The sequence below is a fragment of the Copadichromis virginalis genome, linkage group LG8 (assembly GCF_057382275.1).
Source record: "Copadichromis virginalis isolate Kocher_CV1m ecotype Utaka linkage group LG8, C_Virginalis_male_GT1.1, whole genome shotgun sequence".
NCBI lineage: Eukaryota > Metazoa > Chordata > Actinopteri > Cichliformes > Cichlidae > Copadichromis > Copadichromis virginalis.
The window spans coordinates 27,492,780-27,737,717 of NC_140625.1; the positions used below are offsets into that span (position 1 = coordinate 27,492,780).

At 41.2% G+C, this 244,938-nt stretch overlaps 17 protein-coding genes and 2 long non-coding RNA genes across 39 annotated transcripts; 8 read left to right on the forward strand and 11 right to left on the reverse strand.

Moving 5' to 3' along the window:
• The first annotated feature begins 2,548 nt into the window (after positions 1–2,548).
• On the forward strand, positions 2,549–17,281 carry snx11 (sorting nexin 11). Its single transcript, XM_085466862.1, has 7 exons — positions 2,549–2,722; positions 4,669–4,708; positions 4,957–5,043; positions 9,616–9,716; positions 11,081–11,176; positions 11,274–11,498; positions 13,418–17,281. The coding sequence occupies exons 2-7, from the start codon at positions 4,685–4,687 to the stop codon at positions 14,604–14,606; spliced, it is 1,722 nt and encodes a 573-aa protein (XP_085322988.1). The 5' UTR covers positions 2,549–2,722; positions 4,669–4,684; the 3' UTR covers positions 14,607–17,281.
• Positions 13,918–56,145, reverse strand: skap1 (src kinase associated phosphoprotein 1). 5 transcript variants are annotated; one of them, XM_085466866.1, is made up of 15 exons: positions 56,013–56,145; positions 54,240–54,368; positions 54,015–54,067; positions 51,333–51,438; positions 50,752–50,777; positions 50,503–50,619; positions 34,651–34,731; positions 34,445–34,528; positions 34,226–34,350; positions 32,601–32,664; positions 30,988–31,176; positions 25,986–26,039; positions 25,773–25,882; positions 18,318–18,420; positions 13,918–14,351 (listed from the first exon to the last, which is right to left on the reverse strand). In XM_085466866.1, exons 3-14 carry the CDS (start codon positions 54,052–54,054, stop codon positions 18,328–18,330), a joined length of 1,089 nt encoding a protein of 362 aa, XP_085322992.1. In that variant the 5' UTR covers positions 54,055–54,067; positions 54,240–54,368; positions 56,013–56,145; the 3' UTR covers positions 13,918–14,351; positions 18,318–18,327. The 5 variants fall into 5 exon arrangements, with proteins under 5 accessions (XP_085322992.1, XP_085322991.1, XP_085322990.1 ...); XM_085466865.1 differs by lacking the exon at positions 13,918–14,351 and adding an exon at positions 17,917–17,977 and having other exon boundaries at positions 18,310–18,420; XM_085466864.1 differs by lacking the exon at positions 13,918–14,351 and adding an exon at positions 17,917–17,977 and having other exon boundaries at positions 54,240–54,364; positions 56,013–56,144.
• Positions 56,146–56,712: 567 nt separating this feature from the next.
• On the forward strand, positions 56,713–61,824 carry LOC146703593 (uncharacterized). The gene is made up of 3 exons (XR_014922035.1): positions 56,713–56,781; positions 57,184–57,278; positions 61,309–61,824. It is a non-coding gene; the product is annotated as an uncharacterized LOC146703593 (long non-coding RNA).
• A 696-nt stretch (positions 61,825–62,520) lies between these two features.
• On the reverse strand, positions 62,521–65,060 carry hoxb1b (homeobox B1b). Its single transcript, XM_085466869.1, has 2 exons — positions 63,446–65,060; positions 62,521–63,191 (listed from the first exon to the last, which is right to left on the reverse strand). Exons 1-2 carry the CDS (start codon positions 64,002–64,004, stop codon positions 62,890–62,892), a joined length of 861 nt encoding a protein of 286 aa, XP_085322995.1. The 5' UTR covers positions 64,005–65,060; the 3' UTR covers positions 62,521–62,889.
• Positions 65,061–65,118: 58 nt separating this feature from the next.
• On the reverse strand, positions 65,119–71,956 carry LOC146703595 (homeobox protein Hox-D3-like). 2 transcript variants are annotated; one of them, XM_085466870.1, is made up of 3 exons: positions 71,590–71,956; positions 67,010–67,381; positions 65,119–65,864 (listed from the first exon to the last, which is right to left on the reverse strand). In XM_085466870.1, the coding sequence occupies exons 2-3, from the start codon at positions 67,263–67,265 to the stop codon at positions 65,269–65,271; spliced, it is 852 nt and encodes a 283-aa protein (XP_085322996.1). In that variant the 5' UTR covers positions 67,266–67,381; positions 71,590–71,956; the 3' UTR covers positions 65,119–65,268. The 2 variants fall into 2 exon arrangements, with proteins under 2 accessions (XP_085322996.1, XP_085322997.1); XM_085466871.1 differs by lacking the exon at positions 71,590–71,956 and having other exon boundaries at positions 67,010–67,392.
• Positions 71,957–78,012: 6,056 nt separating this feature from the next.
• hoxb5b (homeobox B5b) lies at positions 78,013–79,608 on the reverse strand. Its single transcript, XM_085466868.1, has 2 exons — positions 78,788–79,608; positions 78,013–78,350 (listed from the first exon to the last, which is right to left on the reverse strand). Exons 1-2 carry the CDS (start codon positions 79,419–79,421, stop codon positions 78,103–78,105), a joined length of 882 nt encoding a protein of 293 aa, XP_085322994.1. The 5' UTR covers positions 79,422–79,608; the 3' UTR covers positions 78,013–78,102.
• A 343-nt stretch (positions 79,609–79,951) lies between these two features.
• On the reverse strand, positions 79,952–82,902 carry hoxb6b (homeobox B6b). Its single transcript, XM_085466872.1, has 2 exons — positions 81,780–82,902; positions 79,952–80,954 (listed from the first exon to the last, which is right to left on the reverse strand). The coding sequence occupies exons 1-2, from the start codon at positions 82,228–82,230 to the stop codon at positions 80,698–80,700; spliced, it is 708 nt and encodes a 235-aa protein (XP_085322998.1). The 5' UTR covers positions 82,231–82,902; the 3' UTR covers positions 79,952–80,697.
• Positions 82,903–86,436: 3,534 nt separating this feature from the next.
• ttll6 (tubulin tyrosine ligase-like family, member 6) lies at positions 86,437–108,365 on the reverse strand. Of its 3 annotated transcripts, none has more exons than XM_085466874.1 (17): positions 108,188–108,365; positions 105,965–106,116; positions 102,243–102,420; positions 100,029–100,066; positions 99,077–99,195; positions 97,778–97,893; positions 97,221–97,377; positions 96,988–97,131; positions 96,597–96,682; positions 96,282–96,507; positions 95,190–95,368; positions 94,903–95,091; positions 89,632–89,791; positions 89,059–89,358; positions 88,907–88,963; positions 87,981–88,119; positions 86,437–87,281 (listed from the first exon to the last, which is right to left on the reverse strand). In XM_085466874.1, exons 3-17 carry the CDS (start codon positions 102,389–102,391, stop codon positions 87,043–87,045), a joined length of 2,298 nt encoding a protein of 765 aa, XP_085323000.1. In that variant the 5' UTR covers positions 102,392–102,420; positions 105,965–106,116; positions 108,188–108,365; the 3' UTR covers positions 86,437–87,042. The 3 variants fall into 3 exon arrangements, with proteins under 3 accessions (XP_085323000.1, XP_085322999.1, XP_085323001.1); XM_085466873.1 differs by having other exon boundaries at positions 97,763–97,893; XM_085466875.1 differs by lacking the exons at positions 105,965–106,116; positions 108,188–108,365 and having other exon boundaries at positions 97,763–97,893; positions 100,029–100,069; positions 102,243–102,307.
• Positions 108,142–122,367, forward strand: calcoco2 (calcium binding and coiled-coil domain 2). 4 transcript variants are annotated; one of them, XM_085466876.1, is made up of 15 exons: positions 108,142–108,215; positions 111,044–111,227; positions 111,315–111,417; positions 112,067–112,227; positions 116,937–117,062; positions 117,173–117,298; positions 117,374–117,466; positions 118,280–118,377; positions 118,453–118,522; positions 118,819–118,983; positions 119,078–119,266; positions 119,803–119,940; positions 120,036–120,165; positions 120,528–120,544; positions 120,843–122,367. In XM_085466876.1, exons 1-15 carry the CDS (start codon positions 108,190–108,192, stop codon positions 120,996–120,998), a joined length of 1,782 nt encoding a protein of 593 aa, XP_085323002.1. In that variant the 5' UTR covers positions 108,142–108,189; the 3' UTR covers positions 120,999–122,367. The 4 variants fall into 4 exon arrangements, with proteins under 4 accessions (XP_085323002.1, XP_085323004.1, XP_085323003.1 ...); XM_085466878.1 differs by lacking the exon at positions 108,142–108,215 and adding an exon at positions 110,464–110,543; XM_085466877.1 differs by lacking the exon at positions 108,142–108,215 and adding an exon at positions 110,478–110,560.
• Positions 122,306–126,233, reverse strand: snf8 (SNF8 subunit of ESCRT-II). Of its 2 annotated transcripts, XM_085466881.1 has the most exons (9): positions 126,096–126,233; positions 125,855–125,926; positions 125,403–125,453; positions 124,760–124,898; positions 124,295–124,399; positions 123,757–123,829; positions 123,471–123,612; positions 122,987–123,061; positions 122,306–122,801 (listed from the first exon to the last, which is right to left on the reverse strand). In XM_085466881.1, exons 2-9 carry the CDS (start codon positions 125,903–125,905, stop codon positions 122,664–122,666), a joined length of 774 nt encoding a protein of 257 aa, XP_085323007.1. In that variant the 5' UTR covers positions 125,906–125,926; positions 126,096–126,233; the 3' UTR covers positions 122,306–122,663. The 2 variants fall into 2 exon arrangements, with proteins under 2 accessions (XP_085323007.1, XP_085323006.1); XM_085466880.1 differs by having other exon boundaries at positions 125,855–126,233.
• Positions 126,234–126,770: 537 nt separating this feature from the next.
• Positions 126,771–131,444, reverse strand: gip (gastric inhibitory polypeptide). The gene is made up of 5 exons (XM_085466884.1): positions 131,383–131,444; positions 129,766–129,845; positions 127,638–127,769; positions 127,463–127,553; positions 126,771–127,172 (listed from the first exon to the last, which is right to left on the reverse strand). The coding sequence occupies exons 2-4, from the start codon at positions 129,837–129,839 to the stop codon at positions 127,463–127,465; spliced, it is 297 nt and encodes a 98-aa protein (XP_085323010.1). The 5' UTR covers positions 129,840–129,845; positions 131,383–131,444; the 3' UTR covers positions 126,771–127,172.
• On the forward strand, positions 131,253–137,694 carry msl1b (MSL complex subunit 1b). Of its 2 annotated transcripts, none has more exons than XM_085466882.1 (9): positions 131,253–131,665; positions 132,186–132,857; positions 132,963–133,159; positions 133,484–133,839; positions 133,944–134,008; positions 134,110–134,177; positions 134,667–134,791; positions 134,878–134,950; positions 135,992–137,694. In XM_085466882.1, exons 2-9 carry the CDS (start codon positions 132,261–132,263, stop codon positions 136,080–136,082), a joined length of 1,572 nt encoding a protein of 523 aa, XP_085323008.1. In that variant the 5' UTR covers positions 131,253–131,665; positions 132,186–132,260; the 3' UTR covers positions 136,083–137,694. The 2 variants fall into 2 exon arrangements, with proteins under 2 accessions (XP_085323008.1, XP_085323009.1); XM_085466883.1 differs by having other exon boundaries at positions 133,484–133,797.
• A 1,724-nt stretch (positions 137,695–139,418) lies between these two features.
• Positions 139,419–143,486, reverse strand: chmp2a (charged multivesicular body protein 2A). The gene is made up of 6 exons (XM_085466893.1): positions 143,349–143,486; positions 141,959–142,126; positions 141,697–141,876; positions 141,463–141,593; positions 140,372–140,433; positions 139,419–140,293 (listed from the first exon to the last, which is right to left on the reverse strand). Exons 2-6 carry the CDS (start codon positions 142,124–142,126, stop codon positions 140,172–140,174), a joined length of 663 nt encoding a protein of 220 aa, XP_085323019.1. The 5' UTR covers positions 143,349–143,486; the 3' UTR covers positions 139,419–140,171.
• Positions 143,168–175,862, forward strand: fbrs (fibrosin). 6 transcript variants are annotated; one of them, XM_085466886.1, is made up of 19 exons: positions 143,168–143,308; positions 149,954–151,774; positions 154,729–154,896; positions 155,163–155,189; positions 156,946–156,975; positions 157,164–157,212; positions 158,870–159,197; positions 159,313–159,521; positions 161,388–161,626; positions 161,716–161,760; positions 161,861–161,965; positions 163,561–163,626; positions 163,775–163,816; positions 164,226–164,297; positions 164,393–164,531; positions 165,616–165,696; positions 165,829–165,912; positions 170,189–170,405; positions 172,921–175,862. In XM_085466886.1, exons 2-19 carry the CDS (start codon positions 151,472–151,474, stop codon positions 174,461–174,463), a joined length of 3,747 nt encoding a protein of 1,248 aa, XP_085323012.1. In that variant the 5' UTR covers positions 143,168–143,308; positions 149,954–151,471; the 3' UTR covers positions 174,464–175,862. The 6 variants fall into 6 exon arrangements, with proteins under 6 accessions (XP_085323012.1, XP_085323011.1, XP_085323015.1 ...); XM_085466885.1 differs by lacking the exon at positions 143,168–143,308 and having other exon boundaries at positions 149,780–151,774; XM_085466889.1 differs by lacking the exon at positions 143,168–143,308 and having other exon boundaries at positions 149,780–151,774; positions 161,391–161,626.
• On the forward strand, positions 143,572–146,030 carry mrm1 (mitochondrial rRNA methyltransferase 1 homolog (S. cerevisiae)). The gene has a single exon (XM_085466892.1). It carries the CDS (start codon positions 144,373–144,375, stop codon positions 145,510–145,512), a length of 1,140 nt encoding a protein of 379 aa, XP_085323018.1. The 5' UTR covers positions 143,572–144,372; the 3' UTR covers positions 145,513–146,030.
• Positions 175,863–179,604: 3,742 nt separating the features above from the next.
• On the forward strand, positions 179,605–223,526 carry srcap (Snf2-related CREBBP activator protein). Of its 3 annotated transcripts, XM_085466895.1 has the most exons (33): positions 179,605–179,679; positions 180,908–183,825; positions 184,430–184,471; positions 184,788–185,051; positions 190,570–190,755; positions 190,899–191,039; positions 192,845–193,034; positions 194,643–194,812; positions 199,282–199,375; positions 199,513–199,602; positions 199,857–200,030; positions 200,192–200,415; positions 200,536–200,713; positions 200,816–200,952; positions 205,882–206,051; positions 207,260–207,589; positions 207,725–207,911; positions 208,005–208,174; positions 208,348–208,499; positions 208,582–208,794; positions 209,341–209,505; positions 210,121–210,276; positions 210,370–210,702; positions 211,035–211,210; positions 212,414–212,727; positions 212,811–213,013; positions 213,530–213,699; positions 213,824–214,020; positions 214,639–214,753; positions 215,226–215,351; positions 216,839–217,015; positions 217,130–217,213; positions 217,389–223,526. In XM_085466895.1, exons 2-33 carry the CDS (start codon positions 181,282–181,284, stop codon positions 222,156–222,158), a joined length of 12,642 nt encoding a protein of 4,213 aa, XP_085323021.1. In that variant the 5' UTR covers positions 179,605–179,679; positions 180,908–181,281; the 3' UTR covers positions 222,159–223,526. The 3 variants fall into 3 exon arrangements, with proteins under 3 accessions (XP_085323021.1, XP_085323022.1, XP_085323020.1); XM_085466896.1 differs by lacking the exons at positions 179,605–179,679; positions 210,121–210,276 and having other exon boundaries at positions 181,205–183,825; XM_085466894.1 differs by lacking the exons at positions 179,605–179,679; positions 184,430–184,471 and having other exon boundaries at positions 181,205–183,825.
• Positions 186,929–188,702, forward strand: LOC146703607 (uncharacterized). Its single transcript, XM_085466899.1, has 2 exons — positions 186,929–187,289; positions 188,176–188,702. Exons 1-2 carry the CDS (start codon positions 187,030–187,032, stop codon positions 188,444–188,446), a joined length of 531 nt encoding a protein of 176 aa, XP_085323025.1. The 5' UTR covers positions 186,929–187,029; the 3' UTR covers positions 188,447–188,702.
• Positions 188,787–190,402, reverse strand: LOC146703608 (uncharacterized). The gene is made up of 2 exons (XR_014922036.1): positions 189,903–190,402; positions 188,787–189,051 (listed from the first exon to the last, which is right to left on the reverse strand). It is a non-coding gene; the product is annotated as an uncharacterized LOC146703608 (long non-coding RNA).
• A 1,363-nt stretch (positions 223,527–224,889) lies between the features above and the next one.
• On the reverse strand, positions 224,890–240,247 carry stx4 (syntaxin 4). Of its 2 annotated transcripts, none has more exons than XM_085466897.1 (10): positions 240,066–240,247; positions 239,634–239,723; positions 237,432–237,531; positions 237,204–237,278; positions 237,054–237,124; positions 236,616–236,724; positions 234,032–234,105; positions 233,582–233,719; positions 233,391–233,501; positions 224,890–226,196 (listed from the first exon to the last, which is right to left on the reverse strand). In XM_085466897.1, exons 1-10 carry the CDS (start codon positions 240,093–240,095, stop codon positions 226,116–226,118), a joined length of 879 nt encoding a protein of 292 aa, XP_085323023.1. In that variant the 5' UTR covers positions 240,096–240,247; the 3' UTR covers positions 224,890–226,115. The 2 variants fall into 2 exon arrangements, with proteins under 2 accessions (XP_085323023.1, XP_085323024.1); XM_085466898.1 differs by lacking the exon at positions 240,066–240,247 and adding an exon at positions 238,764–238,860 and having other exon boundaries at positions 239,634–239,697.
• Positions 240,248–244,938: the final 4,691 nt, after the last annotated feature.

Consider the following 244,938-nt stretch of genomic DNA (forward strand, 5'->3'; position numbering starts at 1 on the left):
GTGTCTTGGATTATGTAGTTACTCATAGCAACGGCATCCAAATGGAGAAGGCATCCTCAAAATGCGCAACACAACAAATAAATGAGTATGATTTGAACATTTCTGTTTGGTTTCCACTTAGTGGAGGACTCAAGCTTTCAGACACAAACCTGAGGTGTGACTGTTTGACAGCTAATCTAGGAAGAAGAACTGAACAAAATTATTCATTTACCCTCATATTTTATTTGATTTTTTAAAGGTAATATTCTGAATTAAACTGTTAAGTTAAATATTTATTACTTTTATTATTATTTATTTGGAAGCACAGTTGTAAAAAATTAAAATGATTAATTATTTATTTCTATTGTTATTCGTTATATTGCCCTTTTTAAAATGTATTTATTTTTAATATACACACTTCAGTGATCTAACTAATTCTAATTTTAACTAAAACAACTAGTTTCTACTTATTAATAAATGTACATACACATTAATGTGCCACTGATTATATCCATATATTTTGCTTCCATGGACCCAGACTGTCTTGTAATTTTTAGAATTAGTTCTCCAGGCTTTCTGGGGGTCTTTCATATATTTTCCCTTTGGCTGCTTTTTATTTTTAGGGACTGGGTTGCTAACATAACTACTATGTCATGGTTTGGTGCTGTACTTCAGCCAGTGGTGTTGGGGAACTTTTAAAAACTGATGGAATTATGAATGCAGAAAACTACCATCAGGTTTTGATGTCCTGCCATCTAGCATCTGATAGGCAATGGCTTCATTTTGCAATCATCCCAAAACACTGCCAATGCAGTAAAAGCATACCTGGATAGAAAAACACACAATGCAACTCTATCAGTCATGCACTGGCCTCCTGGAAGCACGGACCTCAATCTTACTGAAGGAATAGCAGGCGTTCTGCTTCGTACTAAAACAACACCCTATAGTCAAGGAGCTGCTGATGTCCTTCTATAGATGTTCTGTTGAGAGTGTATTGACATATTGCATGCCAGTGGGGTTTGTCAGCTGCACTGCTCAAGAAAAGACAGCACTCCAGAGGGTCATCAGCACAGCACAGAAGATCATCAGCTGTGCTCTTCTCTCCTTAAGGATCTCTAAGGTCCCACTGCCAAAGTAAAGCCCACAGCATCCTGAAGGACGCATCCCACCCAGGACATCACCTGTTCCAGCTATTAGCATCAGGAAGGCAGTACAGGATAATAAAAGCTGAAACAAACAGTACACTTTACAGTGCACTCTACAATGACTCAGGCAGACACACACACACACACACACACACATTTGTACACATTTATATTTTTATACTGTATTTATTAGAAACTCTTATTTTAGTATTTTTTGAATGGTCAGAGTGCTTTCTTTGCAGTGAATGGGACAGCATATAATTCTGATGTGCTTTTGGCAGAATCATAATAAAAGATCCAGATTTTCTGATTAGTGAAGCAGTGTGGCATCATCATGACAAAGAACAGAAGAAAAACCAACCAGCATCCAAAGATGAGCTTAGAAAGTCCTCAAAAAAGATTAGGGAACTGTTCCTGCAAACTACTTAAAACTATATTAAACGCTTTCCTAGAGTTCAGATTGTATTAAAGAATTAAAATATATATAAAGAAATGAGCAGTGGATCCAGGCTCTTGCTCAGCACTGAGCACAAGTACTGATTGTTTTTTTTTTTGTATGTAATTTGTATAGTATTTTTTTCTCTCTCTTATTTTCTTTACTAAATGTACTTGTATATTGTTCACATGTTGAAATAAATTACCAATTATAAGAAATAAGTATTTTAGTTACGTTTATATAAAGTATGAAAAGTAGTGCTTTTAGAAAGATGTCAGAAATTGTGGAAGTGTGTTTTCACCACAGTATTTTGACTTTTTTTTTTTTTTTTTTTTTTTTTTTGCCATTTTTAAGTCTAAATTTTGAGTCAAGAACTTTAAATGTCGGAGTTTTACCCTTTTTTTTGGGTAAGTTTTGAGTTATTTTCTCAAATGTTGAGAAGAGTTAGTAAGCCCCAGACAACCCTAATCTTAATCACTAACCCTAACTTTGAATTATTAAGTTGAAATGTCGAGATAATAAGATTTTGAGTAATTTTGATGTGGTAAAAAATTTCTGTGGTGGAAAAAAATGCTTCCATAAAAAAAAGTATTTTCCGTTTGACCATACCTACCACACAACAACAGTCAAGCAGCATTTATTTGACTGACTGAGATGTAAATAAAACTTTATTGTGCCTGACAAATATCTTTCAAAAAACTGTTTAAGAATAGAGGTATTAAATATTTTAAAGAATTACATATAATCAGTATTTCAGTTATCTCAGGACAGTACCGCATCCACAGAGCCAAATTTACCCGCTTTAAACTTTTACTCATAATATTTAAGCAAACTGAGCATTACATTAAAACAATTTGATCATCGTTTGCTGTTTTTACTAATAAACAGAAAAAGAAAACAACCCCGCTAGCTTTTCAAAGCCAGCGGGTTTTTGTTCACGCCCCTCCCTCTTTACGTGCTACCCTGCACTACGCGGTGACGTAAAAACGTGACGCGCAGGGGTGGAGCTTGTGACTTGCGAAATGGAGATAGGAGCTACCGGTGAAAACAGTCCTCTGTGTTTGAAGAATTTGTTGCCAAATCGAGCAGAAATATCGACAAACGAAACCAGCAACGTCGATCACAGCCGACCGGGCGAGACCACAGCAGCCAACGTATGAAAGTAAGTACCTGCTAGCTGGAGCTAGCCCTTCAGCTGGTGTTTGTTTGTTAGCCACCTTGTTGAAAAGTACAATTAGTCAGGCCAGGAAACTAAACGAAACACGTTGTTGTTAAGTCTTCACCTCTTCCAAGTGGGTGCTCATATGTGGTTGTTTTCGATTGTTATCAAACTGGTTCAAGAAATGCCAGCTAAAGCAGAGAAAAACACATTTACGCGGTGTTTCTGGTGGAGAATAGCTGTTAAAAGTGTCTGTAACAGTAAAAGGAGATTTAAAGTGATTGTCCCTGTTGTGTTGATTGTTTTGAGACTAGCTATGTACATGTAGATCATCCTGGCTTTTTTAAATCGTTTTTTTTTTCTTTTGCTGAACTCACGCATCCTGCTTGTGTGTTATTTATAGCTTATTTGCTAGTGCACTTTATAAGAGGAATCTATATTTAAGACTGGCCACAAAACCACCATTACATGGGGAAATTTTTTTAGGCCAAAAAAAATTAAGAGCATGTTCTTTGTCACATATTGTCTGATTTTTGCCTGAAAACCCCCGTGTACATATTGTTTACAATAAGGAAGCGCTGACTGGCAAATTCTGAGGTGATATCAATACTAAATTAGACCAATAACCAATTTCGTGGTGGATTTTGGTCCTGATATTCAGCTGATATTTGGATGCAGTCATAGTTTACACTTTGTGCTGAGTATCAATACCCTTTTTCAGTTGCTTTGAACTTTCACAAGACTCAATACATGTGGACACTTTTGGGTTTCGTGTAGGTGTCACTCAGACATTGTTATGTCATTTTCAAACTAGTTTTAAGAACTGGTGGAAGAAACCAGTCAGTCAAAGTTAAATTAAAGAATTGAACTGACAGTGGTTTAACCAACTTCCAGTATTTGGTTACTGATAACAGGGAAGCTTGCAAAGCAGGAAACAGACTAAACAGCATACTTTTAGTCCTGTGAGGTGTACTATGAAGAAAATTCAACATAGCTGGGGTTTCCTTGTGTCAACAAAAACCTGAAACCCCAGTTGGCGTTAACGGGTGTCATGATGGTGATTATCAGCGTTATTGGTTAACTCGGGCTGCCTGCTTTAGGCTGTGAGCTCTCTCACGTAAACAGCAGGGTGTTATTTTTGCACAAATTGGACCGACTGAGTATGGCCTATTACAAATAAAATAAAATACAAAAAATAAAATACTCTGCATTCATTTCTAACATGACATCTGCACATTGACACTGCAGCTGGTTAAACTGGATCGCTTTAAGCTTAGCACCTTTAGCTCCAGCACTGCCATGTAGCCTAACAAAGAAGACGTGGAAATCACTTTAGTTTTTGATTAGATCAAAGTGAGATTAGTTGTATTAATTGAAAATTATGGGTGTACTATTATCTGCATTTCCCAGCAGTGTAAAATGCACTTGGCATCTATATTAGGAGCAAGCAGGAAAAAAAATTGATGCACTTTCTGCATCAGCAGTGGAATAGAAATGCTGCTGTAACATGTCTCCACAGCTTCCTTTGGGCTTGTTAGTAAGATGCAACTCAGCAGGTTGCATTTAAAAGGTATTCCTCAGTGGAGAATCTGTATCACTCTTGGATTGTACTGTAAATTAAAAGAATCAGTGAAAATGTGGTGCTTGCAGCTTATTTTAAAGCAGTTAATGTATTCATTTCTCTGTCAGGGTAAAAAGAGAGCAAAAAAACTGTGACTTTAAGCTTGCATGTTAATCTCACTTCACACATGCTCCCCTCTGTGGAAGAGTGGCTGCGGGCTACTCATGGTAAATAGAAGTGTGAGTGTGAGAGTGACTCAGTTAGGCTGAGCTGCCCAGCTTCTCTTTCAAAGGGTGATTCATGAGCTCATGACGCCACTGGTGAAACTTTCTCAATGTTCAAAAGGTTTTGACGCAGCTGATCTGATTGATTGCTCCTCTCTTTGCAGTGCAGCACTCGGTAGGATGATCAGTAATCACGAAGAAGATGTAAGTACCTTTTCTCTCTCTCTCTTATTTAAATGTTTTAATTTTCAACACAAGTTCTGCTTTCTACACATGTTCACACTAGCCTTTAGCTAAACTGGAGAACAACAGACTGATGGGTAAAAGCCTCTGTAAAAAACAAAGTTTGCAGAAGAGGCCTGTGTCGTGCCAACAGTGTGGTGGTTTCACAATAATGACACAACACACATGCAAACAGCACTGCTGACACGCTTTGTGTGTCTATCTTTCAGGAGTTTGTGGCAGTGCGGGTTCAAGATCCCCGCATTCAGAACGAAGGCTCCTGGAACTCCTATGTGGATTATAAAATATTCCTGCATGTGAGTATGAAAATGAACCAGCAGCAGAAATGTTTGGCCACAGCGTTTGTGGGTGATTAAAGATTTTCATTCAGGTTAAAGTTTTGGACCAAAAAACATAAACACCTGAAGAGAACACGTACAGTTCTGGGACATCACAGGGTTTTCTTTCCACACTTTAATTGTAGTAGTGATTATAGTGCAGATAACAGATGAGCATTACAAGTAGTTTTATGTCAACATACGTCTCCGTTTGACTGTTAACACATTAAAAAAAATTAATTGTCTTTTGATAATCATTTATAAGCAGAAATGTGTAGTTTAAACTAGGTTATATCAACTAATTAAACCAGAGTCATAATTCAAAGTGAATGTGTGTTTAAGCACTGCTGCCTCAGAGCAGGAAAATTGTTGGTTTGAATCCATTGGTCCTCATTGCCGGTAATAGGTTGTACTCATTCCCGGTAGGTGTTGGACTTCACTGGACTTAATTTTTTTCACTGATTGGGATCAAAATTGTATGGACAGGATTTCTGGGTGTAGCCAAGTCGCAGCTATGAGAATTGGCACCTCCAAGTTTGAGGTCATAGTTCTCAGCTGGTTCACAGAACCCACTACAGGTCAGGGATGAGTTGTTGCTGCAAGTGCCTCCGTTAGAGCTAGGGTTAGGAGCTCGGTCATTTGAGAAGGACTCAGAATGTAGCCGCTACTCCACCATATTGAAAGGAGCCAGCTGAGGTGGTGCACTGTCTCACTAGGATGCCTCCTGGGTGCTGGTGTCCAACAATGAAGAGGCAAACTCAACACATGCATGAGTCCTCCCAGGAGTTTTGGAGGTTTTGGCTTCACTGCATGCATGCATGCATGCATGCATGCCTGCGTGGATGGATGGAGTACTGCAAACTAACTGTTTGCAGTGATTACAGTGCAGATAAAATGCAAAAAATACACAGACTTGAATGTTAAATAGTCTGTGACACATAAAGACATTTCTCCCTGAAACAACACCTCAAGGATTTCCTCAAACTTTTTTAACAGATAAGAGTATAAAAGAGTCGGGGCTTTACCGCTCCTTGAATGTTTTGTTTTTTTTTAGGGGGGGAGGAGTTTCACGTTGTTATGGAGACACCAGCCGTGCCGAGGAATGCGGTTTCAGCAGCAAGGCTTCATGCCTGGGCGGATTTCCTCTCTGTGTCTGTGTGTTTGTGGGAGCTGACTCATGATATTGGCTAAAACTATGCAACCTCACATGATCTTACATGGGTTTGTTTGTTGTCGACATGTTATTGTGTTGCATAGGTGAGACAGTTTCCTCAAGAATACTTTTTTTAGGACAAAAGTTAGCACTTTTATTGTCTCTTACTTCACAGGAACTATAAACCTGTCCAACATTTACAGTGGGGCAAAAAAGTATTTAGTCAGCCACCGATTGTGCAAGTTCCCCCACTTAAAATGATGACAGAGGTCAGTAATTTGCACCAGAGGTACACTTCAACTGTGAGAGACAGAATGTGAAAAAAAAAATCCATGAATTCACATGGTAGGATTTGTAAAGAATTTATTCGTAAATCAGGGTGGAAAATAAGTATTTGGTCACCTCAAACAAGGAAAATCTCTGGCTCTCACAGACCTGTAACGTCTTCTGTAAGAAGCTTTTCTGTCCCCCACTCGTTACCTGTATGAATGGCACCTGTTTGAACTCATCATCTGTATAAAAGACACCTGTCCACAGCCTCAAACAGTCAGACTCCAAACTCCGCCATGGCCAAGACCAAAGAGCTTTCGAAGGACACCAGGAAAAGTATTGTAGACCTGCACCAGACTGGCAAGAGTGAATCTACAATAGGCAAGCAGCTTGGTGTGAAAAAATCAGCTGTGGGAGCAATCATCAGAAAATGGAAGACATACAAGACCACTGATAATCTCCCTCGATCTGGGGCTCCACGCAAGATCTCATCCCGTGGGGTCAAAATGATCATGAGAACGGTGAGCAAAGATCCCAGAACCACACGGGGGGACCTGGTGAATGACCTGCAGAGAGCTGGGACCAAAGTAACAAAGGTCACCATCAGTAACACACTACAACGGCAGGGAATCAAATCCCGCAGTGCCAGACGTGTTCCGCTGCTGAAGCCAGTGCATGTCCAGGCCCGTCTGACGTTTGCCAGAGAGCACATGGATGATACAGCAGAGGATTGGGAGAATGTCATGTGGTCAGATGAAACCAAAGTAGAACTTTTTGGTATAAACTCAACTCGTCGTGTTTGGAGGAAGAAGAATACTGAGTTGCATCCCAAGAACACCATACCTACTGTGAAGCATGGGGGTGGAAACATCATGCTATGGGGCTGTTTTTCTGCCAAGGGGACAGGACGACTGATCCGTGTTAAGGACAGAATGAATGGGGCCATGTATCGTGAGATTTTGAGCCAAAACCTCCTTCCATCAGTGAGAACTTTGAAGATGAAACGAGGCTGGGTCTTCCAACATGACAATGATCCAAAACACACCGCCCGGGCAACAAAGGAGTGGCTCCGTAAGAAGCATTTGAAAGTCCTGGAGTGGCCTAGCCAGTCTCCAGACCTCAACCCCATAGAAAATCTGTGGCGGGAGTTGAAAGTCCGTGTTGCTCGGCGACAGCCCCAAAACATCACTGCTCTCGAGAAGATCTGCATGGAGGAATGGGCCAAAATACCAGCTACTGTGTGTGCAAACCTGGTAAAGACCTATAGTAAACGTTTGACCTCTGTTATTGCCAACAAAGGTTATGTTACAAAGTATTGAGTTGTATTTTTGTTATTGACCAAATACTTATTTTCCACCCTGATTTACGAATAAATTCTTTACAAATCCTACCATGTGGATTCATGGATTTTATTTTTTTTCACATTCTGTCTCTCACAGTTGAAGTGTACCTCTGGTGCAAATTACTGACCTCTGTCATCATTTTAAGTGGGGGAACTTGCACAATCGGTGGCTGACTAAATACTTTTTTGCCCCACTGTAACTGCCTAAGCTCTCTCTGTGTCTAAATCTAACCAGGGGTTTTCCTGCATATAAACATTTTTGCGACCCACCAGAGAGGTTCTGACTTTCCAACAAAGGGAAATCACAAGTGCTGTGCATTTTTCTATAAATGGGATTTAATTTAAGTAGACGCTTGAAATACATTCCAAGTGGCTGAAAGTAAAAGCGAATGCACAGATCTCTGTAAATTTAAGTGGACAAAGCGCATTCTTTGTCCTAATTTCATGCATAATTCATAATTTCCCCGCTCAACTATTACTTTTAAGGTCCCAAGGGGTCTTCTGGGTGTTAACTCTGGAAAGCGTGAGGACTTTACATGTGTTAAACACGACCTTTATCTGTAAAAGGCCAATATAAAGGATACCTAATGGGGAGATGCAGGAGGCGACACATTATTGTTAGGCAGGCGGCAGAAAGCTCTAAAGTCTTTCTCTTATCATCTTTAAGAAGTTTAGATCTTTAGCAGCACTTTTGTTCACCTGTTGGTTGAAATTTAAAAATTTTAGCCCATTGATCACCCTCGGTGTTTTATATCAGAATCAGCATACTTTATTAATCCCTAAGGAAATTATGTGGGTTACAGTTGCTCCAGTACAGTAACAGTAACAGAGTCGACTATTTAACACTACAAAATGTTACAGATTTACACATTTAAGAAATAGCACAATATATAAAAAATACATAATAATATAGATCAAGAATTGACAGAGGTGATTAGAATGTACCAGGTCACAGGTGTTGGTAGATTGCTTATTAATGAATGAATGAATAATACATTTTTAAGACGAACACATTATTCTTTAACTAATTTGGATTAAAGAAACGACCAAAGTTAAAATATCATTTTACCACAATACCTTTTTTTGTTTTGCTTTTTCTTTTTCCCTGAGGGTATACTTGCAGATGATATTTATCACATTTTCCATGACCTTTGTAATCCTACCTGCATCACCAAAGCGTGCTGTGGGATCAGATGTCAGGACCTTGTAGCGCTTCCGTTCTTCTTTCTCTAAACTTGTAGTTTTGACATTGTTTGCTCCTAATTCAATTTTATTTTACATCTTAAAAAGCATGAATTTGGATTCTATTTGTTATTTCTTTAAAAACCACGGACCTCGTTGTTATGTAGACATGACTAGAAAGTGTCACATGTTACTGGAACAAATCAGACATGTGATAACTTCATAAGCTCAGCAGCAGTTTCACCAGCTGCAACATGACTCACTAAAGTCACAGCATGAGTGTGATCATCAGTGGCATGAGTTTACTAAAAACCTGGCCCGTATGTAACCCAGCCACTGGCCTAAAAATATCTGACTCTTTATTATGTTTTTAGGCAGGACTAAGTGAAATATTTGGGGATTATTATTTTCTGTTTTGAAAGAATCTGCATTTCATGTAGTTTTGAATATTTCCGGCACAGAGAACAACACCTCTTTCCCCCTTCTCTTTCTATTGGCGTCAGGCTATTGTGCCTTTTGATTTTAATTATATTATGAAAAAAGCCCTCAAAATATCACCAACGTTCCCATTTTTAATACTTTTTTTTTTTTTTTTTTTTCTCAGACCAACAGTAAAGCCTTCACAGCCAAGACATCCTGTGTGCGGCGGCGGTACAGTGAGTTTGTGTGGCTCAAGAAGAAGCTGCAGAAGAACGCCGGTTTGGTGTAAGTCAGCTGGTCCAGTTTTGTTCTGTTCTTTGGTCCTCATAGAGATTCAAGAGCTTTATTGTCAATACAGAAGTATACACAGTGTACAGTGTACCGAAATTCACCTCAAGCCTCCCACGGTGCATTTATTAGTATATAAAAGATATATCTCCAAGAGATATAAAACTAGACATTATAAAATAAATAACGTGCTAAATTTTGGTACAATAAAGGGATTAAAAAGGTATTAATTAGTAACTATACAATACTATAATGATAACTATACAATATTAACTGTACGATAAACAAAGACAGGACAGAGACAATACAAAGTGGATTGTGCAGCGGTATTGAATACCAGGTTCAAGTTATTGTCTGGATATTATAGACGAGATATGACAAAGATGGAGATGAAAGCAGGTCGCCACCCAGGGTTTATTAATCCCAAAATAACAATCAGGAAAAGACTTTTAAGCATCCTGGATTTCCAGAATGCTTAAAATAAGAATATTTGTGTTGTTTCTTTTAAAGTGCTTTACACAACAGAGTCAGTTAACCCCCACCCCCCTTCTCTATAACAAGATGTACAAACCTTATTTAGAGAAATGGACATGGAATCAACGTGGATGACTTATTTGGGACTTTAAAAAAAAAAAAAAGTCTGGAGAAACAAAAAGCAACAACAATTAAACATTTTGTGTAAATGTCTGTTAGTGATCTAAGGCTGTCTTTTACAAAGATGAATTGTGTCTCATCTAGTAGAGGGATGCCTGAAACAAGACTCCATTTAGCTCTGTGAAGCATGTTCCTCCTTTCCTCTGACTGTACACTCACTGGATTTGCATGTGTTAACTGGTGATTCTGATTAGAGGGTTAGGCCTGTGATAGACTGGAGTCCTATCTGAGGTGTACCTGCCTATTTCTCTGTGATAGCCGGATACGCTTCAGCCCACGTTAGTGGTTAAACGGTTAAGAAAATAAATGGATGTACATTAGCTGCTCTGTGTGGAGCATTTAGCAGCTAAGAGCCAGATATTTACTGAAACAAAATTAAAACGGGACTGAACAGGAAACTCATCTGCTTTAACGTGATTCTACTCTGCTCATTTCCAGCTCCATGTTTTTATTGTTGGACTTTATGAGATAAGCTTTGTGTGATTCACAGATATGTCTGAAAGATCCTTTAATCTCAGGTTTCTTCAGTGATGACACACAGAACCAACCAGAAAAAAAAGTGCGACTGAGTGCTTTGGTTCACTGGGATTGCTTATAGAAACAGTGACCTCAAATATGAGGATGCACCTCTGGAGCAGTGTTTCTATGCCAGATTTAACATAATTATCTCCACAGACATGGATAATTATTATTATTTATCCTTACAGACCAGTCCCAGATCTTCCAGGGAAATCCTTCTTCTCCTTCAACAATGAGGACTTTTTGGAGAAGAGAAGAAAGGGACTTCAGATTTTCTTGGACAAGTCAGTTCTCCTTCTTCTAAAATCAGTATTTGATCGTCTAAACAAGCATTTTCTAATCTTGTTTTACCTCATTTTTTTTCTTTTTGTTTTTTTGTAGAGTGGTGCACATGACCGTCTGTCTGTCAGACAGCCAGCTCCACCTCTTTCTACAGACCCAGCTGCCAGTCGGTCACATCCAGGACTGTGTCCAAGGCCACACCCCTTACTCCGTGACAGATGCCATCCTCACGTATGCCTCGTCCAATCAGGGACTAGCTCAGGCACAGGAGGACGATTTGATCAAGGAGCCATGTTTGACCATTTCTTACGAATCAATGGAAAGGTAAGTGAAAAAGATCAGAACGGTACCTACAGAGATGATTATGCATACGGGTGTATTGCAAACAGCAACCAATGTCACAGGCTAAAAACAATGACTGCAGTACCTCTAATGCCCACTTGAGGCTCACTCCAAAAGTGAGCCAATCTAATAGACTTCCATGTTAAAACCTGAGAGTAGATATAACATGTCTATATGTTTGTCCATCATTTATATACAGTCTATGATTGTAAACAATAGACTATTTATATTCACCAACTGAGACATTTGAAGCCTCAGCATTAACATTTAGCAGCTACCATGTTGTTGTTGTTGTCATCGTTGATGTTGTTGTTGTTTTTTAAGCCAGCAGCATCCATATTTGCACAAGAGGATTGAATTTTAAGTTTTCCTAAATAACCAATAAAAAAATCCAGAATTTCACTTACCAAAAGTCACAAACTTATTAGCTCAGTTAAACACAAAGCAGACAATATTAACAGATCACTTTAAAAATACTCCAAAAGTACTACAAATATGGTGGAGAAGGCCAGGTGAAGTCTAGAAGTTTCCAAATCGATGAGTTAAAAAAAAAATTACCCAAAGAGGCCAAAACCTTTTTTTGTATTAGACCATTGTATTTTTTTTTCTGTAGTAAAGTTGGGCATTTTAACAATGTCTATGGGGGACTGACTCATTTGCAGCCAGCCTCAAGTGGCCATCCGGTTGTTAAGTGATGACGTGACGAATCCTACTTCCGGGCCTAAAGTAGTCTGCGTTTAATATGGCTTTTGTATTGTTAACATGTTTAATGTTTTGTATTTTCTTCTATTTGATCTCAAAAAGCTCCTAAAACAGTCAGTGATCACTGTTGACCTCCCTCGGCTTTTATTACCACTAATCATTTATTTAAGCTCAGTTTTTAAAACCTTAGGATGTAACTACAGCCCAGCCCATGCAGCAGTATATGAATGACTAACCTCGTATTGTGGATGGATTATCTCAGTTGTTCTCCTGGCTGAAGTTTGGTCCTTTTACAGCATCCTGCCATGCGATTACATTTGTTCCTGACCACCGAGAACACTCACGGTAACTTTTATCGAGTGGGAAAAAAAGTTAGCTTGTTTATATTAAGCTAACATAGCTGTGTCGCTAGCGGTCACGTAGCACATCATTATATACCAGCTAGCCCAACTTCAGTAACCCTACAAACGTCCCTGCTGTTTAGTTTTCTGTCTTCATTTATGCTGGAAGTGATAACAGAGCTGTACGTTTTAATTTGTTTCCAAAACCCCGCAGTCAGGACATGCTATATTGTATTTAGATAGAAGCTAGCGAGCTAACTCCCTGCTAACTTCTAACTCCGTTAAATGTCATAAATTCCGTTTTCATGGATGCCTGGATGTTAAACTCAATTGTTACACCTGGTAGAGCAGAACGCTGATCATTTTATTAAAGATGAAAGACTTTAGACAGTTTTTCAACTCTCAGTAATGCCATAGTGATCGTTTGATATATGGACCTGCAGCGGAGTTTAGACCCAGACACGGCTAGTGACGTCAGACTGAACAATCGGATAACAGGAACTGCAGATTTTTAGCCCTACATGTTGCTGCTTGTTCTTAATTCGGCTGAATGTTGGCAGTTATATAGAGCCCTTTCTTCTTTATCTTGTTTAACACATTACAAAAAAAAAAGATGGAAATTGTTGGGATTGGATGATTGATTTTGTGATTTATTTATTTATTTATTTATTTATTGGATGATTACTTCTCCATTCTGGAGTTTTTGTGCTAAGCTGAGCTAACCAGCATAGTCTCCGTATTCTAGAGCTTTTCCTTACACCTCTCCCCTTTTAGTAGCAACGTATCAACTCCTCATTAAATGTATAAAATGTTTAAACTGAACAATTTCTAAACCCTTGTTCCCGTTTTCCTCCACAGCCCGGCTCCTCATCAACCTTGCCAACAACCTAATGAGACCATCAGCCCGGAGCTCGTCTCATGTGGTGACGCTGACCCTCTAGAAGGTTTACTGGAGGTCCATGATCAGGACCATAGGAAGAAATGCTCAGTAAGGATTTCCCAGAAGAGCAACCATCTTGAGGCCGTTCTTGAAACGGTTCTTGAGGACAGCGGCCCATCAGAGGCAACCTTTTATCTGGGGGACAGTCCAGAGAGTCTTAGCTCTGCTGAGCAGATCCAGCAGAGGTTACAGACTCCGGTGGAGGTGCACACGTTCACGGGGATCGGCTTTGAGGACAGTGTGATCGATGGGAAGATTGTTTTACCTCCAGGTGAAGAAGAAAAGGTGGAGCTGCAGGAGAGTAATGAGGATGCTCATGAAGGAAAAGTCAACTGTGAGCCTGAAAAATGTGATGATTCTGAGAAGATTTTAGATTTTAAGGAAAATAACTGTGATGAACACATTTTAGGAAGTGATGCCAGATCTCAGGAAGCTATGGAAAACATCTGTACCGAGAATCCCGTCATCTCTGAGGTTAATGAGGTTCATGTTCTAGAAGTCAACGCAGACGACCAAAAAGGCAACAAAGCAGGAGGTAACGAGGAAACACTGCTCGAATCAGAAATCAGTGACGAGGCCCACATGTTGAACGGTGTATCTGCGGTGGTACAGGATGGTGATGACACACAGGAAGTGGATTTTGCTGGCAACAAAGATGAAAGCGACGAGTGCGACACGGTCAGCTCCTCTCTGCCATCTTCCAACGACAGCATCGTGAAGGTCAGTGATGAGGAAAGCGTTTGTGAGGAGGCAGACGACTCGATCCAGGTTGCAAACGACTTTGTGAAGACTCCTCCTGAAGACACCACTCGCTGGTCAGATGTGGAGGCATCCAGCAGGAACATCATGGACCTGCAGGTGAAGGGATATCCTGATGAAAAACTGCACCTTTCTGCCCAGGAGGATGAGGACCTGCAATACACCCTCAGTGACCTGAGTAAATCTGCAGACCTTAACTCTGCTGTAACTGCAGGATATCTGACTGAAAATGGAGACTTTAGTATCTTAGCAACCAGCCACGCTCGTGGATTGGGTGACGGTAGATGTACCGAGGAGGAAGCCACGCTCTCACCTTCAGAGGAGACTCAGGAGGTGGAGGTGCATTAGTTAAGTCTTCCTCTAATATAGATCCACTGAATCAAACGCTCGGTTCCAAACTCTGCCCATCGTACACAGCGTCTTCATATCGTCAGGGTTACGAGACACACCTCACACTCTCAGTCATGTAGGTATAACACTTCCAAAACAGCGTGAATCTAACATTAGAATTTCTCTGTTATGTACCGGATCTGATTTCCCTCCTGACTGCTTCACTTCTCCATTTGGCTTCAGTGAACAGCAGAAGGTGCTCGAGTTAAGTTTAGGTTCATACTCTGAGGCCTTTCAGTAAGGAAACAGCTGGGGCTGAATTTAGGCAAAAATATCCACCTAAATTAAAGGATAAGTTCACATTCCTTTGTGTCTGTATTGAAACTTAGTGAAATTTGTGGTTCCTGTTCATACTGACCATCAAGAGACGTTTTCCTGATTTAATTAAAGAAAAAAACAACCAAAAATGCTAACACAAGGTCGGGGTTTTTCTTGCATATGAAAAAATTAGTGCCCACTAAATTGATTTTGGCTTTCTACTAAAGCAAAATCACCAGAACTGTGACTTTTTTTCTTTCTTTTTGTAAGTTAAAGCATGTTAACACAGAGTCTTTGCATTGACTTTGACTCTTGAGGCCCATTTTGAGCCTAGAAAAACCCTGGAGGGGGTTAACTTGTAAACACAACACTGCTTCCTACAGTGGACAGAGAGAGTGGAAATTCAGCACTTAAAAGATCAATGTGAAAAACCTTTATTTAAATCTCTTTGAAAAGGGGATCTCTAAATTCCCAATAAGGAGAGGAGGAATGGTGAAAGCCACTAAAATAAATAATCAGTGGACACATTTTTCTTTCACGACAGACATTGAACGAAGTGAACTTTTCTCTAAATCTAGAGTTCCTCGTCACATTTGGAGCCTCAAATGAGACCTAACTGCTCTTTAAATGTGCTTCACATGCTGTTAAATAGTTCTGTTATACCCGGCTTATATTAATTCTTCACAGCTTTCACTGTGCTGGTCACTAACGCAGGATGATACTCGGGCTGAGAACAAGCATACGCATAGTTCAGTCCCCGTACACACGTCTCTGATCATGTGTTAAACTGGTATTTATTACTGAAGGATGAGAGGGGAAAAAACACACTTAAGTCAACCTGTGAAATGCACAGAGGCTCCTGTTTGAACTTCTGATCTGTAACAATGTGATTCCTGTTTTGTGTTTATACAGCTTCATGAAGTAGAAATGGATGCCTTGCACCTTTAGGGCCATGACATGGTTTTACACACACTAAGAGTTTTTACTTATAATTTATACACTCCATTCAGGCAAGATGGGCACAGGTTATTTTTAAGAATAGTTTACTCTTCCTCACACATGTGAGCTTTAACTCCAGCGGGCCTTTTTCCACAGCAGACACCTGTGAAACACGTCAACTGAGGTTCATCCAAAAAGAGGACCTGCCCTGCGTGAAATGTAGCCATGATTAACACACCTGTGTGTTTTCCTCTCTCCACAACTCAGTGTGTCTGAAATCACTCATTACTCTGTATGCACTGGATTTTATGATGGATTTTCCATCTATCTGCATGTAAAGAGTATTATTGCATGCTACACAATGCACTTAAAATACAGCAGTTTTGTATTTTCGAATTCATTTTTATTTCAATTTTCTTTCCTTTTCAGTGCAATTTGTTGATTCCCAGAGTGGGTTTGAAAATGTTCACTTCAGTTTTTATTAGTGTCAGTGTTGATTTTAGTTTACTTAAATATTAAAATATAAAGGATATTTGTCATTGGTCAAATTTTTTTTTTTGGTTTTACAGTACAAACTTTTCCCTTTTGAGGCAGTTAGACATCCTAAATCTCAAACAACAAAAAGTTTACCAGACAAACACTGAAGTTAAAGTAATTTTCTTTTTATTTCTATTTCATTTTAATCATCATTATCAATATAATTTCAGTTAGTCTTGATTTTATTACACAGAGTTTTAGTTAAAACTAACAACCTTGGGTTAATCATAGAATATGATTAGAATATGAATATAGAATTTTATTTATATAAATTAATATTAATATTTATTTTACTTAACCTCAATTAACAAAAAAAAAGAAAGGAAAAACAAAGCAAACCTAATCTGGAAGCTAAAAATAAATTCTAGTAAAAGCTAAATAAAAATACAAAGGTACAATAACTGAGTTATCACTAAAATAAATCCTGTAATTTATCAGTTATATCAAAATTTTTAAGCCTGTTTGATCACTGAAACGTCCAGTGTGATCGTGCCGTCGTCCTCTGGCATCGTAATGAGCGAGTTCAAACACATCCTGAATGCCTGCTGTGGAAATTCTGGTCGTCTTGCCTGTAACCTGTCTGCATCTTGGCAGCGACGTTGTTCCCACAACACTTCTGCTTCTTTTAAGCTGCATTTAAAAGGGACCGGCAGGTTCTATTTGTGAGGTTTCGCACAGAAATCAGACTTTATTTTAATAAGCTGTTTGCATCTAAGCTGTGGAGGGATTTTAACGTTTCACTGGTTTTGTTCCTGGTAATAACTACAGGGGTTTATTTTGAGTTTTGTTTAAATACGGATGTCAAAGAGTACGAGGGTAATGTGAGTGATGGTATCCATGTACATGTGCACATGATTATTTTATTTTATTTCAATAAAACCTTGTCCTCTTTACTGTCACGACATGTTATTAAACAGCTTTTTACACATGACTCAAGACATTGAAGCAAGCCTGCCACCTAGTGGCTCCAAATAAACAGTTTTAAAAATCCCCCTTTTTCTTTAGAACAGAAACAAAAGCACACAATATTTTATTTTTAGTATTTCTGAGCAGAGTTTACATTAAAATACTTTACATTACTGTTTCTTATGTCAGTTATGAGAAAATTATTTATAAACTAACAATCAACGTCCTGTTTTCAGATTTATCCAGTGGGTTCATAAATGCATGCATGCGACATTCTTAATCACTCAAAAGTGCAGCTAATGGTGCTTTTAATTATTGATGTGTCTGTCATTTTATTTGAATTAACACATTCACTGTTTAGTTTGGCACTTCTCTGAATTTTCTACACAGTGGTTGAGACTTATAAAGAAAATGAGAAATCTCACATTTAGGACGATTGATCACTTATCAAAACTGATAAACAGACTAATTACTCCAGCTCTAGTGTGCACTTAGATTTTTTTTTTTTCTTTAAACAGGCTTTTATAAATGGCTTATAGTGTACAAGAGTAAGTACAGCTGCAGCAGGTTTAGGTGATAATATAATAATTTACATTGGTATAAAAGGGGAATAATTTTGAAATGCCAAACGCTTATCTGACAGATGTGTCAAGAGTAATTCATGGCAGGACGTGCTGGCAGCCGCAGCGCTGTGAAGAAAAAGAAACCGTATCAGAGAAGGACGCATTAATAATTCAGTGTTCATTTTAAGCTGCACCTATCTGACTGCATTAGGGAATCATTTTCTTAAATAGGACAACTGACGCTGTAATCATGCCTCTGTTGCATATATTTATCCTCGCCCATTGCCCATTGCAGCACTCGGATTGCTTTGTGCAGTACTTCTTCCAGCCAGCAGATGCCATAAATGGCAGGTCAACGACTGCATATACCTCAGTGGCAATCTGGATGAGTACCAGGGGGACCGTTTCTGTGTATTAGGCCACAGTAATGGTCCATAATGCTGATGATAAGAGAGTACCTCGGTACCTGTTGGAGCTCAGAGGATGTAGGCAGGCTGCAGGAAGTCCTTGGGGACGATGCCCACGGTGCCGTTTAGCTCGCCGACCCACCACCCGTGAATGTTGTACTCCTGGGCCCCAAAAAAAAAGAAGAAACAGAGCGGTGAGGCTCAAAGGGCGTCTAGGAACAGGTAAACAAAGCGGGATCAGGCATAAAACCTGCACTTTGATACTGATACTGATTTGACACACCACTGAACACAAGAGGAGACATTTGAATTATTTTAACACAGAAACCCAGAGAAAAACTATCAGGTTACAAATGCTTAAAGTCAACTCTGGCGCAGGAAATCCAGGCGAGCGTGGTCCCGTCCACAAAGAGCCATGCGCAACACTCCTAATGGACACTTTTGGTGTATTAGCCTCCAGGGTTTTCATTAAAAAATGAGGCAAACGGTAAACAAGGCTATCGAGACAGCGAGTGTCTACAATAAAACAGCTTTTTTTAACCGCTCCAAAGCCATCGCCACAGCTGGCCCGTTTCCCCAGACTAATTATAACGAGGGTTCATTTCTGTACTGTGATTAAAAAAACAACACAAAAAAGACGGATTATTTCACGCGCATGTTCAGAGGAAATATAAATGCTGGTTGAAGGTGACCGATTAAATCCACTGTGCCTCAAAAAAAATCCCATAAACACCAGTTTTTTTCATTACTTATGATTACAGCTTTTATTTACAATTAGGACAGTTCAGAAACATAATAATGGGGATTTAAAAAAAACCTGAAACAAGCTAAGAACAAACAATAAATATCGATCTGGAGGATGTATTGTGACTGAAAACCATATGAGTCTTTGTGCAGATAAGAAACCCCAGAAATGTTGATTTTTCATCTGCTGAACTGAAAGAAAACATCCTAGAAGAAAAACCCTAAAAATATAATGTAGACAAATTTATTTGAGGCTAAAATTTGGCTTTAAAAATTAATAAATAGAGGTTGAACATATGCTTTGGTTATCATGGAGGAAATCTACTAGAATCTCTATGAAAACAGGGATTTTTTTTGTGTGTGTTTATTTGTAGCTGAAAGAATCGCAGTTAACTCTAAGCCGAATCAAATGTAAGTAAGTTAATTGATATACACTTATACAGGGAACACAGCAGTTTGCACTGCTTCCAGACCTGTACATTGAAATAATGAAGCTGCTTATTTAATCTGCTTCAAGCATTTAACGAACATGACTGAACCGCTGCATGATGATCTGATCACAGCAGCCGGGCTATGAGTAGATCTGTACTGGATCAATATTTGGAAAGCGATCGGCTTGGCAGTGGGGGCACAAGCCACCCTGCTGGAGCAGAAACCCCAGTGCCACTCATCTCTCCTCTTTTTCAGACCCGACGCGATTGTGCGGACAGTTTATCACACACGTGCAGACACATATGTAAAATAAATTGGTGGGTTTTTTCCGCTGAGTGCATGCCTCAGATTCAGGTTCTGGTTCACGCGCACTCTGTTGACATGATGAAAAGCATCGTGTAGGAGGTTTAGCCGATCATCCGGACCTGACACCTCTCTGCAGCCAGAGGAATGAGGCCTGCAGCTAATGAGCGGTGTTTGGACAGCGAGGATGGATGAACCGCTTAGACGGTAATAAACCACAAGGCTCAAGTGTTCTAACAGCACAAACAGGTACCCACAATAAGCAGATTGTCCACCCAGGCCTCATCGTTTTCCCCCTGCAAACCTCTCTGACAGCTCTGACTGGGATGCTCCAGTGTGCTTGGCTCTCTGACAAACTGACAGTTCGCTGTGTCTGAGCTCATAATGAAGGGGAAAGTTAGGGCCGAAATGGCCTTTTTATGCTCCCCATAAGACCGTGCAGGGAAAAGCCCGGTTGCGGAAAGCTGGCTCCGGTTCCCATTCGGAGAACGTGAGGAGAGGAGGAGGAGAGGGCAGACAGACGGACGGTGGGGGGAGGCATCGGAGAGAGGGAGCGAAACAGTTTTTCTCTCCCTTGGGGGCGTCGCAGCACTATTCCACCAACCGTAGTGACAGAGAGTTTTATTTATCTCCGCGGCCCATCTGTGCAGTCGGTCTCAAATTCTCCCTGAGAAAGGTCTTTTGGATTATCAGCGTCGCCATTTTAATACAACTGCTACATCACGGAGTGGGTGCCAATGGCGGTAGAAGTCTGTCAGGCGTGCAGAGTCCATCTTCCTCACACTTGAAATGGGTTCATCCAGAGTACACCTGCTGTAATAGGGACATTCCAAAAGGCTTGCAGACTAAATTATCCAAATGACAAAAACTAGGCTCCTCAATGCCCCCACTCCCCACCCTTCTGTTTGTTTTCCTCTGGTTTTTTTGGCTTTCAGGCCGTGAAACTCACAAACGGGGCACAGATAAACGTTTGGGCTCGGGACTAAAATGGAAGATGTTCCCTGTGAGGGGGAAAAATAAGGTTTCCCTGAGGGGTCTGACTTCTGGGAAACGTGTGCTGAGGTGACACGTATCCGAGGCTGTGTTTGCTGCAACCTGGGCGCAAATTGAAAGGGGAGGAGAGGTGGTGGTGGTGGTGGGGGGCAAACAGCGCCGTGTCGTGGCGGCTGCGGCACGCTGACTCGCTGACCTCCCGGTGACTCCTCCACCAAGAGGAGAGGTGGGGTGGCGGTGGGGGAGAACGGGTGTGGGCGGGGCTGGCACTGAGAGTGGGTTGCCATGACAACACCTGCAGTGTACCGGCGCAATCGTTTATTTACCACTCAGGGGGCTGGCTAATGGTGGCATTCTGATAGGCCCATCGCTCACGGCTCCCCGACCCGCAGGACAGATTGACAGCTACCCCGAGCCTCGAAGCGGGGAGAAGGTGAGTCGAGGTTGGCTGGATGTGGCGACCGAGAGAGACAGACAGAGGGCGGTGGGCGAAGGCAGGTGTCGTGTCACGCCACCATTATCCGCCTAAACAAAACACATCTTCAATATTCGTGTCAGGTAAGAAAAAAATCACCTTTTTCACGTGTAAAAATCTGCACGGATCCTGACCACATGTTTTCCTCACACACATGAAACACACACACACACACTCGTGCAATCCCAAATGCATACAAACTAGGGGGAGTGCTAATAAGCCTGACACATGAGGCATCTTTCCTCGGCCACCAGCTGACTGAGGCAGGCCTTGGGCATGATGGAGCGCAGGAAGTCTCTCATTGCCCTGCCGCTGAACCCGCCGCCTGGGTGTTACAATCTCTCCCTCCCTCCCTCCTTCCCCATTTCCAACCCCCTCCTCCACCTCCTCTTTTTCCTCTCTTCCACGTCTCTCCTGTAGCAACCTTTCCGCCTGCATCCTCTCTGTTTTTATTCCCCGCTCTCCTCCACATGCACTGCAGCTCTCTGCAGTTCTTCCATCACTGCTGACCCTAATAAAGAAACATGGACACCTCAGCCAGGCACAAGCACACCATCTGTAACCTGTTATCAGGTTAGCAAGCCCTCCTCGCCGCTCACACAGGTACACTTCACAACTGATAACACCTGAAACTTCAGGGTAGAAGGATCTTCTCTTTATTTTGATGGGGTGGGGAGGTCGAAATCTACTCGGAAACACGGATGATAACTCGGCTTAACCAGAGATGGAAATGGCTACTTGGTGTCCATTTTTTTCCAAGTGGGCTTTTAATTAAATCAGCGAATTGGCTTCAAATTGGAAACATGACAGAGCATGAGAACGTTTGAAAATATCTCAGGGACGATGAGATTTAATAAAAAGAAAACCTACTCGCTCCTTTCTAATGCACGCCTGGGATTACAGATAGCTCCTTAACTTAATAGCAATTTAAAGTGGATTTGTGTATGCCACTGAGTGTCTGTAATGATGGCTGTTTACGCCGCCCCTCATTTATAATAATTAAGCAGAATGGATTGGGGGGTGGGCTGCTCGGACGCTGTTCTGGGCTATTGGCTTGGGCTGAATAATGACCTACTGTAGTTGACCGGGGGATGACCGCTGCCTCCTGCATGACCCCAAACCCCAGACTCACCCCCTGCTACTTTGGGTGGTAAATAGGATGTCTCTGCCTGTCTATAGCGTCTTGGTGTCTATGGCCACAATAGCAGCTAGGGGTCTTTAAATGGCTGTGTGACAGCGAAAAGGAGAAAGAGAGAGGGGGGGCGGTGGACAGGGTTCACACAAAAGAATAAAGGGATCCCCTCCTCTTTGTCTCCCTGGCTTGACTTTTCCCATCTGATTATTTGACCACTTTTCCTTTTCTTCACTTGCTTTCAGTTGGTGTGGCCTGCACGCAGAGGGCCAAAAGAGAACATGAAGGCAACATGACGAAAAACTGTCCCGGCTAGCAAGGACACAACATGGAATATATAATTTAAATTGTGAATATCCGAGCTTGAGTTTTACGCGATTATACCCCTCAACAAGTACATCTATAAGGACGTAAATCAGCTTTCAGTGGTTGTAAAAGTTTTCATTAAAAAAAAAGCGATTAAAAACCACCACAAGGTGTCAGTGGTGTCCACGTTCTCATTGTCTCTAACAAGCTGAACACTTTGGCCAAATGTGCAGTGACGCTTTTCTTTGGGAGCCGCACCGGATTGGCTGGCCGGCCGCCCTCTCTCTGGATTTTGGTTGGACGGGATGGAGGAAGAGAGGTGGTGGTGGCGGCGGCAGCAGCAGCAGCAGGGGCAGCACTTGCCAGAGTTTTAAGGACCCTGGATGGGTTTGTGCCATAAATCTCTTCCCACTCCATCCCGCCGTTCTCCATGAGTGCCTGTGGGAATACAGGAATGTGACAGCTGACCTGTAGAGCCCACGTCTTTTGATTGTGGATCCATAAATTAGAGGGCAAGAATGCACCTTATGGCTTTAGAGACAAAGCACTACAGGTACTACATGTGTCAGCGGGAAGTGGAACAATAAATTTAACACATTTTAAATCCTACTACAAATAATATCCCTTTGCATGACGCCGGCGAGGCGATGATGCCGTTACAGCGCTCCTGATGTGGCTGAAACATCTTTGCAATTTAAATCTAAAATTGGAGAGTGTGATACTGCAAAAAAAAAAGAACTGCGCTCACCCATATTTGTCATCACACACTAAAATGCCAGCGTAAAGCCATAATGTGCATCAGAAAAATGCAAGCTCTCAGAAATGAAATGCCAGAGCAAAAAAAAAAAAAAAAATCACATGATGGATTTCAGCGTGCGTTTCTACCTCATGTTTCAGCGGGCTGAGCATCGGCGGAGGGCAGAGTTAGGCATCGCTGAAACCAGGCGGCACGGTCTGCGAGATTAATTCTGTTGAACTAATGGGATTCATATGAGTTGTGAGGTTTCTAATTTATTTACTTTGTCAGTGATACACACACACACAGAGCAACACACAAGAGGGAGGAAAAACACAAATACAGTAAAAATGCTCCCACTTTACAGTAAGTGAGAGATCAATAATGATGGATGAGGGCCTTTTATACAATCGGCATGTTCTCCTCAGTTCACAGCCATATGACACCACGCCTGTGGCTATCCCATTCTGCACTTCAGCAGTCAATCACATCGCAGCTTTAAAAATAACAGTTTGTTAGCACCATTGATTTAGCACTTAGAGTGTGTCCTTATTACCTTGTAATTATGGTCAGTGTTGACATAACAGCACAGACAACCAGGCCTCCCACCCTCTGAGAGAATTTATGGGCCCTGGTTTTATTACGGCCATTTCGTGTGCCTGGGTCCCCCGTTAAGCGACGGGCTTGAGTTCTAGCCAAGGGCCCGTATTTCACTCATCGAGGTCAGGGTCCTTAGGAATTCCCCCCGTAAAACTGAATGCCGCTGGGGGTCTGCGTGTACATACAGAAGGCACAGGGAAGCCCTCCCCGAGGGCTCATTAAAATGAATAGGCGATTACAGGCTATAATCCAAATAATGCTATTCATGAGGTGAATGTGATGCTATTAGGACGCAGAATGGGACACGGGTGGAGTCGTGTCGTCACAGTAAACCAAACATTCGGAAGTCGTGCGGGCATCACCTTTAAATAATTTACAATGCTCGCTTGAAGTCTATTAGGAGGCAGTTAGGGCGCTCTCTCGTGGTCTGTCACCTTGTTATGACTCCAGCGTCCAGTTTGACAAAACAAGAGTAATCTCTGTCATTAAGATTGTGAGATACAACAGCAAACTCCTGCCTCCAACCTGGACTTAGTTTGCCTTTAAGGTCTTTGGCGAGGCAGTAATCTGATGCATACAGTGAAAAGTAATAACGGCGAGTGGGGCCGAGGCCATCTGAGGCGGATCTGAAGCCCAGAGCCAGGACCCCTTTGTCTCCCCGAGTACAGTGCTTTTGTCATCGCTGTGAAAAATTGATGTGGCTGTTTTGACATTTCCCCCTATCAAGCAGCACACGCAGACAGACGAGCCTGGCATCTCATTAATCTGCCACTGCCAAAAGAACTGCAATTATAAGTCCATCTTCTGCGAGGGGCATTTTTCACCTGTGCTCTATCTGTTGTTATAAAGAGGAGGCTCACATTCCTTCAACACAAGCTGACACAATTCATACATCAAAATCCAAAACCCTGACCTCTTTGAAAGGATTGTTGCACTGAAACTGTTGTTAACCAAAAAAGGACAAATACTCAAAATTCACCACAATCTACTGGTGATTAAAGATGCAAGAAATCATGACACTAAATACATAATTTCCTCATCTCTAAGCTCATAATTACTTACAAAAGAAAAAAAAAAAGAGTTCCTTCTTCCTGCCTCTCCTCTTCAGATAATTTAGTCTAAACACACAACATGATGATTCAATTTGAAACCAACCAATAGCAACAGTGTGGAGACAAGTCCCTGCACGCAGCAGAGTAAAAGTACCCAAATTACAAGCCATCGATTTCCAGTAGGATGTCTTTTTCCTGGTAGATACTCCGCATGTAACTACACGATGGCCATAAAACACAAGGAAATAGATTGAAGGAAAAGAGCTGAGATGCAGGATGGCTTCACCTGCAGTTTCACGTCAGACAGAAAAGGAAGAGCCTCGCATGGCTGCCTACTCAATTAACCCCTGTGATAGAGGCGCCGTAATGAACAACAGCACCATTACGCAGCACCCGAATGGCACTTCACCCTAGTGGCCCGCGAACAGACAGCACCGCTGTTGGTGCTGCACCAAGATGCTAACGGACAAATCTAGATGCTGGAGATATCAGCATGTTCAGAAAGTAAATGAGGACGAGGTGATTACTGGAGTTGATGTTGTTTAACCCTTAAATAATTGCACGTTTTACACAACTGCATCCTATCCTAAACTACTGTAATTGGTCCAGTAATTATATCTACGAGTCAAGCGTGCAATCGGGGACGGATTTCCATTAGGGACGATCGAGGGGAAAAACAAAGAGTTGTGAAAAAAGCCTAAATAAGCCCTCGGATTATTTTGTGCTGATGGCGATGCTGACCTTGCTGATGATGTAGATGAGATCTCCTCTCTCGAAGGTCAGTTCGTCTGACTCGTCGCCCTGGCAATCCCACAAACCCTGGTAGTAGTTGGAATAATCTGAGGACCAAACTGAAAGGAAGCACAGGGAACACATTTAAATAGAAGAAAGCAGGACGTAGATGCAGGGAAACTTTAGGCTGGAATAAATAAGTTACTAGACGGAGGCGGAAACCTTGTTTGCTGCTCTTCTCGTCGCTCTCATCACCTGGATTTCCAAGTTCTTCGTCTAAACAAACAAAAAAGGAAGAACAAGAGTATTTATCACAGGTGTAGAAGTAGGATTACTCATAATCACAATTACTTTGGTCAATGCTCAAATCATGATTTAATCATCAAAGAAGAAACTTGTCTTTTTAACCCTCACGTAACAAAAATATGACATTATTTTTTAGTGTATATTATACCTGTATGGCTTCCTTTACCTATGAAAGACATTTTACAAAGTGAATGTAATTAATTGTGTTTTATAAGATTTTATTTTGCTGAAAGAAGTTCAGAGATTGCAGTTCCACCTACTCTTCATGTCACGTTTAGATGGGATCTAATTATCAGTAATAATCAGGTAATAGTGTCATATTAACAAAAGCTATATGTGGCTGTATTAGTCTGTATGTAACAAAGTATGTATGTGACATTTGTCTGGTTTGGATGGGATCTATTAGCTGAAACGCACACTGTCCTAATATCCCTGAAAGGCTGTCCACATGCATGTCTGCACTGGCTGGTCAAACCCCAAGTACTCCAGGTTATCTCTGAATCTTGTTCTAGGCCATTAGCCGTGGAAAACATGACAGTGCAGGGGAAAGTTACACTAAAATCAAAGCTTATAATATTAAAAATCACCAGAACAGAAACTTCCATTAAAAAATTACTGTAAATAATTAATAGCAGGAGAGGTAGATTAACAGAATTACAGTAGCAAACATTTTAAATGAATAAAACATCACAACAGTGCATTAAAATACATGACTGACCCCACTCAGCCACTTGAATTTTAACTTCAACCAAAAACTAAATAAATTAATGCAAAACTGAACCAAGTCTTTGCAGAGGCAGATGTGCTGAAAGGCAAAACCAAAGAATCCGTGTTAAACATTTTATATTGCTCATCTTGTTTTATTAATTGCTTGAAGCCAAAATTGATATTTAAATTAAAAATTCGACAAAGTGTGCAGCCCTATCCAGAACCTAAATATTTTAATATCAGTGTCTAAAAGAAATACATTTAATTTTTAATAATAATAAAAGGCATTACCTGCTGGTGGCCTGACTTTAACAACTATAGTTTATAAATAATTTATATTTGTCCCACGTGTTAACGAGAAATGAACAGCAAAGAAATTATGATAGAGCCAGACAAACAGAAAAATTAATAAACTGGATCATTTGCAAATCCCTGATGAATCTCAGCATGACACAAGCTGTTAATTCTTCTTTAACTAGGATGAACTCTGGCGTGAGGATCAGCCTATTAAACCGCAGGCGGGAAATGTTAAAGAAGAAGAGTTTTTTTTAAGCCACGCGGAGGCGGACATGTCATTGACTGCGGGGCGTGGCACCCGGTGGTCTGAGAGGTGACACGGTGATATGCCTGCCCTCTGTCTCCCACATCCATCCTCCACACAAACCAGCTGACAGCAACGCCACAACCCAGCAACACTATCCACCTTCCAGCACAGGCTGCACCTCTGCTTCCAGGAAGAGCAGGAAACACGAACCACACACACACATGCACACACATACACAAACAGACACACACCATGTGTCCAGCTTGAATGTAAAAAGTTTAGTTTATGTATACATGAGGGATGCCTTTGTCTTTCCCCGTTGCTTTCTTTCTTCAAACAGATAATCACAGCTTTCTTTAAAAAAAATAATAATAATAAATTTAAAAAAGTACAAACTGCGGCACTTTGTTCCTACACCAAATGATCCAAAAGATAAAAAAAATGAGATTTTAAATGTGCTCGCAGCGGGTCCAAACATTTGTTTGGTGCTCTTCGACTGCGAGCATCGTTCCATCGAGAGGCCACCGCTATGGGCCAACGGTTTCTATATCAAAGTGATTTAATTTTCCAGTCAATAAAATCAGTCATCAGCATCAGAGCCAATACCAGCCGCTGCTCTGCATTCTGCCTGCAACTGAGTTTTGCTGCGACAAAACTGACATCGCCTAAAAATGGATGCTGCAGTCACGGATGTCATTTTGCAAGTTTGCAAACTTCACTGCCGTCAGCACTCGAAACACATCAGAAGGAAACTATCAAATAAGACATTGTGAGACTTCCTTTGCATTCCAATTTAAGAACACGAGTGGAGGTCCCTTTTAAAACTTCATCGGTAGTACCATGTTACGACACCGGTGACAGCTGGGAGCCTGGTGGCTCAGCGGTTAGCACTAACAGGGCTTTCTCCAGGAGCGCCTTTTCTCTCCTGCCCTACAGGAGACAGTTTATCCTCTCCACCCAGGACACTCTCACAGGACGTTCTTCCTCTCTCTTCCTGGTTAAAGTCACTAAAAGGTTACTAATCTATTGTAACTATTTTAGGGTCTTTACCTTGCAATGTGAACCACCTCAAGGCAACTGTTGTGGTGATTTGGCGCTATATAAATAGAATAGAATAGAATTAAAATAATCAGCTAGCATAGCAATCATAAAACATTAAAAAAACTGAGGTTACTACTACAGCAAGCATGCGAGTATATCTAGGCAAAACTTGTCAAGTCTCTTGTCAGGTCTGCACAGACAAGTCTGAAGAGCCTACAGATTCAAAAGCTGCCTCTGAATAAACATTTTAAGAATTAGATTACAAAACTGGAGCTGAAACGTGTTCAGACCTCTTTCCTTTCTTTCCTGCTGCTAACATTAGCACCACGAAAACCGGCTGGTGGTTACATGTTGCTCAGGTTGAGTGGTTATACATCAGTTTATTCGGTCGCAGACGGCATTTTCTAAACCAAAGTGCAGCAGAACAGCGCTGGTTTTATGTCGTTTAATAACTTTCATCACACAAAAGGAGAACCATGCCTCCATCTGCTGGAGCTGCAGCCCCGGCCATATTAGAACAAATAACGTGACTAGAAATGAATAAAATTGTATATTTTTTAGAATCATCTCTGGCTTTTTTGCTTTTATTAGGCAGTAAGAGATGACAGGAAGGTGGGCAGACAGTATCGAACCCGAGCGCATCGATGAGTATGGCGCACGAGGAATGCATGCCACCAAGGTTAATTCAGTTGGATTCAGTTTTATTTATGTAGCTGCCTCAAGGTGCTTTATCTTGTAAGGTAAAGAGCCTACAATAATACTAAAGCAAGTGACCCATGAATAATCAGTACAACCCACAAGTGTTTCCATATCATAGTAATATCAGTAATAATCAGGTAATAGCATCATATTAACAAAAGCTACATCTAGCTGTATTAGTCTGTATGTAACAAAGGGTAAAGCATGGATTAATCAAATATTACATTTAATATACAAGACTGGTAACAAAACTGGATCATTAAATTATTATTAAGCCATCCTTAAATGTGTTTCCTTATTATTACATTCAGGAAGGAGGTTGTGAGATTGTTTCTGTTTGTTCTGTTTGTTTGTTTTTAGTAGGACTACTTGGAGAGGATTTGAGGTGGGTCTTTGCTCAACTGAGAAATTATGAAGTTAATGATTAACTTCTAGAGTCAGTGGGAATCCAGATTTGGATGTGGTTGTAAAGAAAATGGAAATTTGGGGCCATGCCCTCACAAATGCATCCAACGTCAGAAACTAATCCAGATACAGATCTTTCTGGATGCAGGGACTTAATTCATGCCATTATGCAGAGGCAGTTTTCACCCTCCTTTTGTTTTTGCCTGCTTTTATCCCGAAATATAGATTTCAGTTTCATATTATCTGTTGATGATACCAAGCTAGGTTATTACTGTGGTTTTACCGTAATTTTTATCACTCTTAACCCTCTATCATGTTATTTCTAAGCTGTAATGTTTTGTTGTTCTGTTTTAGATAGTTGCTTTAATTTACTATTAAACAGCACTATTTTTAAATCATACACAGCTTTCACAAGTGTCACAATAATTTGTTTATTTTAAGGTCAGGGGGAAAAAAACCTAAAAGTAAACGTGTGCTATATGAAGACATTTTTTACTAATTACAAATGGAATAAATGCTTCTATTTGCAGAGATAGAAAGGTTCCTAAATGCAAACATGGCAGCTGATCAGTGAAAATTACTCCCAAATTGAATTATTGAACAGTCTGTAATCACTGTGTAAAAGCCGAGCAGAGGGAGGTGCAGCATGACTGATAAGCGAAGGGGTGAGAAAGTGAACGAAAGAGCCCGTCATTCGATATGCCATCTGTGGTCAGGGTCGGTACCTCTTCCCAGATGGCTCTGAACGCCGGCGTGACAGTTTGAAGACTGATTCCCCTCTCACCAGTGATTTTGGCAAAGGTAATGTACTCACTGAGTGAAACTGAATCTTGATGTATCTTATCTAATAGAACGAGTGATGGACGACGGCCCTGAGAAGATCGGATCACCCCCTTTTGTCCTTCTTGGGATCTTGTAGCCATGGGACTGTCTCTCACACACACACTCACACACACACACAGTCATGGGGTCTCGTCGGTCAAACTCTAATTTCTATTAAAGATGTGACATTAAGAGCTTCAGATCTATTTTAAGCTCTGCGAGATGCAGTTTTTACTTCCTTTCATCTAAATTGCTGTTGCCAGGCAATTTTAGCCAAAACTCTTGCTTAGTGGATTGAACTGTGGGCCATTTGTTGCCTGGCAACATTAGCTAATTGGACGGTCTATGACGGAGCGAAACTAGCCAGCTCTCGCTGATTTCAACAACATAACTTGTTCAGAGAGATAAGGAGGGAGCAGATTTGGAGTAGGTGTAAGTGAATCTTCCTCTTCCTGTCCTGCAGCAGCCACCCCGGTGCTGACAAGCTTATTAGTGTTGCTTGATTTAAAATGAGCGATCAGTCTGGAGGAACCTGGCAACACAAATTTCGCAGCAGGGAAAGATGGCAGATATTTCATGTTGCAAAAATCCCCCAGGGTTTGAGCGTCTGTCTGACTGAGTATCATGAGGGGTTGTGTGTGTGCGTCACTTCTCTGTTTATTTATCTGCGCAAGTGTGTGTCCAACCACATCCTCATACCTGGCAGCTCCTCGTAGATATCTTCTTCCTCGTCATCCTCCTCCTCTATCTCCTGTCCTCTGCCTACTCCTCCTCCCCGGGAGGCCAGGGTCGGCCGAGTTGGGGTTTCGTTGGCCACCCCCTCGATGTCATCGTAGGTATCCTCGTCCTCCTCCTCGTCATCGACGGGGATGAAGTTGGAGCTGAGATCTACGAGGGAAGGGGAAACAATGTGATAGAAAGTGTTAGCGTCACAGCGTGGCACAAAAGACAGAGACATGCATTAAGGGCTAAAGTAAGAGAAATGTCCGCCACGTCCTCGCTGCACAACGGGGCCGAGACACGTGCCAAACAGCAGCGGTGACAAACACTGGTGCCCCCGAAACATGCTGCAAACCGTTATCATGCTCATTAGCTGTTAGCCTTTATATTGTTTTCAACTAAGCAATAAATTATTGTTAAAACGGCAGAGAAAAAAAGCGGTTATAATTTCCATTTTGTCTGACAGCTCAGACCTAGAGGAAAAGGATAAAACACAAAGGGGAAAGCACATTTGAAAGGTCAGATCTAGCAGATGTTAATAAGTTATCGGTTGTTGTTGATTTTCACTTTATAATTTTCCACAATCCAATAAGAAGCCTCTCCCTCTCACATCATCCCTGTGGTTCCTGCTTACCATCTGTTTATCATATTCATTCTGGGTCGTCCTACAGATGAAGACGCATCCCATCTAACTGCATCTTTTGTTGCATCTCATACGCCCCCTCTCTCTCTCTTTCTCTGTCCTTGCATTTAAGGCAAAACGTTCTGGAAAGCGTGCCGATGCACTCAGATGAATTTGAAGGTGAAGAGGATAAATAATCATTTGCATGCTCTGGTTTTTTTGTAGTAAAAAAAAAAAGGCGTGGGGGGTGGGAGGAAGTAAGACAAACTGCCGAGTGTCCGTTACTTCCCGCAAATCAGTGGCCCGGCCCGAGCCCATTTTAGCGTAGACGAGGCACGACTGCTCGCTCAGATGGAGGAGCTGTCTCATTGCAGGCGACTGGCCATTGCAACACAGGGTATCAGGTCCTCTGCCGTACACCAGCAGCCAAGCAGAAATCAATGTCACTGGAGGATAACCAGAACATCTACCAATCAATTTCCTGTAAGTTGGAATTCGGTAGGAGGGTTAGGGGAGGAGTGGAGGAGAACCAGAGCTACACGATGGTGCACATGACATGGTGGGTGACATGTCGAATGAGGTGATTCAGGACTCTTGTGTTCAGCTGTGTAGTTAGTGATGGATGGGGCGGTTTTCGTATGAGTCAGAGATGACAAAGAACTCCCTTGCACTTCTGACCTTTCTGCCCCTCGAAAACACAAGAAAACTTTAGTACAAAAGAACATTTTTTAGAACATTTATACTGCTTTAACTGTATTTTCCACTTAACCTATGTGACTTTTAAAAAGCCAAGTCAATTTTATTTATATATAACAATATATATTTGTCTTAAGAATGGGCTATCATTGAACAGTGCAGAGAGAAAGGAGGAAAACAAGGCAGGGAGTGGTTTTCCATAATGAGTCATATGCAATAAGTCAGAAAAAGTAAAATAAAGAAAAAAGAAAAAGAGAGAGAGAAGCTGGCTTACCTCTAAGTACAAAATTGATTTGGTCCACCCATTCTCTGGCCTCTTGAGGGCTGCTGGCAGTGAACTGGAAGGAGAGAGCGGCGATAATAATACTGTGATTATAATTTAAACGTGCATTTATGTGCCTGGATTTTTATTCATTTTTATTTCTAGCCATATAAGAGGAGAGAAAAAGAAAGAACAGATATTGCTCTTTTTAAAATAGCTGTGAAATGTTAAAAAAAATATCTGAATCTAACTAAAAATTAAATGACTTGGAAAACAAAAACGCATTCCACGTGTACATTTATCAAACTACATCTTTAGTTTATAAATGTCACAAAAAACACATTCAACCCAAACACAGACTGAAAACCAGGCTGAAGCTGGGGCGACATTCTTCAATTCAAACTTAGAAACTTAGAGGTCTGTACGATAATAAGAGGTTAAAAAAAACTAAATAGTTTAAATCTTCAAATAAGAAAACGTAAGACTTTGAAGACAGACTAGACACAAGGAGAGAAGGGTAATAAGAAACAGGTAATCAGACACTAACGAGAGCAGGAAAAAGAACAAAGGAAGGAAGTAAAACTACAGAAAATCACCTGAATATCTAACCTTCAAAATAAAACAGGAAATAAACTGAAAGAGATGTAGAGATGATGAGACCGATGGGAATATAGGAGGCAGAAGAAGGAAAATCAAGACCTGAGGATTACAATAAAAACCTAATAAACAGAACCAGGGATACAACAATAAAAAAGCAAAAAAGGCAAAATTGTATTAGTCTAGATAATCTGATAATGTTTGAGGCAGCTGTGACTTTGATGGTGGAGTGGGATGCCCAATAATTACAGGGTCAGCAGCTCGATACCTGCCCTCATGGGTCTCACCGATTGTTTTAGTGGTCTTAGTGTGCGTGAGAGGATGAATGTCAACCTTTTATAGGCACAGACAATGTGACGCACAGTGACATTTTACAGGAGAAAAATAAACTTTTCAGAAGTTTGTGGGGGACTAAGTATGCTCTGACGATATCATTTCAGTAAAATGTATTTTTACTGCAGTTTAGTTTTAATTCAGAGACCAAATATGTTTAAGCACCCTTTTACAATCCCCAAAAGTCTCGATAAAGTGCCAAAAGAATGAATCCTAAGACCCAGGAATTACATTAACATTTTGCTCTTCAAGTTTCCTGAACTCAAAAGTCAATGGGGTCTTTTAAACAGGTTACATGATGGTTGATGGTTAGATGGTTAAAACCAGCTGGTTTGGCCATGTGCAGAGGAGGAGTGGATATCCTGGACAAAGGATGGTGGTGACATAAAGCTTTATTTAAGCTTATTTATATAAGCTTTTTCTTTCCCACTGAAATTCTGAAATAATCCAAAAAACTAATGTTAAAATCCAACCAGCCTATTGTCTAAGGAACCAGGGCAATGCTAATTTTTGGATTGGCCTACAAAAACCTTTGCAAAATCTTTGCAGGACTCCATCAAACTATAGTATATATAATTATATTTTTTTTTTCTGAGCCCTAGAAGACGAGTGAAGAACTGCCAGAAGAAATCATGTCAGCTCTTAATAAGACATGATTTTACTGGAGTTTATTTCTTTAATAATAATAATACAGAGATAATACAGACCTGGAAGGGCCGTTTTCCGGGAGCACTGAGCTCAAAACAGGCTTTTCTTTTGGAGTCTTTTCTCAGGTTGGTCACCATCTGTACAGTGTAGTCATTGATATAAAATGAACCCTTCTGCTGTTTATCTGTAGGGGGGAGAGGAGAACACGCAGTGGGATGAAATCCAATTTAAAATTATGCAGCTGCGATGTTTCCACATGGTGGCATTTGAAAACAAACCTTTTTCACTCCCAAAGTAGTAGAATATCGAATTGTTCAGGATGCACCATCTCTTCTGCCACTCTGGTCCAAAGAAGCTGTGGTCTAACGAAAAAACAAAGCAAAAAAAGGAAATTATTCACAGGAAACCAATTCTCTGTGTGTAAACAGATCAAAAAGCGGGACAAATGAAAGAGAGACTGTTAATAGTCTATCTGTTGTCGTACCTTTTCGTTTCTTTTCCAAGTAACCTTGCTTCAGGATGTTGGTGAGCTCATAGGCTGCCACTGGAAGGATATCCTCATCGTCTGTGAGAGCAACCAGACGTGAAACATCTTGTTATGTCTGTCTAAAATCAATTTATAATCACAAATGAAAAAGAAACAGTTCCTCACATGAGAGAAGCTGAAATCTGAGAATTTCCTTCTTGAAAAACGACTTCAAGCTTTGTTAACATTTTTTTCCAGTGAATCAGCTAATTGACAAAACAACTAATTGTTTCCTCACTAACTCCTTATAAGCTACACATACACTTCCCTTTTTCCCTCAAGGCACTTCACACACATCAGAATATAAAGTCTCTATCCCCGTGGATCAAATACATCCCTGCTAGTCTTTAGGAAACTGGGATCAATACTTCTACAGTGCTGCTGAGCACTGCACTCCATTCATCTGCTCACATTGCATTTTAATGAGAGGAAACTTCCTGTGGGGATTAAAAACCTCTCGTCAGAGTGCAGAGTCAAAATTTAAACATGACAGGATGATAGTTAGGTTATGATCAATTACCTTTGCAATATCAAACTAAAATAAATACTTGAACCCCAAATATCTACTGAGATGATCTGAAATATAACACTAAACGTGCTTCAGAACACGTTTAATTATGTATGCATTATTTTACATAGTTTAACGCATCATTATCAAATCATAAAATATCTAGAAAGCTTCTGTTATTTACATTTAAAACAGAGATATTGTAAGCATAGTTATTTTGTTAGCGTCCATTTCTGTTGTTGTAGGACTTATAAGGATCAGTCTGTCAATAAAATCCAGATCTCCGCACCGTTAGGAGTAAAAACTGGTATATAGTTTGAAGTCGGCACTTTCAACACAAGCTGAAATGAAGACTCGGCCCGGCTGTGTCTTGCTCAGGGTCATTTTAAATCAGTCATGTGATTTGGACATTCACTCCGGAGGGTTAAACAACGTTGAGATTTGACTGGAGAGTGAAAAGTGAAAGGCTGTTTTCTCAGATTGTTGAAAAGACTTTATATCTAAATGTGGGTAAAAAGTGTCAGCATGTAGGAAACATGTTTCCATTGAGACATGCACCACACAATGAGATACCCATTAGAAACAGTTTATCTGTAGATATATAAATAGTATAGAGAAATTTTATATATAAAATGTTATCTGGTAATTTAAGCCTGATCAAAACCACTCAAACAACTATTGAAGTATCTGAAATAATGTTTCTGTTGCAGGTAAAAAACATGACTAACACTGAATAGTAACCTTTTCAGAACAGTGAGAGTAGCTTTAACATTTCTCTTTGTTATAATGCTGCAGTTATATGAGATAAACACTCCACAGCAAGTTGCCTGAAGAGATGCAATTTAAACCAGCTGCTCCATGTTGAAGTTATTGTTGAACCTGTCAGAAGAAAATCAAAGTATTTTCCCATTTTCTAGCCTTTAGCTGTTAGAGAGGAACTTGACCTTACATCGACCTCATAGACCATCCTCCTCCCTGTGTTTCAGTGGGAGTACCTGGCTTTTCTACATGTCAAAAACAAAGCTCAGCTTCCTCTGAGTTCATTAGTCAACGGGGATTGGAGGAGCAGAGGAAGAGAAGGAGCTCCCTTTTTAGTCTGAAACACAGGAACAATTCAAAGACCATTTACACGAGTCCGTGTGACACCCCCATTCAGAGCAGCGATGACAGGGGGAATGCCTGGAGTCCATCCCCCTCAGAGAGGGCCTGTTTAACTGCTGGGAAAAACCAAACATGTCAACCCACAACTGGCTCCTCTGGGTCAAACAAAGAGCATCCCCCAACGTTAGACAAACAGGAACCTCTGTGTCATTCATAAAAATCACCAACAAGGAGAAAACTAAGTGGGTATTAGCCCAGCTGAATGGCCACTCCTGAACTTATTATTTGCCATCTATTCGCAGCGAGTTTCATCTAAACAACTCAGCTCCAGAGAGCGAAATAGAGCTATTACTGTTTTATTTATTTATTTATTCATTTTGCTAGGCCAACATCTCTGAGATTTAAGTTCACCACAAACCTGTGTGTGATCTGATAACCCCTCGTGGCTTCGGTTTGCGGTCCTGACAGATGAGCGGGTCATTCCGGAGCTGAGCCCCAGACACCTCACAGCACTAACACGCTCACATATCATCAGCCTGCCTTTGTGGATGGACTGACCGGTGACACTATAAATACAGAGGTGCTAAGGACTGTTTTGTCAAAGAGAACCTGATTCGGCACATCATAACAAACAGCGGTCATTATGCTCCTCCACCTCATCTATCCGCCGGCAGTCCGTCCATTTTTTTTTCTGGTCCTGCTTCCCTGTTGCGGCCCACTTCTAATCCCCTCATCCGTCTGCTTCCCTCGCTCTTCATTTATCTGCAAAGTCGGCCCGGCTAATAGATGAGGAGGTGCAAAATCAACACAGGATCACTCTGATCTACTTGAGTCAATAAACATTACACATTCGTGCGTGCTTAACACTTTAACGCCAGGTGACCTGACCTCCACTTGACTATCCTTGCATGCATCGTGAACACGGCTGCAAACATCGACTGCGGCGAAACAATAGCTCGAGATTCATCCACAGGGTAGCGGCACAACCTAAAAGCCTCTCGCTGTCCAATGCCGCTTGATCCCACCCTAAAATAAGCAGACTCTGATTGGTCCTGAGTTAACAATGCCTCCTTTAATGAGAATTACACACTAACACCTCTTTTGTGTTTTTTTTAAGAGGATATTCTGAGGTAATGTTATTTGAAAATGTGTAATTTAGGGTGTTAAAAAAACTCCAAAATCATCATGGTGTTTGAGTTTGAGTACAGGCACAGAGAGACACATTAATGCATCTAATTAAGGCCTCATCAAAATCGCAGACAGACGGCACTCTTTCATAAAAATCATAAATTGCGTTATCAATTATTCAGGGCAATGCCATGACTTCATTTTCATCCCTTTTGCGTTTTAATTAGCACCATCCACAGCTTTGGTATTGACATTAATTTGATGGCAATTTATTGATATTCAGCATAACCTATTTAGCTGAGTGCAATTACCAACAAAGAGAAGCAGATAGATGTGGCGTTAGAGTCGCATCCCGTGTTTCGTAAATCAAGGTGAGGAGTTGCTACTGGCCGCGCTAACTGAATCTAACGGCTCTCAGCGGTCATCAGTATGAAAAGATCCAAATGTAAGGAGATAATCAATGGAAAATTGACCAGAGATATGTGTTTAATTGATTCCGACAAAGGAACGTTTCCATAAGCTAGCCGACCTGCGTGCCGATAAGTGCTCCATTCTGCTGCCTTCCTGAAGTCGTGTTAAAACTCAGAGGGGATACATGAATACATAACAATGCATCCAAGCTGCCAGCGGTTTGCCAAAGCCACAATCTCTCATTTGGTTATTCACACTCTCCCAGCATGGTGTTATGAGCTCAGCAGTTGATCCCGCAAGAAAAGGCTGATTTATGTTAGCATGACCAGAGGGAGTTAATGTATTCTCTCATTAAAATCCACTTTAGTTAGGCTGAAAGTCAATCAAAGCCTGGATAGAGAGTGAATCAAAATGAAGGGAAATGGTCGGGTGGGAGGACTAATACGTTACATTAGATCTAACGGTGGTCATAATGCGCCAAAGATGCTATGAAAACACAAAAATGCTCTGAAGATGTTGATGGTGCTCCAGAAGATGGAAAGCAAAGCCAGAGGTCCCCTTAGCGCCTCTTCTCTGAGAGTGCTGGGTGGCAGGGAGCGGCGACGGCAGCGGCGGGACTCGGTCCCAGCACGGAGACGTGTACTTCAGAGGCTCCACTCTAACCATTACTATAAAATGGCCGGTTACATGGAGAGAAACACAGTGAGATGAGGGGGAAAAGCCTTAAATCAGGCAAAATGCTATTCAGTCTTGTTTTTTTGCACATAAAAACATGCCTTACTTTCACGTGGAAGCAGTGTGTTGTAACTGAGAGTGGGATCTAAAAACGTTTGGAAAGACGTGGAATTAAAAATTAACTGATAATATTTTTCCCTGTCCATCAATACTGCATGCCTGTGATGTCTAATAATGGCTGCCTTATGTGCCTGCTCTGTCTTTATTTAAGTGAGGGTGTGTGTCATGCGTGGGCTTTATTACTGTAGTCCCTCGTGCTGCAGAGGTTTTACTGTACATCTGTGGCTGTTACATTTCTAATGGGGATTTTCTTTTCTTTCCATTTCTGTTGTATTTGACTGTGTGAGCTCATAACTGTCATTAATGATTAATTATTCATTTATGTCTGATTGCAAAATACTGGCCAATACAATATCATGAAATAGTGAAAAATGCATCTTTGCTGTTATAAACAACCAGTTCATCAATTATTCTATCATTATTGGCTTGACTGATTGATCAACTTGTTGATTATTTCTTGACTGTAGATCAAACCCCATGATGTATAACGTTACAAGACAGTATTAAAAATGACCAATAAAATCAGGTAGTGTTTTAGCTTTAAATGTGGCCATTAATGAATAATTGTTTGATCGCTAGCTTGTTTGTTTTAAATCCTGAACATCAATCTGTCTGCAACTAACAAACATTGTCAATACTGATTAATTTGTTGATTATTTGTAGATTTTGTATTAATACTTTGGGTAATAAAAAAAAGCTTCTTACGCTGTCCAAAGATGTAATTTTTGCTTTATTAAATGAGCAATAAAACCAGGCGGTGTTTCCACTTTAAACATGGCAATTATTTATTAATCTTAATGCAACTCGTTCATTTCTTTAATCCTAACGTTAGTCCTGCCTGAAACTGACAAATATTGTCAATATCGATTCATTTCTGGTCTATATGATGTCATAAAATACTAAAAATATTTCCTATACAGTCCAGCTTTTCTGCTATAAACAACAAATTAATTAATTATTCAATTTCCAGTCACTGGCTCGTTTTTTTTTTTTTCTTTTAATACTGAACATCAGCTTGTCTGCAACTAATAAATATTGCCATTTACAATTAATTTGGTGATTATTGGTGATTATTATATAGATTTAGATTTTCAGACTATAAAATGTTTTAAAACAAGGCAAAATCCTTCTTATGTGCTTGAAAAATAACAGTTTTGATATTATAAATTACCGGTAAAAACCAAATGGTGTTTCAATTCTTACATTTGCTCACTGACTTGTTTGTTCCTCGTCGTAAAACGATTCTCATACTGTTCCAAATTTCAGTTTCTATACTAGTATTATTATTATTATTTACCTCAGACAAGACAGTTAATAAAACAAATATCTGATTACTGACTTGCTTGTTTCCTTTAATCTAATTAACTTGCCTATAACTAAAAAAAATTATTGATTCACTGCTACTGACTCATTTGTTGACTGTTTCTTGCCTGTCGGTTATTACCCTATAAAACAAAAGAGTAATAAAAGAGTGAAAAACGTGTTTTTTATTGTATTACAATTATAAAATAATGAGTTTTGCTATTATAAATGGCCGATAAAACCAAGTGGCATTTCAGCTTTAAATTGAACAGTTAATTAATTAACATCTGCTCATTGGTTACTGATCATTTCCTTTTGTTTGTAAAATGTATTTCATTGCACAAAAAAATTCAATTTTGTTACATATTTTTTTATAACTGTATGTATTTTTCTTTTTCATGCCTCAATGCGAGCTCTTTTACTGGTTTCTACAAATTCATCTACTTGTTTTACAATTAAGAAATGGGCATCTGCTTTTAATCCTTAACATCAGCTTCCCATCATAGACTTTTGCTCAAATCCGGTCATTTTTACACCACCCTGATGTGATTTCATACATCTCATCCCTTACAACTAAATAACAGAAGGTACAGAGACAACAAACTGCCTGAAAATCCCAGTGTTTACTTGTTATTTTGGGGTAAAATATCTGTCACATTGGGATTAATACGTATCTGTGCATGATGACCCACCTAGAAGCACAGGTGTAAAATAAGGGCAGAAAGTTGTCATATGCCTCCCTTCTCCTCCACTCAGTCCTTGAGCACGAGGTGCTTTCACAGCGCCTTACGATGCAAGAGGTATTGCAGTGAATGCAGCATCAGGGGGGCAGGACCTGACCCCCGGGTGAACTCTGCTGATGAGGTGAAACAGAAGGCAGAGAGAGGCTCCCCGGCCCTGAGGGGGCTACGGGGAGGAATGCTGCTGATTCCACAGACGAAAGGGAACGAGACCGCAACCTCTTCGATACCGTCCTTGATTAGGAAAAAGGATTCACTCGGTGCACCTTCACCCGCCTGGCGCTCAATCTGCGCACACGCCAGGCTAAATTGATACATTTTTCCTCATTACAGTAGGAGGCCTTTGCAGTACATCCCTCCAGCGAGCCGGCCGTCAGAAGGGAGGAGAGAAACTGAGAGGCACTGAGGTTAAGGGCACAGTGTCTTCCCTGCCCTCCTTCCCTCCCCCTGATTTGATTAGGACTTCAGTCATCGATACATAAACCATGTTTAGAACCTCCTAATGCATGTGTTTGAACCGAAGAAAACACACAGATCATTATATCACAGCTGTATCACCGTCTAATAATACTTAAAAGGATCAGAAATGTATGCAGGAGTGATCAAGGTTTTCTTTTTTTATATGAGTCAGGTCTTAATAAAAAAATCTGACTCGAGATCTGAGCAACAGAACAGAATAAAAACTTTCCTGCAAATATTTAATTGCACTTCTTGACTGATTTTGATTCAGGACATTCGCTTAGGCTGCATCTGCAGAGAGTTATCTACTGTTTCTGTTTTTCTGTAACTGTGAACAAAAAAAAATATATTTATATTTATGTATTGCCCGTACTCGGGAATAGATGTTAAGTCATTCTCGGTTTTGCTCCACTCCTACATTCAAACATCACGGGCCGGCCACTGTAAAGACACTAAGGGGCTAAATTTACTATGTGACATCGGCTTCCCCCTGGGCAGCCATAAGCAGCGTCTACAGCGACCCTGAATTTCCCTTTTCTAGATTTACTACCACTATTCAAATGCTTAACTGCAGATACAATGATCCTCTAATCGCTGGGGATGGTTTTCAGCTGCTTCGCTGACAGAGACCAAAAAAAAAAAAGAAAAAGAAAGAAACAGTCGTAAGAATATAAATACCAACAATGGAGGAGTTCGGGCCCACAGAGGAGCCTGCGTCTCAGTGATAAAAATGGGATACAGCGCAATCAAAGGCAGAGCCTGGAGGGAAAAACACTCACAAAAAAATCAGCACACTTGCCCTCTGAATGTACAGTTATTGCACCTTTAAAATGCTCCTGTGATCGCCGCTTAAATGCTTTAAATGTAATTTTAAAGAAAGGACCACGATTTTAGAGCAATATCTCACACCTATTACCATTTTATATAAAGCACTCCTATTTATAGCCACTGTTGTTAAACACCATGTCAATAAATAAAGTTATATTTTATGATTTCCGATCATAAATCACCGGCAAATCCAGCTGGCAACAGGTGTGATGGGAAAATGATTCTGTGGAGGAAAATGAGACTGAACGCTTGTTAAAAAACGTCTTAATCAAATTTGATTTATTGACTTATAATTAAAATAAAAATGTTTTTTTAGTTTAAATTATTTTAGAGGACCAAAGTAGTGATTGTTCTAGCTCATGTGGATTCATTTAAATCAAAACAACTGTTCACATTAATTAATAATGAAATTAATACTACTATTTATTAATAATAATGAGCAGGTTTTTCAAACAGAAACTTTTTTTTAGTTTGGGTTATCCTTTAAATTTTGTTGATGAACAGCAAAACCTAACTCTGATATATTATGTTTTAGGGTTTCAATAATTCAGTCTTTCATAAAGAAGAATGACCCATAAATGAAGATTTCTTTTGAAGGATTTTGACACTTTTTAAAGATTAAAAACATTTTTTTTTGCTGAAGAAAACAACAAATAATAATAAAAAAAATAATTAAAGTATCATGGCAGCAGCTAAATTATTCAAATTTATTTAAAACATTAAAAGCTTCTTAAAAACAAAGCCAAGTAATTATATAACTATCAACTAGATTTCTTTTTTTTTTTAAATCATTTACAAACTTTTTAAAACTTTTTTGTTGCTCTTATCTTTTTGAATTTCTTTATAATATTGTAATATTAAAAAAATAAACCAAAAAAAGAAAGAAAAAGACCAAATAAGAAAAAAAAAGCCAAAACCACGTCAGTCGAGCTTCATTCGCAGGGAAACGGTAAATCAGCCTCCGTGACAGTAACTGCCGCGGAAGTCATTTAAAACTAATTTTTTTGACAATATACAAATGAACTCATAAAAAAATAATATAATATAAAACAGTAAGGATGATCATTATTCAGCGAATGTTTCTGCAGTATTGGTCAAGTTTTAAAATAATGTTTGCCCTCAGTTTTTAGCTATTTTTCCAAGCGACAACCAAAATTACACTCAGCATATTAAATTACGCAAAACAGCCTAAAAACGTAAAAAATTATGTTTATTTTACATCTCATAAAAAAGTTTTCATTTTAACTGTGATTAGTACTGGAGGGAATTTATATTTTAAAGTTAACTGACTAAACTTAAGTAATTACTGCATCCGTACTGCCACACAGGACCAAGTTCCTGTGTAATTACATGTGTTTCCATTCGACTCCTGATTTCTTTCAGATGAGCCAACTCACGGGAAAGGCTGCTGTAACTCAGGGGTGAAAAATTACCATTGTAGATAAGCGATCTTAAAACAGCATACAAGCCCACAGCAGCCCCTGACCCACTTGGCACACGCTCAGAGCGGTGACTTCTCCCAGCCGTGCGCAGAGCTCGGAGTAAAGAGGGATGCATCCTCGACATGCTCGGATAACTCCACAAGGGCAAGTTAATGACCTTAAAGTGCTACATTACAGCAACAATTAAACACAAGGATCCCAGAGGCACCGGGAGCCGCCGTGTCACTGTCTGTGTACAGGCCAACACATCTCTCCCATCCCCATTTATTTCCCTAAGAAATCAGCGGGGCCACCTGGGCTTGGCATTGAAACTTCATTCATCTCCAGAAATGGATTCCAGTGGAGGGCAAAATCAAATTCTCATTTGCAAGGAAGGGGGAAAAAGAGAGGGAGTGAATGCAGGAGGTACCTGGGAACGCTAACCTCTGGGTGAACCCGCCGCATCTGATAGTTTTGCTATTTGTCTGTGACATTGACAGCTCTGGGGGAGATTAGGAGCCACCCTGCCCCGGCTTCCCACTTTGCATTCTGCCTATGCGCCTCTTTACAGATGGACTGCTGCACATTTACCTTCGCCTGTTTTCCCTAGGTTTCAGCACGGCACTGCCGCACCAGAGGCAACGAAGGGATGTAATTATATGCCGTGCGACAATAAAACAAAGCAAATGAGAGGAGAGCTGCATCACGGGGCTTTCAAACCAGGAGGATGCAGAAAACTACACCGTGCGGCTTTTGGTGGTGGTGATGTGTGTGTGTGTGGGGGGGGGGGTTAAAGCCGGAGATGAGAGTGATGGATGCCCTTCGGTTAAATACGTCCAAATCCCCCCTTCAAGCCGCTCTCTTCTTGCCAGGCAGCGTGAGTGAGTGTGTGAGAGAGAGTGTACAAGATTAATAGTGTAAACAGCGAGGGAGAGAGGGAAAGAAAGGCAGCCAGGAGAGAGGGAGAAAGAAAAGACTATCAGCATCTGCAGCAGCACAGTAGCCCTCGGGGAATAGCGTGAACTTTTGAACCCTGATGGCGAGCAGTCGCAGCGATGCACAGAGCCTGCGCCTGCCTCGTAATGTGTGTGTGAGTGTGTGTGCTTCTAGAAAAGCACACAGACACCAACTGAAGGAGAGGAAAAGAGAGTGACGGAGAACAAGGAGGAAGAGGGGAGGGTCATTAGCATATTCCTCGCTTCCTCGCAAACGAGCAGCCGCTACCCAAATGTCACAAAATCCATACGCCGATGAACGCGCTGAAAAATGGATCTCCGGGCGGATATTCTGACGGACAGACAGCGCACGGCTACGTCTGAAGAAACTCTGTGTGCTCTGAGACGGCGTGGGCGATTATTCACACGCGCAGACGGGTCACGGGTTGGCCAAGCAAAGAGGCCAAAGGTCAAAAGTTCAGTGAGTGGGCAGACAGGCCAACAAACCTGCAAGCAGGTCACGTATGCAGACCCGAAATACTTTCCAGGTGGATTTAAAAGAAAGAAGAGAAACTGCTATGAAGCAGCTCAGCAGCCATATTTCAACATTTACCCACAAACCTCCTCCTTCCCCGTGACTTCATTTCGAACACAGACAAGGGCCAGTTGGCACATTAAACATTGCTGATTAACCCCCTAATGGGGCATCAATCCGTCAGCTGGCATCGCTTTTCTTCTACCTCACAAGCCAAGGGACCGAGCAGGGCACGCTGCACCCTCCTCAAACACACTGCACGTTACACAGCTTTTTTCCAGCTTCGGCCAAAATGACCGAATTCAGATTTAATATTCTATTTACTGGCACCGTGTAATAATGTTGTTACTGTGCACTTGGCTCCTCATATTCAAATGAGAAATAGGCGACAGCAGCGAGACATAACTTCAAATTGGTTATCCTACCGCATTCTTGTGCCAGTAATTGGTTTAGGAAATTGGGCCAGCGCAGCGATCGCTAACACGAGTCACCTTCCTTCATTCTTAACACTGGCCATAAGAGCACACCTGCGTTTGCAGCCAAAACTATCAGTTCATTAATCAATTTATCGACTGAAAACAGAAGCTCCTCTTGTTCCAGCTTTCCCATTCTTCGTCTAATGTGACTGTAGACCTGAAAACTTTAGCTGCCTGATCAAAAAAAAGCTAATTCCCTCCTATTTTTTTTTTCTTTAGAAAACAAGCTGCCGCCCTTCCTGCCTACATTTCAAATTAAATAATCTTAAAATTTAAAATGTTTATTGCCACACCTGAGATAATGCAGGCTGTACGGCACATCAAACTAAAATCATCACAATCACAAAGAAGACAAGGGATACGTATCAAAAGCGCCATCTTTTTCCTGCACGCCTCCTGAAACAAAGCTCTTTCTGCAGTGCTCTGTCATCGCAGCAGCTTCCCAGCAAACATTCCCGAGCGCCCAGCGGTGCTCCCCAATCAAAGAAAAACAAACAGGCGATTTCGACTTCGTAAACTTGACCTGCAAACAGCATGACAGGGCTAAAAGCCCCACATCACACACCGTCTCCTGGGGTCTAAGTGAGTGTGTTAAAGAGATTTTTGCGCGCCAGAGGGGGAAATTTTGTGCCTATATTTGTTTATGTATGCATAATGTGCTGGAATGGTGTTTGAGCCTCAAACAGCATCGAGAGAGAGAGAAGGGTGGAGGGTGCTGAAGCGGGCAGACGTAGATGGGGTGAGGCTGCAGGCGCGGTCAGGTCACCGGTGCGGTCGGCGGGTGAAACTCAGTTCACATTACCATGCAGACAACCCGGGCTAACAATGGAGGCTCCATCTGTTCCTGTCAGCGATTACAAATCTGGTGTCACCCAGTCCGCTGAAGACAACAGGCCACCGCATCTAATCAAACGGCACAGGCTCCTCCTGCGTGTAGAAGCAGCCATCGACTTCACACTCACTCACTCTCTGGTTAGGGAACACAGAGAGGCGAAGGCAGGCAGTCGATTACCACGGATAATACATCCTCCAAGTCACAAAGTCTCCATTGTGTACAGTAGGATTTAAAAAAAAAAGAAAAGAAAAAAAAGAATGACACAATTAAACTCAAGAGAGAAAACTCAATTTTCTACCTTCCCTTCTCCTTATCGCTACTCTCTGAATCCCACAAAATTATCATTAATTTTCAGTTCCTCTGAATGAAAAGAAAGTTCGAATATCATGGTTAACTGTTCCTCCTAAAATGTGGCTGATTTCATTAAGCGCCAGCGCCATTATTTCAGACCGCCCGGCAGAGAAGTGCGAACCATTTCTTTCAGCTGGCAGTGAACAGAGAATGAACTATGAACTCCGCATGCCCTTTTACTGAGGACACAGGCCATTCACTATGCTAACATGGTCGCCGTCCCCCAGCAATAAAAGACGGAGCGCTGCAAGGTGAACATTTGTCTTACAAAGTCAAATGTTATGATTATCGATCTGACAGTACAATGTGTGTGTGTTTTTTGTTTGTTTTTTTTTTAAATCAAAGCAAAATACAAACAGGGGATTAAAAAACTGATTACGGCAATTCGGGATAATTGGCTCCTTCTCACATTCAACACAGACAATGGCGTGACTGCGTTTTCGAGCTGTAACAACTATCGCTTTCCGCAGCAACAGACGGTGCCGTTTGTAGTTTGGTGTGTTACAATTATAGCCTTAAGGGAAAAATTTTTTAAGCATTTCATACTTTGATTTTGTTTGTTTCCCACAAAGCAAATGTCCTCTTGTTTATTGTAAAATGAACAATTTCAAAAAATGAATTATCGCGGTCTTATTGTCGGCTATCTTCGCGCCATCTGCCGTGATTTGTTTTCTCGATTTTTCCAAAGTTGCCCAGTAAAGGCGACGGTTACTCTTCTGTGAGCAGAAGAGCTCATTAAGCCGTTTACAAATAAATAAACGGGGGGGTTTGTGCTCGACTTCATCCAGCTGGCATTAAATACCGGTATCGCCAAAATGATTGGAAATATTCCTGTTTCTCGACTGGGAATTTCCACATGCGTCCCTGCTTTATCTCAAGAAAGACGCTAAAACAGCAGCGGAGATGGGCACCTGAGGCAGCAGAGGCAATAATGCCCACCTGCGGCATGTCATGTCAAGGGCTATTAGCTGGCACATAGCGTCAGAAATACAAAAACTCTGAATGGGAGGGAGGCGAATCAGAGAAGGGAAGATAGAAAGAAAGATTGATACAGGGAGAGAGGGATGGAACACTCATGGCCCCTCAGGTACAGTGTTGTATTTCAAACCCGGTTGTGGAAGAATAGAGGGGCTCAGCTTCTATCAATCACTGCATTAGCCTGCAGCTACAAAACCTCCTCTCTGTGTGGGCAGCCTCAACACCTCCCATAGTACACACATGCAAGGATCGGGAGCGGAGCCCAGGAGCCGCCACTGGAGGGAGCTCTAGGTCACCATTCAGGCTTTTGCAGCCACCACAACCCCCCACACTGTTTTTTTCACCAGCATCAGCATGGCCTTACCTGCACACTACCAAGGGAGGAAGAGCAGAGGAAGGAGGAGCTAAAGGAGCCTGGCAGAGAGGTAGGACACCAGCAAGGAGGAAAATTTTACACATGTGGTCTATTCTGTTCTAATTAAAAAGGGCGAGCGCCAAAGTAGAGAAACCTACGCATCCTGTGGTGAGGTGTAGGTGTGTCAGTGAGAATGCCGGGGGATAGTGTGTTAAAATTGCATTGTTTCCTGTCACAGTTATTATTAAATCATCTTTAAGATTTCACTGTAGCTGTAAGAACGTAGCTTCGGTCTGTTTGTAGGCTGCAAAGCATTTAAGCCATCTTTTCAAGTACAGTGTGAAAAAGAGCTACAGCTAGTGACTAAACGTCCACGTGATCCGACATAACAAGTACTGTGTTTAAGTGCAACAAGGCATCAGACATGAGAATGAGAGCCTTATAACTAAACACCATGAAGTGCTGCTCTCTTCCATCTGCTTAATACTGTATATACTGTATTTGTCAGTCAGGGTACCAAAATAACAATGGCAGGATAAAGGTGCTCTTAAAGCACTGTTACACACATAAAGTGGTATCGTCTGTGTAAACACTACATTTCAGGGGTTTAGCGCGCAGAACTCCAGGCACTATTCATAAGCGATCTCTGTGGGCCATCCGTATCTCTCGTGCATATTTTTTAAATAAACAATTGAGCTGACGGCTATTTACAACAATGTCTAGTGGTCATTAGGCTAGCCTGTAATGAACTGTCCGTATGATGCATTCATGCATAGTTTGAAATCTCCACACATTTCTCCATACTTTAGTCTATGATTACTTTATGGTTAAATGAGTTTTGCTTTCGGAGGTCAAACCAGATCTTCAAGGCACATCATAATAATTGTAAGTAATGCAATTATCTTGATAATTGTTAAAGTTTAATTAATAGTCCAAACCGATTGGTGTTTATATAACTGTAACACTGAAACTGCAGCAGCTTGTGGTTGAGCAAGCTTAATAATGGCTAAAATTAATAAGAATAAATTAGATTTATGATATGTGCAATGAACTGACATAACAGCTGTTTTCTGTTAACGTTTTTTTAAATGATCAAACACGAAAGTTAGAGATACGGCACTCTAATGCTGGCTGATATAAACTGGGTGATTTAATAATACATGAAAATGTTTCTGAGAGTGTACACAGGTATGTTGGTGTGCTGCCTGATGGTGTGCTTCATTAGAACTGCAAAGGCTGAATAAATGACCCCATCGCAACACAAGTAAAAATTTTCAAATTAAGAGGCATTATCATTGTGCTAAAATTATATTTCATCAGCCTGAAACAAACAGGCTTGTACAAAAATGCCCTGCTCACCCCATGGCGCACCGCCATGAGAACCATTGGTGCAACATACAATAAAGGATAATGCTGCCTGATGTCAGTGCTGCTAAGCTTTCATTTGGAGACGCACCTGCTGCTGCTTTTCTGGCCGTTTCTGAAATTAAGGGCCATCAGTTTCATGGTTTTAACTTGTGCTCGGTCTAACACTGGCTCGCTGTCTTTACCACCTGCTGTTAGCTAAACCCTTGCTAACCTGGTAGTCGTGCAGCTCACTTTTCTTTTGAAAGAAACGCATTAACAACAGACTTTCCTCAGTTTGCTCCCTCTCCTTTCTTCCTTTTCTTTTTTGACGCTTTCTTGAGGAAAGACATGATTCAAGGTGCACATTTGCATTGGCCACATGAAATAAATTAGCTGCGCTGAAAAAGCGAGTCTGAGCAAACTAAACAATTTTACATCGTTTGTAAAGTGAAAGGTAGAAGTGGCAGCAGCCTCAGCAATATTTTTGTAACCAAAGTCACTCGACTGATTCATTCATGCAATAATTACATAGACACACAAAGACAAACTTCTCATTTCAGGCTTGCTATGACTACTCCCAATAGTCCAAATTTCCCCCCAATACCTGTCACAGATTTGGGTGGAAGATATGATAATGTCAATATTTATGCTAAATATGGTCAGTAGAAGAGGTCAAAGAATGAATCCTGTGGAACGCCTGCACTCATGACAAAGAAGGGCACAACACAGTGACAACTCCTCTTTACCTTTTGTTTAAAGCAACTTATAGCCTTTTAGCAGAAACACAAATAGTCACGTAACGCTCAGGGTGAAATGTAATACTTTGGTGGTTGTTAAAACGTAGACAAAACACCCTCTGTGAAGGTGTTATGTCTTTATACTATGATCTGTAAACTGTAATGTACACATAAAAAGAGTAGACCCAACAAATGTGGAATGACTGCGATTAAATTAAATCTATTTTTAAGATATGTAAGGTGGTATCTGTTTGGCCTACCTTCTGTTGCACAGCCATTATTTAGAAAATTAAGGGAAATGCAAAATATATACATTTTGCATTTTTAATGTTTCTTGAAGAAAACAAAAATAATATATTATTATTCAGTGACTTTACTAGTCAGGTCTAGTTTAGATGAACTTGGGCTGTATGTGGCCCATAAACTAAAGTGAACAGTTTTTTGTTGTTGTTTTGTTTTGTTCTTGCCGTGCACAGACAAACACACACATCTCTCACAAATCTCTGCAGTGCACCTACAATAGCCCACACAAAGGAGGAACCAGCCATCAGGACTGCTGTTAACTTACAGTCAGCCACTCCATCTTCCTGGTAGTCAGACACTACTGAGGCGTCGTCTGAAGGGGCCGAGCGACCCAGGCTGGAACTGCGGTTGTCATCAGAGCCTTCATCTTCCCTTAAATCCGCTGGTGGTAGTGATTGTGTGAAACAGAGAGATAAAGGAAATGTCACTAAGAGAGATAATTAACAACAGACTTTATGGCCTCATCTTTAAAAACTACACAGTATGTGATGGAGATTAAGAGATTGTTACTTACATCTTATAGGAAACTCCTCGGGGTTTCTGCAAAACCAAAACAGGTACAAATCAAAAACTACATTTTTGCAGTGACTTGCAAAGGTTTCTGTGCTTTCATTTTCAGACAGCTTCGCTCCAGCATTACTTCTGAAATTCAGTAATTGTTTCTTAAGCAGAAGACCACAAAACCACAAGGATTCTATAGCAGAGCTTGTGTCTCTTATCATGCAGTGCAGGCAGTGCCGACTTCCGGAGTAAGCTGTCACCAGTACTTCATACAAGAGGTTGACTTTTTTGGGCTCGTGCTCAAGAATTAAATCACATTTAATTGTCTCAATCAAGAAAAGATTATTGCACGAGATCTTTAAAAGCTGTTTTAACAATAAGAGCAAGAATTAGGTCTCGAAGGTGACACCATTAGACTTAATCAGCTCCTTCAAATGTAATCATGCAAACTGTGTTTAAAGCAATTACAGCAACAATTAAAGGTTTTGTGTGGCATTATCAGCTAAAATTAGATAACGGAGTCTTTGAAATGACTTTTAAAAGTGGGTTTCTGGGCCTCAGATTTAGAGCTTCTTCGAAAGGATAAAATCATACCTTGAATGGACGACCCTGAAGTTATTCAGCAGAACCTCTCGTGTCTCTTCTGCAGATTCACTCAGGTTCTCACCATGAAGAATCTCTGTCACAAACAGCTCGCAGTCTGAGGGCAGCAAACCATCTATGCTAAATTAAAGCAACCTTGGCATTGTGCATTTCCTGTATTGTTCTTCAGTCTTCTGTTATGCATGTTGTATATATAACAGAAACTACAGATGTAAATTAGCAGTTTTGCTTCAATCTGACATGTTTACATGCTATATTTTTATCCTTGTGCTAATTAGCATGCACTGTCCCTGTTAAATAACCACGAACATAAAAAAATAAATAAATAAATTAAGCACTGAGGGTTATGAGTGACTAAAGGGTCACGATCATGAAGCGTTTACACAGAATAATGCACTACAATGCACTCAAACAAAGCAAACCCTGCAGTCTGTGTTAGCGTACCTCCATGACTCTCGAAGTGCGGCCTGCACAGCAGAGGCGACCCTCGGGAGCATTTTACGTGGCCCCGGAGCGTAACAAAAAAAAAAAGGAACGCAACAGTTCATGGCATACTGTGATATAACAGCGCAAAATGAAACCGAGGGAGCATTTCTCTGCAATTTCAACACTTTTATTGTAGCCATGATGGCAGATTAAACCTTCCTAACTTTGACAAATACAGCTGGTGTTAAGAAATGCCAAGAGCCATCTCGCATGCGGTTAAACAACAATAAACCAGCACAAAAATTATAATTACCAGCATAAACCACCATCTGATGAACAGAGACATTATAAACAATAACTGAAAGTGTTTAATGTGGGAGCCTCAATTACGCTAGCTTCCAAACTGGCATCCAGACAATAAACTTTAAGAATACTTTCTATCTGGTACTTTCATATCTTTGTTCCTAGTTTATCACTCACAAATCTCGCATCAAGTTTTCTCTTTTATAAAATATTGCTTTATGTTTCACAGTCCTCTCTTTGTGCTGAGCTCATGAGCTCATGAAGATGTTTGACACATTAAAGGAAAAACCACCACGTGCTAACAGCTTCAGTATGCCTTAAATCTTCACTTTTTAGGAACTCTAAAGGAGGGCTGAGCATAGCTCTTCCAAAAAGCCTTTCACCCACTGGTGTTTTAATGGAGGACAGTGCAAATACTGTAACACCAGTCCAAAATCTCACAGGTGTGAGATGGTTAAGATATCGTTACTGCAAAGACCACAGCATATGACTCACCTTATCAAACCATCCGGTGAGCCTTTAATAACTTCTTATACTGGTAGAGACCACTCCCATCACAATGCAAATCATCACCCAGGAAAAACTTTGTATTGGTTTTGCTGCGGAAACTCCACATGTAGATTTTTGAGGAACGAAAAAACTATTGACCTGTTAAGTCTGATGTCATTAGCCATTTTCAGGTCCAAATAATTCTTCAGTTCCCCAAGTCAAACAAATGGGGAGAAACCACTGAGAGTTTAAACATTGAACTTAATATAAATGATCACTCGGGGTGTTCACACAGGCTTAAAATGCAGACATCCATGAAGGAAAGGATTTCCAAGGTTTAGCTGGCTAAGTTAGCTGGCTAATAGAAAACTAAATATCAGCAATGTTTGTGAAGTTGGGTTAGCTGACATATGATCCACTACTTGTTGGCTAGCTCAAAGCTATGTTAGGATAACACAAACACATTAGCAGAATTAAGATGTAGAATGAGCGTTAAATTTTTCTCAATTAAAGTTGTGGGTCCCTGAAAGCCAGAAACAATCGCCATCACATGGCAGGAAGAAAACGCCGAAAATGGATAAAATTTCATCCAGAAGAACGTCTGAGACAATACATCAGTAACACAAGGTTAGTAATTAATATGTCGCTATGGTTTGGATTACTTGGATTAGTCATGTAATGAAACTCACTTAACAACTTGTCCAAATCTAGAAATACATTTAGGTTTCTATACATTTTCAGTCCTGTTAGGTAATGTGGTAATGTTGATCTCACCTCAATAGGTAACAAACCATCCACGAGGTCAGAGTTGACACTCTGACTGGCTGCTTCTGGCCCCCGGGTTGCATATTTAACAGCAATACTCTAAGTAAAGACGTGACTCAAACCAAGCCAGCAAAACAATACCATGAGATGCCATCTCTGTCTGGGTCAAGAGTTTAGATATTTCCTTCAACTAGTCACCTGCACCTCAATACTTTATGCTTTCCTTCTACTTACTTACTAAAAGAAAAAAAAGGGCAAACACATAAGGCTATCATATCCCTCTAAAGTAAACTGCAAACTTGATTTGATGAGGTGGAAACATTACAGAGAAATGTGACACCAATCTTTATGATAATGAAGGCCAGAACAGGTCGGTCAACATCACTTATCTGATTCAATTTCATGATGCACCCACTCATATTCTACAGAGATGTTCTGGCCCATGCAAATGTTCTTCCAAAAGCCTGTTGGCTGGCTTAGCAGTGGATGCAAATGTAGTAAATGTCACGGCAGCAGTGAAGATCTATGAAAATTGTTAAGATGCAGTGTTAAAAGTTCTCTATAACACTGTGTGCTCAACAGGTGGGAGCTCAACTCTAAAGAGTGCCTACTTAAACTGACTTTAAAGTTAAACTTGTCTATGGGGAAAGAAAGATATGTTAAATGTAAAAAAATAAATAAAGATATTACCATACAGAAGCCTCGTGAAGTCGTCCACATTTGTCCCCATCCCTTTGGTTCACCTATCCAAAAAATAAAACTTCAATTTGATGATTTATCAGACTTATTCAGCTCCTTTAGGCTTTGGGTTTTACTCCACAATGTAGCCTACGTAGCTCCAGTCTTTAACGTACCATTACAGCTCAATGAGACTTAAAAAGGAACCCGGCACACATACACTGTAGATCAACTCACCACCTGTGGCCTTTTGCAATGAAACTTCCGTGCATGCATCAACATTTGCACAAAACGGGGAGGAGCAGGTGCACAAATGACAACTTCCTCTGCATTCTGGTTTCTCAGCTGAGAGCAAAGAAGCTCTGCCTGACAATGAGACAAAAAAAAAAAAAAACCCCACCGCTGTCTGGCTTATAAGGCTTAGTAGGTCATGTACATGAGCTGCTGCCTGCCGGTGTTATTACAAAACTGCATGTGGTAAATGCACAACCACGTCTAGACAAGCAAACTAGAAACTAATGCAAAGTTATTCCACATAAAAATCAACAAATCTGGAAAAGGTTCCCACCTGACCCTCTCAGAATAAGCATTTATTTTTCAGACTCTAGCACAGGACCATCATGGACCACATACAGCCCAGTTTGATCTTAAGAGGGCCAGGCTAGTAAAACTCTTAATAATTCATATTTATTTATTGGTTACTTAATTACTTTGTTGTAATATGAATGGCTACAGGTGAGGTCTTTATCAGTGGAAACAAATGAAAATACAGTTAAAATTCCAAAGCCCCCCATTGGGCCAGACTGGAGTCTTATGTTTGACACCCCTGCTCTAGCATATTTAATGAAACCATGTAAAACTTTACCTTCATATTACAAATATTTTTTTAATTACAGGCCCTCCTAGTGCATCTGGGTTATCAAAATCTAGCACTTTTTAATTTGCCTTATTTTTTTCAGCTGAAAAAACACATTTAAACTCTGCTAGAAACTGCAACTTAACACATTTTTACGCCCACACCAAGTCTCACAATCTGGGGCAAAATTCTTGGTTTTTTTTCTACACAAATTTTTTCTACATCACTTATATATCACAGTGTCAGCAGCAAAACTCCTCCATTTTAAGGCAGCTGACTTAAAGGAAGCATTGGTAACCTAGATGTTTGATCCAACAGTTAAGAAAACTCAAAATATCAAGGTAACATGATTCAATAACTTGTGTTACACTGCTCTGCAACCTCTGCTGGCCTCTTTCACAGAGGCAGTGAAAGAGTTGTTGGGTCTTGTCCACACATTGTAAGGTAAGAGTAAAGGCTACTTCCTGCCAGACCTGTTTGTGCTCTCAAGAATGCAATTGTGCACTTGACTTACTTGGGTTATCTTGTAAATTAAAATAAAACCCATGTTTCTAAAAACTCTGGTGTCAGTCTTCATTTTATATTGTGGCTTATAGGTATACAGGATTGTAATTGTGGTATTTACAGCCCAAAGTACAGCTTGTGTGTACTTTAATCGTGATAGGATTTACTAGCATTGACCGTAGCTCTGTAAACCGATTAATTTACCTTAAAAAATATTTAGGTAAATTGATAATACACACATGAAAAATGTATCATGATATACCTCCAGAGTAGCTAAGTTTAATTTAGCTAAATAAAGTCTGGTGACGGTGCTTGGCTTTTTAATTAACTGGAGGAAGTATTTAGAAAACCTTGTTGTTGTTATGTCGCCTTCAGTGCACATACTGCACAGCTGGAGTCACAGGCCAGAACTAAAACTTAGCACTATTATTCTCATAATGAAAGTAACTGCTGTTTAATTTGTCTAGCTGTCCATGCAAGTTTTATATTACGGTAGCCTAATTTAGCATGCTAGGCTAAGTTAAGTTAGCCTAACTTCGCTACAATCGTTGATAGGCGTTTATTAGCTAATTTTGGCTTCTTTAAAGTCAGCTAAATGGCCCTTCAATGTTTATCTTCTATCATTTTTCCTGTTAAGGTTATATACTTACCAGTTAACGTGGAAATAAAGGTGGGAAGCTATTTTAAATGTGATTTTAGATAGCGATCTTTATGTAAGTCTTCTCCCTGCGTGCGGCTTTCAAGTGCGTATGTTTTCCGTTTTTGCTACTGAACCTGAACCTCATCCTGAACTACCAATGTGGTTATAAAAGCTTTTCAGAACCATATTCTGATAAAGGTGAGCTACAATTCCTCGACCTTTCACAGAAAGATAATTTTTTAAAGTTTTATTTTACTGACCGCTTTTTGTTTTTGTGCAAATGCTGAGTTCAAGTACGCCCAGTCTTTCAATCTTTAAAATGGTAAATTTAATTTGTAGCAGGAGAGATTTTTTTAGGAAGTAATAACCTAATGGGGATGTCTAATGCTTTCCCTCTAGTAGATATTGTGTTCTGAATCTGTCTTTCTTTTTTCTTTTTTTTTAAAGATGAGAATATAAATATCAACAGGGATGCAGTTAACATATAGCTTTGTTACTGAATCTGAATTTAACTGGTTAAACATTACCTTCTGCATAAATAGCACATCTTGGCAAAGCGGGTATCATAAATTCTCAGTTTCACTGCTTAAATATGACACTTTCATGGGTCTTTGGTTTTGGCTGAAAAACTAATTAGTATATTTATGACAATAAATGAATGCAGCTTCACTAAATTGGCCCCTCACTATTTGACAGGGCCTGGATGAATGGTTACGTTTGCCAGCAGAGGATGACCTGGATTGGACTGGGCTCAGCTGAAATGAGCAGAGGAGGCTGTGGTAGTAGCTATATTAGAAATAGAAATATTGGTGGTTGTTGCTATTGTGTTATTGATCCTCTATTACTGAAAGCGTGTGAGGAAAGCCATCAAATAAGCAAAGCTCAATCAGACACAGCTCACATTGACAGAAAACACGACGTATCAATCAAGTGATGTATGGCTGATACCATATTTTAAACTATAGACAAGATTTTTATTATTTCAGATCTTAAACTTGCATTTTTTAACTCTTAATGCAGCATGTTGACTCTAATCTTAATCGTTGCAGCTGCGATGATCCTGTTTTTATTTTAAAATCTTTTTTTTTTTGATCACCAAACAATACTTTCACGTGTTTTCACATGTTTTCATGTTAAATTCTGTCTCATGATGGAGTCCTTCCTTGTCACTTCTCCACAAGAACCCGTGGGGTCAGGGCGAGTTGAATCCCATGTCAGGATTGTCCCCACACTGACCTGTGCCTGACTGGCCTTCCAGCAAAAAGCCCCTGTGAAGGTAAGAGGAACTGGGGGTCCCCTCCCCTGGAAAAGAGGTTCCCTCCCCTTGACAGCTCCACAGAGCCCCAGCCACCTGCCTGCTGGGTCAGCCCCATATGAAAAGGGAAGCCCTTTGTAATCCAACGGGGATTACACCACCCAACAATGCACCGCTGAAAGAGCGACAAAAGCCCTGTATCAAACGCCGCCGAGGGGGAGCAAGACTATGATCTCCCACTACTACCAACTCTGACTCCTCTGCTGCCTCTCATCTCCCCAAGAGGCTCTCACCCCCTTCAGCATTTGCTGCCTCTGTCCTCCTTCTGCCCTCTCTCATCTCCGGGATCTGGCCTTTTATCAGCGCATTCCTTTTCATTTGCATTGCGGTGTGGGGAGGGACAGCAGGTCTCTCTGATCTGATAGAGCCAGAAGAGAGAGAGTCAGGAGGCTCCTCAGGGCATGAAGGGTATGTGTGTGTGTGTGTGTGTGTGTGTGTGTGTGTGTGTGTGTGTGTGTGTGTGTGTGTGTGTGTGTGTGTGTGTATCCTGTCCTGCAAACACACAACACTGCATTCTCCAGATAGGCAGTCCAGAGGGGCAAATAAAGAGGCACCCACACCTGTCTGTCGAGCTCTGTTTGTCTTTAGTTTAGAAGAGGAAAAGGAAGTAGTTTAAAAAGAAAGCGACACTCACCTTCAAACAAATTGGCCACAAAAATAGCTTAAAGTCACTCCTTCACCTTTCAAAATAGAATATATCTCAAGATGGTGCGCAAATTTAAATGCATTCATTTAAAAAAAAAAAAAAGGTGTTTGGCCTGATTCTTGACGGTCTCTTGTAAATGTTTGTGTTGCTCAAGGAGATAAAAAAAGATGTAGTTTACTCTTCAGATTTCCTCCGAATCATTGAATTCCCAACCCACCCATTGCTCAAACATATGTCAGTGCAGGGGGGGGCGAAGTTAAAAAAAAGTGATGATAGATTGAGGACACGAAAGACAGAAGAGAGCAAATGTGCTGTGCTAAATCTACAACCTTCAGTCAGCCTCACATTGACTGACTCGGAGAGTTACCTCAGCTTGTGCTCCAATCAATGTTAGCCCTGAGAGCATTGAATAGAAAATCATTCAAATTGTATTATGTTAGGATATATGAGCCGTTTCAAAATATTAATTCAGCATTATTTGAGGTGTCTGTTAAGGACAGCAGTTACAGCTAGCAGTGCGTTGACTCGACTGAGTGATTGCACACCTCTATTACATGTGATGTATGAATGTGTGAGCGAGGGACCTATTTTTCATTACCAGGACTTTGTCCCTAGAGGCAGTTGTTAAAGAAGAATCCATGAATTACCCCTCTGGAACAACTGGCCCTTGTCATAAGCCGAGAGGAGAGGGAAAGTGAAGGGGGAAAAAGGGAAGCACAGCACTATTGATAGTGGTGGGATTGAGAGACTGGAAGGACGCCAGAAGAATGTGTCTGCCTTTGCTTGTGATCCGGCAACGCTGCCGCCTCTCCCTCTGTCCAGTTAATTGGAATACAAAGCAGAGCAGGGTCGATGAGAGAGCGGCGGTGAGGAGGAAGAGGAGGAGGAAGGTGGTGGTGTGAGGGGAGGGTGGTAAGCTGCTGTCTGTCTACAGCAACACTCAACCTTCACTGCTCGCTGGGAATTGACTGTGGAACCAGCAAGCGAGACCGACACACTGTCACTGGTAAAATGAACTGTCACCTTGCATTTCTCAGCCTCCTGGCAGCATCGAATTGGCCGCTTTGAACCATGTGACGTGACACTGATTGAGTTCTGGTTTCCCCCCTCCTGGGCTTTAAGGAAAAGAGCTGGTTTAATTTCAAGTGTGCAAGCTTTCCATGCAAAGTATCAGGCAGCGCTTCGTACCTGCGTCTTTACACCAAAGCTTTCTCTTCTTCCTCACCACCCCTCATTATTTCATCGTGCTGCCTCGTTACGCTGCCTCTCAGCTAGTCTTGTTTTTCTTACGGCATATAGTCATGGCGGTCTGACAGGCACACAGAGGAGGAAAACTATTAGGGGTAGCCATTTGGATCCTGGAGGCAATCCCGGGGAGTATTAAGACGTTAACCCTGGCCAAGTCACTTGTCTCTCTCAGTTACCATGCTGATGGAGTGGGGAAAGGATGCAGTCGCAGTGGGACCCGGGAGACGGGAGCTTCAGGTCGGCCAGCGCCTCCAGATCCAATCGAGCCTGACTCGGATGGGGGATGGTTGTCAAGAATGTCTCAGGCTTGGCTATAAAGAGCCTCAGTGCCAAAACAAAGAGCGTGCCACTCATACCCAGGCAGCCCCTCTCCACAAACCTCAAAAACTGTGAAAGAAATCATGAAAATAAAAAGAATTAGGGGTACGGCAGTACACTGGTACCAACCCATATCTACTCAGATTATAAGACTTTCAAATGTAATTGTTTATCATAATTTTGTTTCCCTCCTACAGCAATGAGGGTATAAACACCAACATAATTTTTTTTAAAAGGGAAAAAAAACTACTGAATTTCACAGACCAAACACCTCAAATGAATTTTGATAACAATAAAAAAAAATGCATATGCAAGTTTGGTTTTAATTTCTTTAAACACCTTTTTAAGAAGTGTTTAAAAGTCTGTTTTTCTCATCATTGCTAATTATAAAAATATGCGTGTTACATTTAAACCCAGTTATGTCTGCACACGGAGTGATGTCATCAAAGCATTTCACCTCAGCGTCCAAGAGTCGTGCTTCATATTAGGGGTGAAACACTGTGTTAATAATGCACATATAACACTGCTAATAACTGTGTAATTATTATTTTTATCTGCTCTTTCTACAGTTATAGTTCCACCTCTGTAATGCTTTCATTCTTAATTGTTTGCCAGAAAATATAAAACGCAACAAATCTGTCTTATTGCATTGATGCTAAAGATACTGTGACAACACCATTAACTGATACAATCATGAAGTGAAACTTACATATGCAAACAATCTATTAAGCTGTAGATTTTTTTTTGAATCGGTAAATTAATAAGTTTCAAGGATGGATGAGCTTAAGAGAGAAACTGCCCCCAAACAGTCCTCATAAACTAAGGAGGAGGAGAGACCCCTCTCAGAGCCAATGGGAAACCAAACAGACGTTTTATATGGAGAAAAATGCTTTTTCTAATTTCACATATCCCACAGAGATGACATCAAATGTCTTATTTTGTGTAGCCAGCAGCACAAAAGCCGAACAAATTCATTGTAGTGCCAGACTGACAGAGAAAGTTAAGAAATGTTAAAACTGAAGATGTTTATATTTATTTCAAATAATAAATAAAAGAAGATTCAGTGCACAGAGCTGTTTCCCCTTAAGTTTCTGATTCCATACACCTATTTTTAGTTCTTCCATTTCTTTGGTTAGACATTAATTTATGGTCTCGATCTTAATAAAGGTCAATAGCATTTAAAAAAAAAAAAAAAACAGGACAAAGATGGAAAATGAGTCCTTGTTTGAACTGTAATTTGTTAGGTTTGATAAATATTCTAAGAAGTTTTCAAGAAACTGAACAGAACCAAATTTCTTTCATCCATTTATTTTGATGTCTGTGTCTTACAGTACAAGATAAAATGGTGTTATCCCTCAAAGCTGTGTTTGATATCTTCCCTCTGTGGTATCTTTTGGATGACCAACCCCCGGTTATGCCATGAATACTGTATCTAGTTTTCCTTTGAAGCCCGGGGACCCTGCAGAGTGACATGCGACAGAGGAACTGGTAGAAAACCAAGGAAGTGAGCCTGGCAATAGACTTGTAAAAGAGCCTGCAACAACTGCAAGCAGCATGGGGTACAAACAGCACTGGGTTGACCTCAAGCAAAGTGCAGGGAGGGGGGCGGACGTGCCGGCTAAAGACATCTGAGGAAAGAAAAGGAGGCTGTTTTTGCTGGAGCTATTAATAGTTTCGACTATATTTGCGCCTGTAACAGTTTCTTCTTTGTGTTCCTTTTGTGTTCATTAACCATTCTGTGCTCCTCTCCTCTCGCTGTCCTACATTCCCCGGGCGAAGGCGAAGAGGGCTGAACTGATCCGAAGGTGAAAAACATCCTCCTCCTTTCTCCTCTCCCCCAGCTGAACATCTGTCTCCGTGGTGTTGGCTGCAGCACCGACTCTGACACCTCCAGATGGAGAGCCCACTGGGAGCGCTGAGGTATTACCTACAGAGATGGCAGAGATCGCACCTCTGGAATGAAGTCCCACACTTGTTTTCCACACCGTCCCCCTTTTTTGTTGTTGAATCTGTCACTATTCACCTTATAGATTATCGCCTTCCCAGTCCTTGGCCTTGCGACTCATCTGAAGAGCAGGCTGTTGGTTTGTAAAGAAATGCATGTCACCAAACCTCTCTGCTCCTTTTCTAATTTACAGTAATGGGCCGTATGGTATTTCAACTGTAACTTCTATTCGTAGGACTGTATCAATTTTTAATATAGTTGTCAGAGGACTGCATACTCATGCAGATATATTTCAAATGATTTCCATTTCCTTAAAACTTGTTTTTGAGCAGCCTCGGAGAGATTAAAGTTTGCACAATCTGGAGCACAACCTAAATGACCTACAACCTTATTAGTCTCAATATTAAAAGCAATACCTGCAAAGATCTGAGAGACTTAGAGCGCACTTCTCTGAGCCTCTCTGGTGTCTTGACAGATTGACTCTGCATTCATTTGTGCCTGAACTCTGTGTGAACCTTAGCTTTGGGGAAAGGGGCAGCAACAGGCCAGTGCTGTTGGGGCAGAAACTGTGTGCAAACCTAACACCCAGTGCAAATATTGAAACTGCTGCCCCTTCAACATCACAAGAAAGTAGGCGGTCAGGTCCGGCGAGCCTTTGACTCAAGGTGAAACCAGAGTAAGCGCTGAGAGGTTAATTGATTTCATCATTTTAAAAGAAAGATTGTTAAATTTTATAAGATACAAATGGACTTCAGTGACAACCTGTGACAACCTGTGTCCCGGCAGAATTTGGGTAACAAATCGAGCCTGAGACCTGCCTCCCTGGAGTTTGTTGTCATGTTTAGAGCCCCTGGAGGTATTTCGAGGTGAAAAGGTCACTGAGAACCACCCCATGTGTTGTGAAAGATTCCTCTTGTCACATTATGCAAGGGGACTAATAATAGAGGTAAACATACAGGGGGGGAATAAGTTTTTAAAACCACACATAACTTTATTTTACACAGTGAAACAGAACAAATTCTTTATCAGAATTTAAAGTTTGATTGGACTGAATCAGAATTATCTGGATACTCTTTTTTTGTTTTTATTTTATTGCACACTCACACACGCAACAAATACAACTCTTATTGCATTTTATAGACTTTATTAAGCTAAATTGTTTCAACAACTGTTGGAAAATACCCTGTAAATAAATAGTGCAAACGGTAACACTGAGTACATCAGTGCGCCAACAAACAAAGAAAAAACAGCATGGAGGTGTGTAATAGAAAGATTAAATGACTACAAGCAGACACTGCCTACCCTGTATAGTTCACAAGTCCACAAGCAATTTTCAGTTTTTTCTGGAATGGTGCAACTTTGGGGAAAATGTGAAAAACTCTGCTCGGGCCTCCAGTTATATTTGTAGTCACGGTTTAGTTTTTCTCTTGTGTCTTTGGGGAGGCTTCAGAGGTGGAAAGTTTCTCCGTTGGTGCCGGGGTGTTGACTAAAACACAGCCCAGTTTCTCCCGTTTCTTCTGCTTCATCCTCCGGTTCTGAAACCAGATTTTCACCTGCGTCTCATTGAGCTCCAGGCTGGCCGCCACCTCCACCCGCCTTGCCCGCGATAGGTATTTGTTGAAGTGGAATTCCTTCTCCAGCTCGGTCAGCTGCTTGGTGGTGAAGTTAGTGCGGATCACGTTGTGCTGGCCGGGAACACCGAACTCCGACACGACTGCTGTGGAGAGAAATGGATGAATGGGATGATAGAGGAAAATGAAAGTCGTGGGGCTAAAGAGTGGGCTTTAATGACGATGAAAATGTCAGCGTGAACAGAAGAAATGCGTGAAATATTAGCTGCCAAATCATTTGAGGACAATCTAAAACAATTTGGTCTAATTATATCAGCTGGATGGGGGTTTTACGCACGGGGAACAGATCCCGTTTGGTTTCTAAACTGCATTTCTTAGCTCTGATTTCCTCATAACAGACCTGTTTTGGGAGGATTCCTCTTCACTTTCATCCAGTCGAAAGTTTTCGAAGTTTCCTCTACATGCTCCAAATCCCTTTCCTTACATGGAGGCGGTAACCTTGCGTAAACACTTTCTGAATATTCTTGCTGCCTCTGATCCCCGCTGCCAAAATGCAGATACTGGCCTCCCGGTGCAACCCCAGGCCCACAACTGTCCCCGGTATAGGGAGCCATGTTTGTGGCGAGGGGTGAGACTTGTGCATGGATAAAGCTCCGGTCCTGCTCGGGGGCGAGGCCGTACTGGTGATGTCCGTACTCCAGAGGTGAGCCATACACGGAGTTGCCCGGTCCCGCGAACGGCATGTCCAAGCCTACGTGGTTCTGGTGGTGCAGAGGGAGGCTCGGAGTCTGGTGGGGCGCCGAAGTTGCGACCATTACACGTCCGTCCGGTGCGTAACTATCACTTGTTGCGCAAGAGTTGGAGGATGTATATCCATGGTTTAAGTTGTGGTATCCGGCCTTTGCGCTGAAAATATTTGCTCCCCGGTTGCATACGGGGTAATCTAAGTATGAGTTCATCCTGAACCTGGGCCTGCCGTTTGTTCAGAACTGATCAAGACCGTGCAGTCATTAATCGGTGCTCCCTTTGCCCTAACCTTCTAGGTAGTATGTCAAAGCTGTAAAACTGCCTTCCACCCTCATATCACCTTCCTGACACACCATGTGACCCGCCAAACGCCAATGGCAAGGGACCTACAGCACTCTGTCAAGTCTGCAGACTCGTCCATCAAACGGCCTCGCATTTACATGACAAATGCTTCAATCAAACTCGCTCATCCATCTGATAGGAAGGCAAACAGGAGGACACATTTTCAGGCCACAGTGTTGCAGGAAGAAAAAATGATAAATGAATATGAGAAAAAAATGATAATAAAAATGATAATAACAAAAAAGTTACTTTTTTCGAGTTATTTTACTCTTGAACAAATAATATAAAATAACCTTTTCTATTAATTTATGGCCTGCAGCTGTTTTAATTGTGATATCATTTGTTTTTCATGCACTTTGTTTAATTCTCTGTTCTAAATGACATGAATGAAGCTAATTTCTATACTGAAAATAAACTTTTTGTAGCTGCTTAAATAACTGGCTTATTATTAAAACACGTTCGGACTGAGTGAACCCTGCAGACAGACACCGAATCAGGCAAGGGGGGAAAGGCATTGCAGTGACTCCAGTGATCCATCATGGCTCCTTTTAAAAGATTGACAGCTTGTTTGGCCCATTTCCCCCATAAAAGAACAAAGACACGTTTAAGAACCATATACAGTCTTTTTTTTCTCCACCGCGTCTTTCTTTTTCTGCTTAAAAGTTGTTCACACTTACAGGGTAAAATCCTCCAAAGCCTACAAGCTCCACTCTCCTCTTATAAGAGTTAATGTAAGGTTATAAACCTCAGGCGCTAACTAAGCTCTAATTAAAAGAGAGAAATTTGCGCTTGGCTCTTTTATTTTGGAGATCAAATCTGGTGGAATAAATTATTATTATTATTATTATTATTATTATTATTATTATTATTATTATTATTATTATTATTATGTTGGGTAAATTACAGCAGTGAACCTTTTTAATTTAAGGTCTTAATTATTAAACGAAAGTTAAAGTCGAAAAGAAAATAACCGAAACTTTGCACTTAAAACACACAGCAAATGATTTATAAATACAGATAAAAAACAACAACATTTGAGACTAATATTCTGATTAATTAGTCAAATAAATAAATAAATAACGCATGCATGGAAATATATCAGTATTGCGCTTCTTTATAAATCCACACCGTGCGCTACAGGTGGGTCAGTTTGGGAGCTTGCATGATTCTTTCCTGAGGACTGCAGCTCTGTGAGAAATACGAGCCGCTCAGGTCGTTTCCTCGCAGGTTGGGGTTTGGTGTGTGTGAGCTTGTGTGGGTGCTGTACTGCACATCAAACTGCGGGCCATGCGTGAAGCCTGAAACTGGATATTTAGAGTAGTTTGCCGGGTACGCAGGCTGCTGCTCCTGCTGCAGCTGGGGCCTGAGCGGAGGGGAGGCCGGTTGGTAATCCCCTCCCAGATGGACATAACCCAGGCTCGACAGAGTGGGGCTTCCCGGGGCGGAGGGGGAGGACGAGGGCGAGCAAGAGGAGGTGGTGATGGCTGGAGGGAGGCCCTGACCTCGCTGGTCCTTTTTCTGCTTCATCCTCCGGTTCTGGAACCAGATCTTGATCTGCCTCTCGTGAAGGTTGAGCAGGCCGGCCATCTCCACGCGCCTCGGCCTGCAGAGGTAGCGGCTGAAGTGGAACTCCTTCTCCAGCTCCACCAGTTGCGCGCTCGTGTACGCGGTGCGCGTTCGCTTGGAGGCCGGGGTCGCGCTGCTTGGACTCTTCTCGTTCACGGGGCAGTCTGTAGAGACAATAATGTGCACGGGAACGTGATCAAATTAGAAGCTTCCCCTTCAATAACTCTTTAAGTTTGCACATCTTTTAGTTTTAGTCTTATGTCTCATTCCTGCTCTTCCTGCTATGACCCCCCACCCCCCCACCCCCCATTATAAAAAAAAAGCAAAAAGTAAAAGATCAAAAGTAAAAACAGCAAATTAAAGTTTAATCAGTAAATAAAATCAACAGCAGAACAGAATAAAGGAGCAGCGCAGAGGACACATAACGTTACCACAGCTTCGCGGTGCCTCTGGTGCTCTGTGAGCAAGTTAGTACGCATGTGCTAAAGGGCAAAGTCAGCAAGCTCCAAGGCTAAAATGCAGGTGATGAGTTTGTGTTAGAAGTCTACGCATTTCAAGGATGTTGATTTTAACTATTTGTGTGTGTGTGGCGGGGGAGGGGCAATTTCTATGCGTTTAATGATTTACTAAATGAAACCCAAATATAAAAATACATTTTTATATACAAGAAGAAGTGCTGTCCAGGCTCGTTCTCGTTTGGTTTATGTGTGTCTGATGTCAAATAAGTAAGATAAGATAAGATAAGATAAAACTTTATTAATCCCTCGGGTGGGTTCCTCTGGGAAATTCGGTAAGTCAGTTGATACTGGACATTTGACTGTCTTATGCCTTTTATTTAAATATTTTTTCTGTCATAAATCATGAAAGTCTCTGATTTAGGTTCAGAGAAACTGTATTTAAAGTGGAAGATAATTGCAAAGAATAAAAACGTGAGTTTAAATGAAGGAGGGCCATCTATATCTGTGTGTTTCCTGTTTTAATAAGCAGCATTTCTGCGCTGATGAGTCATTCTGTCTGTGTCCTGTTACTCTCGGCTTCGTCTGTCCCCCCAAAATCGATTAAATCTGAATATTTTTCTATGTAATAAACATGACATGTGAAATTAAATTATATTGCTTGGTCTGTTTTATTCTTAAAACAAATGTCATCCTAAATCCTGAGCCAGGGCCTTCCCCTCGCATGCCTGATTGCAGCTTTAATGCTGAACTGCAGGGAATATACGCTACATTAGGAGCTACGTTGAAGGGAAAATGATTGGAAACGGCTTCATTTAAAATCCTCTGCTGCTGCTGGTTTATGTCATACAGACCTGCGACTCTCCTCCCGGGTTTCTGATTTGAGTGTCTGGACTCTTTCATCCAGGGGAAAATCTTTCTGCTCATTGCAAACTTTGGGTTTTGCTGCTTTGACCTCCGGGGAAACGTGCCATGCTCAGACGCCTCCACTTGCTGCTGAGGAGCACACTCAAAGCCGCTCACACCATCCGGAGACTCGCTGAAGAGGTCACGGTGGTGATGGTGATGATGGTGGATGCTGTGTGAAGCGCTGGTTTTCTGCATTTCCATTAAACGTGCACAGGGTCTCCTCCTCCCCCTCCTCTCCTCCCCTCCCTTTTTGACCTTGTGGCGAAGCGCTGGCAGCCAAATGTCACATGGCAGGTTTCCACAGAGGGCTTCTTGGCCTGAGACGATCCAGCAAAAAAAGAAAAAAGACGGAGACAGAATCAGGGAGGAGACTAAATGATCCATCTTATCAACTCAATAGTATGCTGACATGAATAGCAAGCCTCTCCAAGCCAGAGAGGCGACGCAGAATGAAGAGTGTGCTGGAGAAAGAAAGAAAAAACACACACCAAGAGGAGGATAATCCTGTAAAATCTCTGCAGAAATTCAATTATTATCCTCTTGTTCACCCTTTGCAATTAATATGGACCTCAGTGGCCTACAAATTCCTTTTATTGTCATTTAATTATGTAAGTAGCATAAGCAATATATAAGGATTGCAGAGTATTAAAGGGGCAGCTTTATTGGAGGCAGTCTTTTGTTTGATTCAGATTCAGGGCAAGAGAAAAAAAAGAATACTAATTGACAGATATAAATAGCTAAAATATAAAACCATACATTAAATACAAATATAGCAAATAACAGTGTTTTTATTCATGCTTTCAGTGGTGCTGCGGGAAATTAAATTAGGCCTGTATGACTGCTAATAAATAGCAGCCTTTGTTCAGTTAATGGATAGCCCTGCGTTGGGCATTTTTTAAGGGGGAAAAAATTAAACGTTACATCACAGTTTGCTAAGAAAAATCCATCAATTAAACGCAAAATAAAAGAAAAGTGCTTTGTGCGCCGCGGCTGTTTTGTGCGCATCTTCTCGGGCAATTAAATTTAATTCACTTTTCTTCCAAAATTAAAGAGAATGAAATTATTAAAGGCGCAGTTTTAAGGACGAGGAGAGGGAGTGAGCAAGGGAGAGAGGGAGAATAAGACTGGAGGCATGCAGCTTTATGAACTCTGGTTGAACCGCGGCTGGAGTCGGGCTCGTAAATCATAAAGACACATAACCCAGTCCGCGGCACAACAGCTCGGCTGCCTTACCTTCACAACCTACATTCATTCCGCTGCTGAAACAATCCTGCACGCAAACAAAACACACCGGCTCCTCTCACCTTTGGAAAACCTCCCGGATTAGTGAATAATCCCAGCAGAAGCACGCGGCTCTCGTGCGTTAAGGTGCACGCGACGTGGCTTTGAGTGGTGAAGGAGTGGACAGTGTTTCTGCAGCTGCAGACCGCCCTGCGTTGCATTTCTGCACACAGGATCGGCGTGTGTGTGTGTGTGGATGTGTGTGTGTCTGTGTGTGCGCGTAAAAAGGAAGCCTTTCTGCTGATCGTGCAGGCTCAGTTTCATGTATGGTAATAGGCCTGCGATAAAGATAAGAAAGGGGATTTTTACGTCTTTCTATATGGCAAATTGACTTCCTCTACGTTTCTGCGGCAGTTAGAGCAGAATGAAAACCCAGAAACATTAAGTTGGCTCAGCAGAGGGCAGGGGGAGCTGAAATATTTTTGGCACTGAAGTCGATTTGAAGTAGATTTAGATAAAGAAAATGGCCTGTTAAGGAGATGCTTCCCACCTCTTCCACCACCACTGCTGTCATGCATTAAAAACACCCAAAGGCTACCAGTTTTTAATTCCACCGCGAAGCTTTCGGGGCGCAGAGAAATCACACTTCTATGAACACACAGGCAGCCACGTCTTGTTTAAACAATCCTGGGAAGTCGTCCAGCTGCTGTAACAATAAATTCAGACATCCAGTTCAGGACCGATGCCAGAGATGCCGTAAATTACTCAGCCAAAGAAAGCTATCAGTGTTTAGTCTTTATACCAAATGCATTCTTTGCGTAATGGATCCTTTCTTCCTTAATTTAAAAGAGAGATCAGAGAGGTTCATTTCAAAGCACCAAAGTGGAGACAGACCGCGGTCAGCACAGCAGCATCCATTAGAAAAAGAAAAGAAAATCGTGTAACGAGGCCTGGCTTGTGCTGGCTTTGGTTTTTGGTGACCGCTGCAGCGGATCGATTGGCGGTGCTTTGATTTCTCGTCTTCACGTTTTGCTCGATCTCTTTGATTGGCTCTTGAGGGTAATATTTAACTCAGTGGCGTTAATTAATGCAAATGGACGTCTTTGATCTTTGATGCGTGCCACAAAAATGTCTCATGGCAGCCGTGGGCCTTCTGTCCAAAAGGTCTGATTTACCTCACGCACACTGGTGCAGTTATTTTGTGCAATCACCGTTGATTAAACGGCTTCCTATATTTGGCCAGAGCGCTCTGAGAAACCAGATTTATGCTCCACGAGTCGCATTTTACTGATTAAACAAAGACTGAATTAAAATAAACGTTAAAAGTGGAATTTAGCAGACGGAGAAAAAAGCGTGACGTGTTGTGTTTGCTCCAAAATGTTAAAAAACATGCAGACCTGCAGAAGAGATGACCCACCACCACCCCCCTCACCACCACCACCACCATTTTCCACATTTTGATTGGCTCTAGTTTACCAGGAAATGTGTTGATCCATGCATGCTGAGAGTCACAGATGATTAAATGCACTTGAATGAAATATCACACTTGCCCTTCACACTATCAGCTCCATATCTTTAACCTGATTAGTTTTGGTTTATTTTGTTTAAGTTGAATTTTCGCCTGCTTCTCCAATTCAGGGTCTTGAGCCTATCCCGGCTGAAATTTTGATAATAAGTTAGTTATCAAAATTTCAGTCTTGCAAAACATTCTCTGTGCCCCACATGTAGGTTTTTTCTTTTGTTTTTGTTTTTTGTGGCTTTGGTCAGCGCTGAAAGTCTGCCGAGTGCCGTCTGCTTGAACAGCTGTACAGCTCTCCATGTATGCTGATGGATCCGACCAGATGTAGCTTATAGCCCTGGAAGGTTCAACTACAAGCTGCCTTTGTGCTAAGACATTCCCATCAGTCGAAGCTGCAATTTGTGTGGCACTGAATTTCTGAGATTTAGTCCTCAGCCATAACTGCTTAACAACTAGCATGCAGCTACCCTGCTTAACCCCTTTGTGCTAAAGTGCAAAGTATTACCCTCAAAGGTGCCCAAAGTAAGGTCTAACCCTAATGTGTGCCTTTGAGAAAGAAAAGATTATGTCTGTTAGAACTATCGTCTCATTATCAAACAGAATTTCAAAGACAAAAATCATTCTGATGGCATAGGAAGAAAAAATACCGGATTATAACTGATGGTGCATTAACGTGCAAGCATTAGTTTAATGTTACACATATGGTTATAGCACAATAAAAAAGTTTTTTATTCTGTTAATAGGATGCATTAACACAATTATTGTTATTCTGCAAAGTTATCAGAGAAACAATAGCAAATATTTGCCTTTGAAATGTAGTGAAAGTAGACAGAAATACTTGAGTAAAGCACTGCAGGTGCACACAGGTGCACATATAAACATAAATCCTCCTGAGAGCCTATAAAAAGCGCCATAAACACACAAAGAAAAATCAGCAATAAGTGCGCTGTTTAGACAAAAACTGCCCTCTGATATATGAGACGTGGAGGCTGTGTGTGTGTGTGTGTGATGGGGGTGGAGGTGCAGATGGACTGACCTGATAAGTCAGTTTCCACTGAATAACGCATGCACAATAAATATAAATACAAATAGGTTTGATCCTCGTGGAATGTCGTTATCACTCATGTATGACAACATCCCCGAGCTGCACTTTACGCCCATCACTCGCGATCTTCCTCATCGTCTTCTCTCTCTTCTTCTTCTTCTGTCTGGTGTTTGATGGACACACACAAACACACACCCTCCACATACCCCCACCACCTCCACCTCCAGCCGCCCTCCACTCAGTCTGCAGGCCTGCTGACAAATGCAGCGCACTGCAACCGCTCCTGTCAATTAGCTGCAGGAACCACGTGTGCGCAGAGGAGGGGATTTATTGCCCCGAATTAATTCTCTTGAATCGGTGGTGGCAGAGGCTTGATTCCCCACGCAGGCAACACGAGCGAGTCGATAACCAAACAAATACTCATAAATAACCGTGATTTAAAAATGTTGTTTGGCATCTATAAGCAGTAAACAAACAGCAGATATATATGTATAAGTGTTTGTTTGGGTAATTGTCAACAGCTGCACAGCGCAGGCTGAACAGATGTTACGCAATATATAATGTGTCTTTACGGGAGGATTTTTAAAAATAATGTGCATTAATAAAGCTCCTCCTGTCTTCGCCTTTGATTCATTTGTTGCCTTTGCTGCTTAGAAATGCTAAATATAACCGCGTTACTCCCGAAAACTTTAATCAAACTCACACTGCGAGTGCGTAAAATCCAACTTTGGTGAACTTACTTTTTTCCTTCTCCGGTGCCTCATGCTTTTCCTCACCAGGCCGGCTTCTCCATCCAGTCAGGTCCGTTGGAAATGTTTGTTTGAGGTCCTCCTCCTCACATTTCCCCCTGGCTGCAAACTACAACTCCTCCTTGACTATACGGACAGTGGCAGTGAAAAGGAGACGTGACAAATGATGTGCGGAACAATGCCCACATTCAAGGCTCGTCCGGCAACTTTCCCAGATGTCATATTCTTTACCCTCCACCCTCCCCAACAATGAGGCGCTAAAAGGGAGGAAAGAGGAGAGAAAACAGCCAGCCAAACTGAGCAGAAGGCCTGCAGCTCTAAAGAAAAAAAAATCACACACACCACCACGAAATATCAAATGTAGCGCTCATGTTGCACTGATACACAAACAGAAAGGAATTTTCTTGTCTTCTAGACGAATGTTTTTCTTCCCTTCTAGGTGATGTGTCATCATCTACATACTCCCCAAGATGCGAATTTGTGGCTGCTGCTGTATTTACACAAATTCGGATCTACAGGGTGGATATAGGTGACAGATCCTCCGTCTCTGCGGGCGTTTGGACAAAAGCCTGGAAGAATGAAGTCAGCTAATTTAAAAATCAGATCTAAACATGATCTTTTCACTTTGTGAACCGTGACACTGGATATTTCTGGACATTCAGCAATTTTTAATTTAAAAAAACCCTTCATAAGTTATACTAAAGGCTTCATTAGTGATTAATAAATATTATTGACCTGTTTAAGTCATCAATAAGAAAAAAAAAAGCCAGATTGTGAAAAAACCCCTGGGTCTATGATGTTTATCCCTATCGCATGCTGGAAATCTATGTATGTCATGTATGTAACAGGCTATTAAAGCCACATTAAATACTTCATAGATTTTAATAAGTCATTAACAAGTAATTTATCAAATGTTTCAGACATGGAGCAGCATGTTAAATGTTAATAAGTCACAAATAAAGAGGATTAATACATGCAGTCTGCAGTTTTTAATATTAGTAACTTATTAATAAAAGGTTGCAATAAAAAAAACTACTGTACAATTAATTGCAGGTTAATTAGATAAAGATGAAAATTTGGTTAACAAGCTATTGATAAAAGGCTTCATTTATAAAATATTTAGTTATATGTAATACTGGAAGTGTTTAAACCACAAAGTCTTCAATTACAGGAAATGTAATACATGCAGTCTGCAATTATTAATGTTACTGACTTACTGATAAAGATTTAATTATCAACAAGTCATTCAGCTGACAGCCAGATATGTCATTATTATTATTTATTTATTTTTAAAAACAACAACAACAACAACAACATCAACATGTTTGTAGATTTATAAAGGTCAACGCATGTTGCTGGAATTTATGCACAAAAACAAGTCTTTAGTTCAGAACTTATAAATTCATTTATAGATGAGATTAGTTTTAATATAAAGTTTGAAAATAAAGTTTATTGCTATTAATGCCAATAAGTTATTACTGTATGAAAATCTGAAGTTGTAACTGTTTATATCTCGTTGATGGGGTAGGTTAATTTCCAAGAATTGAATTATAAATGCAAATGAGAAATTAATAAGGGGTTTAATGTCTCAGCTTTCCAGTTTTAAAAAAGGTTATTAGAATTTGCTGAATGCAAAACCAGCAGCTGTTATTAAGACATGAATAAGATGTTTTCAATTTTTTTAAAATAATAAAAATTGCAATAATAAGAATATTGAGACAAGTGGTATGATACAACACGTTACACACTCAACGAGTCATTAAAAACAGATATAAAAGTTAATAAGTCATTAATATGGGCTCATAATAACCCGTTCTGAGGATATATATAAATTAGACAGAAGTTTGAGCTTTTAAATGATTAACGCTATCGTTAGAAGAAGGTTGGACATAACAACACTTTATGTTACTACATTATTAAAATACTTTTAGTTAAAAAATCTGCAGGTATACACCTTAATACGTTTTTTAAAGGAGTAAAGTAACAACAATGTCATTAGTAAGGAGCATTAACCACAATACCTGCAGTTATAAGTGTTTATGTGTCATTAATAAAGGTGTTAAACCACAAAGAATGTGATTATAAATGGAAATATGCAAACACTTAGGGGTTTATTACATCAGGTATCCAGTTATAAACATAAAAAGGTTATTAAGATTCATTGAAAGCAAACACATGCAGTCATGGATGTGAATAAGTCATTGTTATGGTGTTTTGATAACCTGCTCAGATCACCAAGTGACCAAATCTGCACTTATTGATGTTTCAAAGTAACAGTACTAAGTAATAAGTCATTAAAAAAGGAGGTAAATCACTAAAAAAAAGTAATTTTTAAATGTATTTGTGATTATATAAGTTAATAAGGAGTATTGACTACAGCAACTGCCAAAAACTATAGATGGAAATGTGCAAATAATAAAGGATTTGATGAATCAGGTCTGGAGATATAAATGTTAATGAGTTATTATTAAATGGGTTCTGATGGTAGGTCTACAGTTATACACGCTAACAAGTTGTTACTAAATGGATGTTGTGTCCGTACCATCTGCAGGGAGTTTCTAAAAAATATCCACTCAGTTCTTATAACCAGCCCGAAGAAGCTTCTACAGCCCTAACACCCAAACGTTATTATTTATGGTTTATAATAAATCTATAAGAGTAACTTAATGATTTATTAACTATTAGCTAGAAAGCCACCAACTCTAAACATTTTTGTAAAATATGCCCACAGAGGTTTGAGTTTGGGCAAATGTTTTACAGCTGCAGTGACCTCATGGCTGTCTTTCTCTAATAAGAAGTAAGACTTAAATATTGTGAGCATTTATAACAGTGATATGACTGAATGCACTTCACCGTCAGAGGCTACAGATTCCTCTTTGAGAAACTCAGACACTCAAATCATAGTAAATACCAAAAGATTACAAAAAGTCCTCCATTAGAAGTTTGAACTCACCACTAGAAATCCTGCAAGGTCATCAGCTGGCATTAAAGCATCTTAAAATGTGTAACTACATGACACACAGCTGGCTTAGGGCAGTGTTTCCTAATTGAAGGTTATTGTGTGACCTCAGAGGGGTCATAAGATAAGCATGAGAGGCCATGGGGTTATTAACGGCAGAAAAAGAAAGAAAAAGAAGCTTTTTTTTCTTATTTTGCTGTAAAATGTAAAATAATTTAACAGGTTTGAGCTTTAAAAAGTTATTTAAACTAAAAACAAAGGAGAAGTTTCACATTAAGAAAGTAATTTTTAAAACACCTTATAAAACTTTATAAAATGTTTGGGATCTTAAATACAGATAAAAATGGTGCAGTAAAAAAGGCCTCAATACCTTTGGAATAACATGGAATACAGATTAGAGCATAACACAAAGTAGAAATACTCTAGTACAAAGTACATGAAGTCAGTCTGATTATTGCCTCTCCAGCTAACGTAAAGAAAAATGAACCCAACCTTTTATTATTATTATTTTTTTTAAATCAAAAAGCAGCTTCACTCCCAGAGCGCGCAGGATTAAATGTGTTTCCCTCCACTCGACCTGATCAAACCGAAAGAAATAACAGATCAACAAAGCTCGTCTTTTTCTCTGTTCTTCTCTGTAACTTACATGCCCCCGATGATAAGAGCTCGAGCTGGAGGCAAAAACCCCAGAAAGAAACCTCATCCATCATCAGCCTGCTCGGTCTGAGGCGCCCTCTGCTGGCACAGCCGCCTCATTACAGAGACCTCACGGACACAAACAAACAAACCGCAGCAGCTGTGAAGTCACACACAGCCTTCCAGATGTTGAGCACCCATACAAACAAAAATGTTCAAGGTGGTTTCATGCATTTTATGATTTTGATTAAAGTCGTTCACAGTGACTGGCTGATTTTAACATTTATGTGCAAATAAATACAAACTCCTTATGTTTACGCTCTCTATTAGGTATACAACATTATATGTATATATATATTTCTATTCGCTGATTTTGAAACTAAGACTTCAATATTTGTGCTAAATTCTAAATTCTGTAAATGTATACAGGAGATATATAACTCAGCGTGCATCGCCACATTTTTTAAACTCAGTTTTCTCGCAAACAAAAGCGCAAAGTGGAGCTGAATTCTGTTAATTTTACGCAGCTGCTTTGGAGTGATTGAAACCCTGATTATAAACTGTGAAAAATATGAGAAATATAAGCATTGAAGCCTCTTCTCTCCTGTGCAAAAGCACCGTGTTATTGCGCTCCTGAGCCTCGGTGGTGACAGTGCAAAGTCTTCCTCCTGACGCATCTGCGTGCTGCAGTCTCTACCGTCTCCTGACCCAGCGATGATCCCCGCCGCCATGAATTATGCATGAGATCCGGGTACAGATTACCCCTATCAATATGCAATACTCATTACGCTGGCTAAATTGCCACTTAATAGTTATGAATATGTGGAAAATGTCTGGGACCCATATAGCCCACCACTACTTTTTTACTCTTTTTTTTTCTTAAACCTGAAATTAGTTTGGAAATACTTTTGGAAATATTGCAGAAGTCTCTTGCAGTCTTTTGCTTTCCTGCACATAATATCATTATGTTTTATTAGTGGCCGCTAGACAATGCACTCCAGGACCCACATAGCCTGGCTTTTCTTTATGTAAAGTCAGTGAAGCCTGTGTCCAGCTCAGAGTTGTCCGAGACTTCACCTTTGGCCGCTCGGTGACTTGACAGATTCGGATAAATCACTCCAGGACCTCGCTCAAGTTCGTTTTTGCATGGCAGCTCTATAAAGCTTCTCATTAGCCTTCAAGAGATTTTATTTTCCCTCCTAAAAAATCAGCTTGTGTTTGAAAAAGAAACTTTGGATTACTTTCTTTTAAGTATGAAAATCGGCCAGTATGTGTCCACGCTGAGCAGAAACAGGGGCCTCTAAATGAGGATGTTCAAACAGCGAAACGTTTAGGATTTTCATGATAAAAGTGACAAATAATGTGGCTCTGTGGCTCAAAATCAGAACTAAAATTTGCGCAATTAAATCTTAATATTTAGACTGTTTTTAAAATAACATTTTAGCAGCCACACTCTTTTAATGCGTAACAGTTATTGGAAGTTTTCGCGCAGCAGCTTAAACTAACTAAACATGAGTGGACACCACTTCCTTCCCCAGTCCAGCCTTTGCAGTCCCATCCACGCAGTTAAGCCGTCACTTTCATTCAAGGTTGTGAATTATATAGTACATTGTCTACTCCCCAAAACCATAAAACCAACTTTATGGACCTCACGTGACTTTTCACAGTCTGTAAGTAATATAGGCCTATACAATCTTTGGTAAGGGGGATTTTTACCAACTTCAGCCTTGCCTATATACCTGTAAAGCCAAAGCTTTACCCCCTCTTTTTTTTTAAAGGTGGATTTTATCAGCAACATATTTTCCCACATGGCAAACATCTCGCTGCAGAGAGGTAAGTGTTTAAAAAGTCTTATTTTTCACTGTGTCTGCGCCAAAAACAATGCGTCAAAAAATTGACCCGAAATCTTGTTTGTGTGTGGGACATTTTAACAAATACTTCAGGTTAATCATTAATAAGTTAAATGCGGGTGAAAAGCAGCCACACACACACTCACATACACACGCACGCACACAGAAAAAGTTGCGCATCTCCACTTAAATATGGCCTGCCTTTTTTTAAAAAAGAAAAACCTAATCTGTTTTTATTCTAATCGATGAGACAGTCGAGACACGTTCAAAGCAATTGAGAGAAACTTTATTTTCAAGCGCTATGAGTTCACTTACAAATACAAAAAGCTTATTGGAGAAAAAAGCTTACATCACTGCCTATCCACAGAATAACCCTTTGCACTAAAAATTTATCACATTGACAGGTTGAATACATTTGCATTGCTCATAATTAGTCCTAAACAATGGTAATAATAATAATAATTATAATAATAATAATAATAATAATAACAGATGCACAAAATATCCTAGAGCTACACATTGGCTTGAAAGTTTATGGATCTTGGCCACAAGTTAACCATCAAAAATAGCAGTAAAAGTTACACTAAAGCGCTTTGAATGGCCCCCGGAATACATTACATTCAATGAAGAGCAGCATGTGGTTTGGAAACTTCTTCTTTTCTTTTCCTTTTTTTAAACGTGTGTTTTGTTTTGTTTTTACTGTACAATGAATTTACTCCTGTTAGACCGCGGAGAAGTTACAATAAAGAGCTCAAGTTGAAACACCTTCAAGAGAAAGACAGAAAGAGACAGAAAGAGAGAGGAGAGATGGACAGATAACTCCCCAGCCCTGCGATATTTACATCTTATTTTCCACATCTAAGCTACAACAACAGTGAACTAAAAATGGCATTTTAAGACCACAGAATACTTCTTTTTCTATCACAATGGCATGCTGGAAGGTGCTGCGCTTTAAATAGCTTTACAGTACTCATGGGTTCTCTTTTTTTTTTTAACTTATTATGTTTTTCTTTTTTTCTTTCTTTCTGTGTTTTTTTTTTAACTCCACCAAAAAGTTATTCAGTTGTGGAAGGCGCTCCCTCCCGTTACGAGGCTCATGCTTTTCAGTTTATTGTCCTTCTTCCACTTCATCCTGCGGTTCTGAAACCAGATTTTGATCTGTCTTTCGGAAAGACACAGGGCGTGGGCTATCTCTATCCTCCGCCGTCTGGTTAGGTACCTATTGAAGTGAAACTCTTTCTCCAGCTCTAGCGTCTGGTAGCGGGTGTACGCAGTTCGGGCCCTTTTCCCATCAGGTCCAGTCATATCTACAATTTTACAGAAAATCCAGAAAATTAGCAACCGCACTGCACACCAACAACTACACTTTCTTTTCTGTCTTTTCTCCCTTTTTTTTAATGTGGGGGGGCTTTTCGCTGTGATTTAATGGACGGAGAGGGGGGGTCACACAGCATGAAATGGGTGGAAGCATGCAACCAACACGACACATAACACAACACAACAATCAGCCTTCCCTCTGCAGCTCTGGGCCAGCACAGCTCACTACACCCCACACCTCCTCCGGGCTCCAGCGGCATTTAAAGCAAACAACCCCACAAAGATTTTTTTTTTCCTCTTACTGATTCTACCTCTAAATTCTTCCTTCCACGCCAGCCTGCGCACTCATGCAACACCTGACAGATTTATGGCACACCGTCAGCGTGACAGCCTTCAAAACTAAATATTAAGAGAGGTGGAAATCTACCATGGCTTATGTGCAGCTTCCGCATCCACGGGAATATTTGTGGCGTTTGGCAGTCGTTTGCTGTGGGAGTGGAGGAGGTGGCGTTGGGCTCCTGGTGCTGCTGCTGCTGCTGCTGCTGCGCCCGCGGTGCCGTGCCGGAGGAGCCTCCGCCGCCTCCGCCGCCGCTGCTATGCGCGCCCTCCTCGCTCTCGGATGCGACCGTGGCGTCCTCTATCTCCGTGAAATGAGCGCTGTTGCTTTTGTTGAGGCTGCTGCCGCCCGAGGTCGCGCTCCGGTCAGAGGGAGGAGAGGGGCTTTTTAGTTCCAGCTGCTCCCGGCTGGCTGTGGCGCACGACGGCGGCGGCGGCTGCACCGGGTCTGGAGACGACAGCGAGCAGTTGGGCGTCTGTCTGTAGCGGGCGTCCGCCCCAAATCCCCGGGCATCCTCCCTCACAGCCCCGAAGTGGCCGCCGGTGTTGGTGCGGTTCACGGTTAGGTCCATGCCATTGTAGTTGTAGCCGAAAGACCCGGAGTGCATGGTGCCAGGGTCTCTGAAGGAGCCGCTCACAGCGCCGTTAGTCCCATAATTTAGTAACTGATAGTCGGAGCCATTTGGATAGCGCCCTGAGAACGAGTTTACAAAGTAAGAGCTCATTTGCTTGGATTTTTAAAGCCTCGATTTGTAGATCTTTGTCGCTATAATCCTGTGTGCTTGCACGATTTATGGATGCAATCATGAATTATAAGCAATGAAGCCCTACTGTACTTTGCCAGGTATGCGGCCAAATATGGGAGAGCGTTCGGGAATCACGTGCCTTTGTTGACCAGTCGTAAATCCTCACTGATGACTTCAAGAGGTAATTCATGCTCCATGGTTACAAATGATGACGAAATAATGGTCGTTAGGGCTCCAGTCAATGGTGCCTCCCCGCTGCGCCCCGAGAGCCGCGCAGGCAGAGAGCGCCATCTTCCGGACAGCTGCGGTAGCACCCCGCCGGGACTCGCTGTCAGGGCCCCCGGAGTCATCCATCATTTATGTAACACTCATAACGCAGGCCACAAAAGGCTCAGGTAGCACAAAACAGCGAGCTCTCAGCCAAACTCGCGCACTTTACCCAAAAGTATCCAAAAAAGGGGGAAATTTTCACTTTTACGCCATATTATATGATTTTATTGTGGCTTAAGAAGCTGAGCAGACGCTGAGCCACTACCATTACTACTAAAACTACTAATGGCACCGCTACTGCTGATAATATTCGTACAAATAATAATAATAGACAACCAGAATTTCCAATATACATCAAAAAGCCTTTATTTCTATGTACAATTTCCTAAACAAAATATTGCACACAATATCCAGATGTGCATCGAAGACAACAATAAATAACATGTAACATCTGTACAAATTTCTTTCTTTTCTTCTTTTTTAATGGCACAAAACAAGCCTACAGACTATCACAGAGCGACCACAGCCACAGGATGTACAGTTAAAAGGACGAAAACTCCTCTTTTAATGTCAAAATAAAATCAACATTAAAACAAAGAAAGGAACTCAGTAGGCCTACACGATCATGAGGTAACAACATGAACCAAACACTAAAAATTATTTACATTTTGGCGGATTTTTTTTATTATTATTTGATTTTATTTGTTTTTGGGGTTTTGTTTTTTTTTTGTTTTTTTGCATAGTCCCCTAAATAAACGCACGAGCACACACAGGACAAACAGAGGAGGACCTGGTTTCTGATTTTTAACCTAATGCGGACACAGTCACTGTGCAGATACTGGAATAAACTCTACACGTCTCTAACATGTGATTTGGCAGCACTTTGTATCTACAAAGGAATAATACATTGTTTTTTTATGTCAGGAGTGTGCACATACACACACACATGCCTTTTATTTTATTTTATTTTATTTTAAGTGTCCTTTTAGCTCTTTTTCTCCGCCTGTTCCTCCTCCTCGGGCGTCTTTGAGGGGTTGAGGAGTTTGTTCTCCTTTTTCCACTTCATCCTGCGGTTCTGAAACCAGATTTTGATCTGTCTCTCCGTCAGGCACAGGGCGTGGGAGATCTCTATCCGGCGCCTCCTGGTAAGGTAGCGGTTAAAGTGGAACTCCTTCTCCAGCTCCAGAGTCTGGTAGCGGGTGTAGGTCTGTCGGCCCCTGCGGCCGCTGCTGCCAAACGGGCCTGCAATGAAAATGAAGTCATGTGTTAATAATTAAATGTTAAGTGTGGGAGGAAAACGCACTCACTGTGTGCAGTGATGCATCCAAATTAAATAATTAAGTAAATACAAATAAACAAAATAAAACCGTTCTGCGCAAAAGTCCGAAAAAAATCAAAATGTATGTTTTTATTTTATATTTTCTCCTTTCTGTAGGTGCAGATTTATCTTGTTTAAAAAAAATGTTCACATATATATGTGATATTACGATAGTAGTCCCATTATATCTCTTAAACTTCCCACATGGCGCCTGTTACAGTAAGCCTTTCAGAAAAGTGTCATTAGTACAGCGCAGTCTCTGTATAATAAATGATGCACTGGCTCTCTTGTGTCATCTAAAGCACGCATTGTGCACGTGCAGTCAGAGGCAGGCTTGTTTTCTCCTTTAATTTGCAGTGAAATTCATATTTTTTTGTTCGTGTTTGGGACGTTAAATTAAGTTTTTTAGCCAAAAGGCGCGTTAAAAAATCCAAAAAGGGGCCATGTGACGCGAGCTGGGAGCTCTTGGGTTGAAGCTCGGGTGGTGTAGGCCCACTGAGTTCGTGCGTGTGCGTGCGCGCAATGTAGTGAATGTGTGTGTGTGCGCGCGAGTATGCAGCCCGTGCCTGTGTTGTGCTGATGATGTAGTAGTAGCCAAAAGCCCCGAAGGCGCACGAATCTCCGTGTGCAATCGCCAAAAACACAAACTTCCCGCTCGGCTCTGTCTCCGCGCGCTGTGCTGCTCGCAATGATCTGAAAGGCTTTCCACACCTGGCAGGTAGCCTCTTCTAACGGCCGTGAGTACTCACCGGCGGAGCAGGCGTTCATCCTCTGCATCCACGGGTAGATCAGCGTGGACGACTTGTCGTCGATGCTGCTGCTCATGCTGACAGCTTGCTCCGGGCACTCCGCTTTGCGCTGCTGATGCTCCTGAGTGACAAACAGCGGCTGGTCCTCGCGGCTCGAGAAAGCGCACGAGCCCTCCGCGTCCTTGTAGAAAGTCCCGACCGGATTGTAGTCGCAGGGCGCTCCGCCGCCGGCCCGGCCGTAGATGGCCGCGGCCGCTGCGCCCGTCTGCTGGTAGTAAGACGCCGGGTAAACCTTCTCCTGCATGTTGGCTGCTCCATATGTGGCCGCGTTGGAGTAGTGTCTTAACGGATCGGTGTATCCCGAGGAATAAAGCGGTATCTGACCCAGGAGAGAGTCCTGTCCTCCCGGCAGAGACACGGGAAAAGTTGAGTTAACAAAATAGGAACTCATTGGGTGGACAACGGGGTGTATATACTCCGGAGGAATATGATTTGTTGTCTTTTATAGTCCAAGTGGTTTTGCCATTACTTTATCGGAGATTTGGTTTTTGCTGAAAGGGGGGGTTGTGAGGTGCCACTGAATACAGAGGGAAAGTGTACCATCTGATCAACCTCTGGCCAATCACCGCCGTCTGTGCTTGCACTATTGCACCCATGGGGGGCTCTTGTTGCGCGCAGGAGTCCCCGGTGAATCGAAATGAAGCGCTCGAGCTTGTCGCTCGCGCACACGCTCACACAGACGCGAAGACTCATAGAAATATATTTATACTTTTTTTAAAGCCTAAATATAACCCCTGTTTCATGCAATCCAGCCCCCTCTCTCCCACACTCTGTCACACACAAACACACGGTGCAAAAAAGCAAAACATTTACGCACAGCCTGAGTCTCGCTCAGCCTCTAACCTTCACTTCCATCTCCTTTAATAATTCACTAAAGCCAACAAAGTCTGGAATAAAACTCTTCTGCCAGTAAACCCTTTAAAACGAGCACCAACTGATCCACATGGACGCAAGAAACCTGCGTCAGTGATGCATATATTTCACTCTTCGAAGGTGAGACTTCATCCTGATTCAACCCTGACTGACTGAAGTCCACGAAGACGTGCAGAGAGCAGCGGGGAGGACACGCGCCGGCACTCAGGATCATCATAATCATCATCATCATCATCACGTTAACACACCATGATGAAGTGGACAACAATTTCACACTTAGAAAAAAAAAACTGGTAAGTATGAAGGGTTGAAAGACGTCTCAGGTGCCTGGAGCCTGCTTTTCGTTTCTTTGTTTTCACCCATGAACTAATTTGTATTTAAGAGCAAACGAGGAGGGAAATTAAGGCGACTGTTATTAGTCTTCTGTGTTTTTCTTCTCTGTCCATCATTTAACTCGTATTGATTGATTGTTATAATTAATAAAATACAAATTTTGCTTCCATTCTGAAGCTAAGTCGCTTTTCGAAATGTAAAGTTTGCAGAATTTCGTTCAAAAAGGAAGGAAAATGCATTTATAATAAATTATTCTATTTCCTTCTGTTCAGTTAGTTTCCCTTTTTAAAAAAAGCCAATAACTCTGAATAAAACCCAGAAAAAAAGCAGTTTTAAAAGTATTCTAACGTGAGTATAAAACACATAAATTGTATAAGAGCTTCATAGACGGAGGGAAAATAATAATAATCAGGAATGAATAATCCGCCTCTTGTCTTTGATTTTGCGCCCTTGGTCCACAGATTTTCTGTTTGCGTCATGTCTGCTTTGAAAACATTTTATATTTTAATATTTCGATCAGAATTGAGATGAAATCAAATCTTAATCTTTAGCTGGATTGGCGCCTCTCCGCCAGGCCGCAGTCCCTGCAGCCCGGTGCTGGACAGCTGCTGGACATTTGGAGAAACACTGACTAACAAAGAGGCAACCCCGTGTTTTCCCGTCACGTTATGGCCTCAGCCATAAACTCCCAGCATCAAAAAGGACGCAGAACACCCTGCAGAGGCGCCGGAAATAGAAAATAAATCGATAAAAGAGAAGAGCGGTGATTATTGACTCCGCGTTTTGTGCAAAATCAGGACGAGGATGCATCAGAGCGAATATTTGTTTAAAGCTACATCAAAAATGTGAGGGGGGGGAAAGCAGAAAGGCGAAAAGATACAACTAGGACACGGTGCGCAATATCAGCATAAATCGATTTCTTCAGAATAAAAGCACAAAAATGAATTACAATAATCCGAATAAATCAATCAGCAGAGTGAAAAACGTGTAGCCGGAGATCTTTTTGTTTTTTACCCCCAAGAAAAACATGACTCAGCTGTAGCACAGGCCCTTTACCATCACCATCATCATCATCAAAGTCAAGCTTGCCTGGCCTGAAGCCACCTGGTTATACAACACCAGTCGCCAGCAGGCCTCAGACTCGGCAAAAGAGTCTTTTTTCACCATTTTAGGGAAAATATTTGGCGTGTGAAGGAATTGCAGCACCTCAGGGGTTAAACAGAGAGTGCAGCAACTGGTTGTGAATAGCACAAACAGCGCAAGCGGAATAATAAAATGCTTTGGAGAGGGTAATTTCCCTTTCTTAAAGACAGATCTCCCCGTTTCCAGCTTTGTAAACATCAGGCCTGCAGTGACAGTGAAGCAGCAGCAGCAGCAGCAGCACCAGCAGGAATATCAGAAACATGGTGCCCTTACCTTTGTTGATAATCCGTCATTTCCAGTGTGGGTGCCACTCCGCAGCAGCTCCTCTTCGCTTCCTGTCAGCCCCACAAAGAAAAAAAAAATCCCCACTTTGCTTAAGTGATTTCATGAAAGTAATCCCACTATTCCAGGAGTGTGGTGATCCCTCATTTTCACGAACATAAAGCCACACAAGTACAGCCACATTAACGAGGCGCGCACGGCGCAGGAATTGCGCAGAGCCTCCATCGCCTACTTTTTGTTTTTTTTTTTTAGGGAGAGGGGGGGAATTACGCACGAAACCGCGAGCGGCTGTTCTTACCAACACTCCAAACGCTCACTGCACATGCAAAGAGCCCAGAAAAAGCTTGTGTTAGTAAGTGTTAAGTGAACGAGCGGTTGGAAAACAGCAGCTGCAATATAACCTCATGGGAAATAAGTTCCCATTCCTGCTGTCCACATGACCCCTCAGCAACCAATCCCCGAGCCAGGCGAGTCGTAAACTTCCAAGGCAAAGTTGTAAATTTTCATAAACAGCGGCCGTTTTTGTGCTTTGGACGCGCTTTCCTCACCGCCATCTTTATTTTCTCCCAAAGAATGAAATGTTTAAATTTTGCGTCAATATGGTAGAAACGGGTCAAGATGTGGAGGTGTGAGGGTGGTCTGCGGGGAAGGATGCGCTCTCGGTTCTGATCCATCTGGTTGGAGAAAGGTTTGTAGCTTCTTATTGATCTCTAACCACGGCAGTGGTCTTATTCGCGTACCCAAAAATTCAAATCGAATAACAGGAAGTGAATCTGGCTCCAGTCCTTCCTCCTGCATTTTGTCAAATGTGTCACTTTCAGGAAAAAATAATCATGTAATCTCCAAACCGCAGACGCGGGTGATTGAGTCTTCTTATTTTTCTAAAATAAAAAGGCTCCAGGCGTGAAGATTATTTGCATTAAGACTATTATAATCTCTCCAAATGTGGAGAAATTCCTCCAGATCAAATTGGCCAAAGATGGGAATGAGCTTAACTGCCATCCTGAGGCGGATTTTAAGGTCAGAAAAACTTGAAACAGCCCAACTTCAGAATGAAACTTTCCCTCGTTTGGGCCTTAAAAACGTATTCATCTTTTTTTCTTGTTGTTTCTAATGAGTCATTTCCGATTTGATTTGTTGTTATTTTTTTTAAAGTATTCTTTCAGTCGGTATTCTGGTGTTTTACACTGACAGAGAGGATTTCCGACATTTATAGACGCAATAAAACCATAAATTCCTGAAATACAAAACATTCTCCCCATCGCTTTCATTTTTCTCCCTCAAAGAGACGCAAAGTCCAATATAATAGCGCCTTTTCATTAAAATTTAGGCTAAGATTTAAACACAAAATGTTAAAACATATGAATTAACGTTTTCATTTCATTAAAGTCTAAAATAAAAAACAAAAAAAACAAACAAAAAAACCCAACACTTCCACAGGTACCGTCTTATTTAGGCCATAGTTTAATCCTTTATTGACTCCTAAATTTACCCCCCAGATTTTAATTTTTTTAAAAAGATAAATATAATTATAATTAATTAAATTCGTCTGTAAACCCCCGAGTTTCACAGGAGCTTGCAGAAAACAGCTCAGGCGCTTTATAATGCAAGTGGACTCGATACTAAATATTTATATTTATCAGTAATGAAAACACTTCCTCACATTTTAAAATAATATCGAATAATTTCTCAACGCATTTGATCTTTTTCTTTTTTTTAGTTTATTGGTACCTTGCTCTCAGCCAGCTACAAAGAAACCAGATCCAGAGAAGCTGTAAAACTTTATGGCCTCTTATCTGAAAGCCGTCGAGACGAAAGGAGGCAATCACCATCAAAAAGAAATTTAAAACTATTTAGAAAAAAAATGTGTTAAAATGTAATCACAGAAAGAATATTTATTACTTTTAAAAAGATTTTTTTAATCTTATTTTTTGCAGAAAGTGACAATAAAGACGATTAAACTAAATCACTTGAAAAAAAAGACATTTTATTGATCATCAGCGCAAATAAAGTTATTTTCAATACTTGACTGCACAAACAGAGCAGCTGGCTTTTATCCTTAATGTCCCCCAGTGTGAAGCTTTTCAAACTAAATTTAATATTAAATAATGAACCTTTAATAGTTTCAGTTTAGCTGAGCCAGTTTATGTTCATATAAATCAGTGAGTTTATTAGAATCACATTTTTTTCTTCCAGAGTAAAAGATTTCAATATCATGTTAACCCAGCATGCTTTTATTTTGGCACTCTGTTTGAAATAATTCATCCTCAGAGCAAAAATATTAAACATCTATCTCAGATTTATGCATCAGGTTAGATTTAATGGATAAATCTGAGTACAAAGAGTCAGTATTTAAAAAAAATACTGAGCTGGAGCTCATTCAGTGGCAGGCAGCTGGTTTGCAGGTATAAAAGCTATATACAAACATCCATGTTCATCAAAGGCATTGTGTATTTCTGAATTTTCTCTCTTCAAGGCTCTTTGTATTTCTCTGTGGAGCAGCTTCAGTGTGAGGTGAGAGCTGCAGGTCTGGACTCGGAGGGGCTTCGTGAGGTCGGCAGTCCCGCTGCCCTCACTGCCCTTTACCGTGCTGGGTCGCTCTGTGAGGGAAGCCAGGCCTCCGGAGCAGCGGGACGCACGTGGAGATGACGAGCAGGCTGCGCAGGGCGTCGGGGTTGTGGGACACGTCGTTGGTGCATCGAGGGCCTCCTTTGGAGATGCAGTTTATGGTCGGGATGCCAGGACGGGACCGGGCGTCGGTGTAGAAGCTGCTCAGAGAGTCGCTGACTGAAAACAGAAGAAAGAAGAAGTCTGAGACAAACAAACAAACAAACACACACACACACACACACACACACACACACACACACACACACACACACACACACACACACACACACACACACACACACACACACACACACACAACCCCCACTCTGAATAGTTAATATATAAAAAAAAAGAAAGAAATCTCTGTATAAATGCTATTACCATTTCCACAAGAGCCCATTGTGTTTTCTGATGTTTTAATTATGTGTGTGTGGAAATTATTGCAAATGAAATAATATCAACAGATTTTTTCCTAAACTAATAGCACAGCCTGATTATTTATTTATAAAAATGTTTTTTAAAAAAACCCAAAATGGGACACAGTAAATAAATGTTTTAATATTTTCATGGTAATTTTAATGGTAGATGGTAATTTTATGTAGATTTAAACACTTCTCCCGTGTATTTTAATTTTTTATGCATTTTTGGTGATTAAAAAAAAATGTATTTCTACATTTTCTTCAAGTGATGTTCATGTTTCGGAAAACAGAAAACAGCAGGAGGGGAAAAGACATTAAATTCAGTATTATTTATACATCTCCAGTGTTACAGTCGTACCAAAGCCTCCTTAGTAAACAGGAAGCAGGAGCTGGAGAGAAAAGCCTGCAGAAGCTGGCTGTTAGGCTGAAAATGAACCAGCGTTACCTCTCTGTGGCTGACCTGAGATCTCAGTATGGTTACCTGGCCAGGACGCCTGCTGGGGGCTGACGATCCGGCGTATTTCTCCCGCTCTGCCGTGGCTCTTGGACTCGCCGTTCGGGTAGCTGCGGTGCACAGTGGGCCGGAGGAAACGCTGCTGAGTCATGACGGACCCGAGCTGCTGCGAACACAGCGATAAAACGATGCCGTTTAGATTCTGTGCCATAATGATTATTCAGCACAGTGAATTATCAGTCAGGGTTATGAACTGTTAACCCACTTCATTCATTCTCCTCTAATGATTATTTTTGGCTGTTTATATATTCAAACCGCTGCTGAACCGCTGACGCTGATGTGTTTTGGATTTCATCACTTTCAGGAGGTAAAAACCATCAAATTTACAAACAACCTGAGCTTTGCATGCCGAGGAAAATGTTTCTTCAACTCAAAATCCAGAGCAAAGCCTGAATAACACTATGTGTTACAAACAGACATGCAAAGAATAACGGATTAAATCAACTTGTTGCTCAAAACAACATTAATTATCATGGATTTTAATCAACTATTAATTATTATAAGAGTAAAAATAAAACGTTTTCACTGGTTCAGGCTGTTCATAAATGATAATTTGCTGGGGGTTTTAATCATATATAATAATAAACTAAAAGTGTTCTTTTTAATATTTTAATACACTGACAAATAAATTAATCTTTAAAATAAAAACTGAAAATAAGCAGTGAAAATAAGTGCTGTTGCAGTCCTGGTGAGGAATGAGAAGCTACAAAACAATCATAGAAAATGTTCTTTTTCCTTTAATTCTCTATTAAGACTGAGGAAGAAAGGCTGACCACCTATTAAAGTTGAAAGTTAAAGAGACAGGGCAGCTGACATGATTAATTTCTTAAGATTATGAGCACTGATTTAAAATAAAGAAAGAAGAGCAGTGGATTCATTTGGCTGGAGAGTACCTGCACAGGTATGTCCTGCTCTTTAGTCCTTTGACAAAAATGTGTCAGTGAATCCAACTGAAATAAAAAAGGATGATGGCAACTGTCAGTTAATAATACTCACAATAAATGAGAAATGGTTTATTTTGCATGGACTGGTGGTCAGGCCTTACCTTCCTGTGTTGCCTTTGATGATTTCTCTGCTGCTGGGAGCAGAAGTCGTTTGCTCCCCCTCCCTCTCTGTGGCCCTGCAGCAGCTGCTGGATCTGGCTCACCACCCCGAGGTCCTGCAATAGTTTTTGCCTCTGGTACAGCACGCCGAGCTGCTCGTGGTCGCCTATTAATACCACTTTTTTCTCCTCCTCCCTCTCTTCCACCACCTTCTCCTCCTCCTCCTCCTTATCCAGATGCTCCTGCTCCTCTTCTTGGACCTCTGCAGACTCCGGAGCTGCTGACAGGCCGGACACAGGAGGCTGGAGGGGAAAGAACATTTAAATCAAATAGTTTTTATTGCTAAGATGTATATGCAGGTTTTTAAAATATATGAGAATATCATTGGTTTGCTGTACTGAAAATAAAATCTGTTTATTTAAAACTGAATAAAATGATCAAGAATATTATTTAGATAATCTAAAGAATACTCTGACAGAAAGACCAGCCAGAGTCAAAGCCATTCATCACGGACTGAAGCTGTGTCTCCCTCTTGTGGTTACATTTGGGTACTGCATCTTCAAACACAGCCTCACCAATGCTGGGTCGCAGTTAGAAATGGGGGTCGGGGCTGATGGGACCCTTCGTGGTTTGACTCCTTCCCCTGCAGTCTCCCCCTGCGAGTCTCTCCTCCGGCCTCTCCTTTGGTAGTGCTCATTCTGCTCCTGCTTCAGACGCAGCTCCTGCAGCTGTTGCCTAAAAGAATAAAAGCACACATTTCAGAACCACTTTGAGAATAATTTAAAGTATTTAAACAAATTAAATCACTTTTTTAGCTTTATTATGGTACTCTTGTTTTAGATGTTTGTTTTTTTTAAAAACCCACAGAGGACAAATATTGAGTGTAGAAAAAGAAACTCGGATCCTTCTGCAAGTCCATTAATCTTAATTTGAATAAATAAATAAAAACTTAAACTCCAGTGATCACTTCTGTAAAATAACCAGTTAAATCTGATAAATCTCATCCACATTTACTTATAATTGTATTATTATTAGTTTGTTTTCTTTTTTTAATGCAGAGAACAACTTATTTTGGTTTCCCGTCTTGTATTTTATTTTGAAACAGATTTTTGCCTGTTCACATTTTCCTGCTGTCTCCATGATGCACTCTGTTGTCTCTACATTTTAGTTTCCTCATCTTCCATTTTTATTTTGTTAAAAAATAAATAAATAAAAAGACAGAATGTTTGTTTTCAACTTTTAAATTAGTTTTTAGGTGGAATCAGCCATTAATGTTTTGCTTTTTTTTATATTTATATATATCGTGCATTTGGTTCCTTTTTATCATGAAATGCAGGAAACAGGAACTTAATTAACACAATCACAAGGGAGGAATAAAAATACAAAGCACAGATGACAAATGATGACTACCAAAATAAAACACCAAATAACAAAAGAACCAAACCACACACAGAGGTGAAAAACTCACATGGAGACACGGCTGGAATAGTAACCCAAAATACAAAGAAAGCTGAAGGTGTATCTATCGTAGAGAGATAAATATGGGACTGAGCGTATTAACAAAAACAGAAACCAGAAAACTGCACTAAAAAGACCATGGCATTGCTGTACAAAAACAACTAAACTGTCATGAAGACAAGTGAAGACTGTTTTAGGAAATATCTGAGAAGTCTGCATGAAAGTGAGCACACAGCAGAGCAGATTTAAGCGTGTAGGTGGAAACAGGTGGTCTTCGATGTGACGATCACAGCAGAGAGCAGGATCGAACACGACGACAAACACTTGCCCTTTGAGAAATCATAGTTGTCCAGAATCTCTACTATTTGATCAAACTGCTATCTAAACTGTTGGCTAATCATAGTTAGTAGCAGGAAACGATGTGACACCCAGTTTTTCATGGCAGACACAGGGGCCTTTTAATTTAATAACGTGAGAATTACAGGCACATGCAGCGGAGTGTCATCAGCGTCTTAAAGGGAAATTTATTCCATGACTGCACATAATTTGGTGGCAGGATTACGCACTATTAAATTCTGTTTTATTAGGACAGGTTTAAATCCTTCAATTTGTTCAATTATTCCATAATGTTTGCACATATTAAATCACCCCGAGGCATGTCTGCATGTACAGCTGAGTGTGATCACACTACCGGCAAAGAAGCGACTGGCTACGTATCATTTCCAGGAGCGACAAATCAAAACTGAGATGGCCTCAACTTTTTTCTGCATCAGCCTTTCATGGATTATCTGTACGGGAGGTAAGAGACAGACCCAAACGCTCCTAAGACAGAGATGTGACCTAAGGAAGGAAGTGCTGAGGACAAAAATACAGAATACACACTAATGTAGAGCAGCGGCGAGGGATTCACAACGGAGTCGCCAGGGGGAACACATGGGATAAGGAGGACATGGCAAAGAACTGAGTAAAACTGAGGACTTACAGACAAACACAGATGAGGTAAAGAGAGAGGAAACATCTGGGGTAAAAAAGACACAGGTGAACAGAATCTAATAATGCAACAAAGGGAAACAAAACTTCACACAATGCACGTAAGACAAGGGACTAGAAAAATAAAAGAGGAAACCTAAAACTGAGACAAACACACAAAAAGATAAACACAAAGACACAACTGACTTCACAAAGCAGACACAAAAGGAGAAAAAAAAAAACACAGAGAAGAGACTTGGGGAACAAGAAGGGAACTTATACAACTAAACTAATTTATAAGTAAACAAAAAAAACAAGTAATACAATAGGGAACCAAAATTAATAGAAACTAGGACCCAATTGCATTAATGGTCTCAGAAAAAACTTTGAGCACTTTGTCATTACTTTCTCTAGCTGTCTTTCAATTTTGGTGCCATGACAACCTGTATGTAATAGATTGACTGATTTGTGTCTATATACAGAACACGAATATTTTCCACTTTTAAAAAGGCAAAATTAATCCACATTTGGAAGAACATATTTGCATTATTGATTCATATATTGTTATTATTATTATTATTATTATTATTATTATTATTATCATCATCATCATCATCATCATCATCATCAATAAAAATGATTGGATTTAGAACAAGGTCATGATTTGAGGATCACAACCACCTGAACTGGCTTCCAAAGATCCTGGAATCTGGAATATTTTAAGACCTATGTGAAACATCTACTAAGAAAACTGAAAACAATAATCGCATTTTTCTTTTACTAGTCTTCGTACTGTACTGTATTTTTGTACTGTAGTACAGTTTAGTCTGTGCTTAATTATTAGTGATACTACTTATGTGCATGTTTTTTCATCCACCTATCACAGTCTGCTGTTTTTATTTTATTTTTTTTTAAATCACTGATGTCTTGTTCTTTAGTTCTACTTGCATTTAAATACACGACTTTCTAACAATAGCTGTATCTCATTACTCACACTGAACTCTGAAAACTTGGGTTTAAATACTTTGATGCAAGCTACAAAAATATATGAAGCTACATTCTTAAAAGGTTATGTTTATGTAAATGCAGTCACATTTTTCTTAAAAAGGTCACCAGAGAACCACTTAGGGGCACATTTTAGTCTCATGTTATAAGATTTTCATTTGATTATTTAAAAATTCTTTAAATGAACTGCAATCATAGTACCGTATTTTTTCGGACCATAAGGCGCACGGGATCTGTGCACTGTTGACAAACGGGTCCGTTTTCATACATAAGGCAAGCCGGATTATAAAGCGCATTAAACAAAACAAAACAGTCAGATAAGTCAAACATTACTCAACTAATTCCTCTTGCTTCTTCCACTTCCATACCATTGATTCATTAATGTTGAATTCTCTGGTAGCTGCTCTATAAACACTGGAACAACAGTATATGTTGTTCCAGTGTTTTTCTAATTTTTGCTATGTAATTTTGCACTGTCCACTTTCTGCTGTAACAAAACAAATTTTCCCATGTGTGGGACTAATAAAGGTTATCTTATTTTACATTAATGACTAACCTCATATTGTGGCTGGATTATCTCAGTTGTTCTCCCCTACTGAAATTTGGTATACAGCAATTTTCCAAGTGATTGCATTTGTCAAAACAAACAAACACCAGGAACTTATAGCAAGTGGAAAAAAGTTAGCATTCATTCTCCAGGTTCACTGTGTTATGCTTTGATATGCTAACATAGCTGTGTCGCTAGCGATCACTAGCACAGCATTATATACCAGCTAGTCCAACTTCAGTAACCCTACAAACGTCACTGCTGTTTAGTTTTCTGTTTTCATTCATGTTGGAAGTGATAGCAGAGCTGTACGTTTGATTTTTGCCCAGAAATCTCTCAGTCAGAACATGCTTGGTAACATGTTTAGGTAACTAGCGAGCTAACTTTCTGCTACCTTCCTGCTAACTTCTAACTCCGTTAAATTTAATAAATTCTGTTTTCATGGATGCCTGGATGTTAAACTTAATTGTTACACCTGGTAAAGCAGCGACACTGATCATTTTTATTAAAGATAAAATAATTTACACAGTGTTCGTTTGGGGCCTGACGCGACTGAGTTTTGGACCCAGATTACTATGAGTCGCAAGGCTCCTGACTACAGTACCCATAACGCTCAGACAATCCATCAGGCTTCATAGCTTAGCAAAGTCCTAAAACATTTTTTGACAGATTTTTGAGCGTCGTGTACCACATAAAAATCGTTTCGAGGTCAGTAAACACAGCCAGAATTCATAGAGAAGGCCACCAGATTATAAGGTGCACTGCCGATTTTTGAGAAAATTCAAGGATTTTAAGTGTGCCTTATAGTGCGGAAAATAGATAAATGAATTGCTATGCATTTTTTAGGCAACATTCCAAATAAAATATTTAAAATGTCGTCTATTCCTTTTCCTTCATTGGGGGGAAAAAAAAAAAAAAAAAAAAAAAAAAAAAAAAAAAATCACAATTTATCTTTAATTTAGATTTTAGTAAGTAAGCACACTGCATATTTGAATATTTGTCCAGTGTTTTATTACCAATCAGCAAACACATTTGCAAAAATATTTAATATTTGTATTTAATGTAAGTCTTTTTATTTATCAGTCAAGCAATTTGTAAGATTACATCTTGAAATGTAAATTAAAATTCACAGAGCTCATAAAAATCTACCAGCAAAGAATTCAAAATCACAAAATATTAAACTTATTATGATTTGGATCTTCACATTACAAAAACTTGATCCAGATTCTTTTTGCATTTTTTAATGTAAATTATTAATAAAAATTTATCAGTTGTAAGGAGTAAATATCTTGTTATAATGATTGTAGCCTATATGCATCTATGCCTGTATGTAACCTAATACCTCGTTACTGAGCGAGCCAGTCTGAACAAAAACTTTGCACGGACATCGTCACACATACAGTGATTAAAAAGATTTATGATAAATCCCAATTATTTATATTTTCCTATTTATTATGTTCATTTTATCATCCATCTTGCTAATCAGCTAAGTTTTTCTACCACTTGTCACAAGATGAGAAATTATTACCTCGCACAGGTTAAGCTAGAAATTTAAGTTTTTTGCGATCTTTGTGGTCTTTTTATGATAAATATTATTTTATCAAGTCTTCTCACTGTACTATCCCTTTAAATAACAGCAGAGATGTTAATTTAGTTCTCCTGCATAAATGTTAGAAGTGCTGTATGAATAAAAATTATTATTATTACCCAAGTGTCTGTATTTATATGGAAACTAGGCAGAATAATTCAGTTCTCCCTGCACTGGAGTGTTCCCTCTGCTTTCTTTTTTATTTTACTTATTTCTTTGTGTCTGTGTGGATGACTTCAGAAACGGTCTGTGAGTGTACTGACAGCACGCTGGAGGTACCTGGCACACTCCTCTCTGGCCTTTGATGCCGCCGTCTCGTGGAAGAGCGAGCTGCTGTGTTTAAAGTACTTGTCGTATTTCTCCCCTCCCTCTCTGGGATAAATCCTCTTGAAGCCTCCCAGGTGTTTGGCCTCGTACCTCTCCATCTGCTTCACCGTGGCTGCCTGGCACTGACGCAGCTCCTCTGACCTGCCGATAAAATACACACACGGAAACACTAACCTTCACTACAGATGTGTGGTGTGTGTGACCTTGGGAAAACTTCACACCATATCTGTTCACCGTACCTGGCCTCTCTGGAGCGGTGCTGCTGCAGCCTTTCCTTCACCTTGCGTCTCTCCTCTTTAGTAATCTTACGACGATCGCAAGCGCTCAGGTTGATGAGAACCAGAGTGTCGTACAGCAAAGCATCCTTCACCTCGCGGTCCAGCTGGGAGTCAGTGGTAAAACTTGGGGAGTGATTCACCTGGACATAAATATATTCAGACACACACACACACACACACACACACAGGTCTGAACAAATTTGGCTGAATTCAAGCTAACTTAATCCATTCACCAATTCATGTTTACCCAACTTTTTTGTAATTCAAGATCTATAAGATTTATAAAGGGCACAATGCAAATGTCGACCTCACACCCAGTTGTTGTTTCAAAAATACAAACATACCCTAACTTTTATTTTTTCTTTAATTACAGAATTTGACTGTTATTATTTGTTTGGGATCAGATGTGTTTGTGTCATTTATACGTGTCCCGGCATTCATCTGGCTCTTATCTTGGTAAAGAACTACCTTCAGAAGACCAAAGGGAATGTTATTGACTGGCCTGGAAAAAAGCCTTGAATCACATTGAAAATCTGTGAAGTGAACTTAAGACCAAGGTCTGTCCCCAGAAGACAAACAAATCTCAAGAAGCTTGGGAGAGAGACCATTGAAGAATGGGCTGGGATTAAAGCTGGGATTAATAGCCTTTATTTAAAAATAAATAAAGGCTATTTTGTCAAAAGACAGACTTTTAAAGAAAATAATATGAGTAGTAAAAAACCCAAAAGCATCCCAATAGACTACTTGAGAGACTGTATTGATTTGTGGATTAAAACATGTCCATGAATCAGGCTACCAAAGACCCAAAGACAACAAATTAATGGTATATTTGGTACAACACATGCAGAATATTTCCATTAGGCTTATATTTTAGTTAATGGAATAAAGCTTCAGTAAAGACCTGGAGATAGCTGACAGAGAAAATAGACCATAATGTTTTTCTAACCTTTCAGTCAAGAATCATACGGCTTTCCAGAACATGAGAAAGTGAGGCTGAATGAGTAACAATCACATATATGCTTGTTTTACAGTATTGTGTAACTGGTCTGTCACCTCCAACACCCAGGGTTTGAGCCGGTGATCCAACAGTACATCGAAGCCTAGGATCTCAAAGCATGCGCTGCCGGTGGTGTGGTTGGGGAAACACGTTTGGTAGTTATGCTTGAGTATGGGATGGGCCGAGATCAGAGTCTTTATGATCACGTCCTCGATGTCGCTCCACATCTTCTCTGTGCTGTAGTTCATGGACTCCAGGAGCTTGTTCAGGGCGGACAGCTTTCTGAACGGAACAACAATGAACACGGATTCTTTAAAGAGCGTTGGCGATGTACCGCATCATGCACCATCTTCAGTGTGAGCAGTATTCACCGTTTGCTCCCAGAATCCTCATCACGGACAAAATTCTCGCTGTGCTTGTTGATGGAATAGTTGGTGAGATGCATACACACGTCATCCTAATGTTAGAGAGACTAGTTACTATTTATTTAAGTAATTAAACTCACAGGAACACGTATACAACAATCAATAAAATCAAAATCAAATAAAATATGATACAAAATATAAAAAAAAACAAAAACAAACAGATAAACTGACCATTTTAACTATTCTGCCAAATTCCTATCACTAACTTGGGGCTTTTATTCTGAAAATTCTCCATAGATTTACTTCCAGAGATATATGCAGAGTTAACTGGACCTAAATAAGTGTGTCTCTATAAGTCAGCCCAGGCACCGGTCAGTCCATCTTTAACAGTTCTTACCACATTGCTGAGCATTGGTTCGCTGTACTTTGTGGTGCAGAAGCGAGCCAGGCCCTCCTTGAACATGAAAATGCTGAATGGGTCACATGACGTCACGAGCACGTAGACACGCAGGTCAAACTTGTACCCATCAATGATGAAAGGCTGAAGAGGTCATTTATAAAGAACAGAAAAAGCATCATACACTGTGCATTTTGTTGCAGGTGTTTTATGCGTTGCACCCGTTTGCTCACCCTGGAGATGTAAACCTGGCAGATCATATGTTCTCCAGGTTTGATGTCTTTACTGGATTTGGTGATGAAGATGCCTTTGCCTTGACAACCGGTGTCAGGCTTACAGATATACGTCTTGTGTTTTTTGGCCCTGGTGTAAGCATGGAAGTCGCTGTAACTGCAGTGAGATAGAGGGGATGAACACAGATGAGTGAACCTATTATCTTTTTAATTCCTAAATATTAACAACATTGTTTTGGGGGGGGGGGGGGGGGAACCTCACAGATCTAACGTCACGCACTGGATGAGAAAGAATTATATTAATACTGAAGGTTACATAAGAGGTGTTTGAAAAGGTTTAGTGATCCTTTTTAAAATACGTGGAAGATTTAGAGCCAGAATAATAATTAAAAAAACAAAACTCCTGTTTCTGTTTTTGTTTGTTTTGTTGAATTTGTGCACTAGAGGGTTTTTTGTCTTTCTTATTTTTATTTTGTAGTTTTCAAAAATGTGGTAGATAGATTTTGGGAGGAAATAAAACAGAGTGGAAAGTGCAGACTGACTCTGCAGGAAGGCACCATGTTCTGGGGAAGATGTTGTAATCTTTGGGAAAGAGCTTCAGCATGCGGTTCATGTTTCTGGCCAGAGAATCCTTGCGGCAGATCTCGCTCATCCCCGGGAAATGGTTTATTTTCTGCAAAGACAGGTTTACACGGCATTACAGGACAGTCGCCTACAATATATATTAAACAATCAGTCACCAATTTAAAATCACAAGCACTGATCATGGAGTGTTCTGCTTGGAATTTCAGGTCCTGGCATTTATGTTGCTGTTGCTTTCAGACATATTGCTCAGAAATATCAAGAGGAACATGGCAAAGAGCCCACATCTGTGATCTAGACTTCAAATTCCCCCGATCCCAACTGAGCAACAGAAGAACACACCTAACAGTGTAGCAGATGCAGTAGATGTAGCTCCAGAGCCTGAATAGTGAACCCTGTGCAGAAGTGCCTTAAACCTGCATTATTTCTAACAGCCAGCAGGGAGTGATGACTCGCACTGCAAACAGCTCAAGATGAACAGAAGTCTATGAGAAGACAGTCCTTGGCCTCATCGCTCTTTTTGGGATGGGTTTAAACAAGTGAAAGGTTTCCCAAACGGAGACGCAAAACCCAACCAGGAAGAAAAAATAAATAAATAAAAAAAATCTAGAAAATCAAACATGCAGAGTGACCTACTGCGGTGACCCCCTGTAAATAGAGGAACAACCCAAAGTAGCTCGTAGATGTCCATGGCTTTTTGTAACATCTGGTTTAAAAACACCACGCTGTTGATGGTAAAAACACTCAGCTCAAGACTTCACTAAACACTGGGTGATATCACAGTAGTTAGTTACATCTTTTAAACAAGTCTGATACACAGAGCTCCCACCCCACAACCGCTACCAAAGTCCCAGTGCTAGACACCAGCGCACAACTCCAGTGGTGTAATATCCATGCTGCAACAGGCCAGAAGTGTTTTGACAACACAAGAGAAACCTAAATAATATTAATGTAGGCTAGCTAATGTATGATAGATAGGATCTCGAACAAATCTACTTTAATAAATTACTCATGGTCAAAGAGAGTCAGGCTGACTGCATCGAATTACCCAGTATGATGGCAAATTGAAAGCATGGACTGAAAAAGGACATGTACATCATCATTTCATTGGTAAAGATATTTAGAAAAATGTCATAGTTTGAAGAAACTGATGAATTTTCCGCTTCACAAATACAATCACACATTTAATCAATAAATAATCAAATGAAGCATCAATAATCTTTTCTGATGATGGCAGTGATGGAGGTGTTAGGTTAGTTAGGTGCATTGATTACCTGGTAACGCTTCATGTCCTTAACACGGTCTAGAGACACTGAGCAGTCGGTCCAGAACAGCGTCCAATCTTCACCGTCCATCGCCTCTCTGAGGCCGTATCTACGAGCAGCTCGCCACACTGTGACAAATCAAGCATTTAGCATCTTAACAGCGCTCCATCTGTTTCCCACAGGCAACCAGAGGCCCCTCTCTGCTTGTACAGTGTTTTAAAGTGTATTGTAAAAAAAAAGAAGCTGTTTTTTTTTTTTAAAATGAAATACATAGAGTGAGACAAACTTTATAAAAATTACCGTTATTATTTAGATGTTGTTGTTTTGTTTTTTTTATTCCTGGCAGTTTTAAAAGTAGGACTGGATTATTGGTGGTATTTTACTGTGCAGTTATTAGATGCTTTATCTGTTACTGAACCTTTTTGTTTTGTATTGTGTGAATTTGATGTGTTTTACAAAGTCTGTTAAGTAATCATGTGAATATTTCACATTTCACATTTGGGATTTTATATATTTATTTTATATCGAGCCTTGTGTGACCCCTCAGTTAATCAACTTCCTGAAACCTTTCAGCCATGATTGTTCTGATTGGCTGCCCCTCGTAAATAGCAGATTTGAAGTTTCCCTGCTCACGCTGAGAGGAGGAATATAAAATATGAAACTGAGTGTTTAGAGCTGTCTGAAACATTAAACACTAAACACTCAATGATGAAATCAGGGTGAGCTTTTAGTGCATTGTGACTTCATTATTTGAAACTTGCCCACGCTCAATATGATCATACATCTCTATAATACTGTATATATGATGAAAATAAGGATTTACAGCAGAGATCCAAATGGAAAAAGCACTGTCCACATGCTTTTATCTATTTGACATCTGTAGTATTTGTATTCAGCCTTGTCTAGCTAGAAACAACTTAAAATTGGACATATATGATTTAGTGATCTCTAGCAGACGTACCACTTTCATATTTGCAGTTGGTGAGGTTGATCCACAGTCATCTGAAAGACAAGAGAGACAGAAAGAGGGACAGACATCTGCTGTGCTGCACAGTGCCTTGTTTTGCTCTCCTGAACGATGAGGATAAGTGAGAAAAGAGACCTTAAGAGCCTCCAGGACGAGTTATAGAATCATAACTGACAGGGTGCTTGGCAGTTAATATACCTGCAAAGGGAGATAACAGCAAAAGTACAACCCCAGAAGTAATTGATGCTGTGTAAAATGTAAATGAAAACAGAGTGCAATGATATGCAAATCTCATAAATACATATTTTATTCACAATAGAACACTGAAAACATATCAAACGTGTTATATCCATTTCAAACACTCTCAACAGAAATAAATGACAAATAGTTCAGTAAATGGGAGAAATTATTATTGTGCTACAGTTGGCAAGGGAAAAACCCAGAATAAGATTTCAAACTCTTATACTGGCAAAGAGAAAGGGAGAGCTTACATTACTGTGATTAAAAGATTATTATACTCTGGCACAATTAGGGGCTCTATTTTGCTGTTGCAACTCAAATTACAAAGTAAGATGGAAGGAAATCTAAGAGCACATTTCTGGGGATATTCTAATTCAAGCACAGCTGGGTGATTACAAAAAGGGATCCAGAATTAAATGGACATAGGTAGCATATGGATTAATCCCATTCATGGATGATACAGTGAACTGTGTTCACAGACAGTGTTTTCTGGAAGTGTCCCTGAGCCTGTGTAGTCTGTGTATTTCAATGACAAAACCATGCCTGTTTTTAAGGCCGTGCCACCTGAGGGCTCAAAGATCACACAGGCATCTAATGTTGATTTTGACCGTAACAATATCCTGATATCTGTATCACAATTTATAATCACGCTTTTTTGAGGTGAGCCTCTCTCTACAGCCCCATCATGTTAACAACTTGTTGCTAATTAAGCTAATTACTTGTAAAATGTTTCTTTTTGGCATCAAATACTTATATTGAGTTCACGTGACATCCTTCTAAATTACTCCACACTCAAAACTGTTAGCATCCTAGGTTTTTAGGTGATGTGTTTTATGTTTTTTGGTTTATTTTTGGATTTTTTCTTGTTCCATGGCATGTTGTCTTTATAGTTTAATGTTGCTTTCCTTGTACTTCCAAGTTTTGCTATTTATATTTCCGGTCCTTGTATCTGTTTATCTTCTTTGTTTAGTTTGTAATATTGGGTTATCCTCATCTGTGATCTCTCTCTGTGCTCTGTGGTTGTCTGTTCTCTCAGATTAGTCTTGTGTCCTCTTTCAGTCATGTCTCTGTGTTCTGTTACTCTGTTCCTGTGTCAAGTTTGTGTGTCTTGTCTGGGCCTCATGTCTTATTTTTGATAGTCCCTTTTCTCATGTGTCTCTCATCAGTTAGATTCTCTTCACCTGGGTTGCCCAGGTGTTTCCTCTCTGCCCTGATTCCTTCCTGTGCATATATTGTCCATATAATTAATTTCTGTGTAGTCTGAGTTTTGGTATTTTTGTATTAAAAGCTGTTTTGAGTGCAGTCCTGCCTCTGAGTCTGCACCCTGCAGCTACACATTAACACATGACAAAAATAAGGAAATTAACATTTAACTTCAGTTACCAAGTTGACATTTCTTAATTATTACTTTTCTCATCTTAAAAACTCATAGGTTCACGATCAACCCATGTAAGGTTGGAAGTGCAATTTGAATAATGGACACACTCTTTTGAAAGAATTTTGTCTGGTTGGAGGAGCCAAAGCAGCCAATTTTACAGAATAGTGAGTTACACCCACTTAACAAAACTTTGAAAAGAATTAACCCAACATTTCAAAGGTATCATTTTATGATCTGTATACATATTAGATTAATTTTTAATTTATAGTTTCTCTCTTTTGTTTTAATTATAGTCAATAAATTCAATAAATATTTTAATTCTGGAAAGATTACCAATTTAAGAATATATTTGAGCCTTTTGTTGCCCCTTACCAACTTTTTTTGAGACATGTTGCTGCCATCAAATTCAGAAAGCGCTAATATTTTTATAAAAAAAAATGGCACATTTTCTCAGTTCATGTTCTTTTGTGAATAAAATACAGGTTTATGATCTTTGCAAAACATTGCATTTTGCTTGCATTCACATTTTATACAGCGTTCAAACTTTTTCAGAATTGCCATCGTATGGACGAGCTCTTGCAGTAAAGTACCTCTTCTTGCTTTTCCTTCTCTGCTTGTTGACGGGTTGCGGCATGCATTTGTAAGATTCAGTTTGGCTTTCGCTCTCCTCTCCCTCACCCCGCTGCTCACATTTATGTGTGTCGGTGTTTCTTTCTGGGCTGTCCAGAGGTAGACCCATCCTGAATGAGAAACATGTGCTCAGCTGACCTGCAAGGCATGCCAAAAACTTCATGAAATTGTGACACAAACAGAAAAATGATCAATTTTCCAACACTCATATCTCTCATTCTGAATGGTATGTGCCATACAGCCACACAATGAAATTCAATCAAATAGAACAAACTACATGCTGTAAGTGCACGCATGGAATCATGTTTCTGTTTCCATCTCTCTCATCAGGTGAGTGCTCTGGCTGTCAGCGTGCTGTCACAGGCTGGCATTCAAGGGTTATTGTGGCAGTACAGATACAGGGAGTGGGTAATACTACAGCCACAGTGAGGGGAAATGATCCTAATACCAAGCAGAAGTGCTAAAGTGTGACACTTTTTTACTTTTACTGCTTTTTATAACGTAAATTAAAAATACACATAAGTGGTGTAAGGAAGCAATACATGGACACCAGTGAAAATATCTCAGTCTATTCATTCTTCAGATGTTGTCTTTTAGTAGTATCCCTTCCCCATTTTCCCTGTTGAAGTGACAGATTTATCTTTTTATATTATACAGTTTATCTCCTCAACAACATCCTGCCTTCGACTGGGAGTAGAAAGGCAGCACAAAGCACCATTCGCTGTCTCGATCACCCTGATCATCAAGTTTTTTGACAGGAAACTGTCGAGCCTAAAAGCACTTTTACTAAATGACCACACTGAAATGATCACCAATATACTCTTCCAGATAAACATCACACAAGTTATTTGTAATTTTATATAAGTAGCAGGTATCACTGCAAGTATAAGCAGAGAGACATGGCACTCAGAGAATCCTGAACTGAGATATATGGGGGAAATTTAATAAAAGCAAAGAGGCTGCATAGAAACATAACTTTTAGAGGAAAATTATTTACTACTACTAATTAAAAGCAATCAGCAAACATTTTGAATGTTTTTTCATTATATCTAAAATAACAATAAAAAAGATAATAAAAATAATAATAATAATAATAATGATAATAATAATAATAATTTACTTTATTCCTGCAGTACATTTAAAGGGGTTTACAACTTGCTTTGAAGGAAGCGGAAAGCAGGATAGTTTAGACTTAACCAGACAGCCAAATGTCAATTCACATATATTAAAAAAAACAAACTACAAAACATAAAGATTAAAAATATAAGACTAAAATCAGACAATCAGAGGTGATTTAAACTTACTGACTCTGAAAAGCTTATCTCTTCAAGGAAGAGTGTTCTGACGCATCCTGATAGCAAAAGGATTGTCGTTTTTATGACTTTAATCACAATTTTGAAACAGTCAGGAGGAGTACACACTGTTGATAACCTCTTATCTCTGACTTGTTTTTGTCAAGAAAGCCAATGAAAAGAAAGCCTTACTATGTTGAACTTGGTTCATAGTACACACCTCTGTTGTCTATAATTAGTCCTCAGTATACAATATACGATTCATTTAGCGTGGATAATTCTATCCTATTAGTGTGGCTTTGTGTGAAATACACAAAGACAATATACAGGTCTTAACTCGGGTTATTTACGTGTTCTTCTGTAAACATCTTTCTGCATTCTGACCTAAACTGAGTCACTGTCACAGCAGCGTCTCAGCCATTCGCCTCTGACTCTTGTCTGGTGTCTTACAGGGTCAAGGTGAGTTCAAGTGAACTCCTGGTAATGATCGTGACAGAATACTGCAGGTTGGTGGCATTAAAAAGGGACACCACAGGTACACACAGTGGGAGGTTACGGTGCCAGGTAACAGCACTCGGATCCAATGATCTGGATAATCCTGACCCTGAACTGTGAGCTTTACACTGGCTTGAAACACCCCACTGACCTCAGCCCAGATTCAGTTACAGCCCCGTGAAGGATTTCTCCAAGGCTCTCCTTCAGTGTTCAACAACAGCAGGTACATAAATAGCACCTTCGTGCCCCCAATCCTCAGCAAACAATGGCATGCTCCAGTAAAGTGAGACTTTAACTGGTAATTATCACTACACAACATCAGACTAAATGTCAGACTAAACTTTGACATGCAACGCTAACACTTACTAAAACTATGCAGCACTAAGCACATTGTTTAGAGGGGATACACTGTATTGTCTAAAACTTGACACTGGTGTAATGCAATGCAAATGAGAAAAAGTATACATAGAAAAAAAAACATACATACAACTTCATATGGATTTTTTCACATATACACATGCACCAGGCTGCAAAACCCTTTCTCAATTGTATCAAGTTGTTTAAATAAAGTAAATTCAATTCAGTTCAATTAATTAAAAATGCAAAATTAAGTCTATATCATTTGCACAAGCTAATAAATTCAAGTCTACAAACTGCTAACAGTTCAAAAAGATTCAAAGAGGAACTCTGTCACTTGACTGATTTCGGTGGTGAATGGTAACTCAAACTAACCCAGTTTAATTCAGCAGTATTGGGATAATTCACGTGTGCATCCATCCAGCCATCCATCCATTTTCAGACACTTTGACACTTATCCAGGTCATGAGGGCAGCAGACTGAACAAAGACCCAGACCTGCCTCTCCTTAGCCACCTCCTCCAGCTCTCCTGAGGGGATACCAAGTAATCCCCTGGCCAGCTGAGAGACATAATGTCTCCACTATGTCGTGTGTCGACCCAGACCTTGACTGACCAGTAAGTCGACAGCTTTGCTTTCACGTTCTGACTTTTCTCTATCACATAAGATCAGTACATTATCTGTATTACTGCAAATGTGTCATTCCATCTGTCAGCTTCCTGCTTTCATCTCCTCTCGCTTGTGAACGAAACCCTGAGATACTTAAACTCCTCTACTGGAAGCATAAACTCCTTCTAGCCCTGTAGTGGACACTCCATCCTGTTAGCACATGGAGGTGTTAATTCTCATCCCAGCCAATTCATAAACCACCCCAGCACAACCTGCAGGTTGTTGCTCTATGAAACCAACAGAACATCGTTGTATAAAACCCCAAGACCCTCCAACCTTTGGCTGCACCTATTCTATCCTAAAATTATGAACAGAATTGTTGAAAAAGGGAAGCCCTGGTGAAGTCCAACATCTACAGTAATGAGTCTGATTTATTTAATCCAAACCAAGCTCTTACTGTGGTGGAACAGGGGTTGAATACCTCATGAAAACTACAACCCACAAAGAGGCATGTGGTCGAATGTCTTTTCCTACAAAACTCACATAGATGGGTTGGGCAAACTCTTATGTGCCCTCAGACAGCCCTGAGAGGAGATAGGGCTGGGACAAAACTGCAATCGTGAATCCAAGGATTGTCCAAGGGACATATGATTCTGTCCGTCACCCTGACATAGACCTGAAGCCTTGAGAGTGGCAATCTACCGCCCCAGTTTGCCTTTCCTGATTATGATTGGACATATCTTGACACAATCTGCTGAGTTTTTGTCATTTCTAAGGTGAAGTTTGTGGTTCTGTTGAATGACAACTAATATTTGGGCTTTTAGCACTCAAAACCTGTTGCATTTGACCGTTTTCAGTTCTATGCTAGTGTATCTGATAAACTGACAGCTCAATAGTGTCTCATCATCCTTTGATAAAGTTCTTACTTACCTGCACTGGTGAAGTCATCGATATTAGAGGGTGTTGCTCCCCCTTTGTCCACACCTCTTTGAATCACGGATCTCAGCTTCAAGAGCTTCGTAAGACACTGCCACACTCCTCAACAAGCAAACAGGTGAGCCACATCTCTGTACCTCTGGAGCCTTAAAAAAAAGCAGATTTGTATCATCAGCTCAGATTGACTTACTTAGTTTGACTCAAGCAGTGGATCTGGTGACCAATTAGAAACAGTGGGGACAAAAAATAAAAAACCTAATCCCTCCTGAAAAGAATGAGAGATCTTAGTGGGGAGCAAGTGGAGAGGTATAATCCCTGACATTTGTTCGGTGAAATAGGAGAAGTGCTTTTCAACGCCTCGACTTGTTAAATTTAAATCTGTGCTGAAAAGAGCTGCAGCAGTGTGTGGTGTAAGTGAACAGGCTGGACATTGATCTTCCTGGCCAAGCTGAAACGAAGCACCTTCAGCCAGAGCATGAAGACAGAAGAGAAGATGTAGGCCAAACATTTGGCAAAGAAGAATAAAAAGTAGAAACGCGACACTGTACCTTGCTACTGAACATGTCTTAATTAGACATAACGGGCCTGGACAATAATGATGAGGTGACAGAGTAGCACAAAATCTGGTGAGGCTACAAGCTGGCACTGATCAGACGCCTTGATTAATCAGTCAATCAACATTAATTAATAATCAGCTGACATCTTACTCCCTTCCACACTCACTTATCTTTGTTATGATGCTTTAAAGATCTACTGCTAAGCTTCAAGCGACTGAACTGACGAGTCGTGACTGCACATGCTGTTCAAGGTATTTAACTGATATGTGTGTGTGTGTGAGCCTCATGGGAAATTATAGTTTAATGCAGGGGTGACGAGCTGCTTGTTTGTTTGTTTGCCACATGGAACCAATTTTAGTGGATCAATAAAACCAAAGAAATACATATACATAAATTATGGCCCATACATTTACAATACAAAAAGGATAAAGAGTTTTTCCATATTCAGTCAGCCTGCTGTTATCACAATGAAAAGCTTTAGGGCGATTCCTTATCAGAAACATATTACTTCAGTTTGTCAGTAAAAGGGCCTGCAAAACTAGCAATAACCCACACAATGTTCAGTAAAAACCAATGTCCATCCACTGGGCTGGATTTGACGTATGTATTAAATGAGAGTAAGAGTCTCTGGAACAATCTGAAAATCAAATCAAAAAAGCCAGTCACTTCTTTCTAAGTTCCATCTTTTATTCCCTAAACAATTTCTGTACATTTTTCATACAGCTGATTAGTCCTCAAACTGTTTCCCCACAATGCTTGCTGTAGTATGCTGCTCCTGTAAAGCACTTTTGTAATGTGGCTTTGATAAGGACTATATATATTTTGACCAAGTACACGCCAAACTCTTTATTGTAACTTTTAGTCAGTTCCTGTTCTCTTTGAAGCTATTTATGTTTATTTTGCACTTCCTTTTAGGCTGTCTAATCTTGTTGTGGTTTCTTTTTTAGTTATAATTAAATTTTAGTCGTTTGTGTTAATTTTGCATCTTCTTTAGCTTCTTTTTGCAGATACAGATATTTTTGTTTTGCTTCATTACATCAAATGTAACTATTTTGATTCCTTCAATTACCATTTAAATGCTGCACTGCCACTGGCAAATGTCACCTAGATTATACTTGTAGCAAAGAAGCGTGGATCGGGCACAGTAACGTTTAGAAAGTATTTTTTGAAGGTTAGCATGAAACAAAGGGCGCAAATTATTATTATTATTTTTTTTCAAAAGTAAAAAGTATTCAAAAGAAAATGCATTGGTGGACATTTTCTTTAAGGTACAGTATTGTATGTTATCAAGTTTATTCTCTAATTTAAGCTACCCACGGTGTTGAGGTGCTAACTTGAAATGTGAAGATAAGCTCACGCAGAAAGGAGGCACAGACTTACAGAGCTTCTCTTTTCGGAGCCATCCTCAAGCCATTTTTAAGCAAAAACGTCTCTAAATTTAAATTTCAGTGATAGGTTGCGAGTGTTTCTCCCAGTGCAGTAAAAAACAAAAACAAAAGAAGTTTATCTGTGCTTTTAAAATCAAGCAAACGTCTAGCAAAGAAAACTGACCGCACAGCTTGACGCTAGACGTGTTGTTTCTATGGCAACAGAACGCCGACCTCTCCCCAGCTCGGTCAGCTTTAAAAAGCTTTAAAAAGGAAACAAAATGTGAATTTACCGATGGATGTGGTATCCTCTTGTTATCGGTGAGTAACACTAAACGAGCAGCCTTCCGTATTGTTAATGTTGCTGGCGTGTCGTGCTCTTGGTCTTGGCTGGGAGGACCGAGGAGCCCTATAACCTACAAATGTAAACATGAATGAAGTCGAGAAGAAGACGAAAACCCTGTTAAGACTTTTAGCCAATCACAAGTCGGGGTGTGAGAGTTCTCGTTTCTGATTGGTTGTTTGTTTCACCGATGAGGAAAACTGCATCAACAGGTGCACCACGTATCCCATGCGTGAAATACTGGGAATCTTTGTTTTGCTTTCTTTTGTTGTTGTTTTTATTGCAGAACTCAGAGAAAAGTTTTCAGTCACAATACATAATAGAAGATTTTCGGTATATTCCTAATCGTTTTAGGTATTCAAAGCGAATAAATAGTTTTTTAAAAAGAGATGTGCAAAAAAGGATTTTGAAGGAGATGTTATTTTGTAAAAGACAGACATTTCAGTGTGGCAAAAGCTAAAAAGAAAACCCACTGAATTCTTAAAAAAAAAGTATGACAAGCGCTAGTAAAAAATGTTGGGAGTCTTGCAGGTTTTAAAGTCATAACTACAGAAAAAGAGCCTGGCTCCCTCTTGTGTTTCCATCTCTAGTTGTAAGCAAAATGTTAAAATTGGACTACATTTCCCAAGATGCAGCCATCATTAGAATGCCTTCACAGATAATCTGAAACAAGAGGTCAAAGCCTTTGTGCATACTGACTATAAGTTATATGTCTTACTGTTTCGGTAGTTTTGTATTTTGAATTTTATTGCATTCTGCCCATAGTTTTTATTCATCTTAACTTGCAACCTTATAAAAGAATAACTTATTTATATTTATACATACATACATACACACAGTTTGACACACTTATGCAGCTTTCTTGTAATTTCTTTAAGGAGTCTTCAGGAATATTTTTCGAGATGTCTTGAAGGACATTCAACGCTCTTCTTTGGATGTTGGCTGCCTTTAGCTCTGTTCTCTGTTGGAATGATCACACACTGCTTCAATAATGCTGAGGTCCGGGCGCCATGAATCATGGAGGCCAGTCCATGAGTGATGGTGTTCCACTCTGTGATTTTTTTTTTTTTTTTTTTTTTTTTTCATTCCTTGTATGGTCTTACTGCATTGGCTGTGTGTTTGGGACCATTGACATGCTGAAAAATAAAACTATTGCCAATCAGACACTTTCCAGATGGTATTGTATGGTGAGTCAAAATCTGACCTTGTTTCTTTGCATTCATAATTCCAACAATGATGACAAAATCCCAACACCACCGCCAAACCATGACAGAGCATCCACTGTGTATTACAAATGGTTGTGTCCATTAATTTCAAGTTCAGATTCATCAGACCTGTCAACACTGAATTTCAGTCCAGCTCTGGTGTAATTTGGCATGCCTCTGCCCTTCCTCCCACTTTCCCTTTATTAAGCACGACTTCTTGACAGCCATCCTTACACTGAGACCATTTCTGATGAGGATTCGGTAAATAGTAGATGAATCAACTGAAAGGTCAGAAAGATCTTTTTTTGTGTAGACCTGCTATGTCTCCTTTACCCTCCACTTTTCCAAGTTCCTCAAATTAAGGGACATAGAGAAAACTACAATAAGATATGCATCTTGTCGATGCACAAGTACTATTTTACACCTGTTAAACTGTTATCTTTGGTATTTTTCATAGCTCACACTAAAGAAATATCAAGAAATTATGTGTTTCTGCGATGGTAACAAAGTGCCTAAAGATACAGTTTAAAATTGGTTCTTTGCTCAGTTTTCTGTTATGTGTAGACAACATGGTTTCATCACTTCAGCTACATGCTTCTTTCAAGCTTGAATGAGTTATAGGTCAGTGTTAAGTGGGTTAATAAACAAAACATTCCTCTAAATGAGGAATGATCAAGTACGAGGACTGGACTAAAATCGGGGCAAAAGCATCCAATTTGAACGACCTTCAGAAAGCCTGGAGGAGGTACAAATTACAAAATATGAAAAACTGAAGGGAAGGGTTAAAACAATGTTTAAAATGTATTGTTTAAATAAATGTTGTTTTTTTTAAAGCACTATTCAGGTTCTCAGGACTACACAAATATAACATAATCATTCATATCTGACATCTGCAAAGAGCTTTAAAAGTTTTTCTGAGTTTCCCCCCCAGGCATGAGGTTTTAAAAGATTGTTTTCAGCTCTTACGTGGCATGCCCGAAAAAAGCCCCTTCTGCGTCACTGAGGTTTGTAACGTTTACGTGCATGCAAAACAAATATCCGACGAGCATGTGAAGGCAGCACTCAGCTGGTAGTTCCCTGAGCAGCAGACGTCGGAGCGAGGTACTGACAGAAAATATGTGAGTTTCATGTGTTTAGCCGAACATCTGACTGCGATTTTAGGATTATTAGAAGAGTTTCTGTTGTAGTTTTTATCTTGTATGCGTGGAAGACGTCGGTTAAGTCCAGGGTGCGGTCTTTTAGGCTGTTTTGCTTTCGATTTCTTCTTCTTTCTTTTTTTTTAATGATCTATCGTGAGTTTACGGCCTTCAAAAGTTTATAAAACACATTTGAGGTCATCGGCTGACAAGGGGGATGTCTTAAAAATAGCATTTAAGTCATTTTAGTTGTAGGAAAGTTGATTTTCAGATCGTTTTTGGAGCGTAAGCAGTCAAAGAATAGAACAATGGTAAGTGCGCAAAAGCAAATAAGCAACAACATCAGGAGGAGGCCTGTAACACCGCTGCTGCTTTCTGTCCTGACACCGAGAGCTTGCTGTACCTGTTCTCATCTGTCAGCGTCCTGAAATGTTTCATCATCGACCTTTATATGTTTTCTGGCAGAGTGCATCTCAGCATGGAGAGCAACACTGCTACAGAGGTAGCAGACCACTTGGCGCGCACCTTCTCCCAGGTGGTGTTCATCGACATCCCTCAGTCATACCCACCGTCCACCCACGTCACCTGCAGCTACACCCTCACTGCGGCCTTCCAGCCCAACCCTAGGGACTGGGTGGGCATCTTTAAGGTGGGTTGGATCAATTAAATCCTCAACTTTTTTTTATAAATGTTAAATCAAAGAATGTCCTTCTTAAGCTTTTCTACCCTTTTCCAGGTGGGGTGGACCACAACAAAGGATTATCATACCTTTGTGTGGGTGGAACCATGTATAGATGTAGTTGGGGAACAGACAGTGACAAGGCAAGCTTTCTTTAAGGGTAAGAAATGCTTTCACTTCTGTTTCCAGGTGAATGTGTTTGGCTGTGTTTGTAGTGTACACCCTAGTTGTGTCTTAAATGCAAACAGTTTAGGGTTAAATCTGTTTTTCCTGAGCTGCTGTGTCAATGATCTGCACAGACAGATATGATTATATCCAGGTTTCACCCACAGAATCCTATTTTTCTTTTTGTTTTTTGTCCAGTTAAAATGGCAGAAGCTCAAACAATCCATCACTGGTTTTTCAGATTTACAATAAAGTATCCACATATTTTATGCCTCAAAGAGGTGAAAGTACCCCATGTTTTGCACACAAGAAAGTCAATATGTTATATAACCAAAATCTAAGCTTTTAGAGAGCCTTATTTTCATAATAATGAAACTTTTCTTGATATTAGATTTTTTTTGAACTTGTCAATCAGAAACCATTTTTAGCCAATTTTACAAGAACATGTAAAAACAAATCTATCATTCTGGCATCTTCAGGGTTTTTGTGTGTTCAGTTTATTGGGGGAGTTTAAAATGTAATATGGATCTGTTTACATTTTTTAGCATTTTATTGATTGAGAAACAAAATAATAAACGTTTCAAAGAGCAGTGAGAGTTTTTGAGTCATCATGACATCAAGATCTCGTTATCCGTTTCCTTCAGATTACTACCTTCCCAAAGATGAGATCGAGTTCTACCAGTTCTGCTACGTCGACAGCACCGGTCAGGTGCGAGGAGCCAGCACTCCTTTCTGTTTCAGAAGCCCTGCGGAGCAAAGCCTGGAGATCAGCCCAGACGACGACCTGCTGGTTATCACAACACAGGTAAGTGACTTAAACCTGACATAAAGGAAGCGGCAGGGTAGCCAGGATAATGTAGTGAGGAGTGATGTGGTGTTGAACAAGCTGGAGATAGGTTTCGAGACTCTGATTAGAGGGTATTACAGCAGATGACGACAAGGAAAAAGATGCATAAATTGTGCAATATTTTTCACTTGGTGAAAGCATGGCAACGTCACCTTGTTGATATGTATGTCAAAGCAAAGCTCAGAGTTACAGATCACACCCAGATGGTGGGTGGAGCTTGATGTTGAAGGGCCTGTTTTAATTTCCTAGCTGCAGGTCAGGTATGTAAGGCCAAATAAAAGAGGTTTACAGCCTCAGAGGTTCACAAGTGCTATTCCAAATCTTTGTGAATCCATCTGCTGTGGGAAATAACAAAGCTAAAAGTACCTATATTTGGAGTAACTAAGCTGTAGGAAGTTTTCTGACATCCAGAAATGAAGCTGCAAGACAAAAAAACAGGACCACCTTAAAACCATCTTAAAATATGGAGCTCAGTTTTGTGACTGTACAGCAAATAAAGACGCCTCATATGCCACGTTAATGAATCAAAAATTTAAAACGGCATGAAAAAAAGAAAGCCTTTTGCCCACATACACTCGCCACCTTTCAAATTACTTCTTCAAGCTTCAAAGCGCCTTCATAGCCTCACAAATGTAAAAGACTCATCTGGAACGCCGTCACACTGACAAAATCCAGCCACAGATGCCCAACGTGCAGTATGAACACGTCAGAAGTATTTAAACCAGTTCTGTGGCATTTTCTGCTGCAGTAGGTGCTTTGTTATGATGATGCATACACAGACTCAAAGTGAAAGCATTACAAGCTTTGCTGTCTAAGCTGGTAAAAACAAGTTATACATTCTAATAATAAAGCCTTTAAAAAGACTTACGGCCCTAGCAGGGTCTCTTCCTGACATTGTCCTGGAGTGGGTGTGGTCTCTCGCCCCCCTGCCTAGGTGCCGTCCGTTTGGTACAGCTGACTCCCATCAGCAGTTAGAGGTACTTAAGGCCAGGGATAGGTGAGCTCTAGGCCAGAACCAAGCCAGGTAACTATAGACCGATAGCTTTACCATCACATATATGTAAAGTTATAGAGAGAATGATAAATGTAAGATTAATATATTATGTAGAAAGTAGAGGATTTATCTAACTATCAAAGTGGATTTAGAAGAGGGAGAAGTACTATGGATCCAGTATTGTGTTTGGAGCATGAAATTAGGAGGGCTCAGATAAATAAAGTGTGTGCGGTGGCAGTGTTTTTCAATATGGAGAAAGCTAATGATATGATGTGGAGAGAAGGTTTGTTAATTAAAATCCATAAATTGGGTGTTAGGGGGTGGATGTATAGGTGGATTTTGGATTTTTTTTTAAAGGGTACGCAAATACAAGTGAGAATTGGAAAGTGTTAGGGTTCCTGGGTCTTTGACCCAGTGGTTTCTGTTTTGTACCCTTTATTTGTGTTCTCTTCTTAGTTTATTTTTGTGAAGGATTTGGTTTCTGTTTTACATTTCTATTTTTTCCCCCAGTTCTTCTTGGTGTGTGATTTTTGTAGTTCTTAAGTTTGGTTCCATACTCCATCTGTTCTGTGTCCAGTCAGTGTCTGTGCCTGCCCCACGTCTCTGTTACAGTGCCTGCTTGTGAGTCTGTGTCTATAAGTTCAGTCTGTGTTTCCTGTTTTACTTTGAAAGTCCGTATCTCATGTTAATGCGTCTAGTTTTGCTTCCTTTGTCTCGTCAGCCCTGTTTTGTCCCAGCTGTGTTTCCCTCCTGTCTCTCATCTTTTGATTGCCTCCTCTGTGTATTTAAGCCCTGTGTTTCTGTGTCAGTGTCGCAATCTACCATCATATTGTACTGTATGGTCTGTTTCCCAGGCTGCCGCATTAGTTTATTTTGTATTCTAGTTCAGCCAGTTTTTTGTTTTGCCGTCCAGCATTAAATCTGTATTTAAGTTCACCTTTTGTTTCCGTGAGTCTGGATTTTGGGTCTTTTTCCTGCCTGCACACAGCCTTCACATGACAGAGTTATTCAGGAGAGGTTTTCTGTAGAGAATGGGACTCCTCAGGGAGCATAGTGAGTCCCTTGTTATTTTCTCTAATGATTCATGATGTGTTTAATGATATAGAGCGTGGGGTGGGATGTTCACTTTTTGATGGAGCCTTATGGAGGAGAGAGAGGAATGTAGAATTTATTGTAAAGAAGCTGCAGGAAGCAGTTGGTAAAGTTGAAGAGTGGTCGTATAAGTGGGGCTTCAAAGGGGTTAGTGAGGAAGTTGGGTGAAGCTATATGGCGTGGAATTAGAAAGAGTGAGGAAGTTTAAGTTTCTGGGTTTGTGGTTGGCTGGGAGGGTAACTTGGGGTGCACACATTCAGGAATTGGTGGGTAAGTGTAAAAGTTTTAAATATTTTGAGGTGTTTAGTTTGGAGGGATTGGGAAGCGAATAGCGAATCCTTGGGGGCCATATACACTGGGTTGGTGAGGTCAATGTTAGATTGTAGTTGTGTGGCATGTAATTCGGTAGCAGACACTACTCTTGGGAAATCAGATGTTATTTGGTATCAGGTGTTAAGACTTTGTACAGGGGCATTTAAAACAACGCCTACTGTAGCCTTGCAGATGGAGATGGGGGAGATGCCACTAGGATTGAGGAGAGAACATCTTAGATTGAATTATTGGGCAAATTTACAGGGGCAGGATCACCCTACACTAGAAGTATTTAAACCTTGCTGGGAGAAAGGAGGGAATTAAAGAGCTTTGGATGGGTGGGGGGGGGGGGCTAGAGAATTTAATTTGGATCAGTTAGTCATGTCAACGAGTGCCGTGGCCTGCAATCCCTCCATGGATACTTCCTGAAGCAGTAGTAGATTTTGTATTATTGGACAAGAAGAGTAAGGATAGGCAGGTGGTCTGTACTCCCATTCAGTTCAGGGTTACATTGAACAGTATTATGGGTATGTGCAAGTATATACAGATGCGAATCCAGCTAGTCAAGTGGGGGTAGAAGTGGTGATTCTGGATTTTATGGTAGAAATTGGGAAGAGAATAAATGATGGCTTGTCTGTGTTTACAGGAGAAATGATAGCAATTCTATTAGCGGTTCAGTGGGCGGAAGAGATGAGGCCACTGAAAGCAATTATTTGTTCAGATTCAAGAGCATCCTTGGTCAGTCCATAGAGCGGTCATTCAGAAGGTCGATCAGATATTTTAATAGAGATTCGGCAAAGTCTTTTCAGAATACATATGATGGGTCTGTTAGTAGTGTTTGTATGGGTCCCGGCTCACTATGGGGCGAGGGGGAATGAAGAAGCAGATAGGTTGGCAAAGGAAGCCACTTATCATAGGATAGATCATCTGGCGGTGAGTTTTGTTCAAGCGGATTAAGAGTATTTTAAAGTTAGAAATGAGGGCTAGATGGCAAAAACAAAGAAGAAAAGAGGGGAAGGTGGTTCTATAAAATTCCAAGGGGGGGGAGGAGGAGTCAAGAAGTCAAGAATGAGATTTGGACATACAGGATTGAATTCTACACTATTGTTGATAGGGAAACATAATTCAGGGAAATGTGGTTATTGTGGAGAGGAGGAAACTTTAGCACATGTTGTTTTGCAGTGTTGGAAGTATAAGGTAGAGAGGAGACAACTGGTCCGAAAATGAAATTGGATCTTATTAAGTTATTGCAAAAGGAGTCGGAGAATAAAAGTTATCAGGCTTTGATTTAAGTTTTGTGTGTGTGTGTGTGTGTGTGTGTGTGTGTGTGTGTGTGTGTGTGGGTGGCTTGACTCCTGCTCAGTGAAGAGGAGTGGGTTTGGTGATTAACCTTCTGTTTTGCTTAATTTTTTCAGGGTTTTGACCAACTACTGAGTTGTGTTTACTTTTTCTTTTTTTTAATGGTGACAGCAGCTTGACCGTCTCTGAGTTTTGTTGGAATGTTAATAAAACCTTTTAATTTAACCGTTTTACCTCTTTCTCTCCTTTTTCAACCTTTTTGTTACTTCCCCTCATCCCCTAGACCTTTTCATGTGTTCATATTTTCATGTGTTCACATTTTCCTGCTGTTTGAAGGGTTTTCTTGACTTTGTCCACCTCTGTTTTGTCTCTGTATCCCCTGTCTTCACTCCACTTCCGGTCTATTTTGATGATTGTTTTGCCTTGCTTTCCTCCTGTGAATTGACTTGTCTTTTCCCCTAATTCCTTGATGTTGTGGTTTTTTTTTTTTGTTTGTTTGTTTTCCCCTACCCCAAGTCTCATCTTTGCCTGTCTGAATTCTCGCCTGTGTGAGCGTCTTCCCCACCTTATCTCCACCTGCACCCCTTTCAACCCTGTGTACATTCAGTCTTTATACTTTGTCAGATTCTGTAATATTTTATTCCACTGTTTTCAGTGTCCGTAGAGGGTTAGGTCTTTAGTGCTTAGTTCTGCAGTGAGCGTAATAGATCACAAACACTGTTCGCAGTCACGTGTCAGTGAGCATCTGGGCTATTGAAGAGCTTCTGAAGATGTTTGTTTTTAGCCAAAAAAAAGTATCTGTGATCCCTGAGAGGTCTTTGCTCGCCATTATACTTCTAATACTTCAGAGGGGTTAAATGCAGTGCTTGCTTCTGACTTTTGTCTCTTCAATAACACATGAGAGCAGGTCGCAGTGTCTGAAAAGTAAACAGAGCTTTTTATTGACATATTTGGTTTTTCCTTTTTCCAGGACCAAGTTGAGCAGAGCTTACGCGAAAAAGCTGAAATGCAGAAAGAGCTGGATCAGATAAGAGCTGAAAATGAAACCTTGAAGAGTGCTCTGCTGAGGGAGCAGCAGCAAGCTGCCGGCTTAAAGGTCCACTTATCTTATTTTCCACTCTGCCATTTGTCTTGTGCAACAGAGAAAATGGTAAAGTGTAAGCTGAACTTTGGTAAGCTGACTCAGTGTTATTGATTCTCTCACAGGGGCAGAATGAGCAAAAAGAGAAAGAAAACGCCGAACTGGCCACTGAACTGGATCAAACCAAGCAACAGATTAAAAACCTGAGAAGCTCTTTGCAGCAGCAGCTGAAAGAAAATGACAGCTTGAAGGTTTGCCCTCGCTTGACATTTTACATCTAAATTCAGCACTTTGACATCTGTGTAAAAACTTATGTTTGACGTTAGGAGGAGATGGTGATCCAGATGACGAAGCAGATGGAGATACAGCAGGACAGCATCACTGAGAGGAGGGAGCGGAGTTCATCGAGAACGAGCGAGGTAAGATGGATTCTGTCTCACTGTTAGACGGTCTAAAGTAAGTGAGCTTTGTTAAGTGGGAGCTTTGAACACCACCGATGTTTGGTTCTGGGCTGTATGTGGACTAATCCACTGTCCAGCTCCCAAAGTGCTGAAAGGAAAATCGCGTTATGCTGGATTTGAAGTGATAAGCTGTAATATTTGATGTTTATGTTGCATTTTTAATATGCTTTGAGTTGTAAAGGTCTCAGTGTGATTTCCCGGTTAAATTTAAAGTAAATAAAGAAGTCTGTAGAGCCAGTTTGCTCAATGCAAGCCGTGTTTGTGCAAATTATGTGTGCAAACAAACTTTTTTTTTTTTTTTTTTTAAACTGCCACACTTCACTCTAATGGCAGATATAAAAAATCTTGATACCACAGTCATAGTTTTGTAAAATTGTTGTTTTTCTTTCCTTTTTTCCCATTTTCATCATTTTCAATCTCAGTTTCACATGTCAAGTGAACCCTTCTCCTATGACTGCTGATCTGAATCTTACAGTAACCTTGTAACGTTGGATCCAAGAAACATAAGCTGGAGCGAATATGATGACAGAACTTTTATTTAATACTGTGGTTTTTACTGGGACATAGACACTCCCGCTCTCTCTCTGCTGTCACGTCCGCTTCCCTCCTCCGACTGTCATTGCCAACATATAAAGAGACACAATAACTGTCAGATCCCAGCACACCTGTTCACCCCGCCCCTGCGCCGCCCCGGGAGCTCACTGCGTCACCCCTCCTCTGCAGCTGGCCAGAGACCACACCCACACCACAAACCTCTTCCTTGTTTTACAGGAGAAATACGATCGAGCTGTGCAGAAGATCAACCAGCTGAAAGACGAGCGTGAGAAGCTGAAGGAGGCGATTGAGGCCCAGAGTGAGGAGATCTCCAAGTGAGTCATTTTCTACTTCAAACCAAAACTTTTAGAACGCATCTGCTTACTGATGCTCAAATCTGTGCGTTTTAGGCTGAATACAAAGGTCAGAGAAGGTGAACGGGAGCTGTTTAAAGCAAAGGACGGCATCCAGCTCATCGAGGTAAATCTTTACCTCTGTCAGTGCGCCCCAGGGTGGCTGTGGCTACAATGTAGCTTGCCATCACCAGTGTGTGAATGTGTGTGTGAATGGGTGGATGACTGGATATGTAAAGCGCTTTGGGGTCCTTAGGGACTAGTAAAGCGCTATGTAAATACAGGCCATTTACCATTTTACCATTTAGTTAACTTTATGTACTGCTGTGATCATTTTAAATGGGCTGGCCTGAGAGTTCATTCATTCAGTTGTCATTTATTTGGAACCAGAAAAATACAAAAATATATATTGCATGCTGGCAGGTGGACCTTCAGAGCAGCAGGAAAGAGAAAGAGAGGCTCGCTGCAGAGCTGCAAAGACTGCAGAGCCTCACCTACAACGTGGACAAAATGCAGAGAGAGAACCAGGACTTACAGAGGAGGCTTTCAGTGCAGGAGACTCAGCAGAGCCCTTCGGATGACCTAAAGGTGCGAACAGGTTTAAAAAAAAAAAAAAAAGGGGGGATCGTAACCTCCTAAAAAGTACCTAATTTCATGTCTTAAAGATGCGTCTCCTTCTTAGTTTCAGTGTCAGACTCTTACCAGACAGCTACAGGAGACTCAGGCCAAGCTGGCAGCTGAAAAGGAGGAGACCAGAAATGCCAAGAGACGTAATGAGTATTTGGAGGCGGAGATGCAACAAATCCGGGATCAGCTGGAGAGCGTGTGCAAAGCATTGGATGGCGAAAAACGGAAGAGCAGCAAATTTGAGGTGAATCGATGTGAAATTTTAAGATTTAATTCTTATCTGTTTTGGGTTTTCTTTTTTCCTGCTCAAGCTCCACCTAAATCAGAACAAGCAAGAAAAATCAGCTGATAATCATTAAAATAAATATAACTAAATAAAAACAGAAGAAAAGCTGAGAAAATTAAATGATGCTATATTTATCATGTGCATATTGAACTCTGAGCTACTGTCCAGAGTGCATGAAATTAAGTGCCTAAACTCATGATATAATATAAAGGTACAGACTAAAAATTCAGCTTATATTTTTTTAATATTTAGCTGATCTGATACTTTGTGAGAAATGTGCAAATATCAAACCCCAAGAGCCCCTGAACTTGACTCTATATGACACCTTTGGATTGGACCTCATTAAAGTTCTCAGCGGGTTCGACACAGGCTGGAAATTCTTTAGACTTAAGGTGTTTTAATTCTGTGGTTTATTATCATTTTGGAATTTTTGACCTGCAGTTTGTCTGTCGGACGTTTCTGAAAATTGAACTTGGTTTTCTTTGATTTTTCAGCTGCAAATCCTTGAAGTTAATGAAGTGTTGGCAGATAAGAACATCGCCATAGATGAAAGGGAGTCGACCATAAATCGGAAAGACAATCAGCTCACACTCCTGACACAAGAGAAGGAGGAGCTTGCTCGAGAAAACCAGGTACACACAATAACGCTGGCTCTACTCGGTAGATGTTCAGACTCAGAATCACTTTAAAAAAAATGTTGACACCTCAACTGTGTTTATTTTGCCAGACTCTCAAAGAAACTATTCAGGACCTGCGCAGACTTTACACAGAACCCCCTACGACTCCTGCAGAACCTTTGTACTTGCAGCCAGATGACGACGCACCACCTGCTTCAACCCACGTTTATGAAACCATAGGTGGGAAACTGTCTCACACATGTACTGTCTAAAACCTACCAAATCTGAAGAAAATACTAAATTTAGTATATTTAGCTATTTACACAAACTTTTACCTTGATGTTACAGCCCCTCTAAGTACTGAGGGGCGACTTGGAGTGTGGTTCTTCCCGTTAATTGTCGAGCATTTCCAAGCACTCAAAATTTCATGTGTACAGGACATGTGTGCATGAAATCATGTTTTGGTTGCAGTTCTTAACAATCTTGCAAAACTGCACTTATTTCATGCCTGTAACGTGCTTTCATTTAAAGATTCGTATCACTGTGTAGGTGAAAAATTCCCCTTATATGGCGCTCACTGCTTTTCTTCTGTCTCATTGCAGGACCAGAGGACGAGGAGGTGAGTCAAATACTTTCCTTTTTATTTAAGTTTTTATATTTAATTCAGTCCAGCTTCACACCTACAGTGGTTTTGGTTTAGGATTTATTTTTTCCTGATAGCCTTGGTGCAGATATCTTGACTAAAGCTGCCACAGAGTGACTCCCGTGGCATCTCTCCCCTCCAAAACACATTAATGAGAAAAGCGCCCCTCCCTCGAGTGACTCGGCTGTTTAGGGTTTATTTTTGAAGCGGATTTAAAACTTAATCCGCTCACTATTCCATTACGACCCCTGATGTGCTGCAGTCTCCATTTCAGTCGCTGGTGTGTCGTCACTGCCGCGAGAGCTTCCCCGGCATCACCCAGGACGAACTGGATCAGCACGAGCAGTGTCACCGCGTCTGCCCCTTCTGCACGATGATCTGTGACGACATGGACCAGGCCACGTTTGAAGATCACGTCTACAGCCATTAGGAGAGAGAGCGGCAGCAGCGTGGTTTGAATAAGTCTTAAGAGATGGGTGGTTATACATTTAAAAGTAACTTCTTGGCTTCAACATGTTGGCCTGCAGACACTGGAAACCTGCCTGTGTTACATAATCCTTCGCGGCCTATGTTATTGCATTTAAATATAAAAACGTAAAAGTAGACGGCACAACTTCTCTGCTTACATTTTGGCACATGCGCACACACACAGATATTTGGCTCTGCTGCTGGTATTAACACACGAAGTGTCAAACAAGTCAGTTAAACTAGACTACAGTCAAACGCCTCATTAAAACCTACTTAGGACATGCAAACTTCTGAATGCACGCTGAAAAATTCACACACACACACACGCGTTATAAAGACACACCCGTGGTGGTTTCACATGAATTTAAAGGCTGGTTAGTGAATAAATCCTAAACATTATGAATATGGGAGATATTTAGGGACACAAACACTGATGTTGAACCCCTGCCACATGCAAAACATGTAATGTTTCGCACCACAAATTTGAGTCTACTTCTCCCCCCACTTTTCTTAAGTTTTTCCACAGGCACTGGTTTGGTGAAGAAATTGGAAAGTTGTGTGGAAATTCAAGTTTCTTAATATTATAGGCTTTAACTGTATTGTAACGGTCCTCTAATCAGTAATCATAATGTGATGCTTCACTGCTGCAGAAGCCTCGAGGCAGATAGTGGTCTCATTGGTGGTCACCCTAACATTGTGCTATCAGAGTATGTCGTTTTTGTTCTCCTAAGTTTCTGAAATCAGGAAAGATTATCAGTCATGTATAACGGAAGAAGTATAGTTAAGATAAAGACTCCACTCTGTCATATTTGCTGAAGAGATGATAAAACCTTAGTTTACCTGACCTGAACATCATCGGGGAGGATTTAAAAAAACAAAACAAAAAAAAAAGCTGTTTTTCTTTCCAGCACAAGCAGGATGTGATATAATCTTAAAAAAAATGACCCCACTAGCAGTTTAAGATCCCATCTTTGTCTCAATCTTAGTAGTCTTTAGTTTCTCACATTGAAAGTCAGTTTTAAAGTTTTTACTTTTGAATATAGCCATCAGAAAAATGTGTGATTTTATTAAATGATCCTTGAAGTTGATGAATATAGCATTTTAGGTTAATATCGAAACTTGATGAAATATTAAATATATTATCCGGAGTTATTCATTTGTCTTTGCACTTATCTGTAAGAGGAAATTATGATCAGTTATAACACAGTCATTTATTTAACCAGGTTTCTGATGATTTGAACATGTAACAAGTTTGAGTCAAAAGTCATATCAAGTAATAAATGTAAGTGCATTTTATTGCAGAATAATAAAAAATGTGCAACAAAACAGAATTATCTCGTTTATACATTTGGAAGAACTTTCTTCTAATCACCCAAAAACCTTGATAGTATAAGCTGAATTCTTCTGCCGTGGGCTGGAGCTCCCTTTCACTGACTCTGCGGTAATATTAGTGCACTCTTTGGAAAGTTTCCCCTCCACATGTCCAAAATCTGATCTCAGAGAGAGTCCATGCTGCACGCCAGCTCCAGAGCCTCAGCCAACTCCGTCACATGAGCCACCTTCCTCCCACAGGGCACATTTTGTTTACCAACAAGCCTCAAGCTGCAGGTCCGGGGCCTCCCACAGCTTAAGGTGTCATCTGATTGGCCTCCTCCGGTGTGACGTCACGGGAAGTCAGCTCAGAGAAGAGCGCTGGCAGCCAGTACTGTGCCTCTCCAGCTGCCTGAGAGTCCAGCCAAGCCAGGCCTTCCTTCAGCAGGTGATCCTGGGAAAAGGACAAAGGAGAGTGAAACAGTTATTTTAGAACCCAAATAAAAGAAAACAGCGGATCGGTTTGAAGTAGCGCAGGATTAAAGGATGATTAAGAAACAGCCAATGGCCAGGCTGTACCCTGCTCCTCACAGACCTTGATATATAATCTCACACAGTTAAAGTGACCTGTGTACTCACCAGCACGTGACACGCTCGCTCCTTCTCCCATTTTAGACTGTCCTTGATCTCACTCACTGTGACGTATCCCTTTTTCTGCAAACAAAAAGAAGACTGACATTAGAGCACCAGAAACAGCTGGGATCTCACCTTTCAGAATAAAAGCCCTTATCTCAGACACAAAATCCTCAACATTGTCCTTTTACCTCTCCCTACTGTGATCCTTCAATACATGGTGGCAATAAAATAAAGGCTCGAAGTTTATTTTACTGCATCACATTCGCGGACTGCCTTAATGGAAATAAAAAAAAATGGGACTATGCAACAAAGTAGAGTTTGTCCAAAAGAATTATGTAATGGCATGAAAGTTACACAACCAAAATGTAATAAAGGCCTCAGGATGGAGGATAAAGTACAAGAAGTCCTTAGGATGGTGTAAAAACAAGCACTTGATTATTTTTCAAGGCTGCTGATTGCTTTATGCTGAACTCTGGCTTCGTCTTACCTCGGCCAGCTGAAGAACCACAGTGTGGTCCATGTTGAGCTCAGCCGGGACTGACTGAACCAAGTAAGAACCACCAACGGGAATCATCCCAAACCCATTCCCCATCACCTTCAGTTTCTTTATGGCTCTGACCAAGTCATCCCTGGGAAGCACATATTCAGCCACGTGATTTAAAGTTGATGTCCAGGCATTAAATAATCCAAAAATAAACATCTTTAAGGCATTTTATGTCGATCAGTAGCACATGTTTCTATACTATACAACACGTTCGGTTGGTTATACTTACTGGCTAACCTCCTGAGCGTATTTACCGCGTCCTTTCAGTACTCTCTGATGGAGCTCATCCAGAGTAATCAGCCCTGAAAGAAAACACACACATTGGGACTTTATTTAGTGATTTCAGAGCTGGGTTATAATTACCGGATTCAGTTCATGATTTGATTTTCTGCAATTCACTGTTACCTCTGATGTCTAAGATATTAATGCCAGCAGACTGCTGCAGGTAAATAAAGATGCAGGTTACTGTTGAATAGGAAGGGTCCTAACTGAGTGACCCAGGAGTATCTGCAGCTGTAATAAGAATCCTCTAAATACTAGGAAAAGGTGCTTCTGTGTTTCTTATTTACCGCATTTAGCAGAGGATACACTGAACTAGCCTTTATGAAAGCAGGCCCAACATAATTAAGGAGTCTTGTGTAAGTGCAGTCTGATTCTCTCAGTCCTTAAAAGTTCTCTTTCAGATATTTCCTTGACCTTATGTTTTCTACTGAGGCTGAGAAAAACGTTTTTTGGGGGGACTATTCACAGCTACTCTGCATACAAACCTCCGTTTCTATGTTTCAGGGCAAGGCACACTTCAATGATCTGCACACCGAGTTCATAGTAGAAGTCACCAACTCCGAGCATCTCAGACCAAAACCCTTTACCAGCTGTGGAAAACAAAAAATAAAAACAGCACAGAAAAGGTTACGTCACTTGGATAAGCAGAAGAAAACAGACCTGAAACAGCCTGAAAATTTTGCTCTCATACAGCATGATTTTTTTTCCAAATTTAACTTGTAAAGTGAATTAATTTGGGTCTATGTAGAAAAAGAACACAATTTTCCAAGTTTTGTATTGTGAACTTCACTTTTTTTTCCATTCAGATTTACAACTTTGATCTCTAAAGTTCTGACCATATTCTCTGAATGGATCCCCATCCAGTCCCTTTATTTATTTATTTATTTATTTATTTCTAATGCCACTAATATGCCAAAACATATGCTGATTATATCCCAAATCATTCTCACATGCAAGCGGGTCAACACCGATGGTGGCACACATTTCCTGAAACTGGACCCTGAACTGTGGGTTCTTGCGGATCTCTTGTTTATGTTTGCTGGCAAATTCTTCCAGGTGGGTCTTGAAAGTTTCTAGCTGCTTGGACATCTAGCAAAAAAGGGAAAAAATGTTCAGTTGTAAAACTGGGGCTTCAATTGGGACTTATTTTCATAATTTATTGGTACTGATAGCAAATTTCCTATTCAAAATATTTTATTTTTGAAACATTAAAAAATAGCTCACCACAAGGTCACAGAATCTGAACCAATTACAATACCATCTGATTTTAATGAAACAAAAACTCCAAAACAAAAATATTAAATTAAAAAAGACAAAGCAAAACTTTTCAATGGAAAGAATAGAAACTATTTAGTATTATTATTATATATGTTTTGATTAATCAGTAAGCAAAAGGTGACAATCTAGAATAAATTAAGTGCATTTATTGCTATTTGAGGCCACCAATTTGCATTAAAGGAGTGTGTCAGTAAGCCAGTAAGATAAATAATTATACTAAATTTAACACAAGGGTGAAAACAAATAATCACACAATTCATGGTTTAATTTACGGACAATGGTTTCACTTCGCAGACAAAACTCACAGAAACTCACCTGCACTATTTGATCCTCAGCCAGAACATTTCCTCTTTCTTTGTATTTGGCCTTAACAAACAAAAAAAGTACAAGTGAGATAAGAAAAATGTTGCTCCAGTTTCTACACTCATCATTGGCAGGCGGTTTTAATGTGTGTAAATACGGGTTAACTGCTTACCAAGTGCATTTAAATAAAGGCTGACATTATTTAGAGATATTTATGATACTTTTGCCCACATTAACCTGCATATTACAAACTAATTCCTGGTATCATCATTACTAAATGATGAAGCAGCAGTAAATGGCTTTTGCAGATGTATTCTGCTAAAATTAAACCACGGCAATAAAAAATATCTGCGGCTCACGTTGGCTTTTAAATACCTCCTGCCAGCTGGAATAAAGATAATACACATATGGCTAATGTGAGGCAATAACTCCTCTTGAATCACCGCTTTGAGTTACAGCGTTACCTCAGCCAGCTTCTTTTTGGCGATCGCCCCGGCGCCGACACCTCTCCGCATTTTGGTGATGTTTGTCCCAAACTGTAAGAGGAAGGTTAAAACTCGAAACTACGAGGTTATGGCACAAAAATGACTCCTCTGCACAATTTAAGGTAAAAATCTTAACCTAAGCTAAACGAATCCTAATTTAACGCATTGTCGCTCATAAATTCTTCCTGATTTCACCTCAAAGAACAAATTTAGCTCTTACATCACCGATCTGTAACTCCTGTCGATTTTAACGGCTGAAAAGTGACGTTTTCTGGGTTTTTTCTGGGATGTTTCACGCTAAATGATTGCAACTGCTTCCATTTTGTTTACAAGGAAGTAAACAGCTGAACAGTGTACTGAACACTGCCCCCTGGTGTTGGGGAGGATATAGCAGCTTGTTGCCGTTAATCCGTTTAAAGTTATTATGAATATATTATCAAAATTATCCTCATCAGCAAATAATAATTGCTTTTTTGCATCATGAGATCCCTTTATATTATATGTTTGAAGAATTAACTTTATTTATTAGAAATTCTTATAAATTAAGAATTTCTGGCTGTTACAGCAGACAAAACCTTAAAAATAGCATTAGAAAAATTAAAGAAGCAGCTATATAGACATATATCTGAACAACATAAAACACAAAATGAAAAATAAGCTTAATTAAATAACAAAATAATAATAATAAAAAAATAAGGAGCCTAAATAAGTAAAACTCTAAAAGCAATACAATATAATGATATGTAGAAAGAATACACCGTACAGATTACCAGCTTTATTTCAAGTTCACACACACATATTTATTTTTAATGATGTTTTAATGAACATAGAAAATAAAATATATGACATTTAATAAAACAGAAAAAATAAAATTTATTGAATAACGTGGGGGGAAAAAACAATCAGCAGGTGTTAGGTGACAGGTTTTGCAGTGTAAAGAGTTACAGCGTGATATTAGTAGTGTGTTGATTGATTTAGGACTACAATTATTTTGAAACGTAGTTGAAACAGTTATAGTTGTTATATAGGTGTTATAGTTATGGTTATAGTTATAGTATCTCCAGCATTTCAGGTTCAAAGACTCTGAGAAGTACAATTCAGTGATTCAGTGATTTTTAGATAATAATTTTATTCATTTATGTGAAGACTGCATTACACAAATAGAGCTTTTGCACAGGACAAATATTCACAGTTTTACACTAGTTGACCTACAGATTGTCCATCACAGAGTTAAAGATGAAGAAGAGTTGAGATGAGGTCTCCACAGTGCCACTGCATCCTTCTGGATCCTCACAACCTGAGAACAGTGTGACAGATTATTTATATTAAACACAGCAAAGTAAATTGATTTTGGATTTTATTTTTAATTAATTCATTGGTCTATCACAAAATAGAGAGAAAACGCTGCTTCAAATGTCCCAGAGCCCTGTGTCCTCATGAAGACACGAGGCTCTGGGACATTGAGCCTTGTTATGTTTATTATAGAATTATGCTTATTTCTAACCAGATATTCAAATTGTCTGTGCCACATCATCATTTGAAAAGAATACAGGTAGTGCCTCTGCACGTGAATAAGTTTAAGCACACCTAAATGTTTCTCCCCTGCTTCTCCTGCAGGCTGAGCTTCAGCAAGTCGTTGTACTGATGTTCCTCTAAATCCTTCCCAGCATCAGCAGACCTGAGAGAACAGAAAATACCTTTCAATCAAATAAATCTGTTCTTTTGTTCTGCTTTTAATCTGGTGCTTCATTCACTGACTCACTTGGTTTCCTTCTGCCTTTGGCTGAGCAAGAACTTGATAAAGTTTTTCTGCACCATTGAATCCATGATTTTGCTGAATTCGCTGGCGATGGTAGACTCAGCGTACCTCTTCCTCGGGTTCTGCTCGTCTTCACTGAGAGGCAACAAAGACACAAATATAAAAATCAGATTATTTCTTTGACCCTCTTATTCCCTCTCCTCACACTCAATAGTGGTCAGATCCTGTCATATCTTAAAGACTTAATAGTATCTTATTATTAGTGCTTTGTGATACTGGAAATTTTGGTATCGAACCGATAGCGAGTAAATACATAGTCAGTGTTGCTGATACCAGTAACACCTTTCAGCTTGTCATGTACTTTGAAGCTGTTTTTGTTTTTAGAGACCTGTAAATCTGCCTGTCTCTAAATCCCTTTGGGTCAACTTCTGTTGTTTAACTGTGCTGTAGGCTATAAATAAAATAGACGCGACAGTGTCGATCCTCTCGTGCTAGTATCAGTCCAATACCAGTACTAGCACTGGTATGATCGATATTTGGATCGATCTGCCCACCTCTACTTATAATCCAAACAGAGCTCTTCCCTATATATATATATATATATATATATATATATATATATATATATATATATATATACATATATATATATATACATACATACAACCATTTGTGCTTAGTAGAAACATATTTATTTTTCTAATATATCTGCAATTCACTTCCTGATCCTTCTGCTGCTCAAACAAGTGAATTTCCTCAGTTTGGGATACACATTCTTCTTCCCCGCTGTCACCAAGCTCTGCTCACAGGGGATCGCCTGCTTTTTCTCTAATATTGCAGGATCTTTGTCTCACACTATTTGGCCTCTCAAGGTGACTTTTGTTATTGTTATATTTTTTGGGTTATTTGTTCAACCTTTTGATTGCTAAAATTAAAGAAAATGATGAAAAGATTTCCAGACGTGTAATTCTATCTGACCAAGAGTCAAATCCTCACATCCAAGAAGCAGAGGATTTTCCTTTTTGTAGATTTGATTAATAAGCAGCTCAACTAATCATAAAAATTGTAGTTTTAACCAATTAGCCATTTAACTTGTCCACATCAGCCACATTATTACAGTGTACTGTATTATAGCAGCAGAATATGGACCCTGATAGCTTCCTTGTCATATGATTGTTAGGTTTTCTCCATTTTTCTTGTATTATTGTGAGGTTTTTACCTTACAATTCAAAGCACCTTGAGGAAACTGTTCGTGTGATTTCGCACTATATAAATAAATCTGAACTGATTTTAACTGAATTATCAAAGATATAATAAAATGTGGTATAAAGTACTTATTATTATGTATTTAAGGAGTCACGCTATTATAAATTGTGTTGACATACTGGGGGAAAAATAGTCAGCTAAGCACACGGAGAAAAGTTTGGAAGCCATTTAAATAATTATATTAAATTCAAGCTCATTATGCAGATATAAGGACTTCCTGCTGCACTGAGGCAAGGTTTCCAATCTTTTGTGATTGAAGTACCCCCCACAGTAACCCATTTCTACCCCATACTGTCACGTTCAGACTGTATTCATTAAAATGTTTAACCCACAAGTCAATTAAAAGTATAAATTCCAATTTAAGATGTTTTTTTTTCAGAATATTTTCTAACATTTAAGATTTGTCTTCACAGCTGTGACCTGCCATGCACTATATTGTGATAAATAATCCCCCACTATAAGCCTTTACATTTATTTTCCTCTGCAAACACAAACATATATGAATATTTTTACAATTTTATAATCATATCTTTTTTGCTTTTATTAATCCCAACTTTTACATTTTAAGTCAAGCTAAATATGAGTTTTGCTGTATTTGAACCTCACTGTCCTATAGAACAGTGGGGTTCAAATACAGCAAAACAGTAGACTGTACACAGTCTACAGTTCACTCCAAAGTTTAATTTATAAGCATTCAATGTTATAAAATTCTCTAAAATTAAATATATAAAGTAAATGCAAGTAAAAAAGTTGTAAAATCATTGGAATTTTGAGCCGCCTTGTCTTATAAATATTGCCGTTAAATCCAATTATCACTCAGTATATTCAGGGGAAACAAGCATGTAAAGCATACAATGAGACTTACGCCATCTCTTCTGGTTTTGCATGCAGGGCTCCCAGCAGGCAGATGATCAGAAGTTTGAACAACAAAGCCTTCATGATGACCTGAAAGCAAAAACAGAGATTGTTGGAGAAAGGTCCACACTTAGTTCAACAACTTTAAGCAACCTGGAGGAAAGGTGAGCATATTCTGCAGCTCAAACCAAGTGTGTGAGCAGTTACATGAAATCCATTCAAGTATATTTTCTCACCTTTGAATAAAACGTCTTTAAAGCAGGCAGAGGGGAAAAATTTCCAGAGAAATTTGTAGACTGCTTACTACGATGTGTTGCTTTCAGAAAATGGGCTTTTATATAGTTTTCACTGAGATAATATGAGCCAAAGCTACAAAAACAGTTTAGTTCCAACACATTAAGTCATTAATGAAACACATACACACACAGGTGACTACTGATAAAGAGGGACGTAATAAACTTTAAATGGGAAAATGCGTGGGCCATTAAACTAATGAAAAAGTGGCAATGTGAAAATTAAAGCATGTTGAAAATACGGTGAAGATGTTTGACTGATGCTTATCGTAAAATGAGAAACCTCTGCTCTATGACACTTTCTCCCAAGTAATGACACCTACTGCTCCTCTCACAAAACACCTTAGCCTCAGCTATTGCAACCCTCACACAGTGACACTGAAATTATAGCTTAAAGAAGACCCATTACTATCATATATAGGGTGGATGCTTTCAAATATTAAGATAGTTAATTCAGTTTCATTTAAATTTTGTTTCTATAATGCCAAATCACAAGAACAGTTGCCTCGAGGCACTTTATATTGTAAGGTACAGATGCTACAATAATACAGAGAAAACAGAAAAAAAAAAACACAAAAATCAGACAATTTCCTGTGAGCAAGCGCTTTGGCAGCAGTGGGAAGGAAAAACTCCTCTTTAACAGGAAGAAACCTCCAGCAGAACAAGGCTCAGGAAAGGGGCAGCCAACTAGTGCGACCAGTTAGGGGTGAGAGGAGGAAGACAGGACAAAGAAATGCTGTGGAAGAGAGCCAGAGATTAATAATAACTAATGCAGAGTGGTGTAAAAGCTGAATTGTGTAGGTAATCATGTGGGTCAAAAACTCCGGCTTCAGAGTACTCTGAAAGCTCTGTTTTAGACATTTTTTCTACTCTTTGCTCTGTATGATGTCCGTTTGCAAAAAGCAGCCTATCTGCTGACAGGAATTTCTTATGTATTTTACATATTTGAACCTCGAAGTAATAGCCTTTGTCTGTTAGAAACAATGGTTAAAATGGTGTTCAACTGTAATCTATATTTATTTTGTAATTTACATTTAAAATGAATTATTTATTTATAGTTTTTAACAAAAGACAGTTCTCATGTAAGTCCATAGTGTTTCTATCAGCTCAAAGTTGAAAAATTGACGTCCAACCACGGAGGTAACACGTTGACCTCTTACGTGACAACAACGTAACACTAGAACACGCCCCTTCAGTCGTTGTTTCCGGTTGCTTCACTCGGTTGCATTTTTTAAATATCCAGGGGGACTTTTCAGGCAGCTCTAAAGGGAGTAGTTACTCTTTGACTAAATGCACTTCCAAATAATACATACTCGGCGTCTATAACGACTTACTTGAAAAATGTTTAACAATGGTCTCGAAATGTCGCCATTTCATTATCTAATGTTGGTTTAATGCATGTATAAAGCGTCGTTGTGCTTTCTCGCGCCCCCTACTGGTGCCCTTCCGATGGAAACCTCCAAAACATAAGAAATGGCCATCCAACAAATTACGCATGCGCAGTAGTCAGCGCTTTAAAACAAGTCTTGAGGAGGGAACGTGAAGACAGTTGCAGGTGGACTTGAATAATAGTCGATGTAAGCTGAAAACGTATAAAAGCGTGTTGGTAAAAAGCAGGTACGTGTGAATTATGAATATCACAATGCGTACGTTACAGCCGGCCCTCTGCGGGCGCGCGGTTTGTCCGTTTAACTAACCGGTTAGCGTTAGCCACCTAGCTAGCTGTTATTGTTTTTTCGTGATTCCGCGAGAACCAAAATGGAGGAGATGGCTGATGCCAGTGTCCTACACAGCCACTCCCGAGTCCTTGTTTGAAGCCTCCACACTGAAATGTCGACCCAGGTGCATTATTAATGGGTCAAATTCCCATCAAACGCCCGAGTTTGTTACCAAATCAGCGTGTCTGTGTTTGCACTGCTGTGCTAGTATAGCTTAGCTTCAGTTTTCAAACCCGGCGAGCATTTTTTTTTGTAAAATGTGCCCCCAAATCATACAGTTTAACCGTGTAGTCCTCTTTGATTTGTCCAACCGTTACAAGCCCGTGTATGTTTTTTACCCCAAGCGCAAAGACTGTGTACTCTATGAAATAAACACACAGGAGGAGCCAGACGGATGAATTTGTCCTTTGTTTTTGCAGGACAGTAGCTTCGAGTTCACATGTGAAGTTGCTGCTGGTTGAATCTCAGGATGAAAAGTCGTCGTTGTGTTCGCCATGACTCTGAGGTCCACGCTGTATCCAAACACGCGATTCAGGCAGCACGCTGATGCCGGGGTCGTCACCGTTAGCCCCGTGAGCCTCAAGAGGGAGTCCTGCGACTTTGTTATAGATGTTCAAGACGTGCAGAGGGGCGAGATCCCAATCAAATCAAAGGACTTAGACCAGAATTACATGACAAGCAAGGTTGCCCTCGCTGCCACTGTTGCAGAGGTAGTTCAAGGAGACACTAAACCTGTGGGGGTACTGTCCCCTGTCAGACCAATGGGGGGTGAGGGAACCCCGGTGAAAGGTAAACCCCTCTCTGTTGACAATATGGAAAACCCTCAGATGGCTGTGAACAATAACTCAAAGGATGCCGGTGCTGATGAAAGTGCGAAAGGGGTTGTACCTGGAGTGCTTGGCACCGCATCCATCGAACTCTCATCTGAGGGTAAGTGGAGGAACATCAGGAAGACCCCTGCCAACCCTCACACACAGGCCAACTGCCTCCGTCAGATTCTCCTCCTCCAGCTGGACCTCATTGAACAACAGCAACAACAGCTCCAGTCCAAGGACAAGGAGATAGATGAGCTCAAAGCAGACAAAGAGACGGTACGTTAAAGTCTTGGCCCGTCTTAATGTGTTTTCTGTCACTTTTTCCTTCTTTATCCCAGAAATGTTGCTTTTTTCCACACTCATGTCTTCCTTCTTTTGCAGCTGCTTGCACGTATTGAGCGAATGGAGCGCCGCCTTCAGCTCACAAGGAAGGACCCACCCCGTGATAAGCGCCTTTTCCAGCCCTTGGAGCCATGGACCCCTGACAAAGAGGACATGTGGGATCTGGAGCTCGAGAGTCCACAGCCTGACCCAGCCACGCCACTCATCTTCAGTCGGGGTGGCAAAGGTCATAAAAGGTACAATAAACGCCAGCAGAGGCAGCACAAGTGTTTGTTCCTGTTCCACATAATAAAGTGAAAAAATGTTCTGTATAATTTGGTCTATTCAGACTTTGTCCACATTATTAAAGGAAAATGAGGTGACATTTTTCTGCATACGAAAGACCAAAAAGATTTTAACCGTCCTCCAAAGGGAAACTGCCATTATTTATTTCCTAAATATCCAGAAATAATGGGGAATTGATACTGTTAGATAAGATGCCGCAGACTTGTTGCCTGCACTGTATGTAGACCACTTGCATTTCCAAAGGCCAATTTCCATTTTATGTCTTTCATTTTTAGGAAATCTTGCTTTGGTGATACAAAAGTGCAAAAATCTCGAGGTAAAAGTGCCAAGTTGAGCCCGCAGAAGCCCGAAATTGAGCCTGGCTCTCCTAATCAGAGAGAGCTACGCAGCAAGGAAACCCCAGAGAAGACTGTTCCCGCGAGGGCAGAAAGGGACGGTTTGCTCCTTTGCAAAGAGGAGGCTGAACTGAGCTGCCAGATGGAGGATCTCCCCTTCATGTCAACGACAGAGATGTATCTGTGTTGCTGGAACCAACCTCCTCTGTCCCCCCTGCGTGAGACTTCCCCGAAAAAGGAGGAAGAGGTGGCCAGTGAGTGGACTCCTCATGTAGTACATGATATGCTGATTGTTTGTAAGCCTAACCTATATCCCACCTTCAATCACTTTATCCTTCAAAGTGTCCTGAACAAAATATCTATGAATAAACTCTTCTCCCTGCTTCTGTTCACCTCCTAGTCCCATCTTGGAGGGAAAATATAATAGAGCCGCTGAATGAAGACTCCTCCTTTAATCCCCCTGAGGTGAGAGACGCATCTGAAAAGAAACTTGTACCTCCTAAAATGAACTCACATCAGATCCAAATGAATTTTTAACTCACAATTCACTTCTGTTTCCCCTCAAGCCGCTAGACGACGGCGTGTTTTTGAAACGTCACTCAAAGCTCGAGTTGGATGAGAAGAGGAGGAAAAGGTACCGGTCGCTGACTTAAACTTGGTTTAACATTTTAACAAATGCATTTCTTGAGTGTTGAGCGGTATGGGTGCTGGAGTAAACTGCAACAACCTGTATTGGATAAATTTTATCTAAATTTTGATTATTAAATAGTTTTGATGAGCATTTTCGGAGACTTGGTCTAAACTGAGCCCTGGATTTAAATATTAAAGACCAGAGTATGAATAAACATCAAGGTCTGTTCTGCTCTCATTGTTGAAGAATGCCAAAGTATCCCCCACCCCATTTTAATGAATGAAAGCTGAAGGTGTGATATTATCAGCGATGTTGAGCTTTTAATGCTTATATAAATCAAATTAAATAATGTCAATCTGCATACCAAAATAGTGATTTTTTTTTTATTTTTATGTATTTATTTATTTTTTGCCATAATCGAGCAGCCCCACTACCACCTGTCTCTCACTCTTTACTTTTCCTGTCATGTAAACGAATCCTGCGTGTTTCTAGATGGGATATCCAGCGAATCAGAGAGCAGCGCATGTTCCAGCGTCTGCAGCAGCGCATGAACAGGAAGAAAGTTGTCCAGGAGACCGAGCCGGAGTTGTCGTCCTTCTATCCCGACACCGAAGATGGTACATCTTCATTATTAGAGCAGTGTAATTCTTAAATCAAACCAGGAGATTTTCATTCTTAATTTTAATTCTTAATTCTCTTCCAGTTGAAAGTATAGTGATCACTCCCTTCTTGCCTGTGGTTGCATTTGGTCGGCCTCTGCCTAAACTCTCACAACAGTAAGTTAAAAGTTTTTTGTTTTGGGCTTTTCCTTTATTAATATACAAATTGTTAATAATATTGGTGGATTATCTTTATATATGGCCAAAGCTTCCAATAATAAGCTCAGCATATGTACAAGTGCTCTCTGTGAGGTTAAAGCTCAGGCACTACTTTGCTTCTGTGTCAGTAGGGCCATATATCCTTAATATGGTTGAGTGAGCACAGCAGCCCCACTCACCTGCTGTTCAACCTGCCTGTTTGGCTCACATGGTAACAGAAATTTGCCTCTAACTGAACAAACATCATAGCTAAAATCTTTGTGTAGTCTGTGTTTCATTTAAGACAAAACATCAAATGAAGTGAAGGCCATTTTCACAGTCCACCTCTTCCCCTGCTGTATTTCTTCTGTAATTTATTGCAGGCCTGTATTCATTTAAAGCTGGGATAAAATGATTTAAATGGAACCTAATGCAGTCCATATTTTTTTTTTTGTCCTTGGACTATCACAGTAGCTTTGATGATTAACAGTTACATATCCTTATCTTATACGGTGCTTTGGTGCAGCCCATCAGTTTGAAACAAGCTCCCTTTGAGCCAGGAGTTAAATAATTATTATAAACAAAACAAACAAACTTTAAATAAATAAATTATATTTTAATAAAGCTGCTAAAGGACACCACTCACCCCACTCCAGTGAAAAATGAACAGACACCAGAGGGTTTAATATTATTATTCAGTGATGGTATGTTGATAAGGCCATTAAGCATCTGTTTTATGTGCAATTCACTCACATATCTCATCTTTTCAACATTTAGTCTCTAATAAATATTGTAGTTTTACCACTATATTGTCTGGCCTTCGTAAACAAAAGGTTTGAAGTTTTGGTATACGCTGATGCTTTTATAAGAACCTGAAGCTGTTTTTAATATCAGCATCTGTCATTGTAACTCTGTGTGTGTAGCATATATATGATATAAAAAGCAGCAGGAGCATTCCAGTTATTTTCACTCGTCTTTACTCTTGAACTGAGGGTCGACTGTCCGTTGTTTTCTCTCCAGGAACTTTGAGCTGCCTTGGCTGGATGACCGCAGCCGGTGCCGCATTGAGGTTCCCAAGAAACACACGCCTCACCGGACCTGCAGGAAGTGAAGCCCTTAAAAAACAGCAGCAGTGGTGGGAGAAGAAGATGATTATGATGATGCTCCACACCCAGATTAAAAAAAACAAAACAAAAAAATTTGCTGGTGTGGCAGGGAGTCGCATCACTAGTCGCTTTGTTTAACTGTCACTGTTGCTTTTGCTCTCCTGAGTTTTGGTAAAGGATGGACGATATCTGCAGGGCAGGGTGTCCTTGATGTTTTCGGTCTCTTAAAAGAGAGGCTGAGCCCTCCATGCCAGAAGATTACAGCCCTCAAGTCAGCAGCTGTTCATAATTACACATTTACCAAGAGTTACATGCATGTCCTGATACTTTTTTGGTGGATCTGCACCACAGACGTAAAAAAGACCCGTAGACTTAATCAAACAGATGTGGTGTTTCTGTCGTGTTATATGGGGTCGGTAGTATTAAGGGACAAGCTGAGGAGCTCTAATCTTTGTGCATACGTGTAGAGGGAACGATTTAAAGCCACTTTGACTGAAAATAGAGCTTCGCGAGCAATGCAGCTGCATCCTTTTCGCTTGGGTCGTGTCACCGCGCCTGTTCTCCCCGCATCAATGTCGTGCTGTGTATTGCCTATATCGATTGCACACGACTGCATTAAGATTTTATCGATGTTAGGTGTGATTATTGGGAGTTTTGAGCCAGCATGATTTCATATATATGCATATATATATAAAATAATCGAGCCAATCCAGTGTAAGGTGAAAAATGTAAACAATCAGATGATTGGGTTTGAGAACAAAGGTACAGGAAATTATTCGGGTGGTAAACTTGGCGTCGAATTCAGTAACCTGTCCCCTTTTTTTGTTGTTGTTTTGGTTTTTTTTTTTTTTTTTTGGTTTTGTTTCTGTTAGTTCCTTTTTTTATGTGAGATGCATGGACTCTCTTTAGCTGTTTCCAAATGATAAAAAATAAAAAGGTATTAGCATGGCTTTGCCCCAAAATGGAGAATAATCTCTGCTCATTGGGCTACAAAAATACTGTCTTGAAAGCATGACCTTTGGCCGCTCAGTTCGGCCGATCTGATAATAACAAAGTTTGATTTTTGATCTTGATTTTTCTCTTTTGTTTCCAATAAAAAAAAAAAAAAAAAGCTTGTGTCCAGTAAATATACGATTTAGGTGTACGCATCAGACTCCTGACATTCACGGGAGCCGTTTTAGAAAATGAAACTTTCTAGCTGTAGTCTGTGCACGCTCTTTAACACGCTGCCAGTTAATCTCTCCCTCTGCGAATTCATCTCAGTCACAGTCGCAGTGTTTGGTTTCTGCAGGTTTTCCTCTTCGCTGTGTTCTCTCAGCCTCTTCTACATTTGATGCAACAGCTTTCTGCAGCTTCAATTTTTTTCAGCTGCTCAGTGTGCACCTGCATATGCGGCACATTCTGGAAATACAAAGTCAGTTTTTGTTTTTTGTTTTTTCCTGTTGTTTTTCTGTACATAGCTTTCAGAAACAAATGTACATAAAACATTGCTGTTATTTTTTTATTATTTAATGTTGGAAGTGTTGAGTACATCAATATCGTTCTATGATTGTAAGTTGACAAATTGACAGTTTTGAAAGTAAAACTTTTTTTGGAATAAAATGAATATGTCTATCATATGTGGATGTGGTTATTTGATAGGGATGAAGTGGGTACAAATGTACACTAGGAGGTTGTTTATGAAAAATACATAAAGCTATTTTTTCCATACATAGCACAAAAACTGTTTAGATTTAACTGTGTACAACTTCAGCCTCATCTCCTTTATCTGTGCCTGTGATCCTGACGACTGGAGTAGAGAGGAAGTATAACTGAAAATTTCCAGGTGTTAACAGGTCATTAACAAGCTCCTCCCATGTAGTTTTGGGCTGTTCGTTCTCATGATCATCCCACCCCTGGCTGGTCCTTTTACTGCACCAGCAGTGTGTTTGGGATGATTGTCATGCTTACAAATGAAGCTGTTCTAGATGATATTGCATGGATCAAAAAATGACCGTACTTTTTTTAATTCCATCAATTTTCACAAGATCTATAACGCCACTGTCTGAAATTCATCCCCAAACCACCACAGAGCCTCCACCATGTTTCAGAGATGACTGTAGACTCACAGTTGTACCTCAGTCTGGACTAAAACTTCAGATATTTAAAATCGCTCTGTAAGACGACCTGCTGATTTTGAGCCCAGTTCTTGTGTAATCTGCCTTTTCTCCCTTGGAGTAGATGGATCAACTGAAGGGTCAGAGTCATTTCTCAGGTCTGGCATCAGGTGGACTTTTCCCTTTATCTGCCAGATATTTTTAGGCCTTCCACTTCATCTTTTGTGCACCGCTTGTCCACTTTCCTCATTGTTCTTACAGACACGCTGCACACCATGCCCAGATATGCCAGGTTTTCAGCTGGTAGCTCTTTGGGAATCACCTTGTTGGTATAAAATTTTATATCACTCAAACTGTTGTTTCTGGTACTTTGTAGATTCAGCTAAAGAAATGGGACCAAAGTCTTTGATCTTATGACTGCTAGTAACAAAGTACCTAAATATACAACTTAAAACCGGTTCTTTGTTGTGTGTTTTGTGTAAACACTGAATCAGGAGACTTTTTTTTATGCTTGCATGGTTCATAGGTCAGTGTTAAGTGGGTGAACATAGGAAGAAACATTCCTCTGCAATTGATCAGGTACAAGGACTGGATGGGAAATGAGTGAAAAAGCAGCCAATGTCCAAAGAAAAACTTTAAAAGACATCGAGAAAGGCCTGGAGAACTGGTGCTGAAGAACACCTTAAAAAATACTGGCAACCACCAGTGCTGCCTCTCAATGTCACAGCAGACACACTTATAGTATCAGTTTCAAAATCCTACATTGCCTTGTTCTCAAGTTATCACATTCACGTAATTTTCAGAAAGCTTTTTCTGTCCTTGCCATCAAGCTCAGTGAGATTCGAACTTGTCCAAGATTTGTAGTAGATGCACCTGTGGTATCAATTTGAAAATCCTAAGTGACTTCCTTCTCGAGTTATCGCCTTCACAAATTAATGTGTCCCAGTGGGGTGACGCACATACCCCATCAGCCTTTTATGGCTGAGGAAAATATAAAGAAATGATGCGTGACTCAAGACTTCAGACTTCTTCTCAGTTCTCTAAACTAACTACACATGTTCATAGAACCTTAGTAGCAGATATTGAAAACCTATGTCAAGCAGTTTTTCAGAAAACTGAATAATTGAAATAAATGAATAACAGCTGTGATTTAATTCACATTAAGAAGTTTATCTTTCCCCTGGAATTTTGTCTGAGATGTTCAGGTAGAATCTGCTAAAAATAACACTCTGATCACACAGCCAGTTATTTAAATCTGGAAAAAATGTTTATTGAATAGAGAAAAAAAAAACAGGACAGTTTGTCAAAAATAAACACCACTGACTCTTTATTAACATTTTGGTGAAATAAATCTTAAGAGTGCCAAGTCAGCTGACCTCACCTTTCTTTCCAAATATAATCTGTAAAATCTGTGAATGCAGCTGCAAAAGATGCCGATATTTCAACTTCCTGCACAGCATCTTCAGGTAAACCCTGACAAACCGCAGATTCCATCTACTAAACAAAAAAGGCTACAAGTGTATTATTATTATTATGATTATGGTGATACAAACACCAAAACAGCCTCATGTACAAAAAAAAAGAAGAAAAACTTCACGTCACCCATATAAAATGTCATTTTTTGTGATATTACCAGCTTTCGTTTGGATTTCCTTAAACAGTTTTATAATTAGTGTTAATTTAATTTGTGAAAACGTCATGCCTGGAGGAGTTAGTATTTACAGACTGTGACATAAAGTCAGCTTGTGTCATTTGGCAAAGTCGTAAATGAGGCAACAATTTGCCAAACCTATGAAGGATAATGACCCTTTTGCTTTTTTTTTTTTGGATAAAATACATATTACACATAATGAGAAAACACCTCAAACAGAAAGCCATACACCTTTGTCATACACCCCAGTTCTGCTGCAACAAACCAGCGTACCGCTGGCTCTACTTCCAATAGAATCTAGACACAGAGATTCGAGTATGTTTGTATTAAAGGCTTCGCCACAGCGCTCAATCTCTCCGAAGGTTATTCAGACGCTCCTCCAGGTCTGCGTCTGCGTCGGCCAGGGTCGCCTGAGGCTCCGCCTTCTTCCCTCCTGCCACCGACAGGCTTCCGCCAGTGCTCGGCAAGCCTGAAATAAACACGGGGCGTTAAAAGAAAATATCCAGAGAGTCAAAGAAAAAAACGTAAAAGGGTTTTTTTTTCTTACTTGACAGTTCATCGGACAGGTTCAGACCCAGCTCATCCAGCACTTGGGACACAATGGCGTCGCTGTGTAGGAAGCACAGACATGGAGAGTAAATCAGAAGTCTGCCAGTCGTATTGATATTGGGTGCCAGATAAACTTCTTCTTTAAATGATTTTAAAGAAGACTGTTTAATAAATCATTTAATCAAATCAAAGGACAGCAGGGCCACCAGAGAGGGTATCTCACTACTGTCAATAAAAAAAAAAATTAAAAAAAACTTAAAAAAAAAAAAGTAATAGAATAAAAGAGTGTTCTAGATCTCAAACACACCAGATCTGTGATCACTTTTAGCTCATATTTGTCTTTTGTCCGTAAGTGTGTTCTGTTGTATATCTGTCAGCTTCGTTTCATGCTACCTGTCGGGGCGGGCACTACGGATGTAAATTAGCAGCTAAATTGCTTATTGTAGCTTCATTTTTACACAGCTGCTAAAGATGATGGGAAATATGATGAAATTAAAAGATGCAAAGGTTCTACTTCCACATAATTTATCTTATACTTTGATTTAAATGCTGTACTATACTGCTGTTGATATACCAGCACCCTTCTTTTAAACTGTTTATTCCAAACGATAGTTGTCCAATATTACACCTTTCTCATATTTTATTAGTTTTGTTTTTAATGTTTTAAAAATTTAAGAAAGATCACAACTACAGGAGCTTCCTGGCCTTGGAAATCCATTGTCAGGAAGCTCCACGTCCACAGTTTATGTGCTGATGTTAATGCTAGAGGAAGTTTGGAGCTCTACAGTTATGAACTCAGCAGAACGTTGGCAACTTCTAGACCCGCTCTGTAGCTTCATTTTTTAGTTGAGTTTCTCTGGTTCCTAAACACATGACTTGGTGCCATGCTGGCATCCTATTACAGTACCACGCTGGAAATCATTGAGCTCTTTGTTTCACAAATATTTGTAAAAAATAAATCACAGGCCTGGGTGATTGATTTATACACCTGTAGCATTGAGACTGAAAACACCTGAGATCCAAGATTAAGAGACTGAACAGCTCAGTACTTTGGTCTGGTCATGTTCCGATGCTCTGAGAATCCCTCACCTCTCCTCCTCATCATCCTCGTCTCCCATGGCGTCGTCGATGGCGTCGTTCATCATCTCTTCCTTCATGTCCATGATTTCACTCTGTCGCTCAAACTCCATCATGATCTTTTGGATCTGAGGCAGTTTCAGCTGTGGGGATGGGATGAATAAATGAGAGTCTGTCAGCACGTTGAGCACGGTGCATTACTATTTTTTAAAAGCTGGATCACAGAATGTTTGCTGGTTATCGGACCTGTCTGTTCATGGTGGCCATGGCTTTGGTGACGCCTTTCATCGCCTGCGCCATACTGTTGTTGGACTTCAGTGTCTGTATCTTCAGGCTGACCGCCTGAATGTTGGCTTTCATCATGATGAACTTCTTAACGTAGCGCCTAGTGCGCACTAAATCTTTGGCCATGATCTTGACGGCGTCCTGCAAAGACCGAAACGATAAAATCACTGTGAACATTCTTCCGGTACAAACGAAACTCTGCTCACAAGCCCCACGGCCTCACCATTTGCCCCTGTTTGGCCATTTTCTTGATGTCAGCGATAATCTTCTTCTCCTGCTGCTCCAGCTTCATTCGCTCCCGGTCCAGTTCTCGCATGGCTCGGTTGAGTGCCCGCTGATTCTGCCTCAGCATCTCCTCCGGAGTCTTCCTCCTTCCAAACAGGAAATCCATCTGGATGTGGATATAAGCAGAGGATCAAATTTGATCAAACAAATATCAGTTATGGCTCCTTTTTTATATTCCTGCAGTCCTCTGGGATCAGTAGCCATATGATGTGGTGATTGAGTAAGAAACAACAGGAACCATTGAAAGTACCCTCTACCTTCAGTTATAAAGTGAGATTAATCTATCTATCTATCTATCTATCTATCTATCTATCTATCTATCTATCTATCTATCTATCTATCTATAGGTTATCGAATACGCCAGTGCCTTTAAATCGTTTTTATCTGGTTCATTATTCGATTAATCAATCAGTTGGTCAACAGGTAACAGTCTTCCACAAAACAAAAAATGTCAAGGATTTCCCTTCTTCTCTGATGAGCTTCTCTGTCACACATGGAGTTAAAATAAATCCATGTGGGTCAAGATAACAAAAACAGGTAACAAAAACAAAAGATTAATAAAAATTTAAAATTAGAATGGAGAAAAATAAAAGTAACTGAAATTTTGATAAACGCAGACTGAAATTACATGAAAATATGGACAATGCAGTCTGCAGTTTTAGTCTCGGTGAGCCTGGTGAGGCTTTGTTCCACATTTCCTGAGACCTGAGATGACCACATGACTATGAATCAGCTCCCTTCAAAAACTCCTGTGTTTATATTGTGGTGTGTATTCTGATCACCAGTCCCCCCCACCCCACCCCCAAGTAAATATATAAATAATTAAAATTAAAAATACTAAAACTTACACCGATAACAGTGGACATTAATGGTTATTTTAAGCCTGAAATATCAGACATCATAATCCTAACTCAAACCTGAGCTCACTCCATTGGCTTACAAACACATTATTAATTATTAAAATCGCTTTTCATCATTACTGTGTCAATAAATTGATAAATAAATGCCTGACATTTGGTCATTTGGTGGATGTGAGAATAGGAGGAGGGGGGTTTGTATTTGAACTTCTCTGCCTTCCGTACAAATAAAACCCCCACTCTAAACAAATTTACAGCGACATTTTCTACACATATAAACGTGTTTCTAAGGCCGTCTCAGGCTGTCACGAGCCCCTGTTTACTGGACGGTTACTCAGCAGTCAGTTATGTGACCAAAGGCCTGAAGTCTAAATCCAGCCTTGTTTAGCTCGGTTGTTCTCCCCCTCTGGCAGGGCAACAAAAACCAACAGGTAACCCCACCACAGCGTGAGGCCGGCGGTTAAATCTCACCGTGTGCGGTGGAGACGGGGGTCCAGACGGCGAACACGGCGCGAAGAGGCGTCAGCTAAGACTTCTGCTCGAAACAAATTTAAACGGTTATTTGTTTTCTTTCCTACGCTTCCGTGTTGCTAGACTTTTACTTCCCGGAAATTACGCCATCGCGCACACCCAGGCAGACGTCAGTTTTACCATGGCGTCACATTTGTCACGTGCCTACAGTCGACACCGAGAAAGACAGACATACATTTCAAAATAAAAGCTAGAGAACTCTTATACAGTAAAGCTAGCTAAAAAGATAGCTACAAACTATTGTTATTTATTTTATTTATTTATTTTTTGCGTTTAACTTAATTCTTAACAAAGGAAGCTGTAACAAGCTGTAACAAAGGAATCTTACAGCCATACAGTGCTGTGATAAAGCTATTGGCCCCACCCTAATTCTTTCTTTTTGATTTTTGTCTTTTTAAAAATATTTGTCACAGTTGGGAAGTTGGGAAATAAAACATATAGAAAAATATACTGATTAAAATTAAAGCAAAGCAAAACATGCAATAACGATAAAATTATACAAATAAAACCAAATAGATAATACAACAGAAAAGTAATTAAATAACAGTTTATCCATAGAAATAGACGTTTAATGACCAGTACGAAAATGAAACTAAATATTACAACAGCAACAAAATAACATGTCAGACTTGACCCCGTAAGAAAAATGTTATTTATGCGAAATGTATTATTTTAATTCCACACATTTCCAGCTTTGGGTGACGCCTGTCATCAGACTAGCAGTCTCAGGCTTTTATTTTGTAGGGTAAATGACTCCACGTCAGGTCATAATATCCGCTGCTTGCTGAGACTGGATTGCACATGTGCGTAAAGGCTACAAGCATGTCTGCTGAGATAGGAAGTTGGTTCTTTAACTCATCGTGACAGATTATCAGTGAAGGTCTCTGACACATCTGTGGATTGATGGACTTCTCGGGAAGCTGATTCGAGTTTCTCCAGTGCAGAGGCTGCCCCTTGTATAAATATGGCTGGATTTATTGCAAATCAGCACAGGTTGCTGCTTGTATTGAACAGAAGATTTCACGCACCTTTATCAGCCTCCCAGGTTGCCTTTTACTACGTAACAGCTTCACACCTGAACCCAAAGGACAGCAAGGTCAGCCCTGTAGCGAGGGGGCGCTCCAGGGTCCAGCACAAGCCTGCAGAAGGGCAGGAGCATGAGGGGTCAACTCAAAGAAAAGTGTTTAAAAGTGAGATCTCACTGCTGCAGAAGCAGATGAGGGGAGATGACTTCAGAGTGTCACCTGAACTCAGGAAACTGTGCTTGGAAGATTTCCCTGCAGAGAGGGAGAGGCAGGTGAAGCAGAAACCTGCACCTGAAGCCAAATCTAAGGACTGCGAGGTTGTTTTTGGCGTTGCTCCCTGCTTCTTGGCTCTCACTCAGGGAAGGAGGAGGGTCCGTAAGCTGTTTGTAAAAGATGGCGAGGCCTCTCACAGGGCGTCTGTGTTGAAGGTGTGCGAGGAGGCTCATCTGCGAGGAGTTCGAGTCCATCGGGTCAGCAGGAAGGAGCTGGACAAGATGTCCAATGGGGGAGTCCATCAGGGAGTGTGCCTGCTTGCCAGTCCCCTGAGCTACCTCACCGAGGACTCTGCACCCAGCAGGAAAGATGCTCCACTGTGGCTCGTTCTGGAGAGAATCCACGACCCCATGAACCTCGGCGCCATCCTGCGCTCTGCTTATTTCCTCGGGGTGGACAGAGTCGCCAGCAGTCTTCGCTACACCTGCCCGCTGTCTCCAGTGGTCAGCAAGGCGAGCTCGGGCATTATGGAGGTGATGGGGGTGTATGGATATGAAAACCTTGCAGAGATGTTGAAGCTGAAGATGGAGCAGGGCTGGCAGGTGGTTGGCACAGTGGGACAGGAAGCAGAAGTGTCGCAGATGCCCATCACCAAGTGTTCAGACTTTAAAATGACCAAACCCACGTTGCTGCTGATGGGAGGAGAAGGAGAAGGACTCTCCAAGGAGCTGCTCTCCACGTGTCAGACACTTCTCACCATCCCAGCGGGCAGGGAGCTGGTGCCTGGCATCGAGTCTCTCAACGTTTCTGTAGCCACAGGCATCCTGCTGCACTCTTTGCTGTCCTCCAGGAGCTCGACCACATGACAGCCACCTCAAATAGCCTCCCAAATGAAGATGCAAGGTCACTGACAACACAACCAACCACAGGAATAAATAGTTCAGTGTAATCTTGAGTACAAATTCATAGAAGACCAAACCAGAGCCCTCATACTCTTCTCTGCTGTTGTGTCTAAAAACGACTATTCCTGAAAACAGGACTGAGTAGCATTTGCTGGAAACAAAAAACACAACCCACCTGTTTCAAGAAGTTACGTAGCCTTTAAAATAAATACACATTATTTATTTATTGCCTATTTTCAAGATTGATGTTGTCAGTGGAAACCAACAAGTCTCTGCGTGATTGTTTCCTGGGATTTGTTGACTATATTTTCTCTGCTATCTGTTATTTGGCATTGATGTTATTTGATACTTGTTACTTGATATCAATGTTTTAAGTCATCTTACTGTGTAATTTGTATCTTTGTACAGCACTTTAGTCAACGCTACTGTTGCAATTAAATGTGCTATATAAATAAACTAAACATAGGTAAACGTCCACATTTTCAAACCTTATCCATGTGTGTTTTGATTCAGTACCGGAGTACGTCCTGGTCGCCCAGCATCAGGACTGTGTAGTGTCTATTATTTTTATGTCTTTTGCTCACATTTTAAGGTAGGTTTCTGTATAATCAAACATGGATTTGGGTACGCCAAAGTTTCAAGGTGCAAAATGTCCTCCACATGTCAGTTTGAGGAACTTTTGATTGCACAATTGAAGCATGAGGACCAAGCGTGACAGCTACACTTTTACTGTGTTTTGCTCCACACAAGGTTTCTTTTATCCCCCTCACAAATGTTGCTGTCCTCCTCACAGACCCTTGGTTGTGTGATGATACAGTAAATCTAATTATGATTTTTCTGCATTTGCAAAAAAATATTTGGTAACACAGTGTTTCTTGTTTAAGTTTTGGTCCTCCTCCAGAGGCCTGGATGTTTGAGGATTTGATGGTTCGGCTGCACCTTCCTGAACAGAGACCTCTGATGTTGTTCCCAGAGACTGTTGGAGCCATGATTCCAGCTCCTGTTACCAGTGGGACGCTTTGATTTTACCTTCCAGTTGTTCCTTGAGCCACTGGGAATTCTTGATTATCTCATATCCCTTCTATCTAATGCTACTGTCAGCTGCTATTGCCCAATCTATCACAGCTGCTGTCTTCTGCTCTTTTGCAATCACCGCTATCTCTGATTGGTTGGCCAGCAGCTGCTTGTGTATCCCACAAGATTCTCATCCACCTCAGAGGTGTCTCCCATCACAACAGATAGGTTCCAACCCCTACCCGCTACTTTAGGTTGGATAAGTGGCGGGTAGGGAATGGCAGATAACTTTTCGGACTATTCCTCCAAAAATGTGCATATGTATATATGTATGTATATATATATGTTTCAGCATATAACTTACATTTTAAGTCAACTGATTTCAATTTTCTCTTTATCTGCTGTCTTTTGTCTTCGCCTTACACATTATTTATTGTACACATGTTGACCCTTGACCAAAGAAAAGAAACACCTGTGGAATAAGTGACACCATAATGACTCATATGCATTTACTGCCCCAGTACACCATGACAATGAGTAGACATGCACAGCACAGTAGGAGGACCTCCCCTAAGTGGAATGCAGCCCTGATTAATAAACCAGTGCTTTTCCTGCTGAGACATGCCGACTGTCCGCTGAGGAAAGAAGACTGCGGTTACGCTTCACATCAAACACTACGTGTCCAAAGGTTTGTGAACATATGATCACAGCAGCGGGGAATTTATCAGTCACAAGACCATCAGTGACGTGCAGCACTGATACTGGCTGATAAGGTGTCGATCACATCTGCTGCTTTAGTTTATCTTGGAGGCATGAATAAGGGTGACGTCAGGGCTCCATGCAAGCTTGTCAGGTTCTTCCTCACCAAACTGTAAAACTATTTACTGAAGCCCAGGGCAAATGCACAATTTTTATTGGTTGTCAGATTGTAAGCTCATAGTTTTGCTCATCTCCTGTGACAGGTGTGTTCCCATGAGTGTTGTCTTCTTCTTTACTATCAGGAAAAACAAGCAGTTCTTACACTTCTATTAACAAGAATCCTAAGAATAAAGGAAAGACAGTAGGAGATGTCTACATACTTTTGGTCATGTTACTGAGATAAGATCTCCATTTAAAAAACACTTTTCGTTTTTTTGTAGAAACTGAAAACTTAAAGTGACATTTACAAATTAATGAAAAAATAAAAAGTTTGTGGAAATATACTAATTTTTTTTGTTTAAACCTTTACAACTAAAACTGCAAATACAAACCAACTTTCATTATCTAGCAAAGAAAATAGCATTTGAAGAGAATATAATGAAAGCTAGAACAAAACAGATACATAAAAGTTAATTTTTCATATTCTGACTGCTGTCAGACATCTCTGACACAGTCATTTCCTAGATTTTTATATAAATAAAGTATTTTTTTATTATTATTTTCATATAATGGCTTTCATATCAGTTACACACATCAGTGATTTACTCAGGAGGTTCGACCTGTGCCTAAATGATACTTTTCATCAGGTGGTAATTAAGTCCTTTTGGACTGCACCAAGATCCACATTTTTTCCAGAAAGCTAAAAGCTTTCCAAGCTTTCACTATAACAGCTATTTACATCCAAACCAATCCTCACTCTTAAGAGGTCAAACTTAGTTTGGTAAATCTTATTTAGGATTTTAACATTCACCCTTATACTTTCTGCTTTTCTTCAACGTCAAATTTCAGAATATGATCACAGTTTATCAGTTTTAATTTCTATTATTAGAATTTTTGTCTTCCAATTCACTTAAACACAGGTTAGTCACCAGTGTGGGTTTCCTCATTTTAGTTTAAGTGCTTCAAATTTTTTTAATTGTGTTTTTTGTTATTTCAGTGGTAGTTTTAGCTTGTCTTTATTATGTAATGGGTGGCATTTGTCAGGGACAGATGAAATGTTTAAAACTGTCGCATAATAAAATAGTGGTTTAACACATTTGCAAATAAGCGAAAGATTCCCAGTTTCATCACAGGAGTTGGCACAAGTCCCTTTCGGGTTGTGTCAGGAAGTGTGTCTAGTGTAAAAAATCTGTCATAACCGCCACATGGAATGACCTGCTGTTGTAGCTCCTTTTAAATAAGCGTCAGGGGCGGATCTAGAGAAATTGTCTCAGGGTGGCATGAGGGTGGCATGGAAATCAGATTGGGTGGCAAAATCAAAGCTTTTTTAAAAAAAAACCAAAACGCAGGTTTTACATATGGTTAAAATGATTCAAATGCAGTAAGTATACACATGTTATGTAGACCACATAGTTAAACATTCAGTTACATAAAACATGTGAATTTTGAGTTTATGCACTGTACAGCCTGTATAATAAATAAATATGTAGCCCAATACGTATAAAATCCAGAAAGCAACACAACATGGGGCGGTTCATTTACAAGGAAAGGTCTAACTTAAGTTTCGCTTTTGGAAAAAAATTACACTGTCAGGAACAAGATTTTAAATTTGTATTTCACCTTCAAATTGTTTTATTTTATTTTTTACCTTGCCTTGCTTGGCATCATTCTTTTCAGCACAACCTCACGTGTCTGAATTTACAGTTATTTTTTCATTGACATACTGTATTAACACAACTGATCTGAAATCACACAAAAAACATAAAATCCTAGTAGTAGTTTTTTTTTAACTGTAAAAACCACAAACATGTTTAGTAAATTATTTTCACAACTTCAAATGCAAATATAAATTGTATATTTTGAAAACTTATGCATACATTTTGTAAACAATAAAGTTATATACAACTATTTATCTAAAAATGCAGCCAACACATCTGGTGTTTGTTTTTTTTAAAAAAAAAAATTGTACAGCCATTTAAAAATACTACTATAACTAAAACGAGAAAACAATCAGGTGTTACGATAAAATGTCCCAGAAATTATTTTTGCCAGTACAAAGACAGAGGAGAAAACCACAGGGATAAACCCTGCAGGCCTCTAAATAGGTCTTTCACTTCTCTGGTTTTCCACCTGGAGACAGTTTACATTGCACACTAAGTATACCCTAACTCTAAGATCTAAAAAAAAAATCTTACCCCCCCCCCCCCCCAACCAAAAAAAAAAAAAAAAATCACTATGAGGGTGTCCAAATTCATAGGCGACACCATCACACCCAAAACCTCCCCTTCTTCCTAATCATACGAAACCCACGTGTTGCCGTTTCCACCAATAGGAAAGAGGTGGCTATTTTTCCTTATTTACTGTTTTCGCGCTGTCCTTAGAAGACGCTTTTTTTCTCTTTATGTGCAAAAATGTTATGTTGTAGACATTGAAAGAAATATTATATATTATAATTTGGCTCTTTAAAAATCTTCTGGGTGTGGAGCTTCTTTATGAAAACTAAAAACCTGACAGGACATCTCGGTCTCCATAGGGTGGCAGTAGCGGAGTAGCAGTAGCAGCGGAGGTACCAATCAGCCTGCCTGATGACTGAGGAAGAAGAGCGGAGCACACAATGCACTGCACGGTTGACAAGGGTTGTGTCTCCCTGGTTTTCGCGATAAATCTCCAGTTCAGTACAAACTCTCGAAGAGGCAGCAGTGGAACCGACCTGTTTCTTTCTTTATAACCTACACACTGGATTTATCGAGGGAAAAAAAGAATTCGGTGACCGGAAACGACGGCGATTGGTCAAGCTTCTCCTAAACATTGGATTACAGAGGCTGCATGAAGGAGCTGCCCAGCCCAACGGGGCTCGGCCGACACCCTCGTTTATGGAAATCGACCCCGAGGCTTTGATGCTTGGGCCTCGGTTTTTTTCCTTTATGATGGAGGTGGAACGACTCAACAGTTTTATGTGAAGGAGAGGGATATTATTTCGTGGATAATTCGTAGAATAAAAACCCGCTTCCGTATTCTTCCTGCTTCCTCTTAAAAAATTAGAGATAGTTGGTTGTTGCTAACAGCTGGATTGGCTAACGCTGACTAGCATCCATGCTAATGTTACGTCTTTCTTTTGATGCGACTCAGCTACCACTATCGGCCATCAACAACCCGACAGGAGAAGATTTTGCCCTCTTGGCTGCTGATTATTAGTTATATTCACACTCCACAGCCCGGCTTATCAGTGTTTACAGAAACGTTTTAAGAATAAAGTTGTATTCTTAGTTTGTCGGGCTTATATTATTATAAATTGAATTAGCCGCGTATAGGCTAACTGACGTTCGCTAACAGCAGCCATTTACTATTTAAAGTAAAGCAGACAGCTCTTTTTATTCCTCGTAAGGCGTAAATTAGAGTAACTGTCAGTATTAAACGTTCAGTTTCACAGTAATATGCAACGTCTCGTAATAGTCGTTATCAGGCCTGGCTAACTAGCTAATCAATTTGCTACTAATTTTGTCAGCGTGTGCAGAAATTAAGGAAATCACAAACAGTTTGTTGATTTAATCTGTGCCGAAAACAGCATTATTTTCAATCTGTTACTCCTGCGGAGGCAATCTCGCCCTGCTTTGGGTGTAACACAGCCAGACTTGTGTTTTATTGTTTACATGTTTACAACTTGTGTGGTTATCGCTTGGATTTCCTGCTAGCTAGCACGCTAGCTAACGTTAGCCGTCAACGACACACAATCAGCGATGTCCTGACATTCGCGTTAATGTCGCCGATGTTTTGAATTCCCATGTGGATGTAAGTTTGTTTTCAGATTTCAGAAATGACACTAACATTTCGCCGAGAGAACGGCACTGATGCCAGCAGCATACTGCTGTCAGAGGACGGTAAATAATAGCCACTGGTTTCCATTAACGCCATTTTAACAGAGGTTCTCGGAGAGGGCCTGTGTGGTGGTGTTTTTATTCGCGGTTCGGTACCTTCAACCGGGCCGGGACTTGCGTAAAAAAGTGCCTTTGGGAATCTCACCTAAGTTGCGAAAAGGAGGTGGCATTTGAACATGGAGGGCCCGAGCCGAAACACCGGATTCAGGCAGAGCCGGCGATCCCGTTCCCAGCGCGACAGGGAGCGGCGGAGGAGGCGAGTGGATCTGGCCGAGGAGCGGGCCACATCCCTGTCCTCGGGCTCCGATCGGGAGGCATGTGGGACCAACAGCGTGCTGGGTCCCGGTGGGAGAGAGTGCCGACCAGGGTTTGGCAGACACAGGCCTCCACGCCGGAGGAAGAGGGAGTCTGTGTCCTGCGAGGAAGAAATCATTGATGGCTTCGCTATTGCGAGCTTCATCAGCTTGGAGGCTCTGGAGGTAATTGTCATAATTTGGTGTTTTTTACACCCCACTAATCAGCTGTTATTCATGTGTACTTTCAGCGTTAGTGTTCGGTGGGGATTTGGCACCCTCCTTTCCTCTAATTTATTAAATAATCACCATCCTCGTAGGTGGTTGCTTTAATACTCATCTTTGTAAATTAAATCATCCAAGGGTGTGAAGGGATGCAGATTGAGCCCCTAAAGCGTGACAACAATCCACTCCCCAATCCTCTGATGGCTCCTGGAGAGGCCTCAATTATTCATGATCTAATTTTTAGAGGTGTTGATGAGCTGTGAAGTGGCCTTTGTAGATAAAGCAAGAACAAGAAAAACATTAAGAAAAGATCGTTTAACTATTTTCTGAGTTTGCGCTGTCACAAAGCTTTTCTTCAGACTCTCAAGATTTAAAGTCAGGACGCATATCGATGTCAGTACCTCATATTGAATCCAGTTTTGATTCTAAAGGTGTTAAATAAACCAGTAAATGCAGATAATACTGACTCTATGCCCCCAAGTCACCCCAAAATGCCCATTTGGAGAAGAACAGTCCCTGATATGTATTTGATGGGTTTTCTGGCTCAAAATTAGGCCTTTGATGGGTGACTACACGCATAAGCATGACTGATTCCCATATAGTCATAAAAAGTGTATGTGTTTCCTGATTTTTCCCTATGTGATAAAAAGCATGTGCCAAAGGTAGATCAAGTTAAACCCAACTTCAAAAAAAACTGTACTGCTTTGGCCCTTTGGTGGAAGACCAATTTTTTGTATGTACGTAGCAAAAAAAGTACATTTTACGTTTAATTATTTACAAGATGTTGGCATATGGTAATTTGTGGATAATCTTTGATAGTAGTTTAATCTGCCTTTGTGCTGATGTCATTTGCGCGCGTCTTACATCTGCATCAGTTTGAGGAAGCAAATTATTTGCCAATAGGTCCCACAGTAAAACTGCCCATTCACACACATACAGCTGCGCTGTTCTTCTAGGTAACTTCATTTTACAGTCAAATGGACCCATGAAGTATTAGAAACTGCTAACAGAGAAAAAGGAAAGAGACCTGCCAAAAAATTTACTGCTCTATACCAATGAAACGTCGTAAGTCCCTTTTTGTTAAAAAAAAAAGAAACCATATCCTGTCTGTAGTTTTTCTGTAAAACATTTTTAAAAAGGGACTTTTCCAAATTAGACAAACAGACTGTGTTAGTTTGCATGAATTTACCTGCAAGTCATGCTGAGTTTATTTGCCTTTTTAAGTGTAATCTAAGTAGTTTTGCTCAAAATGACCCCATGGAATTTTGGCCATTGAAAACACAAATATATTTAAACTTGAATAAAAGTTGGGCCTAATATAAAATAAAACTCGTTAATGTTTTAAATGTGGGACATACAGTGCTGTATGCCAGTCAAATGTTTAAAAAAAAAAAACAACAAAAAACTAGCAATTTTTAGATCTCAGGTATAAGGAAATGTATATTTAATGTGGCTCTTTTTGGTGAAGGAAAATCAGCATAAACTAAACTTTTATAAGTGGGTTCAATTTACTCCAGTTTAAAATGCATTTTTATTTTTCAAATAGCTGAAAATCACATACTGCATAGCTTTTGCGGTAAGCGTAGGTGAACCAGTCATGCTTATTTTTTTTTTTGCAGTCACTCCTGAAAGACGAGAAATATCCTGCATATGCGTGTCATATCAGAGTTGTGCCATCTGAAAAACGTGCCTTTGGTGGTGACTAACAGTGATCAGTCCGGATGTAGTTAAGGCAAAGAGTCTGTGGGACCATACTTAACAGAAGTCTGCAGATTTTCCTGTATTTTAGGACTCACTGTAAATGGTTATTTCTGTCAAATAAGATTAAAAAAAATTGTCAACTTAAAGCAAAATCAACATCAACTTTCAATGTAATTTGATTGATTTGCTCCATTGAACCTTTTCACCATTACTCTCTTTGACCTTTATATTGTTTGTGACATTCCAGCAACTGGTTAAATTTATCAGCAGTTTTCTGAAAGAGTGATTTTTTTTTTCCCCCCTGTTTAAATAATTTTGTTGTTGTAATTTGTCGTTGCCTTGAGGGCTGATACTTTCCAGCAGTTCGTCAAAGAAAGGCGACAAGGCTGAATAATGATTGTTTGTAGCGGAGATGCGTTACTCGTCTCACCGCTCCGCTGATTTTTCTTCTCACTGCTGGGGGTATATAAGTAGGGAAGATAAATGGCCAGAAAAATGAGAAACCATGTACACTCCTTACTGTAGATTTTTCTCAGAAAGGTATTGATTAAACTCTTGAGTAATTGTTTAGACTGTAAGTTGTTATATCAATTTTATTTATCCTCTATAGAGAAATTTTGGTTGCTCTTAAAGACACATGTTAAGTTCTTTTAACCAGTTTAACAATCAGTTTCTTTTTCTCAAGCAATTTGGACATTTTTCTTCATTAAATGGTCCAAATATTTCAGTCAAATAAGGTTGTTACCTGAAGTTATTCCTCAAAGACTTATTGTGAGCCAAGAAAAATCTCATACATATTTATTTATTGCATATCAAAGTTTTTATTTGCTTAAAATGTGCTGTTGGGGGGTGACTGCATACCTAAATATGATTGGGTCGCATGTAATAAAGAGGGAAAAAGTATTACCTTATATTCTTTGGTAAAAACTCTGGACACCACAGGTAAAAGACGCCCTTTGAAAGGGAGGTCATGTACAATGCTTCAGTTAAATATATTGTCAAAACAAGCAATATAATTGAGTCCACACACAAACAGCTCCAGTAATATCCTCATGCTGGCTCATCTTTTTTTTTTTTTTTTTTCTATTTTTATGAACAGCAAAAATTAGGACTAATAAGCCTGTAGCTTGCCTTTGGGTCTTTGGCCTCAGGCTTACACATTAATGCTTATTTATCCACATTTAAATCCACATATTTTTTCTCCTCCTTATCAGATGGACTGTTCTTTGAAGCCCAGTCAGCGAACTGATATGCTGGGAAGGAGGAACAAGGGGAAGAGAGGGCCGGAGGAGAACGGCGGAGGACCGCTGTCAGAGCCGGAGGAAGGAGCCCCGCCCAGCAGCTATTGGAATAATAGTAGAAATAAGAGAAGAAAGATAGAGGTGAAACTGACTTTACTACCATGTTAGATGTCACTGAGATAATTCCTAATCAAACACACAATGTTTATACTTCTGTAGCGGTAATCACCTGTATATCCTGCTATTGAGAAAATGACCTTGTAAAACAGGTTCACATTCACGCTCTTGCACGAATTTTGACAACACCCATCGTCCAGGCAGTCCAGAGTGATTAATCACATCCATGAAAGGTTTAGAGCTAACTGAAACTCACTGAAGCTTATTTTATTCCTTTTTTCCCCCCTTAGGGGCAACCTCTGGAGACTGGCTATATTGTAAGTTTCTTTTCTGCTAATGTCCAGTGTTTCCCACACAGACTTTATTTGGGCATGCCTCATTTACTAGACATGAAGCTCTACACAGTATAGCCTGCCATTACTTAAATTGCACACTTTTATTTCTTAGCGTATTAACAGTGTCATAATTATAACATTTGTTTAACTAATCCGACATAACAATCTTTCTCTACTCTGTCCATGAGTGCACTGCTGTAAAGGAAAAGGCTGCGCTTTGTTTAGAACACAGAACATATTAAATGTTATGAAAATATCCAATTTTATCATTCGTGACAAACATTATCTGTATGTCATAGACTTAAAAATCATGTGGTCCACATGGTAACAAGGAGACAAAATAATTTAAAATTTCTGAAACTATTACAATAATACTTGATGGAACAAATAGTGAAGTAAAAAATATAAATGGAAAAAGCAAAGAAAAGTTGGAATCCATGTATTTCTGCTTGCATGCACACAGGCATACGTGGATGTGCAGACTGTGTCCGCTGATGTGTTGCAAAGCATGCCCAGCAGGTTTTAGTTTCCATTAGATTGATCTAATCTCTTCCTGTTAAGATCAGTCTAAATAGTTGAGCTTGTCTCAAACTTGAGATATAACTGGAGGCATTTCCCCTGGAAAAAAAAGGGTTTAGATTTATTGATCTACTAAAGTAGATATAAATCCCTTCTGGGTTGCATTGGGAAGGCCACAGTGTTAAAAACATGCAGAGCTACCTGCTCGGGGGGGGGTCCCTTGTGAATAGGGGAGCAGCCAAAAATAGACTTGCGCTGAGAGAATGGGATGATTGATTTACATGAGGACAATCCTGCTTGCTCTCATTTTAATCCCTCTGATGTCTAAATCATCATCTGTGACAGCCCCAACTCTAGCTCCTGTCCCTGTATTACAAGAAAGGCAGAAAGGACTTTACATGTTTGTTTTCTTTGGACACCTGTTATGATGTGACACTATAACAGAAATACAACAGGCAGAGCTGAAGATGCTAAGGGTGACCAGGATGGACAGGATTAGAAACGAGTATTTCCGAGGGACAGCTCAGGTTGAGCAGTTTGGAAACCAAAGTTAGAGAGGTGAAGCTGAGGTGGTTTGGACATGTGCAGAGGAGGGATAGTGGATATACTAGGCAGGAGGAAAAGAGGAAGAGCTCAGAGGAAGTTCATGTAAAGGAGGGGACACACACACAGGGTTGGTGTGACAGGAGGATTCAAGGGGTGGATGGAGGCAGATAATCTGCTGTGGCAACCCTTAAAAGCAGCAGCCAAAATAAGAAGAATTGTCATTTAGAATGATTAATGTCTTTATCCTGAGATAACAAGACTTTGGAGTTTGGCTTGAAAGTGAAACTGGGACGAGAGGCAGTTTATTATCACTCTGCTATTTATTATCATAACGTGTACATAATCTAATTTATTTAAGAAAATGTGTGCCCCACAGATAGTTTACTTTGCGAGTCATGTCACTGTGATTTAAAAAGTTAATCTGAAAACATGGTAAATGAATTGGAAAATGTAAAACCGGGAACATGGTGGGAAATAAAACAAATGAATCTAAAATATGAGGAATCAAGGCAAAATATTAATAAGAAAAAGAATAGAATAAACCCCACTAGGTTAATATTTTAAAATATAATTCTGTGGGGAAACACTGTTGTGATGAAGTTGGTTTACATTCGTTGGCTGACATATTGTAATAAACATAAATGTTTTCTTCTGCCTTATTTTCCTCTTTCAGTGTGACACAGAGAGTGACACAGGAGACAAGGTGTGTGTTGTTTACCAATATTCTTATCAAGAGTTTCCATGTTTGGTTATGTTTGTGTAGATAAAATTATTATTATTATTAGAGGGATCCTACCACAGTCATGTTCTCTTCAGTTGTAATCTTAAAAAATGTGTTGATTAAAATGGAGACTCGTTCTAATAAAATCCTCCTCTTGTTTTCCTGTGTAGGCCTCCGACAATGACATGGATCCAGTGTTCACAGTCAGCACTAGGAAAGGTTTGAGAAATTTACTATTGGCATTTCTTTCCTGCTGCTTTACATTCAGGAAACGCTGAACTGATGTGTCAGTCAGTGGGCTCCCACAGGGCTAAACTTAGATCTTAACAGAAAACGAGTTAAACAGGCTCAATTGTTTTCGTTCTTTTAGTTATTACACAAAGTGGAGCTGATTAAAATCTGCAGATAATGAAATGAGAGAATACAGACATGTGCTGCATACGGAAACATGAGGTGGAAGGAAACGTTAGAAAAATATTTTGGAGACCTGGAGAGGGTACAGAAGATGGTATCGTCACTGTCTGAGACTTCTTTTAATCTCCAGCAAAAGTATTGTTAGATTTAAAATAGAACCCACTTGCTTTTTGTTTCATTTACCTCAGTTTATTTTATTAAGATAAGAAAATACCATCTTAAATACAAACTAAAGAAGACAAAGAGCCACTGCTACTCTGCATTAAAAGGAGCTGCTTAAGGTGGTTTGGGTATCTGACTCAGACAACACCTCCTAAATGAGGCGTTTTACGCATGCCTGCTGTGGAGGAGACCCAGAAAACGCCTTCTTATCCCCCACCAGAAGAAGTGGGGGAGCTGGCTGGGTGAGGAGGTCTGGGCCTGTCTTAGACTGTTAGACTGAGACTCTGATCCGGACCTGGAAAAGTGATATAAAATGGATGGATGGATAAACCCATCAGTGGTTATTCAGTTTTGTTGGATGTATTCATCAAAGGAACAATTATGAAAACAATTATAAACATAAATGTGTATGCTTTGTAAACCTTTCAGAAGCTTAGTGGTCCAGATCAGACTCCTTCACTCCCAGTATCACAGTCACAGGTAGAAAGGGGTGCATCCAAAGTCCTTCTAGAAACAAGTTCAGCCACCCTGACAGCCCTTCTGTACATTTATTTAGATGCCTTATTTAAATTAACTTTAATTTAAATGGTCATTCGGATATAATAAACTGCATTTCTGCAACCACTAGTAAAATATGATTTTAAAAAATCATTTTGTCATAACTTATACTTGGTGTTTAGTTTCATGACATGACTTATTTCGGCAGAGACACCATGCTAATTCTTGTTCTGGACAGGAATTAAAGAAAAGCCAAGAAAACGGTTATGTTTTTAACCAGTTTTGTTAAATTAACTTGACTAAACATGGACATAACAGCAAGCAGGACAAACGCCATCTCCTAAAGATGTTCCCATAAATGGCACTGAAATGTTGTTAGAGACGCAGCAAAGATTTTTAATATATGACTGTTTATTTTCAAACATTTACCCGCCTGTGGCAGATGGCTGATCATCTTTTTTTCTGCTGCATACTCAGATCCAGGTCCATGTTTTTATGGTTAATTGATTAGGTTATTAAAAACTGTGTACCACTCTGTCTTTGACTTCTAAGGAACATGAGGCTAAAACACTGAGATGGCAGTTAGTTTGCAGGAATTCATGCTGACAGTGGAGGTGGGGGCAAAAAAGTATTTAATCAGGTTGGAACATCGGATTGTTGCGTCCAAATTTTTTAACTTTGGGTTTAATCACACTCAAGTGGTCAAGCCAGTTTTGGCTGTTCTGAGGGTGTTTTGCTTTGGAAGACCTTTGTCCTTCCTGCAGGAGTTGAGAAATTGCTGACTGGTTTTCTCTTCTCTCAGTTGTCGATCCCGCCCCTTCAAACATGGGCTCATCTGTGGGCAAAAGCTGCCCGTCTCTGCCGGTGCGCTTTGGTGGCGTCTCACGGTTAATGGTGACTCCACGGGTGTCTGGGCTGGAGCGAAGTCAGGAGAAAAACCTGGAGCCACACTTCCCTGAGCCGGTTTCTTCTTCTACCTCTTCCCCCTTCTTCCCCGGCCTGCCTTCCCACTCCCCGGTCACGGTGCCCCGGTCCAGCCCAGTCAACGGCGGCAGCCGCCACAACAGCAGCCCCCCGCTCTCCAAACCCAAGCCCTCTTTGCCCCCTCGAACTCAATCCATCTACAACAGGTATGAAACATACTGAAAACTGAAGCTCAATTTCTTCTTTCATCCCTCTGATGTTGTCTTCTACATCTCTTTGGCTCAACTGTTGTGTTTTGTGTTTGTGTTTTCTCGGCGGCAGCAGCACCCCAGTCAAGCCTCAACCGTCTGCTTCATCTGTCGGGACTTCCTCATCTTCCATTCTTCCCCCACCTCCTTCCGCCAGTGTTTCTCTGCCCTTCTCAAGGGGCTCAGGATCCTCAGGGCCTCTCCGACCCCCATCCCGAACCAGCTCTGGAGCATTGTTCACATCCTCACCTGGCCTTCCTCCGCCTCCACCTCTGCTGCAAGGTACAGCTCACCCGACAGAAGCGGGTACAGCAAAACAGAAATGCTTCATTTCACCGTTTCAGTTGTTTATGGGAATGTGATGACTAATGTGTTGCAAAAATAAACCAAACCCAGACTTCCCCAGGCGGTTGTCTGGGTTTGTCTGGGGTGTTGAGGAAGTTGTGTATTGATGAACTGAGATCGGGTCTCATAAGCACAGCATGTGTTGCATAAAGTAGAAGTTGCATGTAAGTATCACTTCAGTAGTTGTAACTCTTTTGTTCATGTATCTGTGAGATTAACTTTAGTTTGTTTCCCACACACATACCTGGTTTATTAACCTTTATGAGTATTTGGCAACAATTTTAGGATTTGTTTTTCTTTTCATCTGGCAAAAGGAAATCATGAGCAACCAGCTCTTATTTTGAAAGTTGAGCCATCCTTTGGTTCTCATGTTTTCAGCTTTGTTTATGGCCACTGTGTTGGTTGTGGTGCACACCAATTATCATTGTTCTCACAGATCTGTAACCATTTATACAGACCTGGCAGTCTTTTCCTAAACGATGGGTGTCACAACTCAGAGAAAACCTCAACTTCAGTACTGACACAGGAATAGAAGAAGTCAAAACAGGAAGCAGAATGATTAGAGGGTTTTTTTTGTTTTCTTTTCTTTTCCCAAAGCTGTTGTTTCAGTATCTGCCCCTCTTATAATCTCTCCGAACTCCTGCCTTGATATAGAATTCAAATGACAGTAGAGACTGACCCACTTGCACACTTGTCTCAGCCTGGTAAAAATTAGCAGTAATATAACACCAAAGCCTGGTGCACGCCTGCATATTTTTAATTTTTTTTTGTCACTCTTTGTGTGCTCGACCATTCGTAAGGGCAACTGCTGTTGCAGCTTTCATCAATATCTATTAGCTGCTTCCACAAAGAGGATCTTGTCCACTCTGTGATATAAGTGCAAACCCTTGAGAAAACCTGGGCTGTAACAAGTGTTTATTTCCACCTATAGTTTTTATCAACAACCTTTTTTTTCCTGACATCAACAAGACAAATATCTAAATAAAAACTGAGGCAGGAGAACAAAAACTATGATGGCACGAAAACACGAAATGCAACACGAAATGTGGCAGAGAGATGAGATCCAATCAGAAGTAATCTGCTTGTGTGGTAAGATTAGACGTGTACATTTGAGTTGCCCTCAGGAAATCTTTTCAACTAGCGCCCATGCTCCCTGTTTCTCACGAAAATGCAACAAAATGACACATGGACACATTTTGTATTTGATGCTGAGGAAAATAAGACTTTAGAAACTCTATGGAGGAATTCTCATTGTTAAAAACACAGCAAACTTTTACACTTTATATTAACTGAATAAACTTTATATTTAGTCTACTATAAGCTTATGACCTTTAGTCCACTCAAACTGAAGAAATTTAGTGTCTTAAATTCTGATTAATTTATATCTTGATGCACAAGCTCACGCAAAAGACCCTTAAGAGTCAGCTACGTCGTAGGCTCCGCATAGATTCAAGGCAGAAGTCTAAATAAGCTTGATTGGAGCTTGAACTTGTGGATGACTGGTTGGTGTGCGTCTATGCTGAACTTGCAAGCAGCTACAGAGCAGAATAAGGGCTACCTGTGCCAGATGCAGTTGTGGTGGTGTAGTTAGTTCTTCTGCTAGATAAGACTCCCTGAAGAAGCAGGTAATGAATAATTTGGTGCTTGATAAACAAAATATTCACAGATCAGAAGATTTACCTCCACACATCCCTTTTAAGCATTGTTTGAATTTCTGAACTTGACCGCCAGTGTAAACAGAATTTTATGTTCTTTAATTTATTTTCCCGTTGCCTTCCACTAATTACTGCCTCGTTATTCCAGCAGAGCGTGAGGGCAGACGCAGCGTCCCCGGGGCTGAAAATAACCCGGCAGGCCGCTCCACTCCAGGAGGCCCAGCAGCGCCGAGCTCCACGCAGGGCTCATCGAGCCGGACGTCTCAGAACCAGACGAGCATCCCGGCGATGGCGTTCCAGTTCCATCAGCACAACCACCAGCACCAACACACGCACACGCATCAACACTTCACGCCCTTCCTGACCCCAGCTACGGCGTCTCCGATGGTGAGAGAGACTCTGCTGTTTTACTCCTGTTTTAAACTCCACTGCAGCTGGAATGTGTTGACCCATCTCAACTGTTTTTGTCTTTTTAGTTTGATAAGTACCCAGGCAAAATGGACGGGCTGTACCGACACACTGTGAGTATCTGAGAATAGTGCATGGAAACGGGAACTAAAACTGTAGGCGTATTTTGAAAGTCGTGTACCGGCCACTAAGGTGTGTTTGTGTTTGTGCCAGATCTACCCAACGTACACGCCGCCCTCAGTGCAGGGTATTCAGATTCCCCCTCCTCCTCCTCCTCCTGGGCATTTCAGCTCATTGCAAGGGGCATTTCAGCCAAAGGTGAGGAAAACTCTCCTTGTGTCTGTGTGTTAGCATGATGTTGTTTTTTTTTTGTTGTTTTTTTTCAGGCGATAACTTCCACGTCACGGTTTATTTGAGCTCCCTGCGATGACAATGTCACAGTGTCACAAGCACTAGAGGCAAATTTGCCAACAATCCAATTTTTCGCAGGTTTAAACGAGGAAGCTTATATTTTAAGTTCCTCGTTTTGTTGTTTCTCCCAGAAACTCCAGTAATTTCGACCAGTAACCTATCACACTCAAGTTGGAATAACTATAATAAATGCATCCGTTTGCCTTAGGGCTCAGTCACACCGGTTCTAGAGGTCTGTGTGAGTGATCCCTACTGTTTGGAGAGTTGCTTGAAAGCAAGTGCAAATAATTTGGCGTCAGCTGTACAATTTACAGGTGCCAGGTTTTTGGTGATTCGCCCTCTCCAGCAACCACTGGCCAGATGCACATTTTTGCAGCCAGAGCGTCACAGATAGGTCCCTAGTGTGTGACTGAGTCCTTAAGTGTTTTATTTGACAGAATTTGTTTGATAGAATTCAACACTTTCAGTGTAACCTGGGAACCCATAACCTGATTAAAATGGCACGTGTGCAGCTAACCTCTGCGCAGGCAGAAGAGTTAGATGCTGAATAAACTAGTTCACTGTTGACCCATATGTGCGATGTGTTTGATGTGTGCCACGTCCCAGTAGGGAAACGGCAACTTCATCTCCCCATTTGAAGCTGGTGGTGGTACAACCGCTAAAATGAATTGCAAAAGGATGTTTTGTCATAGCGTAGAGGTGCAGGCAGATGATTTCCTGTAAAGCAAGAAATGTCAAATTTTTGTTATGAAGTAATAAAATTTAAGTGCCTTTGTTTTTAATAATGTTGATTGACATTTTGCTAATTTAATCAGGAATGCCTGAAGCCTGTTTTCTGGTCATTTTCTTCTGTTTACATGTAAATTATGTGTATTTGTTGCCTGTTGAGCTTAACGGGCTTTTTGCAACCATTGCCAAATGTTGATCGGGTACTTGACAAATCTAAATCTTCCTTTTATGAGAAGGAAACAACTTGAACTTAATTTGAACCTTACCAAGGACGTCCAGGTGGTGTTAATGAAGTAAATCCAGTGCACTGTGAATTTGTGTCTCAGCCACTCAAACAATTTTGGTTTTGAACTATATTTCAAATAAAACTAGATGTAGGAAAAAAAATAACATTTGCAGCCAATTTTTCTACCAAATTAAGCAGCTGAAAAGGCAGACCAGACCAGAGTGCAAAAAATATTTCTTTAAAGTGGCACGTTCCTATTCTGCATCAGTGCGTTTTTATCTGTCACATCAAATCCTGGATTTTCAAATCTAAATGTTGACAGGTATGACTAGAGGCTAGTCGAATGAGCGGCACTCATCTAACAGCATGGGTGCTTTAGTTAACTGACTTCCTAAGGCTCTTGCAGTGTCTCTTGGGTTTGACCTGGCTGCATTAGTTAGAGTAAAAATACATTAATGTTAGCGCTAAGAGAGCAAAGAATAACGCCAGGTGTAGGCTGTGGCTCATGTGTTTGTGCTGTGTCAGTGATAGCCTCTTTGTCCCTCAGGGAACGGGTCCTGATATACAACGATTTGGGGTTGTGCCTTCCCACCTGCAGCCCAAAGACCCCAGGGTAAGGACACTGCGCTTTACTCTCGCGATGGCAAATTTGCAGTATAGGCTAGGATGTGCTGCAGCACAGTCACTACAGCAGAAACTACTCCTGAGAAAGAGCAAGATGTGCAGATTAAAAGTGGTTTTACACTTCTCTTCTCTTGTAGCTTACTGAACACTTTGGGACATCAACATTGAAAATCACAAATGTAAGCAGAAACAGATGTTTTTGAATCCCTCTGCTCCTTTCAGTTCTTTAGTCTGCATCACTGTCTCACAACTTCACGCACTCTTTGCACTAATCTCACTTGTAATCTTGACTACTACTGGTCTATTTTCTGCTCTTGCACACTCGGTTAGATTTTTCAGACCTAGAAATTATGCTATGATGTATGCGGTTATTCTTTTCACCGCCTTTCCTTTTTTAAAAATATATACATAACCAAACTTGAGCCGGGCCCCAGATTTTAACTTTTTCTCCTGCTGCAAAACCTCAAGCTTGTATGGAGGTTAGAAAAGATATTCTTGAACTGCAGGATCTGCCTCTGTGTACAAAGGCTTTAAAGTTGTAGATTCAAGATTTGTAGAATAACACAGTGTCTTTTTTGTGCTGCGCAGAAACCAGGAAAATGGTGTGCTATGCATGTTCAGGTGGCCTACATGATCCACAACCATCAGAGAAAAGTAAAGGTGAGTGTCTCTTACTGACATCATGTGGGGAGAGATTTAATTGCCACTATGCAAAGATGACAGTATGAGGTTTAACTCTTCTGCCCTTCATTCAGCTCATGCAGGCTGATCCTCACAAACTGGACTTCCGCAGTGACCCGTTGGCCCGTTTTTCTGGAGCTGGCGGACTGGGTCCAATGCCCTTACCTCCTGCTCATGACCTGACCAGACCTCCAAGTCTGTTCTCAGCTGCAGGTGCATGCCTTTTAATGTTTCGGTGTCCCAGCTGGTAAAATGTAATTTATTTATTTATGTCTGTGCACAGATTGTTGCTGTAAATAATGTGCAACAAGACAAACAGGATTCAGGCTGTCAGTGTCTTTAAAATCATAATTCTTTGTGGATTTAATGGTTAACAAGTACAAATCTGTGCTTTAGACTAGCGTGTGAACATTGCATTTACAAATCCAGGCTTCTTCAGTATCCTCACAACTGAATTTCTCGTATTCTGCCAAGAAATTTAAAACTACATAAACAAAAATTATAAATCCCAGCCGTCACATCCCTAAGTAAATACTGCTAATACTACAACTTGTTTGCTATTGCAGCTGTATTGGTGTTTAATGGATTTGAAGCTAGTCAACAAAGTATGTGCAACATCTGCAAGTACTGCTCTAGAATTGCACAAGATGGCAAAAAACACAAACAGCGGTGATAAGTCCAAGACAACGAACACTGGAGAGGAATAAAACAAATCAAGAAAAACCCCTCAAAAGATTTAAAAGTGAAAACAACAATCAAAGCTTGGTGCATTTAATTATTTAAAATGAATAAAGAAAAATTTACTAGTTTTCCTAGATAATATCAATATTCCTTATTGATAATACAATTATATTAAAAGTATACCATATGAAATGTTAAATGAATGACGTCACTGTTTGCAACCAGAGCAGCAACCAAAAGTTTTTTTTTTTTTTTTTTTTTAAATTCAGTTTGAGATGAGTTTCCTCATTTCAGTTTAGTTTTTATTATTATTTTTAAGGTTTTGTTTTTTGTAGTTGCGTTATTAGTAGTTGTTGCTTTAAATGTTATAACTGGGACCAAAAGAGTGAGCTTTAGGCTGATGGTGGTGATTCTGTGGTCAGTTTAAGAATACTTTTTCGAACTTATCAGCGAATCAGGGCCAAAGATGTGATCGGTTTCTTCTGATGTCTCTGATCACTCTTGGACTTTGTGTCCTTCTGTAGCTTTGCTGTTTGGTGTGTGAGTAGCATGTTGAGCTTGATTTGAATATTCTTGACATATTTTTTTGTTTTGTTTTATTATCTCTTTCCCTCAGGTCCAGTCAATCCACCCTCGGCTCCTTTCATCTCTCCATCAGCGCCACACTCCTCTTTCCTCGCACCGACTCCACACTTGGGTAAAATCAGTTCAAACTTGAAAGATTTTTATTTTTAACTCATGACAGTAACGTTTTTTTATAAATGTTTAGTTGATGAAACCAGGATTTTAGCTTGTTGTTGTAAAACTGTTTTTAATGGTTGTGTTTTAGATCTGTATGGCCGATCGCCGTCCTTCACCCCGCTGGGAGCTCTGGGTTCTGGTGCCTTTGGAGGACTTGGGAGTCCAACACTGGGTCAGTTTCTCAGCATCTCTACGCCTGATGTGCAAAGCTTAAAGGATCAGTTCAGAGTCTTTCAAATCTACCTGAATGTAGCCCTCACATGTCACACGGATGTTGAAAGAGTTTCTGCGGGCTTCTTAGTTCTTACTTCCAAATCAAAATTAAAGGTGTAAAAGTGCCTCTGCTCCACAGTTTGGCTCAGTCCAGATAAAACTGAACCACAGCTCGGTGTCCTTGTAGTGTGGAGAAAGTGTTTTTTGGATGGTTCACGCTTGGTCTAACAACATTACAACAACAGTTAACATTTTCTCACGGGCCAATAGAAGCCTTGCCATTGTCTATGAGGGAAAACGGTCCTTTCAGGTCATGTTACAGATCGTATTGAATAAAAAAGGAAGTCTATCCAGTCAGATCAACCTTAAAACCCCAACTAGACCAAAGGAGCGTTTATTTATAATTCTCTTGGCAAACTAAAACCCCCGAACACAAAGCTCATCGCACACCGCTTTGTAGCTTGGCTACTAGCAGACATTTTAGTCTCTAACTACATAGGTAACCTGGAATGTGTTCACCACCCCTCACGTCAATCAGGAATATTCTTCACTCCTAGTCATTGTCCCGTTAGTCACTCACCTCAAAGTTGATCGTTGGGACCTGCCCTCCTCCCGTCACTAGTAATAGTTTTGCTGGATTTCTTTGACCTCTCGTGGCTTACTGTTGACACCACTTGAACCTTTATAACATTGACATATACAGCTGGGCTCAACCTCACTAATGGTAGTGTTGGCTTAACCGATGCTCAGTAATGGTCTAAAACCTAACAAACAAAAACACTAACTCGATGATGTTGGTGTTGCTTTTCTTGGATTCCTTTGACAACATGTTGGCCTCTTAAATAAGTTCTTGAGCTAAACTGTTCTGAGCTGCGTTTGGGTCACCGTAATCGTTCCATTTCACCACACAGGCCAGTAGGTGATCTTTTCCTAAAGGTTCAAAATCCACAGTTTGTGCAAACATCGAACAACACTTCAGCAGTCAGATGAATATAATGAATTGGATGTCTTCTCCCTGGCTGTTGTACAACAGGTACTGTGTGCTAATAACCTGATGAAATTATCAGGAAGTATCTCAGCTCTGTGCCTCGACAGGGAAATGCTGCTTGGGGAAGCATGTGGAGGGGAAACTGCCAAATATCTGTTTGGCTATCTCAAACTACTGAAGATAAACTTGGAAATTCATGTGGATTTTGCCCCCTCGTGTTTTAGTGTAGTCTCACATTTAATGGCTCATGTAGACAGGTGGGATAATTATAGTCAGCAGCAATTCAGCATATGTGTGACATGTGTGTTAAAACAGGTATTTAAATATCCAAACTGATCCTTTAAGTCCTGCTTCAGTGCGTGAGCTTTCTTAATGGTGTGTGGAGTGTTTCCACCTGGGTGACTGAGTTTTTGGAGTCTGTAATGATTTAATTTAATTGCCAAAGAAACATCTTAATTGTTTAGTTTAAGGACAGACCAAACTAGTCTTCACTCATGTAGTGCAGCGAGGGGCTGTCACGATACTTGATGTCAGCTAGAGGTAAAGTTACAGGATCGAGGAGTCTGGAGGTCTCCCATTGAAGGATGTGAAGCACTATAGGACAATTGTAGTTTAAAAAAAAGTCAAATCATTGCAATTCTATCAGTCACACTGATCTGTAATGTTGCTTAGAGCCTTTCAGGCTGAAAACTGGCCTGATGAGGGACGACTGTAAATGAAAGCACGACTGGCCTGAATGCTGTTAATGCTGTTAGGTCTAAGTTTTTATTCTAACCTTGTGCTATCAGAATTTGGGGAAAAAATTCTACTGAAATTCTAACAAGCTAATAGCACAAAATGGCTTAAATAAGGATTAAAATTATATAAAGATCAATAAAATGGAATACAATAAAACACCTGTATTATATATTATGGTAATAATAAACAAATCTGGAATCAAAATAAATACAATGAAGTAAAACAAGCACAGATTTAAACAAAAATATGAACTAATATTATTGTATAAAATAAGATATTAAAATTACTTTTACTTTAAAGAACTGAGTGGGTTTTTTTAACCTTACTTACCAGATGTCTCTGTATTTCCTTATTTCTGACTGTTTAATAAACAAATGTATTTTATTCTGATATAAGTGAAACTCAAATTAAAAACAAAAAACCTTTTTTTTTTTTTTTTTTTTTTTTTTTTTTTTTAATCCCAACAAATTCAACTTAATTATACTGGATTTTTTTTCCTGTATCTGTGTATATTTAAAAAACAAAACAAACAAAAAACCCTCCAAAAAACTGAGAACTACCCAAGATGCTTGGCATCTTTCCTCTGAGGAAAATAACCAGAAGTATTATTTATTTATACTTTTTTTTTTTTTTTTTTTTTTGGTGTAATGGGCTTTAATTTGCTCAAGCATAAATACTTTTGGTCTATCAAAAATCTAAAAATATCAGGTTAATGCCCAGACAACTTAACAAAGACCTCTTTGCTTTAACTACATGTGGCACAGTCGTGGTTGCTTGGTATGTGTGGCCGGTTTTAATTCAATTCAGTTTTATTTAATACAGCGCCAAATCACAACACCAGTCGCCTCAAGGCGCTTTATATTGTAAAGTAGAGCCTACAATAACTGACAGTAGATCAGCTGTGCAGTGTTGACACTTCAGTCACATTTTGAGTTTTGATTTTGAAATGTGACGTTATCGTGCCACCCCTTACTGCAACACGTAAGATTAAATTAATCTTTAAATTGTAAAAACATCTGTCTGGGTGTGTTGGGGCATTTACTGTGCTAGTGAGACGACGATGATGATGATGATGATGATGATGATGATGAAGAAAGGAGGAGGAGATGGTTTTGACTTGTTGATTTGCACGACTGCTGGTTCACTCTGATTGGGAGCTTCTCTTTATGTCATAATTGTGTTTTCATGCATATAAGCTTGCGTTTTCTAACCTGAGGTGGCCTCCCCTGCCTAAAGTTTTACTGATTGATTTGATCTGCAGCTGCTACTTCTTTTAGATTTACATTTAACAGTCTTATCTGCTCCTGTGGTGTGGGTGTTGGGCTAGCCGTTAGCTTCAGTAAAAACAGAAACTGAGGAGGTGGCTGATAAACATTCAGCATAGCCTGACACACTCATAAGAGAGATTTATGATGGTACCTGGTTACCTTCCCTGAAGCCAGTCGGTATAATTTGGGGAACTGAGCTCCTGTAACCCAGCCTCTCATTACTACTGTCTGTCTGTACAGCTTTGAGTGTTGACCAGGTTTGAATTTTTAACACTCAAAGGTCACAGTTTGGTATTTAACTTAAATTTAGGCTCATTATTTGTGCAAAATGTAAAGATTGTTAGTATACCCGAGGGGTTGTAAAGTCAGATAAATTAAGGTAAACTTTGAAGAAAGATCCATTTAGAAATGCCCTAAATTAAGTTGACTATAGCTTCAGAGATGCACAAACGGACTATTTGGATATTATTTGGTTGGTTTAGAGATTACATCCCCAGCCCTATGTTTTTACTTTCATTACTGGTACAGGTTTTGGGATGTTAGCCAAAAGTTTAGAGTTTAAACCCTGAGCCGTCCTTTTGCTTGTGAGTAGGGTAAACTAGTCTTCGAGCTCGGGCCGAGGTGTTTGTCATCATGCTTTTCTCCCCTCTTAATGCTTTTCTTTCCTGTCTCATAGCACAGCTACAGCTCAGCAGTCACTGTCACAGAGACATGCTGTGCTAGGCTTTGTCACTGATATACAAGTAAAAGGTTGGATGCATTAATTTGAGTAACGAGAAAGTCAAGTCCACCATGAACGTATGGATTTCTGTCCAATTGGAAAACAATCAGGGTTTGTTGGGAGGTTGTCCCATTGTTTAGTTGTGTTTGATCAACTAGACAAAGCTGGGCGAGTTAATAAAAGTACCCAGTACTAAACTATATCAATTAAAGGGTTACAAGAGGTTTGATTGTTTAGCAAGGGTCAATTTCTTTTGAAGATTTCCTTTGTATGTGCTGCAGAAGAGGGTGTTGAAGGAAGTTAAGCGTTAAATAACTGGACTTGTTACTGAGAGGTGTTTTTACTGCTTTCAGTTTGAACTGCTACTTTCTAAAATAATATTAGATGCTAACAATAATACTTGGTGTAAAGCATGTGTTTTTACAACCAGTAGATTATCAAATATTTAATGTGAAAGTCAAAGGTGAAGATTTGCCTGTAGTGTTTTCTAACATAAAAAAAAAATGTGTTTCATTTGCAGCCGGCTCCGTCTTTGGTCCTAAAGACTCACCAGCCAGTGTAGTCGGGGGCTTGTCTACCCCAAACCATCATGATCCGTGGAACCGTCTCCATGGTGGCCCGCCTGGATTCTCCGCCGGACCCAGCTGGGCTAAAGGAGCAGATAGGAGGGACGAGAGGGAACGAGTGAAGGAAGGCGAGAGAAGAGACATCCCTCACATCAAGGATGAAAAGGACAGGTATGAAATTAAACTGGTTTTAAGTCAGTGTAGGTTCTAAGTCATCCAGGTCATGGGAATCTTAACTGCTTGAGTTAAGGCAGCTGGACTTTGAACTACCAGCCATCTACAAGTCTTGAGATCTATTCTTACATCATTTACTTGATGGCAAGGTTGGCTCGTCGACTTCATGAAACTAAAAGTTCATTTGTCTTTAACTTAAGCCTTTAAGGCTAATTTATAAATAAAACAATACATTTTTTCTGTATTGTGTGGCATTATTTAGTGTTAATCTCGTCTCTGCAAATAGAATGCAAAAGTAATCACTCTGGGCCAGACTAAAAGCATTTTATTCCACAGTGAAGCATTACAAAGATAGGACAGCTGCTGGGCTTAACTGTGTTACCCCTGTTGGGTATAGCAGTCTGTAGGTAATGCCTTTGATGGTAAGGAGGCTGTAAGACTTGCAGTAAGATGCCTCAGGGGGATCAATGCAGTGCAAGTACAAAAAGTTATGTCCCCTTCGTTTTCAAAGCTATCCACTGGGCACGATTGGATGGTGGGTCATATGTTGGACTTCCCTGTTCCATGGTGTCCTGCTTGTTTTGCTTGGCTTTCACTCACAAACCCAAACACATGCCTATGACATGAGATACAAATGCACAATTAAGTCTTTGACGATGGCTGAAAGATTCATTCAGTCGTTTTATTTTACATGCATGAATACAGTCATGTTGGAAACCCACAAATATTCGCTTCTAACAACCAACCAAACAAGAAACAGTACAGCCGATACCTTGAGTCAAGTTACAGTTGCATATATTGACTTACCAGGAGATCCACAGAGTTTTAATACATTTCAATGCTGCCTTTATTTAAACTACTTATTAAAAAAAATATCTGTATGCTTGACCGTGAGTTGTTGCAGACCAGCCAGCAGCAGGCAGAGAAGGGAACAGAGAGGAAAAACTTTTGAGTGTGTGAATTTACTAAATTAATGAACACGTTTGAGCTTGCATTAAAACCACAGACAGACAGCTGTTTATTCTAACAGTGGTGAACACAGCGCCCTTTAACAGCTGAGGTTGTGGGAAGGGAGTCTCTCTTATTGTGTTAGACAAGTTATTTACCTCGAGAAAAGTGTAAACCGTTACCAGCAGGTGCAGGGGAGGGAAATAATTATAGATCACCTGCTGAATTTGTAAGTTTGCTCACTCATAAAGAAATAAGCAGCTTCTAATTTTTATGGTCGTTTCATTTTAGCGGAGAGAGACAGAAACTTGACCAAATCTCCAGAAAAAACACACTACATAAAAATTACAAATTGACTTGCATGTCATTGAGTGAAAAAAGTATTTGATCTCCAACTACCCAAGCAGAATACTGGCTCACATAGATTGTAATCCCAGTCAATCAATTACAGATACTCCTGCCCTCATCTTGTTATGTATAAAGCACACGTGTCCACACGTTGATTTTCTTCCATTACGCTATTTTGGTGAGAAAATAGTGCTGTCAAGAGATGTCAGGGAAAGCTTGTAGTCCTGCAAGAAGCTTGGTGGGAAGGTGGGAACTGTTGGTGCGATTATTCAGAAATGGCAGAAACATAAAATACATTTGCAGCCCAAAACTGCACGGGAGGAGCTTGTTAATGATCTGAAAGCAGTTGGGACCAGTTAGCAAGAACACCATTGGTAACACAGTACACCATGACCCAAAAAGCACCATCCCCACAGTTGAGCACGGAGGTGGAAACATTATGCTTTGGGGCTGTTTTTTGTGCTAAGGGTATGCGACGATTTCACCTCACTTAGTGGCCAATGATTGGACCCATGTACTGTAAATTCTTGGACGAGAACCTCCTTCCCTCAGCTAGAAGACTGAAAATGGGTTTTCCAGAATGACAATGGCCCAAAACGTACCACCAAGGCAGCCAAAGAAGAAGCACATTAAGGTCATGGAGTGGCCTAGCCAGTCTCCAGACCTCAGTCTTATAGAAAACCTGTGGAGGGAGTAGAAGCTTCAGGCAGCAGCCAAGACACCTATTGGATTCAGTTTCTGTAAAGAGCAGTGGTCCAGAATTCCTCTTGAGATGTGTGCAGACCTGGTGACAAACTACAAGAAACACCACTGTGCTTGTCAACAAGGGTTTCTTCACCAAGTACTAAGTCATATTTTGCTTGAGGATTAAATACTTATTAAACAATCTATACTTTTTGTTGAATGCGTATTTTCTGGACTTTTTTTCCAATCTTGTGTCTCCCTCCACTAGAATAAAAGAATCAAAATATTAGAGACAGTTCATTTCTTTTAAAGTGAGCAAACTTGCTGCAGTGTAACGTTCACAGAACTGGAAACTGAATTAAATTGTAATCTATGTGGAAAACTGGTGTGGCAGGTATTAAGCTCTACTGCTTCAGGCCTCCAGTTTTAATATTAAAAATACAAATATCAGGAGCTTGAATGTTGTTTAAATATCTTCCAGCTGCTTAAAAATCTAGCATCCCCTGAACTTTGTATGCTTTTTGTTTTGCAGAGACATGCTGTACGGCCCACCTGTGAGGATATCTCCAGTCGGTCCTTCCTATAAGCCCCGCAGCAGCACCCCAGTCTCACACATCAATGGCCACAGCAGCACCCTGGGGGGGACCATTGGACCTATTGAGGACCTGACACGCAGCTTAAACAGAGACAGAGACCGCGATAGAGACAGAGATGTGGAGAAGAGGCCAGTGCTGTCTACGTCTTCAAGGGGGCCTCCTCTTGGATCTTCTTCTTTAGTAGCAGACAGGGACAGGCCGCGGTCTTCCTCATCTTCTGTGCTCACTCCTCCCCCACCTTCTAACCGCTCTGCCCAATCTCCCTTGGACCTGTACCCCCGCTCAGTGGCTTCCACACCGCACAACTCCCACAACGAGTCCTCGCACTCCCAAAGAGACGGTAGCCTTCCCTCTTCCTCCACTGCTTCCTCTTCTGTTTCTTCATTGTCTCAGACCAAGAAGCCTGATCGGACCTCGACGCCCCAGTCCAAACCTTCCATGCAAATTCAAGTGAAACAGGAGCGGAAGGAGGAGCCGGAGCACATCCCCATCTCCCACCATCCCCTAGCACCCAGCCACAGCTTTGACCGCCCCAACAGCCATCCTCACCACCCCAGTTCTGGCACCCCTTCTTCCTCTTTATCTCTGACTCCTACTCCAGGTGTCCCTCTCCCACCACCTACTCCAAACCCACCTTCGCACCAGCAGATGTCCCTGCTGGAACGCACAAGAACCATTGAAGCATATCTGGGGGGCGCAGTGGGTCCTGGAGGGTTGGTAGTCGGTCCTGGTGGTGAACGTTTTCCCCACGGTCCACCTCAAGGACCATCACAGGGCGCACATAGCTTCCCTTGGGACCCGTGGAGGGAGCAGCAACATCAGCATCGTAGGGAGGCTTTAGCATTTCGGTCAGACCATCACCTAGCCCTGCGACCTGAACATCACCTGGCTCAGCTGTTCCGGCATCAGCGCCTTTTTGAGGCAGAAAGGGCCGCTGTAGCCGCAGCAGTGGTGCCCCACCCACAGCCTTCTACCTCTAATGCCTCCTCCTCTGCTGTTCGCCCCGACTTCAGCCTCATGGCGCATCCCTTTGATCGCCATCCTCAGCTCGGACCCCCAGGAGGTGGGCTGATGGATGAGGAGCAGCGGATCCAGATCTTTAGGGAAGACTATCGTAATTTAATGCACCTGCACCTCCCTCCTGGCTCTCACCTGTCCAGCCCCTCTCACGCTGCTACTGCCCCTCACCTGGATCAGCTTCACCCTCTCGCCCACTCTCTCCCTCCGGGAGCTTCTGGTGCTCACCAGCACCACCCGGGCTTCTACTCCCGCCTCACCCCGCTCATCCCACCCCACATGGCCAACGGTATCCTGGCAAAGACCACGGCGGGCTTGGTGGGACCTCTTCAGGTGGGGGCGCCGCCTCCGCTCATTCCGTCCGTCACCAATCGGTCGGCCACACCCCCCCGCAGCTCTAGACTCGCAGGTCCAGGTGAGCTGGCACTGTACAGCGCCCACAAAGACGCAGAATCCAGATAGTACAGGGACAACACTGGAGGAGATTAAGGGAAATGTCAGGATCACTGTGCTGCTCTCAACCTGCCCCTTTTCCTCTTGCAGACTACTAAACCCCGACCTTCCAATTACACAACCAAACCACCCCCGCACCCCTCCAAACAATGTTTAAAAACAAAAAAGGAAGGAGGTGATGGCAGGAAGGGGAAAAAGCAAGGCATGGAATAAGCCCAATGGTTCTATCATTGCAATTTAAAGGTACATGGTTTCTGTGCATCCTTGGTGTATTTTTATTTTATACTGAAAGTTTTCAGAAGAGGCAGAGGACAGCTTTTTCATTTGTCAGGTGAATTATTTTCCATACTTTTTTTTTTTTTTCTTAAGCAAGCCTTTTCCACGTGGATTTGGAAACGACTTCCAGAGGGGATAAATGCCCAGGGGTTTGTTTGTCCACGGCTTGGTTAATTTATGGGATACTTCAAAGCCCTCCGCTACATGTATCAACCCTGCTTTTAGGTGTTGTGGGTGAGGGTTTATTTTGGAAATACAGTGGTAAAGTGGTCCTCTCTTCTGTTTTTGTTGGTGTGTCACTGCGCAAAGACAGATTACCGATGAGACCATTTCACGAAGATCATTCAGCATCGTACCTCAGTTTCCTGCTTTACCCCCCAAAATCCAACTTCAGACCCCTCAGCTTCAATTTTGACATTGTTTTGAAAAAACTTTTTGTTTTTCTTTGTTGGTTTTCAAAGGATGAATGGCGAAATGAACTGTGCTACACTGTGAACACAGTGTCTTTAGAGCTTCCTGTAAGTGTTTCCCAGTCTCCTCTTGAATATACGAGCAGGACCAGATTATAGTAGTCTAGAGAAATTGCCTTTGTAATTATTATTCTTAACATTAATTATCTTCTATAATAATAAATATATTCACTGTTATGTTATTTGTCATTGTTTTGGGTATCAACCAGTACTCTGTCCCCGGGTAGTAATGTTTCAAATCATCCAGAAAGGCCTGCTTCACAAAAAATTCTTCAGTGCTTGTGAACATTAAAGCCGCATCCATCGCAACCTCTGGCCTCTTCAAGAATCTCATCTGTGACTATAATGCTAAGAGAGAGAGAGGTTTGCCTGTGCGTCTCACTGGTTGTGTGTGTTATATCCATTTGGGAGTATGGGAGCCTTGTACATTGAACTGTCGAGTTGTTTCTTCAACAAAAGTAAGTTATATACACGGATAAGTGGGACGTGTGCTGAAGAACTGAAAAGGAAAAAAAACATATAAGGACTGTCAAAAGACAACTAGCAGTGGGTATCCTGAGAGGGAAAAGACTGGGTCGATTATTTTAATATGACCGTTTTATACCTTTCGAACCCCTCCCCTAGAGACCACAAAGAATAATTATTAAATGAATTGTTGTTTACACTGTTGTGTGCGTCTTTTGTCCTGAATCTTTAAATACACCTGCTCTACACTTCGTTAGGTAGGAACCACCTCGCCCCCTTTTACCTTCAGAACTGCTTCTTTGTGGCAGAGGTTAATCAAGATAACTATCCCCCTCACCATTACACCCCCACCAGCAGGTGAACAGCGAGACAGCACGGCTCCGTGCTTTTGTTTTTATGCCAAATTCTGATCCTACCACCTGAATGTTGCAGCAGGAGTTGAGATATTTTTCTGTTGTCAGATTTTGGTGAGCCTAAATGTACTGTAACCTGTTTCCTGTTGATGTTACCGTTGCCTTTCTATCAGTTTGAAGCAGTCTGCTGTCAATAAGGCATTTTGACCCAGAGAACTGCTGCTCAGTGCAGCTCTTTATGGTTTACAGTGAATGGTCTAAAGGGATGGTTGTGTGGGGGGAAAACTTCAAGGAGATCACCGGTTTCTGAAATGCTCAGACCAGTCCATCATCACAGTCAAATAATCCTTCATTCTGATGGTTGGTTTGAACTTCAGCAGGCTGTCTCCACAATATCTACATGCCCAAATGCATCGAGCTGCTGCCATGTGATTGGTTGATTAGATATTTGCATTATCGAGCAGTCGGGACAGGTGTATGTAACAAAAAAAAAGAAAAAAAAATAGCCAGTGATTGTTATTTAAAAGGATACAGGCTACATACTTTTTTCAATAGGAAAATATAATTAGTGACTTACAGTAATCACATTTAAAATATGACTATATAAAAAAATAACCACTGTTCATCTTTATATACTTTTTGTCAAAACCACAGGGAGCCACTGGAGATGGTCCAGGTTCACACCCCCCGAACTAAACAATTCATTATTAATGGAGCAATCGTGGAAACAATCAGCATATTATCTTAATCTCTCTGAACCTCAGTTGGAGTGGCGAGCATGGACATATGTGCAAAAACGTTTAGTCCTGAATCCCTTGAGCTATGAATTTAAAGGCCCAGAAATGAAGTCATGGAGGAAAATTAAGAATTTCAGACAGAGGACAGATTTGTTTATTTTCACTACTTAAAAGTGTAGCTGGACCTTAGGAAAAAATTAAATTAAAAGGTTTTGATATTTATAATCAAAACAGGCTCTTTTTAATTTAGGTTATTTGCAGAAACACTGGTACCCATCAGTGACCAGTGTAGCATTACACTTCAAATCAGGCTTAATAGACTTTTTTTTCTCCTTTGCTTCACAATTCTGTTGTACATTTGCAATGATAGTTTTTTGTATTTTTGTTCTATAATTTTACATATGTAACAAAAAATATAGTGTTATTGTAATTAAAATGCAAATAGTCATAAATGCTCCTCTCTGAAACACGTGGATGTAACAATAGTATTTATTTACACCTGTTGATAATATTCAAAGGATAATCTGTCCTTAAAAGGCTGTGCTATTGTTATTATAAGGATTACATTGGTTTTGTGGCTCCATCAGATTTCTTTTGTTTAAAAATGGCTCACTGTTGTTCCAACTCAAATTTGGCAAATAATAGGGCAGCATTCTTTAAACCAAAGAAAACCACCTAATATTTACATAAAGCTTTTAATAGTAACATTGAATAATTTTAGTCCATTCAACAAGTTTCAGGTACATCAAATATAACATGTTATGCATAACATCACTTACAATCATACAGATAATCATTTAAACTTAGAGTGCATTAAAAATATATGTGTATTAAAAATAGCTGCGATTATATTTTATAAATAATCCAACATTTAAATCACCAGGAAAATGGCGAAATAGCGTTTACTTAGTGTAAACAAACCCCGACAGGGAAATTAAAATAGTTTTGCTGTCACGTTGATATAATTTTCTTTAATATAATGAATAATCCCGAAAAAAAAACGATTCAACATGCACTATTTCTTCCAAGCGCACCGCAGTAAATCAATTAAATTAACTCGTCTTTATATTAATCGCTCACCAACGCCGGTAAATAAACTATCACAAATGTCAGCATTTCAAGTGGCGCGCTTGACGACTTCTCGCGAGATTTTCGTGCGTTCTGTACTTTGTCAGCAGCGGTCCTCCACCATTTCGCTGCGTAAAGTCTCCTCCCCGCGACCGCTACATTCTGCGCCGAAACCCAGTCTCTCCCGGTCCGTAATTTAACTTCTTCCCACAGACCTAGGGGTACCTCGTTGGGTACCGGGAGACAGTTCGGATTACTGGCATTACGGATTGAGTGCGATTTTTCGCGGATGACGACTCCTTCAACGAGAATTTAGTAAAAGAAAATTGGTCGGAAATTTCAGGTAGGTGGGAACTTAAGATGGCGGCCTTGAGAGGGAGGGGGGCGAAGGAGGAAGTAAAGGGGGATTCAAGGGGGGTTTTAGACAACTGGAAGGCCACAATCAGACTGCGTTTCATTTGTTCACGCTGCTTCTGCGGCGTGCGATGAAATATGTACCTACCTACAACACTGACCTAAACCAAGATGACAAAACAGTAGACAGTGACATGGGATATCTTCGGATGTTAACTACTCTAAAAGAAAAAAGGAGTGATAAACCGTCACTTCCGTGCGGTCGTTTCTAAAGTGCGGTCCGTGGGGACGTAGTTAGCCCCCTTGAGTCCCCCGTGTAATCGTTGCAAAATTTATATGGAACTTTCTAACACTGTTTTTTTAGACATTTCGTATATTTAACTAAAAAGTAATCACTATCTATTTTTAAAACTGAATAATTTAAACCCATTTATTTTCGCAAAAGAGGATTTGACCCCACGCAATGACGTCACGAGTGATTGTCTCCCCCCCCCTCCCTCTGTAGTGCATGCAGAAGCGGCTTTTAATGCGACTTTTCGGATGTTTTGGGGGTATTTTTGGGTCCTCAGCGTACAGTAACGCATTAAAATGTATCGGCATAAACTGGCTTCTTTGAAGCCTGAGCATTACATAACTGCGGGTGGGATGAGGGGCGCCTGCGCGTCAAATGAACGCACCCTACTAACTAACTCTTCTAGCTGGCTAGTTAGCAGCAGGCTTCCTCCATTTAACTGTTATTGCTGGAGCTAACGTTAGCTAGTTAGCCAGCCTGCCAGAGAGCTAACCGGCAACGTTAGGCGTTAACCTTTGAATTGTGTTTTATGAAGCTTCTTGAGCTGCAGTTCTCATATGGGTACGGCTCATGTTTCAAGGTATCACCGCTGCCACATCACTAGTGAATACACATAATTTCTTGGTCGTCTTGAACCCCATGTGGCGACAGGTACTCACAATTTAAAAGGAAAAAAAAAGAAAAAATAGTCACGAGAGCACGGATTGAATGACTGACCGGAGGCCCGCGCGCTTGGTCGCCGGCTTTTAGCGCGAGAGAGCGCGTGCTGCAGAAATCCTAACATCTTCCTGTGGGCGACTGCAGCAAATGCAACCAGGAGCTGGCTGTTTTTTTTTTTTTGTTTTTTTTTGTGTGTGTTTTTTTTTATTACCGCTGCACACACACCACAGTCCTAGCAGGAGTTTGCTAGCCTAGCTGTCCGCTCCTTACGTGACATGTTACTCATCATCCCACACATTCATATATCTCTGTTTACCAACTGAAGCTTCTGCCACAGCTCATTTTTTTTTATAGTTGTTGGAGTTGTAAGACCAGTCAGTTTCAGCAGTAGAGTTCCTAATAGTGAGTTTAAACTGCTTTTTTTGATTTTAAAAATAAAGTTACCACCCGATTTCTGTTCCTCACTTCCTCAGAATATGTGGAGGGGACCCTAATTTCAGCATCCTGGAAGTAGAAAGCACTGAAGATCTGTGTCTTACACGACAGACAGGTGAGAGGCTCCTGCTTTGCACACACATCGCTTCAGAAGTGGCTGTAATATGTGTAGTAATTATTTGTGACTTGCTAGTGCAGTCAGCAGTGTTTAGACATTTAAATAGACTTCTTTATGTTATTATTTTGTTAGCAAAAACTTATTGTACTTAGTCCCCATGAAAAGAAACTCATCAAACAAAATATAGTGCACAGACTGGTTTTTATTTTGATATATTTAGTCTAAAAAGTAAACACGGATGAGCTGTGCAGCTAATGTTTTTGCATTAAAATTTACCTTGCTTCTTTTAGATGGAATCTAAGGTACTATGTTATTTAGCTGGTATAAATGCTATTTAGTCTGTGGAGCATCCAGAGATCCCCGTTTTTATTTGTTTATTTTGGTTTTTGGTTTCAGGTGTTTTATTTTCCCTTTCTTGTGTATGTATGTTAATGACCTTTTTAAAGATATACATACAATTGTGGAAATTTTTTTCCTGAGATTTTTACAAATGTGCATTGCAATTATATTGTTGTTGTTATTATATTTAGACTTAAAAGAAAAAACTTGGGGGATGAAAATGTCCTGTTTAAAGAGGGACATGTGGTCGCACTTTCATTTTTACCTGTTAAGTGAGTTATACCAGAGGTGTTCATGAGCCACGTTTGGCCCATTAGCCCAGTTTGACTAGTAAAACCAGTGCTACTAAAGAACATTCACCTGGACATCCCTGGATTCAAAATGAGCCAGACACGGAGTGTTCAGATCTTGTTTTCATTTTTTCTTTTTTCTTTTTTTTTTGTCTCCTTACATCATGTGTTTGTTAAAATTGATAAATCATAGTGACAATATAAGATAAAGTTCTGCTTTACTTATCTCAAAAGTGGGGAAATCCCTTTATTGCTGCAAATACAAGCTATAAGCACATAAGATAAGTACAGTGCTATATAGTTCAATAAAATACATCACAGTAAAACAACTACATTAGTAAATACAAGAACTGAAGTAAAATCAAAATTTAAGTGAGTATAAACTTAAATAAAACGATTAAAGTACACTTATAGAGAGAGATGTATACTTCTGTGTAAAGCTAGTACCATCATACCACAAAAAATGAGTTTTATCGAAAAATTTGAGTAATTTATGACTTCACTGCAACTCTCACTCTTTACAAAATATCCAGTAGCCGATTGGACCAGTTCATGCCTGACACCCCTGTTAACAGCCTGTGTCTCTTCCCTTGCAGGTGCAGTGTGTAGCCGGGGCAGCACCGAGGAAGGACGCTCTGGGGAGGAGGCGGCGCGGCAGCACGCCTCTCCGGCTGTGGATGTGCTGGGTGGCAACCCCCAGGCTGCACAAAATGTGGCTGGGGAGTCCCCTCGGCATGCCCCGCAGCCGGTCGCAGCTGCCCCGCACCCAGTCCCTCCGCTCACCGATCCGTCCACTGTGCCCCTGCTGGAGAGCAACACCCCAACATTCGCCAGCACGGAGAACGCCCCTCCGACCACCTTGCCTGAGACTCTACCAATCAGTGGTAATATCATCTCAGAAGAGAGTGCCGTCGGAGTTGCAAGATCTTTGCCAGCGTCCCTCACTGAGGACTGCAGTTCCTCTGCTGAGATGCAAAGGCTTCCAGCTTCCCTTTGTCCTCCTGTCCCCTTACAGATTGACAAAACAGTGCAAGAGCTGCAATACGGGTCACAAACTGATAAAGAGAAAAGCCACTCAAACAGTCAGACAAACCAGCTTCCTAGAGAAGGTGCTGGACTTGTGGTTATTACGGGAACAAAGGAAAAACGGTCCATCACCTTGGAATATAAACCAGAGACTGGAACAAATATGGAACTTGGTGGAAAAGAGCACACAGGTGGGAATATTCTCCCACAACAACCCAAATCTCAGATCTGTTTCACAGCCTCATCTCTCTCTGTCCAAGACGCTACGGAGGGTGGGGCTGTGGAGCAGTCCGACAGGACTCCATCTGTCCAAACAAATCAAAGCAGCCATATACCTCCGTCAGGTGCTGCAGAGCAAGCAGGGAGTCTCCAGGACTCGGCATCGCCTGCACTCCTTCTGTCCTCAGCCGAAAATAGAGAGATTAAACAAACTAACCTGTCAAAAACTCAACCCAAAACTATCAAGGGGATCTCAGCTAATGCTAGAGACGTGCAGAAAACGGCTTTTTCGGAGTCAGTTGAACACATTGAAACGCAGCCTCATTCAGCTGAAATACTCGAAGCCGCAAAGGCAAGAGAGCTGCTCCCTGGAATATACACTTCGACTGGAAAAGGAAGCTCGGCGTCCAGCTGCGGTCCCCTTGAAGGAGCGCAGGTGGAGAGTAGCACGAGCAAAGAGCAAGCTGACTCGTCAGGCCCCACAGTGCTGCAAGAGATTTCCTCAAAACCTTCCACCGGACCTGCTCTGTTTGACACAGGCCTAGTTGTCTCACTTCAGGCGGGGGAGGTTATAAAAGCTGAAACATCTCACACCTCTGACCAAGTCGCCTCAACAGAGCTCATCGCGGAGATTGTGCATTCTGCCGACACTCAGGAAATTGTGGTTGTCGGGGAGGAGGCTCATATCACCGGGGCCTGGCCCACCGTGCACCTGAATCAGAGTTACCTTCTGCAGCGAGAGGATGGCAGCGTCTGCGAAGCCGCCATCGTCAACGAGCTGACTTCGGAGATCTCCGCTGGGGAGCCGAAGCTGTACACAGGAAGCGTTCAGACGCAGATGGAGCTGGGCTCTCAACCTGTGGAAGTGTACGAGTTTTGCAGTCTGGTGGAGGAGGTCGCAGAGGAGACGGTCTGTGCCAGCAGTGCTGCACAGATGCCTCATTCTCCTGGATATGAGGTGAACTTATTCAACGCTTTACTAGAAAACTCTGAGGACCTCGAAGCATCTATCCACACAGTTGGTGAAAACAACACCATCATAATCTCCCAGCAGCCCTTGCGTTCAACAAGTGATATAAATCAGGCTTGCTCTAGCAGTAATTTATCCATACGAAACACAAGCATGGCCGGAGTTGAACAGCATTTGGTGTTAGATGCTAACCAAGCTGTTGAAGTGGCACACTCAAGTGCGGTTTGTTTAGTTGAAGTAGCGGCCGTTACTGCTGACTCATTCACTGTTGAACAGGCGGACACCAGCGCGCAAATCGGGACACAGGTCGGTGCTGACCAGACGGAGGTGAGCGGTACTGCTGTGCTTCAGACTGTTGGCCCAAAACAGGAAGCAGAAGTAACAGTTGCTTCGTTATCTCTCTTATCCCCAGTGGTTACTATTACCAGTGGAAACTTGGGGATGCAGGCCCCTGTTGCTGTTACACTTTCTCATATAGGAAACCAACCCTCCCTAAATCAGACCCCAGGAGTCACTGTTGTAAGTGTCACAAAGCCTGAGGTCTGTGTTTCTGCTTGTGACGGGACCAAAGATTCCCCCGCTGTCACCACAACGGCATCAGTGACTGTTCAGAATGTCGCTATGCCCTCAGTAAGCAAGCCAGTGGCTTTGCGTGCCGCTCCTGGGGCTATAAATCCAACGCTGCTCCTTCTCAAACCGGGAGAAACTCCTCTCCTGAAACACCCACCCTCCTTTTCATTGTCTAAGCAACAGAATGCAGACGGCAAGCTGGCCAATGCCCACGGCTCCTGCTCCTGGTCTGGCACGGTGTCTGAGGAGTGCCTTCCCCAAACAGTCTCCGCTCTTAGCAGCTGCAGCGGTCAGACGCAGCGGGCTGTCAATGAATTGTCAGTGGTAGCAGCAGCAGGAGCTTCTGTCAAGCTAGAAAGTGGTAATATTTCTCTTGAACCCGACCCGGCTACACCTGCCACCCCCTTAACGACTACTACAAGCAAACCTGAGGCCTTAACCGTTAGCAGAACTTTATCCCAAGATGTTTCCACAGCAGCCGCTACGCTGCACAGTTCGAACATGCTCACAGCTTCAGTCTCAGCATCCACCAGCCCCAGCGACTTCCCCAGCCAACCCGATTCCATCTACGGGGAGGAAGATGGCGAGGACATTGAGCATGACGACCCTGCGGGAGAAACTGAGGTCCAGGAGAGCAACTCGGGACAGGTTAGCAGCCCAGAAGAAGGCAGTGACGAGGAAGCTGACGGCGAAAAAAGCGAGATGACCACCCCCAGCTCGCCACACAAGGTATTTGATCCATTTAAAAAAAAAAAAAAAAAAAAAAAAAAAGGAAACCAAAGAAACCATAGCTTAGACATAGCATTAAGACTCATAGTCATGAGTTATTGCTTGAATGCCAAGGTATAAGAGGCGTCCACAAAACACGAGCACAACTGAAGCAAAACAGCTGATAAATGCTAAATCTGCATCCGGACATCTTGTCGCTGTGAATAAGATGAGATGAACTGTTTATTGGATCTTTTTTGTTCTTTTTATCCGAGTGAGGAGCTTAGGAGTTTCAGAGAGGTTTGCTTCCTAACTGGGTATGACAGAATATATATATATATTTTTTAGTGATGTGCAACACTGTTACTGTTGCTGAAATCATTTTTCTGAGCTGTAATTCAGTCCTGAAGAGATGCGTTAATATTTTATCTTGGCTAAGAACAAAAAGCAGTTTTAGTTATCAAATGGTAATCAGATACGCTGGCATGCTTTTTATTTTATTTTAAAAGGACGTCACTCCGCATGTAGTCCATCTTTAATGCAACACGTGTGTGCGTGGTGTTCTTGTATACAGTGATTCATTTCTTTTAAGTTGGCCGCATGCTAAGCCATGTGTGTTTTCCAGCATGGACAGAGCAGGACAGACAGACAAGCACTGTTTCTTAAGGTAAGTGCTGGTTGTCAGACACCCAGACAGGCTCATTTTAACAGGGCATTCATGAGCATATCCCAGGCAGGAGAATTTTAACTCAAGCAGGCATTTCTTTGACTTCAGCTCTTTTATGATTGCATGAGAAGACGGCTGCCACAGACTCGCTCGTGGCCAGTTTGACACGCTTCCTAAACACTTAAATGCTCTAATCCATTTCATGCATGATGCTTTTGTCTTAGTGAAGCTTAGGCTTTCACCTTAGTTTGTTTCATTTTCTAAAAATTAAAAAAAAAAAAAAAATCCTCTTCATCCTTGTCCCCTTCACTCTCAGGTACGCCAGTGGATTGCAGACAGGGTCACTGGGAATTCTTCTCCTGGATCACCCTCAACCTTCTCCTACCCCGGATCCTCAACCACACCTGACTGGTCCACACCACGGCGGGAGAGGTCCTCGCCTCTCCGGGGTCCCCACGGAAAGTTTGTTTCACCTTCCTCTTTCGGTGCCTACAGTTCGTCGTCTTCGCCGCCAGACCAGGGCTCCTCTCAGCGGTCCCGCAGTGAGCGTCACACCGACATGGCAGAGCTGGCTAAACATGTGAGTGAGCATCATTCAGGATGTTCAGCATTTCGTCCACACGTCCGCGGGACAGTCAACCAGTCTGTCTCTCCGTCTGTGTTTTTTAGCAGTCTTTCTGCTTGTCTAGATACAGTTTTATCTAATTATATCTATCGATCTATTATCAATCTCTCTGACTGCTTGTCCTTCTGTTTACCTCTTTCATCTATCTTCAAATTTCCCAATTCAGTTTTTGTTTTTTTGTTTTTCAAACCGGGCTCTGATATTTTTATATAAAATATTTCATCTTTGTAACCGTCCTGCATATGAAAGGTTTTTTTGTTTTGTTTATCATGCTTTACAGTTTTATATTTCTTCCACGTAATCCAAGTAAAATCTTAACTTTTATTTTGCTGTAGGTTGTTTCTTGTCCCTCAGTAAGTGGTGCCAGGCAGAAATCTTATGAATTGTGTATGAATCGCTGCTTCTCAGCCTCTCACTAAATCCTCAAATTGACGAAAGCAGTTGCACATCCGAAGATTATTTGCCTCATGTCCGATGCCTTTTAACAGGCTGCTCCAGGAGTCTGAAATGTAAATAATCAAAACAAATCACTTTGAATGGCACAGCATGCATTTTTTTAACCTTCTGGATTCTTAAAGGAGAGAAAATTGGACCTTTTTTACTAAAAAGACATTTCAGTTTTGTGAATAGACGCAGCTTTTGATCCATTTCCCTATTTAGCTGTCGGGCAGTTAAGTAGTTAATTGTTATTTTATGTCTGCTTTGAGTAATTTAAGAAAAGCTCAGGAGAAATGCAGCACTTTTTAAAAACTCCCCTGACATCCTTTTGACTTTGATGGTATACTTTACATGATTATGCTGGAGCGCTCTGCTGAACAACCTTTAAAAACTGTTGTGTTCAAGTGTTAAATATAAAGAGCTCTGTCCTTTGTACTGTTTACTTGCGTTACTTTTTGGGAACATCACGGTTTTTAAGAAGAAACGTCTCAATCAGCTCCTCCTCTTTTGTGAAGCAAGTGAAGCTCTGCTGATGAAGGTCACTATATGACAAACAGGACAAGGCAACAAAGTGTGTGGATTTGAAAGCAGGAGAAGAAAGATGGAACATCTTGCAGCCTTGTGACTGTGTGAGACAAAGTGTGAGGTGTGTGGAACAGCTTCTCTGCTGCAGTTTGAGTGCTAGGGAGGGATATTGTTATCGAAAATGTTGCACAGGTGCAGCTCTTTTGAAATTAAACAAATATTTTCTCCGACCGATGAGAGCCGTTCACCAGAGTGCCACTATTTTTTTTTTTTTTTTTTTTTTTTGTTACTGAGACAGATAATTATGAAGTAATGAATCCAGAGTGTACCTAAATGAGAGGTGCAAGGAGAACCTTTATTTTTTTAAATGCCAACCCGGAGGCTGGCACCACCATGGTTCCCTCTACACACACCAAGTGGGATTTCTTTTCTGTTTTTGTTTCAAGGTTGTTTTGGTGTTATTGCATAAAACTTTGTTAAAAAAATGTTTTGGTCAATTTGTGAAGATAATCTTCACAAATTGATGCCATTAAGTGAAATCCTATGAGATAAAAGCCACAAACAAACTGCCTTTTGTTCAGCTCTCTTTCCATATAATCTTTCTATTTTCCTTATAATGCCAATATATGGCACTAGTATCTAAAAAGACCTGAAAATGGGGTTCTCAAAGCTTTGATAGACCCATTTCTATCAAGTGAGCCTACATCAAAAGTGGGGACCGCCTCTAACGGTGTGTTCACACCGAACGCGATGGACGCGAATAAAACGCCCCAAACGCCCCTAATTTGACGCGTGTACATTCGCGTCTCAACGCGTGTCCAAGAAAAATCCATCGCGCGTCAAAATATGATATTTTGACGCGCGTGAACCGGAAATGTGGGAGGAATGTGGGAGGGAGTTGTGCCAGACCGGTATCTTTGCAAGATGGCAGCTATCGAGCTAGCGCTTGAAGAGAGAGTCTCCCTTCTCTATGTACTGTGGAGAGCAGAGCAGCAGCGTAAAAGACGTCCTCGCCGTACCTGGGTCCATCAGGTCCTCCAGAGGCATGAGCAGTTTGGTGAGTTTCACCACTTGCTCCAGGAGCTGCGCCTGGATGACGGCCGATTCCAGCGCTATCACCGTCGGCCAGTTTGAGGACCTGCTTTCCCTCGTCGGTCCCAGCATCGCCCGCCTAGACACCAACTACAGACGCTCAATCCCACCTGCAGAGCGCCTGTCCGTCTGCCTGAGGTTAGTAAAACTATTTAATACGGTAGTCCTTTATTGATACCTGTGCTAATATGCTAATCCATCCAGTTATACACTGCTAACATGGATGTGCTATGCTAACAGTGAATGCTGTCGGTGTTTACTGAAAGCAAACTGTGGTACAGAGACGACTGTTTATAATATTTCTAGTGATACTCAGAAGCTCTCATCAAGTCCAGATTTAATTCGATTTATGCTGTTATCAGTGTTTGCGATGATAGCATGGCTGTGGTGTCACATCAATGTATGCGCTCGGTGTTTGCTGATATCAAACTGTAGCATTAGGACCACTGAGTTAACCTTGTAGTGATACTCACTCCTTTTTATTTAGACCTGGTTTAATTCTGGGATAGTTGAATATTTGTATATAATCCCTGCAGCTGTCAGACTCTATAGCAGGGGTCACAGCCTTTATTAAAACAGAGTTAGATAAAACTGTGAACAGTTTGGTTCATCTCTAGTTACATGGTTCTATCTTGATAAGCTGTCTTATCACAGATTAATTTTTTAAAAATATTAATGATTTAAGCAAGGAAAGGGCTACATGTCAACACACAACTCTTTATTTCTATTAATGTCTCACTTCATTCCTACCTGATTGACATGTTTAGGAATTATGAGTGATTGGCTCACTGTAGTTGTGAAAGTTGCTACCAATCAAATTATGATATGTTAAAGTTAAAATAAAACAACTGTTTTAGATATGATCTAATATACATTTTGTAATTATCCTTATAATTACAAAAGGTTTTATGTAAGATTCATGTTTTGTGATTTAAATCTGACATCACAAAAGTATTTTGGAATTTGAATAATGTATTTTGTAACTGCAGTACACATAATACTGATTTTGAACAATTTTGTCCAGGTTCCTTGTCACCGGGGACTCCTTCAGGACCATCGCGTTCAGTTTCAGAGTCGGTGTGTCCACGGTGAGCCAGATCACCCCCAAGGCAGCGACGTCCATCTGGGACTGTCTAGTGGACGACTTCATGGCTGTGCCTTCACCTGGAGACTGGCGGTCCATCACAGAGGGATTCCAGGAGCGCTGGAACTTTCCTCTGTGCTGTGCAGCTCTGGATGGGAAGCACGTCCAGACAAAGGCACCCCATATATCATATAGGAGACACACACATTGATATACACTAAATATTTATTTCATTTCTTTTTTGTGGTGCCCAAATTGATGCACCTGCTTGATTTTGTTTAAACAATTATTGCACACTTTCTGTAAATCCAGTAAACTTCTTTTCACTTCTCAAATATCACTGTGTGAGTCTCCTGTATGATATTTAACTGACATTTTTTTATTGTAACAACCAACAATTTATACAGGAAAATAATGTCTATTAACAAGGTTGCCCAAACTTCTGCATCCCACTGTATCAGTATATTTTGTCATTAGTATAATATGAAATAAATTCTACATGTGTCAAGTCGTGTGCCAACATTTGCTGTGTAGTAGAACTGAGACATTAGTCATTATAAACATTTATTTGAAATAATATTAAAATTCTCAAACAGAAAAACATTAAACATAAATATATAAAATATAAGTATTTACAGAGAGACAGGAATAAAAAGGACCAGCTGCTCTCCAGAGCAGGAACAAGGCTGAGGAGGAAATGCTCCATTGGAGACTGGTGTGGCCTCTTCAGGGACTCCAGGATGGCCAGCTCCACCGCCGATGGACCGTCCTGGGACCCGTCCCTCATCTGCCTCGGAGCCGTCCTCCTCTGTGGGCCTGTAAAACAGCACAAAACACAAAGAAATGAGAAGGCTGCTACTAGATTTTAATTTCAACATTGAAAAAAAAAAAAACCAATAACAGGATATAATCAGATTGGTTGTAGATATTTAGTAAAGGTGATCACAAGGGAATCCCACCGACTAAAAAGGTATCAGTGCTTGCTGTACATATCTGTGGGTGCAGCAGCAGGAGCTCAGGGACTGGGGATGCTCTGCTGCAGAATCAGTTGGTTCTATCAATACAGTATTAAATGTTAACAGGTTGGATATAATAATCGTAGAGTAGACAGTGGTCCCTCATTTATTGCAGGGGTTCTCAGAATAACTAGCCCCTGGTCACAGTTCTCACAATTGATTCTCAATGTGCAAACCTTTGTAGATTGCAAAACGTAAAAGTATTATTATGCCGCGGTTTGTCTTCATCTGCCCGCCACTTTCGTGCGCCTTTTTCCCTCACGGTGCAGGTGTCTATTTCCGAATGAGGCTCATAGTTATGGGTGTTTTTGTGCTGTTTTTTCTATTGGACGCGATGGTTATCAAAACCAAACGTGATAAATTTGGCAAGCGCAGGAGACACGACATGGAGGAGATTTGTCAATCAGGCTGCAGAATGCAATGCTGTACTGTGCAATAAAAAATCAGCGAAAAAGCAAAGCAGTGACGGATGAACAGCGGGACCACTGTGTGCTGTTTATTAATAAACAATAAAATATATTACTAAATGACAACATGCATAAAAGCAGAACGGTATTTGTACGTCAGTGGGAAAATAGCGGTGGCTTGCTAGCTTTTGTGCGGCTTCCCCGGGTCAGTGAAAACTTTCAAAAGAGAAATGAATGAACTTACCAGGTTGCCCGATCTCTTTACATATCTTCCTCCAAGCTCGGTCCTTTTATTCCTGTCTTGGTACTGAAAGCAGCTGGTGTTGTACAGCTCCGAGTTGTTTGCTACCGCATTGATTAGCCTTCCCCTCCATTGAAGTATGAAAGGCTTTGGCTGGATCTGCCCCTTTGACCTAGGTAACAGCCACGTCACCAGGCTCCTGATTGGTTGTCGCGGCGCGATTTGACGCTGGAGTTCAGATTTTTCCAACTCGAGCGGTAGACGCGAAACGCGCGTATGCACAAAATGCAACACAAAAACTCACGCGCGTGGTTTTATTCGCGCGTCAAACGCGCCAGACGCGCTACACTGACGCGCGTTTCACGCGTTTTGGCGTTTTCGCGACGCAAATCTGCTTCCGAATTTTCGCGGGACCCGCAATCGCGCGTCATCGCGCCTTTCCATTGACTTTACATGTAAACCTGACGCTCTATTCGCGTCCATCGCGTTCGGTGTGAACACACCGTAAGAGTCGGAAGAACTAGGAAAAGGTTCCTCCAGTTTGAAAGCACCTTTGACGATGCAGTGTAGCAGGAGATCAGTATTTGGCATTTCTGAATCAGCTAACCCCCACCTTACTGTTTCAGAGCCAGGAGTTTACTGACTTTTTGTTCTTCACTTTGTGCTGCAGGAAGCTGACATCGAGCATCGAACACAGGCACTGAAGCGAGAGGGCTTCTGGTCAATGAAGCGACTCACCCGCCTGACGGAGCCACCGCGGCCAAAGGTTCACTGGGATTACCTGTGTGAGGAGATGCAGTGGCTCTCGGCTGACTTTGCTCAAGAGAGGCGGTGGAAGAGAGGCGTGGCCAGAAAGGTAGGACGTGCAAATCATCACAGAGGTTTGCTTGAAGTTTCACACATTCATGATGCTAAGAACAGGGGTGAAAAGTGCGCTCCTGTATTTTTGATGGTGGATGTTGTATATGTTCTAAATGTGTTCTGTTGATTTGTTGTTAGGTGGTGCGGATGGTGATGCGGCACCATGAGGAGCTGAGGCAAAAGGAAGAAAAAGCAAAGCGGGACGAGCATGCTAAAATCAGACGAGTCGCCTCTTCTATCGCAAAGGAAGTCCGGGCTTTTTGGAGCAGTGTAGAGAAGGTACAGATGATTCCCTGAAACCAAGCAAACAGAACATTCTGCTTCTCTGTTCAGCGCCCGTGTTTGTTCGGGTTTATGACAGAAATAACATCCACTTTTCACATGAAGTGCAGTCCTGCTTCCAAAAACGTGGCAGTGTAATGTTCAAGGCTGTAGCTGAATAAAAACTAAAACGAGGTGGGGATCAGGAGGCTTTGGCGCACAGATTCTGAAACTGCAGGTTTCGTCACTCTCCTACCAAAATTCACTGAACCAGCAGCAAAAGACCAAAACTACACTTTTGAAAAACATCGTAATGAATAAATTCCCTCTTAGTTTTGCTGTTTTGCTTCCACCACGATAAAATTGCACCTCTTGCACAGCTCTATCTCTCAGCGTGCTTTGACGCCAATTTACCATCAAACACCTCTATTTTCGGTATTTTTTTTGTTTGCCTGCTACACACCCAGCTACCATTGTGTACAGTGCTGTCGGCTGCCCCCCTCCAAAAAAATGGCCCCTGACAAGACAGCCTAATTTCTGTTTTTCAGTACTGAAGAAATGTAAACTTTCACACATTATACTAAATTGCAAAATGCTCATCTGTGTCTCCAATAAAACGTTGGCACTACATACAACACGACGCAACACAGTAACTTAACTTAGTAATAAAATGAAGAATAAGTGTAAATAATAAACAAAACAAAAAAAACACTGGACAGTTTGGACACACATTTTAAAAAAAAAACCAAAAAAAAAAAAACCCAAAATAATTTAAATTAAACTGAAAGTGAACCCTTTCATATGAGCAAAACTCGCTCTGAAAGCTGGCTGAAACTGAAAATAAAACTTCAGAACAAACATATACGATAGAAAATGGCACACGAAGTGATTAGTTTTTATTGGGCTCTTCTTTTAACAACACTCTGGGAACCTTTGGAGGATATCAATTACCTCAGTAGGGGAAAACCAACGGGTTTTCTAATCTATGCTCGCTATCTCATGATTTCAGCCGCTCTGCTCGTCCCGTGTCATATTTTCTTTGGTTCAGAACAAGCTTAATATTTTCACTGGTGCGCTTGGGTCAGTTCAGCACCTGGATCCTTTTTCCTGCTGAGCTATTGTCGTTGTAAAAATGCAGAATGTGTTTTGGTATTTTTTGCTAAAATAAGCAAAGCTTTAATTTATAGTAGATGCATCTTTTTGTAAAGTAAGATGTAGTTTGCAAACACTTGGAATAAACTCTTGTGAATCTTCCATCTTTTTCTGGGATGTTCAACCTTGTTAGTTGTGAACTGATCTAGTGCGTGTTTTCTTTAGTATTAAATTTTTTTTTCAGTGTTGTTTTTCTAATTTAAAAACACACACACACACACAAAAAACTTTAATGTGTGTTGCTGACATTATTTTAATGGTCTAATTGTTTGTTTGTTTGTTTGTTGGTTTTTAAAAACCAACAAACAAACAAAAAGACCCCCACAGAGCTCATAATTGCCCTTTAAAAAAAAAAAAAAAAAAAAAAGTTTTTGTTATTTTTGAACTAAATACAGTATGTAAATCTAAGTCATCAAGAATTTCGGTTGAATTTCACCCAGAGTAATCCGACTACACGGCTCTTCTTGATGTTAAAACATGCAGCTTGAAACCTTGAATTGAACTTTTTATATTGTAAACTCAATTAAAATACGAGACCCATTTGAGATTTTATGCCGTTTTACCCAGCATCGCAACTTTTCTGCTTATGTGGGGTTTTTTTGTTTACTTTTTAAAAATCATGTGAAATTCCCAGCTGTTCTCACACGCTGTCTTATTTGTTGAACCTGAAGGTGGTACAGTACAAGCAGCAGTCCAGGCTAGAGGAGAAGCGGAAGAAGGCGTTGGACCTTCAGCTGGACTTCATTGTTGGCCAGACGGAGAAATACTCGGACCTCCTGAGCAAGTCCTTGGCACCCATCAGGCCTGCTGAGACCGTCGTGTCTCCACAGAAATCCCTGCCTAATCCTGTCGAGGAGGATGGTGAGAAGTTTTCCCTTTTAAAGAAAACCTTCTTCTTATCGTTAGTGCTCACTGCCACCATGTCGCAGACAGCTTTCAGAGCTGATTCACTGGTTCAGACTGGGACGTTGTCATAGCTACACACCAGTGAGCGAATCTTCTCAAGCGTTCAGAGGTAAACTGTTTCATAGGAACAAAAGGCGTTCTTCACCGTCAAGGTCGCTACATCTTTGTAAGATTAAACCGCATTTTCTGCGAGCCCTCTCTGGCTGATGCACCTCGGCTTGGTTTAACATGATGAGAAGTCAAACATTTGTCACAGCAGTTACACATTTTTATTTTTTTTGGGGGGGTGGACCACATCCAGAGCGCTGTACCTAATGCTCTTTGGCAACCGTCAGACTTGAGACCCATCAAACCTGTCAGACTTGTCTGCCGCCAGTATTACCGTTGGCAGCTTATTCCTGAAGCACTGAGGTGAGCAGCTTAATCTGAAGCTGTGTTTCAGTCAGAGGAGGAACAGACGTAGCAGTGGTTCTGATCCCACCTTCATTTCATTACCAAATACGGGTTTGTTGGTGCTAAAGTGCGAACACAGTCTGCTTAGCTGTGAAGAAGCTCACAGCACTGAGACCAAAACTTAAATTTTCCTTCTGCCTGTAGCTGAAGCCTTGCAGTAGCTCCAGCTGTGGCTTTTGTGTGTTAAAATCAAAATAGGAGACACAAACCAATAAGTCTTTAGTTAAGAAAGAGAAAAAAAAGGTAGGTAGGTAGGTAGGTAGGTAGGTAGGTAGGAAGGAATAGAGCAACAACAAAACCCCCCCACCAGACACAACAAACTGCTGCTCTTAATCAAGACATGGATTTACATCAGCCTATTCTAGAAACTAAAATAACATGTTATATTTCAAACAGTGTGTGCTTATCATACTTTTGCTGTTTCTTTTATCTGTGACAGATAATCTGAAAGATATCTAATGTATATAAAATGCTGTCAATCATTTTTATGTTTAAAAAAAAAAAGTTCAAATGGCTGCATATTATTTTATTTTATTTTTTTTTTAAAAACCATTTGACACATTTATGCCTCTGTTCAAATTTAGTCTAAATCAAACTTCTGTTTTTTGGATTTATAATACTGAAAGTATTTTCTGCAGACTTGTATTTAGATTAGTTAAACATCTGTTGTGATGTTTTGCATGACTAACAGGCTGAGAGTAGCAATATTTACTGCTGCAGAAGCTTCAAAGCAGAGGAAACTGTATAAGTGGGTATGATACACAAATAAAGCCACTGAAAACAAGTATTCCTGTATGAAATATATTTGCTTGAGGGTTTTAAAAAAAAAAAAAAAAAAAAGTAAAATCCTTGTTTCAGTTTGCAAAATGCTTGGACTGCGTGGTTCCCATTCATCAACTATCCTCACAGACCATCTGTAAAATGCAAATAATCCATAAAAACTTCTTTTAAAAAGTATATTTAAGCGTATATGAGAGGAAATTCAGTCTTTTTCAGTGTGTATGTTTGAGATGGTGTTTTTTTTTTTCTCTTTTTGACTTTGCAGTTTGTCTAACTGTGTTCTTCAGAATAAAGTCTTTTTCCAATACCAAACCCTTTGTTTTCATGCAGACAGAGACTTTGAACCTCCCTGTGAAGAGGAGGATGATGAAGAGACCATAGAGGTGGAGGAGCAGCAGGAGGGCAATGATGCTGAGAGCCACCGGAGGGAGATTGAACTGCTGAAGGAAGAGGGCATGCTGCCACTGGACCAGCTGCTCAGCAGCCTCAATCTGCCTCAGGTAGGTCCACAAACCAGAGGGCAGTGATTGTTTTCTGAAAAGAACAAAAGTACTGCAACCATCCAGAAACAGACCAACTTCACAGATGTCCTCAATTTAACTTGGTTATCTAAATTTGTGGTTTAAATATTTATATCTGAAAAGTTGAACAGCCTACAACTTGAGCTACTTTGTATTAGAGATGGACCGATCCGATATTACGTATTGGTCCGATACTGACCTAAATTACTGGATCGGATATCGGAGAGAAATAAAACATGTGATCCAATCCGAAGTATCACAAAATCACCTCACAAAATGCGCTACTTGGCATAACCCAGCTCAGTGCATCGTATCAGTATGTGTCACGTGATAGAGCGGCTGTTGTCTGCGAGACCTGTCGGTGGTCTGGTGGAGCATGTGGAGCCTCGCTACATGCTTCCAAACCGCGGCATTTCATCTCAGAGAAAACTATCCCAGAGAAGTAAAGCAAGTGTGTAAGTGCATCTCTGAATGTTTGCATAGTATTTCCATGTTAAGCTTAACAACTGATATATTGAGCCATAGCTGGACTGACCATCGGAGTTCCATATTGAGGCGAAAAGGAAGCAATTTGTCCATTACTTCAGCTACAATGGGGGAAAAAAAAAAGGGCACAAAGCTGGAGTTATTCTGTCTTTGCTGCACAGCTGCCTCTTCTCTCATTCTCTCCCCCTCCCTCCCCTGTTGCTACTTCAATCATGAAACTGATCAATGATCAGCTGGTTGGCTTTTCTGTCGCAAGTCCCGTCTCTCTTGTTTGTTTATCGCCCACCGTTTGGATATGTGGTGAGAGGGAAACATAAAAATTAATCCAGGAGATGTTCTTACTGAATCATCAGCTGAACAGTGATGGACAAACAGGATTACCTTTTATGTGAATGAGTTGAAGGGAAGTTATGAACTGTTTCTGAGAGACAAATAACACCAGGATCCTTTTCTACGTAGCTGACAGCTGGTAACTTTGCAGGGGCGGATCTAGCAAAGTTTTGCTAGGGGGCCAGGTAGGGCATTAACAGGGAAAGGGTGGGCACAAAAATACTTTTGTTTGTTATTTCATTTAAAATGACTAACTTTTAATAAATAATTATCTGAATCTTACAACCAAAGTGGTCATCTGATTAAATGTATAGAAATCCATTATTGTATATAGTAACTGTTAAGTCTAATATACAGTGGGGCAAAAAAGTATTTAGTCAGCCACCGATTGTGCAAGTTCCCCCACTTAAAATGATGACAGAGGTCAGTAATTTGCACCAGAGGTACACTTCAACTGTGAGAGACAGAATGTGAAAAAAAAATCCATGAATCCACATGGTAGGATTTGTAAAGAATTTATTCGTAAATTAGGGTGGAAAATAAGTATTTGGTCACCTCAAACAAGGAAAATCTCTGGCTCTCACAGACCTGTAACGTCTTCTGTAAGAAGCTTTTCTGTCCCCCACTCGTTACCTGTATGAATGGCACCTGTTCGAACTCATCATCTGTATCATCTGTATCTGTATAACTCCAAACTCCGCCATGGCCAAGACCAAAGAGCTTTCGAAGGACACCAGGAAAAGTATTGTAGACCTGCACCAGACTGGGAAGAGTGAATCTACAATAGACAAGCAGCTTGGTGTGAAAAAATCAACTGTGGGAGCAATCATCAGAAAATGGAAGACATACAAGACCACTGATAATCTCCCTCGATCTGGAGCTCCACGCAAGATCTCATCCCGTGGGGTCAAAATGATCATGAGAACGGTGAGCAAAGATCCCAGAACCACACGGGGGGACCTGGTGAATGACCTGCAGAGAGCTGGGACCAAAGTAACAAAGGTCACCATCAGTAACACACTACAACGGCAGGGAATCAAATCCCGCAGTGCCAGACGTGTTCCGCTGCTGAAGCCAGTGCATGTCCAGGCCCGTCTGAAGTTTGCCAGAGAGCACATGGATGATACAGCAGAGGATTGGGAGAATGTCATGTGGTCAGATGAAACCAAAGTAGAACTTTTTGGTATAAACTCAACTTGTCGTGTTTGGAGGAAGAAGAATACTGAGTTGCATCCCAAGAACACCATACCTACTGTGAAGCATGGGGGTGGAAACATCATGCTATGGGGCTGTTTTTCTGCCAAGGGGACAGGACGACTGATCCGTGTTAAGGACAGAATGAATGGGGCCATGTATCGTGAGATTCTGAGCCAAAACCTCCTTCCATCAGTGAGAACTTTGAAGATGAAACGAGGCTGGGTCTTCCAACATGACAATGATCCAAAACACACCGCCCGGGCAACAAAGGAGTGGCTCCGTAAGAAGCATTTGAAAGTCCTGGAGTGGCCTAGCCAGTCTCCAGACCTCAACCCATAGAAAATCTGTGGCGGGAGTTGAAGGTCCGTGTTGCTCGGCGACAGCCCCAAAACATCACTGCTCTCGAGAAGATCTGCATGGAGGAATGGGCCAAAATACCAGCTACTGTGTGTGCAAACCTGGTAAAGACCTATAGTAAACGTTTGACCTCTGTTATTGCCAACAAAGGTTATGTTACAAAGTATTGAGTTGTATTTTTGTTATTGACCAAATACTTATTTTCCACCCTAATTTACGAATAAATTCTTTACAAATCCTACCATGTGGATTCATGGATTTTTTTTTTTTTTTTCACATTCTGTCTCTCACAGTTGAAGTGTACCTCTGGTGCAAATTACTGACCTCTGTCATCATTTTAGGTGGGGGAACTTGCACAATCGGTGGCTGACTAAATACTTTTTTGCCCCACTGTACACCCTAGTAAGCTATAGTACTTTTTCCTTTGGGAAGGTACCATCTGTGCAGTCTGCAATTCTGTTGAAGAAAGATGTTCAATCTATTTAATTATTGTAGAAAAATAATTGATTTCTGTGCATTTGTTTTTACACGTGCATTAAATTAAAGTTGATTAAGCATTGTGAGGTGGGGGGTGGTTCCCTAATATTTTTGCTGGGAGTTGGCAACCCTATTTGTTAGGTTGTTTAATATTTCTGCTAAGTGCTCTTTAAGATACCAGAATAGGGATGATGGTGGAGGTTTAAGTTTATTAGATTGATCAGTTTTGCTGAACTATAAATTATTTTGGGTGCAGTGTATTTTTTGCATACAAGTATAACAGAATAGCTTTAGTGTTTTGTTTTTTAAAACTTGAGTATGAACTTATACAAAATGTAGCAAGATATTTATAAAAAAAACTGTCTTATTGATTACAAAATACGCTATATCGGATTCATATCGGTATCGGCAGATATCCAAATGTATGATATCGGACATAAAGTGGTATCGTGCCATCTCTACTTTGTATATGTTTTGTTCACATTTGAGTAAAAATGAGCTATTAATAGTTCCAGTTTTTAATCTGTTAGTGGATATACAGACAACTACTAAACAACTAGACTGATTTGAAAAAGACAAACGTTTTAAGAAGTTTCCATGGTTTCCAAGCAAACTTGTGAGTAGCTAATGATGGACCGAGAATAATGATCTACTATGATGATCTTCTCTTTATGTAAAAATGACACTGAATCTTAAGCATACTGTAAGTTAATTTGATTCAGTGTTGGTACAAATTCAGGCAGTTTGGAAACTTTTCCTCCACAAACAGCTGAAATTATGGACCACGTAAAAAGTGAGCTGAGTCAAAGTATAGCACCTGAGTTTCTGCTGTTGTTTAAAGACCTGCCACTTTTATTTTGAGCTGCATCCCATTGTTGGATCTAAAGAGTCATTAAATAAAAATAAAAAAGTAACAGTTGAGATTCAGTGTTTCTCACGTGGGTGATTAATGCAGGTGGACAGCCTTCTCTGTTTTATTTTGAAAGTTCCTGTCCCGTTTTTCCGGACATCCTTAAACTCCACTTTCTTGGACTACAGCTGCCAGCAATAGTCTTCCTCCTGCTCCGCTGAGTACCCGCAGTAGGTGGAGAGGAGGTTCAAGGACTACGGTTACCTGCTGCAGTCTGAGACTTTGGACTTGGAATATTTGTAGGAGAGCAGCTGATCATATTGCTCTCTTACGTGTCACAAACTGCTTGGCCAGTTCAGTATTTTCAGAAAGGAAACGTGAATTAAATGATTGAATTCATTTAAGAAAGATTCGAAACAGTTGGTAAACACTGACATTATCACCCACATAAACAAGCTGGTGAGCTGTAGCTGTGCATTTGATTTAACAGTAATGTGTTGTATAATTATTCATCTTCATTTTCACTTCAAATTAATTCCAGATGCTGTCATCTCACTGAGGACTTATTGAGCTTTATTATTTGTTTTTATAACTCATACAAGTCTAATTATGGGATGATTATACCTGAGTAAACACGCTGACACCTCTGTTAAAACGAGGTTAGCTGATAATGTGCAAAAGCTGAAGAAAAGCACATGTTTTTAATACTGACCACAGATTTCATGTATCACTGAATCACGGTGTTACGCAGGACCAGGGCTCGGACGAAGAATGCTCTGATGAAACGTCTTCATCAGAGGCGGGGGAGGAAGAAGACGGGGAATTCACTGCCAACGAAGAGGATGGTGAGATTGCTCCCAATATAACCTCCATAAAAACAGAATGAGACCGTTTACTGGATTTTTTTTTTCTGCTCATTTTTTGTTTATCCAAGTTCATTTTTAATTGTCAAGAATTTGTTTTTCTTCTTCTGTGTTCACAGCTGAGGATGAGGAGGACACGATAGCAGCTCAGGAGAAGGTGGAAGGAAATGTAGATCATGCAGAGGAACTCGATGATTTAGCCAAAGAGGGTGAGGGCTTTATTTTCTACTGGAAGTGGTGCTAATTCATTGCATTGACCTGAGGTTTTATGAAGTGTTTGAAGAGCTTTCTGTCTCTTTAAAGAGGAAAGCAAGCTTGATGACACCTCTGCATTGCTGCTCTCTTTCTGCCTTTTTTAAAATTCTGTACATATGAATGAAATTTCATTCATTACTAGCTGCTCCCTGGTCTAAAATAAGAGGCTGCAGACCGGATCCTTGACGTGTCTCTACTTCCCTTCCAGGCGATATGAGCATGGAGGAGTTGCTGGAGAAGTACAAAGGAGCGTATGCCTCAGACTTTGAGGTCCCGTCTGCTTCTGGCTCTAAAGCGAGCTCTGATTCGGAGGTGTCTGGGGATGAGGAGGTGGAGACTGAAGAAGATGAGAGTGATGTGGAAAGTAACACTTCTTCCTCAGGTATTAAACTGCTCATAAAGACCCAAAATAAACTGTTTATCTCCCTCCACTCTGAGCAGAAGCTTTCAGAAAATGTTTTCCTTCTTACGTCTGTTTCAAGTTTGTTTTGCTGCTTTAATTTATTATTAATTCATTAATCATTTCAAATGTTCTCCTCTCAGATTCACCAGGCGACAGTGCTGAAGATGAGGAGAGCGAGAAGGATGAGGAAGAGAGTGAGGAGGAAGACGAAGAGGAGTGTGGAGATGAAGGGATGGAGGTTTTGCTGAAGGAGGGAGACAGCAGCCCGTCTTCCTCTGGCTCGCGGCCAAAGAAGGAGATCAGTCACATTGCTGCTACTGCAGAGAGCCTGCAGCCCAAAGGCTACACTTTAGCTACCACAAAGGTCAGTCTTTAAATATTAAAAATGTATATTTCAGTCATTTTATCAGATGGAGGAAAAGTGTAGATTAAACTCTTCTGCAGATCTGAGTCACAGTTGTTTCAACTTTCTCTACAACTTAAGGTCAAGACCCCCATTCCATTTCTGCTTCATGGCACATTACGAGAGTATCAGCACATCGGTCTCGACTGGTTGGTCACCATGTATGAGAAAAAGCTAAACGGCATTTTGGCTGATGAGATGGGCCTCGGCAAGACGATCCAGACTATTGCTCTGCTGGCTCACCTCGCCTGTGAGAAAGGTAACAGACTGCGGCTTCTTATATGTACAGAGTTACAAAACTTTGGTTGTTGGAGTGTTATTTGTGATTAATACACTGTCCTGTTTCATTTGGTGTTATTAGGTAACTGGGGCCCTCACCTCATCATCGTCCCCACCAGCGTAATGTTAAACTGGGAGATGGAGCTGAAGCGCTGGTGTCCAGGGTTTAAAATCCTTACGTATTTTGGCAGTCAAAAGGAGAGAAAGTTAAAGAGACAGGTACTCAGTTTGCTGGTTCTGCAGGCGGCTCATTTTCCTTTGTTAGATGAGTGTGATGTGCTGCTTTGTCTGCTCTCATTTACTTTTAGTCTCTCCCTCCTGGCTTTACTGCTGTCATCTGTGATATACTGCAGATTGTTCTTGTCAGTCTTTAACTCCCCGTGTTACTTATCTGCTGAGTCGTCTTGTTTATCAATTGTTTGTTCTTAGTTTGCCTGCTGCTTGACTTACTCTTAATAATTTTGTTTCTCCTTACATACTGCTGTCTTAATTTTGACTGTGGCTTATTTACAGTGATGTAGATTAGTGTGTATCCCAGGAAAAACAGAGGCACTGATCCAGCTTTTATTTATTTATATATATATATATATATTTTTTTTTTTTTTAACTCAAAAGTACAGTTTTTAAATTTAATGTTGCTGAAACAAAAGTAATTTAAAAAAAAAAAAAAAAAAATCTCAGGGCTCTCAAAATTTCAAAATCCCTGGTAGCTCTTCGGGCTGGGACTCTTCAGTTTTTGGTAGCCCAAAATAAATGTAAGTAGCCTGAATAAAAAAGAGAGCAATTTTTTGATTGATGTTTTGTTTCCTGTTTTGTTTCCTTTACAATATTATACATTAAAGTATAATATTGTAAAGGAAACAAAACATTAATCAAAAAATTGTTGAAAAACAAATTACAACATTGTATAAAAATTACAATCATCAACTCAAATACTTGGTTCTAATTGAACAGAAATTTCTATGAACTTGTAAGAACTGTGTAGGACATGAATCAGTCTGTGTCAGATCCTGAATTTGAAATTTCCACTGAAGTCACGGGTAAGAGACAAGTGGAACCAAGATTGAGGCCATTTGCTTTTTGACGTTTGCAAAGACTGCTAAATTTTGCCAGTGGTAGTTCACTCTTTGCAACATAGTACGTTGTTCTAAACAGATTTTTTTAGGTTTATTTTTAGTATGTTATTTGCAATTGGTGTTTGTTCTGGGAAAGATATTGCAGACTGAGCAATAATGCATTTCTCATGGGTTCTAATGGGGGCCTTTCTTAAAATGACTGGTCCCAGTAACAAAGGCGCTTGTCGACTCAGAAATCGAGAGAAAACCAACAACACACCCGGCAGAACATGTGCGCATTCGCTGACAAAATAAAAGACGCGCACCAGATAAGAAGTTGCAACGCGCGTTTGCGTCCATATAAAAAGCACTGTTTTTGTCCGCTAGAGTGGGATTTTCACGGCACATTCCGCACCACATCTCTGTGCGTTCATCATTTGTTTGAAGCCAGCTCACCTCCTGCAACCACTTTTCCGAGAATACGTGCTTCTTTTGTGGTTCGGACTCCTGACATTTGTTTGGAGGTGGAGGAACACCAAAGTAATTGCTTAAAGGAGCTTCTTTGACATCTTTAAGAGTTCTAAACAGATGTCTGTCCTCCTCCAGAAAATCTTATGTATGCAAACACGCGTTGCAACTTCATATCTTGTGCGCGTTTTTTTTTTTGTTGTTTTTTTTGTGACAGCGAATGCGCACCTGCGGACCACTTATGTGCATCCCCGGTTATATAGCTCGTCATATTAAAGCCACAGAAATTCTTTTGTCCATGAAACCATAAAGCTGCACTTTCTTTTTGCCTTATAGTCTGATTTGTCATAACTTCTCCGTTTTGTGGTAAACTTTTCTTTGGCTGTCACTTCTTCACCCTGACCTGTCTTATTTGGCTCAGCAGAACTAAAATATATATCCTGCTGCTTTTACTTACACACACACACACACACACACACACACACACACACACACACACACACACACACACACACACACACACACACAACGGTCAGCGATTCTCTGCGCGATCAACCTCTCATATGTTTAAGCTTGCTGCGGGAGATTTCACTTGTCATGTTTGCATAGTAAGATAACGATTGATAATACCATGTCAGAGGAATTGGTGCGCAAATTATCATCACTCACCAATCAGTGCTGTTGCTCTCTATGCACAGTTCGCGCGATTGCAAAGTGAAAGCAAAAAACAAGCGCAATTTCAAACGCGATTTCAATATGTCACATATTGACAGTGGCTCACCGAAGCCAATGACATAATTACCCAGCTACATTTCCGAAAGAATGCAAAAGCATTGACATATATTTTTCCTTCCTACAATGTCGCTAGCCCCGGGATGTCAAGCAGGCGATTTTGCAAGCCCTGTATCTGATTGAGGAATCACTCATCTTTGGAAAAGAGAGTTTATTACAGAGAAATGGCTCTTTCCAAAATAAAAGCTATACTATACGCTTCTTCTGGGCTATATTCTCAGCAGCATATTGTAGCGGGTCAGGGCTGTTCCGGGTTCTGTTTGTACAGTTATGTTTTGTTTATGTTGCCATAGTAACGGGTGACGCCCTCTCGCTACGACGGTTTGTCCTTCCGGGGTCAGAGGGCGCCCTGTGTGTTGTTGTTGTTGCTGTGCGGTTGCCGCGATGAGCAGTTAGCTAGCGGCAGTGTTCTTCTGCAGATGTAATAAACGGCTGTGCTCCCTGGCTAGCTCACGGGAAGCAAGACCAAACGACACCTCCGTCTCCTCCTTGTCTGAGCTCGCCACAATATTAAACATATCAGGTCCCCATAAGGAGAATCATGTGCTAACGGCTGTCTAAATGACTCGGCTAAAGTTAGTAGCATGCTTGTTTTTTTTTTTTGTCTGCTTCCACTTGTCTTTGCACTAGGATGATGTCGGCGTAAATGTGCAGTCATATTCGTTGTGTTCCCACTAGTGCTGTCAGCGTTAATCTCGTTGAAATGTCGTTAACGCCACAACACGGCAAATCTCCATTAACGAGCTACCCTTGATCGCCCCGTGCATGGGGCTAGACGGCCAACACGTTAACGAGCTAACTGCGCTAACACACTAGTCCCCACCCATGTAATTGAGGATTGCGTGGCACATCCAACATACTGTTTTACTTTAGGCCATGACGCGCTTACCTTCAGGGTCATACCTCACATGAAAACCAAAATAATTCCAAACGCCAGATCTGAATGAGGGTGGGGGAGGTTCAATTTGCCATGTTGCAAGGAGAGCTTAACTTCTGTCTCGCTAGCTTGCCCTGCGCTCTTCCTTCTGACGATGCTGTCTGTGTTGAACGCTCAGTGGATCTGCGCTCGACAGTGCAGCCTAGGCGGAGTAGTCGAACGCAGATTCACTGAGCGCTCAACACAGACAGCATCGTCAGAAGGAAAGTTGATAAAATAAATTACAAATTTTGTATTGTTCGATTCATATGCCTACCGAACCGAAAGCACTGTATCGTTGCACCCCCCCCCCCCCCCAAAAAAAATATATATATATGTATATATATGTGTGTGTGTGTATGTGTATGTATATATATATATATATATATATATATATATATATATATATATATATATATATATATATAATTTTTTTTTTTTTTTTTTTTTTTTTAAGTTTGGATATCTGGGGTTTGGGGTTTCTGCTGATACGAGCACTGATCTGATACCAGTCTTAAATTAATAAGCTGGGTTTCTCTTTGTGAGAAAGAGATTCGGCAATCGCTCTTTTATGTGAAGGACAACATTATGCTTGCCTCAGTCAGGTTTCAGAGCAGCCAAAACATGAAAAACAACCTAGCACAGGGGTAGGCAACTCCAAACCTCGAGTGCTGGTGTCCTGCAGGTTTTAGATTTCACCCTGTGTCAACAGACCTGAATCAAATGATTAGTTCATTACCAGGCCTCTGGAGAACTTCAAGATATGTTGGGGAGGTCATTTAGCCATTTGAATAGGCTGTGTTGGATCAAGGACACATCTAAAACCTGCAGGACACCAGCACTCGACGCCTGGAGTTGCCTACCCCTGACCTAGCACAATAAAGTAAATCTCTAAATCAACCAAAATCTAACTAGAATCCAATAAGGAGTTTAATGAGGAAATCCAACAGAAGATTCAGGGATTCCTAACTTTAAAAACCAAAATGTAATAAATTAAAATGTCAAATAATCTAAATTTACTGGAGTGGTTTTAATTAGTAAAATAATCCAGGGTGGGACCATTAGTAACATGGTCCTCCTAAAATCCAAAGACAGACATGCTAATTGTTGATTCTAAATTGGTCGTAGATGAGGATGTAAGCATAAATGTCCTGTCATAGACTGCTGACCTGTTCAGGTTTTTCTCTACTGCAGCAGGTTTAGGCCCCCAAGTTTGATAAATGGTTAAGATGATGCGTGGAACTAAACTAAGACTGTTTATTTTATCCACCTAATTTATTTACATTCTTTAGTTCAGCTTCAACAGTTTGTCTTCATTTTTGATACAAGCCACAACACAAATGTTTCAGTGATTGTTTAAATTTCAGGAGTGCAGATACTGCAGCAGTTTGTCAATTAGTTTCTTGTTCACACTTCTTCCTTTTCCTTTTTAGCACTAAGACTGGGGTATTTATTTATATTTGCCTATATTTAGGGGTAGACTACAGCGAGGCACAAGTTAAAATGCTTACTGGTTACTGTGTTAATGCCAATACGTCACCCGTAACTGCAACACGAGCGACGTTACTGCATATTGTTGTCATTTAGAGTCTGTGCACCTCCTGCCAGAGCGACATAAAGATTGTATTAATCAAGTTTGCGACTACTGGTTATGCTAACTTAAAATAAAGAACTAAAAGCTTCCCAACAAGTGTTAAACCTGACATCATACACTGGGGTCTTCTGGTATTTTCAGTTCCATAACTTTATACAGTTATGGATTGATTTGTTTAACTTTTCCCACCGATATGATTCCTGTCTTGCATTGACGAATTCCTAATTTCCAGCAACTGTTGACATGTTTGACAGATACTGTATAAAGTGAAAAACTGAGTGCTGGAAAATAATAAGCCACTCTGTTACACTTTCTCTTCTTAGGGCTGGACAAAGCCAAATGCTTTCCACGTTTGCATCACTTCTTACAAGCTGGTGCTGCAGGATCACCAGGCCTTCAGGCGAAAGTCTTGGCGCTATCTGATCCTCGATGAGGCCCAGAACATCAAGAACTTCAAGTCCCAGCGCTGGCAGAGTCTGCTGAACTTCAACAGGTCAGTGGAGACTGTTTGTGTATATGGGCCCACATCAGAGAGTGAAACCTGAGGCTCAGTGGATGAGGCATGGCCTCTGGATTTTTTTACACTAAATTCCAAAGTAGTTTTTTGTTTAAAAAAAATAAAAATCTTTTTTTTGCATTTTAATGAAAAAAAAAAAAGATTTATAGATATATTTTGGGGGTATTTAGACTCATGGACAGCAAACATGAATATTTGTATGTACAACTTCTGATTCTTATTGAAGAAAATCATCCTCCTTTCTCTATAATGCTTTCAAAGTCACTCAGTACCATTTGACTTTGAATGTATTTGAAATGCACTGAACTGTTAATCTACAGGCCACAGTTGTGTGTAAATATCTTCACATTTAAAAGTGTTTGTTCTTTTCAAAATGATTGTCATCATTTGGCTGGTGGCCGGGGCCAGCTGGTGGTAATTTCTCACTGTTGTGTGGCGCTCCAAAGAGCCTGGCGCTTGTGCACATGAATAGATGCACGCTCTGAGAACGCACACCTTTATACAGGCTGCAGCGATTCGCTCCGATGATAAATCAAGATTACAACATCATCAGTATGAGGATGTTTCACAGTACCGGCTGAATAGAGAAATACTTGCACAGCATATTAAAAAAAAAGATCCGTTAGAAGTTTGAGAGTGCCTCTCATGTTCAGCATCAAAATGTTGGTTTGTGAGCTTTAAAGCAAATAAAGATGTGCTGCAAGATGCACACTTCAGCGTGGATTGTGCACTAAAAGCTTTTTTAAAAATAATCTATAATCTAAATTGATACTCAGCCCCAGTGAGATGAGCGTAGCCATGCCGACGGTGTAACCGCAAAAATATTTCTACATGAACCTCAGGATTTCCCAGCAGGACGTGGTGTTATTTACTTCACCTGTCAGTGGCTTTAATGCTGTGGCATATTTGGGTTTTAAAAAGAGTTTTATGATTTAGACTATTCCAGCAGACAGAAACACGACTCCAAATAAATGGTTATGTTATTTGTTTGATGGATGTTATAAACTCTTTATGGGGTGAAGATTGCGTTCTCAGCTTGCTGCACCCATGTGGCTAAAATGAGTTAAAGCATGTTTGATATCTTTAGCAGCTGAAAACTCTTATTTTCCTCTTCGTACTCACCTGAAGCTTGAATGATACGACTTTTTTATTTACGTCTCTCCTCGTGTCTGTGCTGATCATAGCCACCGGCGACTGCTGCTGACAGGAACCCCTCTACAGAACAGCCTGATGGAGCTCTGGTCCCTCATGCATTTCCTCATGCCCCACGTCTTCCAGTCCCACCGCGAGTTCAAAGAGTGGTTCTCCAACCCGCTGACGGGAATGATCGAGGGCAGTCAGGAGTACAACGAAGGCCTGGTTAAGAGGCTTCACAAGGTGCTGAGGCCGTTCCTGCTCAGGAGGATCAAGGCTGACGTGGAGAAGCAGATGCCCAAGAAATATGAGCATGTGGTGCGCTGCCGTCTGTCCAAGAGACAGAGATTCCTCTACGATGACTTCATGGCGCAGGCATCGTAAGTTACTGACTCAGCAGGAGGAATTCAAAGTTAATGTAAATTTAGTTTGTGTTTTGAAACGTAGTCACCAAAAGAAGGTGAAACTGAAAAAAAAATGTAATTGAATTTGACCCTAAACCATCTGATTTACAGGACCAGGGAAACGCTGGCCAGTGGTCACTTCATGTCTGTGATTAACATCCTCATGCAGCTTCGCAAAGTGTGCAATCATCCCAACCTTTTTGACCCTCGACCCATCCAGTCTCCCTTCATCATGCAACCCATTATTTTCCACACAGCCTCTCTGGTGCATGACGCCCTGGAGGTATCTCCTTTGAAGGTAAGCCTGAAAATAAAAAGCTTTCATTTGTTCAGAAAGTTGAGCCTGATGGCGTGATTTTTAATCTATTCTAACTTGCTTTTGCATTCTCAGCGCTGCGACGTTTCCATGTTTGACCTTGTTGGTTTGGAGAGCCGCGTGTCCCGTTACCAGGCAGATGTCTTCCTGCCACGCTACAGGGCCAGTCGCCAACTAATCCAGGAGATCATGGAGTCCCCCGAACCTCCTCCAAGGCCCAAACCAGTCCGCATGAAAGTCAACAGGTAAAGGGGGAAAAAAAGAAAGAAAAGAAAAATGCAGATTTGGATACTTGCAAATTTACATGTATTTTGGTTTTCTACGTTACCTGTGTTACCATACCTGTGACATTTATTACATGATATAATTATTGTCCTAAGTGCAGTAGTTCCCATATTTTATGTGTGTCCTCTTTCAGAATGTTTCAGCCGCCTCCTAAAGGTGATAATCGCCCAGTTCTCCTGATGAACAAACCTACCTGCTCCGTCCCCCCTGCAGCACAGACCCCCAAACCACCTCCAGTCACTGAAGTCACCTCAGCTCCTGCACCTGCTCCTGTAGTTCAGCAGGGTAAGCAAGGAATGAAACACCCTTAAAAAGGTGAAACATAAATTTTGCACGTTTTTTCTAATGCATTTTTGTTAAATTTCAGTGGTCTGTTCAGTCGCATCCACTCCTCCTCGCCCATCTCTTCATCCTACCGCTCAAACTGCAGTGAGGTCCAATGCTCCAAAAGCGATGCTGACTGTACGGCCTCCCACTGCTCCCTGCACAGCCACTATCCCAGCTCAGCCGAGTCCAAACCCCAGCAATGTCATGCCCCAGAGGGTCCTGCTTAGTCCAGATATGCAAGCTAGGTTGCCTTGTAAGTACATTTATTTCAAAGCAGATAAGCTGTGATGTTGTTGAAGTATTATCTCATTAAAACTCTGAGCCTGGGGACAGTTTCATGAGCTCCTGTTCAAAATGTAAGTCTCGTCCATTTCTCTCTTTAGATGAAGCATATTTTGAGCGTCTCGGTTTAGATTTCAATTTAATGATTGTTTACTCATTTTCATTGCTGGGTAAAAACCACACAGGAACACAGTGTGTACTCTGCCTCAGGTTGTTTCTTAAGGTGCAGGTGAAAAATAAAGATGGCAGTGCTTAGAAAATCTCAAACACACTTTGCAACTTCTAAAAATGGATCAACCATTAACATACAAGAAAGAGATTAGTCTACTTTTAGTTACAGGAGTCTGTGTGTTCTGTTATTTTCGACCATTCAGTAAGAAAACAAAAGGTATTTGGGGGATTTTTATTAACTAAATGCAGTACAGGTCTCTGTCATTCATTCATAATTAAATTAATTTGTGGTAAAGTGAATGAATTATTATTTCTTACCTACGTGTCTCTTATTTTTCTTCCTAAGCTGGGGAGGTAGTAAGTATAGCCCAGCTGGCTTCTCTGGCAGGTCGGCCTGTGTCGTCGTGTCAAGGAAGCAAACCAGTCACCTTCCAGCTTCAGGGCAACAAGTTGACTCTGTCTGGAGCACAGATCCACCAAGTTCCAGCAGCTTCCTCACGCCCAGTTCAAGGTTGGTGTCTCCCACTAACTGTGGGTTTTCTAGTTTTCACCGATCAGATTTTATGGTTAGTAAAAGGTGTAATACCTCGTTTTGTTTGAACTTCAAAGTGTCATATTGCTGTTTGGGATAGGGGGCTGCTCAAAACAAGTTGTATTATCATTTTTACCTACATTTTGATGCCAGGATTACTTCTGAGTCAAAATATTCTATGCATGTTAATTAACAAGAAAACTTGGGTGCAATCATGTAAATATACTAAATTTAGCCATACAGGCCCTGGAAGTTTGATAGCATTTATCTATTGTGGTTATAGTTTAAATGGGACCAGGATATCCTTTGACCTCATTTTTATCTGATTTGAAATCAGACTAAAGATTAAAGATATTATATGTTTTTGGATTTTTGCAGAATCCCACTGCAGCTGGACTGCTTTATATTCAGTTATGCCAAAGTCTTTTAATCCTTCAATCAGAAGATAATCCACATTGGTCTGCTTCATTTAACTGATGACTGTTATTGTCCCATAATTGTGATTGATTTCTTATTTACATAAATCCCATCCCGTCCCATAATTAGGGAATAATTAAAGTCCTTATAACAGTCTGGTTCACTGTCACTCTACAGGTAATGTGATAAACCTGGTCCCCGGTGGCGTGCAGCATCACCTCATCAGCCAACCTGCACAGGTGGCTGTCCAGAGTACAGTCAGCACACACCCTGCAAACAATCCCTCTGCTGCCCCCCCTGCTAATCGCCTGCCACACAACACCACCTCTCAAGGTGTTAAATCCTTCTCCCTCCTCCTTTTATTTTAAGTATGAGACTTCCTGCTGGATATATGTAACCCATGTTTGTATATTTAATGTTTTTCAGTGTCCTCAACCATGGTGAGCAGCCCTGGGGTCGTGAAGATCGTTGTGCGTCAGTCAACAGGCAAGGAGGGCGGGCCTGTGCCCACCCTGGCTGTGGCCCCTTCCCCTCGTGTCGCTCCCCAGCCATCCCCTTCCCTGCACCCACACGCCAACACGACCCCCGTCAGGAACACCGCTCCACTGCAAATTGCCCAGCGCACCCCTGGTCCTGCTACCGCCCACTACACCATAGCTCCTCCCAGAAACCCTAGCTCAGCCCCGAACCAGCCCCAACCCCCTCGCCCTGTCCTCAAAGTAGTGCAGCCTCCTCCTCCATCGAGCACAGAACAGCCAGGTGAGAGAACGGGCTTGAGCTGTTATTCTCACTGAGCTGAAATTCAGATTGAATTCAGATGAAATGAAGATTGCATGACAAACCGAGCTGGGTCCAGTTTTTAAGCTTTATTTCTTCTTTTCCCTAACAACCTGCTGCAAGTTAATAAAATTTAATGTATAATGAAACATACAGGCATGCAAAAAGGTATTTTTAAGTAATGAAAATAATTGGATTTGAAATCGAATAACACAGAGATGCAAAAGAAGAAGAAATAAAAGTGAAATTGACTTTAAAGCAAATCCGTATTGAGTTTTTTACAGGAGGCTGTTTTCTCTTCTGTCTTTCTGCAGCTCCAGCTCAGGTGAGCGCCTCTTCTTCTGCTCCAAAGACCTCAGCAACACCGCGGGAAAGTAGCAGCAGCAGTCAGACAGCAGTTAGCACAAAGTCAAAGTCCAATCTGGGTGCAAAAGCCTTCCCTCCACCCAGGAAGGTGCCTCGTCCTGCTCCCCGTTCGCCTTTCTACATGGTAAGCAGTTTGTCCCTCTTGGACTTCACCTTTTAGATATTTAAAGCATCTGCAATCATTTTTTTTGAGGTGTTACCCAATACTTCTTCACCTAGTTAAAATAAATGCCCCCCTGTACTGAGACAATCTAATGTCCTGTTATTTTGGAACCATGCATCAGCGCTATGTAGACATGAACCGGGACGTTTCTAAACTGAAAAGATGCATGAAACATCAGTTTAAAAAAACAACAACAAACAAACCAAACTTTATGTGTGCCAAATCTCAGAGCGATGGAGTTGTAAAGACAAGTTTGATCATAGCATTCAGTCAGCAGGGCTCAGCTCACTAAAATAAAACTACATAATCAAAGAGGTTTCACTGTTACGCACAGGTATGGATTTGACATGTTCCGGCTTGTGATACTGGCTCCGTGAGACTTTTAGAAAAGCTTCCACAAAGAAAATTAAAGGTTCATTATTTTGCTTTTACATCAGGATAAGTTTGTTATACTCATAGCTGCCATACCCAAACTGTTCCAACAGGTTTTTGCACTTCAGTAGCCGACTTGTAAAAGTGTTTTTGAAGTCTTTATGTGGATCACAATGTTTAGATTAAGGCGGTATGGGAACATTAAAAACCATAATCTATGATCTTTAAATTTTATTGGTTAAATTGAAGCATGTCAATAAATTATATACATCTCTGATGCCAGTTTACCAGTTTGGCAATTTTTTTTTTTTTTTTTTTTTTAATAATTGAAATTCATTCATCACCATCGGCATACAGCAATAAATGATTTAGCCTACCTTGTTTAGTAGACAATAAACTGGTTTTATAGAATAAAATGTCAGGCTCAATAAAACTGGATTAAAAAAGCTGACAAAGTGCAGTAAAACACCAGAACAGAAAACAGATCAGCTCAGTTTATCAGGTTGAAATAAAGTGTAAGTGTCAGCGTTTTTCCTCTCCTGTGGTGCAGACGGTGGTCAAGTTTATCAATGAACAATAAGTTTGTCATGTGAACTTCAAAGTAGATTTTTTTTTTCCAGTTTATTTCCGCTGCCCCCAACTGGTAAAGGAAATCAATTACAATCATTTTTTCTCCATTGTACATTTAAACAAGACTGAGCCTGATATACGAGCATGTTTTTCTTAAATATGCTGTCAACACTGCCCTGATTTCTGTAGCCTGCATTTACTTGTATCTCTTTACCTCAACAGTCATGGCTTGCAGACTCCGAGAAACAGCAGCACGACAGCCGGCTGGACTTCATCTTTCGAGTCAACGAACTCCACTGTGGAGCAAAGCCCATGTACGGTCAGGAGGTTCTGGACTTCCTGACTTTCCTGCCCGGTCGTCGTCCATCACCTGCTGCCCTGAACCCTCAGGGAGAGTGGGGCCGCTCTGGCCAGAGCAGCTGTCTGTATGCACAGCAGCAAAACGAGCACGACTACTGGTTTCACAGTCACGCTGTAAGAGAGGCCATCCACAGCATCGAAGGACGGCTGGAGCTGCTGAGTGACATCATAGACCGGTACTTAGCTTAACAGTCGTTTGGTTATTTGATATTACAAAGCTTCAGCTAAGGAGAAGGAGCTAACTTTGCTGTTTGTTTAGGTACACATTTGCAATTCCTCCAGTGGAAGCTCCACCCATCTCCATGCACTGCTGCCATCCTCCGCCATCTCTGAACCACAAGCAGGCAGTCTTCTCCTCCATGTTATCAGCTGAAGTCACGCCGCTCACTCGCAGCCTCCACCACGTCCAGTCCTATATGAGGACACAGTTCCCTGACCTGAGGCTCATACAGTACGACTGTGGTGAGTTCTCAGTGTGGTTTTTTGTTTTGTTTTGTTTTACAGAAAACCATGTAGCACCTTGTGGCAATCCACACCTACATCAGACACTCCTAATCACAAAATCTAAGGTTTAAATAAAAACGGTGTTGACTTGCAGGGGTGACACAAAGCAGGAAAATCCAGGACTGTCTAAGTATCCATTCTCACCTATAAGCCTTTGACAGGATGTTTGATAAGACTGTCATTTACTAAGGTGGGGGTCACCCACAGCTTAGATCCCATTCATCCCTCATCACTGACTCGATCCCAGATGCACACTGGCAACAACTTTAGCAAAACTCTCGACTGTACTGCAAAATTGGCACTAAATTTTCTTGAAATAGTATTTGGTTAGTCTTTTCTTTCCACCACTGTGTTTTATGCATAAAAGGCTGCTTCAAAGAGTTTACTCCATGTGCGATTATTAAATAATTTTATGCTCCTGCAGCTTGTTTTGCTTGCTGGTGGCTCATTTTGTGTCTTGTCTCCTGTTTTCAGGTAAGCTTCAGACTCTCCACACGTTGCTGCGAAAGCTGAAGGCGGGAGGCCACAGGGTGCTGATTTTCACTCAGATGACTCGAATGCTGGATGTGCTGGAGCAGTTCCTCAACTACCACGGACACATCTACCTCCGTCTGGACGGCAGCACCCGGGTGGAGCAGAGACAGGTCAGCAGTGATGGTGTTTTGATAGCGTAATCTTCACCTGTTCCGCTTCCAGGCAAGAACGAGAAAGCTGTAGTCTGTCTGTGATGCTCATTTCCTCTGTTTGTCTTCTGCACGCCACCACCAGGCGCTCATGGAGCGCTTCAATGCAGATCGACGCATCTTCTGCTTCATTTTGTCAACCCGCAGCGGCGGCGTCGGGGTCAATCTGACCGGGGCCGACACTGTGGTGTTCTACGACAGTGACTGGAACCCCACCATGGATGCTCAGGCTCAGGACCGATGCCACCGAATCGGCCAGACCCGCGACGTCCACATCTATAGGTGACTTTCTTTTTCCCTGCTTTTACTAAAAAAAAAATAATCCTCACATAAAAACTTTCCCAAATCAAAGCTCACTCCCTTAGCTAAGATTTAAGATGCTTTGTTGTCATTATGTAGTCACATAATGAAATTCCGTGTGGTAGTTCTCAGCTTAAAGTCAGACACAATACTATAAAACAGAGACAGACATACAATAAATAAGCATACACAATAGAGGACTCACAGACAAAAGACACAAAGAGAAACAAAAAGCTGAGAGCACAGAGCCGCTGCATTGAACATAACATATGTTGTCAACATCTGTTTGACACATACGAGTGTTCATCTTGTTTGACTTAAACTGATGAGCATCTCCTACCTTCTTTGCATAATTTCAGAAGCAAAAGCAACAAAAAAAAAAAGTAGGAATAAAAATCTAAAGTTTAAAATGGAAATTGGAGCTCAGTAGTCTCTGAATTTAAAAGATCTGCAGAATCTGGTTAAACGCTTCACACCACCTGGTCAGCACCAACTCATCTGGGTGTAGGGGGGAGGTTTTATACACCCGATAATCATTGGCCCAGTGAAAAATAGAAATGTGATTTTTAAAAGACTAAATCGTTTTATGTTCCTCCTCAGGTTGATCAGTGAGCGCACGGTGGAGGAGAACATTTTGAAGAAGGCAAACCAGAAGAGGATGCTGGGAGATATGGCTATCGAAGGAGGAAACTTCACCACGGCCTTCTTTAAACAGGTATCACGTTTACACGGGGCCTTCTTTGTAAAATAAATGCCCTTCAGTCAAGCCTTTTTTTCCCTTCTTTCTTCTTTTGTGTCTGGATAAGCTCAGTGATTCATCTGTGCATGATTAATAGTTGAAAGGCGCTCAAACATGTGGGTGGGTGCTTGGTGCATAATTGAATACAGTCACTGGTATCATGTGAAGGGATGTTTTTCCAGTGCTGGATGACAGGCCGAGACCTCATCCCCCTTTTAATTAAATTTGTTCAAACTGTCTTTTATATAAATACTACTTGTGCTTTTTTTTTTCTTCTTTTTTTTTTTTTTTTTGAAGTATAATGGAGTTTCTTCTAATTGGTCTTTTTGAGTTTAGTGTGTTGATGACATTAAGCAGTTCAAGTGCCTCTTGTTTTCTCTGTCTCATCAAGCACACATAACCCGTTCTGCCTTTGCTAAATGTGTCCGACTGTCACTTTGTTCCTCAGCAAACCATCAGAGAGCTGTTTGATGTGAATGAGGGGGAGAAGAGGGAGGCGGCGGTGGAGCTGTCGGTGCCCCAGGCTGAGGAGGAGGAAGCCGTCAACAAGCAGAGCACCACCATCCTGGAGCAGGTTAGAAACTTGGTGTACTGGATATTTACCACCCACCTTTTGGTGATTACCAGGAACAAAATGTACGTTTACTGAAAGTCTTAGATGCAATATAAACTGAATCAGGTTTTTGCTCTCAGCCTATTGAAATGAAAAGCTTAAAAAAAAAAAAGATCTCCTGTTAAAGGTGATCTTCTTATGAACTTCTGGACTGTTTCAAGGACTTTTCAAGAATTTAGCGATTCCTTTATTGACATTACTCATCGATTCAATTCTTGCTTGATCAACACTGGGTTCTCATTGGCTCTGTTTTGACATCTAAGCAGGAGCAAAGAAATTACATTCATGCAAATCAATTGTATACTGTGGGTCAAATGTTTGTTGAGGTATTTCCCGTCTTTGTTGTGATCAGTGTTCAAACTTTGCTCAAAAAAGTAATTATTACACAGAACACTTTTCTCAAAAGTAATGCAGTACATGACTTAATTACTCCTGGGAAAAAGTACTTTGTTATACTACTTGTCACATTACTTTCACTCTGCGTTCTTGGCTAGCTTAGCGTTAGCATGCTGTCTGGGCAGATTCTTTTAAAGAACCGTTGTTGGTTTTTTTTGTGTTAGCACCATAATGCAGTTGTTTCTGTCCTGGGTATGCAAGTTTCCACTTTACCGTTCATCTCGTCCTTTTGTACAATAAAAGTAAATGTTCAAATCCATGCTCTAGACTGCTTCGCTATTTTCCTCCTCTGACACAAACTGAAATCAGCTGATTGTGCAAGAACCGTAATTGAACTGGTTTTCTTCAATAACTGGTTCTCGATTCCCATCCCTAATGGCTCCCAGTTTTGTCGCTTGATCTAACATGAGAACTCCTGTCGTGTTCCTCCTCTACTTGTGCCCTGGCTGTACTTGAACTCTTGATCTCCTCCACCGTGTCAAATCCTTGATAATGCACATTTTCAAAAATGTTCTTGCACTGTGCCGTGTGCTGGGACGCACCACAGTTTAGATAATTTCTGCTGACACCCAGGGCTTAAAAATGAAGCCATCTGAGGCTGGCTTTGAAAGCAAGCCATCCCCATATTCATGTAAACATGTATATGAGGATGGTGATGGTGTTAAAATGCCCAAATTTACAGCAGGACTAAACCCATTTATAGACCAGTACAAAAACATTTCTGGACTCTATGGATAGTTTCATCCTTTTCCAACTCTGCAGGAGACGGAATTTATAATAACTCCTCCATCTGGTCAGGGTGTTGTAGCTGCTATTTCTCCCCTCCTCCAATTCCATTCACTAACCTGGACCACTGTTTGAAAAGAATACAATAGAATAACTTCGGAGATTCGACCAATTTGACTAGGCTAAGTTATTTGATTTTTAAAACCTGAACTTTATTTCACCCCTTGTACGCAGACATAATCCAAGAGTCAGGAAAAAGTTTAACTCCTGCCACATTTATCATGCTTGTGGACATTTACCTGATTATCTCCATCTGTTTGCTTCAGGCGCTGTGTCGTGCCGAGGATGAGGAGGACATAGTGGCGGCCTCTCAGGCCAAAGCAGAGCAGGTGGCCGAACTGGCGGAGTTCAACGAAAACATACCGCTTGATGACGGCGGGGAGCAGGAGGAAGTGGAGGAGCTCTCTAAAGCCGAGCAGGAAATAGCCGCACTGGTGGAGCAGGTGAGTAAAAACACATCGGCTATAAAAATGTATAATATAATAAAATATTAATGCTCTGCTGAATCTTTGAATTACAGTTTGTTTAAACGCACCTTTTCCTCTGCTTGTCTTTAGCTCACTCCCATTGAGCGCTACGCCATGAACTTCCTGGAAGCTTCGTTAGAAGATGTGTGCAAAGAGGAGTTGAAGCAGGCTGAGGTAAAATCACAACTTTCAACTTCAGCTTAATAATTAGTGATTAATACTTGAAAGTAATTTAGACAATAAAGGGAAAAGCAGGAACGAGAACTAGAAAATATTTGATTTCGGTTTAAGTCAAACATTTTTAACTTGATAAAACTTTAAAGAAAATCTTCTCCTCTTGTGTGTTTAGGAACAGGTGGAGGCTGCCAGGAAGGGTCTGGACCAGGCAAAGGAGGAGGGCCTGAAGCTCCACACATCATCTGATGATGACGAGGACGACTTTTTGTCAACACCAACTTCTGCTGAACCCGCCCATCCAGCTCCAGCCCGTCGTGGTCGTAAACCCAAGGACAAGACTGCCACCTCTACAAGGACTAGCGGCCGACTCCGTGGGGCCTCGCCTGAAACTGAGCCTGAGCCCACGACTCCCAGAGAAGTGCCTGAAAGATCCCGCTCAGGTCTGAGAGGACGAGGAGCTGCCAAAGACACAGGTTCTGCGTCTACGATCCCATCCCGCACAGACCACCACAAAACGTCATCATCCACCCGGGTTCAAGATTCCTCCAAATCTTCGAAAGCGTCATCTCCCGCCAGAGATCACCAGAACGCCAAAACCAGGACTCAACCAAACCGCTCCCATCCCAGCCCAGTGCCTTCTCCTCCTACAGCCTCGCCCCCTGGTGGGAAACAGCAGTGTGCTGGGGAGACGGACAGTAAAATCTCCAAAACGGGGAGGGAGGAGAAGGAGGTGGAGAAGGAGAGGAGGGCGTCTGAGTCATCGCTGGAGTCCAGCTGTCCGGCGGATCATCAGACTAAGGATGATGACAGTAAAGACTGCGCCATGTCTCCTCCCTCCACCAGCTCACGGTCGCCTCGCAAGCGGCAGTCAGCTGACGGTGAAGTGCTGCGGGGACTGGTTGAAGATTCACCATCAGCCAAAGTTCTGCGGAAGCTCCCAGGCCGGCTAGTCACAGTGGTGGAAGAGAAAGAGCCACGAAAGAGGCGGCGGCGAGGAAGTGGGACGGGAGGTGGTTGCTCTTCAGAAGAGGCAACGGCGGAGGACAGCGGTGCTGGATTTGTTGACGAGCCGAACAAAGAGGACACATCACAGAGCCCAGACGGCAAAACTAAAGAGACTGTTACCAAATCCCCTCTGGACCAAGACGCTACCCCAAGTCCGCCTGTGCACCCTCAGCCTGTCAGAGGCTATCCTCCATATTCCCCTCCTCATCTGTCTCCTGACATGCCAGTGCTGAGGAATCTTCCCGTGCGGCGCAGATTGGAAACTGAATCTCGTATGGCTGCCCAGATGGGAGAGCAGCATCTAGGGAGAGGACGGGGAGTGAACCAGTCCAAGAAAACGGACATCCCACCAGGCAGAGACGCTGCTTCCGCCTCTGCTGCGGAGTCCAGCGTGAACTCTCTCATGCCACCTTTGAAAAGAAAAAGGGGCCGGCCCCCTAAGACTCCCACAAGACTACCTGAACTTGACAACGCATCGACCACATGCCCACATCCCATCTCGGCAATTGAGGAAGGAAACCCGCCACTGTCCCCTAAACGTAAGAGGGGTCGTCCCCGCAAGGACTCAACGACCACGCTAGAGACCGTTAATGAGAGTCAGAACACTGATCTATCTAAAAGTGATTCCAGGACAGAACTGACGATCTCAGAGACCCCGCCTCCTGCTGCTATTTTTGAAATGACTCGGTCTTCACAGTCGACCAAAGCTGATCAGACAGACACTAAAATTGAGGCTTTGGCCCCGCCTCCAAATCCAGCCTCCTCAACAAAGTCAGATGAAGTTTCCACACCTGTCTCACTTCCCACTTCACCTGCACCCCAGGTGACCTCACTGATCTCTGAGACTGCCTCTCCCCAAGTGGTTGCTTCAGCCCCAGCTCCAAGTCCAGCACCAGCACCAGTCCTCTCTTCTTCCACATATACCTCCACCCCCGTCAGCAACACAGCTCCGTCTCCACCTGTCAGCGATGTCTCACCTCCTCCTCCAGGTGTTAAACCAACACTTGTGGTTTCCACAGTTTCAGATGCTGCTGTTCAACCAGCTGTGGAGGCAACCACCACCACAACCACACCAATTACACACTCCACTCCACCCACTACGTCATCTTTCAAAGCTGTTAAAGACCCCACCCCAACACTCACAACAGCTGCTACCACAGCGTCTGTAACAGTTAGTATTACACCACAAGTCACCACTGCAATGACATCACCTCCAACTACTTCTCTTGTGAAGGACTTGCCACAAGCCTCTCTAGCCTCCACACCCTCCAGTCATCCTGTATCGAGTCTGGATACAGTTTCACCCAAGCAGACCCCTCCAACTACACCTTCCCCCAAACAGACCTCCCCAGCTCCATCTTTACCCAAGCAGAGCCTTCAAGCTACAGCTTCGCCTAAACAAGCCCCTGTAGCTACACCTTCCCCCAAGCAGACCTCCCCAGCTCCACCTTCGCCCAAGCAGACCTCCCCAGCTCCACCTTCGCCCAAGCAGACCTCCCCAGCTCCATCTTCGCCCAAGCAGACCCCTCCAGCTACAGCTACGACTGTGACAGCTCCAGTAAAAACAGCACAAACCAGTATGTTAGACTCAATCCAGACAGTGTCTGACAAGACTTCTACATCACCACCAGTCAAAACAGTGGCACCATCTTCTGGTAATACAGCTCCACCTTCCCCTCCAGCCAAAGCAAAGACAATTGAAACTGCTAACAAAAGCCCGACCGAACAAGCATCACCAACTGCAGAGGTTCAGGAACATGTAGAGCCCGAAAAGCCTTCAGCATCAAGTCCAGTCTGCACGCCTCCTCCAACTACAACTTCCACAAGTGCTGCTACACCTGCAGAGGCAAAGAAGGCTTCAGCAGCTTCATCACCCCCAGCAGAAGGAGTAACAACACCTTCAACTGCAGCGCCCTCCAAAGTCCTCACTTCTTCTTCTCCTCCCAAAACTGCAGAAAAGACTGACAAGACACCTCCGGTAACAGCTACAACATCAGCATCACTGTCTGTCACCATAGCTACATCATCACCAGAAAAGTCTGCTTCCCTAGGGTCAACAACCACAACCATCACCCCTGCTTCAGTAGCTACAGTCACAGCATCCACAACCAAAACAGCTCCACCCGTGTCCACTACACAAACCTCTGCAGTCACTTCCTCTCAGCTACAAACTTCTTCATCCACAAGTGTTCCTGCACCATCTCAGACCGAGGAAGCCACACCTGCTCCCATATCCGCTCCCTCATCCACTCCCCTCGTTGCACCATCTTTAGAGCCATCAACAGAGAAAGAGTCAGCTTCTAAAAGCGACCAAGAAGAGGTGACAGAAATGGAGGCTGAAGCTGCGATGAGTAAGGAAGACGACGACAAAAACTCAGACATTAGCCAGTCTCAGCCTAAAAGAAGAAAGGTGGAGAGTTCCTCTGAGACCAAAGAGTCAGGAAGGCCCCAAGGAGTGGGACGAGAAACAAAAACCACAACCCCCATTCCGAAAGATGAAGCTAACCCTCTGGAAGAAGAGAAAACTACTGAGGATCAGAAACCTGCTATCCAGAAAAGGTCACTTAGTCGCCAGAGTAGCCAGGAGTCTGCTTGCTCTTCTTCGCCATCGTCTGGGTGCTCTACCTCCACCCTCACCCGCCATGCCCACCACAAGAGGACCTACGAGAACAGACATCCTACCAAGAAGAGGCGAGTGGATCCTACATCAGAGGCAGGGAAGGAGGACAAGGAGGAACATGGCGAGGAGGAGGAGGAGAAGATAGAAGAGGGTAGTGAGACGGACCTTCCCCCTACTGCCTCTCGAAGGAGGCGCTCCAGGTCTCCTTCCTCTTCCTCCTCCGACTCTGACAGCAGCAACAGCAGGAAGGAGCACCGGCTCACTCGCTCAGCAAAACGCAGGCTCCAAGATCAGGAGAAGGAAAAGTGCACCAAGGACAGGAAGGGAGCCAAACCAGCACGCAACTCGGACAGAAATGCGTCAAACAACGCCAATGCGTCCACAGGAGGAGAGTCGGGCAGCGATACGTCTTCTGTTAGGATCACCAGGAAGTCTGTGGGATCACAGCCGCCACAGGACACTAAAACGCTGACCAACAGCACGCCCTCGCTACCTCCTGAGCCAGAGGTTCTAGGGAAAAGGTGCTCAGCACTCAATGCAGCAGCCAAGCTTTTAGCTATGAAAGGCAGGGTGGACACCCCAGGCCACACACCTCGGAAAGACTTCACCCCTAAAGCTCCTGCGACTTCCACCACTGCCCCTTCGGACAAAAACCAAAAGCCTAAAAGTAAAAGTGTGCCAGCCTCTCCTCAGAGCAACTCTGTGACCAATAACAAAAGCAGCAAACCTTCAACACCCAATCAGGCGAGCCGATCTACATCACGCTCCACCAGACAGTGCCCTGGCTCTCTGGTTCCACCCTTAGAGGTGGAGTACAAGAGGCCTAAACCAGAGGAGAAAGAGAGCGGGAGCAGGAAGTCCTCGAGGGGCAAGGAAGGCGAGGGAGAGACGCGATCGTCGTCAAGGGGCCACAGCGCCTGCAGCAGCATGAGCAGCGATGGCGAGGGCGACTGCGGCGGACGCAGCAGCAGAAGCCGCAGCAGCAGCAACAGCAGCCAGCGCACCCTCAGCTCCCAGAACACGGAGCACCGAGGTTCCCGCTCCCGTGCCACTTCCTCCGGCAGCGAGCGGGAGAGGGACCGCAGCCCTGAGCGGGCAAAGAGCCGTGACAAAAAGGAGAAACAACACCGAGAGAGTCGCAAGGAGAGCAGGAGGTCCCAGAAGCTCTCGCAGGATGTGACCAGCAGCTCGGGAACCGAGGGGTCAACGCCAGACAGGGTGCTACGGAGTGTTGCTGCACTCGCTGCAGTGCAGGCCCGCTCACCGGCCGCAAGCACCCGCTCCTCCTCAAGCCAACAGCGTCACAATAAGACATGATTGGAGTGCCAAAGGGGAGAATTAAAAAAAACACAAAAAAAACAGAAGCGAGGGTGTGGCGGAGCGTGATACGAGAGCATGACGTGATCTCCAAGGTTGCTGCTTTGTCTGCACTCTGAGGAAAAACAAGAGCAAACTGAGTGCTGCACAAGCCAGGGACCTCACCGCCTCTCGGGCCCTCTCCCTTTCTAGTCGGGGCGCGCCAGCTCTGCTTTTGAGCGCTGGGGGAAGGCTCAGGGACGCTGGACTGACAGTAAACAGGTGGCGCCGCTGTCGAGCGTCCAGATATGTGGACATGCCGTGGATAAAACTCACCACTTGGACTCGGAGGGGGTGGGGCGTGGGTGGGACAAAAGGTGCAAGTTGTTAGTTCACATAATGTACTGTAATCATTAAAAGACTGGAACACTCAGATGCTCTGTTAAGACAGGGTTAACGGCGCCCTCTGCTGGGGTTACCCATGAAAAGTAATTTGTGTGACATTTAAAAGTCTCGAGTGAGCGGTTGTATTGTAAGTTGAAGGTTTTAGAAAGTTTGGTTTTGAGATTTTCTGTCCTGACTATTGTTTCTCTGTAGTCAGTTGATAAGTTATGCATATTTTATTATTTCTTCCAGGTTATTAGGAAGAGAACAGATCTGTCAATGTGATCTTTGCTGCACTATGCTGGAGCTCGTCTTTTTGTTTGGCCCCTCCTCTCCCCCTCTTTGTTTATTTTTAATTTTTTTTATTTTCTCCATGTCACTTTCTGTTCATCGGATTCGAAAATCCAGCCTTGCATTTCTCTTTTGCACATCTTTAATAACGTGGCCCTCGGCTTTTTTTCAGTACACCGTGGTGTTGTGATGCGTTTGTTCATCAACTGAAGTTGATGAATTGGTTCCTGGTACCTGACGATGTTTGTCTCCAGTTTGGAAAATGTATTATCTTTAGTCACACCACAAAATCCAGCTTTCATCCCCCCAAAACGTCCTAAAGGCAGTTTAAAAAATTACTTGTCACAAAAAGCCAAGTAAATGTTGAGAACTGAATTTAAGAGTGCCTCTGTGGCCAAATGGTTTTGAACCTCAGATTGCCTTGTGAAGCACCTGAAGCAGGGGTGTTAAATTTCTCTTATTCGGTTATTAAAAAAACAAATTAATCCAAAAAATGATGTGGGGAAAAATCCACCCCTTACATGAAACAAGAAAGGAAAAACACCCCGAGCATCAGTGCTACTGAATTAATGTTTCATTTTTCACCTGAACTTTGTTTTTCTCTCACATCATCGATTTTGGTTCATGTTTAAAAAAAAAAGGAAAAAAAGAAAAAAGTATACTTGGACAAAATAAAAAAAAAAATATGTGAATAAAATTACTGGTACAGTTTGAGATGACTGTAAATTGTCGATTTACTTTTGAGCAAAGATGATATCTGGTGGGGGGGCGGGGGGGTAGTTTATGGTGATGGTCTTACTTTGATTTCTGTCTCTTTTTGTTGCATTCCTTTGATCCTTGTAATTCCACATTGTTTTACTTGAAAATTATGGCAATTACAGTTGAATAAAAAGACCAAAAATTAGTTGAAATTTTTTTTTTTTTTTTACCCCAAATGAAGATTTATTTCTGTGACCAACACAAGAAAGAAGAGCTGGAGCTCTGCAACCGTCTGCTGAGCTTCACCTTCTATTAGTGCGACTCACCGAAATCCAACTCTTAATGGAGTATCTGACAAATATGGTTTGCTGCGTAGCAGAAGTCATCCAAGAGGTTATTAGTTTGTTTATAGATGTAATCTTAATGCCTTCGCTTCCAAATATCATCACTTCTAGCTCCAAAAATGCAGTTGGAGCTAGAAAAAACAGTTGAAGCCAACAGACCAACTTAGCTGAGGTTAAATCCTGAAGCATGAAAAACTGGCAGGTCTGAAACATCTTCTGTATTTGTAACAGAGAATCAACTGCTTTTATGACGCGCTTCTGTTTTTATTGTAATACTTTTACTTGTTTTCCTAAATCTTGCCTCTGATATTTGCCCTCCATACTTTCACAGACTTAACACTAAGACCAATGAAAACTAAACTGAATTAAAACAAAGTCGAAATAGAATAAAAATTAACTAGAGAATAGAACTGCCCTCGGCTCACCTGATTCATGACCTCATCGGTAACATTTTTGCAGTGAGTTTATTGGCTCAATCACTAGTTTCAGCTCTTAAATATAAATCAGCTAAAGAGTTTCAGTGTCACAATTACTGACCTCATGTCTGGTTTCAAATCAGCTTTTTTCAATCATAAAAATGAAATGTTTGGTAAAATCCAAAATTGGTCTGTGTTAACCTGCATTTTTGTCCCTGTGGCTACAAAGGCAACAGCTGCTCTCTTAACAGAACAGGAAGGGAGGAGACCCTGACTTATTTTAATGAAAACTGCCCACTGACTTTTTTTCCTCCCACCAATCAGGATGGAAACACCCCACAGCTGAGTGTTCAGCAAGCTCGCCAACTTTAAAGCTTTCAGGGATGTTTTCCATTTTCCTGTGAGGTACAGTGTTCTTCATTATTTCAAACCACTGTACACCCTGTGCATTAAACGGATCACAAAAGTGCAGGTTAGGCAGGTATTCCAGACTTTGTCCTCCCCAGCAACGTTTTCTAGTTCTTCCTGGGGATCCCGAGGTGCTTCCAGGCTCCTTTAGAGGGCCAGCTGATAGTTCAAGACTTGCTAATCTTAAAAAGATACAAGGCAGACTGAGGATAATGGAACATGGCGGTATTTTATTTTAAAAACAAATGTATAATAAAATAAATGAGCGATGCAAAATTGAAACAGCCATAACTTTACACAGTAGCAGTGTCACTCCCCTCCATCCTCTGCTAGCCTTTTTCACAGCAACTTTTCTGCTTCTGAACGAGGCGTCAGTGAGAAGCCGCCTCTCAGTTTTGGTTAATTTTTTCTTTTTTAAATGGGTTTCATTTGTCCCCTTGGTGTATTCTGACTCCAAAATTTAGCAAAAAAACTGCATAATGGGACAAAAGGGTGAGAAAAAAACAGAACAAAACACGTTGAAGTCTAAAATACATCCATCCCTTTTTGTTAATGCACGACGTCACATTTGCAAAGGAGAAGGCACCATTTCTGAAGACGTGTGTGTTGTTTAAGCAGGCGCTTGCACAACGTTTTGAGTCAAAAATGCAAACTGGAAGGACACAGGAAAGGGGAAGCGTTGGACCTGTACTGTTGAGAGACCTTATGCAAATGTGAAGAGGAGGAGGAAAGGGCGGAGGGTAGGGGTTATTTCACACACACATACACACAAAAAAAAACACAAAACTGTATTTACACTTGTTACATGTACGCAGTATGAAAACAAAAACTTTGAAGTTTTAAAAATCATCTGCATAAATTTTTTATCACCAGCAACATCGGTTATGTACAATTATATTAGTCTATTTCCTGTATCCGACTATAAAAGGCCTACATTATAAAATTGTTCTTTAGGTCTCCAATTCATCCAGAACCATCAACGTTACAACACAGTTTTCCTGAGTACAGTATGACGAGTGCCAGTGTTTGATCAATACTGCTCTGTGCCCCACTCAAGGTCACTTAATTCCTCTTTTTTTTTTTTGTTTTTTTTTTTAAACACAGGAGGGGAAGGATCGACTGGTGTAACACAGTGAGTCCCGCTGTTTGTTTTTGCAGAACAGAAACTGACAGAAAACGTGCGGCGCCGGCATCGAGCGCGCAGCACAGATTGTGAGATTAAACGACAGAGCACATCTCTTCCATACAACAGAAAAAGTGGAGAGTAGGACCGTTAGGCAGACAGGAGGGTTAGAGGAATAAAAAAAAAAAAAAATCAAACTGAAATCCACTGACTCCGCTCAGCTGTACATCCTGTGAGCTGATGTATATGCATGAATGTGTGGATTTGGGGGTATCCATAATGTGCTTCTGCTAACTTGCACCACAGGGTGTTGCTAGGATGAGAAGGTGGTGACCAAGGCGATGATGATGATGAGGAGAAGGATGGCCAAACAGATTCCAATCCAGAGTTTTTTCTGCAGCGGGAGATAAGCACACAGGTTAGAGTCATTCCAGGAAAGAAAAATCAATCCCCCCCACCCCATCATGGTTTCAGAGTGGGGCCAATTTATAGTCTCCGACACACAGAAACAAGTACAGCGGCCCCTTTTTCTGTGGGATAGATCGCTGGTTATAATAAGTTACAGCATATGAGAGGTCTCATTTTAACCCAACATGTAATACCAGGCTTGTTTTCTAAAGTTAACCTTGTTTTTTGTTTCCTTTTCTTTCTTTTGTGCATGAGCAACACACATCGTCTTTTTCCAATCACGTCATAAAACCAGAGCTTTCCCAACTGATCATCATGAGCCTGTGAAGCTTAGCTGGTGCCATAAAGTCTGACCAGATGGGGATTTAATTCAAAGAGTCAACACCCAAAGACAAGCTATTGTGTTTTCAGGGCCTGTAACTTGCACAACTTTTGAATGGCTTCAATAAACAAGCTAAAGTTGCTGTATATAAAAATCAGCTGATCGTGATCGGATCAGGTGGGAGATGCTCACTGATTTTATATGGGATGATGTGTTCAAGATTAAAGCAGTTTTCCTGCAAAGCGCTCAACCTCAAGCCAAGATTTAGTCACTTCTATTTAATTTTATTTACATAGCGCCAAATCACATCGGCAGTTTCCTTAAAGTGCTTTTTACTTTAAAAATTTAAAAAAAAAAAAGAAATCAGTATTTAATAATAAAACCATCCCCTTTGAGCAAGCACTTTCCGACAGTGGGAATAAAATAATCCTTTTTAACAGGAAGAACCCTGCAGCAGAACCAGGCTCAGGGAGGGGTGGCCATCTGCCCCGGTGGGACAAATCTGGATCTTGTTTATCCAGAGGGTCTCATTTCTGAGCTTAAAGTTGACCTGAAGCTGTTTGATCAGTGCGATGTGTCATGTAAACACTAAAGTCGCTCCATTTCATAACCATAAGCAACATTCAGGAGTGTTAAAGCATCCCAGCATTCGAAATACAGCTAGAAGATGTGCCTGGTATCAAAAAGGAGACGTTCACATGCTGTTGCTTGTTTCGACCAGACACCTTTCCCACATGGTTATATGACCCTTCAAAGTTACCGAAAAAGCACTTTAAGTTTTGTCCAATGAATTATAAGGGGAAAAAAAGGGTCCTGGTGCTTGGCTCTCATCTCTTATTGTGTAGTTAAGAGCTATGAAGGCTTAAAAATGCACACATGAGACCCTAATGTGCAAAATTACAAACTGAGAGCAAAAACTGATCAGGAAAGTGTTTGCTCAGGTTATATATTAAAGGCTTTTTTTCCCCATACATCCTCACTTCACAGGAGTCGCCCCCTGCTGGCCAAGAAAGTAGCACTTCACTTAAGATAAGATAAGATAGAACTTTATTAATCCCTCGGGTGGGTTCCTCTGGGAAATTCGACTTCCAAAAAGCACAGCAACGACCGAAGTTACAGTTACAGAATTGTTTTTTTTTTTTTATATATATATATATATATATATATATATATATATATATATATGGATAGCGTAGTGGTTAAACTACACGCCTTTGGAACAGAGGATCGCAAGTTCGATTCCTGCCTGGGGCGTCTGTATCCAGTAAGGGTCCTAAGGCTAGACCCCCTATGCTAAGCAAGCCTACCGCAGACATGAGCGAGACAGATAAATATGAAGGCATGCCGGCTCGGACGTCGCCCGGATCAACAAGGTCCGCGTCAGGTGTTGAGGAACCAGGGCACCCTGACGAAAAGTGGGCTACTGGAACAAGAAGGCATCGGTGGGCAAGGGACGAAAACAGGGCGTTGTTGGAATGCTACTACGCAAGTAACCCCGGCGGAAGGGGCTACATGAATAGGATGAGGGACCTATGGATTCTTCGATACCCAACATCCACAATCACGGCGAAACAACTAGTAGCTCAGTGTTCCAACATTCGAAAGAAGGGACTGCTCTCACAGCTAGAGATTGACGAGGTACAACACAAATGCTACGGCAAGGAGGAGTCAGGACGCCAGGTCAGGGGGGAGATATCATCACCCCCACCCGAGATTGGGTACATAGCCCCAAGTGCGATAGGAGAAGGATCGTTGAGTGCGAGAGGAACTGACCTGAAAAATAGGATCATGGCCAAGCTTGAAACCTGGATCCCCCGTAGCCGGTTACCAAGATTACGTGAAGTACCCTCAGAAGGTCTGCTAGATGATGTTAATGCAGCACTACGGGCAATACCTACAACCACAATTACCGACACTAACAAGCTGATCTACAATACGGCAGCAGTGATCAGTGAGATGCTTGGCTACAAGTTGAACAGCCACAAGGGGCAGTACCCTCCATGGAGAAGGAGGCTAGAGGGCAAGATCAAAGTAGCACGGAGGGAGGTTAGCCAACTAACGGAGTTGCAGAAAGGTGCGACAAATAAGGTGCCTAAGAAATACAGCAAGTTGTCCATACCTGAGGCCTTGGAAACTGCCAAGCAAAGACTCACAGCCTTGGCCAGCCGCTTGAGGAGGTACACCAGAGAGATAGAAGGCAGGAGAATAAACCAGCTGTTCTCCACAGAACCAGCAAAGGTGTACTCTCAGTGGCAAGGGAACAATAAGAGAACAGCACCACCAAGGCTGGAGACGGAGCAATACTGGAAGAGCATATGGGAGAAGGATGCAACCCATAACGGCAATGCTCAGTGGCTAGAGGATCTGAGGGCAGACCACAGCGACCTCCCTGAACAGGGTCCAGTAACCATCACAGTGGCAGATATCCAAGAAAGGGTCTCCAGTATGAAGAGTTGGACAGCACCAGGGCCCGACATGGTTCACGCCTACTGGCTGAAGAAGCTGACTGCACTCCACGAGCGTCTGGCAGCACAAATGAACCAGCTGCTAGTTAACGAAAGACACCCGGAATGGCTAACTGAAGGCCGGACGGTCCTGATCCCCAAGGACCCCAAGAAGGGACCGGTCCCCTCCAACTACCGACCAATAACCTGCCTCAGTACTACATGGAAGCTCCTGTCAGGCATCATATCGGCTAAGATGAACAGGCACATGGGTCAATACATGAGCGGGACACAGAAAGGAATTGGCAAGAATACCAGAGGTGCAAAACACCAGCTACTGGTAGACAGAACAATCAGCCGAGACTGCAAGACCAGACTGACCAACCTGTGCACTGCCTGGATTGATTACAAGAAGGCCTATGACTCAATGCCCCACAGCTGGATACTGGAATGCCTAGAATTGTACAAGATCAATGGGACCCTAAGAGCCTTCATCAGGAACTCAATGGGGATGTGGCGTACAACACTAGAGGCCAACTCCAAGCCCATAGCACAAGTTACCATCAAGTGCGGGATCTACCAAGGAGATGCTCTGTCCCCACTGCTGTTCTGCATAGGCCTGAACCCCCTCAGTGAGATCATTAACAAGACTGGCTATGGATACCGACTACGGAACGGAGCAGTTGTCAGCCACCTCCTGTACATGGATGACATCAAGCTGTATGCCAAGAGTGAACGAGACATTGATTCACTGATCCACACTACCAGGCTATACAGCAATGACATTGGAATGTCGTTCGGACTGGAGAAGTGTAGTCGGATGGTAACAAAGAGAGGGAAGGTAGTCAGAACTGAGGGGATTGAACTACCAGAAGGCAACATTGCAGACATAGAGGACAGTTACAAGTACCTGGGGATCCCGCAGGCAAATGGGAACCATGAAGAGGCCGCTAGAAAGGCTGCAACCACCAAGTACCTGCAGAGGGTCAGGCAAGTCCTGAGGAGTCAGCTGAATGGTAAGAACAAGATCCGGGCCATCAACACATACGCCCTGCCCGTGATCAGGTACCCTGCTGGGGTAATAAGCTGGCCAAAGGAGGAGATAGAAGCCACTGACATAAAGACAAGAAAGCTCCTGACCATGCATGGAGGGTTTCACCCCAAGTCCAGCACCCTGAGGCTGTACGCTAAGCGGAAGGAAGGGGGCCGGGGACTGGTGAGTGTCAGCACCACAGTCCAGGATGAGACAAGGAACATCCAAGAATACATTGGGAAGATGGCCCCAACTGACCGAGTGCTCAGTGAATACCTCAGGCAGCAGAAACCCAAGAAAGAGGAGGGAGACGAGGAACCATCATGGAAGGACAGGCCCCTGCACGGTATGTACCACCGGCAGATAGAGGAGGTGGCTGATATCCAGAAATCCTACCAGTGGCTGGACAAAGCTGGACTGAAAGACAGCACAGAGGCACTAATCATGGCAGCACAAGAACAAGCTCTGAGTACAAGATCCATAGAGGCTGGGGTCTATCACACCAGGCAAGACCCCAGGTGCAGGCTGTGTAGAGATGCCCCAGAGACTATCCAGCACATAACAGCAGGGTGCAAGATGCTAGCAGGCAAGGCATACATGGAACGCCATAACCAAGTGGCCGGCATAGTGTACAGGAACATCTGTGCTGAGTATAACCTAGAAGTCCCGAGGTCAAAATGGGAGATGCCCCCAAGGGTGGTGGAGAATGACCGAGCTAAGATCCTGTGGGACTTCCAGATACAGACGGACAAAATGGTGGTGGCTAACCAACCGGACATAGTGGTGGTAGACAAACAGAAGAAGACGGCCGTAGTGATCGATGTAGCGGTTCCCAATGACAGCAATATCAGGAAGAAGGAACACGAGAAGCTGGAGAAATACCAAGGGCTCAGAGAAGAGCTCGAGAGGATGTGGAGGGTGAAGGTAACGGTGGTCCCCGTGGTAATCGGAGCACTAGGTGCGGTGACTCCCAAGCTAGGCGAGTGGCTCCAGCAGATCCCGGGAAAAACATCGGAGATCTCTGTCCAGAAGAGCGCAGTCCTGGGAACAGCTAAGATACTGCGCAGGACCCTCAAGCTCCCAGGCCTCTGGTAGAGGACCCGAGCTTGAAGGATAAAACCGCCCGCAGGGGCGTGCTGGGTGTTTTTATATATATATATATATATATATATATATATATATATATATATATATATATATATCTCGTTAGCTTCATAGCATAATTGCCTAAGTCATTTGACTAAGTCAATGACTTAGGCACTTATGCTATGAAGCTAACGAATAAATAAATAGGAATAAAAAATAAAAATACAAGTGAATTGCACATTTCAAGTATTGAGTCTATTGCACTGTTGACTATTTACAAAAAGTATTGCACAAGGTATTGTACAGTGAGGTGCAGAGGCACTACAGCTTAGTTGTTCCCCCCTCCTTTGTCCTCCTGTTTCCCCTCCCTCTCCCCTCCAGAGAGGAGTTAAACAGTTTGATGGCGTGTGGGACAAAGGAGTTTTTAAGTCTGTTAGTTCTTGTCTTGGGGAGAAGCAACCTGTCACTGAACAGACTCTTCTGATTGTTTATGGCCGTGTGCAGAGGATGCCCATCAGTTTCTTTAATGTCCTTTTCTCTGCCACTGTCACCAGAGTGTCCAGCTTCATGCCGACCACAGAGCCAGCCTTCCTGATCAGTTTCTCCAGCCTGCATGAGTCCTTCTTTGCTGTGCTGCTCCCCCAGCACACCACAGCATAGAAAAGTACTCCAGCAACCACCGACTGGTAAAACATCCTCAGGAGCTTCCTGCAGATGTTAAAAGACCTCAGCCTCCTGAGGAAGTACAGTCGGCTTTGGGCTTTTTTATACAGGTGCTCTGTGTTGCATGACCAGTCCAGTTTATTGTCCACCCACAGCCCGAGGTACTTGTACTTATCACACAGTCTAGGATTTTTAATCTTTTTAACGAGAGTCTGATAGAACCAGACAGATGGGATTACCACAATATTTGAGAAGCTTAATTTATTTGCTGTTCTCCTCCATTAGAGCAGTTTCCAGTGTCAATATTTACAAACTCTCCGACTTTGGAGCGTGCTGCCGTTAAGCACACAGAGGCCGCTCCTCTGCACGTTTAGCACAGTGATCGAGTTTTAGTGGCGATCCAAACAGCATTTCTCTGCAAGGCAGCATTTTCCAAAGCAGAATAATGAGGAAACTCGTTTCAGGAAGTTTCACCTTGCGTCACTCATGTGAATACAGGGCAGAGCTATTCTCTCATAACAGCACGGAGGAGGAAGAAAAACAAAGAGGATCGGAGCCCTCTCCTCGTTTTCTCTGTAAAGTACCCATGAAACCAAAAGAGGATAGGACTCTCTGCAGCACAAAGTGTCCGTTTATTGTTATGCATCTCTGCTGTTTCTGATTTAGTTTTTTAATTTAGGAGATTTTAGGACAACTGCTTACACTAGGAAAGCTGGTATATTTATAGAAAAAGGCACTAAGAGAATATTAGGAAAACAGTGAGTCGTGTTTCCATCTCTTCATCAACACATTCTGGTTTTCCAAATTTAATGATAACCATTAAATTAATTACTGTTTAATAACAAGCTTAAGGAAGTATTTTCATAGATTTTACAGTTTCACTGAGTGTAGTCTGTGTAACTCTGACCTCTAAATTGGAAAATAAGTATTTCTCATCCTTTTTTTTCCCCCAATGTATTAACATCAGGTAATGTCTGCATGGAAATAACCAACAATCATGCTTGATGACAGTTGGTTAGGCCTCTCTACACTCTCATTTCTGATCACAAGTCCCACTAAAGGACTTCAGGTCATCATGCCACCCTCACCGAGTCTGATTCTGACATGTGTACATGTAGGGCTCTGACCAGCTCCTGCTCTCTCCTCCACACTGTGGAGACCCTGGAGGAGCTGAAAGGGGTACAGGTACTATCTCATGCCAGTAGCAGCGAAACAAAACTAGAGGAGGGATAAGGAGAGAGCACGCACTGTAAAACCATTTGGCAGTTGCCTTGTTGTTGCCTTTCTACCAGTTGTTGCTTTAATTTGCACCAAAGCAGCTGAAATCATAAACGTTTCTGCTTCCTAACTGGACAGACTAATCCTCCTGAAGTTCACTCTTTGTGTTGTTATTTTAGAGAAAAGTGAGAACCTGCAGAAACGAGCACCTTAATGTGAATGTGGGAAAACAGTCTCTTGGCTAAGAGGCTTCGCATCGATTTGCATCCTTGTTTAGATTGTGTGTGTAATCGAGCTGCGAGAAAACTTGGCTTCGTCGTTGCTGTGAGTGTAATGAAAGTAAAAGTGACGCTTAGATCGACTGATTAAAAAACTGTCCTTTTCATGATGTCATTCGGGTTTCTCTGTGCGTACCTTGCGTGATCTATGCTGATACGTGACCGCTTTCTCCAGTTCGCCCTTTGCTTTCTCCACGTAGTCTGAAGACTTGTTGATATTGTTCTCAATCCTGTCCACCATCTCGCCCTGCGGTGAACAAAAACATCACAATCAAACGCCATCCGCAGCCCGAACCAGCTCCACCGACTTCATTGGCGCTGCGTTACCTGAGCCTCCACCTCCATGGCGAGGTACTGGAACATGTCGTGCAGCTCTCTGATGCTGCTCTCCAGCTTCAGGATCTCATCGTGCCGGGACTCGATCTCATTCAGAGCCTGCCTCGTAGCTTTAGTATCACTCAGGATCTGGACACCATATTTATTAGGGAAATCGTGGACAGCAGAACCAGGCACAACTTTTCAGGGGGTCATCTATGAACAGCAGCACAAAACCTGCAGGATTCTTCGCACGAGCTACTTGAGTTAGACTACAGCACAGCTAAGGGCTGCACAGGATATTCTTACCATATCTGTAGTCCTGTTTGAGCAGTAAGAAAGGTGTGTGAAAGTTACTAAACCTGCAGCCACAGAACACCTGCATCTGCTGCAGGGAAGTCTGTGTTGTGGTTTCTCATGTTGAAACACACTTTGCTTTTTGTTAACTTCGCACGTACTCACATTTTGGGTGAAAACATCCGTCTGCCCGCTCTCGAGCATCGCATCCAGCTGCTCATCTGTCACGTTGCTGCCAGCTGAAGACAGGAGAAAATCGAATCAGAGCGTTTAGAGGAACGCGCAGAACGGTGAAGATATTGTTCTGTCCTCGTCTACAGCTGATTACAGCGCTCCCATTAGCATTATTCACACTCTACTAGAGTAGCTTTGCATGATTAGCAGTTCAAAATAATCTCTTTATCTTAAACTTGAAGGCGTTTCAGCCATTCCCCTTTTAGCCAACCCTCTTCTGACTGACGGGTGGAGCAGGGTGGGTGAGCTTCGAGATAAGAGGTCCCATTTAGGTCACTGTAATATCCATACTAGAGATGGCACGATACCACTTTTTTATGTCCGATACCGATATCATAAATTTGGATATCTGCCGATACCGATATGAATCCGATATAGTGTTTTTTAATCAACAAAACTGTTTTTTTAAATATCTTGCTGCATTTTGTATAAGTTCATACTCAAGTTTAAAACAACGACTACACTAAAGCTATTCTGTTATACCTGTATGCAAAAAAAAATATTTCATAGTTCAGCAATACTGATCAATCTAATAAACTTAAACCTACACCATCCTCCCTATTCTGGTATTTTAAAGAGTACTTAGCGTAAATATTAAGCAACCTAACTAATAGGGTTCCAACTCCCAGCAACAACAAAAATAAATAAATAAAAAATAGGGAACCACCCCTCACGCGCCACCTCATGATGCTTAATCGACGTAATCAACCTTAATTTGATGCAGTGTGAAAAAAATGCACAGAAATCAATTCTTTTTCAAGAAATATTAAATAGATTCAACATCTTTCTTCAACAAAATTGCAGACTGCACAGATGGTACCTTCCCAAAGGAAAAAGTACTATAGCTTACTAGGGTATATTAGACTTAACAGTTACTATATACAGTAATGGACTTCTATACATTTTACATCAGATTAAAACTTTGGGTGTAAGATTCAGATAAATATTAAATAATTAAAAGCGAGACATTTTAAATGAGAATAAGAAAGAAAAGTATGTCTTTGTGCCCCCTTTTCCCTGTTAATGCCCTATCGGCCCCCCTGGCTAAACTTTGCTAGATCCGCCCCTGCACAGTTACCAGCGTCAGCTACGTAGAAAAAGATCCTCGAGTAGAAAGTAATATTAAATAAATTCTAACAACAGCTGATCAAGCTTAAACGTGCTGCTGTTGTTCAGCCGCTGGTTTCCTCTTTCTGGTGCAAAGTGGGCCAAAAACAAACAAGAGACACGGACTCGCGACAGAAAAGCCGATCAGCTGATCATTAGCAGTTTCATGATTGAAGTAGCAGCTGGAGAGCGAGAGGCAGTCGCTCGTTAAGCTTAACGCAGGAATGCTTTACAAACATTCAGAGATGGACTTACACACTTGCTTTACTTCTCTCGGGATAATTTTGTTGGAGATGAAATGCCGGGTTGCTAGCGAAGCTCCACATGCTATCCAGACCACCGACAGGTCCGGCATGCCACAGCCGCTCTATCACGTGATGCATACTGCTCCAACGTGCTAACGTTCTGAGGTGAGTTACGGCGTGTTGCAAGTTTTGTGAGGTGCTTTCGTGATATTTAATGGATCGGATTACATTTTTATTTTTCTCCGATATCCGATCCAGTAATTTAGGTCAGTATCAGACCGATACCGATACGTAATATCGGATCGGTCCATCTCTAATCCATACATCAACATTTTAGAGCAGTTCAAGGCCTGAGCTTTTTAGTTTGTACCTAAACTGACTTCATTATTTGACTGTATGGTTTCATTTAACAGGAACGACCACCACTGCAGGATATGACAGGAAATTACAGCAGTGCTTTCTAGTCATTCGTGACCACACATGAAGCTGTGCAGAGCTGCTAGCCGAGCACCTTTGACTCATCTTTGGTCAAATCAGCTTCAAGCACCAGCATGGTGTCGGAATTCTTTTAAAGTGAACTTGTGCTTTTCCTTTAATTCATGTCCAGTTTTAAAGGTCGATGATCAAATTTTAAAATAATGTGATCAGTTTATGTACACGTACTCCCTGTGAGCCAAAAGCTCAGGCTTCAGACTGTGTTCTTCTAGTCTTGGCTCAGTATGACGTTACAGAGAGGGGATATTTCTAATATGGTCACAAACCCCACCCACTGGCCACCCAACCTTTCTGTGTTTGAGGGGCAGCCAATTAGGAGAAAGTTGTCTTAAAAAGGGGGAGGAGCTAAAACTGCTTTTGGTACAGTACAAGATTAAAAAATAAAATAAAGGATTATTTTGAAATGTGAATCATGCAAAGCTACCCTAGTAGAGGCACACTGCACATTAGTGTGAAATATCCATCTCACCCCCTTTAAACATATGTTGTGTCATTTTAAAACAGAAAGTGACAGAAAGAAGAAAACGGCATGGCGTTGTCACCCGACTTTAAACCTCCTGCCGTAGTGTGGAAGTGATCGGTAAAACTGATTTCCCCAAGTGAGACCACAGACCACAAAAATCTGACAAGGTGACAGATATATCTCCTCGGTGCTGCGTGCTACTCACTGATTTTCAGCTGCCTCTGTATTCTTTCAACGTTTCTATCCCTGTACTGAGCCTGGATGGTGTTACAGTGGCCCATGAGCTCCACAAACTCCTTGGACAAGATAGTGTGCTGGCAAAAGGAGAGCGAAAGAAAAAGGAAGCAGAGTGAAAAAACAAATGTAGTCGTAATTTCCCTCAAAATTTCCCCAAAACCAGCTGTCATTTTCACAATGAGTGGCCATTACAGATAACACCTACGATTTAGCTGCTTTTAAAATGGTTATCAATAACCGCAGTCTAAACTATCAGCACAGCATTCATTTCCACTTTAAGGCTATAAAGAGCATTAAAACTGATCATACGCCAGTCACATGACCTCGATGGCATGCTGTTTACAGAGAAAATAGAAAGAGAGGGGCGTTATGTTTTTAGCTGATTACAAAAAGTCTCGGGTGCTACCTGTGTGCGCTGCATTCGAGTATTTATGGGTATGTATTTCCCATCATCCTCTCCCTTCTTGGGCTCAATACCTGTGGAAAGACGGCCATAAGTCAAGCCATGCTGAACAAAATAATAAATCTTTTCCCCCTGCAGCTCAAAGATACTCACTCTTCAGCTTTCTCTGGATTTGACCAGCCAGCGTTTTGATCTCGTCTCGAAGAGTTTGGAGCTCTTTCTTCATATCTGTGCAAAAGATCAAAAACAGTAAATTTAGCAAACAAAACCCTTGAATAGGACAACCTGATCGCCCCCTCTCCTCTGACAGTTTACTAACATGCTTCTGTCTGCAACTTTCGGTGAACCACTACACCTTATATATGACGATATATTACGCACCTTCCTTCGGTAGCGCCTCGCCCAGCACAGTTTTCTGTTTGTTCTCGAGGTCAGACACCATCCTTTTGAGCTGCTGGAGCCCCTGGTGAATTTCTTGGGTCTGACGATAACAAGGAAAGAATTTTAGGGAACAAAAGAACTATTTTGTTAGCTCAATTTATCTCATATATCAAGCAAATCTCATCCTATTCCCTCTATCAGTCCTTATAGCTAAAATGGGTGCAGCTCCCTCTGATATCTATGAAGCAATGCCAACATATGTAAGCTTTCTTTGTGTTAGCTGGCTCAACAACACCTAAAGTCCCCCATCAGAGACAATAACGGGTATCACACAGGCTTTCTGCTCCAGGCTCTGACTGCACTTACAAAAACAAGGCACTACTGGTGCAGCAAATAATTCAGAGAAGCAGTGCTGCAGAAAAGTGTTTGTTTTGTGAATTCATATATTAATATACCATCACATGAAAAAAGAAAGTTTCCACTGGACTCTCTGCAGTTCTGTAAGAAGTAGTAAGTCTGCAGCGTAACCACATCCCCTCTTAACCCTACGCCGTAACCTGACGTGCACCTCCTAAGAAATATAACTACATGCTGGGTCGATGCAGCACACAACATGTGGAAGGTTATGGCGTAGGGTTAAGAGGAGGTTCCAGTTTTGTCAGTTATGACGCAGCTTTCCTACGCATTTGATTAGGAACACCTGGCTGCTACTTGCCCTCTTATTTCCTGCCGAAGCAACAAAGGTTTTTGATGAGACAGCTGCAAGTTAAAGCTGTGAAATGTTTAACTTGATTCATCATAATATTCAATGGACCATGGCTCGATGACAAAGGTGTGGAAACCACTTCAGTCTGTGGCCAAATTAAAGTCAAAATTTTAAGATGCCGGCTACAAATTTTGACTTATGGATGGAAAAAGAAAAAAGTTCTTTAGTGAGCGAGCTTCCATGATTAAACCCTGTTTACACTGCTGCTCAGCTTTCCTCAGCATGAAAAATATAAGCATACTTACAACATATTCTCAATCAGTGAAAGCACATTTCCAGATGATTTTTAACCAAAACACTGAACATAACCTTCTGCAGACCAGGTCATGTGTTCAGTCTAAGTTGCCATAGTGATCCAGCCAAGTAAAAAGCCACCTTCATGACAGTTGAAACTGACTTCAGGCTCAGTATGGCTCACTAACCAATTAATCTGCCTTATAACTAGACTATTCACGCTGGTTGAACAACTACTGATTTTTTAAAAATAAAACACTTGCATACAGCACCGTTAACCCACTTATTTATGCAGGACAGTTTAAACTGCTCTGACTCCTCATCTATTTAACCTGACACTGGATGTCCAGCCTCTATGGCTCCCTGCCCTTACGTCCTTGTGTCCTCTCCCCAGATAACCTTGGTCCTTATCCTCCAGCTTCTCTCCTCCTGTTGGTGAATGGTGTCACAAACATAAACGTCTTTCTAAAAATTTATAGTGGCAAGAAGGTCAAGTGGATCAGGCCTCATATTTTCCATGTTTTTGCTTTGGACCAATAAAAACAAAGAACAAACCAATTTCTATCCACGGGCCATCAGGCTGGATCACTGATGAACTGTCGAACTTTAATTATTCATAATTGTACATTTGCAATTTTGTGCATTTATATTAACCTGTAAACTGTGTTTTGCTTGTAAACGTCTTGAATCTTGAAATATGAGAATATCTAAGGCATTCCTGAAATATTAGTCACACTTTTTGGACCTTTAAAATACTTTCTAGAGGGAGTTTTCCATACCAAGAATAAGACTCCAAGGACAAAAATGTGGATATGCATAAATTGATAAGTTTCTTCAAACCATTTTAAATCAAAACCAAAAGATATTCAAACACATTACTATAGAGGCCTAAGATCAGCGCAGAGAATAGTCACATTTTGTGATATTAGGTGAATAACTCTGGTTCCTTACTCGTGACAGTTCGGGTACAAGGAGACTGGGAGTTAGCAGACTACGATTTGTTGACAAAACAGGTTAAGAACGCATCAGCAGCAGTCTGTGATATTTAAGCCTCTGTAGTGCATTTTTGTCTCTCTTTTGCACAAATGTAAAATTCAGAAGTGTGTGCAAACTACCAAAGTGAATGAGTAACAGGAGGACAGTGCAGATCATTTGATTTTGGGGGATTTTCCAGAGAGAAGTGCGTGATGTTTCTGCCTCACCTTTCTGAAAAAGGTTTCATTTTCCTTCTCTGAGCCTCCAGATCTGATCAGCGCTTTGCCCTCCTCGTCGTCATCCGAAGCCTCTGCGGTCTGAAGTCACATTGATTTTAAATAACATAAACAGAAGAAAAACAGTGAGTGCTTTCTCGCTGTCCGAGGATGTGAATCATGAGCCCTGCCCTGTCCCGGCCTGCCCTATCCTTTAAGGAGAAAGGACTGAAACGGAAGTTGGAAGTAAAACATCAATAAAGTCAACTTTTATAAAGAGAAATATCTGCAAAAAAATCCCACTTAACCACTTTTTGATTCCCTCTGCTCGTCTAAGTTGTCCCTGTAGACTCTTAGGTTAACTCGGGTAAAGTAGTGAACTGGGCTAACTTAGCCACGCTAGCGGAGCTAGAGCTAATGTTAGCACTTTACTTTGAAACTCACATTTCCTAATTCTTTGGTCCGGTCCCTCATTTTTCCAAAAGCGAAGGGAAGAAATCAAAAGTAAAAAACGCTGCACTGAAATAAAGCGAGCCGCTCCCAAAGCGTAATCTCGGCAAAGTTCACGCCGCCGCTGTCATTCAACTAGTAAACTCCAGCGGCAGCGCGTCTTCTTCTGCGGCCCACTCAACTCATCGACTCACTGGCGCCCCTGTCATAGCAGGAGGAACTGCTGAAAGGCTCTAATCGTAGGCTTTCTTCCCAAATACTCACTACGTAGAATAATCTAGGCATATAAAGATAAATAAAAAATATGTGCGAATATTTATATAGATAAATAAACACATATTGTGTAGATACAGTGGAGATATAAAGGTCGTGACTTTAGGATATTAAGATTAAGGAGGCACAGAAAAAGAGAATAGATAATTTAGTGGACAAGTAAAGGAAAAGAGGAAAAAAATAAACAGGAAAAGCAAACAAAGACTAACAACAATATTTTGGTCATGGGTGTTGTAATGTAATAAAATGCAATTGTAGACCTCAGACCTCAGAACTTATTACAAATTTTAAAATTATGCCAGTTTTATATGGTCAGTAATATTGCTCTTACTCTCGTACTTGCAGATGCTGTTGATATGTCGACTTAAGATCTAATGTTATTTTCATTGTTCTGTGCCACCTAGGCACCAAAAGTTACATGTGGGTCATATTGTGGCAGCATTATAAACAGTGTGACTAAATTAATTTTAAAAACATTGATTTGTTTCAGTCGGCCTGTAACTGCTGTTTAATAGTTTCTACCGAGTGGAGAACAGCTGTTACCTCAGGAATCAAAATCTTTTTCTATAAAAAAAGAAACTACACACAGAGGCAGAAACAATTCAGTCCATGGTTTGCTTGTTTTAATGCCTAAAAAAAAATCAGATTTCGCTATAAGTGATGAATTTACTGGTGCAGTCCAAACAAGTTGAAAGTAAAACCCTGTAAAATCAGCTGTCTCCTGAGTTGGTGTGAAAAGTGCAGCCTCTGAATCTGAAGAGTGCTTTCATTCAGATCCAAATTATGTGGAGGTAACTGCACTAGAACAAGAAAGGTTTGCTTTACAAATCCCGAAAGACAGTTTGAAACACCTGATCCTTGCTGAAAGTGAAGAGTTCAAACATTTCAGTTTAGGTCACAGCTCTAATATCTGCTGAAAATCAAGAACTGAAATTATGGAACAGCCTGCAAGAGCATCAAAACTGAAGTCTGCTGCAGCTCCATGACCACAGTATACAGTGATCCTCCAAGAGTCTGCAGCAGTTCTTAAACTAACTGCTGGAAATATCTACACAGCCTGTGGCACCAACACTGAAGCCCACTGCCTGCAGAAACACCACACATTCTCCAAACTGGTCCAACTCTTCACCCTGAGCTGAGTGACACCACAGTGAAAGAACCACAGGGTGCTATACAGACTAAACACGAGCAGTGAATTTTACAGGATGTTTCTGAGAACTTTGAATTCAGTCAGACATTGGGCAATGAGGCAGAACAGATAACAGCCCTAGAGGAAAAGCATGCTGCCTTAATCTTGGAGATAGAGCAGTGGAAAAGGACTGCGTAATACTCAAAGAGATGAGGCAGAAAAAGCAAGGGTATTTCTTCAAGTAGAAATTTATAAGAAAGGGGAAGTTGCACACAAATGTTTCCCAAAAATTGGATGAACTAAAAACAGGTCTCAGCATTTAAAGAGAAAAGAAAAATAATACTGAGAACTTCTTAGCGCTAAGAGGAAACTACCAAACTCCAGGCAGAGCTGGCCCAATTTTATGGAAAAATTCTAGTTTATCCTCATGTGTAGAGTTAGGTGGTTAGAACTTCACTGTATGATTTTGTATAACCTTTGCATGCTCAGATGAAGTATGTGTATATGTCAGCGTGACCTTGTGAAAACTGCTTAGCTTTGCTTAACGATGTTTCACTATGTTATCTGCTAACTGTTTTGCTCAGAAGGATGAAACTCCAGTGCCAGGAGCTTCCCATGAAAAGATAGTGGGAGTTGTCCTCTGTCCAGCCACAGCCCATGGGACAGAAACCTGTTGTAACTAAAAGACAATCAGAGTTGTGTGCGGGGGGTAGAGACATCCCAAGGGTAGAGCTGGCATGACTGTGAACTATGAAGTTTGATGTGTGTTGGCTCTCCTGCGTACAGTAATAAATAGCTTGATCACAGCTCTTTCCATGTTGCAGACTTTAGTTACAAAATTCTACGACACCCAACACCAAAGAAACCTTCAAGAACAAAGATCCCTGTGGGAGAAGGACAGGCTCATAGCTGTGCACTGATCAGGACGAAGGCGGCATTTGTAGGAACCTTGAAGCAGAAAGTGAGTGACTGACTCATGATTTGATGAACAGAGTAATGAAATCTCAGTAATCAAAAAAATAATCAGGAAAAAAATTCTGCTGGATTTTTAAAAGGGCATAAATGATTGCCTTAACTTGACCTCCGCCTCAACAATGAAACTTGTTTATGTTAAGTCAAATTGTAGAGCACTGCTTTCACATTAATTTATCATAAAATCTTAAAACAACTCATAAAAGTAAACATTGCTATATCAATAAACCAACTGTTATCATGCAGATGCATTGTTAAGATATGGTTGATAAGCTGAATGAGTAAAATAACTTGCAGCAGCTGGTTCTTTGAGCTGCATGACTGCTGGTTGTCCACAGGGTGGCACAATCTCCTAACCTAAACACAAATGTTACTCATACAGGAAAGCTTTAGTACAGCGCCTCAAGCCCACCTTTAAATATCATTGCCTATTGGAACAATGCAAACATGGAGAAGGACTGAAAAAATTGGAATTGGTGGAATGCTACTATGCCAGCTGACACACAAAAAAAGGTTATGTGCAGCACATGTGGGATCAGTAGAAAACCAACATCCACAATGAGCTAGAAGGACCTGGCAGCTCAGTGCAATAACATCAGCAGAAGATGGTTACTGTTGAAGCTGGAGATCCAGAGGTTACAGCACACTGGGAACAATGGTGAGCAGTATGGACATAATGATGGAAGAGACCAGAGGTGGCTGACAGGACCAAAGTTGCAGGAGGTCCAAAGGTGCCCTCTAGACTATTGGACTGCGTACACCAGGGATGGGCAACTCCAGGTCTCAAGGGCCGGTGTCCTGCAGATTTTAGATGTGTCCTTGATCCAACACAGCTGATTTAAATGGCTAAATGACCTCCTCAACATGTCTTGAAGTTCTCCAGAGGCCTGGTAATGAACTAATCATTTGATTCAGGTGTGTTGATGCAGGGTGAGATCTAAAACCTGCAGGACACTGACCCTTGAGGCCTGAAGTTGTCCACCTCTGGCGTACACAGACAGGCACAAACGAATGACTGGGATAGAACATCTGTGCTGCATATGTACCGTTAGGAGACACCACCATTGGTGATCGAGAAGAACTGGGCTAAGGTACTGTAGGACCCTCTAGGAGTTTGAAGGTTCTGCACAGCATCTGAGGTATATGTAAGACTGCACTCTTCTGAATACCTCTGATATGGTGCCTGAAATCTGCTGGAGCTGCCCTCCCAGTTTTGGGGTTACAACTCCTAATGCTCCGATTACCGCTGGGACCACTTTGTACTTTACCTTCCTTCTACTCCAGATGTTCCTTCAGCCCCTGGTACAACATTGTTGTCAAGCTTGTGCTGGATAGTGTATTGACGACATTAACGACTTTGGAAAAGTAGTGTCAGCGTTTGAATCTAAGTCAGACATACATCAGCTGCTACCCAAGGAACCGTTCATTAATTTAAAAAAATATAATGATAGGTCTATCTTTCTTAAAAATGGCGAGAACAGTAGCCACAATGATCAATAATCATTAGAAATATATGTATCTTTGGCAAATCCAAGAAATCCTCTGTCAGCACGTTTCAGTCTCGATGTCTTGCAACTCAGTCCTTCCTGGTAAAAGGGCTAAAGTTGCACTCTGCAAAGCTCTGCTGTCTAGATCCTTATTACCTTAAATATAAAAGAAATCAATATACTGCAGCTTTAGATGCAAAAATTAGATTCAGTTCAATTCAGTTCAGATAAGAAATAAGTGGCTCTGATATTACACCTTAGAATGAACCCAATTTAGCATTGTATGTCTTTAAGGGTGTCCTATTATGCTTATTTCTGACTGCTCTGCTAAAGTAACTCTGCTTGATTAACAGATCTTATTTTAGAGCACGATGCAAGTTAAAACTAGCCTTTTGCCTCCTTCCTTTAAGCCAGTGGATCTCTAATTTTGGTGTGTGGAGAAACTTACAGGTGGAACATGGACACAGGTCCATGAGATGAAGCTAAGCTGAATGAATATGACTTTTATTTTCAAGAAATTATTTTTTCTCAGACTCAGACAAAAGTTTGAGAACCACAAGAGAAAAAGAAAAATATGTCTAGTGCTTAGAGCAGCCTGGGATCTGGCTCTGGGATTACTTATTCATCAGTCCTCTGGAACTCATTGCACTCTGTAAAGTCCCCCTAGCCATATTTTTGTCATCCCATATCAGTGTGTGTCAGGCTTGAAAAACACTCAGTCAATGAACTATCCAACATTAACATTATCTTTGTCCCTTGAATTTTAGTAAAGTTGTCCATTCCTGATACTTGCACCGAAAATGTGACTGTAGAAATAAAAACATTTGCTGTATTATTGTTCACAGACACACAGCAAAGGCAGAGATGAGATCATTTCCACATAAAGAGTGGGAAAATGTATGCTTACAGGACTCTCAACAACATCCTTATTTAAGACTCTTATCTTGATTTGAACACATCAAATGCTGAAACTAAAACATTAATGAGCTCCCCAGAGCTGCTACAA

Coding starts and splice junctions, on each gene's coding strand:
- snx11 (XM_085466862.1), top strand. CDS start 4,685: ATGATCAGTAATCACGAAGAAGAT. Junction 4,709..4,956: donor TCAGTAATCACGAAGAAGAT/GTAAGTACCTTT, acceptor TCTATCTTTCAG/GAGTTTGTGGCAGTGCGGGT. Junction 9,717..11,080: donor CAGAAGAACGCCGGTTTGGT/GTAAGTCAGCTG, acceptor TTATCCTTACAG/ACCAGTCCCAGATCTTCCAG.
- skap1 (XM_085466866.1), bottom strand. CDS start 54,054: ATGGGGACAAATGTGGACGACTTCACGAGGCTTCTGTATG. Junction 31,177..32,600: donor AATCAATTTTGTACTTAGAG/GTAAGCCAGCTT, acceptor CTTCCCTCGTAG/ATCTCAGCTCCAACTTCATC. Junction 25,883..25,985: donor CGAGAAGAGCAGCAAACAAG/GTTTCCGCCTCC, acceptor GCTTCCTTTCAG/TTTGGTCCTCAGATTATTCC.
- hoxb1b (XM_085466869.1), bottom strand. CDS start 64,004: ATGAACTCATACTTAGATTACCCCGTATGCAACCGGGGAGCAAATATT. Junction 63,192..63,445: donor GAGGAATCCTCCCAAAACAG/GTCTGTTATGAG, acceptor TTCTCTCCACAG/CAGTCGTGTCGGAGTTCGGT.
- LOC146703595 (XM_085466870.1), bottom strand. CDS start 67,265: ATGGAAATGCAGAAAACCAGCGCTTCACACAGCATCCACCATCATCAC. Junction 65,865..67,009: donor ACCCGGGAGGAGAGTCGCAG/GTCTGTATGACA, acceptor TTGTCTCTACAG/ACTGCCCCGTGAACGAGAAG.
- hoxb5b (XM_085466868.1), bottom strand. CDS start 79,421: ATGAGCTCTTACTTTGTAAACTCGTTCTCAGGGCGCTATCCAAATGGC. Junction 78,351..78,787: donor GAAGCTGCACATAAGCCATG/GTAGATTTCCAC, acceptor GTAAAATTGTAG/ATATGACTGGACCTGATGGG.
- hoxb6b (XM_085466872.1), bottom strand. CDS start 82,230: ATGAGTTCCTATTTTGTTAACTCAACTTTTCCCGTGTCTCTGCCGGGA. Junction 80,955..81,779: donor GATGAACGCCTGCTCCGCCG/GTGAGTACTCAC, acceptor TTTTCATTGCAG/GCCCGTTTGGCAGCAGCGGC.
- ttll6 (XM_085466873.1), bottom strand. CDS start 102,391: ATGGGTCTACCTCTGGACAGCCCAGAAAGAAACACCGACACACATAAA. Junction 100,067..102,242: donor AGAAGGAAAAGCAAGAAGAG/GTACTTTACTGC, acceptor GTCTTTCAGATG/ACTGTGGATCAACCTCACCA. Junction 97,132..97,220: donor GCCAGGTTTACATCTCCAGG/GTGAGCAAACGG, acceptor TGACCTCTTCAG/CCTTTCATCATTGATGGGTA.
- calcoco2 (XM_085466876.1), top strand. CDS start 108,190: ATGGATGTGGTATCCTCTTGTTATCG. Junction 117,063..117,172: donor AGCAAGCTGCCGGCTTAAAG/GTCCACTTATCT, acceptor ATTCTCTCACAG/GGGCAGAATGAGCAAAAAGA. Junction 117,299..117,373: donor AAGAAAATGACAGCTTGAAG/GTTTGCCCTCGC, acceptor GTTTGACGTTAG/GAGGAGATGGTGATCCAGAT.
- snf8 (XM_085466881.1), bottom strand. CDS start 125,905: ATGCGGAGAGGTGTCGGCGCCGGGGCGATCGCCAAAAAGAAGCTGGCT. Junction 123,830..124,294: donor CCTGAAACATAGAAACGGAG/GTTTGTATGCAG, acceptor GTTTTCTTTCAG/GGCTGATTACTCTGGATGAG. Junction 122,802..122,986: donor AGCGAGCGTGTCACGTGCTG/GTGAGTACACAG, acceptor TCCTTTTCCCAG/GATCACCTGCTGAAGGAAGG.
- gip (XM_085466884.1), bottom strand. CDS start 129,839: ATGAAGGCTTTGTTGTTCAAACTTCTGATCATCTGCCTGCTGGGAGCC. Junction 127,770..129,765: donor GCAAAACCAGAAGAGATGGC/GTAAGTCTCATT, acceptor GTTGCCTCTCAG/TGAAGACGAGCAGAACCCGA. Junction 127,554..127,637: donor CAAAGGCAGAAGGAAACCAA/GTGAGTCAGTGA, acceptor CTGTTCTCTCAG/GTCTGCTGATGCTGGGAAGG.
- msl1b (XM_085466882.1), top strand. CDS start 132,261: ATGACTCTGAGGTCCACGCTGTATCCAAACACGCGATTCAGGCAGCAC. Junction 133,160..133,483: donor GGTGGCAAAGGTCATAAAAG/GTACAATAAACG, acceptor TTTCATTTTTAG/GAAATCTTGCTTTGGTGATA. Junction 134,009..134,109: donor CCTCCTTTAATCCCCCTGAG/GTGAGAGACGCA, acceptor TTTCCCCTCAAG/CCGCTAGACGACGGCGTGTT.
- chmp2a (XM_085466893.1), bottom strand. CDS start 142,126: ATGGATTTCCTGTTTGGAAGGAGGAAGACTCCGGAGGAGATGCTGAGG. Junction 141,877..141,958: donor TGGCCAAACAGGGGCAAATG/GTGAGGCCGTGG, acceptor CGGTCTTTGCAG/GACGCCGTCAAGATCATGGC. Junction 141,594..141,696: donor TGGCCACCATGAACAGACAG/GTCCGATAACCA, acceptor CCATCCCCACAG/CTGAAACTGCCTCAGATCCA.
- mrm1 (XM_085466892.1), top strand. CDS start 144,373: ATGGCTGGATTTATTGCAAATCAGCACAGGTTGCTGCTTGTATTGAAC.
- fbrs (XM_085466886.1), top strand. CDS start 151,472: ATGGAGGGCCCGAGCCGAAACACCGGATTCAGGCAGAGCCGGCGATCC. Junction 154,897..155,162: donor ATAAGAGAAGAAAGATAGAG/GTGAAACTGACT, acceptor TTCCCCCCTTAG/GGGCAACCTCTGGAGACTGG. Junction 161,627..161,715: donor CAGCTACGGCGTCTCCGATG/GTGAGAGAGACT, acceptor TTGTCTTTTTAG/TTTGATAAGTACCCAGGCAA.
- srcap (XM_085466895.1), top strand. CDS start 181,282: ATGCAAAGGCTTCCAGCTTCCCTTTGTCCTCCTGTCCCCTTACAGATT. Junction 200,953..205,881: donor AGAGAAAGTTAAAGAGACAG/GTACTCAGTTTG, acceptor TTCTCTTCTTAG/GGCTGGACAAAGCCAAATGC. Junction 215,352..216,838: donor GCACCACCATCCTGGAGCAG/GTTAGAAACTTG, acceptor TGTTTGCTTCAG/GCGCTGTGTCGTGCCGAGGA.
- LOC146703607 (XM_085466899.1), top strand. CDS start 187,030: ATGTACTGTGGAGAGCAGAGCAGCAGCGTAAAAGACGTCCTCGCCGTA. Junction 187,290..188,175: donor CGCCTGTCCGTCTGCCTGAG/GTTAGTAAAACT, acceptor AATTTTGTCCAG/GTTCCTTGTCACCGGGGACT.
- stx4 (XM_085466897.1), bottom strand. CDS start 240,095: ATGAGGGACCGGACCAAAGAATTAGGAAAT. Junction 237,279..237,431: donor CGAGGCGCTACCGAAGGAAG/GTGCGTAATATA, acceptor TCTTTTGCACAG/ATATGAAGAAAGAGCTCCAA. Junction 236,725..237,053: donor CTCGAATGCAGCGCACACAG/GTAGCACCCGAG, acceptor TCCTTTTGCCAG/CACACTATCTTGTCCAAGGA.